Source organism: Esox lucius, chromosome 6 (assembly GCF_011004845.1).
Source record: "Esox lucius isolate fEsoLuc1 chromosome 6, fEsoLuc1.pri, whole genome shotgun sequence".
NCBI classification, from domain to species: Eukaryota; Metazoa; Chordata; class Actinopteri; order Esociformes; family Esocidae; genus Esox; species Esox lucius.
In genome coordinates, this window is record NC_047574.1 from 25,935,727 (window position 1) to 26,209,498 (window position 273,772).

At 42.6% G+C, this 273,772-nt stretch overlaps 9 protein-coding genes and 1 long non-coding RNA gene across 19 annotated transcripts in view; 6 read left to right on the forward strand and 4 right to left on the reverse strand.

Annotated features, from left to right (window-relative positions):
- The window catches only part of LOC109615859, a 2,733-nt gene extending 1,629 nt beyond the window's left edge, over positions 1-1,104 (forward strand). The window contains exon 5 of the mRNA XM_020047218.2: positions 931-1,104. Coding sequence (XP_019902777.2) covers positions 931-962 — 32 coding nt within the window. The 3' untranslated portion in view covers positions 963-1,104. The remainder of the gene's footprint in view (positions 1-930) is intronic.
- Positions 1,105-9,809: 8,705 nt separating this feature from the next.
- psda (pleckstrin and Sec7 domain containing a) lies at positions 9,810-54,712 on the forward strand. 5 transcript variants are annotated; one of them, XM_010870213.4, is made up of 17 exons: positions 9,810-10,002; positions 19,310-22,202; positions 22,554-22,665; positions 23,706-24,258; positions 26,223-26,726; positions 33,394-33,585; positions 33,723-33,803; positions 33,908-34,020; positions 34,237-34,295; positions 34,552-34,641; positions 45,720-45,763; positions 48,549-48,727; positions 49,128-49,198; positions 49,290-49,447; positions 49,962-50,106; positions 50,767-50,910; positions 52,417-54,712. In XM_010870213.4, the coding sequence occupies exons 2-17, from the start codon at positions 19,500-19,502 to the stop codon at positions 52,687-52,689; spliced, it is 5,421 nt and encodes a 1,806-aa protein (XP_010868515.2). In that variant the 5' UTR covers positions 9,810-10,002; positions 19,310-19,499; the 3' UTR covers positions 52,690-54,712. The 5 variants fall into 5 exon arrangements, with proteins under 5 accessions (XP_010868515.2, XP_010868514.2, XP_010868517.2 ...); XM_010870212.4 differs by lacking the exon at positions 9,810-10,002 and adding an exon at positions 12,809-13,030; XM_010870215.4 differs by lacking the exon at positions 9,810-10,002 and adding an exon at positions 12,809-13,030 and having other exon boundaries at positions 26,274-26,726.
- Positions 54,713-54,774: 62 nt separating this feature from the next.
- On the reverse strand, positions 54,775-89,491 carry LOC105010701 (nuclear factor of kappa light polypeptide gene enhancer in B-cells 2 (p49/p100)). The gene is made up of 32 exons (XM_034292839.1): positions 89,408-89,491; positions 86,526-87,834; positions 86,248-86,355; positions 84,776-84,970; positions 84,279-84,425; positions 81,955-82,161; positions 80,314-80,551; positions 79,793-79,908; positions 69,272-69,446; positions 67,506-67,529; positions 64,022-64,064; positions 63,828-63,900; positions 62,536-62,576; positions 61,877-61,975; positions 61,483-61,637; positions 61,125-61,237; positions 60,808-60,966; positions 60,561-60,665; positions 59,979-60,064; positions 59,652-59,790; positions 59,394-59,525; positions 59,064-59,267; positions 58,811-58,952; positions 58,572-58,686; positions 58,088-58,295; positions 57,763-57,932; positions 57,402-57,504; positions 56,580-56,788; positions 56,371-56,452; positions 56,119-56,282; positions 55,619-55,730; positions 54,775-55,446 (listed from the first exon to the last, which is right to left on the reverse strand). The coding sequence occupies exons 2-32, from the start codon at positions 87,739-87,741 to the stop codon at positions 55,373-55,375; spliced, it is 5,154 nt and encodes a 1,717-aa protein (XP_034148730.1). The 5' UTR covers positions 87,742-87,834; positions 89,408-89,491; the 3' UTR covers positions 54,775-55,372.
- On the forward strand, positions 89,278-113,717 carry glud1a (glutamate dehydrogenase 1a). The gene is made up of 13 exons (XM_010870225.2): positions 89,278-89,827; positions 95,118-95,198; positions 95,281-95,336; positions 97,244-97,307; positions 98,281-98,375; positions 99,795-99,974; positions 101,491-101,628; positions 102,506-102,643; positions 103,990-104,070; positions 105,906-106,029; positions 107,011-107,102; positions 108,788-108,850; positions 113,210-113,717. Exons 1-13 carry the CDS (start codon positions 89,428-89,430, stop codon positions 113,327-113,329), a joined length of 1,632 nt encoding a protein of 543 aa, XP_010868527.1. The 5' UTR covers positions 89,278-89,427; the 3' UTR covers positions 113,330-113,717.
- Positions 113,718-122,056: 8,339 nt separating this feature from the next.
- On the forward strand, positions 122,057-167,631 carry LOC109615866. The gene is made up of 3 exons (XR_002196866.2): positions 122,057-122,133; positions 125,151-125,242; positions 167,311-167,631. It is a non-coding gene; the product is annotated as an uncharacterized LOC109615866 (long non-coding RNA).
- Positions 144,697-159,637, reverse strand: sncga (synuclein, gamma a). Of its 2 annotated transcripts, XM_010870229.5 has the most exons (6): positions 159,331-159,637; positions 152,249-152,290; positions 152,024-152,151; positions 150,693-150,737; positions 148,463-148,501; positions 144,697-146,101 (listed from the first exon to the last, which is right to left on the reverse strand). In XM_010870229.5, exons 1-5 carry the CDS (start codon positions 159,449-159,451, stop codon positions 148,463-148,465), a joined length of 375 nt encoding a protein of 124 aa, XP_010868531.1. In that variant the 5' UTR covers positions 159,452-159,637; the 3' UTR covers positions 144,697-146,101. The 2 variants fall into 2 exon arrangements, with proteins under 2 accessions (XP_010868531.1, XP_010868532.1); XM_010870230.5 differs by lacking the exon at positions 150,693-150,737 and having other exon boundaries at positions 159,331-159,635.
- A 1,675-nt stretch (positions 167,632-169,306) lies between the features above and the next one.
- On the forward strand, positions 169,307-196,918 carry mmrn2a (multimerin 2a). The gene is made up of 9 exons (XM_010870231.5): positions 169,307-169,473; positions 169,610-170,773; positions 185,747-185,869; positions 186,075-186,181; positions 186,680-186,763; positions 187,504-187,746; positions 190,835-191,229; positions 193,137-194,598; positions 194,975-196,918. The coding sequence occupies exons 2-9, from the start codon at positions 170,328-170,330 to the stop codon at positions 195,400-195,402; spliced, it is 3,288 nt and encodes a 1,095-aa protein (XP_010868533.2). The 5' UTR covers positions 169,307-169,473; positions 169,610-170,327; the 3' UTR covers positions 195,403-196,918.
- A 34-nt stretch (positions 196,919-196,952) lies between these two features.
- bmpr1aa (bone morphogenetic protein receptor, type IAa) lies at positions 196,953-215,410 on the reverse strand. 4 transcript variants are annotated; one of them, XM_034292753.1, is made up of 11 exons: positions 215,179-215,410; positions 206,123-206,279; positions 205,937-206,039; positions 204,096-204,195; positions 203,886-203,982; positions 203,540-203,678; positions 202,508-202,700; positions 201,897-202,194; positions 201,588-201,763; positions 199,798-199,928; positions 196,953-198,654 (listed from the first exon to the last, which is right to left on the reverse strand). In XM_034292753.1, exons 1-11 carry the CDS (start codon positions 215,252-215,254, stop codon positions 198,529-198,531), a joined length of 1,596 nt encoding a protein of 531 aa, XP_034148644.1. In that variant the 5' UTR covers positions 215,255-215,410; the 3' UTR covers positions 196,953-198,528. The 4 variants fall into 4 exon arrangements, with proteins under 4 accessions (XP_034148644.1, XP_034148643.1, XP_019902855.1 ...); XM_034292752.1 differs by having other exon boundaries at positions 206,123-206,282; XM_020047296.3 differs by lacking the exon at positions 215,179-215,410 and adding an exon at positions 207,074-207,095 and having other exon boundaries at positions 206,123-206,282.
- A 12,836-nt stretch (positions 215,411-228,246) lies between these two features.
- On the forward strand, positions 228,247-231,609 carry LOC117594597 (extensin-like). Its single transcript, XM_034292840.1, has 2 exons — positions 228,247-228,315; positions 230,731-231,609. The coding sequence occupies exons 1-2, from the start codon at positions 228,247-228,249 to the stop codon at positions 231,607-231,609; spliced, it is 948 nt and encodes a 315-aa protein (XP_034148731.1).
- A 21,274-nt stretch (positions 231,610-252,883) lies between these two features.
- Positions 252,884-267,658, reverse strand: LOC105010708 (LIM domain-binding protein 3). 2 transcript variants are annotated; one of them, XM_010870241.5, is made up of 9 exons: positions 261,699-267,658; positions 260,724-260,858; positions 256,750-256,809; positions 255,693-256,024; positions 255,238-255,610; positions 254,957-255,137; positions 254,717-254,837; positions 254,365-254,480; positions 252,884-254,240 (listed from the first exon to the last, which is right to left on the reverse strand). In XM_010870241.5, exons 1-9 carry the CDS (start codon positions 261,845-261,847, stop codon positions 254,151-254,153), a joined length of 1,557 nt encoding a protein of 518 aa, XP_010868543.2. In that variant the 5' UTR covers positions 261,848-267,658; the 3' UTR covers positions 252,884-254,150. The 2 variants fall into 2 exon arrangements, with proteins under 2 accessions (XP_010868543.2, XP_019903048.2); XM_020047489.2 differs by lacking the exons at positions 260,724-260,858; positions 261,699-267,658 and adding an exon at positions 259,141-259,366.
- Positions 267,659-273,772: the final 6,114 nt, after the last annotated feature.

Here is a 273,772-nt window from a genome sequence, read left to right on the forward strand (position 1 = left end):
TAGGGTTATTACTCAACAGAAATGTTGCAACACATATTTGCCTTAAAACTTAACTTTCAACTCAACAGAGTAAGCTACATTACATAAGGTATGGTGTGTAACAGTTATATAGTTATAATAGTTTTTAGGGCAGACATAAGTGTATGAAATCACTTCTGAAGATTTTCACACAAAGCAAATGTTGGTATAATTGCCGTCATCTAACTTCATACAGTATATTTTTTGTACTACGTGCTTTTAACGACAGCGATTCCAGCAGCCCAGACGCAAGAAATCAACTTTTAGGGTTACTCACTCAATAAACAGGAGAGCCTCGTGTGGGCGTTGACTAGTTAGGTGAAGTCAGGACTCATTTCTGTTGAAGCAGTGTGCGGTTCTGTTGAAGCAGTGTGCGGTACTGCTGCAAGATGTTCATCAGGCAGGCTGCATCTGCGCTTGGACTTGTTGAATTGTAGCATCGGGTGACAGTTTTTGTATTTCCCTGCATGCTTACTCTGGAAGTGCCTCTGCAAATTGTATTCTTTAAAAATTGTGACGTTAGCTTATATTAAGCAAGGTGTTTTACCTGCGACATCTGCAAATAAATATTTTCCAGTCAATAGTTTTTTAAATACACTGCTTTCGTTATCAACTTTTCTTAGGCTAATTTCCAGAGATCGCTAGCCATCCATTGCGTATAGTACGTACAAATAATAACTTCCGCGCGTGGATTGTGGTGCTGGTCCCTAGGTATCATAGCAACGCAAATACCTTGTTTTAACTTGAAGGTATTTTAAACGGACAGTATGATACTGCTGTACCCGGGGGCCTTATCTTGCCCAGATGTGGCTTTGATTATTTTTGGGAAATATTGTCCTATTAGCCTGGATTAATTTTCATGCATGTTAATGTGAAGTGATACAAAAATATTTTGTGTGTATTTTCTTCCAGAGTCTCCGCTAACTGTGGTTTGCTACAACTGAGGGCTATGTCTGAAAACCATGTGACATTTAATGTAAGCCACAGAAATCATCATGTTGAGACCTCCACCTTTGATGATTGCCACTACTTATCTCGTCACTTTGCCCCATAATGGTTTGAGTAATAAATATGTATTGCATTCAATATGTACTGTATGTGTGTGAAACATTGTTTTCATGTGAAACCAATGGCAAAGCAGTCATTGACAAAGGCAGTGCAAGTTGTAAAAGAAAAACATTTAAAACACTGGCCAGGCCTTAATATCCTAATAAAAGGTATTCTGCAAACAACAGAAGACAACTGTGTTGAACAGTAATTAATATCAAGTCACTAGAGATCAAATGGTTTGAAGGAAGTGATGGTGTAAGCTTATTTAACATGGAGTGACTCACTGTGTTGGGGTTTGTCTGGAATTGTTTCAATGTCTTAGTGACTGGAATTTGGCCATGAGTTTTGTGAACTGCTAACCAGTTTCAGGTTATCTTGAGTTTTCAACCCTCTAGATGGACCAGTGAGAAGATGACATACTTCAAAACAGAATGTAAATATGTGCTTCAGGCGGCCCAGGCTTTCTTTAGTGTTCGAAGAATTTAAAAGCTTGCTGTCTGTTTTCAGTGACTGATGATTGTGTTCAGCCCTTAACTATAATGTGAGTGGGCTTTCAATGTCTTTTAGTCACAAGAATGTCTCCATAACTTTATTGAACTTATAACCAGGTTCATAAAGGAGCTGTGAAAAAAACATTTATGACAGAGGGTGCAGGATTTAATAATTTACGTAATTCAACTCTAAACAACATGGTCAGACAATAAATGTTGAATTGAATAACAAGTAGTTCTTTAAATGTATTACCTATTTACAACCCTGTTTCCAAGAATGTTGGAAAGAATGCAATGATGTGCAAATCGTTTATCCCTATATTTAATTGAAGATAGTACAAAGAGAATATATAAATTGTTGAAACTGAGAAATGTTATTGTTTTTGGAAAAATACTTGCCCATTTTGAATTTCAAAAAAGTTGTGGCAGGGGCACGTTTACCACTGTGTTGTATCACCTCTTCTTTTAACAGTAGTCTGTAAGCGTTTGGTAACTGAGGAGACCTTATATATACAGTCTATGGAGGAGACCAATTGCTGTAGTTTTGAAAGTGAAATGTATTCCCATTCTGGCTTGATGTAGGATTTTACCTGCTTAACAGTTCTGTGTCTCCTTTGTTGTCCATTGTATGTTTCATTTCATAATGTGACAAATGTTTTCAATGAGTGACAGGTCTGGATTGCAGGCAGGCCAGTTAAGCAACTGGACTCTTTTACTAAGCGTCAGGTTCTGTTCTGTTTGGTTTAGCTTTTTAAACGTAGCCTGTTATGTTTGGGTTTTGTCTTTTGTTCTTATACGTAGCTTCCTTTTGTATTATTGTTTACACCTGTGTCTTGTTTGCCCCCTCAATGTGTCCCTATTAAAGTTCCTCCTGTCCCAGTGTTTCTTGTTGTTCATTGTGTGTTTCATGCTGACGGCTGTCTTTAGTTAGTCTGTTCAGTAAACTACGTTTTTTGTAGCGATGGGCAAGAAGACGCTTTCCAAAACACCGAGACAATCGAAACGTGTCCAGGCTTTAAGAAACGCTCGAAACACTTAACTGATAGTGACATCTGCCGGCGAGATACAAAAATCAGATGTTCAGTGTTCATAGAGAAGTATTTTCCCATAGTGCCAGAAGAACAGTTTGGAGCGTGTGCTACTTGAAAAGTGAAAACAGAATGTACGCTTTCTTCTTGCCTTTACAGCTTGCTTTTCATTTTCCTCCATCATACTGTTTTAGATGATAAAGGCGTGTGTGTGAGAAGGGTTTCATTCCAATTCCTTTTGCAGTAAATGAGACATCTTTTTTTAATAACAATAAATATTGTTTAAAAAAAAACTGAAGACAATCGGGATCTGAATCAGGCTAATTTCAAAAAGTCACACAACTAACTCACAATCTCTCATTCCTCTCACACATTTTTCTCTTGCAACAAATTGACACAATTAACACAAAGTTTGTTGGTAGGCCCAGAGGCGTTGCTAGAATCACAATACATTCCGGGCTCAGCACCCCCCCACTCCCCGCCCGGACAGAAAGTACAGTGTTCTGAATGTACATGCTATAAGAACATTTCGAAGCGCATGCTAGCGGCCAATACGCAAACACTATCATAATATGCGATCTGAATTATAGATGAATAGATCAGGGGCTTCTTATTAAAAAAAAATTGGTCTATTTGAAATCCGGTATTGATAAAAGACCCGCGGCTATAGCCCCGGACGCCCAGGCCTAACGACGCCGCTGGGGAAAATTGCCATCTCAATTTTCAAAGCCTGGGGCAGTCAGGTCTCGGACACTCAATCAACACTGGTGGTTTCGTTCAATATCACATGAGAGGGTTTCGACACCTGCCTAGATGACCAGAACATGTTTCGGACCGTCGTTCCGTTTCGGGAAAAGCTCAGAACAGTATCACGTGTGCACAGCAGCCCATTACCACTCCAGAGATACAGTGAGTGTCGAAAAAACTGGAACAGCCCATCACTACTTTTTAACATTATTATTATTTTTATTTTTTTACAATGCATCCATTATAATGATTTGGTCAGTCAGAGCCATAAGTCAGAGCCATAAGATGCTATAAATGAAATGAATAATTTAAAGACAATAAATAGTCAAGTTTCAATAGGGAGAACACAAACCGTGATTTAACTTGTGTAGTTACATAGCAACGTCTATAAGACTACCCACTTGACCACTGCTGAATTTCACTCATGGCTGTAGTAGCCTACTGAAATGTGTAATAAGGTGTTCAGTAAAGGCTGTGATGCGTAGCCTACTAAAATAGTTACTGCCATAGACAACAGAACATTTCTATGGTTACTACCGACTACGCAAACACCCAACAAAGGGACGCCACTCATTCAAATTAGCATTTAAACATTGTAAACATGGTCCTGTTTGATCAATTACATTTTTTTCAGAAGAACATTTCTTGGCTTGTCCACTTCAGGTTGGTGGAGAGTGCCTGCCTCAAGTGGAGGAGTTTAAGTATCTAGGGGTCTTGTTCACGAGTGAGGGAAGGATGGAACGGGAGATTGACAGACGGATCGGTGCAGCTTCTGCAGTAATGCAGTCGATGTATCGGTCTGTCGTGGTGAAGAAAGAGCTGAGCCGCAAGGCGAAGCTCTCGATTTACCAGTCAATCTACGTTCCTACTCTCACCTATGGTCATGAGCTTTGGGTCATGACCGAAAGGACAAGATCCCGGATACAGGCGGCCGAAATGAGCTTTCTCCGCAGGGTGGCCGGGCGATCCCTTAGAGATAGGGTGAGAAGCTCGGTCACCCGGGAGGAGCTCAGAGTAGAGCCGCTGCTCCTCCACATCGAGAGGGGTCAGCTGAGGTGGCTTGGGCATCTTTTTCGGATGCCTCCGGAACGCCTTCCTGGGAAGGTGTTCCGGTCCCGTCCCACCGGGAGGAGACCCCGGGGAAGACCTAGGACACGCTGGAGGGACTATGTCTCCCGGCTGGCCTGAGAACGCCTCGGTGTCCCCCCGGAAGAGCTAGAGGAAGTGTCTGGGGAGAGGGAAGTCTGGGCATCCCTGCTTAGACTGCTGCCCCCGCGACCCGGCCCCGGATAAGCGGAAGAAGATGGATGGATGGAACATTTCTTGGAAAGGGTTTATCTGACCAGCCTCAAGTTGTTGTCTAAGAGAAAGAAAATGTGTCCTTAGTACTGACCTTACAATGATGGAAGTGAGAATTGTTGCCATCTTCTGGAGAAAAAATAAGTGTTTTTCTGCCAATGCACAATCATGTCAAAAAAGTAAGTACACCCCTAACAAAGTGGTCTTTTGTTTTTACATATTTGGACACATGGATATCTAAGCTAAAATCTAACCAATTAAAGGTCGATAAAGGTAACCAAATTCAACAAATGACAATTAAGCTAGTAAACCCCTAGCCAAGTCCAGATCTCAATCCTATCAAAATGCTGTACAAGTGGGCCGTGTATGTAAGAAAGCCCTCAAACATAACATAATTGTAGCAAAATGCTGTGCAAGTGGGCCGTGTATGTAAGAAAGCCCTCAAACATAACACAATTGTAGCAATACTTATCAATACTTATCAATACTTTTCAATTACTCAGGTTGGAATTTAGGTCAAATATCCACATGTCCAAGTATGTAAAGAAAACAACTTTCCAGGGGTGTACTTATCTATTTGACTGTATCTGACTATTTCATTGACAATCCTTTTGTAAAAACAGTGATGAGATGCAAAGTTATTGTTCAGTTATTGGATACAGAATAAAAAATATGAGAGAGATAAAAAATGGTTCACATTTACAGACTCAATAGGCTCCCCCGTGTGTGATTTCTGAGCAACAAGCTCCTTGCTTGTTTTTATTTGACCAAATAAGTCAATTGAGAACCAATTGAGAACCAATTAAATGATGACCTAGCCAGAGGCATGAAGATAGCAAAACAACACTCAGTTAGGCATACATAAAATCAAAACACTATGAATAGGGGAGTAGGAAAAACATGAACAATTTACATTATATGAAATGATTCGTATATGCAGATGCACGGATAAGGCTCTTAGTATGTGCAGTAATCAGATAACAGTTCAGACAATTTGTTTTTGACAGAGTGATAACAGTGTCAAGTTTTAGAGAGATCTGTGGATCATTCCGGTCACTTTGTGTGCTTAATGGTCTTGTGTTCTGGGTAACAGCCTCTGTGTGATGTTGATTCCCACCTCATACATCTTAACTCTTCAGATCAGGCGTGTGGGTGGTCTCTTCAAGGACGCTTGTCATGATGGTTTCCCTCTCTAATGTTCTAACCGGTAGGTTACCAAAAACTATTCAATAGTCCTCGAAGAAATGAAATGACAGAAAGAAAAGAAGAGGATTGGGACTGGGCATTTTTTTTACAAGGCATGTATTTGATGGGTTATCGTGGCCTTCTACCTTTGTGTAGTACATTTTGTGATGCACTGTTGTTAAATGCAGATGATCTCAGAGAAATGACAAGTCTGAAGTGATGAACATGTGACACAGAAACATTAAAGGATTCCTCGTAAAGGGAGGTCATTTCCACCTAGCCACCGCAACCCGATTCTACCTGACAGGAGGCCCTAAATTGAAGAGGAACGCATTGTCATATTGGTTTTGAACAAATCAGACGGAAATGGTTAAGGGATTCTTACATTAGACTTGGCTTTGCAATGTCTAGATAGCTGTAAACCCAAACCAGTTACTCACCAAACCACAGCTGTTAATATTATTATGGGATTATTACAAGCGGATGACTCATCCATAGAGATAAAAAAGGAGGACGTGTCTATTTGTCACCTTTATTATGGTATCAGTGAGCACATGGTCTTACCTACGAAGTTCAGGTCTGATGTGATAAAGTTGTCGTGTTGATTAGATTTGACACCGGCGTTAGACACATGTCTACAGTTTGTGTTGAAACGTGGGTGATATCTACCCTTCACTCATACCCTCAAGCTAAATCAATGACTGCAGGACCCACACTTATGATGGCAATAAAACTGCATCAGCTTTTGATCGGGATTCCCCCAAGAGAAAGCGGTAAGGCCTTAGAGTATAAAAACTATACAAATGTTTACACGACAGTCCTACTGCATCAGTGTTGGAATGTAATGTTTTGAATATTTGATCGGGTGATTCAATGTTTAATTGTCTAACTGGCATATCATTAGGGGTCCAAGCAGCGAAGCTGCACAAATCCAATTGTAATTGTCAGTTTTATTATTATTATTATTCTCTTTCTTCCGCCGTTTTTGCAAGTTTACCAACTTCTACTGGCTAACTTTTTTTAAAACTTGGCACATCTATAGAGGGCTCTGCCAAAATAAAAAAAAATATGTTGGTGTCCATAGGTCAATGCCTCTAGTGCCACCATTGGGTCAAAGTCGCGATGTTCAAACGCCTATAACTCAGGCTGTGATTGGCCTAGAGACAAGAACACAGTGTCATATAAAGCATGATCACATGCTGAATAACCTTCCTAGAGGCCGTTTTAATTTGCGTCTAATTAGATTTTCCGCCATTTTGGATTTTGTGAAAAAACTCAAAACATTTTCGCAGTTTGCAAATTTTGGCCAATCTTCCCAAAACTTGGCAGAGACGATCTACAGGCAAAGCGTAACAAAAGATACTTGATGGATTTTTTATTAGCAAAATCATTTGCCTGTTGCAGCCAATCAGAAATGGCAGCAAAGTCGCCTATCAGCAAGTGAGTGAGTTTCACAGCAACTGTTTGTCACCAAACTTGGTATCCTTGGTCGGAATGAGGTGCCATGGAGGTCCGTGTACGTCACCTGCCAAACCTTTCCTGTGTCCGAGAATTTCACAGGAAGTGAGGGCGTTTCTCAGCAACCGTTTGTACGATTGTCGCCAAACTTGGTGTCTGTGGTCGGAAACAAGATGCGAAAGAGGCGCTGAATGGCCATGTGGGGCCGTTTCAGAAAATCTGTTTAAACGCTCATTACCGCCTAACATAAAATTGAATTGCTGGGCCTACTCTTGGGCTTGCGTGGCCAATTGCTGCTTGCAGCTATATTGCTTGCAGATCACTTCACAAAACATGAAAAACAAAGGTATGCAAACACACTGCAAGTCTTAGGCACTTAGTGCCCATATATAGCACCCGCTGCGTTATTTACATCAGCGACATCCCTGCCTGAGCTTTGAGGATGTATGCATATACCTTGTGGAGAACTGCGGTCAAACTAGCCATATAAAAAAAATAATGCGCGGCTATACCATTATGTAGGTTGGAGCGCTCTGAAAGCAGTTTGAGTCACCTAGACATATGTGTGTCTTGCTCAATTGATTGAATATTTAGTATTTCGAGATACATTAATGCATTAAACATTTCTGGATTTCTGAAAGATGCGATGCAATAAGAAAATGTTTCAGTGTATATAGATAAGACCCAGACATCTTTTGAGAATAAATATTTATGTCCTCTATCCTCAAATAATGCAAAGAAAACAAATTCATATTCATTTTTCAACAACAAAATACTAATGTTTTAACTTACGAAGTGTTCAGAAATCTATATTTGGTGGAATAACCCTGATTTTTAATCACAGCTTTCATGCTTCTTGGCATGCTCTCCACCAGTCTACTACATTACTGTTGGGTGACTTTATGCACCTCCTGGGACAAAAATCCAAGTAGCCTGGCTTTGTTTGATGACTTGTGACCATCCATCTTCCTTTTGATGAAATTCTAGAGATTTTCAATGGGGTTCAGGTCTGGAGATTGGGCTGGCCATGACAGGGTCTTGATCTGGTGGTTCTCCATCCACACCTTGATTGTCAGAGTTGGGGAACATTGTCAGTTCAAAAGGATGTAGGTGTTCTTCCGGGATAACCTTGTACTTGGCCGGATTCATGCGTCCTTCATAAAGACAAATCTGCCTGATTCCAGCCTTGCTGAAGCATCCCCAGATCATCATGATGCTCCACCAAATTTCACAGTGGGTGTGAGACACTGTGGCTTGTAGGCCTCTCCAGGTCTCGTCTAACCATTAGATGACCAGATATTGGGAAAAGCTGAAAATTTGACTCGTCAGAGAAGATGACCTTACTCCAATCCTTATGGTCTTTTGCAAACTTCAGCCTGGCTCTTCTTTGCTTCTCATTGATTAAAGGGCTTTTTCCTAGCTTTGCATGATTTTAGCCCTGCCCCTAGGAGCCTGTTTCGAATCGTCCTCGCCGTGCACTTCACCCCAGCTGCTGTTTGCCATTCTTCTTGTAGGTCACTTGATGTCATCCTACGGTTGTTGAGTGACATTTGAATGAGTTGACAGTCATCTCTGTCAGTGGACAGACGTTTTCCCCCTCTGCCAGTCTGTAGCTTTGTTGTTTTCAATGTCTGTTGCTTGACCTTGTTCTTATGAACCGCCGTCTTTGAAATTTTCAGGATAGAAGCGACCTGATGCTCACTGTATCCCTCTGCCAGTAAAGCCAGAATTGAACCCTTCTTTTCCTCACTCAAAGCTTTTCTTTTCAACTCTTTTGTCATGCTGAATAGTTATTTTTTTATTCAAATTACCTTTGAGGTACTACATGCACTGTTTTTGCCATCCAGCTGGTCCTATTGCAAGAGGATAGTGATGACCATAGCAGTGGTTTTTATACTTTTCCTTGTTAAATTAGATTTGGTTCAGGTAATCACCTAATCAGTACCTCATTAAGTAAAACGAAGTGTGCCTGTGTTGGAATTTAACAGAGACTGGAATAGAATGGCTGCCATACATGTAGAGATGCTGATTTAAGAAAAATTAGGAGTGTTCTTTTATTTCCAGAGCTGTATGTGGTTAGCGCATCCAATGGAACAGCAATTATCTGGCATTTTGAAGTATAACCAGAGAAAGTTGTGGAGTTGTTGGTGGAGGGCAATGGCCAGGACGTCACATAACAACTCTCTATTTGAGATATAAAAAGACACCTGTTTAAATAAAATAAAAAAATAGACTCCTGTTTGGCATGTCCAATCTGGAACTAACTTCACTGCAGCTTTAAACTGCGAAATACATACAGACCTAGTATGCATTATTATTATTTTTTAAGATGCTAATATAGCTAAGCCCTGGGTGAAATTGATCCGTCTGTTTGTCCATTCTGGTTAAATAGTTTGTGTAAACTGTACTTCAAGAAGGCGTATAACAGCACGTAGGCTTCTCAGGGAGAAGAGCTCTGAGCATGCTCGCTTTAGAAGAAAAGTGCGCGTGTGTGCTGCACGCGTGTGGAAGTCGCTCTTCGACCGGAGCGGAGGGGAGCAGGGGAGCTGTCCGTTTCAGAACCTAATAGCTATGAATGTAAAGCTCTTTTCTAACAAGGATATTATTCTACGTCAAAATACCCAATGCGGAAATGGGATAAGCCGCAATGTAAACACGGTTAGTCGGCGGCTATCGAGATTCTGCTGCATCTAATAGTATGATTAGCATTTAATGTAATGGCAGGGGTAAGTGACTATATCTTTCTTCATTTACCGTGACAAGCTGGTCGTGTGGCATGTTGTAGACTAGAAATGGTACACCTTCATTAATGAATGAAAAGATCACTCCAGCTGTAGTACACTGCTTTCTGTTTGGCTTCAACACAAGACCTATAATTTCCGTCTGCGCATTTTGCTTTAGTTCACCCAATAATACCACTTTCAGTTCTGTCGCAGAGCGGAGTGACCATAGTGTTTGGAACGTATTTTATTTTCCAAAGCTCATATAAACTGCAGTTATATTTCCTATATTCCCGTGGCAGACATCTTTAAGTTTTCTGGATTCAAAACTTATAGGTCTCATTTGTTTCTCAAGACACACAGCCATTAAGCCCTTCTTTCAGGTTCTACTCTTTTTGGGTCAGTTTTGGGTCTCTCTCGTATACACGCATTAACGCATGCTGACGTCTATCACAATCGCATACACCTCATCAGATCGAGCCTAGTTCTGCTCTGTCTGACGTTCTCCAGTTAGTTCACCTCCTTCCTCCACACCTCCTTCCATCCAACACCAGTGTGTGGCCATAATGAATTATCCAGATTCTGCTGGCAAAAACACATACAGGAGCCCATGACAATCTTAATGCTATTTTAGTCCTTACAGCTCCATGACCTGTAGGTTTCCTTGCTAGTCCTTGATTAAAGTGGGTCTTGTATGAACCACATTCCTACTGAAATTAAAAAATATATTTATTCTGAAAATGTCAGTGGTAATTTATTCTAAATAAGCCACCTCTTAGAAATGTCCTTTCGATCTGTCACTCCACTGCAGCCTGGCTTGGGACTGCATCTCCTTGTAGTATAGATTTCTGCGCCATTCTCCAGCCCAGATTGATTTGACTGTGTAAGGCACTTGGTTAAGCATACAAGCCATCGATCTGTCTGCTAGTGCATAAAGTGGGATGTCAGGGCAATAAAACATTCTGATGCCCCCAACTGAAGACAGTGTGGGTGGCATTTCCAATACAAAATGACTCATGAGTTCTAGTAGTTCAGTACCATGTCACATGAAAGCAGCTGAACATTTAGCACATACAAAAATATGGGGAAAATTTGGTCTTGTTTTCACAGGTGGTGGTCTGCATTCTTCTACCTTTGTGTACCTATTCAGGAGACATCATAATCAATACATCTCATATCCATTGTTGTAATGCATTTCTATCATTCTGTTACTGTCATTCTGTTACCAGGTGTTGGTGTTCTTCACTTACTATAGTTCAATTCTTAAAATAATGTTGAGACCCCATTATTGAGACCCCATTATTCCTGCATACACCTTAGTATCTGGATTCAAGGGCCCCGCAATGGCACAGCAGTAAAGACACTATCACAGAGTTAGCTGTGTCATTGTGAGACCAGGGTTTGAATCCTTATTGTGGATTGGCCCATGGGTCCCACGGAGGGTGGTGCAGTTTACTAGCACCATCCGGGTATTTGGAGGTTAATAGTCAAATATGTTTGCCTTGGCTCATTTTGCTCTAGCAACTCCTTCTGGCGGCTTGGGCACTTGTGAGCACAGTCAAGCTAGAAGACAAAAGCCTTTCTTGGCTGAGAAAATAGTGTGATCAGAACCAGAATGGCACCATTGGAAGTGGCGACAATGTAGCAGGGCTTTAATTAAGAATTGGATATAATGAAAATGGGGAGAGAAACATTTGGAATTCTTTCATATTTCTGGGGAAATTTGTTAGCATAAAGAATGCCACTCTTTTTCAACTAAATGTGTTTTAATGAAATTGTGAAAAAAATATTAACAGACAGCACTATCTTTCAGAATCTGAACTGTGATGCTGAGGCTTTAAACTCTCCCTAGATTAAACCACAGCTCACAGCAGAGCATGTGAATGTAATTCAGTATATGTGCTGGTTAATAAATAATTTGAAGTTGGTTGTTAAATTCTTTACATTAAAACTATATTTTCTGTGGTTGGGTCAGAATATTAAAATATAGCTAGGATATAGGATCGGTCTAATGACATGAAACTGAAATTGTCTCAGCTCTACATAGACTTGATTATTGTATAGAACTCTGACATGCTTTTTGGTTCAGAGAAAACTGTTCTGCATTAACTTAAATAAAGCCACAGCACAATGCACAGCTTAACCAAATATGACATCTCTGAAGCTCACCATTTGTAAAGCTTATTTTTATGAGTGGAGTTTTTTTGGATTTTGCATTTTTAGGATAAACTCTCTGTCTGGAAAGACAAATCTAGGAGAGTGAATGCAGACAAACAAATAGAGTGGGTTGATAGCGAGTCAACTGACGCAGCATCATTGGGGGCCATTCCTTAAGCTGTCACTTTCATGTGACAATGAGAAAATAACTTCCCTGCTCTGTTTTTTAACTGTCATCAAATTTCAGTTCACCAGTCCAAATCATCCCAGGGAGGTACCGAACGATCCTCAGCCAGCCACGGCGTGGATAACAAGAGAGAGTGTCTGTCTAGGTGTGAAAGTGTGAAGTTGATGCATTGGATTGGTTTGCCTTTGTTTTTCCCCCAGAGGATTACAACTGTTACCCCACCATGACATAAATTAGCAGCCTGTCGTTATCCTCTGATTGCAAAGGGGTTGCTGGTGACCTCTGACCTTGGAACCACCCCAGTAACTAGCTATAAGCTGCATGGTCCTCCACCATCTGTTAGTGCTCAACAGACTACCTTTCACCAGCCAGTAAGACGGCTCTGGATCGAGGGATCTTATTGGCTTGAGCACTTCCAGACGGAGGGACAAGGCACAGTGAAAGGCTGGAGGTGTAAGGCAGCGTTCTATTGGACTGGAGGGGGAGGTGGAGGAAGGGAAGAGAACCTGCTTAGTAGTGTGAGAGGCGTAAATCCAGTTTGGATGAGCTGGCAGAGAGGACAGACCACTGTAAGTCTAGAGGTGGTGAAGAGGAGAAACAGAGGAGAAAGACAGGGAGGAGGAAGGAGGATGGCAGCGTCGGACAGGCTATGGCCGAGGCTGTTGGTTCTGTGAGGGGGGCCACTCCGAGGTAAGGCAGAATGCGGTCACAGAGAGACCTGGTTGAAAAGTGCTGGTGGCTTTAGGTTGATCAGATATGGAGGAATGAAGGTTGGGTGGGTGGGGGAATCCTATTAGTCAGAGTACAAAGCCTTAACTGCCCTGCTAATAAGGGTGTGTAATATAGGAGAGAGCAAAGGGGTTGTTGGGGGGCACAGGCTTTTCCTCAAGTTATTATCATGAGGTTGTTTATTATTCCATGTGCCTTTATATCCACTTTGGCATGTAGCAATATAGCGCTAGCATTATGTTAATGTGAATGTTTATTGGTTTGCTGGTTTTGGAAATAATTTGAGATGTCAGCTGTTTTAGTAACTGACTGCAATTATTGATGCGTTTTTAAGGTGTACCATTATTTTTGAGGGCAAGCTTTATTTATCTCTCTAAATCCATATTTCTGGTAACTTGGGAAGATTTATACATGTGATGATTGATATGACATTTCAATATTTTCATACATTGTTTCATTATATAATTTTCTGGATGGAATAATGCTCGTAAATCTATTCTGTTCATATTACCCAAATAATAAACCCTTCATACAGTGTACTAGAGTTGCTTTTCCTTCGTTGTTCACTCTTAACCATCGCCAGACGACTTTGTATTGAAATACTGAAGCACATGGCTAGTCTCGAGTAGGGAGTTAACCTTGTTGTGTAATTCAATAAAGAAATAACTCCTGTATAGACTATTTATCTTGACATGCATTAGGACAACAAAACGTCTTGGCTACCCATAAATCATTTAGATTAATCTCTGGAACGTTACCAAGGGGTTCTGTTACACAAATAGGTGTCCTTTTCACTTTGTTGTGGGTTACCTTGGCATTCACAGATAGTGTTTAATCGCATCTTGTCCTGTGACTCGACTCTTCATCCCCTCTTCATGCGTTCCGTCTGCAAAACATTATTGACCTTGACTGACTAATGTGTCAAGACGCTTGAGATGACCTACTCTATGAGTTGAGGTCTTTAACAGCAACATCATTTGGAGGTACTTAACAGTAACACTGCACAAGGAGTCTCAGGAACATCAGTAGCACTACAGATGAGTATAAATGGTGTTTGAGATTTGAATATGATTAGCAAGAGAGTCACGAAGCTTCAATCAATTCCAAAGTTTTGCAATTACTGAGGTCAAGCATTTATCAAAGACACCTCCGATCACCTCTGTCCAGCCAACACACTGTCATCCATGCTGGATCAAACAATGATCGGTTCATATATAAAGTTAGTCTGGACACACTTTTCTATGTGCTGTAGTTATTATTGCTTAAAGCTTTGCATGTCTAACAGGAAAGGCAGGTATATAATTTACCGAGGGATATTGTGAATGGAGACACTGTGTGAACATTGCTATGGCAGGTTTGATTGAATTCCAACCTGTGTTCATTGACAATTTGATATTGGAACAATGAAACTGTAATATCATATAGATTTACAGATTTGTCTTGGTAGTGAAGTGTTCCTATTCTGACAAATTTGGAGGGTGGCAAAACTGCCCTTTAAAGGTCTTTACTTGATTGTCAAATTCACCTAAGAGATCTTATCATGGGACATCTGTTCCCAAGTATTCACAGAAATAAATAAGAGACATTATGTGATTTTTTGTCAAAATAATGAAGGTATTACAGTTCATAAGTTTGCATACCCTGGCAGAAATTGTGAAATTATGGCATTGATTTTGAAAATATGACTGATCATAGCCCTGATCAAAAGTTTACATACCCTTGAATGTTTGGCCTTGTTACAGACACACACAGGTGAAAAAGGCAATTAAAGGTGAATTTCCCACACCTGTGGCTTTTAAAAAATGCAATGAGTGTCTGTGTATAAATAGTCAATGAGTTTGTTAGCTCTCATGTGGATGCACTGAGCAGGCTAGATACTGAGCCATGGGGAGCAGAAAAGAACTGTCAAAAGACCTGCGTAACAAGTTAATGGAACTTTATAAAATGGAAAAGGATATAAAAAGATATCCAAAGCCTTGCAAATGCCGGTCAGTACTGTTCAATCACTTACTAAGAAGTGGAAAATTCAGGGATCTCTTGATACCATGTCAAGGTCAGGTAGACCGAGAAAGATTTCAGCCAAAACTGCCAGAAGAATTGTTCGGGATACAAAGAAAAACCCACAGGTAACCTCAGGAGAAATACAGGCTGCTCTGTAAAAATACGGTGTGGTTGTTTCATGGGGCAAAATACAACGATACCTGAACAAAAATGAACTGAATGGTCGAGTTGCCAGAAAGAAGCCTTTACTGCGCCAGTGCCACAATAAAGCCTGGTTACAATAAGCCCAACAACACCTTGACACACATCACAGCTTCTGGCACACTGTAATTTGGAGTGATGAGACTAAAATAGAGCTTTATGGTCACAACCATATGCGCTATGTTTGGAGAGGGGTCAACAAGGCCTATAGTTAACAGAATACCATCCCCACTGTGAAGCATGGTGGTGGCTCACTGATGTTTTGGGGGGGTGTGAGCTCTAAATGCATGAAAATTGTTGGCAATATGAATGCAGCATGTTATCAGAAAATACTGGCAGACAATTTGCATTCTTCTGCACGAAAGCTGCGCATGGGACACTCTTGGAATTTCCAGCACGACAATTACCCTAAGCACAAAGGCCAAAGACTTTGAATGACTTGGAGGCATTCTGCCAATACGATCGGGCAGCTATTCCACCTGCAAGAATTCAGGGCCTCATAAACTATTATAAAACACTGCATGCTGTCATTGATGCTAAAGAGGGCAATACGCAGTATTAAGAACTAAATGTATGCACTTTTGAACAGAGTTCAACAGTTCATTTTTTTCTTTGTTGCCATTGTGCCATTCTGTTATGACCTACAGTTGAATGTGACGTGTTTTGCCTGCTCACTCATGTTTTCTTTACAAATTATACATATATTACCAATTCTGCAAACTTTCGAGGACAATTGTACATGATTGCTCTTTATAAATTATACTCAACAATTATTATGATTACTATAAGTTCCGGAACCTCTGATCATCTGCAAAAATCGGCCCACGGGGAAAATGAAGTTGCCTTTCACATTTCAAGACAATCTGTATGTGTATTCTTACCCGTCTCCAGATTCAGTGGGGTCTCCTGCAGTTTTTCTGAGATGTTCTTTATGTTTTTTATGTTCTATATGTTTGCATTTCCTAAAGCATAAAAAATGCATTACATGGAATTATGAATACATCCACTACATTGCCTGTGTTCATGTTTGATAATCTACTCAGTTTTAGTAAAGAATGTGGGGATTTCTGATCTAAATCCTCCTGATTCCATTATGCAAATTATCACCAGATTTCACCCCATGCAGGTGGACTTTTTTCGTCTGAGTGTGTGTCAGTGTTCTACTCCTTCTGTATGCGTTACTGTTTGCTGGGATCCTAACTTTTCATTGTCTCCAGGGTAAAAGAGCAGAGTTGTCTGTGTTGAATTACTAAACAAGATGCAGTCCCTTCTCTCCACAAAGGCTGTTGAACTCTATGGGCCAAGGTAGACTAGCTGATGGATCCCCTCTTTCCTCCTTCCCTTCCTCCCTCCTCTGCATGGAGATGGGTGTCTGCAGCTGAGGTGCTGCTGTGGCTTGGATGTGTGAGACAGACTGCCCTCTACCATTTCTGGCACTGACCCAGGAGTGTCATGAGACAACACAGCTTTTTCCCTAGGATCTCAGATGTTTATCACCCCGTGTCCAGTGTCTCCTTCTCTGTGTCTCTCCAGTTCCTTGTATCTCTATTTCCCTGTCACTTTCTCTCTCTGTGTTTGTGTTTTAGGGTTTGAAACAATTTGGTTCATTGGTTTATTGAGGCAGCATGGAGAAGTATGAAGTTCTGAAATCAGATACAATAATTACTGGTGTCTCTGACTGTCTCTACATGTGTTTTTTCAGGACCACACTGTCAAAAAGTTGTCCATTGCTAGCTAATATTAGAGCACTCACAATAGTAGGAGCTTTCTTTCTGCTCCTGATTTGTAGGGCAATGACTAATGACTGTCCAGCCATGGCTAACATTCAGACATGGTAGATAAACAAACCGAACAAGCTCCTCTAAATGTGGGCACGTGACCTCTGATACAGTGAAAGACATTGTTATAGCAACTATTGAATATATAGATTTAAGGATGTGCTCAGGCTGATGTTATATTATACTTGCTATTATACACTGAGGTCATGAGGTGTGTGAAAACTTGACAGACACTACAGATTGTATTGATAATGAAAAACATGGATTGTGGAATGTTTTGGCTTGCAACAGTAAAAGGCTCTCAGAAGTCATCATACCGGAGCAAAACAAGGAAGGCAACACCAGCACTAGGGTTGCACGATATTGGAAATAACTGACATTGCACTCATCTGGTGTAAATATATTGTTTTTCTGCGATATATATTGCGATATGAAAAAATACAGTATGTCTTCAGAAAGAGCTTTGGCTATCAACCTGACCGTATGTATCCTTCATTCTTCCCCTGCCCCATCCTCCACAATTAAAATGTATGAAACTCATGAACATTTTTATATTTCAGAACAGGTTGCTAGGTAATAATATGTAACAGTAATGGTATAGCAATAGCAACAGTAGTAAAATAGAATGCGCAGTAGGGCATAACTTACCAACTGCAAGATGCAGTCTATGGCTAAAGCACTGCAATCTGGTCCACTTGGTTCTTGGCATTGTCCGTTACACAGGCTAGACGACTCTCATCTAGTCCCCAATCAGCTAAAGCTTCTCTCATCCCTGTTGCGATGTTCTCACTTGTATGATCCTCTGGGAAAATGCAGTTTGCAAACAGCAAATGTTCAGGTGGAAGTCCTCATTAATAAAGTGTACGGTCAGATATATGTAGGGCTCCGTTGTCCGGCTGGACCACAAGTCCGTTGTTGCTGTATAATATTCCACTTGTGACAGCTCTCTTTCAACTTTTCAACTAGACTTGCATTTCTAGTACAGCTCTGGGATAGCAACTTGAGAAATGATCGAACAAATGATTGAACAAATTGGTGGTGTTGTGGCAACAATTTGTAGGCACTCTGACAAAGTATCTGTTTTTGGTCAACATCATCCCGTCTGTAGCCAAAATATTTATATGTAATTGACTATGCATTTCTTTTTGCATCCAAATTCTAAATTTCGGTCTTTTTTGCCTGTTCCTCGCTCATCATTTCGTCACGTGCAAGCAGAGCCTGTCAACTAAGTGCAGCAACGAACCATGTTTAAAATAATAATAAACTGTGTATCCAATAACCTATAAATCAGAGTGAATTACCTAGTTTTCCCATTTGAAAAGGTTAAGGTAAACAGACTGATATCTGTTTACCTTAACTAAATCGCACGTTCTGCGATGTGACAATTGTGGATGTGTACATCGCAATGTCGATGCTGAAACGATATATCATGCAGCCCTAAACAGAAAAATACAAAAAACGGCGAACACAGGGCAGGATCACCTAGGGAACCATCATGTCATGTGAGCAGCCAAGTCCTGAGATTACAAGTGGATGCATTGATTTGACACAAGGAAATTGGTAAACATGAGCAGCTCCAAATTCCTATGGTTTTCCAAGTGTAACCCAATTTATGTTTAGGTGTACCCAGATACATTTTTTGTTGCTGCTGTCTCTTGTTCTGGTCCATTCTGAACATTCAGTTCCAGGATCCCTCACCTGTGAAATTAGCTTTGATTAGAACAGCTACTGTTTGCTGTGTAGCAATCATAAGGCGAGTCTATCATAGATATAGCTTGTACTGTATTACAACCCACTGTTTACTGCAGTCACTTGTGATACTATGTAATTATGTCTGTTGGCTGGTATTTCTAGGTTTAAAATTATAGATGCATACATTCACAACCCTGAACCTCATCTAAAATGACTCACCCAAAATAAAGCTGATATTGAAATCTGTGCCACCTACAGTCACCCACCAGGGGGGCAGGAGAAAGCACCTAAATTGTGTTGTCATGGCTAGCATGTCATTGGCAGGTAGATAATGGCATGACAACATCTCCTCATGCAGACAGAAGTGGATCAGAAGGCTTTGTTTAGCATAATTCACATTTGCCTCCTCCACAACACAAAGTAAATAATTTTTTTTTTTTAATGATGAATCATTAATACTGAAACAGTCCATTATAATATACATTATAATATCCTTCTGTGTCAGTTTGTTTTATCTCTTTTGAATAACAGTTTTATTATGTACATTTCTCTTTTTTCATGTTGATAGATTTAAAAGAAGATGACCAGAGCAGTATGGCAAAGAGTCCTGCAAACATCCTTACTTACTGACCCTCATAAAATGGACCCATGTTTTCTCACTTTGATTTCGAAAGGAGGTTGAAGATAAGAGCGGTAGTCCCACCAAAGAAAAAAGCTACAAGAACCAGACCTAGGCTTGTGCTGAACCCATTGGGACCATGTCTCAGTCAGGTAAGATCCTGCACCTGTATGTGGAGGTGAGGTCTGTCCCAGAGGAGGAGGGGAAGGGCCAGGAAGGCTGTGTGGAGGCCATGCACCCACTTGTACTCCAAGAGCCTGACATCTTGCCTCAGTCTCTGCACACCTCCAACCACTCCACCACTTCCACCTGTACCTGCACTTCCACACCCAGCCCAGCCTCCATGTCCCCAAGGTTGCGGCATCAAGGTGGGGTTCACAGTCCCAGCCTCACCCCCTCAAAATCCCCCTCCAGACATTCTGTCAGTTTCCAACTAGACCTGCCAGACCACTCAGGACCACTCACTCTTCACAGGCAGAGTCTGCCTTATGACAGGAGTGGTGAGCTGCTCTCCACTCTCCAGCCATCAACCAACGGGCCACAGCATGGCACTCTGGTGCGTGGCCACTCATCAGACATTGAGCATTGCCACATGAAGGTACCCCAATCCCCTGCTTCCTCTGGGAGGACAACGAGCTCTTCCACTCCAACCAGTGGGTGCAGGTCCTGCGATGGCTCTGGTGTGGGGGATGAGGGCAAGTGTTCTGTGGTCAGTTTTAGGTACATTGAGAAAGCCAGCATTAGGTCTGTGGAAAGCCCTCTACGCCAAAGTATAGCTGAGAAACCCAGTAGAGGCATGGAGGAGAGTAATCTGCCTCCCCACCACAGGAAGAGACTCAGTGACCCTTTGTGGTCGGACAGTTGGCAGCCCTCAGATAGCTCCAGCTCCAGCTCCAAACAGTCCTGTCCCACCTCAGGCAGGTCTCCCAGAGGCTCCCCCTGTCTCCGCAAAGCCACTCTGGACACTGTAGCCAGAGAGGCCACCTACAGAGCCTTGGAGGAATTTGGCTCTCCGGAACTGAGGCACCGACTAGCAGACTACAGCCCAGACAAGAGCCCGAGCCTGCCCCGTGTCTACCAGCAGCAGTCCCGCTGCAAGTCCTGGGGTGGGTCACCAGTCCTGCCTCGGGGAGCCAAAACACTGCCAGTCAATGCACACCTCATCAACTCAGACAGGAACCATGGTTTGAATGGCTTGCCCAGAAGCCCAGCTTCTGACCACCTCGCTGTTCAAGCCAGGCAGTCCTACTACAACTACACCACGTCCACATCCAGTGTTCGCCAGCACCATGGTGTCCAGAATCACAGGTCAAGGCTGGCAGACGAGAACCCCAGGTTGTCCACTAAGTTTGAGGATGAGAGCCTCAGGTTGTCCACCAAGTTTGAGGACGAGAGCCCCAGGTTGTCCACCAAGTTTGAGAACAAGAGCCCCAGGTTGTCCCCCAAGTTTGAGGACGAGAGCCCCAGGTTGTCGACCAAGTTTGCAGACGAGAGCCCCAGGTTGTCCGCAAAATTTGAGGACGAGAGCCCCAGGTTGTCCGCCAAGTTTGAGGACAAGAGCCCCAGCTTGTCCACCAAGTTTGGAGATGAGAGCCCCAGGTTGTCCACCAAGTTTGCGGATGAGAGCCCCAGGTTGTCTTTGAAGTTTGCGGACGAGAGCCCCCAGTTGTCTTCCAAATTCCGCCGGCCTTTACCTGCAGGGAGGCCAACTGCGATCCAGCATGAAATACCAGCAAGCATGATGAATAGCTTCTCGGTTTCTTGCAACCAGAGGACTAGCGGCCACACCAGCACCCACACTTCTTGCGATAGCCTGCCCGTTAGCCCCTGCTTATCCAACAAGTTCAATTCTGACCAGTCAGGTCAGTCAAATGGCAACTGGCTGGTTGATGGAAGGAACAAGACTAGTGGCAGGACAAGTATCTCCCCTGCCACCAGCCCAGACATTGCCCATAATCTGGCGGACAAAGCTACCAAGCTGTCCACCATCTTCGTAGATAGGAGGACACCCTCTCCTACCCTATCGCAGGTTGACGCAGCCAGATCAGACAGCCCCTGTCATGGTTACTTCTCCAGGGAGTCCCAACCCTTTGCCAGTCTGCAGGGCCAAGGTTTTCCAGCGCAGCCCCACCCCGCGGCTAACACCCACACACAACCCCAAGAACAAAGGTGGACACCTAAAGATGGATCCCACTCGAGAGAGTCCAGACCAGGCCATGGCCTGGGAATGTCCTCCCCTGCTATTACAGCTATGGTACACCAAGTGGTTGCATTCCACAGTCCTATTTTAGACCCTCAGATGCAGGGAGCCGAGCTACTGAAGGACAGCCCTATCCTGCACCGGCACCAGCCTCCACAGTACAAGGGAGACCGTGGGTCCCCCGGCCTGTGTAGGAGACCGTATGACACCCACTTTGAAAGAGTAGGCCAGAGAGACAGCCCACAGTGCAACAGGCGATTATTGTTAGGCCTTGACATGGAGCCAACAGAGAGCTGGACCTCCAGAATGCAACAGTGGAGGGAGAATGGGTCTGCCAAAAACAGGGAGGAGTCTGACAGTGAGGCTCTAACTGCTGATGGGGACGGAGAGAGTGTGATGACCAAGGAGCAGCTTCAGAGTAGGGATGGAGCTGGACATGGAGATAGACATGGGGTAAACAGGGAGCCAAGAGGGGAGAACCAGGACCATTGCGGGACGCTGGGGTCTTCTCAAAGCTCCAGTGGAGTGACAGGTAGCCTGGGGGAGATCTGTCAGCCAGCGAGGGACTGTCTCTCTCCTGAGACATCCAGCCAGTCCAGCCAGAAGAGCAATGACACTGGAGACACTGCTTCTGGGATGCAGGTGCATTTGTGTTTGTTCATGTTTTACTATGCCGGTGGGGACTGAAAATGTAGAAAAACAAGGACAGTTTTATTTTGTGAGGACATTTCGTTGGTCCCCATGTGAGACAAAGTGTAATTTCTGGTGCATGTCAGGGCTATGGTTTTCATCATTTATTAATCGGGGACTGATTCAGAACTAGGACACCAGATGAGTGCAGTTAACTAGCTAGCCCAAAACTCTGAAATGTTTTGGCCCTTCCGAAACAGAGTTGAAAAAGCCTGGTGTATTCATTAGGTTAACTTGTTTATAATTGTACGAGACACCTTATTTATCAAATACATGTCACTCTCACTGTCTGTCACCTTGTAGTTGGACAGTGGTTCCTTAGTGCTTGGCCCGTCCTTGCACTCACAGAAGATTGCCCGTGCTAAATGGGAGTTCCTGTTTGGACAGCCTACAGAAGACAGCCATGATTCTAAAGGTGCGTGGTCCAGTTGAGAGAGTTCTAAGCATTGCTTTCTTCCTCTAGTTCAGACATCTTCGTTCAGCCGACTCTTCTCATAAACAAGCTGCTGGCTACACAATACTCCCGTAATCCAATTAGCTCTGACTAGCTTTGGCTTTAAAGCTATCATGGCTGTGCATCAGTCTTTTTTACCCTTCCACTGACTCTGTTCTTTCTCTTGATACACAAACACTTTCTTTGTTTGCCTGAAAGGTTTCTAAACTTTATTGATAGTCTGAGATAACTGACTCTAGACAACACGTGATTGTTTAATGTTTTGTATTGGTATAATTTAAAGATTGAATGTCAGATATCAGATAATATGATCATATGTGTTTATAATTGTTTATAGTTTATACAATGTTCTGGATCTGTTCTCTGCATTTCTCTCACTCGTTCTATTAATTGTTATCAGGTCTTTGCCTTTTTATCAACCGTAGTATTACATATGGATTTGATAGTATTGACACCATTAACGTCCCATTTTGGTATGAGATTATAAAGTTCAGGTTATGTGTAATCGCACAGTACAACTTACATAGTGGAATTTGTTAAAACGCTATAATAACCGATTCTATAACAATCACTATGTAGTTACAAAGTCATATCACTAATACTAATATTTGTTTGTTAGTATATAGAGCTTACATATGTTAAATATTTTAACATGTGCCAACGTGACAGCAACCATACACTTTAACCACAATTTGTAATGGCCCTAAAATGGTTAACATCATCTTAATTTAGCATAAGTAATAACAGAAACATAGCAAGAACAGAGCATGTAATACATTTAAATGGTTTACAACAGGAAAGTGCTACTAAAACATTACAAGTTCTTACTGTTGCCAGTCCTCTCAATACACTGAACCCTCATAATGGATTACAATCTATACATTTTCTACAGGACTTCAGAACAGGACGTCATGGGTTTCAGAATAGTTCATTTGAGTAGATAAAACATATATTTTGTTAATCAATGTTCATACTCACTTAAATTGTCTCTTAAATCCCAGAATCTTCTTCAGCCCCCCCTAGTGGCACAACTAGTGGGTCAACCCCCCTGCCCTCCTCCCTGCCCCTGCAGCTAACCGCCAGTCACCGGAGGGGGAGGGACAATGAGGAGAGTCAGAGTCTGTCCTATCATGACGTCCAGCAGGTGGAGGTGGAGCTAGTGACCCCGGCCCCAGTCGAAGCCGTTGGCTTCTCGCCCAAGACGGGCATTATCCGTAGAACCATCAAGTACTCCGAGACGGACTTAGATGCCGTGCCGCTGAAATGCTACCGAGAAACAGACCTGGACGAGGTGATGTCGGCTGAGGGTCGTACAAATAGGGAAAGCGAGCAAGACGAGGCGGAGGTGGACTCAGCCTTTGGTAGTAACCGCAGTGTCCTGGGCATCTCTGGTTCAAGCGCCGGTACTGTAGTCTGCACCGATGGAGAAGAGGAGGAGCTGGAGGAGGAGGAGGAGGAGGTGGTGAGCTGGGCCAGTGTGAGGATGCAAGGGGATAAGAAGAGGCAGCATGCCACTCAGGAAGACAGTCAAGTTTACAGCACGCTACTGAAAGGGTGAGACAGTCACCGCACTTCAAACACACCGTCATTTGTAACTGAAAGCACACACACACACACACGGCCATTATCAAGAGAGACATGTTTAGCACATAAAGCGGCAAGGACCGTTGCTGACATGCATACTCGCTAGAAGATTTTATTGATTCCATGTCAGGCATTTTCAAATGCAACACCTACTTATTATTGAGGTCAATTTGAAACATTTAACATAGCACAATACAGACCAACAACAGGTAAGTACAATGCCAAGACAGAACTACTACATATTTTGCACCTTATTGCATTTTAATTGTGTACATACACTGAACAAAATTATAAACACAACACTTTTGTTTTTGCCCCCATTTATCATGAGCTGAACTCAAAGATCTAAGACTTTCTCTATGTACACAAAAGGCCTATTTCTCTCAAATATTGTTCGCATATCTGTCTAAATCTGTGTTAGTGAGCACTTCTCCTTTGCCGAGATAATCCATCCACCTCACAGGTGTGGCATATCAAGATGCTGATTATACAGCATGATTATTGCACAGGTGTGCCTTAGGCTGGCCACAATAAAAGGCCACTCTAAAATGTATAGTCCCATCACACAGCACAATGCCACAGATGTCCCAAGTTTTGAGGGAGTTTCCAATTGGGAAGCTGACTTCAGAATGGTCCACCAGAGCTGTTGCCCGTGAATTGAATGTTAATTTCTCTACCATAAGCCGTCTCCAAAGGCGTTTCAGAGAATTTGGCAGTACATCCAACCGGCCTCACAACCACCAACCACGTGTAACCACGCCAGCCCAGGACCTCCAAATCCAGCATCTTCACCTCCAGGATCATGTGAGACCAGCCACCCAGACAGCTGCTGCAAAAATCGGTTTGCATAACCAAAGGATTTCTGCACAAACTGTCAGAAACGTCTCAGGGAAGCTCATCTGCATGCTCGTTGTCCTCATCGGGGTCTCGACCTGACTGCAGTTCGTCGTCGTAACCGACATGAGTGGGCAAATGCTCACATTCGATGGCGTCTGGCACTTTGGAGAGGTGTTCTCTTCACGGATGAATCCCGGTTTTCACTGTACAGGCCAGATGGCAGACAGCGTGTATGGCGTTGTGTGGGTGAGCGGTTTGCTGATGTCAACGTTGTGGATCGAGTGGCCCATGGTGGCGGTAGGGTTATGGTATGGGCAGGCGTGTGTTATGGACTACAAACACAGATGCATTTTATTGATGGCATTTTGAATGCACAGAGATACCGTGACGAGATCCTAGGCCCATTGTTGTGCCATTCATGCACGACCATCACCTCATGTTGCAGCCTCATGTTGCAGCATGATAATGCATGGTACCATGTTGCAAAGATCTGTACACAATTCCTGGCAGTTAAAAACATCCCAGTTCTTGCATGGCCAGCATACTCACCTGACATGTCACCCATTGAGCCTGTTTGGGATGCTCTGGATCGACGTATATGACAGTGTGTTCCAGGTCCTGCCAATATACTGCACTTTCGCACAGCCATTGAAGAAGAGTGGACCAACATTCCACAGGCCACAACAATAACCTGATCAACTCTATGCAAAGGAGATGTGTTGCACTGCGTGAGGCAAATGGTGGTCCCACCAGATACTGACTGGTTTTCGGACCCCCCCAGACCTCCCCAATACAGTGACACTGCACATTTTAGAGTGGCCTTTTATTGTGGCCAGCCTAAGGCTCACCTATGCAATAATCATGCTGTCTAATCAGCATCTTGATATGCCACACCTGTGAGGTGGATGGATTATATCGGCAAGTGCTCACTAACACAGATTTAGACAGATTTGTGAACAATATTTGAGTGAAATAGGCCTTTTGTGTACATAGAGAAAGTCTTAGATCTTTGAGTTCAGCTCATGATAAATGGGGGCAAAAACGTTTGGGTTGCAATTATAATTTTGTTCAGTGTATCTGTTTTACTTGTATACCAGAGATTTTCAGGGCGTATCTCCTGTTAAGGACATGGTTTCTTCCTGCAATAGTCCCCTGGACCACATATCTGATGCCCAGTCAGCTCTCAAGTCGCCCATCTCATTGAACAGCCCTCGCAGGACCTCTGCAGATGGCCTGGACTCGTTCAGCCGCCACTTTGAGAGTATTGTGGAGTCTCACCGGGCCAAGGGCACCTCCTACAGCAGCCTGGACAGTGTTGACCTCTTGACCTCTAGCAGCCCACCCATCTTCACCTTTGACCTGCCCACTCTCACCCCTGAGATCCAGAGCCAGATCTGTGAGAGTGCGCGTAACATAATCGAACTGAGTTTTGCCCCCTTGACCAATCCAGATCCCCCTAGCATATCTGAGCCCAACCCCCCTAACAACCCCCTGGCCCCGACAAGGCAGGCACTCGGAAGCACCCCTGAGGAGAAATCTACCCCAGGACAGTTGGAGATTGACCACCTGCGAATGAAGTCTAACTTAGACATGCCTCTCAGGTGAGTTTGTTGTCTTTGTAGGTATAAGTAGTTCAGCTATCAATAGTAGTGATGGTATAAGTAGAAGTGGTGATACTATTAGTAGTGGTGGTATTAGTAGTGGTGGTGATACTACCAGTTGTGGGGATACTGTAAGTAGTGGAGATACTAGTAGTAGTGGAGATACTAGTAGAAGTGGTGATACTAGTAGTTGTGGTGATACTAGTAGTAGTGGTGGTATAAGAGTTAGTGGTGATATTAGTAGTAGTGGAAGAACATTGATCTCTGTCTACAGTATGTGTTTTTCCATATTGCTTAGTGGTTGTTCTAATGTGTCTTGGGAGCCTTTCATATCAGGAATGAGGTCTTAATAATTTTTGTCTTAAACCTTTAAATAATTATAGCTGCATTTGTAGTATACAAACCAAAACTGCTGTGTTTATTACAACTGAATTTAGAGGCAACCAGAGTCTATTGAACGATTCTAGTGTGAACAGAATTCTTTTTTTTCTTTTTTACAATTAGTAATCCACAAATGTAATAATTGTATTCATAAATTGAACTTGCATTTAATGTTTTGAAAATATGTTCAGTTCATACAATTAATGTATCCAGTTTGTGGATTACAAATTCAAAATTAAAGAATGTTTGTCTCTAAAATCACTCCATAATATGCTACACATATACCCCTGTTTCTTTGATCCAAGCAGTATTGTGTTCAAGACCTTCATTTACATTTTCCTCAATATAAAATGTATAAAGACTTTCAAAAGTAACAGATACCAATGTTATGAGATATACATGATGAATTTTAGGCGGCTATTTTATAAATGTGTCATCAAAGGAGTGTGTATTTAGCCTTGCAAAGTAGTTCAATCCAGTGGGTGTAAAGTTTTCAGTGTTTGTTTCTAGTCCAGAATCAGTATAAAATGTAACTACCAAAACAGCAACAAGCTGTTTAGCTTTATAGGATTTTATACACTGTGTACCATGGGTATGATTTCACATAACTTTTCACTGCTCTGATTGCGTTGTTAACTTCCTGGGCCTTGTGGTTTTACCACTGATGATCATCAACCGTTTGACCAGACCAAAGGAATTAATTAATAATCTCTATGCTAAACTATGCCTTGGGAAATCAACCGCACAGATTAAGTTGTACCACTAGATGACACCGGAGAGCCACAGTTTCTGAATGTTTACCCAGAAGTTAATACAATACTGTATAACATGGTAGGGTTAAGTGAGTATGTTGTAGTTGATGTCTTCTTGCTGGGAACATCAGTGAAACTTTTGGTTGGATGTGTTTGAAGTTACCTTGGAAATCAGTGAGTAAGCATGTCCATGACCTGTGTTTGGTTTATCGTCATGAGTTTCACTAAAGACGTTGCTACAGTGCAGTAGTCGTATTATGGCACCTCTGACAGCTTATGAAGCACCTTTGAGCCAGTCTCTTCATAGGTAGTCATTTAACGGCTGATCCCTCATGAAGACTTGAAGCCATTTCCTTAACCCATTGAAAGCCCTTAACGACAATGTCCATGCTCAAGCACATTTCCTCCAAGTGGTGCGCTCTAGCCAAATCTATGGCCAGCCCCTCTGCAGTGCCACCTGGCTTCTTGGTTGCCCCGCCTTTTCCAGTCAGGCAGGCAATCAGATCTTGGTAACCTTGGTAACCGCAGCTTAACTTCCTGGGCCTTGCGATTTCAGGGTTTAAAATAGAAAAAGTTTAAAAGAGCCAGTTGAGCGTGAGGTCGACCACTGTTTCGTATTATTAAGGCGCAGTATCAACATTATCAACGGAGGCGTGGCCATGCTTTTCATGTCAAACCATATACTTCCATGATTCCGAAAGTATTTTGATGGAACGACAAAAGGGCAGTTTGATCATAGCCAGTGTTTATTGAAGGATCGGTTTAGTGCTAACAGTGGACTTTGAAAAAGTTGAGATCAAATGCTTTCGATCCACGAGACAAGAGACCCATTGTCCTTGTTGGTCTAAGAGTCTAGAGGGAGTCTTACTGGCTAGACTTTTTAGGTTTCGTGCCAGAAGCCATGTCAACAGTAACTTCAAAATATGAATGAGTAAAACCATAAGAATGCTTCCCCTTTCACAGATATAAATATGTTTATTTTTAAAGGAGTTTGATCCGTTATAGAGAGTCTGTATGATGTAATTGCGATAGGCTACTACGCTTATCTTCCATTTCTGTTTGTTTGGCTTTACTGAAACATTATCTGTTCTGGGATTGTTGCTTTAAATCTCATGTGTGTTTTCTGAGAAACCAAAAGTAGTACAAACATAGAAAGAGAAGAATCAATGGGAGAGAGGGAAGGTGAGGGGAGACAAAGAGAGGAAGAGAGGGGGGGATTGCAGCAATGGAGGGAGGAAATGCATACCGTCTCCGGCAGCGGAAAATAGCCCAGCTGATGAGCGATCCTCAGAGAGAGGCAGACAGACATAGACATACAGGGATATAAAAGGAGACACGCAGTGAGAGAATGGAAGACTGAGGCTGACCAAGTGTAACTTTTGAGTTCACCTAATATCCTGCCAAGTTATTACCACATACTGATTCCACAGGCTTGGATAATGTTTGTAACAACAACTACAGGGAGCCTGAAAACCGAGCAAGTGAGAGAATGTGGGGGTGAGAGAGACTCGAATAGAGAGGGTTGAAGAGAGAGTGTCAGTCAGGACAGGGGAGGACAGTAACAGGAACGGCGGAAGATTAGAGCACTCAAGAAGGCAGAGAGATTCCAGACCAGAGGAGTGGAAATGGAAGATAGCGTGTTGTGAAATGAACCATAGGGATCTGCTAGTCTGACCGCAGTGTGGGACGTGTATCCGGGCAGTGGTCTGAGGATCGATGCCGTCGGCAGGACAGACTGTCGACTATCGGGGCTACTTCTCCACAGAGTGCTGTGGTTGGGCGTGAAAGTGGCGGGGCTCAGGGGACAGCATGGCACGTTATTTGCTCTGCTGGGGGGGCGGTGCTTTGGAAGACAGGTACCTGTATGCCCCCTATCCAGCCATCTACCGGTGAGTTCCCGCTGTAGCCTAGCTGCTTCCATCTTTTGTCCTGCTTTCTGTCCGTCTGTCAGATGGGTGTGGACCCAGACAGCATAATGGACTCAGACGTTTTCAAATGTTGACGTTTTCGTTTTCAAATGTTGTGAATGTTCCGATGTTACGCAGATTTAAGTCTGAGGTGATTTCCTATTTGGACAGTTTAAAGTGGTGTGTAGCAAGAGACAGTGCTGTAAAGGAAATTGATTTCCAGGTTGAAATGGTAAAAATATGTTTCCTGGGAAACAACTTACCACCTCGTGGTGCTATTAATAGAGTGTGATAAATACCTGTTTGCTCTAGTCTACTACGACAGAGGCTTACGTAGAGTTTTATCAGATCAGCCAGCACGCTCACGCTTGGAGGCGGAACTTATTTATTTACTAATAATAACTTACAACCTGAGCACTAGTACGTTGCATTCTTCAAGGGCCATGGTTTGGTCTTCGTTCAGTCATTTGCTAACTTGCAGTTTCCTGACCCAAGACAGGTCTGACAGGACTGAATCAGTCACCTAGGCCTAGATTCATCATCTGTGTTTAATGTTACATTAAATTGTTTACTAGGGTGTATAGTTTGGGTTTATTTCGAAATGCCTTAAGTGAAATCCCTTGGTGTAAATCATCTGGTTTTCAAGGGCATTCGGTCTCTGAACCGGCTGTACATCCAGGACACGTCATCAATGGCCAAAGGAGTTAACATCACTAAAGTGACAGGAACTGGTTTAAAAGCTCTAATATCTTTCCTAACAGTGAAATCTATTTGACAAATCATCTAACTTTTGGAAAAACAGATCTCAGTGTCTGTTGGGGTAAAATGGGTATGCACTTGAGACACAGATGAACAGTATTTTTCCAAGGATCTTTCTTTTTGCAGCTGTAGTACAGTGGAGTGAATACACAGTGCTACGTGTCATCTTTAGTGACTGTGGAATGTGATGCCCTGAGAAAAAGGTCAAGCAAACAAAGGAAGAAATATCGGTTTTCACTCTTCCGCCTGGAAGCTATACAGGGAACCAACACAGTCATTTTGCGTCTCTGTTTGATAGACTTTCAAGAGCTTCAGTCAACTATCAACGACAACAGAGAAATATGAGGCTCATTGTTCAAGCTTAATTTGTCTTCTGATTGAAGCTTTGTGCCCATCATTTAGAGAGTGTTCTCAGCAGTTACTGTTTATAGGTCTGTCAGAGCTCCTGCCAACATAACAAATTCAAGCTGGACCACTTTGTCAGCGTCTGTGTTGACTGTTCCCACGATGCAGCACCACCAGTTTATGAAATGGCTGTATTGTGGACATGAAATGTCGGCTAAACATAGAACCAATTTATTGAAATTTCCAAATAAGGTGATCAACTTTACAATGGACTGTAAAAATAAGGACAACTTGGCATCACTTTAAAGGATCAAGGCTGTGGCCTGGTTTCTTTTTGCTGAGCTCCACCTCCCCATGGTGGCTGTTGAATGAATCCTCCTCCAGCCACTCCTGCTTGCATCGCTTTAAAGATCACTGTCTCCCTGGCCACACATGGCAAAATAAGCTGGCTATTCTTTCTCTTTGCCTTTCCTCTGGAGGAGCGGATCATAAACCCTTTGTTTTAAGAATAAACAAACTCAGCCCCCTCCTACTTACCTCCCCACCCGCCTCCTTCGTGGTGGACCATCCGGTCAGAGGGGTTGACTCAAAAGACCGGTGGAACATACCAAACACAACCAGAAGAAGGGGTGTTCTGTATCCCGGGATCGCTCGCTACCTCTGCTGTGGAAGTTCGAAAGGAGTCATGTGTTTGAAGAAGACATCTCTTTTCTGAAAGCAAGGTGGACCACTAATCAAAGGGACCATGCTGTTAATTTGGTAGGCCGTTGTTTTAATGTGTTTCCTTGGGGATTCACTCCACTGTAAATACATGGCCATGTCTGCTATGAATAGATGGATGTGGTTGTGGGAAGAAATCGCAGATTATTCTGCTGAGGCATCTTTAATTAAAGAATTTTCTGGCTATCGTGGGTGTAGTTTGTAGAGGCAAATGGAAATGTTTAAACTTCAAAACAAATCTCTTTTATATAGTTTTTTTGAAAAACTTGAAATGTACCCATCCATTACATTGCAAAACCTATTATCCACAAGGAAAGAGCTTATTAGTTAAGCACTGCGCATGAACTTAATTCCTGAAGTTCTCCTGGACCTTTACATTTCAGAAATGCAATAGATATTTGTAAACAAGGAACCAGGCAAGGCTAGTTCAGCCAGCCTGCCATTAGAAGGGATGATTGTTGTTGCCAAAGCTGGATTCGATCTGTGGTTTACTATGTGACTGTCTTTAACCACTACACTATTTAAATAGTGGGTGTGGGTGCACGTGATACATGTGTAGAGATGTGGTGTCTGTTTACTTGCATTGTCATGCCAGTTAGTTGAAACTCCATGGTTCCCTACATTAGTTAACATCCAAACCAACAACAGGTATAACAGAATCGCTACACTACATTCAACACGTTAATTTGTTTGGTCTGTATCGGGGATCGAACCCCGGTCACCAACCTGACAGTCTGTGTCTCTAAATGCTACACTATGTTGTGGATGGCTAGCTAATAGCTACAGTATACAGTACCTATAATGAAAACAATGACTTGAATCACTCCATGGCTGGTTTGTTACTTTAAAAAACAAATAGACATTTGAATAGCAAACCACTTCACAATTTGAACTGCGCCATGTCAATCGAAAACAAAAGCAATATGTTTGTCGCTGGTGCAGCTCGTGCATCGCAGTATACTGCAAAGTTCTAGTCTATCTTCAACAAATCCTAATAGCCAATTTGCTGACACGGTCGGGCAGACGATAAAAGATGATAAAACTGGCTTATGTGTCCTTAAGCAAGACATTCCACCGTAATTTCTACACAGGCACAGGAAAGTGGTGGCACTGGCCATGTCATCACTCTCTGAGGGAGGATTTGGGTTGTACAAAACAGATTACTGCTTCAGCTCATCAGCCATCCACTTGCTCTAGCTGGTGCTCAAAACCCTGGTGTTGTTTGATCCTGCTCAGAAATAGAGTTAGTCCTACGTGGGGTGGGATGTATGGATCCTAAATAGACATGTTGTTACTCAGCTGCTATGTATAAGAACTAAACAAAATCACATTCAGCTGTGTGTTACGAGTTTAGTCAATGCTGAGCAGTTGAGCAAATCTACGGTTATTTCCCCTTGGAGACGATGGCTGCAATACAAAGTCAGTTTCTGTGTACTCCATGTTCAAATCAAATCAATGTAAGTTGAAAGACTTTTATAATACAGCCACACTACAGGAGCCGCGGTTCTGTAAAAACTAGCTATACCCTACCATGTATGAAAGACTGTGCCCCTTCCTATGGCAGGAACCTTTGCACCAGCTATTGTTACGATATCAACGTGGCACTTATCAGTGCCAAGTATCTGATTTACTGTCCAAGAGAGTTTGGCACTGACGGGTAAATAATAATCATAATACTAGTAAAGCATTTGGTGAAATGTCATCTGAACTGAAGACAGAACTAAAGCTCTCTAATGTAACGGTGGTACCAAGGTACCTGGGTAACCGCCTCATGTGAGTCATCTGTCCTCTGTTGTCTGGCAGGGAGAAACCAGGCCACCGACCTCCAGACCCGTTTTCTCAGCAGGACGTGGGCGAACGGTTGGCCCTGAGCAGCACCGAGGCTCTGGCCAACGGCAACAAGGCCGACCTACAGGCCGCCAAACGCCTTGCCAAACGCCTCTTCAACTTGGACGGCTTCAGGAAGTCTGACGTGGCCAGGCACCTCAGCAAGAAGTGAGTTTACTGGAGCTCTACGCGTGGCTGTTGTAGAGCTGAACCATTGTTGTCATTGGGGTTTTGCGTAACACATTAGATGTATGGGGTGTGTGAGCAAATACTGAAAACGTGTCTGTGTGTTGTCTTTGTTGCAGTAATGAGTTCAGTCGGATGGTGGCAGAGGAATATCTCAGTTTCTTCAACTTCTCAGGCCTTACGATTGACCAGGCTCTACGGTGAGACCTCGGACTGGAGGTCAGGGTCGGTCTGACCACCACATAGACCTAATCAAGTTATTCAGTGAAGGATGGATACTCAATGTTGTCTTGACTATCCGCAGAGCCTTTCTGAGGGAGTTTGCCCTCATGGGAGAGACACAGGAGAGAGAACGAGTACTGGCCCACTTCTCTAGGAGATATCTCAGATGCAACCCCAACGCAATACCTTCTGAAGGTACTGCAAGATGGGGTGAACAGTATGTGTGCAGTTGTGTGTATGTGTGTGTGTGTGTGTGTATGTATTTCAGCACACATTTGGTCAGGTGGTTACAGTTTAAGCCTGACATTCAGCATTACCGATATGTGCCACTGTGGGGCACTCTCCCTCTGTTTCTCTCTCACTTTTTCTCTGTCTCTCTTTTTTTCTGTTTCTTTCTCCCTCTCTCTCCAGACAGCGTCCACACTCTGACCTGTGCCCTCATGCTGCTCAACACTGACCTGCATGGCCATGTGAGTATCTGGGCGAAAGCTAGGGAACTGTGGAGGAATGTATGGAATGTGGGGAACAAGCTGAAGGTTTTCTTGGTCAAAGTAACACATGAATTCGGAAAATTAAGACCATTGGGCTGAGCAGGAACAATTATGGCCTCTGGTTTGAGCTTCAAGCAATGTAAAAAATAGCTTGTAACATTTCAACAGCCAGCGAGTTTCATCAGGAGGTCCTTAAAGGGACAGCATGACTGAAGGCACCTCTTTCTTCCCTCAGAATATCGGCAAGAAAATGTCCGTCTCGCAGTTCATCAGCAACCTGGAAGGGCTAAACGATGGAAAGGATTTTCCAAAAGAACTGCTCAAGGTTTGTTGAATCAGCTGAAATAGTCTGTAGAAATATTTATTGACGTGTTAAATCATTTCAAACACACACAATCACATACATACACTCAGTGGTCCCCTCGATTTAGCCATAGGAACTCGATTTGACCACATGATATCTGGATTTCCATATTTTGGTTCCAATCTGTGAGGAGTAAAAACATAAGTTTCCAGAATGATTGTTGGTTGAGTAACTGACACCACTGACTGGCACCACTGACTGGCAAACTCAGATTATACAGAGAGTGGCATTTCCTTAAGGGTGTCAAAGAAACAGAACCTTTCTCGCACTCAGACAGAAGTTGCCTTTTACAAGCCTAATCTATTATAGGTTTTCCAACCCTCTCATCTGACTTCAGGAGATGTTTTACATTTTGGTTTACACCCTTAACTGGTACACCTGAATCATTTAGTCAACTGATAATCAGACCTTTCAGTAACTAAATCATGTGCCAGTTTAGGGTTAAAGCAAAAATGGGAATGTTTGTGGGGGCCTGAGGAGAGGTTGGGTAAACCCTGATCTAGGAGGGTGTTTCCCCAAATCCAGTCCTCTAGTACCTCCAACAGCACACTTTTCTGTTGTGGCTCCAGACAAACTCCTCTGATTCCCCTCATTAAGGGCATGATGATTGTTGACAAGTGGAATCAGGTGTGTTCGAGGTACAGTATTTGATCTACAACCAAATATGTGTACTTTTTGGGGCATGGTGTTTTCCTGTTTTGTTGGAAAAGGAGCCCTGTCTCTGTGCGATTTGTTGACCACATCTGAGCTGTGGTATTAGCAGAACCATATTGTGTAGATCAAAGAGTCCGAGAGGGAAACTGCATGTTCTACCTCCCACTCTCCCTCCTCTTGGCCTTCTACTTTCTCTCCCGCCCTCTCACTCTCAGCCTCGCTCCTCTAAACAGCATTACCTCCTACTCCCTTGTTTTGCACACTCTTTTGTATAATTTCACCCCATGGCAGAACATTTTCCATCTGCCTGCTTTTCTTCTGCTTTTCATTTGTCCTCCATTTCATTTACTGTGTTACTCCCCCCGTAAAATATTTCCAGGTCTCTCGGTCTGTGCTACGTGAACTCACCTCTGTTCCAGCTACTCCTGTGGCAGCTCAGCCCAGCTGCCCGCAGCCCACAGAGATGGCTAAGATGTGTTCCTCCTGTTAACTATTCATATCAGATGGCTCTGTGAGATAGGATAGAACCACCGTTCCTTTGTCACTTCCACGTCACTGTCTCGCTCGTCGTCTCTTCATCCGTCAATGATTTCTCATCATCCGTCACTATTTCTATTGGGGGATGAACGAGCCAATCGAAAGCAGGGAATGATTAAGTAGCCATGTTGGAATGAGAGCCAGACTGGAAATGTTGCCAAGACATTGGGGTTAACACTACTACGTTAACAGTAATGGGATCTTTAGTGACCACAGAGAGTCGGGAGACCCATTTAATGTCCCCTTTCAAATGACAAAACAGTACGCAGGGCATTGACCCCTTCATTGCTCTTGGGTTTTGGTATTTGACAGGGGGGGGTTTCCCCTATTGACCCTGTAATACTTCTCCCATTCGCCCCCTGAATGGGACCGACTCAGCTTAGCTTCAAATGAAAGCTATCAGAATGCAGGGCACTAATTGGATGTGATTGTGGCCGTCGTTTGGTAATTAAAGCGTCAGTTAGAGAGATTGTCCAAGTCAGCAGGGGTGTGTCTTCGTCTTAGTGCAGAGAAGAGGTCGCTACACCACAGTAGGTAGTGATGAAGGGCTCCTGCGGTGCAGTTAACGGGAATTTGGCTGTCACACGTCAACCTCGGCTGAGTGTTTTGTCACAGTGTTATCATACAGGCGTTACAAATCCCTCTCTGTCTCCCTTCTCTTGCTTCGACCTGCCGTTCTCTCTTTTCCTCCCTCCATAATCTTCTCCATATTTTTTGGTGCGTAGAGTTTGAGTTGTACGCTGATGTGTCTCCTGGGTGGAGCTTATGCAGGATATGCTAATGCAGACAGTATGGTGCACAATCTCCCGCATTTCTCTTCGGGAATCAAGGGCGTAGCACTCCGTTGCCTCGCCACATATCTATACAATCCATTACGGTGCATGTCCACTGTTCCCCGCTTCCTCAGGCGGATACAATTCATTTTCTAAGAACAGCGGCAAGGCATCGTTGACGGTTGCGCAAAGCATCTCGGAAAGGCAGCTCGGCCATTTGAGCTGTTCCGGCACATCAAGAAGTTGGGCCAAGGTCAATATTATGCAAATGAATCTGGCTAACGGGAGGCATTTATCCAAAGGAGCTAGAGTCGTTCATAAACAAGACAGGGTCTTCCTTGTAGGTCTATCTTTATACTGCAACCGTACATGTGAAATATTTTTGCTCCATGTGAAAAGTTCTGCTACCAACTGGAGGAAAAGCAAATTATAGAGGGGGACAAGCACAATAATGCTTGGAGGATGGTGGCAGAGATTGGTGTTTAAATTTTCTTCATCCATCTTTTTAAAAAGGACCGCAAAAGCAGGTTTGTTTAATTCTGTTCAAGTTATTTTAATCATACGGAAACCATCTACACAAATTCCTGTGATTGGTCAGTCCCCAGCGATAGGCGCGGGTGATTTGCATGAAGTTGGAAAACTTTTTCTTCGCCTCTCACGGATCCCACGCATCGCCCCACAAGCCACTCGCTCGCCACGCTTCCCTTCATTGAAATGAATTGAGCCATCGCTAATAGTGTGAATGTACCTTTACGGTGCATTCACACTATTCGTTAAATTTCACAGAACCAACGCTAGCATCGCCCAGAGTACTTTGCCTGTAGCATACTTGTGGGTGTGTCTTTGGGCGAACTAGCGTCATAACAGCAGGTAAGCTGTGTACTAAGGTTTGAGAATAGCACATTTGTAAGAAGGAACGTCAAATTACAATGGTTAAAATTGGAAAATAAACATATTTTAATACATTTTTACATTGTATATATCTCTACTCAATTCATATGCCTCATTGATGTAATTCTTACAACCTGCAACGCCTAGCTAGCAAACCAGCCAAAATGGGCAAAATAAAAACACGTTATAATGAGCACTCTGCTAGCAGACAACGTAATTCTGTGGTGCTGCCATGTAAAACCAAGCGTGCCGCACAAGCCCTGAAAAGTGAAGCCAAAACGTCTCGATCGCCCCCTGGTGAGTGGTCCCAGAATAGGTCATAAACCCCGCCCTCCCCATGTTATTCAATGGGACACGAGACCAACTAAACAATTAAATTACCCTTCAAATATCTTTTTTCCGAAGCTGGTTTCTGTCATTTACTGTAGTTTGTATCACGCTAATGTAAATTCAAGAGTTTGTTTTTAAAATAAGTTGGTTTTTAGTTAGTTATTTAATGCTCTAAAAACGGTGGTGTGACGTTGTGATTCACAGCTGTGATTGACAGCTATCTGACCCGAGGAGCCACTGAAGCGCCATCAGGCTTTTTTCGCGATCTTCGGAGGACTGAGGAGATTGGAGCTTTACATTTAATCTCTAAATTTCTATAATTGATATAATTTCACATGGACATAATGGGTTGTTCTGCAGTACATTGTGCTAACCGATCTGGCATTTCCAATCGATCTTTGAATTTTTTTCGGTAAGTTACATTTATAAGCTATTTAATTAGTAAATAAATGTAATGGGCTAGCTAACGTTAGCTAAAAGACAACAAGCCTCGTTAACAGCCATGTTAATAGCTAGCAGGTGATTGTTAGCTAGAAGTTACCAATTATTTTTGTATTAGGCCTATTCTAAATTGAGGTTAAACATGATGTAAGTTAGGCTATAACATATCGTCTAGGTTTAACAAGCAAAGGTTGTACTGTATTTGGACTTGCAATTGATTACGGTATGCGCATTCTGCGAGGGAGAGTGAGGGCGGGGCACAGGGGTGGGCTGTTGATTTCGCGGCTTTACGGCTTTACTTCCTGCTCGCTACTGCGCATAACTACTGCGCAGAACTGGTCCCAAGATCGCTATCTGCGCAGACGCAAGTCCAAGATGTCAGCGCCGTATCGGGACACTGGCGGCTTCAGTTTTCACCAATGGAAAAGAGCGAAAGGGCGTCGTCCATTTTTTTTTACAGTCTATGTGTAAAACATACAACTCAATGCTGAATAAACACAGCACATTTAACAACACAGAGCTAACTTATTTCACATGTGCCATTGCAGTACAAGGATGGACCAACAAGGAAGACTGTCTCTTGTTTATGAACGACTCTACTTCCATTGGATAAACGCCTAGCGTTAGCCGGATTCATTTGCATAATATTGACCATGGCTCCAGAACAGCTCAAACGGCCGCGCTACCTTTCCGAGATGCTTTGGGCAACCGTCAACAACGCCTTATCGCGATTAATAGAAAATGAATTGTAGCCGCCTGGGGCAGCAGGTGCGCCGGACCAGTGGACGGTGGCGGTTTACAGTTGTGCAAAGCATCTTGGGAAGGCAGCGTGGCCGTTTGAGCTGTCTATAAGCAACCATCTGCCGCAAGGCGGTACGTTTGCAGGCAAATTCACACCGGAAAAGTGGATGTTCACCATTAGCCCCCCCCCACCCCCCGGGACAGAAAGTACAGGGTTTCAATGCACATACGAGTGGGCTACATGTCTACATTGTCATAATGCGCAATGATTTAACATGATTCATTTGCATAATATTGACTGTGGCCCAACTCCTTCATGTGCTTCATGCGCTGCCTTCCCGAGATGCTTTGCGCCACTGTCAACAACACCTTGACGCTATTCATAGAAAATGCATTGTATTCGTGCGAGGCAGCGGGCGTGGGGACGTGCACCGCCAGGCAGTGGACGTGGGGACGTGCACCGCCAGGCAGTGGACGTGCACCGCCAGGCTTCAGGCAATCGAGGCATCACCCTGTTCAGCAACTCTCAGAGGTGACGTCGACACAGAGCGCTTTGACATGACTATGTGTCCAGGCTCATTGATCTCACTCTGTTAATGGGTGAATCCGTGTCATCTAAAAATAGGCAACGTCCCGACTCAGTACGGAGAAACTGACCTGGAATATCCGCTTTAATGTGATACATTTATTGGATTGAACAGGAGAAATTGGCCGGGACTATGTGCAAGGTCAGTCCCGCAAAAAATCTGCCTCCTAAATTAAATGGACTCACAAAGATTGTTAAAGATTGGATGGGTACAAGTGATATGGGAATTGCTCCACCTTAGCCTCCAGGTATCCAATCCTATCTGATCCTCTAAGATCTACAAAAGTGAATTAGTTGGGGGTCAATCTGGGGCAGAGCAAAAGAACAAACAAGAAGTGAAGTCCTGTCTATATGACATTGTGTTTTAGCCTCTGTCCTCCTCTGATAAGACAGCTGCTCCCTTTCATTTGAGCTTGATGGAAGAGCACTTCAGTGTGCACGTCACCCTCTACCATCCCACTGGACCAGACAGGCTGTGAAAGATTCGCTTTCTGACAGGCTGCTTCCCCTGGCACACACACTGTCTCTCCGTGCGGTGTGTGTTTAGATGGTGGAACTGCTGTTCCTCTCCTCCCGGTGAACAGGTGAAAGCCAGGTGACCGTTTAGGGAGCGGATGCCGAAAGGAGGTCAGGTTTGAGTAAAGCTCCAGAACTCAGGGAAGGACTCATTTTACAAGGCATCTGGGATCCAGAGCCAGAGAAGGAGAGGGAGAGAGAGAGAGGGAGTGGGGGGGAGGCATTTGATGAATGATTATGATTATCTGTTAAGGTTACCAGATTATTTTGGTTCTTAGTCAAACTAAACTTACTAAACTTCTGTTGATTATGAGAATGTGGTTTGGCCTTCCATTCTGTACTGTAAACACACCACATTAGAATGTATATGGTTAGGTTGCAGTTTTGTTCTCAGTGGTACAAAAAGATCAAAATACATATATTGTACCTTCAGAGGTTAATTAACTATGGTATAATTGTACATTTTTATTAAAAAAATTATAAAAATTTTAAATATAAATGTACAATCACGACACACTTATACAGTCATCAGCAGGCATATTTTCAAGCATACTTAATCGTAGGTTGATTTTAATTTGAATGGTTTGTTTCAATTATGTGTTTTTGCATGCACATTTTTTGATTGATTAGCCTTATGCAATGCAGATAAATCATTTATTTTTTTCTTCTAAATTAATCAAATCTGTTGGTAGTTGGATTCATTGGACTTGTTACTGAGATGTGTTTTGCCCATTTCAGTGGTCATTTCAAACTAAAGTTTATTTACAGTTTCTAACTCAAAAATAAAAGATAAAAACAAAATGTTTCTATGTGTTCTTGTCTAATTCTGTGATTATGCCTATACAAATGCACACAGGGTAGGTCTTGTACTGCTAAGAATTGGAATCCATTTTCAGCTCTGGGAACAAGCCTACATAACAACATACACTCACCTAAAGGATTATTAGGAACACCTGTTCAATTTCTCATTAATGCAATTATCTAATCAACCAATCACATGGCAGTTGCTTCAATGCATTTAGGGGTGTGGTCCTGGTCAAGACAATCTCCTGAACTCCTAACTGAATGTCAGAATGGGAAAGAAAGGTGATTTAAGCAATTTTGAGCGTGGCATGATTGTTGGTGCCAGACGGGCCGGTCTAAGTATTTCACAATCTGTTCAGTTACTGGGATTTTCACGCACAACCATTTCTAGGGTTTACAAAGAATGGTGTGAAAAGGGAAAACATCCAGTGTGCGGCAGTCCTGTGGGCGAAAATGCCTTGTTGATGCTAGAGGTCAGAGGAGAATGGGCCGACTGATTCAAGCTGATAGAAGAGCAACTTTGACTGATATAACCACTTGTTACAACCGAGGTATGCAGCAAAGCATTTGTGAAGCCACAACACGCACAACCTTGAGGCGGATGGGCTACAACAGCAGAAGACCCCACCGGGTACCACTCATCTCCACTACAAATAGAAAAAAAAGAGGCTACAATTTGCACAAGCTCACCAAAATTGGACAGTTGAAGACTGGAAGAATGTTGCCTGGTCTGATGAGTCTGGATTTCTGTTGAGACATTCAGATGGTAGAGTCAGAATTTGGCGTAAACAGAATGAAAACATGGATCCATCATGCCTTGTTAACACTGTACAGGCTGGTGGTGGTGGTGTAATGGTGTGGGGGATGTTTTCTTGACACACTTTAGGCCGCTTAGTGCCAATTGGGCATCGTTTAAATGCCACGGCCTACCTGAGCATTGTTTCTGACCATGTCCATCCCTTTCTGACCACCATGTACCCATCCTCTGATGGCTACTTCCAGCAGGATAATGCACCATGTCACAAAGCTCGAATCATTTCAAATTGGTTTCTTGAACATGACAATGAGTTCACTGTACTGAAATGGCCCCACAATCACCAGATCTCAACCCAATAGAGCATCTTTGGAATGTGGTGGAACGGGAGCTTCGTGCCCTGGATGTGCATCCCACAAATCTCCATCAACTGCAAGATGCTATCCTATCAATATGGGCCAACATTTCTAAAGAATGCTTTCAGCACCTTGTTGAATCAATGCCACGTAGAATGAAGGCAGTTCTGAAGGCGAAAGGGGGTCAAACACAGTATTAGTATGGTGTTCCTAATAATCCTTTAGGTAAGTGTTTAACCAGTTATAAAAACTTAAAATGTGTGCTATTATCTTGGAAATCTTAAAAGTTATTTATTTATACTGCTAATTAGCCTATCCGGCTTGTTAGCCTAGAAAAACACCCCACAGAAACCACAGAATACAAATAAAACAGCAGACCATTGCCATCAGGAACATTAGAAAGAGATTTACTGCATGGACTCATCCAACGTTTAAAAACTTGAGCTGAATAAGCTATCAGAGTCAGGGAGAGATATACAGGGGAGTGGGCTAGCCTCAATCAATTTCCACAAGTTCACAATGTTGTTGTGTTAAAGGAAAACATGACAAAAAACACAGAGGAAGTACGTCATTTTTGCCTCATCCCAAAATTCAGAAAAGTTCATGGAAGTGGGGAAGGCACTTTAGGTTAGGGGATAAGATGAAAGAATTATCTGGGATGAGGTAGGGTGGAAGAGTTCTTTAACAGTCCAGCCTTGAGCGTAGCCTACTACAAAAGCTCTGTCACCTGGGGTGTAATAAATTATTTTTAAAGAAACCAATATAAATTTGGTGGGTTAGCCTGTTGGAGCTGCATGCCCTTTGGGGACATTTGCTACTTATTGCCTTTCCCTGAGAGTCCAGTAAGTACTGTTGCCGTCAGGAAATCTATCTAAGCTAGCTGGTCCAAAGTAACTAAATTCCAATGATATTGTAGACAAGGCCTAAGTAGATATATTATAATTATTCAGGGGTGGCAAAAACAACTAGACAGGGTGAACACAGTTTAATAGATAATGGCTGGTGGCTAATATTTTTTGGCTCAATTGGCTAACATTAGCCGGCTGCAGCCAGTGTTGCTCTGTTTAGTGGGTCCTGTTCATGATGTTGACAATAGTGCAAAGATATATGAAAACCCAATTTTTCCAAAACCTAAAACATTACTTTTTGGGGAACTTGATTGTGCAAAGTTAGTACGTCTTTGACCACACTACTTTGATACTTTAGTCAGCAAATACAAACTACCTTAGTGAGCTACCTACCTTAAAGTGCACACTCCTAATGAAGGGTACAAATGACAACTTTACAGTGTACTACTACAAGGATTTGTTCCCCTTTAAGAACTAATCTAAAACTTTAATTTTGTGAGTGCACACGAGAATTATTTTTAGCCATTACCAGATTGAGTGAGGTTCAGCGGGGGATTATTTTCCTGAGTGACCTGGAAATGTTAGATATCAATCAGTTGTGTAAGACCCTTTGGATCTATTCGTTTAGTAGTGTTATAGTTTCTATGTAATGATTTACATTATGTTCTATACATTCCTCATACCTTTTATTCCCGCCCCCCTTTTTTGTAAATTACATCTCACCCACAAAATAGTAGCAGTATTTGTAAGGCCTTCTCAAACTGTTTTTAAAGGTACGACTGTGTCACACTGGTATCTATACAGAGTGACTTTCTATTAAGTCAAATGGAAATGGAGAGTGGAAAGATCTGCATTTTCTAAAAACATTGATATGGAAGCAAATGATTGACAATTCAAGGAGGGAGGGATCTGAACAGAAACATGGACCAGGATTTGCTGCTCAGCCAGAGAGAAATGCGCATTGAGAGAGAGAGAGAGAGAGAGAGGGGGAGAGAGAGAGAGAAGAAAGGATAGAGGGAGGGAGGGAGAAAACATACGGATGGAGAAAGGGAGCTCTCAGTCCTCTTTTGAAACTGCGATTCTATCCATTTTATTTCTCATCTGACGCACACAGGAAAGTCACAGTATGATAACTAGGGAAGATTAAAGGAATGTGAAGCGCAGAAGCTGTTTGCTCTCATATAGAGGAAGGAACATTTGAGATTGACACATATGGAGGCGAAATAAGTAAACGGTGCATGTGTGAAAACCATGTAGGTTCAAAGACAAACGCGTGAAGAGAAGCAGATCCTGATACGGGGATTACAAAGAGAGCGAAAGGAAGGGGCCGAGAACACTTGTTCAGTCCGTCATCATCGCACCACCAACCTGTCATTAAGAAAAGAGCAACAGGATGGTCTGAATCTCCACCTGCCTCTCCGTCGCATCTGGAATCTGCTGCCTTGGACACATCTGTATTGGCAAGCCTTGGATATTTGCTGTTAGATCCTGTTGGACGTGACGTAGCATCTGTTTCAGGGTTCTCTTTGACAGCTTGACTGCCTGTGTGTGGGTGGAAGTCTCTTCCTCCGTTGCCTTTCACTGTGCTGCTGTGAATTTTGTTGTCGGGAGTGTGTGTGTGTGAGCTGTGATTTATGTGTGCAGCGTCAGTCCCTCATTCACTGCTCCCATTGTCTCCTTCTGTTATGATATTTTTGGTCATCCTTCAGCCCCAAATAATCGGCTGTTGATGATCTCAGAGAGAGAGTGTGTGTGTGTGTGTGTGTGTAAAATAAGAGTGCAGGTGTTTCATCTGTGTCTTGAGCAGCACTAGTGTTACAGTGGACTGGGAATCTGTATATGCTTCAGCTCTGGCATAGTGTTTTGGCAGTTGGCTGAGATCGTTCCGGAACGACTCGCAACTTCATAGACCCGAAGTGGAATGGTGCTAAAGAATTGACTGTTGCACACCACTGTTTCTCTGTACATACATAATGAATGCCTATGGATCCATTATGCAGGAACCGGATTCCTCCTGGAGGGCTGGAGGCCAATGCTAAACTCGTCACTGGTTCCCTTAAAAACCTAGTGAACTGACTGAGCGTCTTTCTGCATGTCTGGCTAAAAAGTGACAACTCAATTAAGGGCAATTTCTCTCTCTTATCTGTACCTTTAACTGAATTTTCGTATTACGCTTGAAGGAGGCGGTATACAGAATCTGTGAGGCTCTGAGCAAAGAAAAACAGGGATGATCTGGCTTTATCCCACCCTGCACAATCTCTAACCCGTTGGCCTGTGCTCTGATTGCTACGCCACAATGATTGGTGTCAACAGCATCCACTCAGACGGGAGGAATCGCTCCCGCTCTCTCTGCTCGGTACGTGTGAGGCGGGACTTCAGGGTAATGGACCCCTTCCGCTACCCTCGCGCCCCCCGCTCTCGCTCCCTCAAACCCCTGTCGTTCCCTGACCTCCTGGGTAGGTCCCAGGACGGACAGAACCACCCGCAGGCCCGCAAAAAGAAGGCCCAGCTTGGAAAATGCAGGGTAAAGTCTATTGTTGGATTGGTTGCAATGTGGCATTATGATCAATATGACACGGCGCGATCAAGAAATCTATTCATTGACTGTTGTTTGACATGACACACAAACACCGGAAGGGTCAAAGGACACGTTCATTACACATGAATTCAAGCACGCACGCACACACACACACACGCACACGCACGCACACGCGCACATGCACACGCGCACACGCACACACACACACACACACACACAACCACGTTCATATATGTGACATCTGTTTTTTTTCTTGTCCTTCTCACTAGGCCTTGTACAACTCCATCAGAAACGAGAAACTCCAGTGGACCATGTAAGTGTATTCAGCATACGAATGATGTTTATGTTCCCATGAAAGGACGGCCATATGTCTGGGTTCATTGAGTGAGCGTGCCTTATCACACCACAACTGGGTCCTTACAGTAATTCAGTGCATTTTACATGCTGTCAGAAAGAGCACATGTCCCAACATGTTTTCTCATCTCTAGAGGATAAATGAAACAAATTGCTATAGAACTGTTAAGTGCCAACTAAAGTAGCATGGCTGATCTGCTCAGTTTTGCACAAAACACAGCAAAAACGACCCAAAAATTTGAACAGACTTTTAGTCTGTGATTTAAATATTTGATTTTTAATGTCTAATTTGAAAGAAATAATGAAAATGAATACTTTCACCATATTAAAACGAGATCACTTCAAAGAACAGCGTTGATGGAGGCGGTAAAGCAAGACATTATTCGTATCCAAAAATCGGATTTGTTGAAATGTGGTCTGAGTTGAAGCGAAATTCATTTAACCAAGCAGACTTTTAAAATTCCATTGGTTGGCTCTACGTAAAATGTTGCTAATAAAAATGGCGCTCATTTTGTGCAACAACTCAAATTGTGTTAGATATATTTTCTTTTACGGTTACAAAATGGGTTTGATGAAAGACGCTCTCGCCGGATGAGATGTTTGTTATTGGAATTAGCCTTTTGATCGGTGTAAAGCAAATTCCCACTACGGAATCAACTACTGACTGTGCCCCTATAGCATTTGCCAGACTGTTCGTGTGCCAGGGGTAGCTATTCTGGACCTAGAATTTGTGATGCCCTGAGCCCCTAATTTAAGACATAAGCTCTCCAGACTTTGTTGCCATGGATACAGTTCCCTCCTTGCCTCTCTCTGTAATTACAGGTCGACGTCACACTCCGAATCTGAAGTGCACGCAAACACACACACACACAAACAGACAGACAGACACACACACGCACATTGGGAGGTTCAGTCAGCCTATGAAGAAGTGCAAGGGGAGGATGCAGTATGTTCTCTCATCTCTTTTCACCCTTCATGGCTGCTTTCATCTTTCCCTGTCCCAACATTCCAACCCTCACCATGTGCCTCCTCTCTCTCCTCTTCTGTCCCCTCTCCTCTGTCCTCCTCTCTCTTGTCTCTCCTTATCTGTGCCCTCTTCCCTGTTCTTCTTTCTTCTCTCTTTGTCTGTCTGTATATTCCTTTTCCCTCTAGTTTGATTTCTCCCCCCACCTGATTCTTTCTCTGTGACTCCCCTCCCCACCACTTGCTCTTGCGCATTCAGGGAGGTCAGCAGTTACTTAGCAACAGCTTTAGTGTACAGTATGTGCCGATGTTTTGGTTTTCCTCTGTTCAGAATTTGAACAATGGTTAGGATGTAGCTACAAGATCCAGCAGGTGCAATGGTGTTCAGAATGTGCATATGCTATTAGCTTAAACACAAGGCTAATGCCCATGGTGGCCCTGTAGCTTAAGCTAAACCAAATTCACAGGATTCTGTGCCACTCAATGCAGTAACCGCATGTATAATTGTATCATACCGAAATGTGTATTGTAATATTGCTGTGATGTGAATATACATTTGTTCAATGTTAAATTTAAATTCAATTCAGATTGATAGGTATTCAGTCCGAAATCATTATAAGGAGACTTTGACTTGATTTTTTTAATGACGTCTGTGATTGGAGTTTAGGCTTAACACAAGTGTTATGTGGCCTGGTTTTGGGAGGGATGGTCAGCGGGGTGGTAAGAGGCTCTTCATGTTGAGACAGACCCCAGGCCTCCTGAGAGTGTTGTCAGCTGTCTCCTGATGAAGGATCTGTGTGCCTGCGTGTATGTTCTTTTGTTTTGTGTCCACACGTACGTGTGTATGTGACAGGGCGGTTAGACCCGTTTAATGCCACGCCACTCCGCCCCTGACTAACAACAATTTAAAGCTTGTCCCTTAATGAATGTGTACAGCGCCAGCTGACAGGCTTCACTGGTATATTTATCTGCTTTCAGTCGATGTGTTCAGGGGGTGGGAGACACCATCCAACCCAAATGTCAGTACAGTAAGATGCTCTCTCACATAATGGAACAGTACGATCTCTCAGTTCACAGAAAAAAGGCATCAAAAATCACCACGGTCAGTCAGAGAGGATCTGTTATCTAACAGTGAGTCACTTGCCACTCATACTGATCCAGATCGTTCTTCCTACAGTTTTTAATGGGATAAATTCATTTTAGGTATTTGAATGATCAGTGACAGTTTTTAATGGAATACATTCATTTTAGGTATTTGAATGATCAGTGACTGGACCCAATTTTATTTGGTGTGTGTTGGTGCAGAGTTCTGCAAGCATTCTGTTTAGACCCAGTTCAGATCCAGCATTCCTGTACTGAAAGCAGAATGAACAATATTCATAGCTTGGAGGTAGGAGGCTCATAATATCTAAATCCATTATCAAATGCATTCAGGCTGCCACTCTTCTGAGAGCCTCTGGAGTTCTGTCCCTGGCTGTTCTTGTGAACATTTCTCAGTGATTGACCAGCAAGCTGCTCTGCTGGGACATCAAGGGATGTGGCTTCTCACTGTGGGTGAAAGACAGCCAGTGACCGTGAATACCTTGGAGAGGCCTTGACGTGAGTGGTAGCCTGGGTGCATTCGATAATGGCTTAAGATATTACCGGTCTCTTACCTTCAAGCTACGACGACTGCTCCTTCTTCATCTCGTACAGGGATACCAGATCTGAACCGGGGCAGATGAGCAGGTGTTGTTGACAAAGATGAATTCATTTCTTGTTTTTTTTATTCTCTCCTGCAGCGATGAGGAGGAGTTACGCAAGTCCTTCTCCGAGTTGGCCGATTTGCGGACTGACTCGGCCTCCCACACAATGAAGCGGATCGGCAGTGGTCTGGGCGTGGCTCAGAACTCGGATGCCCTGATCTATAAGAATGGCTTTCTCGTGCGGAAGGTCCACGCGGACTCTGATGGCAAAAAAAGTGGGTTTCCTCGATCCTCATCTGTCAACCTGTTATATTCATAGAGAAAGGTAGAGGACTCCAGTAGCGATTCACAATGAATTATGTAGTCAACTGGGTGGGACTTGCAACTTCGTTCGCTGATCCTTTCTGATTACCTGGTGAGAGTCAATTTCAACTAGGTAATCTGGAGGTATAAGCCAATTTGTTAATCTCGTGGAGAAAATACACTTCTTCAAAAGAAACATTGCCTCAATGGCAATGCCTGTGCGCTCATAGAGGTATAGTGGGAAATATGTAGGAGGGCGAATTCTGTTCTCTGTGGCTGCGTTTGATGAATCACCATGTTCAAATAAACATCCCATCTGAGAGCAGCAGGTAGTTAGTGCATATTTAACTTGTTTCTATTCCTGGTTTTCAGCTCCTCGGGGGAAAAGAGGCTGGAAGACTTTTTACGTCATGCTAAAGGGACTGGTCCTCTACCTGCAGAAGGTACGCCAAACCACACCCCTCCCACCACCCGCATTTCCCACTCTCCGATTGGACGTGTGCGATAGCGTTCTGCTCTCTGACTGGTCCGTAGGGAGAGTACCGTCCGGATAAGCAGCTGTCTGAAGAGGATCTAAAAAACGCTGTGTCCATCCATCACTCTCTGGCCATGAAGGCAACAGACTACAGCAAGAGGCCCAATGTTTTTTACCTGCGCACCGCAGACTGGAGAGTGTTCCTCTTCCAAGCACCGTGAGTCTCGCTGTCCTCCTTCAATACTCCTCCACCTTCACCCACTCGATTTCTATCTCTGCCCGGTGCACATTTTTTTGTGATTTCCCACTGTTTAGAATGTAGTTATCTGACCTAGTTTGTATTGGTTTGTATTTGCCTCAGTACATGACTGTCTCTGCCTTCTACAAATTTGTGCTGTACTGCCTGTCCCATAAACACACTAGTTATTGAGTGCTGAGTGGGAACTGCTCTTGTCTTAGAGCTCCAGGCTCTGATACAGATTGATGATCATGATGCGTGTTGGTCCCAGGAGGACAGCGTCGTCTGGGATGTCCTAGATACACACTTTCTTTTAGGGTCGGGATCAATTTCAATTTAGAAGTGAATAAAAAAACGTAGAACTGAGGATAAGTGTCACTCTTCCTCCTTTGATGACCTGCTGTTCCCTGTGTTCTGTAACTGTGTTCTGTGACGTCTAGTTCTGGCAGTCAGCAGCCACAGCTTGACCACTGATTTTAACTCTCTGTCTCAGTAATGCAGAGCAGATGCAGTCGTGGATCACCCGGATCAACACAGTGTCGGCCATGTTCTCAGCGCCTCCTTTCCCCGCTGCCATCGGCTCTCAGAAGAAATTCAGCCGCCCTCTGCTTCCAGGCTCCAGCACCAAGCTGTCTCAGGTACACAGATCCCTCTACCCTGACCCCCTCCCCTCTCTCAGCCCTCTCTCTTCCCGCTCTCACCCTCCCATATCTCTCCTTTCTCTCCCTCCCTTCTTTCTTTCTCTCATCCCTCTCTTTCTCCCTCTGCTCTCGCTCCTCTATTTCCCTTTCCCTCCCTTCTTTCTCTCATCCCTCTCTTTCTCCCTCTGCTCTCTTTCTATTTCTCTTTCTACAACCCCTCTCTCCCATCTATTTCCCTCGCCCTCCCCTCTTTCTCTCTCCTTCCCCTCTCTTCACTCTCTCTCATCCCTCTGTTTCTCCCCTCTTTCTCTCAACCTTCCCTCCCTCCCATCCTTCCTCATCTATCTTTTTCTCCCTCCCCTCTCACCCCTCTCTCATCCCTCTCTTTCTCTTTCTCCCTCCCCTCTTTCTCTCATCCCTCTCCAACCCCTCCCCTCTATTTGTCTCCCTCCCTCCCTCCCTCCCTCCCTCCCAGTATTGCTACCCAGTATCTAAGATCAACCCCAGAAACGTGTCAATGAGGCAGATCTTTAAAGACACAGTCCTCCATTCATCTCAGCAGTACAGAGTACAATTTCTCAAATCCACATTGAGCAGAATTAGGCAGAATGTGTTATCGCTACATTAACGGTTCTCGTTTGCCTTGGACTCTGACAGGAGGAGCAGGTGAAATCCCATGAGACACGCTTCCGTACCATCTCCTCTGAGCTGAACGAGCTCAATGCTGTAATTCCAGACAAAAAGGCCAAAGTTCGGGACCTAGAAGAGCACAAGCAACGGGAGGAGTACCTGGAGTTTGAGGTGAGAGGTTGTCATTGTTTGACTGGACAGTGTTGTTTTGTAATTTTTTTTTTACATATTTGTACATATGGATATTTGAGCTAAATTCCAACCACGTTCATTGATAAAGGTATTCCAATTTCACAAATCACACAAAATTATTTCACTTTAATAATTTGTGCAAGGAAAAGAAACAAAATATGTATAATTAGTACACCCCTTACTTTGCCATCACATAAAAAAGCTAAAATTAGAATCAGGTGCACCAAAACAGGTGCAAATCAGTTTCAAAGTGTATGAGTCAACTGTCAAAAAGACACTGCAGAAAGTTTCCCTGCATGGGAGGTCAGGAAGGAAGAAGCTATTGCTCTCAAAACCTAAAATCAAGACTTGACTGGTTTGCCAGAAAACACCTGGCAAAAACAGACAAAAACCACAATGACAGATGCCATGTTTTTCGAAAAGTATGTTCTGTCCATCCGAACATGGGTCTTGCAACATGACAATGATCGATCCAAAACACTCAAGCTAAGCTACAACAGAATGGCTCAGATGGAAGAAATGGAGGCTTAGGGAATGGCTGAATCAAAGCCCAGATCTTAATCCTGTCAAAATGCTGTGGGGAACATGAAAGAAAGTCCTCAAACATGACAATGTTTAAACTACTTTAAAGAAGAGTCAGCAAGATTTCTTAATAGTTGAAATAAGAGACCGATAGATAGTCTCTAATGTATACCAAAACTAATGGTTAAAGTACATTTCAGCCAAAGGGGGTAACATCAGCTTCTGAGGCTAGGAATATACTTCTGTACTTTTCCACTCTATGAAAATACACTTCAGTGGATTTTTGATGAATAGGTGATTGTAAAGTAAAATCTTTGTTTCATTAGTAAAAAATTAGGTCACCTTTATCTGTCACCTGTTAAAATCCACATGTCCAAATATGTAAAAACAAAATGGTAATATGTAAAAAATCCAGGGGATGTACTTACTTTTTCATATGAATGTAGTTGCTAGTCACAGCTGAATAACCAGATTTGTGTCAGTTTGGCAGGGTTAAGTTGGATATTCAGAATGTTTATGGCTGCCAAATTGGCCACCAAATGTTCCACCACAGATCAATTCCAGGCTGGACAAATTAGAAGAGTATAGTATGCCAGAATTCAGGATAGATTACCAGTGTTTACACAGGAACCCCATTTTATGTAGATTGGTTACACTTTATTTTGAGAGTCCCAAATTCCATTTCTAGATGTTTTATAGATTGTTTGTGGAACATTTCTTGATAGTAGTGTTATTTGTTAACAAGCATCTTCTTTCTAGGGTCAGGTTTAGACAAAGGTTTAGGGTTACTAGATAGTAAAAAAGTGTTACCTATATTTAGTTTTCCACATTTTGACCAACTACATCAGTTCTTTGTACACATCTTTTTGACCAGTCAGCTGATCTCACTGGTTAAAACACTGGTGCTACAGTAGCTTTTCAGAATTCTTAATCCTCACATGGAGGGTTCTCTCTCTCGTCCAGAAAACCCGCTACGGGACGTATGCCATGCTGTTAAGGGCTAAGATCCGTAGTGGGGAAGAGGACCTGTCCCTGTTCGAGTCACGCCTCTTTGACGACAGCGGTCTGCAGAGGGCCCACTCCAGCCCCACCCTGCGGGAGGAGAACAGCAGCAGCAGCCAGGCCAGCTGCGCCAAAGAGGGACCCAGCAGCAGCCAGGCCAGCACCAGGGGCAGCAGTAAGGCCAAGCGCTCCGAGCCCCAGAGACACAGCTACAGGCAGGCTGTGAAACAGTGAGAGGGACCCTGGAGGATGTCAAGGTGGACGGGGCGGTTTAAACGACTGGACTCATTTATCCGTGTCAGCGGATACAGAGGGACAACTGGTTTGTCTGGTCTCCGTGACGGGGAAGTTTGACAGGGTGGGGAGGACGAGTGGGATAGACATGTTGCATGCTTCTATACAGAGGAACCCGAGGTTCTGGATGTTCCAGTGCAAATTATACAGGACAGTAGAGACACATTGTCCTGTTACAATACCGCTATACAAATGATATACTCCTGTGTGTGCGTACATCACAGGATATAGGCACTTCTCTTTCATTTCAACATGCTTTGGACCAAATTTAGTTGAGAGCCAAGACAGACATCTGAATATTACATAATTTTACATAGAATTATTAGCAAATAGATGAGTTTTGTTGAAATGTGTAGGTTTTCAACCAACCCCCCTTATAGCACAGATCACATCCCCGTGTGTACAGTGAGTAGTGGCGCCAACCACCCAGAACAGACAAACAGAGCTGCATCAGCTCATCAGACGGTTCCCATGGAGACTATACGGAACACGTGCACATGTGAGGACAGCGAAGAACCACTGCGCCGTGACCTCAACCTACTCACAATGCATTTGGAGGAAACTGGAGGGATGCCGAATTCTTTACCAGAGAGGATTAATTAGAAACAACACAGCAGGTTATTGGACAGACTTTATGATGCTGCATGCACATAATTTGGGTTTCATAGTCTGTTATCATTTGTTATTCTAAGGACTTTTATTGTGACAAACTGCACCGGCCCAGGGCCTTTTTGAGTTACTGTGAAGCTCTGCTGAATGTCATTATTTCAAGGGCCCTTTTACACAGATCTCCTATGACACCGCTGCTAATCTTTGAGCGATTTGTCCTACTAGTGGGTGGTTGAAGTAGATTGATCACAATAGCTGGCTATCTAGCCACTTAATGAGCTTTGACGAGTAAAAGGATTGCTTGCCTATCAGGAGATCGAAGACAAACGTCAAGAACGTTTATGAGAAGACAATCTTTTCATTCTCGTGTCATTTTATTTGCATTGCTGAAACATAAATAAAGCTTAGTGTACAGCACATCTCAGCTACATGGCAAAGGAAAGTTTTTATAGGAACTAATCCGATCCCTGACAACAAATTAATTCAAACGTTGGTTGAATGTTGATTTAAATTCATTATCATGAATTGTACTGAGGAAAGAAAATAAAGGAGGCAATGCCAGTGCCTACCACACACAGATAAATGTCTAAAATCATGTAACATGTATATTTTAAAATAGAATGTCATGGCGCAGCATAGCCATTTTCTACTCAGGCTGGCAGTGTTGTCTGTAAACCTGTGCAGTAATGCCATAGAATGGTCACCAGGGGGTGCTGTTACAATAGGAAACTATAGCCTCAGGAGGTGAAAGTGACTTGACTGTAAGATGCACTAGTTTTCTTGGTGATGTCACAGACCTAGAGAGAAGGCTCACTGCTTTCGGTAAATGTGACCGAGGTGACATAAAAGGTGTTGTGCGAAAGGCTGTGTTCATACCCAGTTGGTCTATGTAAGTCTGTGGGGACCATGCCTGGGCGAGGCATGATATGTGCAGTCATGCAGAATTCCCCAGTCTATTGGGTGTGTCTCCTTCCCACTGTGTAAATATGAGGCGGTATGGGGAGAGACCATAGGCAGTAGACCTAAGGCTAGAATATATTCAAGACACTTTTGTGTAGGGCTTCTAATGTGATAGAACACAGGTTATAACTTAACACCCTTCTGCACTTTTGGAAATGATGACCTAGTGTTGGGAAGTGAAACATCTATTTATTTTTTTGCTTATTGGTTAACTTGGTCTTGTCAAGTATTTGTCATTGTCAAAACATGTATTCTGCTCTTTCTGTACAGGTTTTTACTGGACTCAATCATTCCCCATAGAACCACAGCATCTGATTGCTAAGTCATGTAATGTATTATTTTCCTTGATTAGGTGTCAATAACACATTAAAGTTTTGCTCCCAGTCAAATATACTAAGTGGTTTGTATCTTTTGGATGCATAGAAGAGAAAAATAAATACATTTTGAAAAGATCTCTGTAGCAGGAGAAATTCATTTATTTCAATAACATACAGTTAAAATAAAACTATTACACAGCAAATACACTTAAACTGTCCCCATCCGCAATATGGCTTTACAATATATTTTGATAAATGAAAAAACAATTTAATACACAGTATTAGTAAAATATTGTCAGCCAATAAATATGCGTGATAAACAGATTGATAATTGCATTGATCTACTGGAGGTTGCACATTATTTGTAGTTTGTGGAAGGTGCAAATAAAGAAGCCATGGTTTTTCTGTCACTTTCACTGTGAGAGATAACGGACGAGGATAGAAGGCCACTTTGAAAGTTCAAGACATATTGAGATGATGTTTCCGTCAACTCTCCGAGTAAAACTAACTGGCTGCATGAGAAAATGAACATCTGTCTGGACGTACGGCAGAGCTTGATCCACTTGAAATTGTCAGCTAGTCAAGGTTGAATAATGAAGCCAAATGAATTCTGTACTCATTGTAAAGAACTGGTCTGATGTCAGATTCTGGCGTTCAGTCAGTGTGCTGAATGGAGTTGGGATGATGAAATGTGGGATTGAAGTCTCCCTCGTGCCGATTCATACCCTTCCTGGCAGTCACGGATTGGCCAGGGGCGGCTCCTCCAACCCCTCTATTGGCTGACTCCCGAAACCGCTGTCTACGGTCTGATCTGATTGGCAGAGTGGGTAGATTGACTTACTTTGTATTTCATAGCAGGCACGAACAAAGACAAGCGAGTTTTGGATCAATTCTGCTGTTTTTTTGTGTCCGGGGAAAGGATCATCAGCCATGTGACCTCAGCAGCGAATGACAGAAAGGTGAGAGAGAATGTGTGGTGGTACCTGTGCTCTGTTTGTCCTCTCTCCGCTCCGCCTGTCTCAGAAGTCTCACCCCGTCGGTCAGACCCAGCGACTGCAGAGCCTCCACCAGTCCTTCCACGGGACCTCCACCCAACTACAAACAAAGACAGAACGTCAACACACACTCGGACGCTGTCAGTTGTACACTCTACAAGCAGGGCAGTGATGTGTCTTATGTCGCTACATACTACTACCACTCCACTTCAGCGCCTGTATGTTCTGATCTCATCTCACCCCCCCACCCCCACCCCCACCCCTCCCGTTCAAGGGCACAGGGTCAAACTATAGCTCAGCGCCTGTGGACGGACAGCATGTTGCCAGTTAAGGGCCTTTTTCAAGGGCCCTACTGAATGGAAATGCCATCGATTCCGGCCCTTTTTGTTCCCGTTATTGCCTGACCGAGGAATCATCCTGGGCTGTCTACAAGTTTGCATGTGTACGTGAACAGATGCACATCGCGCACACACACACACACAACTCACCTGGTAATTCTCCAGCAGCTTGTGACAGGGTGAGGGACTCTCCTGGTACAGATGGGCCAACGACAGCATGTTGAGCCTCTCGGCCAGCTGTCTCCAGGGCACGTGACTCAGACGGAGTACCTCGCACAACTTGCTGAGTGTCTCGGCGGTCATCTGCTCGCCCTCTGCTGAGGAGAGCGGGAGCACTGGTTGAGCGACCGGATCTACCGCCGCCGATTTCATGTCAAATTAGTCACGTGACGGTTGCCTTACCTTCCGTCCTGCTCGGTTTGGGCTTTTTACTTGGCTGCTGGCTGGGCTTGGGACTCTGTCTGGAATCTAAAAGGTTTCTCACCTGTTGCGGGGAAGGGGGGGCAGAGCGCTATGTAAGTTCTATGCCAACAATCTCAGAGCAGCCTCCATCCACACCTCAGAAATGTTTGCTGAATTCATGTCGAGTCGATGAGATTTATCCATCATACCTTTTGACATTTAGCCAGGTCAAAGGGCGTGTGGCCGGTTGCCGGTCTCTTACGAGGGTTGACTGGCGCCCTCTCTGCTGCTGACGTGTTTGGTGGCTCATTGATTTCCAGCCCTTTGAACTGTCTTATTGGCTCCTCCTCTTGCTCCTCATCCGACGAAGAGGAGCTGAAGAACAGCGGCTCATCGTTCTCAACATTCTTATCGGCTCCTGAGGAAAGAGGGATAGGATTCATTGATATTCATTAAGCAGACACTTTTCCAAAGTGAAGGGTACATGGTGATGCTCTACTAACAAAACGTGTACACTTGAAACCTGCCAACCCCTAACAGGCTGTAACAAAACATGTATTTGACGTGTGTGGAGGGTGATGAGGTTTCCCCTTTGTGCCACAACCAAACATTAAAACAACCCAAACTCGTATTTCAGTCAGACATTCTAACCACTCTTTTTTGACACATGAGAATATCTGAATCATGATGTGGTACTGGTCATGTTGAACTCTTCCCTAATCACCTCACACTGTCAGTCAAGACAAACGACCACACTCATATTGTCAACAAATCATTTTGGGGGGGGGGGTTGAACTTGAGGACTTTTAATAATCTGCTAACTATCCTTGAAGAGCTGAACATTAAGTAAAATGGAAGTATTAGACTAAAAAATATAGTTTTTTAAACATTCTCAGTAGTTGCTCAACATTTTGTTTCACATTCCCAGAGATGGGAGGTCACACGGGGGGCAGTTTTGCAAATATCACCCGCTTAGAAATGTTGTCCCACTGGTTAGTAGGGTGGTTAGTATGCATCTGACGTTATCTCACCTGCAGCAATGAGCATAGAGCAGAGAGGAGGGGAGCCTTGACTGGCTGCCAGGTGCAGAGGAGTGTTCCCTCCAAATGTAACCATGTTTACATCTGCTTTCAGCTGGAGGACAGGAGACAAGACAACCCAGATCAGATCACATACACAGACCCAAAAATGTATAACAGTTTATAACAGCTTGTGTGTGTATGCCAGGGTTGTCTATGAAATTCTATATAAATGATTGTAAAGGCTCTCATCTTTCATTTCTTTTTAAGAAACTTAAAGCTAAAAGTAATTTTTATTGAAAGTTGAAATAGTTTTCGGATTCGGAATTCATTTCAAATGAAGCCCAGAACTGGCGTGTGTCAAGACCAGTACCTCTGTGATGAGAGTGCAGGCCACTTTAAAGAGGTTCTCCTTAACGGCCAGGTGGAGGGCAGAGCATCCGCTCTTCTGCTCAGGGGCGTTGATCTTAGCCCCGCCCTCCACCAGCAAACGCAGACAACGCTCGCCTCCTTTACGGACAGCCAGGTGGAGAGGATAGAGACCTGAGAGGAAATGGCCACCATTAGGATTGCTACTACAGTTAAGCACACTGACTCTTAGGCCTACACTAAATCCTTTATATTCAGGTCATTCAAATGAGTCGTCCTTTTCATACTCATGAAATTAACTGTTTATTCCTTTATACGTCTCAATTTACCGTGGTAGTCTGCCGTGTTGACCAGGTGGGAGTAGCGTTCTCCCAGGTGTCCCAGTAGGACCCGGAGTGTGGTGTCATCCCCAGTCAGCGCCGCCAGGTGCAAGGCGGTCCGGCCGTCCTGGTCCAGCAGGGTGGGATCTGCTCCGGCCCTCAGGAGAACATCCACCACCTTAACCTGACCGGTGATCACCGCCAGATGGAGTGGACTCTTCAGAGAGAAAGATGGAGAACAACCTGTTGTGAATAGAACTTCAACACAGAGCAACTATTGGTTCAGTCTAATAAACAGCCACTAGCATTTTTGCCTAGCTCTTTTTCCTAGCTTTCTAGCAAATATAGGACATCTGCACCAAAACAGATGTTTGTTTTCAGTAAAAGAAACAAGCCTGCCAACGCTTCACAGACGTTAAGCAAATTTCTTGCAGTCCATTTCCTAAATTCTGGTTCTCTGGTCCAGCCCAGCTGCAAATGGTAGTCTCAGTACCTGGCTGAGGTGGTTGAGCTGATTAAGGACTCTGTCCTGGCGCATGTTTTGGAGTGTATGAACCAGCTGCTGAATCACAGCTGACTGCTGATGAATGATGGCCAGGTGCAAAGGCCTGTGGGGAGACCGGAAATGTGAGCACAGTGACCGCTGTGCGCCGTGTTTCGATAGCGGAACAACACAATCCAGTTGAAGCCTTCAGAACAAAGAGGTCCTGAGACGGCAGTTGTTGAACTCACGTGTCCCCGTTGTCATCCTGGACCCCGCATAGGTGTCTCTGCATTGCCAGAAGGACCCGGACATCCCCAGTGGTGCAGTACTGTAGGAGGGCCCCAGCTGTCTGTCTGCTCAGCCGAGTGGCCCTGCTCTGGAGAGTGGCAGCTGGGAACAACCAGAGGCTTATTAGCATGACGCAACTCTTCCGACCATGTCCCCTCCGACCAGCTCCATCTAGTTCCCCACCCCCCCAACCACTGCTTAAAGGTAGGTTACCCATGTGGAGGAGGTGCTGCTGTAGCGGCAAAGCCATTGGTCTCGGCATCTGTCCTGGCGTTTGTACGACCGGCGCTCCTGCTTCCTGGGTGCCCTCGGCCGTCGCAGGGGTGCCCGACATCTGGGCCACACCTCCTCCGAAACCGGAGAACCCGCTTCCCATCCACCCCCCCGACCCATTCATCTGCTGGTTGAACTGGAATCCTGTGGATGGGAGAGATGAGACACAGGAGTGACGTCAGTCGACGCGAGGAGTCACAGAGGAGGTTGTGATATGAGAAAGTGCTGATCGGAAAAGACAGTTCGAAGTGGATTCTTTAGGTTCCTTACCTCCTCCTCCCCCTCCACCTGATCCGAATCCTCCGCTGCCCCTCCCTGGGCCTCCAGCTCCTCCCAAAGGCCCTCTCCATTGGTCATTATAGGGCAGGGGCTTCTGTTTCTTTCGCTGCACCTCCTCTTTATCTGATGGAGACAAACAGAGGATAGATGTAGAAAGAGAGAGAGGGAGACAGAGAACAATAAAAAAGGGCTTCATGCGATTCAGCGTGACCTCTGGTCCTGTGTAACCCCGAGCAGTGGGTTACTCACCCTGAACTTGAGGAACGTAAGTGAATTGCTTGGGGTCGCTGCAGTCTCCCCCTTTCTTCCTTTTCAGCTGGAGGAAGACCGTGACCGGGCGCTCGATCTCGGTGCTGTGGTAGGGCGGAGTCTTAAAGACGATGGCGTACTGTGCAGGGACGAGCCGAAACAGTGACACAAAGGGGCATGGGTAAGATACTGCAGGGTGGGGACTTCACCTGCTGCTAAATGATATGCTCAATATCTACGAAACGACAAATATATGACTTTCACCAATTACTCACGCAAAATCCCCTGTCCATGACACACACACACACCTCTGAGTAAAGACTGTACCTGCTTGTGGACATCGGTCGGAGAAAAGTCCCCATAAGCCTCCCAGCTTCCATCGTCCTCCTCATAAAAGCGGATCTCAATATCATCTGGGAAACAGTAAAAAACCTGATCAAACTGAGTAAACTCTTTCAGGAAAATGATGTAGAACCAGTAAGGGATAAACTGTCCCTTTCACTATATCCGTACACAAAAAATGTTACTCCACATTGAAATCGGACCGTTGTCTGGTGCAATATTCATATTGCAAGACCAATGCGATATTTTGAAACATCTCAACCACATGTAATGTCTGCTGCTGTACTTTTACTTCTCTTGCTGCTGCTTCCCGCACACAGCACATCCTACCATTTGTCACTTACAGTAAGTAGCACTGTCCTTCCTCCATGGTGTTAGGTTCACTATAAGTTGGCCGATTATTTCAAATAAAAACAACGTTGCTTATCACTTTGCCTTTTCAATAAGTCACTTCATTTCTACAGCTCAGCAAAGTGTTTAGATCCACAGCGTGTCGCAAAAGGAAATACAACTCTTTCCTAGAATAATTGAGATTGTTTGAACAAATCTTATGGCCCTTGCCCTCACCTTTCTGTACTTTGTCACAGAGCAGGAAGATCTCATCTCCTCCCAGCACAGACCCACAGGTCTTATCCATACGGGAGATCTTCAGGTTGGAGGCATTGGGTGATTCTGGGTGGAAACACGTGTTTAATACTTATAACAGACATAGTCAACACATGTACGCTTTTAGCGCTAATGCACCAGATTGATCAAATCAAGGTTTCGATGACCAGGGTTAAAGAACAACTAAGTAAAGGGAGTTTCTACTCACTGCTGTCATAGATTGGGTTGGAGACCACCGGCTTCAGGGCCCTAGAGAACCCTCCGTTACTGTCCTGGAGGTAGGCTGTAAACTTTAACCTCACTATGTTCAGGTCCATAACCTTGCCAAGCTCTTTAGCTTCTCTCACTATGGCTTGTTCCTCTGCATCTGAAAGAAATAGACAGAGAGGTCGTTTGTTGCAGTTTTAATTTTTCTATGGACCAACTTGACTTGCACTAGACAGCATATATCTCAAGTGCAGATTGGGCTGTCAGAGGGGAGATTTCCCAGTTAAAGAGGAGTTAAGCTGAACTTCAGGCATGTACCGGTGAAATGGTAGTGTGTCCCTCTCTGCCTCTTCTTCTCGTCTCTCAGTCTCTTGGTCAACACCTCCACCACCCCCCTCTTGGTGACATGAAGGATACCCAGGTTGCTGAACCTTCAGAGAACAGAGGAATAGAAACAGAAGTTAGACCGATGTTGACATTGTAGTCACGCTGCCCCTATTGTGCGCGTAGCACAAGTTTTAAGCATGGTGGCAAAAACCAGAAGCATCCTGATTTCCGAAACGCCTGCTACGTGACGCTCCACTCACACACTGTATCAATTTCAAGGGCTAGGCTCACAGCTTGTTGACGCACAGTCACGTGGCAATATAACAGGTAACACCTGATCAGTACTCACTGTGCTGTAAGGTCATTCGGGCCAATGTCAACACTGCACATCCCGCTCTCGGCGCAGCACTGCCTCCCCACCAGACTGTGAGCATGGACCTGAGGCGGGTCGGAGTGGGTCACCAGCTGCACCTCTACCCTGGCAATCCCCACGTAGTTAGATACCTGGACATAAACAGGGAGGAGTCAGACCGCGAATGGCTACGGTTGGTTTAGGACGCGGTGAATGAGTACAACTTCACGGCAACGTTCACAACTGTCTGCAGTGTCAACACAAACTCTGGAAAGCTTTAGGCTGCATCTCGACTCCATTAAACTAAGACGCGTGAATAAAAAGCAGGCAGACACAGGGATAAAATAATAACCAGTATTCAACAGATCAGATCAGTAGTGCTGTAGCTCACTTTGACAGTTGGATAGGTCCTCCGGTTCCTCTCACTGGAGGCCCCTGGGAGCCCACCATGGGATGGACCCTCACACTCATAGCGGAATCTGAATCCTCTCTGCAGACAAAGGTGAAGAAGGAAGTCCAGGGAGAATCCCCTAACATCAATGCCAGCACTTACGGTAAAAGACAGTCACTTCCTAAATCCTGGACTTTCCAGCCCACAGTAATATTGTAACGCCATAAAGCGAACACAGGAGCAATGGATGGGTCTGGCAAGAGCATTTCTATGGCCACGTTCCATACCAAACAGAACAGAAATGCAAACACAACACAAAAGATCCCAAACATAAAAAGCTTTTTGTAAGTAATGTGAAATCCATAGATTAGGGCTCAACTATTTCATTTCAGTTGACTGATTTCCTTATTGCATGTTGCGCTAATCTATATTTTTTTCAGAATAGTTCAAATGGAATCTTCTTTTGTGACTTACTAAGTAAGTTTGATCTAAAAAACTTTGATCTAGAAAGTAGTTTGGTGAGAATCAACTGATTATGTAAATGTCATAGTTTCACAATGAAAAGAGGGAAGAACTTTAGTCTTTTGCAATTATTTTAACTGAATAAGTACAACGAGATATTACACTATCTGACAGTTTAAGACAAACTTAAAAATCACCTGTTTGGGCTCCTCAATTATCTGAATGTAGGGTCCATGAGCTGTGGTAAAGAAACACAAGTTCGATGTGAGAGGCCACAAATACAAAAATCCACCAATTCAAACAATTAGCAGAAAAATAAGAGTATCATGATTATGTATAACGACAAGTGAGAAGGTTATAGAGCCAAATTATACCCCCCCCACCTAAAATTCTAAAAATTAAAGAAGCGATTACCTAGCTAGTGCTAATGGTGAGAGGTTAGCATAGCCATTACCGGGCCAAGCAATAAAACTTAGTTTTAGTTAGAAACAGTTTGAGATGTGTGGTCCAATGCACATCTCGCCAAGCCGTTCTGCTTCTTGTTGGCTAACATACACCCAGGCATACATCTACCCCAAGCCAAGATTTGTGACCCGACCTACCATAAGGAGATACTAGCGCACATCAGGGGAACCCTACATGACAACTACCCTGTGAGACAGTGATTTACAGAAATCTTACTCAAACTTGGGTCCATGGTCCACACTGGTTCATGTCATTTCAAGAAAAAGTCCCACTGATCGCATAGGCTTTTCATTCATAGAACCGGAGACACGCAAATAATATCTATGCCACTGCTATTTGGCAATTTGAGTTTGACTCCATCTTTCAAACAGTTTCACCTATTAACTATTATTGTACGACTTTTTGTTAAAAGGTAGGACTCTCTGGAACATGTATTTGTCTTTTGTTTCCTTCTATAATGCACACAATCTGTGTTATATACTTCAAAAGAGACTGTGGCAATTGAGAATTCAACACATTAAATGGACCGTGTAATCACCATCTTCAAAACAATTCAATTTGTTAGGGTAATAGAAATTATAATAATAAAAATGCAATGGTCAATATTAATTGTAAGCGGTCATGTAAGCGGCGCCCAGAGGAAAAAGACATGCTTTGCCGGTCCTTGGCAGAATATGTTTGAGAAAGTATGGGGCACACAAAGTTCTTTTCAAGACAGGTTGATATGTTTGATGTCAACCTGTATGGAAACAAATCCCAAACTTTAACTACTTCTAAACAACATTGAGTTGATTTATCTTAAGGTTTATAGACTTTTTCGAACACAAATCAAATAACAAAAATGTATTCAAAATAAAGAAAAGAAAAAGTACAATTGTTGTTGTTTGACCAGGTTCACTTCATCTGTAATTAGGTCTGGAAAATGTAGACCTGATCATGTTTTAGGTCAGATTTCTGTAAAAATATGGTATTCACAAACACAAACGCCACTGTATTGCCACGTGTAAATAAGGTCTAACCCTACCTGTTTCTGGGATGTAGGGCTCGACCTTGACATCCACGGTGGGGATGTACTCATATGATAGATTCATCATCAGCTGGGGAGATGACATTTTAAAGATGAACCTCTATGTCAAACCCTTCATTTAATAACTTTTGTGAAAATGTGAATCTAGTAATGGACACACAAATAAATCAAGCAAAAAGACAGCAACTTACCTCATTTTCGATCATTTTCATGCTGTACTGATTTTCATCCATTCTGAAAACACAAAGGTAAAATATAAATGACCAAATGTCTCATCCAGTGTCTCACATCCTAAGTATGAGAGACTTTACTGTAGAGACGTTTACATAAACAGGAAGCTTTAATATTACTCAGTATGAACTCACTTTGTCTTACTGTTCCCTCCCTTTCTTTATGCAATGACTCAAAACCAACATTTCAAGAGCAAGAAATACAAGTTGTCACAACAAAGAAAATTGTAGATAAACGTTTAATCCCATACACTGGACTGAAACATGACAGTTTCACTTTTCACACTGAGGGAACAAGGAAGGCAGTTACGTTCTTTCTATAATTTTTTTTCTTTCTTTCTTTCTTTCTTTCTTTCTCTCCTCCCTCTTTACTCATGCATGTCACTTCCAGGAAGTGGGTCAGGGAAAAAATTTTGAGGAAAGCCCCCAGAATACCAGCTCAGCACTGCCTCTACTGTGAGACTGACAAAGTACACCTCATGACGTGCTCTCGCCTTAATCATTAATATTATCTGACTTGCAAGAACAGTAAAACCTTTAGGTCATTATGCAGAAACTTTTATCCAGAACGACTTACAGTAGTGAGTGTATAAATGTTTCTTGTTGTTATACTGGCTCCCAGTGGAGATCGAACTAGAAACCTTGGCATTGCAAGCGCCATGCTACATCAACCGAGCTACCAGGGAATAATCGTAAATGTTCATGGAGATCAGGTTTTTGGAAATTCCAATTGAACTGGGTACTAGAGAATCAGGCTACTTGGAAAAATATCCTGACTTGTAAATCGATGGTAATCCTCATAGTGAAAGTTCAATAGCCAAAAACAGTCAATCTATTCTGAATAACAGGGAAAATCCCTGCCAAAACAGGGTGGCCCCTTATTCTTCAATGATATATTAAGCATATCCTTTACCCTTAAAATCCAAACTAACTTCTTGTAAAACTGCCTCCTTCGTTTTGTATGAAAACCAGGGTGTCTTCTACTCTGACTTAGGTGGGGTTCGCCCAGGTTTTTTTATGTATAGGACTAGCAGGAGGTTTTGCATTGTCGCATGCAAACTGTCACGTCTCTGATAAATTGACAGGATGTCTGATGTGATATTGGTAATCAAAAATGAAGAACTAAGATCTTTTTAACCATCCATTTAGATTAGATTCCAAGTGACATAAGAGAATTGTCTATATACATCTGTGTACAAACCAGAACAGGTAACTGTTTATTGATGCCGCCAACAATACTACCCCAGCAGCACAACCACGACATCTGAGACAGACTTGATCTAGCACTGTGAACACTGCGTATTAACACATCTGCTAGAGCTGGGCAGAAAGTACCTGAAGAATGTGTCATCGTCTGAAACACAGGAAACTTTTATTTAGATTTTCATTAGCCAGCTCTGCAAATGTGTCAAATGACATTGGTTCCTCAATAAAATATGTAGTTCCACAGAAAAACAATTGTAACTGTTTGCATACGCACATCGCAAAAAGGTATACATCCTTAAGTGTGCACCAATTCCACCACTGCTCTCATTAAAACCAGTATTTACTGCCACGCACGGGCCGCCTGATCCCATTAAAGTACAGTATACTGAGAGATATACAGTATCTCACAAGTGAGTACACCCCTCACATGTTGGTAAATATTTTATTATATCTTCTCATGTGACAACACTGAAGAAATGATCGTCTTGGAGGTGTGTTTGGGGTCGTTATCATGTTGGAAAACTGCCATTTGGCCCAGTCTCCGGAGGGAGGGGATCATGCTCTGCTTCAGTATATCACAATACGTTGGCACTCATGGCTCCTTCAAATCAACTGTAGCTCCCCTGTGCCGGCAGCACTCATGCAGCCCCAGACCATGACACTCCCACCACCATGCTTGACTGTAGGCAAGACACACTTGTCTTTGTACTCCTCACCTGGTTGCTACCACACACGCTTGACACCATCTGAACCAAATACGTTTATCTTGGTCTCATCAGACCACAGGACATGGTTCCAGTAATCCTTGTCCTTAGTTTGCAAACTGTTTGCGGGGTTTCTTGTGCATCATCTTCAGAAGAGGCTTTCTACTGGGACCACAGCCATGCAGACCAATTTGATGCAGTGTGCAGTGTATGGTCTGAGCACTGACAGGCTGACCCCCCCCCCACCCCTTCAACCTCTGCAGCAATGCTGGCAGCACTCATACGTCTATTTCCCAAAGACAACCTCTGGATATGACGCTGAGCATGTGCACTCAACTTCTTTGGCCGAACATGGTGAGGCCTGTTCTGAGTGGAACCTGGCCACCGTATGGTCTTGGCCACCATGCTGCAGCTCAGTTTCGGGGTTCTTCTTATAACCTTTTTATGTAGAACTCAGAGAGTTCTTTGCCATGAGGTGCCATGTTGAACTTCTAGTGACCAGTATGAGGGAGTGTGTGAGCGATGACACCAAATTTAACACACCTGCTCCCCATTCACACCTGAGACCTTGTAACACTAACAAGTCACATGACACCGGGGAGGGAAAATGGCTAATTGGGCCCAATTTGGACATTTTCACTTATATTTCCAGCGGTTTAGACATTAATGGCTGTGTGTTGAGTAATTTTGAGGAGACAGCAAATTTACACTGTTATACAAGCTGTACACACTACTTTACATTGTAGCAAAGTGTCATTTCTTCAGTGTTGTCACATGAAAAGATATAATCAAATATTTGCACAAATGTGAGGGTTATACTCACTTTGTGAGATACTGTACATTACATTCATTACTGTAATTAATGTAATGTAAAACGGAAGTAAACACCATGCCAAATTTCCTGGATAAATTGCCTTGCATAAGCATCAGATGAAATCCCGCTATGTTCTAATCTCTTCTAAACTCTGCCCAGATTCTGCTTTTGGGTCTGCTCTGCCTGAGCTATCATGTCAGCTAGAGAACAACAAAACATCTTAAGTCAGAAAAGTGCGTGACCTGCATTTACACCAAAACATGAACACTCATGAGGTATGTTTTAAGTCCATTCCTTACAACACACTTCACTGTCTGCAAACTCGCCTCCACCTACAGACATTGCAGTCATTTGGCAATTAGCAGGTCTTTGACCATGTAAATGATGAAAAATGAATTAATATACTAACTGACGTTTTAAAATACATTGTGATATTTATCCATTTGCAAGCATATCAGCAAACCTTCACCTGCTGTTTTTCAATGGGAGAGTGTCAATTAGCCAATAACCAAATTCCATATTTTATATTCACCCCTGGCAAAATAAGTGTAATTTCAAGAAGGTAATGCTGGATAAAAACGTTTTTCCATGAGGATAAAACTCTAGATACTTCTGGCCCTGACCCATTGTTCAGTCCACAATAAATGTACAGGACAATCAACTGTCCCGTCAAGCTGTGTACACAACTAACTGACAAGTTCAACGCCTAAACAGTACATACCTCACTGCTCCAGACATGATGATGCTGTTAATATTTCATAGATGATGTATCACGGTCACTGTTAGCTCCCTACCTTAAAAGAAAGTTACGATTAGTCGACTGGGTATTTCCTATGGGTATAACAACATAATTCCACCGCCCGTGTATCCATCCTCCACAAGTGTCTTCCAAATAGTACAGCAGTCTAACACGGGAATTTCCAGGCTCTGGTTGCTGAGAAGCGGCCAAATCACCTACCCACTATCCCTTTAAACAATTCTGAACTAATTAGAATGCATAGCAGACTATCAATGAAAATTGTCAGTACCTAGCATAATGAAAGAGCTTTATGAAATTGAAACAAAACACTATTCACCAACTTCCTTACCGTACAACTCTTCTGAAGCCCTCTGAAATCCAACGGCCTCTACGTAGAGAACCAGCCAGCACTGCTGCTTCAGTCGATCAAACCGATCGTGAAATGTCAGGGCGTTTGCGCACAGAATACAAAGCACTGTGCAGTGTTCACTATCGGCTCAAATCCTGGATTTGTTCCATGTGTTTCACCATCGATTTCAACTGATTTCTAACAATGTACTAAATCTGTTATGAACGGCTGATAGCCTAGAGTGACTATCAAGTCAACTGGAAAGCCCCTCAGTGCTGGGGGAATTCCGCACACATGAGTAAAACTTGAGCTACCGATTGGTTGTGGGAATTGTCCTGACAATAAATTCCCCGCCCTAATTTGCAAGTGTGGCAAATAATCAATAGTTTTTCGATAAACGAATAAAACTAATAAGTAAAAAACGTATTTATTTTACATGGAAAAATATATTCTCACCAATTCATACAACACAAACAAATGCACATAGTAAAATAGTACCTACATGGAAGAATTTTCTTAAATTATTGCTTATTTCGTTTTAGGTGAATAGAAGAAAACAAGTTTGCTCACTGGACTCCTGAATTGCTGAACCAATTACATTTTTGTGAACTTATATTTAGCTTTTAATTTAGAAAAGAAGAATACAAACCTCCACACACAGATACCCTACAACTAGTATTTGGTTGTACAGCCTTTGGCCAAGGTGACTGCAAACAGACACTTGTAGTCACCCATGAGCTTGCTCCACATTTTACAGGCAATGTGGCCAACTTCTAACAGCCAAATGCTAAAATTATTTTTGAGTTATGCACTCCAGAAAGAGCTGTTTTTCTTTAGCTCTCATCAAGTTATGGACGTGATTCAGATTGATACTCTTTGCTAGACACAGAACGATCTAGCATCTCTTAACCAGGTGCTTGTTGATTTGTTTGGGGTTCTTGCTAAAAGCCACACATCCTATAATGACGACTCAGTTTTAAGACACTGGACTCTGAGACTCAGTTTAACACATGATAATGTGCCTCAGGCAAACCCACAACATTAAAAACTCTCCTGCATCTTTGTATATAGCTATGGTGTTCTTTCCATTGAATCCTACGCTTTGGTGTGAGTAAACTAAGTGCTGATCTTTATTGCCATAGAGCTCAAATTGTTTTATTAGTTCCCAGAACTTTCCTCGAGAATGTAGACTTGTTTAAAGTGAGTTTTGAGAAGTGAAAGCAAGCTTTGGGAAAGGTTTTCTATGTTTACCATATCCAGATGAAGTGTTCAAAGAAAACAATACCATACCAAAAATCATTTATGGGGAGGTTTGATAACACTGTCAGGATACTTTGTTGCCTATTTGCATAGAAATATATGTATAGTCCTACATCCGACACTGTTAATTCAAGTGAGAGATGATTTGGAGTCATGTAAATCCATTAGCAGGAAGTCCTGGGCAGTGGGGACACTGTTCTCATCACACACGAAGTGGCTGCGGACTGTCAGGAGGAAGGTGCGCCTGGGAACAGACAGTAAGGAGTGGATTCTGTCAGCCACTACTTGGACAAACCTGACATCTGATCCTGGGGCTGTGGAAGAGATCAAACACTGTGTGAGTGTGGAGACATACTATACTTAAAGTAAAATTGTCCAAAAACTCTAAATCCATATAACGTACAATACCTCTGGAAGGTGCTCAGACCCCTAACCATTCAACATATTTTTTTGTTATAGATTGAATTTGTAGTTTTTTGGCATCAATCTACAGACAATACCCCACAAGCAAAAACAGAAAACATTTTCAAAAAAAATGTGCAATAATTTTTTATAGATTCTTTACTTGAGTACTTTGTAGAAGTGCTTTTGGTAGCTATCACAGCTTTTCTTCTTAAGTATGCCTCCATCATCTTTAAACATTTGGATTTGGGCAGTTTCTCACATTCTTCCTTGCACATCCTCACAAGCTCGGTCAGAATGGATGGGGAGCTGTGATGTTCTATTGGGTTCAAGTCCAGACCATGGTCAGACCCGGTATTCCACCTCTCTGTATTTTGCTCCCATTCTACCAGTCCCTGCTGTTGAGAATCATCCCCATGCTTCACAAACCTTTTAACCCGGGTACTTAGTTTGACTGGACTGCCAGCTCTAGGAAGAGTCTTGGAGGTTTCACACTGGTGGAGTCCACTGTGCCCCTGGAACTGCTCCCCAGATCTATGACTGATCTATTGCACCTTGTGGTGAACCCTTTATATTTGCTCTTGTGAAGTCTTCTCTTTATGGTAGACTTGGAAAATGATATGCCTACTTCCTGGATAGTGTTCTTCACTTGGCTGTTGTGCATTATTTTCTCAGAATGTACCAAATGAATTCTTTGCAGCCTAAGGATGGCCTAGTCATAGCAACAGATTCCAAATGAGAATGGCATACATGGAATCAACTCCCGACCTTTTATCTGCTTAATTAATAAAGAAATAATGAAGGAATTGCCCACACCCGTCCATGAAACAGCTTTTGAGTCAGTCGTCCAATTAGGTATAGTCCCTTGAAAAAGAGGGGTCTACATATAATTCCTAAACCCTTCCTCCAGTTTGGATGTGAATACCCTCAAATTAATGCTGAGAGACTGCGCTTTAAGTCCATATGCATTATTTAATATATTTTGGTAAACAGACAAAATAACAATCAGTATCCAATGATTTCCAAACCTAACTGTAATTCTCAGAGGCCTAAGGAGAGTTCCATGGACATGCACTGTGAAGTGTAGGACCTTATAGACCGGTGTGCATTTCTAAATCATGTTCAATCAATTGAATTAGCCACTCCAATCAATTTGTAGAGACATGAAGGATGATCAAAGGACACAGGATGCCTCTAACCTCAATTTGGGAGTGTCATGGCAATACATGACTTTTTTTCAATAAATGTGCACAAATTTCAAACAGTTCTTTTGCTTTGTAATTAAGGGGTATTGTGTATAGATTGATACCAAAGAAAGACACAAATCTATTATAAATTAAGTCCATAAAACAACATGGAGAAAGTGATGAGGTCTTAACATTTTCCAAAAGTAATACCCTCTGAAATTATTAGAAAAGCTAATCATTTGTTATTTTGGCTCTATACGCTATTGATCAATGGTTTGAAAATCAAACAATTAGAGTAAAAGTATTGATTCTCAGAGTTTATTTTAGGGTTTCACAATTAAAAAATGAAAATTTTTATAACCTTATTTCAGGTCACCAAATGTTTTGTGACAGATTAATATGTCCAAATTAAACATGCTAAATTCTGTTTAGTATTTGGGTCACATTTTATTAGGTTGTATTAGCTGCTTCAAGTCTGCGAACCATTGATACCACCAGGTGGTGGGTATCTTCCCTTGTGGTGCTCTGCCAGGCCTGCATAGCAACCTCTTTTTAGGTCATTTTGCCCCAAGTTGACTAAAAAATATATTAATTTGGATTTACAGTTGTGCTCAATAGTTTGCATACCCTATGAGAATTGGTAATAAATGTACCATTTGTAAAGAAAACATGAGTGAGCAGGCAAACACGTCTTTTATTTATTATGGGGTTCACATTCAACTGTAGGTCATAACGGAACGGCACAATCATACAAGAAAACATAAAAGAAGTCTGCATACCCTTAGTTCTTAATACTGTGTATTACCCCCTTTAGCATCAATGACAGGGTGCAGTCTTTTGTAGTAGTTGTCTATAAGGCCCCGAATTCTTGCAGGTGGTATAGCTGCCCAGTCGTCTTGGCAAAATGCCTCCATGTCATGCAAAGTCTTTGGTCATCTTGAATGAACCGCACGTTTGAGATCTTCCCAGAGTGGCTCAATGATATTACGGCCAGGAGACTGTGATGGCCACTCCAGAACCTTCACCTTTTTCTGCTGTAACCACTAGAGGGTCAACTTGGCCTAAAGCTTAGGGTCATTGTCGTGCTGGAAAGTACAAGAGCTTGCCATACATTTTCACAAGATTGCCGTGCCTTTAGAGCTCAAAGACCCCCGAAACATCAGGCCTTGTTGACCCCTCTCCAAACATAGCACTTACGGTTGTGACCATAAAGCTCTATTTTAGTCTCATCACTCCAAATAACAGTGTGCCAGATGATGTGATGTGTGTCAAGGTGTTGTCGGGCATAACCAGTCACCTGTAACCAGGCTTTATTGTGTCACTGGTGCAGTAAAGGCTTCTTTCTGGCAACTCGACCATTTAGTTTTTGTTCAAGTATCGTCGTATTGTGCTCCTTGAAACAACCACACCGTCTTTTTCCAGAGCATTCGCCTGAGGTTACCTGTGGGTTTTTCTTTGTATCCCGAACATTTTTCTGGCAGTTTTGGCTGAAATCTTTCTCACTGTACCGGACCTTGGCTTGGTATCAAGAGATCCCTGAAGTTTCCACTTCCTAATAAGTGATTGAACAGTACTGACTGGCATTTACAAGGCTTTGGATATCTTTATCTTTTTTTCCATCTTTATAAAGTTCCATTACCTTGTTACTAGGGGTGTAACGATCCATCTACTACATCGATGTATCAATATATATTCCTATGATCCAACTACATCGATCTGTGCTCAGCAAGTTGGCATTCCGGACGATATATATCGATCTAACATCGTTTTAAAATGTAATCAATCGATTGTATCGATACTATGAAATAACCCATTGGATTTAAGCACGTCAGACTTTATAGGAATGTTTTTTCTTAGCACTTTTAATGATAAAGGCGATAAACGTTACTCGATTCAGTCTACCTATCCGTGACGTCATCGCCCCGGGCCAGCAGCAGCGCAAAGACAACAAAACATAGCATGGCAGATGGCAGAGGAGAAGCCGACGAGCGAGAAATTATCAAGCCACCATTGCGGTCCAGTGTGTGGAAAGTGTTGGTTGCACTTCATTTTTGATATTAATACTGTATTTGTATTATTTCTATGTTGAAAAACAACAGCAAAAGTAGCAGGTAAACCTACTGTTAATTCAACCTGAAGAAATGTTGGTTGCACTTTATTTTTGATATTAGTACTGTATTTGTATTATTTCTATGTTGAAAAACAACAGCAAAAGTAGCAGGTAAACCTACTGTTAATTCAACCTGAAGAGATGCTGGTTGCGCTTTATTTTTGATATGAATATAGTAGTATTTCTATGTTGAAAAACAACAGCAAAAGTAGCAGGTAAACCTACTGTTAATTCAACCTGAAGAGATGTTGGTTGCACTTTATTTTTGATAGTAATATAGTAGTATTTTTATGTTGAAAAACAAAAGCACAAGTAGCAGGTAAACCTACTGTTGAAATGTTGGTTGCACTTACTGTACTTTTATTGAAAATGTATTGAATATTGAAAATGAGAGCAGTACATTTTAATTTCCTGTTAATTCAACCTAAAGTGTTGGTTGCACTTTATTCAAATAAAATGTGAATGCATTTGCCATTAATTGTTGTTTACTTGTTTGTTTATATCCCTAATTAATTGATACCTGATTCCCTTACAAAAATAACAGGAATCTAGGAAACTTCACCTGCACTGTCCAGTATCCAGGTATTTTATTTCAGTCAAACGGGTTGAATTTTTGGCTGAAAAGATACTGAATCGATTTCAAGTCACTGAATCGTTTCGGATCGTATCGTTCTAAATTAACCATTATCGGCCTTGAATCGTATCGACAACCACGAATCGTGATACGAATCGAATCGTGGTTAAAATTAATCGTTACACCCCTACTTGTCACACAGGTCTTTTGACAGTGCTTTTTTGCTCCCCATGGCTCAGTATCTAGCCTGCTCAGTGCATCCACGTGACAGCTAACAATCTCATTGACTATTTACACAGACATTTTTGCAATTTAAAAATCCACAGGCGTCACCTCGCTGGCGGGGAAGGAGCCTGAGATCGTGCGAGAGATTGAGAGGTTCCGACTAGAGGTAGTCGGGATCACCTCTACGCACAGCTTGGGCTCTGGAACCACACTCCTTGAGAGAGGATGGACTCTTCACCACCCTGGAGTTGCCCATGGTGAGAGGCGGCGGGCTGGTGTGGGTTTCCTTATAGCTCCCCAGCTCTGCCGCCATGTGTTGGAGTTTACCCCGGTGGACGAGAGGCTCGTTTCCCTGCGCCTACGGGTTGGGGATAGGTCTCTCACTGTTGTTTGTGCCTACGGGCCGAACGGCAGTGCAAAGTACCCAACCTTCTTGGAGTCTCAGGGAGGGGTGCTGGAAAGTGCTCCGACTAGGGACTCTATCGTTCTACTGGGGGACTTCAACGCCCAAGTGGGCAATGACAGTGACACCTGGAGGGGCGTGATTGGGAGGAACGGCCCCCCTGATCTGAACCTGAGCGGTGATCAGTTATTGGACTTCTGTGCTAGTCACAGTTTGTCCATAACGAACACCATGTTCAAGCATAAGGGTGTCCATCAGTGCACGTGGCACCAGGACATCCTAGGCCGCAGGTCGATGATCGACTGTGTTGTCGTTTCATCTACCCTGCGGCCGTATGTCTTGGACACTCGGGTGAAGAGAGGGGCGGAGCTGTCAACTGATCACCACCTGGTGGTGAGTAGGATCCGATGGCGGGGGAGGAAGCTGGACAGACTCGGCAGACCCAAGCGTACTGTAAGGGTCTGCTGGGAACGTCTGGCCGAGTCTCCTGTCAGAGAGATCTTTAACTCCCACCTCCGGCAGAGCTTCGACTGGATCCCGAGGGAGGCTGGAGATATTGAGTCCGAGTGGACCATGTTCTCCACCGCCATTGTCGAAGCGGCCGCTCTGAGCTGTGGCCATAAGGTCTCCGGTGCCTGTCGAGGCGGCAATCTCCGAACCCGGTGGTGGACACCGGAAGTAAGGGATGCTGTCAAGCTGAAGAAGGAGTCCTATCAGGCCTGGTTGGCTTGTGGGACTCCTGAAGCAGCTGACGGGTACCAGCAGGCCAAGCGGACTGCAGCCCGGGTGGTTGTGCAGGCAAAAACTCAGGCCTGGGAGGAGTTCGGTGAGGCCATGGAGAAGGACGATCGGCTGGCCTCGAAGAGATTCTGGCAAACCATCCGGCGCCTCAGGAGAGGGAAACAGTGCCCTACCAACGCTGTTTACAGTAGAGGTGGGCAGCTGTTGACCTCAACTGGGGATGTCGTCGGGCGGTGGAAGGAGTACTTCGAGGATCTCCTCAATCCCGCCGTCACGTCTTCCATTGAGGAAGCAGAGGATGAGGGCTCAGAGGTGGACTCGTCCATCACCCGGGCTGAAGTCACAGAGGTAGTCAAGAAACTCCTCGGTGACAAGGCACCGGGGGTGGATGAGATCCGCCCTGAGTACCTCAAGTCTCTGGATGTTGTGGGGCTGTCTTGGTTGACACGGCTGTGCAACATCGTGTGGCGGTCGGGGACAGTGCCTCTGGGATGGCAGACCGGGGTGCCTCTTTTTAAGAACTATAGGAGGATCACACTTCTCAGCCTCCCCGGGAAAGTCTATGCCAGGGTTCTGGAGAGGAGAATACGGCCGATAGTAGAACCTCGGATTCAGGAGGAACAGTGTGGTTTTCGTCCGGGCCGTGGAACACTGGAGCAGCTCTATACCCTCTACGGGGTGCTGGAGGGTTCATGGGAGTTTGCCCAACCAATCCACATGTGTTTTGTGGATTTGGAGAAGGCATTCGATGGTGTCCCTCGCAGCATCCTGTGGAGAGTGCTTCGGGAATAAGGGGTCCTGGGTCCTTTGCTAAAGGCTGTCAGGTCCCTGTACGACCGAAGCAGGAGCTTGGTCCGCATTGCCAGCAGTAAGTCAGACTTGTTCCCAGTGCATGTTGGACTCCGGCAGGGCTGCCCTTTGTCGCCGGTTCTGTTCATAGTTTTTATGGACAGAATTTCTAGGCGCAGCCAGGGGCCGGAGGGTGTCAGATTTGAGGACCACACGATTTCGTCTCTGCTCTTTGCGGATGATGTTGTCGTGTTGGCCCCTTCAAACCAGGACCTTCAGCATGCACTGGGACGGTTTGCAGCCGAGTGTGAAGCGGTGGGGATGAAAATCAGTACCTCCAAATCCGAGGCCATGGTCCTCAGACGGAAAAGTGTGGCTTGTCCACTTCAGGTTGGTGGAGAGTGCCTGCCTCAAGTGGAGGAGTTTAAGTATCTAGGGGTCTTGTTCACGAGTGAGGGAAGGATGGAACGGGAGATTGACAGACGGATCAGTGCAGCTTCTGCAGTAATGCAGTCGATGTATCGGTCTGTCGTGGTGAAGAAAGAGCTGAGCCGCAAGGCGAAGCTCTCGATTTACCAGTCAATCTATGTTCCTACTCTCACCTATGGTCATGAGCTTTGGGTCATGACCGAAAGGACAAGATCCCGGATACAGGCGGCCGAAATGAGCTTTCTCCGCAGGGTGGCCGGGCGATCCCTTAGAGATAGTGTGAGAAGCTCTGTCACCCGGGAGGAGCTCAGAGTAGAGCCGCTGCTCCTCCACATCGAGAGGGGTCAGCTGAGGTGGCTTGGGCATCTTTTTCGGATGCCTCCGGAACGCCTTCCTGGGAAGGTGTTCCGGTCCCGTCCCACCGGGAGGAGACCCCGGGGAAGACCTAGGACACGCTGGAGGGACTATGTCTCCCGGCTGGCCTGGGAACGCCTCGGTGTCCCCCCGGAAGAGCTAGAGGAAGTGTCTGGGGAGAGGGAAGTCTGGGCATCCCTGCTTAGACTGCTGCCCCCGCGACCCGGCCCCGGATAAGCGGAAGAAGATGGTATGGTATGGTATGTTACAGGGTTTTCAAAAACTAATTATATTCTACCTAGTGCCCTATGACAGATGTTTAATATTAATTTTGATAAAACTGTCATTAAACAAGTACAGTACAATTAAATGCAAATTATATATTAAACAAATTATATGGGTGTGGTTAATATTCAGGTTTGTATACACACAAAGCTATAATTTGTGATCAACGACCTGCTTTATTGCAAAAACTCTCAGCAGACTCAAGGCAGTTGACATTGAAATCTGTGTATACAAAGTATTGTGTCGCTGTGGTTCTTATCACATTGTTGGCTCAACCAGGAAGTCTAGACTAGAATCATTACAAGCTTGAAGGAACACTTTATATTGCCTTCCAACTCGATTTGGCTCACAAGTGAACAATCCGCCACAAGAAATGGCTACAGTGTGATGAGACAAGCCAACCGTATTTAATTACTAAACCCCCCAAACCTGAACAGTGCTGGGCAGTTGCATCACTCTTCATGGGTCCCCTGGGCCAATCCACAAGCAGGATTAAAAGCCTGGTCTCGCAGTGACACAGCTAACTGCTAAGAAGTGACAGAATCTATACTTTAACCCCATTATTTTTTTAAATTTTGTTGTATACCAAACTATAGAAGTATGAAGCCAAAACAACAAAAAAATGCTTCACTGTCCCAATAATTACAGAGTACACTGTATATTTAAGCACTAGTGCACAAGGAGATGTGGTATATGGCTAAAATAGAACAGCTAAGAGCTGTTCTTATGCACAATGCAACAGTCCCAGGAGACAGAACTTAGCCGTGGTACATTGGTAATAAACCACTAACCCCAGAGATCCCTTATTGCTATTTTTAAACCAGTTAGCAACAGAATCAGGTGCTGTGATGCCAAATCCAGGGTGGGTACACACACACACACACACACGCACACGCACACGCACACGCACACGCACACGCACACGCACGCGCACGCGCACGCGCGCGCGCTTTTCACCGGTCAGAATTTAGATTTTAAACCCCTCAGTTCATAAATACAGGTCCGGAAAAAATTAAGAGACCACTGCACCTTTTTCTTTCCTTTCCAAAAAAGTTGAAAAGGAAAGTTTTGAGTGAGGAACAGAAGCATTACATTTGCAGTGGTCTCTTAATTTTAACCCTTCGGTGCAGTGGTCTCTTCGCTGTTTCTGGAGCTGTGTACGTACACGCACAGACACACAGACAATGTTGTGGAAATTCTTGAACTGATGTATTCTTGGTCCTATGCATGTATGAATGAGTTACTAGTTAAAGTACTGAGTACCCATGTTTAGGTGGGTAGAGGAGCGTGAAAGAGGGGTTCTGGTATTTGTCCTAGGGGAGCATCCTTGACCGGCACCAGTAGATTATAGGTTTAATCGTAAAGCTGCCTATAATGTTGTTTGTCCAGATGCTGTGAGTCTTCTCCTACAGTTGAAAAGGTTACCCATGTGGGGGAGGATAGCTTGCCCCTTTAGGTAAACACAACAGTAAACATTATGGCAGGACGGATAAGGTTGAGGGACAGCCCGCCCTTTGGGTAAAGCCTTTGTGACACAAGACAGATGGGCAACAACTTACCACACCCCTTTTCACTGTAATAAATACGGATTGTGCATGTATGGAGTCAGAGACTCCTTGGACGATTATGTTGGTAAGTGTTTGACGCGTCTCTCTTATTTGCAAATGATTAATAAAACTGTTAATTGTGCCCAGAGAATTTCGTCTCTGTACTTCCTTATTTAAGGGTGTCGATCGATGGAATTACCATCACAACAACCACTCATGTCATTATCCAGCATTTGTGTATACACTCACCTATAGGATTATTAGGAACACCATACTAATACTGTGTTTGACCCCCTTTCGCCTTCAGAACTGCCTTAAATCTACGTGGCATTGATTCAACAAGGTGCTGAAAGCTCTCTTTAGAAATGTTGGCCCATATTGATAGGATAGAATCTTGCAGTTGATGGAAGCTCCCGTTCCACCACATCCCAAAGATGCTCTATTGGGTTGAGATCTGGTGACTGTGGGGGCCATTCCAGTACAGTGAACTCATTGTCATGTTCAAGAAACCAATTTGAAATGATTCGAGCTTTGTGACATGGTGCATTATCCTGCTGGAAGTAGCCATCAGAGGATGGGTACATGGTGGTCAGAAAGGGATGGACATGGTCAGAAACAATGCTCAGGTAGGCTTTGGCATTTAAACGATGCCCAATTGGCACTAAGGGGCCTAAAGTGTGCCAAGAAAAAGGCATGATGGATCCATGTTCTCATTCTGTCTACACCAAATTCTGACTCTACCATCTGAATGTCTCAACAGAAATCCAGACTCATCAGACCAGGCAACATTCTTCCAGTCTTCAACTGTCCAATTTTGGTGAGCTCGTGCAAATTGTATCCTCTTTTTCCTATTTGTAGTGGAGATGAGTGGTACCCGGTGGGGTCTTCTGCTGTTGTAGCCCATCCGCCCCAAGGTTGTGCATGTTGTGGCTTCACAAATGCTTTGCTGCATACCTCAAGTGGATTTATTTCAGTCAAAGTTGCTCTTCTATCAGCTTGAATCAGTCGGCCCATTCTCCTCTGACCTCTAGCATCAACAAGGCATTTTCGCCCACAGGACCGCTGCATACTGAATGTTTTTTCCTTTTCACACCATTCTTTGTAAACCCTAGAAATGGTTGTACGTGAAAATCCCAGTAACTGAGCAGATTGTGAAATACTCAGACCGGCCCGTCTGGCACCAACAACCATGCCACGCTCAAAATTGCTTAAATCACCTTTCTTTCCCATTCTGACATTCAGTTAGGAGTTCAGGAGATTGTCTTGACCAGGACCACACCCCTAAATGCATTGAAGCAACTGCCATGTGATTGGCTGATTAGATAATTGCATTAATGAGAAATTGAACAGGTGTTCCTAATAATCCTTTAGGATTAGTGTATATATTAGTGTATATAGTAGCAGTATGTAAACTTTGCGTATCTACAGTATGTTTGTGTATTCTCTCTAAATTGTGTCTGTCACTAGCTGCACTATTACACAAAATTCAGACTGTGTACATGTCAGTTAGTGAACATACGCTCCTCTGATATATGACTGCAGGAATGTGGGAAGACAGAAAGGACAGGGAAGACAAAGGGAGAAAGACAGATGAAGGGACACTCATCAACTTACCCACAGTCTTGCCCAGTTTGTCAGGAGGAGTATTCAGGAGGATCTTTTGCAACAGGACAGGTGGCACATGGACACATACCTGGCTCTCCCCATCCTTTACCGTCAGCAGAACTGGCCTGAGGTGAATAGAGGAAGTCAGTTAACGGACTCCCAGTCTTGTAGCAGTGTCACACACGTTTGGGATCAGACCTTGAAAAGGAATCAGATTACAAACTGCAAACCCAAGCCACTCTGCTGCTGATGTTTTACTGCAGATTTCACTTCCAAATGGCCACTTCACCACACGCAATGGCCTGTTTGCAATTGACACAATCCCCTCTGTTGAAATTTGAGCTACACTGGCTGCTTGAGTCAGCGACTGGTTAATTCTCTCAATTTGATACATTTATTTGATAAGCCTGAGAAGTGAACACGTTCACCAAGGTAATGGAAGTCAGTGAGTGAAGTATTATTGAGGACTCTCTGTATACACGCTATGTAATCCAATGTTGCTATGAGAGGCCCAGTGTTGTGGGACTGACCGGTAATAGCGTCTTACTCCTGTATGGGGCAGGCAAGGGTAACAGGGACAGTAGATCCCATTGTCATCAGTGTCCAGCTCGGCAGCACAGCGGCCGCAACCCGTGAACGTGATATCACCAGACACAGTGTCGAGGATCCTTTCCAACGAAGTGTCGTTGTCGATCTGCTGCAGTGTATTCTGGGACCGGCTTCCTTGGAACTGGAAAGCTGTGATGTGAACTCTCAGTTCCACATCGCCTTAGAAGAGAACAAGTCACCAGTGTAGGAGGTTAACATCTTCAATGTAGTTTGTGAGACAAGCCATTGTTTTCACTGGCTGTGCTACTTTTAAATACAGAAATGCATTTACAAACCTGGAAGACAAGACCCAGGTTTGTAAATGCATATTTAACCCATATTTAACGATAAGACTTACATCCACATAAAATGGATTTTTTTTGCCACTGATTAACACAACAACAAAAAAAGCCTGAAAAATCTGCAAATTATTGGTTCTAAATTATTAAGAAATATGAAACAGGAAAAGAATTGATAGTATAAGTCTTCACCCCCTTTGCTTCGACAAACCTGAATGAACTGTGGTGCAACCATCTGTCTTTAGAAGTCACATAATACATTGAATTGAGTACCTGTGTGCAATTACGATAAATACACCAGTCTCTGGGAGGTCCCAAAGTTGGTTAGTTGAACTGTTAACAGATAGATATTACATAATAAAAATGAAACAACATTCAAATCAAATCTGGAACAAGGTTCTTCAAAAAACACCAAACAGGGGTAGGATGTTAGAAAATTTCCAAGGTGTTGAATATCCCCCAGAGCACATTATAGTCCATTATTAAGACAGAGAGAGAATATGGCACAGCAGTGTTCTGTGTGGAAGAGGAAGTCCTCAAATGAGTATCCAGTTAAGGAAATCACTATTCAGGAAAGCCACCAAGAGGAGATACAAATCTTCCACAGCTAAGCTGGAAGACACTGTGCATACTGCAACAATAGGCCAAAAGATTCACAAAAAAAAGTCTTCATGGGAGAGTTGTCAATTTTAGAGACTGAAGCCAAGTGAAAGAAGATTCTACAGTCTGATGAGACCAAAAAAATAGCTTTTTGTCCTAAATGTTAAGCACTATGTTGGGCACAAGCCAAAAAATCTCACATCATCCTGAGAACACCATCCCTACTGTGAAGCATGGTCATGGCAGCATCATGCTATGGGGATGCCTCTTAGCATGAGGTACTGGGAGACTGATTAGCAAAGTCTGGACCTCAATCCAATTGAGAATACATGGAAAGGGTTGAAAACCGCTGTTCCCTAAAGATCCCCGTCCAACTTAATGGAGGTTGATAAATTTTACAAATAGGAATGGGCAAGAATGGCTTTGTCCAGATGTGCAAAGCTGGCAGAGACCAAACTCATAGCCGTACTCGCTGCAAGAGGTGACTCTACCAAACATTTACTTAAGAACAATTTGCAGGTTTTATATTTCTCTTTGCCTTTTTGCACTTTTGTGTTATTCTGTTGCAAAGAGTCTTCATTCAATCCATTTTAGTGTCACATTGTAACAGTACTTTGTGGAAAAGTCCAAGGCAGGTGAATACTTTTGAGAGGCACTATATTGGGAAAACTTTCTGCAGCTTACCAGTATACTTCTGGGACAAGAGAGTATGCAGGTCTATCTCCAGACTGTTGCTGGTATGTTTGGCTTGACCCAGCTTGTAGAACTCCAGTGCACGCATATCATCAGGAAATATGGGCTCACAGGAACCCCAGGGCGTTGAGTGCAGCTCCAGGAGGCCTGACATCATATTCTCCCTCACCAGGAGAACCCGGAACTCCCACACTGCATCTGCACAAGGTGGGAGTTGGCAGCTTGGCACACAGCTCACTCACACCCCATAATCTAACAAGCTAGTAAACAGTTGGATTCAAGGGCTCTCAACTCGGAGCCTAGGGAACCGGAGTACTGCTGGCTTGTTTTCTACCTGGTAGTTAATTGCATTCACCTAAAAAATTTGTGTGGTTTAGCGGTTTCTCCATAGCCCCCCCCCCCCACCACCACCCCTGGTTGCACTACTCCCTTTGTACTACTCTGACACAGCCTTGCAAAGTCTGATAATGGAAGTTTTCAGTTGTTACAGGTACGTGTCTACCTTGGGAACCTTCCTGCTGCTATCCCTGCATTTCAATTGCTCATGCACCTTGCACATTCAATTTGCCTTCATTGCATATTTAGAATTGCCATCGTACTTGCAGACTTTCAGCGTTAATTCAAAGGGATGAACAAAAATATCATTTGAAACATTCAGGAATTGCAACCATTTTCATACACAGTCCCCTTATTTCAGGGGCTCAAATGTAATTGGACACATTAACACAATCGTAAATACAATTTTCATTCTTAATACTTTGTCAAGAATCCTTTGCAGGCAATGAATCCTTGAAGTCTGGAACACATTTACATCACCAAACGCTGGGTTTCTTCCTTTGTGATTCTTTTCTGCAGCGGTCTTCAGTTGTTATTTGTTTGTGGATCTTTCTGGCGTAGGTTTTGTCTTCAGCAGGTGAAATGCATACTCAAACGGTTTGAGATCAGGTGATTGACTCTGCTATTTCAAAATATTCCACTTTTTTGCCTTAAATAACTCCTGGGTTGCTTTCACAGTATGTTTTGCCTTCTCCATACTTTTTCCCTTTCCATCATTCTGGTACAAGTTGATTGTAGTTTCATCTGTCCAAAGAATGCTGTTCCTGATCTGGGCTGTTTTTTTTTATGTTCTTTGGCAAAGTCCAATCTGGCCTTTCTATTCTTGAGGCTTATGAATGGTTTGCACCTTGTGGTGAACCCTCTGTATTTGCTCTCATGAAGTCTTCTCTTTATGGTAGACTTGGATAATGATATGCCTCCTGGAGTGTGTTCTTCACTTGGCTGGATGTTGTGAAGGGATTTTTCTTTACCATGGAAAGGATCCTATGATCATCCACCACTGTTGTCTTCCATGGACATCCAGGCCTTTTTGTGTTGCAGAGTTCATCAGTGTGTTCATTTTGTTTCAGAATGTATTGATTTGGCCCCTCCTAATGTTCCTGCTATCTATCTGATGGATTTTTTTATTTGTTTTGCTGCCTAAAGATGGCCTGTTTCACTTGCATTGAGAGCTCCTTTGACTGCATGTTGTGGGTTCACAGCAACAGCTTCCAAATGCGAATGTCAGACCTAGAATCAACTCCAGACCTTTTACCTGCTTAACTGATGAATAAATAATGAAGGAATAGGCCACACCTGTCCATGAAACAGCTTTTGAGTCAACTGTCCAATAACTTTTGGTTCCTTGAAAAAGAGCTGTAATTCCTAAACCCTTCCTCCAATTTGGATGTCATTACCCTCAAAGGAAAGCTATATTCATTATTTAACTGTAGCTTGAATATATTTTGGTAAACAGCCAAAATAACAAAACTTGTGTCAGTGTCCAATTATTTCTTGACCTAAATGTACATGTCTATCTTGGGCACCTAATTTCTGCCATCCCTGCATCCAGGTTGCACATGCTACCTTCAGTTTGCCTTGACTGCACATTTAGAATGCCATTCAGAATTGCCATTTGTACACGCACAACTATTTATCCCACTTATAACATACACTGCTCCTCCATTTGCCTTAATTGCACATTTAGTAGTGCCATTTGTACTGCATTTGCCTATAATGCACATTTATACATTCCACTTGTAATATACATAATACTTGTACATTTCTGCCTTCTTCTATTTGCACTTCTGGTTAAATGCTAACTGCATTTTGTTGTACTGTACTTGTTCAATGACAAAGTTAACTCTAATCTAATCAGTCCCTGTTTAGTGAGCTGTAATTAAAACCAGCAATACTTCGGGTCCCAAGAAGTAGAGGGATTGATAACACTCGAAAATGCGGAAGCCACAACAACTTGTTCTTTCTTGTTCAGACTTTACCTCTGTTCCTGTTGATCCGTTGCAGCCAGGTCAACGCAGCTCCCCAGAGCACCACTGCCCCCTGCTGTCCATCCCCCTGTTCTGCAGTCAGCACAGCCTTCAGCACTCCTCCTGTCCTGGACATGCCCTCTGCCTCAGCACGCCACGCTGGGGGACACTCAGAATCAATGCACGCAGGCTGCTGCTGTCTGAGAACTCATATGAAAATGGCTTTGTAGGCTCAATCAACCACTTTCCATGTCAAAGACAATAATAGTTGTGAACTAACGTTTGTCATTTTGGAGGTTTTTCTCCTCCTTCTAACACTGACTTCACACACTGCTTCTTCTTCAAGCAGGGTGTAATTACTACTATTGGTTCGTTTTAGATGTATGCACTAACTGGAAGTCACTCTGGATATGACTAAGACGGAAATGGAAAAACTGTGTAACAAACGAAAGGAATGCAATCCGACGTGTGTGTGTGTTTACGTGACCTTCCAGACGGAGGCTCATTACCTGAGAACATCTCGGTGTGTGAGACTCGAAGCAGCGCGTGCACTAGCATGTTGGGTTTCATGGTCCCAAGACGGGCGTGCGGGATGGAGTTGGGATTCTGAGGGTTGCGAGGGGGGAGCGACACCAGCAGGGAATGCTTCTCACGCAAGTAACCACACAGCGACCTCAGAGTCCGCCCACTCACATTCTGAGGTGCTGCAGAACACAGGCGCATTAATCAGCCGGCTCTTGTGGGATTTTCCTGACTTGTCGTTTGGAGATTAGTGATCAGTGAACACTATCAGAAATGTATTTAAATTATTACACTATACCAAAAGCACAGATAAATAGTGTGTTCATCTACAACAGCAGGAGAACAGTAAGAGAAATATAAAGGGGAGATAATACACCCAATGCCACATACAGTACATTTGGAAAGTATTCACACCCCTTCACTTTCCCACATTTAAAGCCTCATTCTAAAATGGATTAAATAAAAAAAGATGATTATCAATCTACACACAATACCCCATCACGACAAAGCAAAAGTGTTTTTCGATTTCATTAGCAAATAAAAAAAAAAGATTAAAAAGAAATAAAATGAAATGTACATACCTATTCAGCCCCATTGCTATGACACTAAAAATGTACCTCAGGTGTATCTTGCATTAATTTATCACCTTTGAGTTGTTTCTACAACTTGGAGTCCACCTGTGGTAAATGATATTGGTTGGACATGATTTGGAAAGCTATACGCCGGTCTATAAGGTCCCACAGATGACAGTGCATGTCAGAGCAATAACCAAGCCATCAGGTCGAAGGAATTGTCCATAGAGCTCCGACATAGAATTGTGTCGAGGCACAGATCTGCGGAAGGTTACCAAAACATTCCTGCGGCATTGAAAATCCAAGAACAAAATGGCCTCCATCATTCTTAAATAGAATGTTTGGAACCACCAACAATTCCTAGAGTTGGCTGCCCAGAGCAATCCAGGGAGAAGGGCCTAGGCTGGGGAGGTGGTCACCCTGACAGAGCTCCACAGTTCCTGTGTAGAGATGGGAGAACTTTCCAGAAGGACAACTCTCTCTGCAGCACTTCACCCATCAGGCTGAATTTGCTAAACTTTATGGCAGCCTGTTGTTGCTTGGTGGTTATGGGTATTGTGTTTAGATTGATGAGGACAAAAATCTATGTAATCCATTTTAGAGTAAGGCTGTAATGTAAGAAAATGTAGAAAAAGGGAAGGGGTCGGAATACTCAAATTTTCCGCAATTCACACTTAAGTGTGCTGCAATTTCCCATCTAGTCACCAGGTGGCGTTAAGGCCTAAAGGTCCAGATTGGATTCTAAAAAGCTGTTGGACTCTACTCGTCTTCTTCCACTTGAGATCTTTGGTCCACATGGGACTTCATTTAGAAACATGTGACCATGGTAAGACCTAGTGGTTTACTAATGTCTTGCGGATGATGTTTCCTGCGTAACACATCCCCACCTGGTGGGGAGCGGCTGCCAGTGACCTGGCCCAGATTGAGAAGCCTGCTGCTGTAGGACGACTGCAGCATCGTCTCGCCTCTCCACTTGTCCTTGCTCACCGTCAACCCTATAATGACACACAACGAGCTGTATTATACAAACACAATCCGCTGGTTGCAAGGTCAAAAATCTGAAAGAAATGCAAAAAAAAAATAGAGCAACAGTTGGAACGTGTGCGACTGCGACATCGACAAGTCTTCATAACAAATAATGCCGAACGGAGGAGTGGACGCGTACCAGTGATAAGCAGCACATCTCCAGAGGACACCGTCAACGCCCAGAACGCTGCCCTCCTCCACAGGACCACCTTCATCTCCACTCCGGACTGGTCGGTGGCCACCACCGAGGCCAGGGGGATGCAGGTCCCGGCGGACGGGCCTGACCGCACCCTGATCTCCTTCAGGTGACACGGATGCACCACGGCCACTAAGACGGAGAAACGCCGTCCCAGAGTGACACATTCAGCCAGGAGGCTGGTGGGGCCTTGGGGAGAGACAGGAGCCCTGTCCACGGGCTGATCCGCTGGCCTTGCGCTCCCGGCTGCAGAGGGTGAGGCCCGGCTCCGTTTAGGCGCCGGCGGTGAAGGCGACACCCCCGACGGGGATTGAGGTGAGGGGAGGAGGTTTTTGGAGACGTCACTCTGAGAGCATAGTACCCCTTCAGCAGTGGCCTCTAGTATCACACCTCCTTCCTCCTGCTTCTTGCTCAGCAGGGGCTCGTAGAACAGTTCCATGGATCCCTGCTGGGTCGCTCCTTGGCCCCTGTGTACCGGCGACGGAGTTGGGGTTGCTGGACTGTACAGCTCCAGGGAGCATATGGAGGCGGAAGTGGACGGTTTGGGCGGGCTTGGTGGAGACCTGGCTTTTGAAGGGCTGGTGTCTCTTTGCGTGCCCAGCCTTCCTCTCAGCAGCAGGGCTTGGCTGACCGTCCACGCGCTGAGGTACTCAGTCTCCACAGACAGGGCTGGATGCGACTGGACGTCCACTCTCTCAGGGGCGTACAGCGTCCCTGCGCCAGGCTGCCCGGCTGGGAAGCAGCTGTCCAGATACTCCCTTACCGACTCAGAACACACATCCTCATCAATAGTAACAGCGGGCTCATTCTGGGCGGGAGACCTATCCAAAGGGGCCAGGCCAGCCTGGGTTGTCTCTTCGGACCCCGGTTCTTTCTCTGAGGGAGAGCCAATTTGTTTCTTAGGACCGTGATGCAGTTTAGGATGGTATTTGCGTGTTCTGGCTTCCTCGCTGTGCTCTGGCGAGGAATTAACCCAACCTTGACTGTGGACCCGACCCTCATCATCCTCCCTTAGCCTCAGGATGCCCCCCTGCCTGTAGAGCTCCACGGTCCTCCACGGACTGGATGGTGCAGGCTCTACTTCGGTAAGATCAGGCACAGGTGTCAGGGGCGGGGCTGGGGCTCCCATGAACACGTAAATCTTCGGCTTTTCATTCATTCTGCTGTTTTCCCTTAACGCCACAAATCAGAATCTCTTGGATTCCATAGACATTGGGATGTAATCCCACACCCTCTGAACAAGAGAATTATCCTGCAGGAAAAAAAAAAACTCTCTAAAATCACACAAAGTGAGTACATGTTGATAAAAATTACTTAATTCCTTCCAGAGATTTCTAATGTTGACATGCTCAGGAATAATGTTTTGCTTGCTACGAAGACCATGATACTTGTTTCTTATCTAGCTTAGTTGAACGCACTGCCAGTTTGTCACTGCATACAAGTGTCTGCTAAATGATGACAGAAAAGCATATCACTTTTTTATTGACCTCGTTTTTCTGTCAGAACTTGTTAAAACAATGCATATAGTACACGTTAGTCATTTAATTGATGCGTTTTTCACACCATTGTGTCATCAGATTTCTGATAGTAATGCAGACTAGAAATTGTGAAATGCTGGACCTAGAAGGAATTCATTGAATTGGAGCACCTAGGTCATAGAAAAATGTACATTTTCTAAGTGTGGAGGCTAGAGGTCTGGCATATTGATATCATCCCACAACTGAGACATTCCTACAGAAGTGTGAAAAGACAGCCACCTCTTCTGGCAAAAAAATAATTACACTGACTGGTACCAGGTCTGAAAACGAATAACCTCAGAGGTTTGGCTGGGTGTCACCTAAACTTCTGAAAGGTGGTGGACACCTTTCAGAAAAGCCTGTTGGAGAGTGGGGATTGATTGTTCCAATATCTCTCATTTAAGCAAGCATGGACTGGACTGTGTGTGTATACGTGTCCAATACTGAGGATGGTCATAATGTTTACTCAGGGTAGAGTCCACAGTGGGTTCGTTGCTCCCTTTCAAACTAACACCACTTCAGCTGTGGTTTAGAGTTACTAAGGTGAAACAGCCTCACAGATAAAGGACCCAACATACTGTAACATTAAGCCATTGATTCGATGAAGCTCAGGTTTGGACACGCCATCCCAATCTATTGGTGATAGATCCACCTACAGCATCACAGGTACTGATGGGACCAAACAATTTGTTCCTGCCATTCTAAGACTTCAGGAGGACACATTCTTACATCAAGAATCCCTGTTATGTCTGGGTGTGTTCATTCTTGAAAGTCTGGCTGTAGTTGGGAATAACGACATTTACAAGGGTTACTTCAGCCAGCCTACCTCTGTGAAGCAAAATAAATGAAGTTACACAGACAAAAACAGATGCTTTAGCCTGAATCCATGCAAGGGGACATGTTTTTGAGGAAAACATTGTAGGGTCTCAACTTTAAAATGTTTTATTGTCTCTGCTCCGTTTCAAAATGTGTAGAGTTGCAGCAAATCAGAGATATCCCTGGATATTGAGCAAATGGAAAATATAATCTTCAGTGCTCTCTGTACACAATTATTTAAAAATGTTTTATGTCAAAATAACTGGCAGTGTAACCATTTGTTGCGGATGCGAGCATTACCTTGCATGCGCATTCAAACGAAACACTCCCCAGAGGTAGGAATTCACACAAACAAGCCTGCCCTAAAACAAGAAACGGCCGGCATGACTGCTGACATTTCAATGCGGAACGGGGCAGGACAGGGAGGAGCCTTTTTTACATTATAACTTTTTGTTTTCACATCACGTTTTTTAGGTTTCATTCGATACTTACATCTCAAATTCATTAGGAAAATGTATAGGTATTTCGGAGAATTACTTAGTCGTGGAGCAAGCAATGCCTTGGCCTCGGGATGCGTGGAGACGGTTCTTCCAGTTTCTGCGTCGCTGATGCGGGTCCGCTCCTACAGCCAGATCGGAGAGAAAGATGCAGATGACCCCAACTTCTTTACAATGGTGGAGGGATTCTTTGACCGCGGTGCAAATATCGTTGAGGATAAACTGGTGGAGGACCTCAGAAACAAGGAGACCCCAGAGCAGAAGAGACACAGAGTACGCGGAATTCTCAAGATTATCAAGCCCTGCAACCACGTACTGAGTGTGTCGTTCCCCATAAAACGAGACAACGGCGAATGGGAGGTGATTGAGGGATACAGAGCACAGCACAGCCAACACAGGACTCCGTGTAAAGGAGGTGAGCAAGTCGGAAAGTAAATGTCCGTGTCACAGGACCTGGCCTGGGCCATTCAGTGCTGGAACTGAATCCCTGTAGCCAGCACGCTACATTAGCTGGTTATCTACCTAGCCTACCAATTCCCGTTCGGGTGGTGCATAGTTGGCTCCAACTTTCATTGGCTGTGTTTTGATTCTGCCAATTATTATTAACGCCACGGACGTAGTTGGTTTGCGTGAATGCCCACTGAGGCCATTCAAATCGAGATATAACGAACTATTGCAAACAATCATATAGGGTGATTATCGAGTTCGCCGGAAATGCAGGGAGAACCAAGCTACGAAGCACTGGCGCTTGATCGTGACGTTAAAGAACACTAATTTGGCACAACTGTTTTTTCAGGAGAAAAAAAGAATAAAACAATGAGTGACTTAAATATTTCCCAGAAGAAAAACTAAATTATTCGTTTACTTTCAAAGCTGTTAAGTTCTGTTATGCCCTTAAACAGAGGTTTTCATTCTCGTGTTTCTCTTAAAGAATACAAAAACAAAGGAAGGAACTTTTCTGACTTGGCAAAAAACATATTTGAAAATAAAATGTAACAACATCTGTTTAGGGAACTGGATGGAAATAAACAGTTTTTTTATCTGCTGCAAAAGAGTATTTAGACCATATTCAATTACAAGACGAGGATGGCTTGCTACTATGTTCGACTCTCCTGGATCTCTGGGTATGTGTGATGAGATGGGGCGTAGATATAATTGGATATGATGGCAATATGTGACACGTTTTTTCGAAAACATTACATATAACTGCAAAACTGTACGTGTTTATTTAATGTTTCATTGTTTATTATTTACTAATTAGAATAGGAACAATCAAAGCAAACAGGAGAAGTGGCAATCATGAATAAAGAAGATATATTAGATTCAACTTCATTTTCATTGAACAGTACAGTACAGTAAAACAAAATGCAGTTGGCATCTAACCTATTCTATCTAAGTGCAAAGAGAGGAGTTCAGAACAATATACAAGTATTAAGTATATGTATGTACAAGTGGAATTTATAGGTAAATCCTAAATAATTATGGCAATTCTAAATGTGCAGTGGAAAAATCACAAATGTACAGAAAATCTACAGGTATTGAAAATGCAAGTACAGTGGCAGTTCTGAATGTGCAATGAGGGCGGGGTTAAGGTGCAAGTTTAAGGTGCAAGTCGGCATGTGCAAATGAAATACAGGAATAGCAGCAATGACACGTACAGTGAAAAGTCTTATCAGACTTGTCCAGTCATACAAAGGGTGGGCATAGTGATGGGAAGTCAGAGTTCAGCAGGGTTACAGCAGATGGAAAGAAACTTCCCGAGCCTGCTGGTGCGAGAACGTAGAGACCTGTACCGCCTGCCTGATGGGAGGAAGGCAAACGGTTTGTGGCATGGATGTGAAAGGTTCCTGTTTTATGGATGTGTAAGGTTCCTGTTTTATGGATGTGAAAGGTTCCTGTTTTATGGATGTGAAAGTTTCTGCGCCTTTTTGACCAGGGCTGAGGTGTTGAGGGACCAGGAGAGGTCCTCGGGGAGGTCCTCATAGATGTGGACACCCAGGAATTTGAAGCTGGACACACACCACCTCAGTCCCATCAATGAGAACTGGGGCGTGACTGCAGCCTTTAGATTTCCTGTTAACCACAATGAGCTCCTTGGTTTTCTTTGTATTGAGGGCCAGGTTGTTATCAGCACACCATGCTACCAGGCACTTGACATCCAATACGGTGTGCTCAGAGCACGTGCTAGGGAGCTGGCCAAGGTCTTCACTGATATTTTCAACCTGTCACTAGTCCAGGCGGTGGTCCCCATGAGCTTCAAGACCACATCCATTGTGCCAATGCTGAAGCAGTCGTCTGCATCTTGCCTGAATGACATTTGACCTGTCACCCCCACGATAATGAAGTGCTTCAAAAGACTAGTTCTGGCCCACCTCAAGTCCTGCCTCCCCCCAACACTGGACCCCTACCAGTTTGCCTACCGGTTGAGCAGGTCTACAGAGGACGCCATCTCCACAGCTTTACACTCTGTCCTGACCCCCCTGGACAAAACCAACACCTATGTGAGAATGCTTTACATAGACTTTAGCTCAGCATTCAACACGGTCATCCCCGCTAGGCTGATCAACCAACTCCATGACCTAGGGATCATCCCTTCTCTCTGTAACTGGACTTTGGACTTCTTAAACAACTGACCCCAGTCTGTCAGGTTAGACAACTTCACCTCCTCCATCCTGATACTGAACACTGGTGTTCCACAAGGCTGCGTGTTGAGCAGCCTTAGGGGACGTAAGTCAACATTTCATGGTCACAGGTTGATCTTGATATTTTGAATGATGTATGTCAAAATGTAGGATTTTGTTTCCATATAATTCCAAGGGATGAAAAAACAGATTCTGTTAGCATTTCAAAATGGCAAATCAGGACAGCTAGCTCCGCTATCAGAGTTTTTGACTTGTACCAATGACAGTGGCCTTCTTCCATCCCCAGAGGTATGTGCTCCATTGACCTGTTTATTGCATCCACACAATTTTGAGAGGAACTCTTTCCATGTTCACTTTCTACTCAGGACTGGAATGCTGACAAACCAGTTGAGGGTTTGTTTAATTAACTGGGCAGGATCTTGTGTGATGGCCTTCCATTCCAGTGCTTTAGGATTTATGCTCTATTGATCAGTAATTTTTCAGCTTTACCCAAGGATGTCGTGTACACGACATCCTGCCTCATGTTTTGTGAGGGCAAACGCGTCTTATTCCCATTTTGTCTTCAGGTTGATTTGTATAACTTGGTGGTTCTTTGTATAACAATAACTCTGCTGTGCTCAGTGGTCAACGCTGTCTGATTCTCTTAAGTGAGTTTGTTTAAAGGAACCATCATGTGATTGTTCCAGTTTTATAGTTATTGACCTCGTCCAAATCTGATCAACTAGAGCTAAAGAAAAACCTCTGGGCCGTATAATTGTACCTGAAACACCTCCAGTCAGTCTTAATTATCTAGGGAGACTAAAAATCCATCTCAAATAGTGTCTAGTTGTGGATATTCCCTTTATAAGAAACAGACGGAGTACGAAATGTTGACACTGTTGGTGACAGCAGATAATGTTTTTTTCAAGGAAAACTGTCTAGCATTTCCTGTCTTGGCATTGAGCCTTGGATTTGATGGCTGCATTGCAATGTCTCTGTCTGATTGGCTCCCTGTCACAAGTTGTCCCACGCTTGGCACACGTCATGACATTGCTTTGTCAGTGCTGGAGGGGTAAGTGTTGTTTCTATTCTGAAACTAATTTCTGTAATGCTAGAGTTTTCTCTCAGCTGTCATATACTCTAGTAGCCCATGACTATGGTAAATGGTTTTAATCAGACCTGTAAGAAAGTGGTACTGGTAAAATAATATTTTGAATAGAACATCTCCAGAACCTGTTCACTGCATCAAGTTTGAAATACCAGCCTTCTGTTGCACCAATGAAAAATGTGTTACGTTAAGCAGCTGGGCTATTCAATGATTCCATGCCATGAAACACGGAAAGGGGTTGTCGATGTTGTGTGTATACAGTAGTGCTAGACGAAGTAGCATTGATGATCATATTCTGGAACTGTGCTCCAAAATACTTGTCAGATTGAAAGAAGATAGCTTTGGATATAATCATACCTACTCAATCAACTCTAGACAGTGCACTTGTACAGTACTCAAATGCTAGGCTCTATATTGTATTCCTTGACACCATTCTCTTGTGCGTGATACTTAGGTACTTGTTGTACCTAGCCGTTACATTTGTAATTGTATATTCGTTTAGGTGCTTCTTGTAACTTTACTTGCCCTCTGCTGTTTGCTTCCTTTGCACATTTAGAATTGCAATACGTAATGCATTTGCATTAATTGCACATCTATACATTCCACTTGTAGATACATATACTTAATACTTTCCTGCCTTTTTATATTTGCACTTTGGCGCAAACTGCATTTCATTGTACTGTAATTGTACTTGTTCAATGACAGTAAAGTTGGATCTAATCTAACCATAACATATTTGAGAAAACTGTTGAATCTGAATAAATACTTTATGTAAAAAGTATGTTCTAGGCCTGTGTTCTCGAACAGTGCTGCCTTATGAACAACATGTCAGGGATGCGCAGATTAGGCCAACTGTAATTTGAGCAGGGTGTGCCTCTCTGACTGGTCATGTGATCAGCATAGCCCGGTTCAATCCGTGCCACTCATTGAACAAAACTGCCAGGACCACACAGTTTATGTCTCAATGTGTTTTTTGTCTTTGTAGATAGAGTTGAGTGGGGAAGAGGTGGGTTAATCTGCAGTCTGAGGAATAAGGGGATTCGATTAAGTCCTGAGGGAGTGGAGTTTGAACTGGGTGAAAATAAATCTAATTTGTTTTCAACTTGGCCTGCAGGCAAAGCATGAAATGTAGCACAATTAGTTTAGAACATAGGGACCTAAGTCGAATATATGCCATTATAATTTAAGATGCTAGAAACATTTTCACATACAAAGGTTGTCTACTGTTGATAAAACCAAATCTACTTCATCTGCCTTCAAAAGGAAACTTACTTGTGAATTTCAAGCATACACTGTATGCACCAAACTGGCTTGTTGACAGTACAGCTGGCCAGCGCAGGTGACGGTTTTGTTCAGAACGCACGCTACGCCCAATGCTACCTTTAGCCCGGGGCCACCCGGTTGAGCCTAATCAAACTCCCTAAGTGAGTCATAATACTAGGTGGGGGTGGGGTTTCTATCACCCTCACATGCAAGCCTCTCCTCCACCAGGCTCTACAGTAACTCTCCGACATAGAGCAGCTGCAACCATTTTGTGGCTTTTCAAATAAACAAAAAGACTCCTTGTAAGAACTAGGAGTTTAAGAATTTTACAGCAAAATATAGGATCCTTCCAAAGCTGACTTGGACTAGACTGCACCGCCAAATTGTGTGGTGACTTTGGGTATTCCCCTCGTTCCCCCTCATAGTCCTCTAACAAATTGACTTTAATGATGAGAAAACCCCTTGTTTGGGAGAATGGCAATATGTAATGGAGGAGATGGAGCTTTATTTTTTACCGTGCCGCAATGTTTTGGACAGTGTTTTAATTTAGCTTATAGGAAAAGGTAAAATATTTGCGTATGACATTTTCTAATATTAACATTGTGCATAACCACTCTAAGAATAAACAAAAAATTGCTAAAATCTTTTTTTTTTTGCCAAGTTTTATCTCATAGGTTTCACAAAACAAACCCTTGTCATGTTGCATGTTTCAGGTATTCGTTACAGCACGGAGGTGTCTGTCGACGAGGTCAAAGCCCTGGCATCCCTGATGACATACAAATGTGCTGTTGTAGGTGAGTCCTCCAGAAAAGTCTTTATATCGCTGTTCTGTTTTCTTTTCATTCTACTGTAACTGTTCATTTAAATTTCATACAGATGTGCCTTTTGGAGGAGCGAAAGCTGGAGTGAAGATTAATGTGAAGAATTATACCGTAGGTATTAGTTTGTTTTGGGAAAAAGCTTCTTATGAAATATTCAGTGATGTCCTTTCTTCTTATTCACCCAGTCACATGGTACTTTTCAGTCAGCTTCAGGGCATGTTCCCTTGTGATATACAGATAATATTTTTCTCATTTGATAACACGGACAGTTTCACCTTTAATTGTATTTTTTTTAGTTGGTTAATAAAGTGGCTCTTTAATGTATTCACCCCCTTGGACTTTCCACTTTTTGTGTTACATCAAATCAAAATGGATTCAGTTTGATCAAGACAAAAGACAAATGTGTCCATATTGTGTCCATATTTTCAGAGTGAAAAATAAAATCAGCAGCATTTTCTAAATTAATTACAAATGCAAAACAGAAAATAATTGATTGTATAAGTATTCAGCCCCTTTGCAATGACACCTGAATGAGCTGTAGTGCAACCGAGTTTTATTAGAAGTCATGTAATTGTGCTGAATGGAGTCCAAGGTGACTCACATGATTTAATGTTAAATATACCTATACCTGTATCTCTCAGAGGTCCCACAGTTGGTTAGAACAATTCCTAACAAAAACTACATGAAGAAGGAACATTCAAAGTAAATCTGGATTAAGGTTTGTTAAAAACACCAATCAGTGGTCGGATATAAGACCATTTCCGAGGCATTATCCCACTGAACTCATTATTAAGGAATGGAAAGTATATGTCACAACTGTGAATCTGTCTAGCACAGGCCATCCTCAAAATTTTTATCCAGACTAGATGGCAGGGTTAGTCAGGGAGGCCACCAAGAGGCCAAATGAGTGCATACTATACATACTGCAACAATTGCAAGATGCTTCACAAAGGTGTTATTTATGGGAAAGACAGCAAAAAGAAAAAAAATGTCATTATATTTCAACTAGAGTTTACCAGAAGTTATATAGGAGACTCTGAGACCAAGTGTAAGATGATTTTATGTGCTGAAGAATTGAGCTTTTTGATTAAATGTGAATCCTACCGTGAAGCACAGTGGTGGCCGCATCATGCTATGGGGATGCATCTCTGCTTAAAAAGCTTGTGAAGATTGAGGGAAAATGGATGCAACAGAGTACAGAGAAATGGGCAGAAGATGTTGCAGACAGGACAATGACCCCAAAAATACTGCCAAAGGCATATTTGGAGTGTTTAATAACAAAAAGGTCAATGTCCTGGCTTAAAATCAAAAAGGTCAATACATGGAAAGAGTTGAAAATTACTGTTCATCAAAGATCCTCATCCAACTTTGTTTTGGCACTGATAAAAACAAGGATGAGGAAATGTCCACCTTTAACTTTGATCCCAGAAAAGCTAAAACAGGAAATAATAAACCCTAGAAAATTACCTATCAGATATATTTCTCATGAATGCAAAAAATAAGTGTAACATCTGCCTAATGATTTAACTGTGATTATAGATTATAGCAGCAGTTAATATTTTGAATTCAGTGCAAATGATTCGCACCGCTCCTGAGAGTTTCACAGGCCTCTGTACAGGAAGCTGTTAGTCTGTAGGCTGTCAGTTTCCTGCTGCTAGCCTAGCCTTGTCCATCCTGTCTGTTGTTGCCAGTGGCCCTAGGGCTACATTAAGCATTGACAGCTCAGTTCTGCGGGAAGAACTGCTGAGCCATCAGCTGGCGGCCCTGACTGGACGAATCCATCCATCTGCCGTGGTACTGGTTCTGACAGAGCAGTGTCTTTTTAGCACAGTGAGCTCAGTGGTATAACCATAACATAGTAATACCCAGACTGAAACACATTTTGATCCTAAAATATAATCACAAAGGAGGTTGATTTTGTTCTTGGAAGAGACTTCGGTCTGACTTTATTGGCAGAGACATATGCAATCCCATTTACCGACGGTGTCAACTATCGTACCTTTATGCTCTGCCTGCAGGACAATGAACTGGAGAAAATCACCAGAAGGTTTACTATTGAACTGGCCAAGAAGGGCTTCATTGGTGAGTAGTGCTTTTGTCAGAGGGAACATTGAAGGTGGCCAGACACGGCCTGTAGTGTCTGACTGCCTTCTCCCTGCCTATTACTGCCGCAGGCTTGTTTCATGAGCCTGAAGCACATGCATTAGTCACCCCCATGAGAGAACAATAGGCTTCACAAAGGATGAAGGCTGCTTGGCCTTATATGATTTGCAACTGGGAAACGTTATGGCAGGAAAGAAAGCCTAGATACATTAATGACATGAACAGAGTTAGCCAAAGTGACAAGCTTTGTGACCTCTGATGGCCACTAGATGCCGGCAGCTACATTTCACGTTGGAGTGAAAGCTGCCGTTCACATTGACTTCAAGTTCTTTGTAATGATGCACTATGCAGGTTTTTTAGAGTATGTTTTATGTTTGGCGAGATGTACCAGTATGTTGGGTTAATAGAGATTCACCAGTCAGTATAATAGTGTTTCTAGTTAAGTCTTTGAAAAGGACAGAATTACTCTCTAGATGTATTTCTATAGTTTGTAAATGTTGTTCGTCAGTATATCAGCATGGTGTGAGACCAGAGAAGGGCATTCCTTCACGGCTGTCTTTCTCCATGGGGGAAGGACGGGCTGTTTGTATAGCTACAAGTCCTGCTTTCACCTCACGTGATTGGACTATCTGAGTGGTGGAGTTCCAAGAATTAGAATCTCTGTGTTTAAGGGGTGTTTAAGTATTTAACTCTGCATATCACTTGTGTCCTCTAGCTCTGTATCTACAGGACAAAAACTCCTTCAAAGAGGTCAATGAGAGCCTCTTCCTAAAATGTAGTACTGCTGTCTCACACCAAACACATGTATATTAACCTATGTACTTATAAGATTGGTATGTGTCTCATATGACTTTGTTGTTGGTGTTAGCTGGTTGATTCTTTGCATGTGTCTCTGTTTGAGTCACATATTCTACATCTACATCCCTTCAATTATTAAATTTTTTCCTGTCAGGACCTGGAATTGATGTCCCTGCCCCTGACATGAGCACTGGGGAGAGGGAGATGTCCTGGATTGCTGACACCTATGCCAACACCATGGGCCACCACGTATGTATTCTCTGTATGAACTCTGTCCTCAGTAGACCGTGCTCAAGAGAATCAAAACGACTATAGGTAACTGGCGATCTCCTCTACAGATCGCATCATAAAGGACATTGTTATTTCATCATTGTTGTTTTTTAATCCTTTCAAACGGCCATTGACTTTTAACCCATTAATTCCTTTCAGCTATGCTATACAGTTTTTTTTAAAGATTTTTTTGGGGCATTTGTATGCTTCACAGGATTAGGAATGTTTTTTTTGCTGAAAGAGTTGGATAAACCCATCCTGCAATGGTGAGTATTTTATTGCCATACATGTATTCGTATTTTATCACCCTGATTACCAAGCGATCAAGTAGCATAACCACAGACCACAAAGCAGAACTTATCTGTGTATGCAGTATAACTACAGGCTACAGGTGGGGTAAATGATTTATTATTATTCTGTTCACTAACTATTGCAAATGTCTTTTCTGACTGACTCGTTCCAGTATGTGGCCGTTATATTTGACTGGTAATGGGTTATCCCAAGACATTGTTGTGAGATCTTTTTCCATGGCAACAGAGGAAGTGCTATAATAGTTTCTTAAGAGCGGATGCTGCCTCCCTCATTTCCTGTGTAAGGCTACACTTCTAATTCTACTATCAGAGTTTAGAAAGACAAAACTCAACCAAAGTCTCTTTCAATGTGAGCACATCTCTTTTGTCAATTTCCAGGTGGTGGGCCTGGAATACCTCAAATCTATGCAAAAGTCTTTTTAGCATTTTATCCAAGTCATAGTTGATGCATTGCATACATTTTTAGACATTGATTCTTGGAAAATAAGACAAAATGCCCCATGAGATCAACCATGCTACATAGAGAAACCCTAAGCTCCTGCGTTGTGAATAATAATTGCTTCAAAACGTTAAATGTATATTTTATAACATGGCAGGTTAGTCCTTTTCATTTATAACAGTGTCTATACATGTAATAGTGTTTACTTTTCTTTCTTCAACTTCCCTCAGGTTTCCACCACTACTTTGGAGGGGTGTCCGCTTTGTTATTGTTTGAACTACGAATTGCCTCTTTCAAGCGACGCTATAAAGAGATATGCTGTCTAGAATTAAGCTATCACAGATTGAGGACAATGCTGTGCTGTGTCTATGCTGGTCTTATGGTATACCTCCTGTTTTCCAACAGCAGTTATCGATGACCTTATCAAGATGTTGAGTCTAATTCATCTTCCTCTCTATATCAGGCTGAACATGTCATTGTGCCTGAAGTGCATTGTTTGGTTTTAGCATGCCTTATCTTTTCTGTGTTCATGTTTTTCTGGTATCATCCAGTGTACAAAGCCTAGAAGTCTTTGCCGCACTTTATTTGTTTAGGGGAAGTTGATAATTGCAGCAGTAACCAACCGGCTGTTTTTTTTACTCTGTCCAGGACATCAACGCCCATGCCTGTGTGACCGGGAAGCCCATCAGCCAGGGGGGCATCCACGGCAGGATCTCGGCCACCGGGCGCGGTGTGTTCCACGGCATCGAGAACTTCATCAACGAGGCAGCCTACATGAGCCAGCTGGGCCTGAGCCCCGGCTTCACCGACAAGACCTTTGTCATCCAGGTACACCCGCACGGCAAACCTTGATTAGGGAAGGCATTTAATTCAGCCCCTCTCATCAGGTCTCAAAGCCCTTTACAGTCTATTGAGGGGCATTTTTGTAAGAGGCATAACTGTATTTTCAGATATTACAGCATTTTCTGATAGGGAAGCCTTGCTCAAAGCATCTAGTACAGCATCTCTTATGTCTTCAGAAATGTGTAACTATTTGTCTCTGATTTCAAGCAGTAGGCATATTTGATTTGATCGGCATATAGATTAACTCCCCATGTCGACCAGATATCAGTTGTCAAAGTGCAAGGTTGGCCACAAAATTATTTCCTCTAACCAGCATGTTATAATTGAAAATGCCATTAGTAAAACAACGAAAGAGTAAATATTTTAGTCAGTCCGCGTGCAGTCTTTAAATGAGTCTAATCCATAGCTAATAAGCAGGCTTCTCCATGTCTGGAAAGACTGCGAGGGTGGGAGTGATGCTGCCAATTTATCTACTCCGCTGACTGTTATCATTGTCTTGGCAGGTGTAGTAGTTGAGTTTCTTTCGTTGGTACACTTTATAAGTAATTAATACCTGATTTATGAATATGTTCCAGTGGTTAAAAGCCATTGAAATATATATCTCTCAATCTTATTAAATATAATTATATAAAGTATTATCATAACTATTATGCCCAGTGGTAGATTAATAGCCTTATATGATCTATCCAGCATTAAGCAGCTGTAAGGTGTATACTGTTTTACCTGTCTTATCGCAACTTCCACATTCAGTCATTCACAAAATACACTGTTGTTCCTGCCTGTTTTTTCTTTGTTTGGGCTCCTTTAGGCCTTGTTCTCTATAAGATTTTGGGCGGACAGACATTCCAGGGAAGATTCATTGTTGTGCCAAACTCTACTTGGGTAGTATGACTCATGACTGTGGTTGGAGAAACAGGGCTTGTCAAATGTATTTCCACAGCCTTTTTCAGAAGGTCTTAGGGAATTGTTTTCGATAATGGTATGATTTGTGTGACTCTGATTGTAAGTATTACACAGATAACTAAGTTTAGACAGATAAATATTGGGCAAGATTGGTCCAAATCAGGCCTGGTAGAGAACAGTACTAGAAGCCTAGTCTTTTGTAAAATGTATTGGTTGTATTAAGGCACATGGCCAAAAAATGTCACTATGACTCATAGCCCGTGTCTGGGTGCTGCTGAGCCCTGCTTGGTTCGGGCTGAAAACTCTTAACTGTCCACCTTCCTGCAGTAGAAAAAAGGTGTTAGAGCTAATTACACGTCGTGCCATTCAGAAGTCACACCATATGTTCCCATTAGAATTGCTGAACCATAATCCCATTGGACCAGAAACACTAAACATGACATGTTAATGTGCCAACTGAGACTGTGTTTCTCATTTAACAAGAACATATGTGTAGCTTTGGCGTGAATAGGATGAATAGGCCTCACAGTATGTGTCTTTTCTACTGCAGGTTGCCCAGGTTGGAACCTAAAGCAGGTCATTCTTCCTTTTCTCCCAGGGTTTCGGTAACGTCGGGATGCACTCCATGCGTTACCTGCACCGTTTCGGGGCCAAGTGCGTTGGCGTCGGAGAGATGGACGGAAACATCTGGAATCCCAATGGCATCGACCCAAAGGAGCTGGAGAATTACAAACTGGTGAGCACACAGCCAACAGCCAGTCACTCACCTCGCCACACACACTGACTGTGACCTGTCCTCAGGGGGAACACTTTAGAATAGATTTCAAAGTGGTGCTTCTGGTTTATACATCTCTGAATGGTTTAGGACCCGAATACATTTCTGATATGTTTGCAGAATATAAACCGAGCAGGGCTCTTAGATCCATGAACACAGGTCAGCTAGTAGAGCCCAGAGTCCAAACTAAACATGGAGAAGCTGCGTTTAGCACTTATGCTGTACAAAACTGGAGTGAACTACCAGAAGATCTTAGACGTGCCCAAAACGTATCCATTTTTAAATCCGGGTTAAAAACACTTCTGTTCTCACGTGCCTATGACTGAGCACTTAAACTTAACCACACTGTTTAGCCTTATAGCTTCCTATGTTTTTATCCCATTTTTAATCTTTATATGTTTTCTTATTGTATTTTTTCTTATTATAATGTATTCATTTGCTTTGATGTTTTCTGTTGAGTATTTGTTTTTATGTTATTGTACTTTCATATATTTTTCTTTGTGAAGCACATTGAATTGCTACAATGTATGAACTGTGCTATATAAATAAACTTGCTTGCTTGCTTTAAAGCGCAGCCTAAGGACTGTCCAAACCTGTTCCAGGGATTCCATCGTTCTGCCGGTTTTCTCTCCACCCTCAGTTGTCATTCTTAGACAATTCTTAAGAATCAGGTGTAGTGAATTATGGGTGGAGACAGGACAGTAGATCTCAGTATTCAGCAGCCTTGGTCTAAGGTTACCACCTAGTGGATATGCAGTGTCACTGCACCCTAGTCAACTCCAGATGCAGTAAAAAGCATAAATATTGATCCAGCAACTGTACCCCCTTGTCTTTTCAGCAACATGGCACCATTGTGGGCTTCCCCGACTCCACGCCCTACACCGGCAGCATCCTGGAAGCTGACTGCGACATCTTGATCCCCGCCGCCAGCGAGAAGCAGCTGACCAGGAATAACGCTCACAAAATCAAGGCCAAGGTCAGAGTTCAACGATAAAGTCAAAGCTAGCACGCATTCCGATTGCACGCTTGGATGGGGTACACACACTGGGAGATATCCTATGGCTAAACAGATACGATGGTGTATGCCTACATGAAACGCAGACTTTATTTGTGTATCTAAAAATCTCCTATGGAAGAAATGAATGGTGTAATGACACAAAGAGAAGCTTTTCGTAAACCTCGTATTTAGAATGTCTTTTTCAGGGGCAGCTGGGTGATTCTCACAACATTACATTTTTAAGAGAATGTCTCCCAACGCACATTTAACTTTGGGATTAACACTGGGCTGTGTTTATTTTAGTTTTTTTTTACCTGAAATGCAAATATTGCTTTTCTTGTACTTGATCTTTGGAGAATGACATTTCTATGTATAAAAGGTGACCACAAAAACATGACCAAATTATTTTGAGAAAGAACTGTGACAATCACACGGTTCCCATCTGAAAGGGATATTATGTTGTTAATACTACTATTTACCATGGAGTTGTTGATTACTGTTTTCTGATTGGCTTGAAAGTTTTCAAAGTGTGGCGGTAGGTTTTTAAGTGTTGTTGAAATGAACAATGAATATGTATATTATCATTACGGCAAGCAGAGGTTCTCATTTCCGATATGGGTGTCAGAGTAATGAGAATCTGTACTGCGGAAATGAAAAGATCTCATGTGAAAATGCAAACTATAGTGGAAAGTTATTATGACTCACTAAGAATTTTCCCATGGTTATGTGGGGCAATTCATACCTCGTTATTGATTACATTTAGTTTCATTATCATAATTTAATAAAATCTTATGAATAATCCCATTAATGAGAATCAATAGTGTCTGGAACATGGGGTATAGAAATACTGTTTTTTAGAGAAAAAAAGAGAGCAGATCATCTCGTAGCCATCTTTAAACTTCTCTTTATATTGAAGCACCATGGGAAAATACAACTTATAACCTATTCAAAAAACATTGTTTGGTTTTTAATAAGAATAAAAATAGATTTGTGGAGATGAGAAATTTGTGAACAGACATTATCTTTTTTATATTTTATTACTCCAATTTCCAGTGTTTTTCGATTAACTATTGGACATTACAAACACACAGTAATTAAGAATGCATAATATTTTAATGTTGATTTAATTTTAAATAAAACTGATGACCAGAATTTTGAATCAGGACACAGTGTGGTAATGAGAATTTTGTTGAAAACCCATCAAAACAAATTTGTAAAACATTATGTGCAGGAAAGAACACAAATTTGTATTTGAAATAATGGTTATACCATTGTTATTACAACATTTTTGTTAACTCATCACTGTCATGGTTTGATTTTTCCAGATAGTTGCTGAGGGAGCTAATGGCCCCACCACCCCTGGTGCAGATAAGATCTTCCTGGAGAGGAATATCATGGTCATTCCGGTGAGACACTGCATTATTTTATATATTCAAGTACATTTTTATATTTAAAAAATTGTTTATCCCATTTGTCTCATGTCCCAATTCCATGATATCCAATTCACGCTTTTTGCTTTGTCTTGTCACAATAACTCAAAAGCAGGTGCATGCAGGACAGTTGGGAAACCTGTTTTCCGAAATGTATATCACTAAAAAGATGAGAGAGGCCTGTAATCATCATAGGTACACTTCAACTATGAGAGACAAAATGAGTGTGAAAAAGTCCAGAAAATCACATTGTAGGATTTTTTTATGAATTTATTGGTAAATTATGGTGGAAAATAAGTATTTGGTCAATAACAAAAGTTCATCTCAATACTTTGTTATATACCCTTTGTTGGCAATGACAGAGGTCAAACGTTTTCTGTAAGTCTTCACAAGGTTTTCACACACTGTTGCTGGTATTTTGGCCCATTCCTCCATGCAGATCTCCTCTAGAGCAGTGATGTTTTGGGGCTGTCGCTGGGCAACACAGACTTTCAGCTCCCTCCAAAGATTTTCTATGGGGTTGAGATCTGGTGACAGGCCAGGCCACTCCAGGACCTTGAAATGCTTCTTACGAAGCCACTCCTTCGTTGCCCGGGCGGTGTGTTTGGGATCATTGTCATGCTGAAAGACCCAGCCACATTTCATCTTCAATGCCCTTGCTGATGGAAGGAGGTTTTCACTCAAAAATCTCACGATACATGGCCCCATTCATTCTTCCAGTCGTCCTGGTCCCTTTGCAGAAAAACAGCCCCAAAGCATGATGTTTCCACCCGCATGCTTTCCTTTGCACAGATCTGTCGTCCTGGTCCCTCATGCTTCACAGTAGGTATGGTGTTCTTTGGATGCAACTCATCATTCTTTCTCCTCCAAACACAACGAGTTGAGTTTCTACCAAAAAGTTATATTTTGGTTTCATCTGACCATATGACATTCTCCCAATCCTCTTCTGGACCATCCAAATGCTCTCTAGCAAACTTCAGACGGGCCTGGACATGTACCAGCTTAAGCAGGTGGACACGTCTGGCACTGCAGGATTTGAGTCCCTGGTGGCGTAGTGTGTTACTGATGGTAGCTTTTGTTACTTTGGTCCCAGCTCTCTGCAGGTCATTCACTAGGTTCCCCCGTGTGGTTCTGGGATTTTTGCTCACCGTTCTTGTTATCATTTTGACCCCACGGGTGAGATCTTGCGTGGAGCCCCGGATCGAGGGAGATTATCAGTGGTCTTGTATGTCTTCCATTTTCTTATAATTGCTCCCACAGTTGATTTCTTCACACCAAGCTGCTTACCTATTGCAGATTCAGTCTTCCCAGCCTGGGGCAGGTCTACAATTTTGTTTCTGGTGTCCTTTGACAGCTCTTTGGTCTTGGCCATAGTGGAGTTTGGAGTGTGACTGTTTGAGGTTGTGGACAGGTGTCTTTTATACTGATAACAAGTTCAAAAAGGTGCCATTAATACAGGTAACAAGTGGAGGACAGAGGAGCCTCTTAAAGAAGAAGTTACAGGTCTGTGAGAGCCAGAAATCCTGCTTGTTTGTAGGTGACCAAATACTTATTTTACCGAGGAATTTACCAATAAATTCATAAAAAATCCTACAATGTGATTTTCTGGAATTATCTTCCTCATTTTGTCTCTCATAGTTGAAGTATACCTATGATGAAAATTACAGGCCTCTCTCATCTTTTTAAGTGAAAGAACTTGCACAATTGGTGGCTGACTAAATACTTTTTTGCCCCACTGTACTTATTGTCTCTATGTCACTTTTCTGATTTTCGAGTTCTTGAAACTAGTTCAGCATGTCTTGTTTATGTAGGACATGTACCTGAACGCTGGTGGAGTGACTGTCTCCTACTTTGAGTGGCTGAAGAACCTGAACCATGTCAGCTACGGCAGACTGACCTTCAAGTACGAGAGGGACTCCAACTACCACCTGCTCAGTAAGTCTGACACTTCACAACCTGTACAAATGTTTCATTACATTTATTCTTACAAGGTGGGGAGGGATTTATGTTGCTGTTTTACAGCTGGGAGTCTTGTTACACATTTAAGAATTTTAGGCATACCGCATGTACACACACACACACACACAGTAAAATATTGTTCACAGCCACCCTCTGTGTCTGGGAGACGAACCATTTTTTGTAGTTATATTGAAGTTTGGAGACTAGCTGGCTGCATGGCTTTATGTGTCCGCAGGTCATATCAGCAACTCCACTCTCTTTCCCTCCTTTTCATGTCAATCCATGTCAGTGAGGCGGTCTGACGTTGTGCACGTGCATTTCACATAAAAGCCACTCACAAAATTGCACGTCGCTCATGAGCGGGTTTGCATATTAGGTCTTTTGTCTGGCTGGTCTTTTGCAACCATTTATGTAATCTTAGGTAGATGGGTGTGTTTCAATACATTACTGGAAGGTATTGTGCTTGAGTTATGCTTGTGGTTGCGTGGGTTGCTTACTGAATATTTCAGGAGGTGATCCCATTTCCCTGTCCCACAAAAGTGGCAATAATGTTGGAGGTATGTGAGAGAGCTCCAAATGCATCCAGCTGGGAATTAAAATAACTTTAAAGTACCTCAAACAGATTGGGGCGCTCAGTAGTAACTTTCTAGATGATTTGAACATGTGTGAAAAATTATAATTTTTTACTTTGACTGAGTTTTGTGCAATAAATGTTAAAACAATATAATTTGGCAACCATGGCAAGAAAATTCAACCAAAGCATGGATAGACTGCTGGGTATAGATATAAATGTCATTTTGTAATTTGAATGAACTCTCTCTTTTGAGTTAACCTAAAAGATCATTTCTGACTAGTCATTCTCCACATTTCCGGAGGATTCATATCCATAAACTGCTACAATGCTAATACATAATATTATCATGTATTCATATAGTATTTACTGTGTGTTTCCTTCAGTGTCCGTCCAGGAAAGTCTGGAGAGAAAGTTTGGGAAGCACGGAGGAGCCATCCCTGTAGTCCCTACATCAGAGTTCCAGGCCAGGATCGCTGTGAGTTCAACCCCCATCCCTTGTCCTTTCAATGGCCTTGGTTTACTCTGCAAACCCTACTCATACTATTTTATATAGATATTATACACATTAACAGGGATTGTTTTTGGTTTCCTTGTCTCAGTAATTCCAAACACAAAATTGTGCTATGTTCAAGGGAAAATGTGTACCTTATACAAAAATAAAGCTTGTATTTCCCTTAGTGTAGATCATTACACTTGTTCACTCCTGAGACCTCAATCAAACAAAAGCCTCCGCTAGTTGTGTAGTAAGCTTGAATGGGACTAAACAAGTCAATAGGGTTCTGATGACATTTTCCTCAGAAGAAAACATAAGGTTCAGCCTTCCATAAATATTGGACACTTGGTCTGGTTTGGTCTTTACCATACAGGTGTCTGGTAACACATCATGCCAAGATTAAGATATCTATCTGATGCTCCTAGAAGAAATATTACTGATGCTGATATATCTGAGCGGAGTTACAATGCCATTTCCAAGCAATTCAAAGCACATCTGTCCACTGCCTGACGGATCATCTACAAAGATCAGATCACTGACAATCTACAAGTGGTCCACCAAATACAGTCCAAGAGCTGACTGAAAGATGCAAATAGAATTTTCTAAGAACACCAGGGTAACATCAAGGGATCTACAGGCCTCTAGACACAATCAGTATTAAAGTGTATGAGTCAAATGTCAGAAAGAGAGAGCACAAGCATGGCCTGCATCAGAGGTCAGGAAGGGAGAAGACTTTTCTCAAAACATATAATCGAGACTCGAATAAGGTTTGGCAGACAAAACCTGGGAAAAATTAAAACTACTGGAACAATGTGCTCTGGAGTCCAAGGTGGAGTTATTTGGCTGTAATGCCAGATGCCACGTTTAAGGAAAACAAAACACTGCCTTTGAACAAAATAACCTCATACCAGCTATAAAGCATGGAGGTGGTGGCATTATGATTATGGGCTGGTTTGCTCCTTAGGACCTAGCTAACTTGCCATCGAGTCAACCTGGTATTCCTTTTTAGTGCCAGAGAATTATTGAGGAAAATGTGAGGCCATCCGTCAAAAAGCAGAAGCTGAACCGAACTTGGATCTGGCAACAGGATGATCGAAAAACACACAAGCAAAGCTACAAAAGCATGGTTCAAAAATACATTGAGGATTATGGCCAAGTAAAAGCCCAGATCTTAATCCTATAAAAATGCTGTGGGGGACAAGAAAACCCTTGATAATGACACAGTCAAAGCAGTATTGTAGAAAAGAGTCAGCAAATATTCCTCCCACTTGATGTAAGAGATTGATAGTTACCAAAAATGGCGACATTTCAGCCGAAGGGGGAAACACCAGCTATTGCAGAGGTGTACTTCGAAAATGTATTTCTGTTGATATTTTTATTATGAATCAATGATCGCATTGCATTATCTTTTAGTGTCATTTCTTAAATTAGGTTACCTTTATATGTCAGTAGTGTTGAAATTAAGATTATGCATCTGTATGTCCAAATATGGAAAAACAGGCAACTTTGTCAATGACAAATGCTTTGGGCCTACAATTTCATTCTATCCAAGTGTAAGCTTCATCATACTCATGGTGCATTTCTTGTGCGAGCAGGAACAATTTAGTTTAGTTAGGGAAATATGAAGTTGAATCCCTATTTTCACTCTTTCCACACTGTGGTTCTAGGGTGCTTCAGAGAAGGACATTGTCCACTCAGGATTGGCCTACACCATGGAGAGGTCTGCCAGGGTAAGTCTGGTTTCATAAGCATGATTATCTTTGTTCCCTACAGGTCCTGAGATCCATTGAAAGGAAATACTGTGTTCAGCCAACACAATGTATTGAGGCATCATATTAACTGCTAGGGGAAATTACATCTAGAAAGTTGATTGAGTGCTTCAATGGCCCGGCGACAGGTTCAATTTCTGTTGGACACATCTAATAACCTCAAGCATTAAAGCTCTGTTGCCTTTTCACTGATGTCTTTCAACTATTCACCATTTCAGCTCTTGGAATTGCATTTACAGTACGTGTGCTTATGCCCGCACAGATGTACACACACATACACAAACTCCCTTCATCTCTTACAAGTTTGCTCTGAGCCCATGCAAGCACACTACAGTGAAGTAGAGGTCTTCACAGGTCCAAAAAGTTGGATCCATTCCGAAATTAACCAATGTCTTTCCCACCGACCTGATTTGCATAAATTAAAATGAAATTTGGACCCTAAAAAAAACGGATCCGTTCCGTAAAGGACCGTAGAATAAAGTGAAAATCAGACCCATGCCCGTCCGGATCTGAAAGATCCGTTCAGTAGCGACCGCAGAAATAGAAAGAAGCCTGGTGCAGCAGCAGCCAGAAGACCCCATCAATAGCACTCGTATTATTGGCAAAATTAGCTCATGTTAAATGTCCTACAACAAATTACATAACCTACAAGTACAAAATGTTTTATTTATTTATATTTATTCAATTGCCTAAAGCAATGTGTCCAACTCTACTCAGTTGTGTATATTTAGCATTAAACGCTTTGCGGTCTTGACTGAATTAATTGCGTTACATAGACTAGGTTCTAAACATTCATTCACTGGATGCAAGTCCATAAATATATTTTTGAAATAATTTTAAATGACAAAAAGAAGCGTGCGCCTATAGAGACAGATATACTGCCGGCATTATCCTATATCTGACATTAATTCCGATATTCTTGTCAGTGTATTCCTACATATTGGCCATGTCCTTAAGAAAGAGAAGAATTCGTTCAAAAGTAGGCCTATAATATAAAAAAAATATTATCTGCTTAACTTTGGGGTGCTGACTGCAGAACTATATCTTAATAGCGATCTGAGTTTGGTTCCCCAAAAGGCACCGATTTTGGCAGCGTGACTCCCAAAGGAACGAAAGCAGTGGAGAATAGCCTACAATACCCAAACACACAACACTTTCCGTGGCTACACACCTGCTGGACCCACACCACACTGATGGTTCAGGTGGAGATTTGGGGGCTAAATGCATTCAATGCATGCATGTATGCCTAGAGCATAGGTATTTTTACAAATAGATATAAAGTACTCTGCAAGCTTGCTGATATGCCGGTGCAGTGTTTCCAGTCTATAACCACATTTCTTATTTAGCCTATCCTTGTCGGCTACAGGGGCAACAGACTACATAATCCTACAGGCCTGTAGTAAGAGACCATCATTTGTTCATTTATAATTTCAATATTTTAATAAAGAAACATTATATTGTTAGATTACAGGTCAAACTCTAGGCCATTCTTCTTCATTTCAAATGAATCAAGCTAAGTCTGAGAGGAGGCAGTGCCCACCACCACAGTGGATTAATAGGAATATAGCCAGACTTTTTCAGACATTTGTAAACTTTATTAATGATAAATAATAAGGAATCAAATTTACTTTTACAGTAATTAATAACTATAAAATTAAAGGAAAATTAAATCAGTTCAAAAATACGAACTTCACATTATACAAGAACCTAACAGTTGACCTGGCTTAAATAGCTCTGTCCAACTAGGGGGAGAATATGTAATAATATAATGAAACAAAACAGTGTACTCTTCCTCTTCTAGCTTTCTTTTTACATCAGTGCTTTTTCACAGATTGCCCTCCATATTCCATCAATCAAGAATAGATTATACAAATGTATTGCCTCCTCCTTTTTCTCACTCTGGCAGCAGCCAGTAGCAGGTGAACATGTGCATACGATTTTTGTTTAAATTGACAGAAAAATTTAAGATATACTTATTATATAATATAGAATTAGCTGATGTGTTGGAAGCAGGAAAAATGGGCAAGCCTAAGGAACTGAGCGACATTGACAAGGGCCAAATTGTGATGGCTAGATGACTGGGTCAGAGCATCTCCATAACTGCAGCCCTTGTGGGGTGTTCCCAGTCTGCAGTGGTCAGTACCTATCAAAAGTGGTCCAAGGAAGGAAAATGGTTGACCCGGCGACAGGGTCATGGGCGGCCAAGGCTCATTGATGCCCGTGTGGAGTGAAGGCTGACCAATGTGGTCCGATCCAACAGACGAGCTACTGTAGCTCATATTGCTGAAAATGTTAATGCTGGTACTGATAGAAAGGTGTCAGAATACACAGTGCATCACAGTTTGTTGTGTATGGGGCTGCGGAGCGGCAGACCAGTCAGGGTGCCCATGCTGGCCCCTGTCCACTGCTGTGGGATGTGCTGGACAAACAGGTCCAATCCATGGAGGCCCCACCAGATACCACAGCACACCTTCAGAGGTCTAGTGGAGTCCATGCCTCGATGGGTCAGGGCTGTTTTGGTGGCAAAAGGGGGACCTACACAATATTAGGCAGGTGGTCATAATAACCCATAGTTTTTTATTTAATAAACATGCATTTTGTTTTAATGGCATCGATGAGTAGTTGAAAATCAAAAAAGACATGCTGAAGCTATTTTGAATGGTGGTCAGCATTGAGTTATGCATAGGGCTGTATGTATACAAGGTAGTGTTATCTGCGTAAAGGTGGATTACCAGGGCTTTGGTAGTCTCATGTTAAGCTCCAGCTCTGATGGCTGAGAGAGCAGAGATGCACCTGAAGATGTTGGTGAGAGTTTTTGTCGACATGCCAAATGTCTTGAGTCTCCTCAGGAATTATAGTCGTTTTTGGTCAGTTTTCACTACAGAGGTCACTTGTCTGGGCCAAATGAGGTCATCCTTGATGAACACACCAAGATACTTGAATTCGGAGACTCTCTACTTCAGCTCCATCGATGTGTATGGGGGCATGACCCCCCTCTGCCGCTTCCTGAAGCCCATGATAATTTCTTTAGTCTTACAGATGTTGAGAGAGAGGTTGTCCTGGCACCATGTAGCCAGGTTCCTTACCTCCTCTCTGTAAGCAGTCTTATCATTGTTGGAGATGAGACCGAGGATGGTTGCATTGTCTGTGAATTTAAGGATGGTGTTGGAGCTGTGTGTGGCCGCACAGTCATGTGTGTACAGGGAGTACAGGAGGGGACTGAGTACGCAGTGCTGGGGGGCCCCAGTGCTCAGGGGCAGTACAGGAAGTACAGGATCCAATTGCAGAGGGAGGTGTTATGTCACATCTAACTGGGGATAGCCTATGTTTAATGGCATCCACTGCATCATATGTGGCTGCAAGTATCACCTCCCAGAAAATACAATTTGCAGACATCCTGTAAGAACAACTCTTGGTTTTTGCTGGACTGCGTAAGCGGAGCCGGCCTAGAAGAGTGAATGAGTGAGTGAGGGACTGACTGACTACTCCTGAATAAATATTAGTGGTTAGAGACGCGGACTATGGAAGAACAGGTCCCCTCACAGTCAAAACAAATGATGCATTAGGATTTGTTCAGCACAGACAAAAACGTAGCTGGCTACAACCTTCAGTAGCTACATTATAGGAAGCCTAAAATAAGTGTTTACTGTTACATTGCGACTATTTCTGGTGGATTTCCGAATTATGCATTAGGATTTGTTCAGAATAGACAAAAACTTTGCTGGCTACATGATTCTCTCATCTTTTTACTTGACGAAAAAGTTATGTATCGTCACCTATATTGATAGTTATTGTATCAATGTCATTCACAAATAGCTAATAAGCTGTTAAAACACCCAGTGGCAAAAGCCATACATTTCATAGATGCTTTTTGTGGTGGAGATAAACTTAATAAGAAACGTTAGTCAGTTTAACACCATGCTTAATGGTGTCTAGCGAAATATTCAAACTTTGCGTGATGTTAATGCGTGGCAAAATGATCTAATGTCGAGACGCTACACCGACACTTGGTAAGCGTGCAGTTCCGTGGTGTAGTGGCTGAAGACATAGCCTCTCATGTGGGCGACTCCAGTGTGGGCAACAACATTCATCACATTCAATTGCTGGCCCGCTGAACTAGGCTTGCCTGGTTCGTTTTCTGGTTTTTGTTTGTTGGTCGATGGAGCTTCTTTACAGGTAGACTTGGAGATGCTTCATCATGAGGTGAAAATGGATCAGTGGTTCTCTGAATAATGAATTGACACTGTGAACACTTGAAAGGACAGGGAGATGTGATATCTTTGTGGACCTTATACCGTGTCCTTTTCTTTCTGCCTTTAGCAAATCATGCGCACAGCTAACAAGTACAACCTGGGCCTTGACCTGCGGACGGCAGCCTACGTCAATGCCATCGAGAAGGTCTTCAAGGTGTACCACGACGCCGGACTTACATTCGTATAAGCTGCTTCTCACCAACTGTCTGTTGGTCCTTCTGAGCAGACCCTGCCCGCACCCAGGCCTTCATAAAACCATTATACAATGTCCCAAGGTTTACGTTTTACCCATGACCGCTGGCATATCTTTTTGCATATGCATTATCAGCAAGGCAATGCGCTCATTCTTTAGCATTCTTAAATCAAGAGACTATGTTTGAGCTTGCCTGTTCTGTTAAGTTACTGTATCTTAATGGTTATGTTACCCTGTATTCAATTCCAACTCATTTATTGCTGTTACTGTATTATTATGCCAGTAAACACCAAAGATTACCATCTAGTTATTTTCTGTTGTAGACCAACTGTTACTTCACAGAAAGATTATAAGAAGTTAGTCAATATAAAAGAATGTAGAGCACACACAGACACTAAAAGCCTTAATTGCACATATTTCCAGGGTTGAAATAGACATAATCTTTTTTTACCTGCTCCAGAATGTTCTACTTCTATTTGAGGCCACCCAGTAAATGTTCAGTGCACTTATGAATCAGTACACATTGTGTTCACTATTCAGGGTGACATAAAAGATTGTTACAAAGCAGACTTAGTATTTGTTACTATTTTGATTTGATATTTTGAAGATTGCTCTTTGTTGGGTGTTTTCTGGTTACGTGCATGGGCAGTAGTGGTTGTCTGCCTTTCTGTCAGTATATTTTGCCTTTGTGTTGAATGCTTTGTCTCGTCTCAGAATGTAATGTCAGAGGGACTTTCTATAGCATTTTTGTTGACATCAAATAAACTGACAAAATGCATGTGTGTATTTATTTTTGCCACTTTCTTACAATTGATAGGAACTAGAAAAACGTTAGGTTACACTGCTTGGATATCGAAGTAATATACAGACTCCATTCCAATTATGTTTCCAAAACACAATTAACTTTTTGGTATAATTTTCTATTAGCACTGTCCCAGAGATTATCTTCATGATAGTACACTGATCAAACCTGCAACCACACCTAAGGTTATGTGGAAAAAGTTCACCCAGCCCTTGGAATGTTGTCTGTTTTGTTACATATTTGGACACATGGATATTTGAGCTAAATTCCAACCACTTCATTAATAAAGGTAACAGAATTTAACAAATTCCATATTTAATTTTAAAACCATGTACGAAATTAATAGGAATGCAGTTTCCTTATGTGGAAAAAGTTAGTACACCCCTAAATTTACCATCACTTGTGTAGGTCAAGTAATTAGGCTGCAATTACAGATCCCATTTTTGACAAAAACGAAACACCTCCTTTGAACAGAAGAACTTCATACCAATCGTAACACTTGGAGACGGAGCCCCATGGTTTGGGGCTGCTCGGGATCTGGCTAACTTTCCATCTTTGAGTCAACCAGGGAATTCTTGAGGGGAATGTGAGTCCATCAGTCAAAAAGCTGAAGCTAAACCAAACATGGATCATGCAACACAATGATGATCCAAAACACAATAAGCTACAAAAGAATTGCTTAAAACAAAGAAAAGGGAGGAGTATGAAATGACAGTCAAAGCCCAGATCTCAATCCTATCAAAAAGCACTCTGGGGACTTGAAGTGGGCCGTACATGACAGCTGAAGCAGTACTGTAAAGAAGAGTGGCCAAGTTTTTCCCCTAGTTTGTGTGAAGTTATTTTAGCCAAAGTGGGTAACACCAGCTATTGAAGATAAGGGTATTTGAATATGATCGCAATAATTATCTTTATTCAAAGCAGAAATGTACCCCATACTTTGATGCCATTCGGCTCTAAGGCTTCCACTGGTCTTGGTACCCTTGTTAAGGGTCAATTGTCTTTACCCAGTGCCAGGATATTTTAGCTGAAAACCCTGTTTGCCCTACACGTGAACGATGGCAAGTAGTCGCGACTAAAAAGAAAAACACCAACCACGCATCAAAATCTATATCGTATTGGCCACAAAATCTTAATTTTGGTTGTGAAACATGTTTTTTGGGTGTTTATATTTTCTAAATTTAGAGAAAAATATATATTACCTTGTTAAACTAAATCTCAGTCTGGTTATTTTATTAGTATTAGAAATTGTACACATTATAGCTCAATATGTGAAAATTTTATTTCATACAGTGTATTCCAATAAATATCATCAGTGGGATACAATCTTTCTCCTCCTACTGTTTAATTCAAGTCTGAGACATGCATAGCATTGGCGATTTGTATACGAGTGAAATTCCAATGTGGTGATTGCTGTTGCATACATTCTCATTGAGACTACATTGTTAATGAGATAATCCACACAAACAAATTACTCTGCCGGTGAGAGGGCTGGGACGTGGTTGAGGATCCGTTGCCCTTGGATCTGTCATCATGCTTCACGAGACTATTTAATGACTACTTTTGTAGCATCTCTGAGTGTCTGTCAGTTTTAAGAAATAGGACTTACAGTTAATTATAATTGTAAAAGTAATAGTTCAAAAGATTATACAGATGAAACTTAACATAATGTTGTTTCTAAACAAGGGATGGTATGGTGCTATACCATCCCTTATTCTCCTCTGTTACACTGTGCCACTGAGAGGACAGCAACATATACAGTACTTGGCCAGCCAAGTGCATTTTTGGTAAACACTGTAAGTTTATGTAAATGTATCTCTGCAGTGAAAAGATGAATCACATGGATTCCTGTGTTCAAATGTCTTTGTGGGTTCCCTCTCTTTATTGCAGCAATACATTTGAGTTTTGAGCTTCCTTCTGAGCAGACCCAAACACTAACACAATAAAATAAAGCATGAACTTGCTTCTAAATAAATGCCCCAAAAAATGTTTCATAACCAGTATATAAAAATAATAGTATTTTAGGAATGGTCTTTAGAAGATATATCTGCTTTGACATCAGGTCTGACCCGTCAGTGCATCTCACGAATGGGTATCTCAACTAACTTGTCTGACCAGTCCCTACAAACATTTTTTTTTAAATGTAAAATGTTTTATGCTGATGCGTTAAGGGCTTACATTTTCAAGCTGAAGGTCAACTTTTGACTTAAACTTGACAGTATCCAGAAATTTTTTCCACACGTTTTTTTAATGAGAAAGTTAGAAGGAGAGTTGCAAAAATGTGCCCGACTAACAGGCACACAAAAACAATCAACAACCGTGTGAAGAACGGCATCTTATAACGCACAATTTGTCTTTGTCACGCATGGGCTACCGCGGCAGAAAACCACTTCGAAGAACTAAAAAGCAGCTCCAGTGGGATCACTTTCACCAACGATGGAAAATTGAGGAAAAACATGGCCTGAGCCAACAAACTCAAATTCGTTTTACGTAAATGGTGTGTTTCTTTGGGATGAAATTAGATACTATTGGAATAAATGGCTGTTCGCAGCATGAATACATTTGAATTGAAACAGAAATATACATGATGTTCTACTCAGGCTTCAGATGATTTAAAGTATTGAAACCCTAAAAAGTAATTCCCACTACGCACACGCGCTCCGAAGGCACGCTCCCAACAACAGATTTTGCGGCAATCATTACCTCTCCACCATTAAACTAGAACTAAGTCTAAAAGTAAACTGAATGGGGTTAAGCTCTCTGGTGGCGCGGGGCCTTGCAAGTTCGTTAGTGCTGAGAAAATGCACTGCATACGAACGGTTTTGAAGCTACAACAGCGACATAAGCGACGAGTAATTCCATTACACATTTTTTAACGGTGGTGAACGTTGTAGACGGTCTTGAAAAGTCCCAGCAAAAAACGCACATGTTCAAAGTTTCCGAACATTTCACTCTAAAAAGTTAAGATAGTCTGGTGGTTGTATGTCGCTAATCGCTATACTACAGGACCGAACTTGCGTTTCCACGCTGCAACATTCGATGTGGAAGCAATGAAGCATTGATGAAATAATTGCGGAAGTTATGCTTCTGTTTAGCTACGTTAGTGATGTGTGTTAGGTATTCTCCCGCGAGGGAGAGTTGGTAGTCCGAATGACTATACACACGTTAGCTGTGGGTAATTGCAAAACTACTAGACGTTTTAGTTTGACATTAATATCAACCTTAGTGTAAATGTTTTAATTGGGAAGCGATGGTCGCATCAGTTGGAGGAGGAAGTTTTACAAAGTGGTTTTTATTGCACTAGAAATAGAAAGGAAAAAACAGAATACATGAGAGTAACGAATGCAGATGCTTCCAAACAAGTGTACTGCATTATACAATTATGCAATGAACACCCTGTGGCGTGGTAAAAAAATGCTTAACAAGCCCATTTGACCACGATTTTTGGATCAAAATGTCAAGAGGAAGGATCTCCTTAGGGATGACAATACTAACATCCAGGGACGTCTTTAAATTAGGGGCCCCACCACCAGATGGCGCTAGGGAGTGCATGATCACTAACTCAATAAAAGTTTTATATGTGTATATTTTTTGTAACAAAAATTGTTGCGTGCCTTATTATATTTAACAAAGGGCTGTCCGATACATTCCAAAGTAATTTCTATAGGTGACCATCCACCTAAGGTCAGTAGCAGTGCTACTTCTAGCAATATTCGTTTGATGAGTATGGGGCCGGCCCCTCAATGTTCATTTAATCTAGTGAGCAGATGAAAACACTGTGTGCATGTTCAACGCACTTTTAATAATAAGCTGTGGGGCAGGAACATGATGGCCCCATAGCCAATAAAACATAATAGAATGACCTACGTCAAGATGTTAAGGAAATGTCATGTATGTGGCGTTGGCACTGCTACCCAGCTAGCTAGCACATTTACCATGGTTTGTTAGCCACTACTTAGAAGCGAGGATGGAAAATGGATTAATAATCACTAACAATAACACAAATAAGACATTTAGAAAACAATAAAGGATGAGAGACAGTAGAGGAACTGTCTCTGAAACTGTATCAGTTGCTTATGTGTAATAAAAAAAAATTGCATTAAAAATGTTAAAAGATTCTAAATTCACAAATAGCCAAACTAAAGGATGTTGATTGTAGAGCAGGTCTCCCTGAAGCTATATCAGTTGATTATTTCCACATTAGTTTTATTGGGGCCGAGCTATTGAATAGAATTCATGAAAAATAGTTTTATAAACTAGTCAAAATGTCCAAAATGGAAAAATAGCCAAACTAAAGGATGTTGATGGTAGAGCAGGTCTCCCTGAAGCTATATCAGTTGATTATTTCCACATTTGTTTTATTGGGTCCGAGCTATTGAATATAAATCATTATAAATTGCTTTATAAACAAGTAATAATGTCCAAAATGGAAAAATAGACAATCTTAAGGATGTTAATGGTAGAGCAGGTCCCCCTTAAAGTATATCAGTTGGTTATTTCAGCAGACGCTTTATTGGGTCAGAGTTATTGAGATTTCTCCGAATTAAAATGTTTTAATTAATATTAATAATTTCTATAATTGTAAGACTGAATGATATTCATGGTTGGGCAGTTGTCCCTGACGGTCTATTACAAAAGTTACCTTGGGTCTCAAGTACTGACCTTATTTTAATAACAGGCAATCAACGTTTTTTTACTTTTACTTTTTTTATAATGCAAAACAACAACCATGTAAATGTTAGGTCACCGAATTCGGAGCTCTTTATAGTTGTTTTGATTGGTTTATGTTTTTTGGTTGCAATGCAATTAGCGTTTGTCAGTAAAAACTACATTCAAAATATTCACGCAACAAAGAAAACAGGGAGTGTTGCTTGTTCGCTATCGCCAGCAGATTCCGAATATGTAATTTCTGTCTTTCTGGTAGGTTTCGTTGATGAGGTATTGACGATCACAGTCCGAATCTTGAATATAAAGCTAACTTCACCGCAGTCTTTTAGAGTGCATGTTCAGTGTATACCAGGAGGTTGCCACACAGGTGTTAGAGGCTCCTTTCGTTGCTATTGAAGCGGACGAGACAACAGACGTGTCCTGCAAATCGTAGATGGTAATTGTGCTACGCTACATGACTGGAACAACAGTGAAAGATAGGTTTAAGAGATTCGGTAATGTATGGGACAAAACAGCTTATGGTCTTGTTATGCTATAAAAGCCCTCGAGAAATTAAGGCTTACTGATAAATTATTTGCGCAAACATACGATGGTGCGGCGGTGAGGGGCCGCATATGGGGTTCAGACACTAATGAAACAGTCTTATCCAAATGCGCAATTTGTGCATTGTTACGCACACCAGCTAAACCTCACACTGCAGCAATTGTGCTCAGCAAGAATATCTGCTTTGAAAGTGTTCTTTGCAGATGTATCTTCTTTCGTCACTTTCTTTTCCAATTCACCCAAAAGAACAGCCGCACTAGCAGAGACTTCAGAACAGCCCATTCCAAGGCCTCCCGCCACTCGATTGAATTTTAAAATCAGAAAAGTGAATGCTGTTTGGGAGAACCGTGTGGATATCAAATACTGTTTAGATAAGATACGAACAGAACCCGGATAGGATATGTTACCATATGTGAAGCCTACGGCCTCTCCAAGCGTCTGGAGGATGATACATTTCTACAGTTCTTGCTGCTTTTCTACGAGATGATACCAGATGTCGACATTTTGTATAACGTACTGCAAAAACGAGATATAGACGCAGCCACAATCTACCGTGCAATGGAAAGCTCTGAAAATATAGTGGGTCAACTGCGAGAGAGAGCGGTTGTATTATCACAGGAGAGAGAAAACACTGGGACCAAACGGAGAAAAATAAACACCACTGCTGTTATGAAGGAGGCTTGTGACACTGTGAAAGATCAGGTAGATGACAGATTTTGCCAAAGTTATCACCTTATCGCAGCACAACTTATCGACTGTACACTTCAGCAAGTTTTCCCACTGCCGATCCTGATGTGCAATCAAAATGTGGCCAATAGCGAATAAAATTAAGCTAGAAACTGAGCTGAAGTCGCTGTACAATCACTTTGTGGCACGCAGGAAATGCTTCAGTTAATTTGATGAAAACAACCTTCAGGGTGGCTTATTTGAAACCGTGTCACTGCTAAAAATCATATCACTACGCCAATGAGAACTGCTGAGTCAGAGAGATGATTTCATTTATGAGTTGCGTCCTTTTGTGTTTGGATTGAGCAAGTAGGTTTGTGTGTAGTTTCATTGATGGGTCGGATGCTGCCCATACAGTTTATTGTGCCCCACCAGGCGTTCCTTGACGCCACTGCTCCCATCCACAGGGTACGAGTGGTCACTTTTCGGTATGAAAAAGTATGAAAATGATGTGACTCATATGGACTTGACAGTCACCAGATCTCAATCGAGTGGAAAACCCGTGGGTTATTTTGGACTGGGTGTTAGGCAGCGCTCTCCACCACCATCATCAAAACACCAAATTAGTCTAATATCTCTCCAGAAGAGTTTCAGGGACTGGCAGAATCTATACCCAGGTGCATTGAAGCTGTTCTGGTGACTCGTGGTGGTCCAACACTACCTTCTTTTCTTTCATTTGTTACCTGTCTCTAGGTGCTTGTTCACTCATTTCCTATTACCCTTCCATTTGGTGCAATGTTGTTAGCTAAGTATGGGTTGTTTTATGAAAATTAACCAACATTGCAATTTCTGTGAATGGCACAGTTGTAAAGGGGACTCTGCCTGTGTTCTCTGTATAAATAAAGGTAAAATTGTTGGATATCTCTTTGCGCAGGTATATGTGCTCAGAAGTACAGTAGGGTGTTAATGTTTAATTAATGGTAAGTTTACCAATTTAAAAGCATTTTAAGTACTACATGTGTTCATGCTTTGAATGGTGAGTGTGTGGTTGCTTATATTCTAATCTCCTAGGAACTAGTCTACGTGAAAGCAGAAGCAGTGCTTGTGGCTTAAATAAGTAATAGTTCTATGGCTGTTTTTAACCAGAGCCAAGTTCACTACTGTAATTTCACCACTCAACACTAGGTGGCAAAGAGGAGACAGTGTGACATTTCCTATATCCACCACCACCTCGCTGTCCATCCCTACAGATCCATACAGTACGGTAGGCAGAAAGGCAGTAGAGGAACCTGTTTCAAAATGGCAGTATTAACATACAGTTGAAAACACACTTCTTTCTAGAGGCAGTAATTAGTCTTCACATAAATTTGTACACCAGTATGCACTCCTTGTTAGCGAGGTACCCTGGGAATGAGGTCAGGCTCCACTGTAAATATAGTCTGATGAGTATGGAGATAGAAAGGGAAAAAATGGAGAGAGCTACATACTAAGATGGCTGGGAATAATGAAGTAGCAAAGAATATCCTACATGAGAGAAAGTGTAAAATATTTAGCTGTGATACATTGTTATTGTGCATTATATTATCCTGTAATGAGAATTATAAGAGAGAAATTAACGAATTTTTTGTTTAGGGAAAATTAACTTGTGCGTATGTTGTCTCAACAGGCTTGGGTGAGTCACTCAAGACTACTCCTTATCTCCCAAACCCAACCCTTATCCTGCCCCAAACTGTAAAACGAACCCCTAATGTCTAAACCTAAAACAAACCACAATTCTAACACTAACTCAGTTGTATGTTTTCCATGTGGAGACTAGCTAAAAAAAACGATTTGGGACCAAGTTATCAGGTTTTACTATCTTTGTGTAATAAAACCAGAATAACACAAACACAAATCTTGGGCAATGCCCTCCCATTCTGTCCCTGTGGACAACATTATTGGAAGCCAAACAGGATGTCCAGGAAGAGGTGGAGGCTGGATGCCTGGCCTTCCGTCTCTGTGTGCAGGCCATGTCTGAAACTACCTCTCTCTTTCACATGTATCTGCAACAATGAGGTAGTCTGACATGGTGCACATAGATTTTGCACAAAAACACTGAACATTGAGACTTGTTAATGAGCAGGTTAGTGTTTGATCTTTTATCTGGCTGTTCTTGCATTCATTTATGTAACTTCATGTACTGTAGATGTTTTTTCCCGTAAATTGCAGGAAAAGATTGATCTTGGGTTATGCTTGTGGTTGAGTAGGATGACTACTGAATATTTCAGGAGCTGATTCCATTTCCATGTCCCTTGTGAGTGGCAAAAATGTTTGAGGTATATGAGAGCTCCAAATGCATCCAGCTCTGATTAAAAATAATCCTAGTGTAACTCTAATATATTATAGGCCTTTTCACACTGCATTGTTCTAAGCCCTAGGCTATCTTAGCCCCAGGCTAAGACTGGCCCCGGGCTAGCTTAGCCTGTGTTCACACGAGTTTGTTAACCCTGGGCTAAGGTTTAACCCTAGGCTAAGGATTCACAATTCTATTGCTAAGCCCTGGGCTAACTGACAAATACGACAAAATAAAAAATTAAATTCTATGATAAGCTACAAATGTTACTGTAGCCTACATCACTGACAAATGATCAATGTTATGCTACCGCGATTTAATTAATGACTTGAAATTCGTTGATCAAGATGCCCTGTTGGTATTTGCTTGGATAACTTTGTTAAAACTACGCAAAGAAAGAGAGTCAACCTTCATTCTTTCGACTTATTTTGCTAGATTTACGTCCACAGCAAGCTGCAATAATAATTTCGCTAAGATTTGGCAGGTATAATAAAACGAACAAAACAGACACAGCTGTTCGTAACGGCGTGTGTCATGACGTATGTACAGTCATGGCCAAAAGTGTTGGCACCCCTGAAATTATAAACAAGTATTTCTCACAGAAAAGTATTGCATTAACACGTTTTGCTATACACATGTTTATTCCCTTTGTGTGTATTGGAACAAAACAAAAAAAAGAAGGAAAAAAATCAAATTGGACATAATTGCACACAAACCCCCCAAAATGGGCTGGACAAAATTATTGTCACCCTGTCAAAATTGTGGATAAATAAGATTGTTTCAAGCATGTGATGCTCCTTTAAACTCACCTGGGGCAAGTAACAGGTGTGGGCAATATGAAAATCACACCTGAAAGCAGATAAAAAGGAGAGAAGTTGACTTAGTCTGTGCATTGTGTGTTTGTGTGTACCACACTAAGCATGGACAACAGAAAGAGGAGAAGAGAACTGTCTGAGGACTTGAGAACCAAAATGGGGGAAAAACATCAACAATCTCAAGGTTACAAGTCCATCTCCTGAGATCTAGATGTTCCTTTGTCCACAGTGCGCAGCATTATCAAGAAGTTTGCAACCCATGGCACTGTAGCTAATCTCCCTGGATGTGGACGGAAAGGTTGCAATGCAGGATAGTCCGGATGGTGGATAAGCAGCCCCAAACAAGTTCCAAAGAAATTCAAGCTGTCCTGCAGGCTCAGGGTGCTTCAGTGTCAGCACGAACTATCTGTCGACATTTGAATGAAATGAAACGGTATGGCAGGAGACCCAGGAGGACAACACTGCTGACACAGAGACATAAAGAAGCAAGACTACAGTTTGCCAAAATGCTCTTGAGTAAGCCAAAATCCTTCTGGGAAAAAGTCTTGTGGACAGATGAGACCAAGATAGAGCTTTTTGGTAAAGCACATCATTCTACTGTTTACCGAAAATGGAATGAGGCCTACAAAGAAAGGAACACTAACTACGGTCAAATATGGTGGAGGTTCAAATATGTTTTGGGGTTATTTTGCTGCCTCTGGCACTGGGTGCCTTGACTGTGTGCAAGGCATCATGAAATCTGAGGATTACCAAAGGATTTTGGGTCGCAATGTAGGGCCCAGTGTCAAATACCTGGGTTTGCGTCCAAGATCGTGGGTCATCCAGCAGGACAATGACCCCAAATATACTTCAAAAAGCACACAGAAATGGACGGCAACAAAACGCTGGAGAGTTCTGAAGTGGCCAGCAATGAGTCCAGATCTAAATCCCATTGAACACCTGTGGAGAGATCTTAAAATTGCTGTTGGGAAAAGGCGCTCTTCCAATAGGAGAGACCTGGAGCAGTTTGCAAAGGAAGAGTGGTCTAAAAGTCCGGGTGAGAGGTGTAAGAATCTTATTGATGGTTATAGGAAGAGATTGATTTCAGTTATTTTTTCCAAAGGTTGTACAACCAAATATTAAGTTAATGGTGCCAAGAATTTCGTCCAGCCCATTTATGGAGTTTTTAGTGCAATTATGTCCAATTAGCTTTTTTTCCTTCTTTTTTTTGTTTTGTTCCAATACACACAAGGGGAATAAACATGTGTATAGCAAAATACACATTTTATTAAATAAAGCAAAATGTTTATTTCTCACAGCAATAATTTTCTGTGAGAAATACTTGATTTTCTGGAATAATTTCAGGGGTGCCAACACTTTTGGCCATGACTGTAAATTAAGTGAAAGGGCAGGTTTTGTGATTGGACAATAAAAGTCCTATGGTTTTTATCATGACCCTGTTTCACACTGTTTATTATGGCACCGTGTTTTTGGGGCTAGCCCCGAAAAGTCAGTGCTAACCTTGCTCCGGAGCAGGGCCAGCTAGCCCCAGGCTAAGGGTGGTGCTAGCCCACTTCAAAATATGTGAACACTTGCTTAGCCCTGGACTTAGGAAGCTCTTAGCCCTAGGCTAAGGTGCAGTGTGAACATGCCTTATGGTATTCAATAATGATTTTTTGATTTGAACAAATTATAACATTGAGCCCAGCTTGAGTTTTGTGCATTAAATGGCAACAGAAGCAAGAAAAAGCAAAAGCAAAAGCATGGAAAGACTGCTGGTTGTAGCTGGATAGAAAGGTCATTTAAAAATATATATATTTGAATGAACTATCCCTTTAATGCAGGTAACCAACTTCAAAATAACCTAAAAGATAAAGATTCTTGTAATTATTTTTTTTCTTCTGGTAATTCTACATTGTGAATTGACTGTTCCAGAACATGAATATCACTTAACACTGCTAATACATAATATTATAATGTATTCATATAGTATTTACTGTGTGTTTCCTTCAGTGTCCGTCCGGGAGAGTCTGGAGAGAAAGTTTGGGAAGCACGGAGGAGCCATCCCTGTAGTCCCTACATCAGAGATCCAGGCCAGGATCGCTGTGAGTTCAACCCCCTTCCCTTGTCCTTTCAGTGGCCCCGGTTTGCTCTGCAATCCATACTACACATTAACAGGGATTGTTTTCTTGTCTCAGTAATCCCGAACACAGAATCAGACTCCTGCAATATTTCTGGGAAAATAAATGTGCCTTACAGAACAATTGTGCTTGTCTATGTTAGTATCATTATATCTGTTCCCTCCGCAGACCCCATTCACACTCTAGCATCAACTCATTTGAAATCTGTATTAACCTCAATACAAATGGCAACCAAATTCCAATGACATTATTGTAAGGTGGTTATACTAATTCAGGATAAGACACTGGTGAGACTTGCTCCCTGCTACTGTACTCCATGGTCATAAAGCTTAGGAATTCTTCAATCTATTTGTTCGTAAGGATGAAGACCACAACATTATAGTAAAATCTCATTGAAAAATTTGAGGACTACACACTGAAGAAAAACACGACTTATGCATGTTTGTTTGGAACAGTTTTACACTATCTGTCTAATAACTGAGTATGAACATTTGTAAGATGGCATCATAATAGACTGTATTATTGAAAGCATAAAAGACAATGACAATCCTTTCAGCTGAATGCATACAACAGATGCAAAGTTTTACCATGAGTAAAGGAAGAACAGCTTAAAGAAAATCCCAGTAACTCAAATATCCAACACAATGCCAATTCCTACATAGCTGGACACATAGAACAATGTTATGGCAGCAGGTAGTTTAACAGACTAGGAATACTTGTTCGTATCATGGCTGTGGTCAAATACCCACCTAGCCTAAGGGAGAACATGCAGCAACAGCAAGATCAGTATACTAACGTATGCAGGAGCAAACCTTAAAGGAAATACCGGTATATAAATCAATACTCACCGGATTCAGGACTTTAAACAGTGTGCCTGTTGGGGATGTGACACCAGCCTAGGAGACCTTGTAAATGTCTGAGACAAAGTGCCACTTGCTGATGAGCAGGCTTTGTTTTACATGTTGTAGCTGGGTGTAGAACGGTGTCACAACGCAGCGCTGCAGGGTTGCCCATGGGGGCCCAGTGGTTAGACTTAATGGAATGGGGGGGCAGACCCTGACATCTATCTTCCAGCAGGCTGGCTGCTTAGGCTGACTTTCCTCTCCTCTCTGGGTGTCCCATTTATGTTTGCCCTGGCCTGCTTTATGCATCACAAATCTTCTCCAGTGCACCTTGCAGGTACAGTGGCATGGCCCATCCGCACCACATTATGGCCTTAATCAAAGCCCAGGAGGTGGCCATTCCTTTAGTGGAATTAGCCTGTAGACCAGCAGGAGGTAGGAGACCCTTACTATCCAGTGAGAAATGTGCTTTGGTATTTGCAAGAAACAATGTCCAAATCTATCCATGTAAATGTGAAAAGCTAGCACAGCTGGAGAATAAGAAGTGGGGGCTAAAATGGCAGGAACAGGATGACCCCAAGCCATGGAGCCCTCTATGCTGCTCTGCATATTTAACAATACTATGCTATTTCTTTTGTTTTTTTTACAAGATTAACATTTTGAGAGAGTCTGTAAATGTCCTCTTGCCGCCCAGCCAAAGCCCAGACTTGAACCCCATTGAACAGCTGCAGAGATACAGAGCCTACGTGGTTCTATAGGAATGGGAGAAACTGCCCAAATCCAGGTGTGCAAAGCTTGTATATGCATACCGAAGAAGACTCAAACCTGTGATCACTGCCAAAAGATTAAAGGTTCTGAATACTTGTGTAGATGAGAGATTCAATTTATTGTGCCCAATTAATTGGGACAAATGTCTAAAAGCACGTTTTTAAAGAACACTCAGGCTGAAAAAAAAAAGAAAAAAGTTAACTTAACTGGCTATACTTTTCTGTATCTTGCAGGGGATTAAACTATAAGAATGCAAACAAATGCTTTTTGTATATGGGTCCTACGCTAGTGGTGCCATACTGATAGAATAGATGAGTTGGTTTAGCATGACAGCTAGCTGGCTTGGCAGTCTCTCTAATATTGTGTGGTTCACTTCCCATTTGTATAGGCTATTGAGGAATCAGTATAAATTAAAAAAAAGTCATCGCTACAATATTGTTCTCCGTTTAATTTGATGGAGCTTCAGAGAAGGACATTGTTCACTCAGGATTGGCCTACACCATGGAGAGGTCTGCCAGGGTAAGGTTTCATAAATGTGATTATCTTTGTTCCCTACAGGTCCTGAGACAGGGATTCCATTGAAAGGAAATTCTTTGTTGAGCCAACTCAGTCCTATGGCACCATAATTCACTTACATGAAATTTAGTCTGGAAAGTTGTGACAAGTTACATTTCTGTTTTACTCTGTTTTACAACAGAAATAGAAATGCAGTGTGCAACAATTAATTTGTTTCTATTGAGCTGCAGTTCAACAGAATAAGTCAATTAAATAAAGATATTAGGCTTTATCTACTGATTTCACAACACTGGGATTACATATATGCCTCTGTTTGTCTCAGGTATCTTAAACAAGGTAGACACGTGCCTCAGAAACTCAGTTCGTGACTGGTGTGACCACCATTTGACAGTTTGTGCAGAAATCTTTCCGTTGTGCAAAACCAGTTTCATCTGCTGTCTGGGTGGCTTTTCAGACTTTACCGCAGTTGATTAAGACGAAATTGGAGATCCTGTGCTGATGTTGTTACAAGTGGTCTGCGGTTGTGAGACTGATCGTACGTAATGAAGAATTCTAGTACGATGTAAACACATTTCTGCCCAACATTTGAGAGAAATATAGTATGTATAGAAGATGTCAGGGATCTATTATTTCAGCTCATCAAATACGGGACAAACACTTTATATACTGATTTTATATTTTGCTTCATTGTAATTAGTCTTTTCAGTGCTACCTGCTACAACCTTCCTTGCACAGACACACAGAAGCTCAAGAATGTTTGTATGGACCCAAATTGTGTAAACCTAAAAACGATTTTTTCTAAAATCTGGAATTAACCCATATCATAACATTAATTATAGCCTAACCATAAAACCCTACATTTACCCTAAATCTAAACCTAACCCTATCTCTTAATGCCTAACCTTAACCCCTAGGATAATAAAACAAATGTGCTATTGAGGACTGACCAAACAGACCTTATTTCCCCAAAAAGGTCCTCATCTAAAAGGTTAAACTCAATCTGGACCTCACTTTGTGTGTTAAAAGGAATTTAACACACGCAGACAGACAGACAGACAGACAGACAGACAGACACACACACACACACACACACAAACTCCCTCCCTCTCGCTCTAGTTTGCTGTGGGTGTATGCGAGCAGAGCCCATTGGTAACCCGAGATGCCAAGGCTTTCTTCATTTCCTTATTTATTGTTAAGCTCCAGCTCTGATGCTCTAATGGCTGAGAGAGCAAAGATGACCTGAGCATTCATGACATTGCCTGTTTCTAATGACACGGCCCAATCTGTACTATTAGCACTCTCCATATACCCCACAAACACTGATGACTTTGTCACATCTGACTGGGGACGGCCTATATGTAATGGCATCCACTGAATCATACGTGGTTGCAAGCACCACCTCAGAGGAAATACTGTGCAGACATCCTGTAAGAACAACTCTTGGTTTCTGACCTGGTTGTCGGTCCCCGGGGCGTCTTTACAGGTCGACATAGAGATGCTTCATGAAATTGGATCACTGCGTTGACCATGGAACACTGGTTCTCTGGAGAATAAATTGACACTGTGACCTGATAATGAACACTTGAAAGGACAGGGAGATATCTTGTGATATCTTTGTGAGGTTTATACTGTGTCCTTTGTTTTTCTTAATGCCTTTAGCAGATCATGTGCACAGTTAACTAGTACAACCTAGGCTTTGATCTGAGGGCGGCACCCTAAGTCAGTGTCATGGAGAAGAGCTTTAAGGGACACAATAGGGCTTGTCGTTGTATAAGCTGCTCCTCGCCAACTGTCTGTCTTTCTGCCTGTCTGTCTTTCCAAGCCCCCCCCCCAGGACAACTCTTACATCCTGCCTTCATAAAACGTTACACAACTTTGACACGACATTACATTTTTACATTTAAAACATGAGCATTAGCTTAACTTTATTCTTCAGCATTAGCTGAATTTGTATTCTTTTTTCATTCCATCTTGTGACTCCATGTTAAAGCTCGCCATGTGGGGAATAGGGTCTATGGTTAGTGTCTGGTTATTTATCCATGTACTCAGTTCAAACTAATTTCTTTTAATATGTTGTTTCTGTATTTTATAAGTTCCCACAGTGAAAGTTCAGTGCACCTACTGTATAATAACAATGTTTCTCTTAGGATAAAATAATTTCCCCCTTTTTTTGCATGTGGTATAGCTCAGTATTAGAAATATGTTATACAGTATTTTCCGATTATCATTAACAATGTGTACAATCTTTATCACCCTACTGTATAATTGAGATCTAAGACATGAATAGCATAGGGGAGATTTGTATATCAGTGAAATTCCCCAGTGGGGATTGCTGTTGCGTCCATCCTCATAGAGACGTCATTGTTAGTGAGGAAATCCATGCAGATGTATTGGCCAGCAGGTGACAGGGTTACAATAAACATGAGGTTTTGAGGAAGAGAAACTGCTGTGTGTTGGAGTCTTAGTTTGTTGAAGAGACTTTTCCTCGACAGCACTTGGTCTCCATCGTCCTTAGATTTGTCATCACTTTTCGCCAGCCATCTCTTTTGCAATGTCTCCCAGTGTGTCTGTCAGGTCTGAGGGATAGGCGGAGATAAATGGTATTATAGAAGTAATAGTTAAAAAATATATACACGCTCCTCAAAATTCATGTCTCTAAACCGCAGCATAGAAAACCTGTCACAATGGTTCGACTAGTGTTGAATATAAGGTGTACAACCCACCAAGACACGGGTCTTGTAATTCATGATACTGTTATTTGGACTTCACTGTACTAATTACGTACAGGATTTATTTCATTCCATTAACCTTACCAAAGTCGCCTCCTCCAGTACTTGACTCTTTCTGATTCATGGCGACATTTATTGATCCTCCGCCACCTCCAATGTCAACGCTGGTGCCCCCGCTTGACGGCTTCTTCGACTCATCCCCCCCAGCAGAGGGTTTCACCTCTGTGGCCCCACTGGACGGCTTCTTTGAATCATCCCCCCCAGCAGCGGGTTTCACCTCTGTGGCCCCACTGGACGGCTTCTTTGAATCATCCCCTGCAAGCATGGTCTTCACCTTCTGTTTGGCAACTTTAGCTGCAAAACATCATTCACTGTTTAGGAATCTTCCATAACTAATATGAATATGTTAATATTAGATATTATTGTGGCCTTTTCCCTTGATGTCCCTCTATTGTTTTTTATAACGTTCCGTGTATGGATGTGATATCTTTTTCCAAGATATTTTGGGAGAGTAATATTCTATGTTGTTAACGGCAACATATGTGCTTTTTCTTTGGTTCCATATTCCTTACTACCTTTTATGGCTGTAGTTATGCACCATGAAATGACGACACCAACATTGTAACCAAGCAACATTGCAAGTCGACATTCTTATTCCTACATTTTGTAAATACCTAGATAATTACATGTTGTGAATACCTAGATCATTTAACTGTAATGTAGCTGCAGTTCCAAGCGCCGAGAAGGTCAACACAGGATATATCCCCAGTCAACATAATAACTTAGCTGACTCACAATAGGTTTCTAAAAGAAAAGTGCTATATCCCTGTACTGCATTTATCTTCTCATCAATATGTGTTGAGGTACTTGTCTATTCTAAAAGGATTTCTATCATTTTCTTATTATTTTTCTAACCTTAAATACAAAACTGAGAAGCTACTGTAGGCTCATATCAGTCATTTACAAAAACATGTTTATAAAGATGCTTGAGGAGTGATGGTTTAAAGATAGCAGGCCAGATAATTATTTACTGACACTGAAAGAGTAAGGCCACTGAGCTGCTTCAAAGAGTTACTGTTTTTTAATATGCAGATCTGAGCACACAGGCAGTAGAAAAACAACCCAGTTCGGACCAAGCCAAATCTCTTTCCCAGACCCTTCCACTCAATAGCCTGGGGACGCTAGTCCAACCCAGATCTATCCAAATCTGGCAAATGCCCAAGCTTAGCCTTCAAATGCCCATGTTTAGTATGACAGAGGCCTGACTTTTTCCAAAGGTTTCGGGGTTTTATAAGTTCTGAAATTTTTTGTTTTATGCTGTGTATAAAACATTCTATAATGTGAAATAAATCTGCATTTAATCCATCCCAGCTGTCACCAGCCTAACTCTAGCTGTTCATCTCCCCTTTCTTCCCCTGTTCAATCGACCGCACCCCCTAATCACCATCGGACTCACCTGCCGTATCCACTGCCTGGTCCACATATTTGTCTGCTGCGTTGCCCTTGCCCAAAATGCTTGAGAAGAAAGACATGTCTAGGACTGTCCGTAGTATGTCTGAGAGAATATAGGAGTTAGTGAGTCAGTGTGGAGTAGGGCACAGTGTCTTATAGAGGTTGGCACTTTCTGTTCCTGAGCATACGCCTCTCAGGGCTCTGCCGATTGGCCACAAAGTTGAGGGTGTGGTGAGAGTGTCAGAGCTGTTGAAAGGGGGGGGGGGTACTGGGTAGACCGGTCACTCTAGTTTTAGGAGAGTATGTAAATAGATAGACTTACATTACTTGTTCTACTTTTCCATTTTGTTTTACTGAATACTTTTATCTAGTGCGCCAGAGGGCTTTTAACTTGTCCTTCCTGAATAAATTTATCTTTGTGGTTTAACATCACAGTAAGTGCTGAGAGTGCCGGTCAGTGTGTTTGTTGACGAGGTTAGGAGTATGGGTTGGTCTCCACCCTAAGAATGAATGTTTGAAATGTCAGATGATTCACCATACTCTCACACACGAGACAGTGTGTCCTGGATCCAAACGCTGGAATGTTTTGAGTCTGTCTTTTAAGAGCTAAAATAGTTGTGGGAAGCTGTCCATCTGCTATCAATTGTCATTGACTCGACTATCCACTGCTTAAAGAAACATTTAAGAAATGATTGGATCTAGTTCCCCTATACACTTCTGGTCTGATTTTCTCAAGAATAGAGAAAACTGTTGGGGAGATTCTAGCCTGCCATGCACAACCAATCCAATAATTGTAGAGGAACGGTTGAGTTGGAGAGTTGCCTTGTTGTGTGCCAGGCTCTCTGCCTTTACACATGAAACCTAGGCTAGGTTTAGTCACAGCTAACTAAAGTCAATGGGGATGTGTGAGTATAATTTTTTTTGTTTTTGTGGGCAAATCACCTTCATCATCAAACCAAATATGGAGGAGATTTAAGGTGATTTGGTGATTACGTTTTAAACATGGTCACATTACTTGCCATTACCATTTACTGTTAAACAGCAGTGGCTATATTCCGCGTTAAGTCTTTAATTGGGATGATTCCGACCAATATTCCTTTTTGGTTCGACTGAGATTTGACTCATTGACTCTCTGACTCATTGACTCCGTAAGCCTGTGAGCCGTCTGTGGCAGACAAGTTAGAAGTTCTACTTTAAAACCCGTGACTGACATTTATCACCTACAGTGTATATGGTATATACAACAATTGATTAGGGTTCCCCAATTTTGTATTTTCTTTATGAAGGCACATTTGTTTTTTCACACAGACCAACGTTACTTCACAACATTTTATCAAATTGTGTTAGTGGGGTGACAGCAACAAGGGATATGTTTAATGTTAGGCCTAACAGAGTACCAATTGGGAAAACCTGTTTGTTAGAAAATCAAGTTATTTTTGATTAGTGCTGCACCATTTTTCTTACATAATATAACCATAGCACAGTCATTCTGAGTGAGGGGTTACACCATGCCCTCAGCAATGGCCGGGTATAGGTGTGAATCAGATGGGTGACACATGGCCAGGTGTTGACCAATCGCTTACCAACCTAACAATCGACTTGTCCACTGAATGGGGTCAGCCCAGTCTTTAATCTCTGCAAATCTACCATGGATTTCAGTTTCTGTTGCTCTTACAGAAACCATCTAATATCAATTGCGGGGGGGGGGGGGGGGGGTCTTTATTGATCAACATCATGATACCAATTATATAGAAGCTGGTTATAAACTATGCCACGAAGAAAGAGATCAGCCGGCCATTAACAACTCCATACCCTTTATTAATATTTAATTTGCATGGTTTGTTTTGCCATATGACAACTTACAATGCACCTATTATGGGTTTGCATAGAATCAAAGATGGATCATTCCCATTTTCCTTATTTTGTATACACTTCACAGATAGTTGGAAGATACTGTCAGCTTATTCAGTACACCTACATATAATAACGCATCAAGCCTACAGTGTTGTTGATGTAGGATGACTGTTTGGCCCTTATGAATATTTGATAGTAGAAAGCATGTGCCCCGGGCATCATGAATAAGACAGTGTAACCTGTTGTCTATTACGATCTGGGTTTGTCACCTCACTTGCTTCTGTCACCTCACCATGCCTCAGAATCATATTGGCAGTGTGGTTTTTGACGGTAATTACTTGCTGGATGCTTAGCACCAAGTGACCTGATTGGGAAACTACAGACCGCACAAACAAAAACCAGGTGACAAGAACACAGCAGTAGACACATGGCCAGCCAGTACCACTGGTATATAGTGTGTTTGTGTGTGTGGCAGTGTGACAGACAGACTCCCAACCCCAAAAACATTATTTTCACAGTTTCCTGTGTTTGTTTGTGTGTGAGTGTGTGTGTGTTCTCTTTGAGCTCAATGCTAAGCCAACCCAAACACTAAAACATTCAGATACACTAGCAGTCCAAAGTTTTAGAAATCCATATTTTATGTAAATTCTTACAGTTTAATGTCTTAATGGTCTTAATGAATGTCTTAATTAACAAATTAACAATTGGAGAAAATGTATCATGTTGTTTAACAAAATGTTATCAAAATGTATTACTGTTGTCCTGTGAGCTGCCTGTTACACAAGCTGTTGACTTTCTCAAACTTATTTGTCTTATTCTGTTGTGGCTTTGGGTCTGCCAGACCTCTTCCTGTCAGTTTCTTCCAGCTTCCATGATGATGTAGGAAACTGTAGTGACTGACAACTTGGCTCTCTTTGAAATGTATCTGTTTAGGTAACCAAAAACAGATTTTTTCTTACCTCTGCCAGTTTACCATTGGTACTTTTGTATCCGTTTCAGGTTATTCTTGAACTGCTTAAATTTCACAAAAAAATTTAAAAATGGGGTGTTCTAAAACTTTTGACCGTTAGTATATATACATTAAATACATTTATATACACCTAAATTAATGTTTTTCATTAGCAGAGTGAAGAGTGGGATAAAAGCAATCATATCAGTAATATGATTGCTGGCACAGCCAGAAGAGGACTGGTCACCCCTCTCAGCCTGGGTCCTCTCTAGGTTTCTTCCTAAAATTCGACCTTCTTAGGGAGTTTTTCCTAGCCACTGAAATTCAACACTACTGTTGTTTGCTCCTTGGGGTTTAAGGCCGGGTGTCTCTGTAAAGCACTTTGTGACAACTGCTGTTGTAAAAAGGGCTTTATAAATACATTTGAGTGATTGATTGATTGATAATGGTTTCCATGGTAACAGTATGTTTGCTTTGACTAGAATGATCCGTGACCTCATGTCCATGAATACTCATACCTACTAATGTTTCTGGAACAAATGATGATCCACCCAAGCCAATTAAATGTCCAACCCTTCTCCAGGTCTTGCGGAAGGTGAATGACACTAACAGTAAACCATCCTGCCAGACCAGTCCCTACTCAAGGTGAAATGCTGATCTGGTAAATCAGTGTGTTCCCTTTTGATGATGAAGGTCAACTGCTGACTCCATCTTCATTGTGAAAAATGAGAACCCTTTTCCTCCCTACATTTACAGTTTCCAAAAAAGTTAAAACTAGCTGTTGGTCTGGTAACAAAGGAGAAACTAAAAGTTTATTGGTCAAATTAAGCGGGTGTTTAAGATGGCATAGGTAGCCTGGTTAACTTTTTGTGATAATTACTTTTACTTTACTTGCTTTCATTTTTTATTACCACTTTTAGACAATCACACTAGCCATGTTCCCTCAAATTGGGTTACTGGGCAGATTTCTCACCTCCTGAGAAGACGACATATCCGTTGGGGCCTTCTATGGCTTCAGGGAAGACCTAACGATTGATAAATATCTCAATGTTTTATATACTGTTGTGGGGTGGAGAACAACAAGGCCTGATGTAGAGATGCTGGGAACCCCTTGGCCATTTATTATAAAATCCAAACAAACTAGAAAAAGGGAAAACAAAAACCAAAAAAGACCAAGGCGTCTATGAGGGTAGCTGGAGCACAGGTCTCGGAGAGAGCACCCGTATTCTGGGCAGTCGGCTCAGTCCGCTTCACCTTCAATCTCTGGCCCATGGAGAACAAAAACCACAGTCATTTCCAGAATCTCAACATACCTGTCTGAGAGTCCCTTTTATCCTTGCCCTGATGAGCCCTGATGGACTCCAGGTGTGGCTTGTCAGAGCTCTTTGTTTGGGCTGCGTTCAGGATCTCCACTGTTCTCCTCTGAGGTGCCCTAAGGGCACAACGCTGAAGCTCCACTACCACTCCTCCCACGCCAGAATACGTATATTAATTCCTATTGATTTAATCTGTTTTGTCATCAGATGAATGTTCTTCCTATTCACTTTCTTCAGTTGTGTTCATACCAAAGAGAAAAGTATATCCGATCAGGATTTAATTTTGGGGTGTCTGGGTTTTCTAAATCTGTCTAGGTCTTCAGGTTTTGGACAGTAGACACCTCCCAACGTCAGAGCAGCATTTTGGAATGACAGTAGAATCAACTAATTACAATTTGATTTACAATGTGTGGGACTGTTTTGGAGGAGGCAGATGACCCATTCTGCCTTCTACAAGGCCCAGAAACATCAGCAACTGAGTGTGTATAGTTTATTTCGAAGAAGCCCCTATAGGTGTTTTCAACAATAATTATGGCTAATATCCTAAAATCTGCCATATAGAAGATACATTTTGAACCAGAGTTTATTTTTAAAATCATCATAATCTGGTAAGTGTCATAGTAAATTCTTTGCAGCTTGCTTGCTGTCACCTGTAACTTTAATAGTATGTAACCATGCAAGACTGATAGTTTTAGATTTCAACTTGTGTTGACCTTGATTATTTATGTTTGCAAGGGGAAGTAATAGTTATAAGTCGTGAGTCTACACAGGCTGGCATTTCTTATGCTCTGCTGTCCTGCTGGAGCACATAGAGGGAACATTGCTCACTAGCTCTTCCTTCGATTGGCATGTTAGATGGGGTTAGGTAGCAACAGCCAATCTAGAAAGGGCCTGAAACAGTGTGCTTCGATTGGTTGTTCTGATTTTGGGTCTTTCTATAAATAAACATGGCTAATGTGTCGGGGTAGATTAGATGGTGAGCGAACCCCCAGTTCAATATGTTGGATGCAAGAGAAATGGGCAGGAATAAAGACCTGAGCGACTTTGACAAGGGCCAATTTGTTATGGCTGGACGACTGGGTCAGAGCATCTCTGAAACGGCAAGGTTGTGGGGTGCTCCTGGTCAGCAGTGGTGATTACCTACCGACAGTGATCCGAGGAGGGAGAAACCTCAGGATGTTGGGCACCGAAGGCTCATCGATGCATGAGGGCATTAAAGGCAATTCCACCCGGTCCAAACAGACAGAAGGTCTACTGTGTCACCAAATACTTCAATGATGGTTATGGGAGGAATACGCTGCGTATGGGGTTGTGTAGCTGCAGACCGTTCAGTGCCCATGATGACCCCTGTCCACCGCCTACAATGGGCAAGCGAGTGTCGGAACTGGACCTTGGAGTAATGGAAGAAGTTTACCCGGTCCGATGCATCCCGTTATCTTTCGCATCACATCGATGGCCATGTACGTGTGCGCCGTTTACCTGGGGAAGTGATGGCACCAGGATGCAGTGTGGGGAGACGACAAGCTGGTGGAGGCAGTGTGATGCTCTGGTCAATGTTTGCTGGGAAACCCTGGGACAGGGCATTCATGTGGATGTCAATTTGATATGCGCCATCTACCTAAACATTGTTGCAGACCAGGTACATCCCTTGTTTGAAACATGCATCTATACACAGTAACTTTACCAAATTTCTAGTTCCCGAGGTACCAAACTCTTACCTTACAAGGTCTGAGCTTTCTGTTGCCCAGAGCTGCTAAGCCGTCACCTAGTGTCACTAGGCTGACTCAGTGTTATGTATACAGCATAGTGTTTGTTTTTTTATTTTAAATTTCTTTGGGATCCTATAATAATATAAATTATGTATGCTGTTTGTGCTTTAGTCAAGTTCTGTACAGTGTATATATTACTCCTATCAAAATGGAAATATGAGAGTAGTGATATAATCACAATTTCAAATGTATCAATGAACAAACTAACATTCACATAAAATCTTAGTCCTGCATGTCAAGTGCCACTATTTTATGATGACCACACTGGCATTTGTTCAAAAAGTTACTAGATCTGACAACATGATACTATAATAGCAGTTCCCTATAACTTTGAGATTACATCCCATTTGTAAAATGACACTCTCCAGTCAATTAAATGATATATAGCATAGTTAGCTTACTAAGGAATATACTAAACTAGCTTTTTAAGATTAGCACAAACTGCTTACATGTACAATCATGCTCTGCTGACCTGCGGATCCTTGTTGCTGAGGTAGTTAGATGCAGAGTTACAGCTCAGAAGTCTCAACTCCCAATCCCTTGTTCAACTCCATAGAGTGCCCCCTTGTGTCCTGACTTGTAAAGACTAATGGTGTGTATGAATGTTTAGTCTCAGTCACAAACTAAGAGGTTTTTAGGTTGACTCTAGCCTTCAGTGTGCTTTATAGATCCATAATGATAAACCTTTCTGTAGAATGAAAGATGAACAGCATTTTTATATACAATGCCCCTTCACAATTATTGGAGCCAGAAAGGCTATCAAATAATTACATTGGTTAGTAGCTTGATCAATTTTATGGCTCTTTGTCTTTTTGCATAGCTGACTAAATAATTAAATGCTATGTTCGCTAGTACATCTCTGGTCTGGGGAAATGACTACTTAATGTTGTGCCTCTTTTTGTACTGCACGTGGATTCACTAGTTTCCATATGCTTTTGTTTGTGTGACATCAAAGTGTAATTCATGAGGGTCAAGGGCGTGCCCGTAGCACCAGCTGAAATGTCCGGAGGCAGAACATACTGTTAGATTTGGTCAAGTTTACAGGCTCTATATGGCATATCATGATATCCCAATGGTGACCAACATTTTCAAGTTATATATTGCCCATCATTATAATCATAACTTTCTTTGAAATGCTTTTAAACTAGTTACCTGCTGGTGTTGTCAGACAGCATTACTTGTTTGCTAGCTTAGCAGTCAGGTAGAAAGTCTCAGTCAAGAGTGAGAGTATGACTGGTTGTATTTCTTCTAGCCATGACTGTGCCACAGAAACCTGCCTGTCTTTGTACTTGAAATATAAAGATTGTTTCGTTTTACTTTGAGGTGAACAGCGTATTGGTTCCTGATTGGATTACCCAGATAGCTATCCTGCAATCACAATAATTATGCAAATATTGTGTTGCTGTAATTTCTCTCCACAGAACCACACCTTACATACCTTGTAGTGCACTGAACAGGTGTTAGTTTACGAAGCCGTTGTTAAATATGTTTCAGGTGAAACCAGTCTTTCAGGAGACTGCTAGCTCATTTTTTATTTTCCAAAATAGATAGATAAATGACATTGCTTCGTACCTACGAACACAGCACAGCTGTGATTAAGTGGTTTAATGCACCTTCTCATCTAAAATTGCTTTAATACAATGTGAGCAAAACCATGGAAATGCACTGTGTAACAGGGAGAGACACAGAACAGACACCAGACAATTGTTTAGGGCGTTTTATTAAAAGAAATAGAAGGGTGTTGGGGGAAGATGAGGAAGGTGAGGAAAAGATTATCAACAATAAAAAAACTGCTATGACTGGGTCTGACCTCCCAGTGGTGGTTTGGATGGTATGAGCTCAGGTGGGCAGCAAGGCTTGCCCCTGCCCTCCTTCTGCCTTCTTTTTCCTTTCCAACTCGTTGAACTTCTCCCACTATATTTCCTTCTGTCACGTCCTTGCTATGCCCCTAGCCATCTCTGCGCTGAGCTCGGGGCATGGCCAGGACAGGACAGGAGGTGGCACATCTAGCCACCTCCAATCCTTTTGGTCTCCCCAATTGGAGGCAGGTGTTGGTCGTTGCCTCCAATTGGGGACCCTATTTAAGTCCTTTGATTTTGCCATGCTGGGGTAGTTCATTCTGTCATGGTTGTGGTAGGAGTAGGACACGGGCGCAAAGTCGAGGGAAAGGGTATAATCCATGATTTAATGAAACAAAAGACTCAAACAAAACAAACAGCGGCAGCAACCAATGACATGGGGTATTCCATACAAAGGAGAAACAAAAATGAACAACACCAACATGGCAAAATCAAAGGACTTATATAGGGTTCCCAATTGGAGGCAACGACCGACACCTGCCTCCAATTGGGAAAATCAAAAGGATTGGAGGTGGCTAGATGTGCCACCTCCTGTCCTGACAATGCCCCGAGCCCAGCGCAGAGATGGCTAGGGGCATAGCCAGGACGTGACACCTTCAGTCTTCTCTTCCAGCTCTCCCCCATCTGCCCTCCAGGAGTGTTTGCACCACAGGGGTTAAAATATCTCATATTCTTCCTACCCAGCAAAATTAGCCAACATTTATTTTCATTTTTTGTATGTGTATTTCACACTATGTTGATGTATAAATTGGAGAATTATCCTGGTAAGTCAACCACAATATGTTAATCTCACCAATCATAGCTATAAACAACTTTCAAAACTACCACCATTTCTATATGCTATTTATGCTACCTATTAACATGAATGCAAGTTACTGTTGCATTTAACAGTTCTAATCGTGAAAAGGACTACTTCTAAATGTTTTGTGGGACCAAAAACGAATATCTAGACTACTTTTAACATTTTTGGGGTGACTTAGAAATGTCCTTGTTTTCAAATGAAAAGCTGATTTAAAAGAAAATTATAATAATATTGTAAATAAAAATAATACCACATTGGTCAGAAATGCAGTGTAGACATTGCTAATGTTGTAGATTTTCTATTGTAGCTGGATTTCTAATGGAATATCTATATAGGCGTACAGAGGCCTATTATCAGCAACCGTAACTCCTGTGATCCAATGGAACATTGTGATTACTAATCCAAGTTTATCAATTTAAAAGGGTAATTGAAACTCTTTTGCAATTATGTTAGCACTACTGAACATTTTTGTGCTGATTAAAGAAGCAAGAAAACTGGCCTTTAGACTAATTGAGTATCTGGAGATTCAACTTTGTGGATTTGATTACAGGCTTAAAATGGCCAGAAACAAAGAGCTTGCTTTTGAACCTTGTCAGTCTATTCTTGTTCTGAGAAATGAAGGCTATTCCATGCGAGAAATTGCCAAGGAACTGAAGATCCCGTACAACCCTGGGTACAACTCCCTTCACAGAACAGTGCAAACTAGCTCTAATCAGAATAGAAAGAGGAGTGGGAGGCCCCGATGCACAACTGAGCAAGAGGACAAATGTGTTAGTGTCTAATTTGAGAAACGGACGCCTCACAGATTCTCAAGGGCCCATTAAGCCAGTCCAACTCGTTGGTGGTGCTTCAGGAAGCATTGGGTGAATTCTCTTCAGATTTCCTCAACAAACTGACCACTAGAATGCCAGAGGTCTGCAAGGCTGTAATTGTTGCAAATGGAGGATTCTTTGACAAAAGAAAAGTTTGAAGGACAGTTATTATTTCAGTTTCTTAATAACTATATCTCCAATTCATTTTGCTATATTTTATATTCAAATTAATTTAATGTATGTTGTCATGGAAATCTATGACATTTCTAAGTGACGCCAAACTTGTGAATAGTAGTGTATATCTATATATACAGTACCAGTCAAAAGTTTGGACAAACCCATTCACTTGAAGGGCTACCATAGATCTCCTTCTAAAAGACATTCCCTCATTTGATGTTTTGATGATGGTGGTGGAGAGCGCTGTCTAACATGTCAGTCCATACTGTAATCTCCGACAGGTGTTCAATTAGGTTGAGATCTAGTGACTGTGTGGGCCATAGCATATCATTCACATCATTTTCATACTCATGAAAACATTCAGTGACCCCTTTTCCCCTGTGGATGGGGGCATTGTCACCCAAGAAGAGATCCATTAACCCTCTTTCAAATTTGTTTTGTTCCTGCACTCATTTTTTCCACATTGTAGAATAATAGTGACTAATAATAAGACTATTATTAAAAATAAAACTATTAAATTACACATATGGAACCATGTAGGAACCAATAAATTGTTGTACAAATCAAAATACATTGATTCTTCAAACTAGCCACCCTTTGCTTTGATGGCAGCTTTGCAAACTCTTGGCATTCTCTCAACAAGCTTCATGAGGTAGTCACCTGGAATGCATTCCCAACAGTCTTGAAGGAGTTCCCACAAATTCTGAGCACTTATTGGCTGCTCTTCCTTCACTCTGCGGTCCAACTTAACTGAGTTAAGGTCGGATGATTGTGGTGGCCAGATAATCTGATGCCGCACTTTATCACTCTCCTTCATGGTCAAATAACCCTTACACAGTCTGGAGGTGTGTTCTGGGTCATTGTCTTTTTGAAAAACAAATGATAGCCCAACTAAGCACAAACCAGATGGGATGGTGTAACGCTGCAGAATGCTGTGGTATTCATGCTTGTTGGCTGTGCCTTGAATTCTAAATATTCACTAACAGTGTCACCAGCAAAGCACAACCACACCATCACACCTCCTCTTCCATGCTTCAAGGTGGGAACCACACATGCTGAGGTCATCCGTTTACCCACTCTGCGTCTTACAAAGACACTTCGGTTGGAACCAAAAATCTAAAATTTGTTCTTATCAGACCAAAGGACAGATTTCCACCCATTTAATGTCAATTTTTTGTTTCTTGGCCCAAGCAAGTCTTATAAGTGTCCTTCAGTAGTGGTTTCTTGGCAGCAATTAGACAATGATCTTGAGATTTGTGTGTTACATTGGTCAGAAATGCAGTGTAGACATTGCTAATGTTGTAGATTTTCTATTGTAGCTGGATTTCTAATGGAATATCTATATAGGCGTACAGAGGCCTATTATCAGCAACCGTAACTCCTGTGATCCAATGGAACATTGTGATTACTAATCCAAGTTTATCAATTTAAAAGGCTAATTGAAACTCTTTTGCAATTATGTTAGCACTACACCATTCAAAGTACCAAGCTACTTTAAAAACACGCTGTTTTAAAATGATCTCACCACGTGTAAAAGTGACGTCCTTGTCTTAGACTAATCACCACCAATCACAATTCCAATAAATTAGATCAAAATGAGGTTCAGGTATGTTACATGTTGTTTACTACAAGTAGTTTTTGTTGACATAGGGCATGTATGGGCACATAACGTAGCATACAATTGCCAGGGACAGTTTGGGCTCATCAGCGGCACTTTCTCATCCACTGACCAAAGAAATTCTCATTGATAGAAATACACCGATCAGCCATAACATTATGACCACTGACAGGTGAAGTGAATAACACTGATACACCGATCAGCCATAACATTATGACCACTGACAGGTGAAGTGAATAACACTGATACACTGATCAGCCATAACATTATGACCACTGACAGGTGAAGTGAATAACACTGATACACCGATCAGCCATAACATTATGACCACTGACAGGTGAAGTGAATAACACTGATACACCGATCAGCCATAACATTATGACCACTGACAGGTGAAGTGAATAACACTGATAATCTCGTTATCATGTCACCTGTCAGTGGGTGGGATATATTAGGCAGCAAGTGAACATTCTGTCCTCATAGTTGATTTGTTTGAAGCAGGAAATAGGCAAGCGTAAGGATCTGAATGACTTTGACAAGGGCCAAATTGTGATGTCTAAACTACTGGGTCAGAGCATCTCCAAAACTGCAGCCCTTCTGGGGTGTTCCCAGTCTGCAGTGGTCAGTACCTATCAAAAGTGGTCCAAGGAAGGAAAAGTGGTGACCCGTCGACCGAGTTATGGTCGGCCAAGGCTCATTGATGCATATGGGGAGCGAAGGCTGGCCTGTGTGGTCCGATCCAACAGACGAGCTACTGTAGCTCAAATTGCTGGTAAAATTCATGCTGGTACTGATAGAAAGGTGTCTGAACACACAGTGCATCGCAGTTTGTTGCATATGGGGCTGCGTAGCGGCAGGCCAGTCAGGGTGCCCATGCTGACCCCTGTCCACTGCCGAAAGTGCCTACAATGGGCATGTGAACATCAGAACTGGACCACGGAGCAATGGAAGAAGGTGGCCTGGTCTGATGAATCACGTTTTCTTTTACATCACGTGGATGGCCGTGTGCTTCGCTTACCTGGAAAACACATGCATGGCACCAGGATGCTGCTAACGTCTTAGTGCCAGATACCACAGCACACCTTCAGAGGTCTAGTGGAGTTTTTGGTGGCAAAAGGGGGAGCTACACAATATTAGACATGTGGTCATAATGTTATGGCTGGTGGGTGTATGATGCCAGTGTTGGAATGTCACAATGTAAACGATTGGACAGTGAGATCTTCATTTTAGCCTGTTTGCCAATTTAGAATTAATGGAAATGTAAAAACTTTTGAAGCCTTTTAAAACGGCAATCCACAACACGTTTGTAAGAAATTTCAGATCCAAAATTGTAGGTGTGTTCTTTGAATATCTGCCTATTTTCTAATCTCCAGGAAACTACTCTTAGATACAAACAGAAGTGCAGTGCTTGTGGTTTAAATAGGTTAAAGTTCTGCAACTGTTTTTAACCATAGCCAAGTTCAATAATGTGATTTTACCACTCAACACCAGGTGGCAGTGAAGAGACAGTGTGACAATGTTCTTCCTATTGCTGTCACCACTCCTTTGCTATCTTTCTCTTTGCAGATAAGGTCAGGTATCAGCATAAAGTCAGTAGAGGAACCTGTTTCAATAAAATAGCTGTATTACCATACATTTAATAATATCTCTTTCTAGAGGCATTAATTAGGCTCCACATATCTTTTTACTCCAGTCGGCTCTGGTAGCAACAAAGCCTGGGAATGAGGTCAGGCTCCACTGTACAGATAGTCTGGTGAGTGTGAGATAGAAGGAAGATAAAGGTGTGAGATGGGGAGAGAGAAAGATGGCTGGGAATTATAAAGGAGTAGCCAAGAATATCCTGCATGAGAGGAAGTGTAAATAATTCAGAAGTGTATTGGTGTTTGCCCCAGTTTTAAATTGTCTCAGGCTTGAAATTACTATTACATAGTGAACATGAATAGAACAAGACATCATTTTGGATTTAAACAAAAATGTATTTATTTCAGTTCAGTTGTACTGTTTATAAAAGAAGCAGTCTGCTTTGATGCCAACATATATTTGTGTTTCAGTGTTAATGAATGTTAGTGTGTAGCTTCTAATTCTTCGATAAATGTGTATGATACTAGAATTTTTACTTGTGTGAGGTTTTATTTTTCCCCAAGGAATGTCAGATTATGTGTCTGGATGTTAGTAAGGCAACATGCAGTTTTATATCAGATGGCTTCAAAGGACAAACACTGTGGTGGTTTAAAAGACCTGTTATAGTCAGACATTATACGGGGCGAGAGCTTGTATGAAGGAACAGAGTGAAAGCATGGGGGGCAAGTTTTATTAAACCTGGATAAACAAAAGTACTGGAAGTCAAGGTGTTTCAACTGTCTATATGCATCCACTTCTGAGGTAGGCGTACAGATTACACCTGGAAGTGGGGCCATTCATCTTTGACATGAACCTGAAGCAGATAAAAACATCTCTGCAGATCCTATTTATTGCCTTTCATTATATCCAGTCAAACACAAAGACAAAAGCCATTGCAAACTTGTGTTCTAAACTCTTCTATAGCTCTTGTTTCCTTCTGTTTTCAGCAGTGCCAGTATGGGTGGATTGACAGAGTATACTGTGTCAGTTGACAAGGTTCCTGGTTCCCATGGCACCCTGTCAGTACTGCAGACCCACATCAGGCGTGAGCCACGGTTATGTGATGGTTTATGTGATTATGGAGAGTAAACAAACAATATGAAGGACACTATGGAGCAGTGATGTTAACCCATACTTCCACCTTCATCCTGACTCTGAACCCTGATCTGGCATAATAAAGGGAAGGGGACGTCAGGCATTAACACACAAGGGGTCAACTACATACAGACTTGAAACATTCATTAATTAACATGACCAAAGCATACACTGATACATCTACACTATAAGGTGTTACATCAGCTGACAGTGTGTTGCACTATCAGTAAGTCTCACATTGCCAAAACCTCCAGGTGAGGAAGCAAATTATTGTTCTGTAAGTACTCCTCAATGATGGGGTGTGTGTGTGTGTGTGTTTGTACTGTATGTTTTATTTAGGGTGTGGTGAGCACAGAGAATGGGGTAGAGACGGGGACAGTGGTGAGTTGGGTAACGTTAGGGATGAGGTATGTGGACTGTAAAGTAATGAGGACAGAAATATGTACTATACAGGAAGGGTGTTTTGGTTAGATTTTATAGAGTCACACAAAGAAACCATTAGAGGGAGACGGGGGGGGGGGGGGCAGTAGTGTTTCCCACGATCCAGAGTTGGTGATGGGAGATGCAGGACAAGCAGCAGCTAACACAGGGTTTCTTCCAAAAAGAGGACGAGGGAGGCCACTGCTATCTCTGAGCTCAGGACTCCTGACGTAGGGAGGAACAAAGGAAGGGGAAAAATGGAAAAAGAAAAATAGATAAAGACATATTAGTATATAGTCACAGAGGTCTAGTGCAAATGGCATTCACCTAAACACTTCATGTTCCAATGCCCAAATCATCAGGCTCAGGGTCATTTTCATACAGTCCACTTCAATTTCAGACTAGTAGAATTTGCTTCACATTTGAGGAAGAGAATCATCTTTTGAGACCCACATGAATTTGACAATACCTAGATAGAATATCAAGGTAACGGTTTGAGCCTAGTATTTTGGTTTCTACATTTAATAACCATATGTTCAAAAATGCATGTTAGTTTAGATAGGAGTGGGCAGGATTTGTGGGCTGTCATTTAAAACTACTTTTTAGTGAGTGTTTGCACATTGTGTGGCACACAAAGCTTCCATACAATCTAATGCACTGCTACTCAAAATGTAGAATTTGAATTTCAGAGGCTATGTACGGTCTGTTTTGCTTCTACATTAAGTAATTGACCAGTGAAAATCAAAGTTTTATGCCCACATAACACCAATATAGAAAAGCAGTTTTTAACATAACTATGGAAATTATTATGCAAACTTAAGTCTATCTAGCATTTTATTCTCCCCCTCATCATGTAAACAAGCCCTTAGCCTTTTCCTTTGCTTATGAATAATTTATTGAGGAAAATGTTCTTGATATTATTGTGATCATTTGTTTCATCTAGCTTGGTTAAATCTCTCTGCATATACGTTTCTGTTAAATGATTACAATGTAAAATGTAAAACTAAACAATAACCATCCCCTAGCTCACATTTAACTGCATTTATGGTAATTAGGATTGTGCGGTCTGTGAGCTATGGCTTTTTGCCATGGCCCTTGAAATAGTCTTCACCTTGATATATTAATAGATCGTCTGCTGTTATTAACAGCATTTTTAGGACCTTGAGCACATTAAAGCAGCATGCTCACAGAGATGGTTCTTGTAACAACTTGCTTCCTGACTACACATACTGTACAGTCAGAGTTGGGGAGTAACGGATTTAATTTTTATTATCCGTTACGTTATCAATTAAAATATTGTAATCGGATTACAGATACCTTTGAAGAAAGATATGATTACTTTCGGATTACTTGATTTAAAAAATAATTGTTGCATAAAATTATTATTACACGTTGATACACGTTGATACACATGATTTTTTTATGTTTTATAAACATTGTTATTTCAAGTTGAAGTTTTTGGGTGTGATCATCATGCGCAAAGGTGGGCGCGCATAACTGAATGAGATGCACTGTTTTTACTGAATGAGTAAAAACAGTGCATCTACAAGCTTACCTATATGAAATGCGATTTAATTATCCACTCGATGTATCTTTCTCAGAACAATGATAGGCCCACCTGGTGTTATATATTTTTCAAGTTTCAAGATCTATTTGTTAAACACACCGAACAACACAGTCAGGAAGAGTTTTGAAGATTAGGCAACTATTTATTTGATAGCTGTAACATTGGCTGCTGAGAGCATAGAATTTTAGCTAATAGTGCAGGTGTATAATCACAGTCGCTGGTGGCCCTAATAATCACAGGTTCAAGTGGGTAAAATGTATTTGTGTGCGGGTGTTCAAGATTGCAAACGTGCATTCACGTGCCTTGGGTTTTTACAAAGTTTTGACACCTCTTGGTTGTGGAGCAAAACATCAGACCACTGCAGATTTAGTGTGTGGCAAGTGCTTACATGAGCTATGTAAACTCTAACATTGATCCCGCAAAATGTGTACAGTTGGTTAAAGGCTCTTCCTATTTATTTTCTAATGCCTCTTAATATTAAAGTAATCTAAAAGTTATTCAAAGTAATGGGATCACGTTACTGAGTTTGAGTAATCAAAAAGTTACGTTACTGATTACAAATGTGGACAGATAACTTGTAATTGTAACGGATTACATTTAAAAATGTACCTACCCAATCCTGTGTAGACAGTGACAAATTAAAGGAGAACCCAGCATAAAGTGCCTGTTAACTGGGTTGAGATCTTGTGACTGTGAAGGTTGTTTTAAATCCCTTTCATACTCATCAAACCATTCAGTGTCCCCTCGTGCCCTGTGGTTGGGGGCATTGTCATCCTGGAAGTGCTCAAATAACCCCTCTTTCAAAGTAACTTAATAAATTTCCTCTTGCCATCTTGATCCAAAATCGTGGTCAACCTGGCTGAATCAACATTTTGATTCATGCCACATAGCATGATAGGATGTGAATTGCTTAATTGTATCATTACACCTCCATGGAAGCATCAGGCTTTTCCTTAAATGTAGCACTCAACTGTAAATATACTTCAACATACATGCAAGCCCCATACAAACACACTCACCTACTGTCCGGCCTGCTCAGCTCCCTGAGAGAAGTCACCCTGTGTGGTATGAACAAAGATTATTAGCAAGAGAATGAATAGATTACTTTCTCTGATGGAATATCCAGGTGAGCATGTGAGGAATGGATCTGGAGGAAGGTTAGATGGAGGAAATTGAGATGTTAGTGTATTCAAACCACATCTCAAGTTAATCGACATGCAGAGGCATCTACAGTTCCTTCGGAAAGTATTCAAATCCTTTCACTTTTTCCACACTTTCTTGTTATAGACTTAATTTATAATTTATTAAATATATATTTTTACATTCATATACACACATTACCCCATAATGACAAGGCAAAAACAGAAACAATACATTTGTTAACCCAAACTCTCTCTAGAGCTAGGGAACTAACCAAACAAAGCTACTTGAAGGACTCAAAGCAAGAGGAAATATATTGACTGATAAATCCAAAACGAAAATAATAGGCCTGATTGCCATGCACTACGGCTAGCAAAAACAAGGTACCGCTCATTACCTGGCTAATACCATCCCTATGGTGAAGCATGGTGGTGGGAAGATTATGCTATTGGGATGCTTCTCAGTGGGACTGAGAGACTGGGCAGGATTGAGGGAAGGATGAACGGAGCAAAACACAATGAGGTCCGTGAAGAAAACCTGATCCAGAGAGCACAGGACCAAAGACAAAATTCATCTTTCAGCACAACTACGACCTCAAGCACACAGCCAACACAACATTGCAGTGGCTTCGCGACAAGTCTTTGAATGTCCTTGAGTAGCTCAGCCAAATCCTGGACTTCAACCCTACGGAGTTGGATTTTATTGAATTGGCACACATTTTTTTAAACTTGTTTTTGTTTCGTCAGTATGGGGTATTGTGTGTAGATTGATGATAAAAAAACTATATTTAAGTCTATAACACACCAAAGAAAATTGGGGTCCAAATACTTTCTGAACTACATTTAGTATGGTAGTTATAGCTTCAATGGCAGTCTGTGCATATTAACATATCCTGGGCTCAGGCACTCAAGAAAAGATACATCCTTAACAGTTTCTTAAAATATTGATTCATGCCTGAAAATGACCATAGCAATCACTTTATTTTGGGGGGTATTTTATAATTCTTTATTGGCAAGACTGCAGGGTGGAGAGGCATTGAAGACAGGGCGGAAGGCTACAGACAGTCTGAGTTCAGACTGCTACACCAGACTCAAAGACTATAAATAATAAACATGACTCCCTGCATGAAATAATTGTTTTGGGCATGGTATGACATTTGACGGTCAAGTTTGATTATGATAAAAAAATGACAGTAGCAATATTTCCTGATTTGATTATAAAAAGGTTAATATGATGAAACAAATTGACTTGGGAATAATTATGGCTTCAATCATTTTTGTTATGATTATAATTGTGGTTAATGCTAGCAAGATTTATTACCTACCTACAAGAATTACATTGCTACAATCGAATTCATACCGTACAATATAACGGGGCTGGGTAATGATGATAATTTTGGCAAATCATGACATGGTTACAGACAGATGTTCTTTTTAACCATGCCGTTACGGAACTTTTTTGCTAACAAAAGACTTTATAGTGCCTTTCTAAATGAATAGATAAAAGCAGAGAGATGGAGAGGTTTCTGAAAACGGAAGGTTATTGATTGCCTGCTGTGGTGTAGAGCGACAGAGAGATTGTTAGAGCTGTGGCTTTAATTAGATACTGTATGTCTTCTTACTTTAAATTACAAAGCACCTGAGAAAAGAAATTTCACATTCACACACAAAACATGCACACAATACCGGAGGGCGGCTTTTAATCCTTATCATTCATCTATTTAATCTGTTGAAGGTACAGTTTACATATGTTCCTTAACATTTTTAGCATTATTGCATTTCTATGCATTCATACATTTTCAATAGTAGGCTCTTGCTTTGAGTTCAGAGCATTATTTTTGATTGGTATCTTGTGTTCTAGCGAAGGTTTCCTCATTGTGAACATACAATCACAGCGCAAAGAAATATTTGCTCAATTGGAGCTGATCAGAAACACACCCATCCCTTGAAACAGCTACCACCAAGTATTAAGGCCTATCAGCCGGCGCCCCAGTGAACTGCCTTTTAGTGTAACGTTACGGTGCTTCAGTCAGAAGGCAATGATGGCAGCAAGCATCATGCCGTGCATTCATTCACTGTACTAAACTCTCCAACACCCAAGTCAATCCACCTCAGGCTCCGCCTCCAGAGCTGCTGCTTCTTCCTGCCCCTTTTCCTGTCAGACAGCACCATCATGAGTGGAAAGAGGAGGAACAACACAAGTTACCAACAACGCACACATAGACATACTGACGTGCAGACAAATACTGTACAATAGACATATACAGAGACACATGCACAGATATTTACCATGGACATACACTGACATGGACATGCATAAACATAAACAAAGAAATAGACGCGTAAAGAAATAGACATACCGCAGACCAGAGTTATTCAAATCTGACCCTCTAAGCCAGTTCCACTCAGTTTCTTCACTGCAACCCCCTACACAGGGACTTATTTAGAACAGGGACACCAGGTGGGTGTAATAATGATGAGGTAGGACACAAGGCTAAGTCCCTGGTTAGGGTTTGCAGTGGAAAATGGACAATCTGGCTTTGAGGGCCAGATATAAATACCACTGCCATAGACTTACACAGACATATACCACAGAGATGTACACAGACATATACCACAGATATGTACACAGACATATACCACAGATATGTACACAGACACATACCACAGATATGTACATAGACATATACGACAGATATGTACATAGACATATACCACAGAGATGTACACAGACATATACTACAGATATGTACACAGACATATACCACAGATATGTACATAGACATATACCACAGATATGTACATAGACATATACCACAGATATGTACATAGACATATACCACAGATATGTACACAGACATATACCACAGATATGTACATAGACAGATACCACAGATATGTACATAGACATATACCACAGAGATGTACATAGACATATACCACAGAGATGTACATAGACATATACCACATATATGTACATAGACATATACCACAGAGATTTACATAGACATATACCACAGAGATTTACATAGACATATACCACAGAGATGTACATAGACATATACCACAGAGATGTACATAGACATATACCACAGAGATGTACATAGACATATACCACACAGATGTACATAGACATATACCGCACAGATGTACATAGACATATACAGACATATACAAACAGTAAGTGTTGCTCCTTTTGCTTAGCATCCCTTATTACAGAGAAACGAAAAGCAGAAATATGCTAATATGTTAATAATACAAACACATGAAAATAATCTGTGTTAGTTACCAGGACTAGATGGTTACGGGAAAGACATTTTGAGTCCCATTTTGAATCCCAAATCTCTTCTAAAAACTGTAAACAATCTCCAACCCCATAGTTTTCTGTTGAGAGGACCGTGTCAGCGTCTTCACAATCTGGAAAGACATGAAGTCACCTACCTGATTCACCAATCCGGTGCTCACCGCCACATTCTCCATTCCTTCTACTGTTTGCTGAGACAGCTCGTTGGCCCCTGTGACTGTGGCCTCGCTGACAATATTGGCCTGTTCAGTCGTTCTCTGGGCCACTGGGAAAAGAGGACAGCGTAGTGGTTTATGAAAAGGGTCTGATACCGGTCATGAAACGTATGGCAGTGGGTTCAGTGTTGTTAGCGTAGCACGTACCCGTGTTCACACCGGCTACCATCCCATCTTTTGTCTTGGTGCCTGTGAGAGAAAGACCCTGTTTAAAAGATGCGCCAAAAAGCTAGATGATTTTGGTTTTATTAGAGTTTCTCAAACTTAAAGAACATTTCATTGATTACTGGCGACTAGGAACACTGGTTCAATATGTTAAGGCTACATAGAAAAATTCTACAAGGAAACCAGTTTTTGGACAATGTACAGAATAACCCACAACAGTCTCCAGGCTTCCCTAATACTTCAATACCCATCTCCCATGTTCATTTAAAGTGCCAGATGCTTGGTGTCTTTTCTAATGGGTGGGATTTTGCTTAGTTGGTCCAATACTCGGTTCTCTTCCAGCCTCTGCTACAGTGGACTGCTCTGTCTCTCTGCCTGAAAAAGACTTTACGGAGAGAACAGGTCAGTCATTCCTACAGCCACAGAGTTGTACGGGTCCTATCTGCTGGCGGGCCATGCCCATTCAACTTTCCCCAAACAACTGACTGTAAGCAAATGGAGAAGATCTCTCTCTCTCTTCCCTTCTTTCTCAAGGCTATGCTTTCTGTTGCTATTCATCTCGCTCTTATCTTTCCCTGCCTCTCTCTTTCACTTGAAAATCAACACCAAAACAATCCATTTCTGACACCGGGAGATGTTTGAAAGCCCCTCCTCAGTCCTCCCACACAAACACATTTCACAAGTCAAGCATGCCATTGTCATAATTACTGTCTTCTCAACAATGGGCTTATTTAGTACTGAGGACATGTAAATTGCCATGCGCTAAACTCCTACTGACCTACAGTGGGGAGAACAAGTATTTGATACACTGCCGATTATGCAGGTTTTCCCACTTACAAAGCATGTAGAAGTCTGTTATCACATTGTATGATTTTTAAATAATTAATTTTCATTTTATTGCATGACATGCATTTGATCTGTCTCCATTCAGTTTTCCTTTTTCGCACTGTATTTCTCACGCTCTCTCCATTTTCCCCATTTGATTAATCTACAGTCTCTTATTCTAGAGTTTCCTTACATCCTTCTACGATAAGACAGTGCGCTTATGTAACCATAAAAAGAGAGACAGAGAACTGAACTCCCTGTTCCTACAGTCAAGAGCTGGGATGTGACATCACACAGACGAGTGTACAACTCCATCTGTAGTTTCCAACTCGACACTGTCACACAGCTGATAACTGCTGTTCCTCTGACATGTCTGTACGTCAGTATTTTTAACATTTTACCATGACTTTACCAGTAAAGGATCCTAAGAACACATTCTTATTGATGCGTCAATTACCTGGGAGGCATTAAGGTAAAGTGATCTGTACAGGGACATATTGACAGGGTTTATCACCTTGTTTCCTCAGTGTTCAGAACCAGCGTTCGGTTGTTTAATGGCCATGTGCTCTTGACCGCTCGGCTACAGCCATGCATCAGTGTGCTTGGACAAGTCATGAAAATATCAGGGGAAGATCATCAAGTAATATTTCACTGTAGAAAAGGAGACATGCACTGCTTTGAAACACAACACATCCGTGTTCCTGAGAGTCACACCTATAATTTAAGGGGTCATAATAGCTGTTAGTGTTCAGCAGTTAGAGTGAAGTTAGTAAGTGTTACATGGAAAGCAGTCTTTATGTGCCTGCGCTGTGGGGGTTATTTGCATAACTCCGGCTGTAGGAGGCATTCATGAAATCTGTAGGACTTTTTCAGCAGGGATATGCCACGATTTCAGCAGGGCCTCCAGCATGGACTGGGGCATGGTAACAGACCTGGGTTTGAGAAACTCTTGGTGCTGGCGAGGAGCCAGTCAGGTGAGTATTGTGAAAATGGGACACTTTCAGTACACATGCAGAAAGATTTCCATCACAAAGTATAAATGACCCATTTTGCTACAAAGTGCATTTTCACAATACTGACCCCGATGTGTGTAATGGGAGCGAAACCATTAAAAATATAATGTAGGAGTTTAGAAACAGCAGGAAAGCAGTTCAACTGTAGAGAACAGTGTCATTTTGAACGTGACATACTGAAGCTTCAATGCACTTTGAAAGATGCATTTTGTGATATTGGGCCACTGGTTGTAAAAGTGTCATGGTCGTGTGAAAACCAGGTCCAGATTATGTTCTCTGTCATGTATGTGTCGATATGTGCCCATGTCATTAAACCACAGGCTTTCAAATTTGGAATTTCATGGCTGACTGAGATGGTTAACACTGTCCTGATGACAAGCCAACTCCATAACAGCCAAGTAACATCCACAGAATTAATTACCTCAGCGTTGTAGCCCAGGGAAGCAAGCAAACCATCTGATTGGCCGAAACACTCTCTACGCATGAGGGCACCAGTGTTTTTATGGGGCGTAACATTGTCTCTCTTGAGATACCATCATTAAATATGTAGGTACGTTTCAGTAAAGCCTTGGCTTGGTGCCTTTTTCTGACAGACAATAGGCAGTAGTTTCATTCTCCTGTCGCATAATATACAAGCGCCCTATAGTGGGAGCGATAAGTACAATAGACCAGAGAGGATGGCGAATAGTAAATAAGACATTGTATGTTATGTTCTCTCCTCTCTGTCTCTCTCTTCATCCTCCTCTCAGTTCAGTACACTCCCTCTCCTGTTGCACTCAGCCTTGTTACTAGCCAACCCCGCCCCCCCCCCCCCCCCCCCCCCCGGCACATACACACACAAACGAACACACCGACACACTTACACTCCTGCACCATTGAACACATCATCCAGAACAATGCCTCTCCACACAACCTGGTGTCAACACGTGAACACACATACAAAATGCATCTGCCTAAATCCTAGGGCGTCGCACTCCGACCCCCATATTGGCCAATTCACATGAGACCACCTCAGACGACAGAACATGGCATACATCTGCCTCAGCCAACCACAACACGCTCAGCATAGAGGAGTGAGCACACTCAAACAGATGCACTCACGTAGGAACACATACATGTGTGCAGGCTCAGACGTTCACACACACACACACACACACACACATTAGGGATTAGTGAGGCTGTGTAGATAAACGGGGAGATGGGGGATTTGAGAAGATTCATCTTTTTTTTAAAGGGTAATCCATTCTCTCTCATACTATAGATAATGTCTCATACTCAGTAATGTGCTTGATGGATGCCTGGTGGGGCTTTACTGTTTGGAAGAGAACTCAGCACGCTCAACTGCTCTGACAGTGCTGTCTCAGGGTGCTCTCTGCTTTCTTAACCCCCAGCATGTTCCCCTGGTGGGGCCGCAGGCTTTGTGTGTCTGTTTCCAGGGCGACTGTTTTTTGAAAGTGTTGATTTTTCTAATTTGGAGAAATCATTGTGAGTGTATTTCAGTCAGTGCTGCGTGTGGTAATACCATAGTTGTGTCGAATATATATATTTTTTGCATTCTTCTGTAAATCCCTTATGTCCTTATTTCTATATATAAAATAAAAGCTTGTTTATTTTATGTGAAGTTACTAGATTCGGGCCTATTTCATTTATTTCTATAGATTGATTTCCTTACATGAACTGTAGCTTAGTAATATCTTTGACATTTTTGCATATTGCATTTCTATTTTTGTTCACTGAAGTTTTAATTTAAATGGTTTAGGTTTAATTTCTAAACCTTCCATATCTTTGCATTAATTTTGTATCCTGGTTGTTAGTGATAAGATACAGTTGATGGCATTTGAGAAATATGCAAATAAAGCCACACCCTAAAGCACAGGTGTCAAACCGGTTCCACAAAGGGCCGAGTGTCTGCAGGTTTTTGGTTTTTCCTATAAATTGGTTCCTAGTTCATACCTACACAACCAGGTGAGGGTAGAAACTAACCAATCAGTGACCTAATTAACCAATCAAGTACAAGGAGAGAGCAAAAACCTGCAGACACTCGGCCCTCCGTGGAACCGGTTTGACACCTCTGCCCTAAAGTGTTAAAACAACTCTTTAAACTGAGTGTTAATATAACTCTGAGGTATGTGGACCATCTGGAAGTGTTTAAAATGTGACCCTTAAGGGTCTATCAGATTGTAACAGATCAATGCTGATGCAACTGCATTAGAAGGGTAAAATCAACCATCTTGGACAATACTGTCGAATGCAAAAAAAACACTGACTTTATAATCCTGCAAATCCCATGCAGCAGTGTTACTCAAATACTTGGTGTTGTACAATCTATACCTCTTAAAATGATAGGCATTAAATCCCCCTGTGTAGTAAGGAGAATAAAAAGAGAGGTTTAAGGCATAAACCAGCTTCTACTCATGTCAGCTCAAAGTACTCAACAGCTAGAGGTTCTTTTTAAAGAACATTTCAGAGTAACATAACATTAGTTGGGTGAGGCAATTTCTGATGTAGATGTTCCTCAAATTGAAATGAAAACAGTTTGGGCCTTTAATTTTCTAAGTGTGATCAGGAAGATAGATTTTTGCTGCAGAGTCCATGAGACAGGATGTCTGCCTGTGACTGTGGAGAGAAAATCACTGGCCTGAGGTTCAGAGAAACCTCTCCAACGCTGTAGCAACAAGCTATATATTTAAAAGTTTAGAATATTGCCACCCAATAAAACGCACATTTTGTACCTCCGTAAATGTAATAGAAATGCCCTGTGTGTGACTTGGTGTGATGCACCTGTCAATTGACAGATTACTTGAAGCAGCCAAAAATGGTTTTAAAGAATAAAATGTAGATCATGTAGTGATTTAGATTAACAAACCGTGTGCTGTCCCTCCCTTGGGGCGGTCGTGTGCTACTCCTTTAACCCCCACTTAACTCCCTGCCCTCTCACCCCCCCCTTCATCCGCCAGATCACACCATGTCTGTCAGGATCACTGACTGTGAAGAGATACAGACAACGAGGGACAGCCATTGTCTCCAGACTGACAGTTGTTTGATCATAGACAGGCAGATCTGACAGTCAAAGCACTGTATATAGGGATGTCTGTGGCTAGGCATACGCTCGGAGAGGGATTGGGGCAAGCCAGGACGCTGCGCCCATCACTGATGGAAGATGACGTAAGAATGACGACGATTTCAGGAAAAGAACACCAAAAAATGCTGGGTCATGGTAATGCTACATGACCATGCAGTAGAGGTTAAAGGATCTCTTTACAGTGCTAAGATCCATAGATCAATAAGACTGTGAAAAGGCTCTGGGTCCTTGAGCAGAGATGTCTGCCCGCTACCATGTGGGGTGGGGATGATTTACGATGCACGGATATTGATACGGCCTCCTCCACCGTCGACATGTTCACCGCCACTGACTGATAATCTCACTAACTGTAATTAGTGCATTCCCAGAATGCACCGCCCATTCATTCATTGTCTCGTTAACTCATTGTCTAGTTCTCCTTTTCATTCTCTTTGTACTTTTCTCTAACTTCCCTTATTCTTCTCATCTCGTCCTCCCTCACCGGGAATGAAATCCAGGAACCAGATGACACAAATCTTTCATGTATTCATTAATTCTTACACACACTCCCGTTCCCGACCTTAGTCTCTCTACCACCAGCCTCTTTCATCTCCAGGATGTCGGGGCTGACTGGCCACCGAACACATTTGTAATTTGTCACAATATACCTCATAAATAACTGTCTGTTTAGTCAATGAACATAATCTCAGCCTATATTGTAAATCATTTATTTTCCTAAGCCCGGTTTAGTAATTTAAATGTTCAGTCTGATTGTGTGGGTGTTGAGGAACCTCTTTGAAGTTATTTATGGACACAGCCCCGATTTGCATATTAGGATGGTCTATAGCTCACCTTTACAACAGTCAATGGGTCTATTACAATATTATCAGATTGTGATGTCATGATCTGGGACAAAAAATACCCATACAAATAGGTTGTTAGTATAAAACACTGAATATATTTATATAAGGCTGTACTGAGCTGGTGTGCGCTAAGTTGTGTTGGGTTGAGCTGGGCAGGATATGCTGGGTAAGACTGTGCTGGGATGTGTTGGGTTGGGCTAGGCTTGGCATTGCGGGACTGGCGGTTTTGACCATGAGGCTAGCTGCGTTAGTAGCTCTGAGACGCCCAGGATGAATCTCTCTGCAGCAGTGGCCGGACCAGTAGGCACATTCAGTCATAGGCCCCTCCCACTCCCCCTTGCACGGCCGTGTTGCACTCTCACAAACACTCACGTACACAGACGTACATATTTGAAGACATTTATGTAGAATTCTAAATGTGTGCTCGCTCTTACAGACATGTAGAAATAAATAATGTATACGTATATATTTCACTACATATGGTACCACTCAAAAGATTGGACACACTTACCTAATTGAACTGGTGAGTGTGTCCAAACTTTTGACTGGTAATGTATGTATGCATGTATGTTTGTACACACACACACACACACACACACACACACACCTTTATTATCAGTGACAATGTACATATTATTGGTAAATGTAATTCATTTGATAATTCCTTACCTCTACTAAACTTTTTCTTCTTTGAGATAGAACATATCATGCCTGGGGCATGTGCACTAAAAAGACATTGCTATTTTTCTCTCCCTTTCTGCCACTTTTGTTCACTATTCTCTTGCCCCTCCGCTTTGCTCATTCTTTCTCCTTTTCATCAAGCGTCACTCCCCTTTTTACAATCTCTGTTCCTACCACCAGTAATATTACACTGACATACTGACCGGTGTTCCGTCACATTTGATTCAAACCTCGCAGGCAGACTAGGGCACCACTCCCCCATCAAAAAACAAGCACACCAGGCTGGGATCAAAGGATCAAAATGTAAGCCAGATTATCTCACAGGAAAAAGGCTGCTGTACTATTATCAATGAAACCTGCGCGATTGACATCCACGGTCCCGCACCTTTTCATCACCAGCGTCACTCCCGTACTCACCCACATACATCACCAGCGTCACTCCCGTACTCACCCACATACATCACCAGCGTCACTCCCGTACTCACCCACATACATCACCAGCGTCACTCCCGTACTCACCCACATACATCACCAGCGTCACTCCCGTACTCACCCACATACATCACCAGCGTCACTCCCGTACTCACCCACATACATCACCAGCGTCACTCCCGTACTCACCCACATACATGACCCCCTCCTTGGTTTTGGCTGCTGCCTCCTCTACCCCGGCCTTGGTCTTCTCCGCTGCCGCCACAACGCCCTCCTTGGCCATGGAGAATCCCTTCTTTAGTGCATCCATGCTGGTCTGCTTCTTCCAGGGGCTGTGTCTTCTAGCTGGCTCTGGCTGTGTTTCTGGAACTGGCAGGGGCGGCTGCTCTGTGCGTCTGTCTGTCCTGTCTGAGTGTGCGTCTCCGTGAGCGCGTGGTTGGCGGGTGTGTGCGCGAGCGTTTGTACATGTGCTGCTCTTATGAGAGAGAGAGAGAGAGAGAGAGAGGGGGGGGGGGGGGGGGCTGGACTGATCTGAGCTGCTGAGGCTGACTGGGACACCTTTAACAAGGAAAGCAGTAGAGCGAATGAAACAGAGAGGGGTGGGAGGGGGGTGAAAAGAGAGGTGGAGAGGGAGGGAGAGGAGAAAGAGAGAGGAGAAGTGGGTGAGGAGCAGAAATGCAGAGATGGATTCCACAAGATGTTGCATTAGTCATGCTGCCCCATTTATTCAGCCATCGTGCTGAGAGAGACAAACACACTCACCGGCTTAGTGGATTATTCAAGCCAGGAGTTGTGTGCCCATCAACCTCCAAATTACACCTTTTAAATGCTATTCAACATCAAAACTGCTTTATTTGCTACAAAATTGCCTTAGGAAAGAATACCTTTTTTAATATATGATATACTGCTATTGATCACAATGCAATATATGATAATTAGGTAAAAAAAAAAAAACGTTCACCTTATATGAGATTATATTTAAATAGAATTGGTGAATTTACATCCAGAACATACAACATACGGTAAACAGTGTACATGGCAGTATATTTAAAGCATAGCCTGGCACACAACTCTTACTCGTTTCTCAAATAGAAATTGAGATGCCACTGCTATCTCTCAAAATAAGAATTAAGAAAACCACAGAGGCACTAATGAGATTTGCGAGGCAGCTCTAATACAGCTGGCCATATTTCATGTGATTGGCAGAAGCAGGACTGGGAGGAGGAACAGATCCTGAAGCCCACAGCTATAATTAGGTAGCACATGTGAAGTTAGTTACATAGAACTGCTAGAACACATCCATTCAATCCACTCAGAGGAGCATCCTCCCCTTCTACATCAAAGTGAATGGCGACCAGAACACTGACCTGTAACAGCTATCCATCATGATTGATACTAAGAAGTGGTGCAGATACATGATCAACACCTTTGCATATGTAGATTAGTATTACGTTTTTATGCATATTAGTATATGTCACCTCCCCCTTTCAAATTGTTCACAATTTTTGCCCTACAGTCTGAAATGAAAACACATTAAATCATTCCTTTTCCAGCATTATTTACACCCAGTATCCCACAACATCCAAGCAATAAAATGCTAAAAAGAAACTCTGAAAATGTATTATAATTAAAACAGTAAAATGTCATATTTGTAAGTGAATACCCCCATAGAACTGCAATCGCAAACTTGCAAAGATATAACCAACCAACTTCCAGATCACAAATCAAGCTAATTGGCTTCCGTCTGTGATCAACTGTAGAGATTTTGATTAGTTAAGAATAAAAGCTGGGTCATAGAGCACATAGAGCAGTGGGTCATAGAGCACATAGAGCAGTGGGTCATAGAGCACATAGAGCAGTGGGTCATAGAGCACATAGAGCAGTGGGTCATAGAGCACATAGAGCAGTGGGTCATAGAGCACATAGAGCAGTGGGTCATAGAGCACATAGAGCAGTGGGTCATAGAGCTTAGTAGTCAAAGCAAAGCATCCACCTTGGGCGGAAAAGTACTTTGGAAATAACAATGAGATAAAGTTGTGGAACGGTCAGGGGGTGGATATAAAAACATTGCAAAGATTTCGTCCATCCCTTGGAACACAGTTAAGACCATTACTAGAAAGTGGAAGGTGTATGACCCCACCCAGACCTTGCATTGATCAGGCCGTCCCTTCAAACTAGATGACCGGAGAAGGACTGATCAGAGAGGCTACCAAGAAGCCAACTGGTCAATGTGTACATGTTATCACAGTATCACAAACGTTCCAAAAATCGGGCCTCTATAGCAGGAAAAAAACACTCCCCAAAAAGGCAACATCAAGTGTCTTTTGAGCTTTGCCAAAAAGCACATTGTAGATTCCAATGCCAAGTGGTAAAAGGTGCTGTGGTCAGTTTAAACCAAAATTGAACTTTTTGGCCTGAACACAAAACAATGTCTGTCAAAAACCCAATACATCTTTCCATTCAAAGAACACAATGTCTACAGTAAAGCATCGGAGTGGCAGCATCATATCATGGGGGAGTTTCTCTTCAGCAGAGACTGGAGCCCTTGTCAGGATAGAAGAAAAAATGGACAATGCAAAATACCAACAGAATCTTGAGGAGAACCTGCAGCCCTATGCCAGAAAGTGGAAAATGGGAAGATGGTCCATGTTTCAATATGACATTTAACTGTAGCACACAACAAAGCATTCATACAGTGGCTGAAGCAAGAAGGTGAATGAGTGGCCTTGTCAAAGCCTCGACCTAAATCCCATCGAGAATCTGTGGAATGACTTGAAAAGCGCAATACATAAGCAGTCACCATGCTGTTTGACTGAGCGTGAACCATTTTGCCATGCCATTGATATGATATAACATCACTTTCTACTGATCTAACTTCATTTGTAACTGGTTTACTCCGCAATGCATCATGTCTAAGAACAACTCATATCTTTTCTGGCCAAGGTATTTTTTAAATTTGTATTATTATTATTATTTTAATTTGATTAAAATAAACATTTGTGGGTGTTCTCACTCTCTCGACCATTGACCATAACTCACCTATGATGAGTTATACCACATTAGTTTTTTTAGTTGTTTATTTAGCAATGATTCAAAACACTGAGGCTACATAACCTTCTTAATTGCTGTTACTGAAATATTTTACTTGTTTTGGCTGTAGTATTTGGTTATGTACTGTAGTGAATGCAATTGCCCAGGATAACAGTGTCTGCCAATTAAACAGTTTTATAAATGGACACTTAAGCATTCAGGATATTATTAAAATGGAACGATAAACATTTCTCAGTCCAAAATGGACCAAATCTTAGGCATACTGTTTCTCACAAAAGTGAGTACACCACTCACATTTTTGTAAATAATTGAGTATATCTTTTCATGTGAGAATACTGAAGAAATTACACTTTGCTACAATCTAAAGTAGTGAGTGTACAGCTTGTATAACAGTGTACATTTGTTGTCCCCTCAAAATAAGTCAAAACACAGCCATTAACGTCTAAACCGCTGGCAACAAAAGTGAGTACACCCCTAAGTGAAAATGTCCAAATTGGGCCCAATTAGCCATTTTCCCTCCCTGGTGTCATGTGACTCATTAGTGTTACAAGGTCTCAGGTGTGAATGGGGAGCAGGTGTGTTAAATTTGGTGTCATCGCTCTCACACTCCCTTATACTGGTCACTGGAAGTTCAACATGGCTCCGCATGGCAAAGAACTCAAAGAGGATCTGAAAAAAAGAATTGTTGCTCTACATAAAGATGGCCTAAGCTATAAGAAGAGTGCCAAGACCCTTAAACTGAGCTGCAGCACGGTGGCCAAGACCATACGGCGGTTTAACAGGACAGGTTCCACTCAGAACAGGCCTCCCCATGGTCGACCAAAGAAGTTGAGTGCATGTGCTCAGCATCATATCCAGAGGTGGTCTTTGGGAAATAGACGTATGAGTGCTGCCAGCATTGCTGCAGAGGTTGAAGGGGTGGGGGGTCAGCCTGTCAGTGCTCAGACCATACGCCGCACATTGCATCAAATTGTATGCATGGCTGTCGTCCCAGTAGGAAGCCTCTTCTGAAGATGATGCACAAGAAAGCCCGCAAACAGTTTGCTGAACACAAGCAGACAAAGGACATGGATTACTGGAACCATGTCCTGTGGTTTTATGAGACCAAGATAAACTTATTTGGTTCAGATGTTTTCAAGCATGTGTGGCGGCAACCAGATGAGGAGTGTCTTGCCTACATTCAAGCATCGTGGTGGGAGTGTCATGGTCTGGGGCTGCATGAGTGCTACCGGCACTGGGGAGCTACAGATCATTGAGGGAACCATGAGCACCAACATGTACTGTGACATGCTGAAGCAGAGCATGATCCCCTCCCTTCAGAGACTGGGCCGCAGGGCAGTATTCCAGCATGATAACGAACCCAAACACACATCCAAGACGACCACTCCTAAGGGTAAAGGTGATGGACTGGCCAAGCATGTTTCTAGACCTAAACCCTATTGAGCATTTGTGGGGCATCCTCAAACGCAAGGTCTCTAACATCCACCAGCTCCGTGATGCCGTCATGGAGGAGGGGAAGAGGACTCCAGTGGCAACCTGTGAAGCTCTGGTGAACTCCATGCCCAAGAGGGTTAAGGCATTGCTGGAAAATGATGGTGGACACACAAAATATTGACACTTTGGGCCCAATTTGGACATTTTCACTTAGGGGTGTACTCACTTTTGTTGCCAGCGGTTTACACGTTAATGGCTGTGTTTTCAGTTATTTTTATTATCAAATTTACACTGTTATACAAGCTGTACACTCACTACTTTACATTGTAGCAAAGTGTCATTTCTTCAGTGTTATCACATGAAAATATATACTCAAATATTTACAAAAATGTGAGTGGTGTACTCACTTTTGTGAGATACTGTATTTGTTGCACAAGTTTTTGCCAGTTGTAGAAAAGCTGAGTGTAGTGAGTGCTGTACATTCCTGGGCAGCTTGGTTCAGTTGGGTAAAGTACAGTTGGGTACAGTATTACACAGAATGGTATTGTTTGCTGTACTGTTCTTAATTGTGCTGCACTCTGCTTTTGGGAACTATACTGTTCTGTGCTCTACTGAGCAGCCCAAACGTGTAAAGATACTGGACCAATATAGACATCAATGTCTGGGTCATTACAAGGACAAACTGGATCTGACTAAATATACATTAAACATAGACAATGTTTGGGCCGAATCAAGACTGGTCTGGATCAGAAAATTGCATCTGTGGGCAGTGAATCAAGGTCAGGACAGATTAAATGTCAACATCTTTTTCCGGACATCATAATTTGCATGTGTTCACTCTCAGGGAATAGGAGATCCAGGGTTGTGGTCATAGTGATTATTTATATTTTTTATTTTTCAAAACATCGAAAAAGACTTGAGACTCTGTAGATTCATTTGCTGTGTCAACTGGCAAATATTGATGGCTCAAGAAGACAAACGTGAAGACAATAGTGTCAGAACTGTAACAGGTTTCAATGCAGTGCGCACACAGATCATTAGATTTTCCCATGATTGACGCCTACAAATATGTAAATAAGCCTGTAGTGGTGTAGATGTCTATTTGAGTGTAAAAAATTACCATCCTCAGGAATAATAACTTATTCAGACAATCAGTGACCTTATTTATATGAGAACCGAATGATTACCTCCACTACCCCTACAGTTATGCTATAGAATGAATGGAGGACATTATGCCCTAGCCTTATTAATACAAAATCCTTTATAGTTATATGTAAAAGAAACAATACAATCAAAAATAAACATCCCCTGAGAATGTAAAGCATTTCAAATTTGAGAATAGAACTGTAGCCTACGTATGATCTCTGGATCTTTGTATTCAGGGGAAGTGACAAATTGGAAAATGAATGAAGAGCTGCAAATGTAGAGCTTAGCAAAGCACAAGCAGGTGATAATTGGATCATTTTGCACCGTTATCTGTGCTGTTATAAATCACTGTCATCCCTTTGGCTCAACTGAACTTATCCATTTAACCCCCCCCAAAGGCTGAAAAAAGCTGACGTTTCACCCTTTGACCAAGTTTGTTGGCCAGATGCACAGGCCCAGATTTGCAGCTTTCTCCCTCCCCTCATGTCCTGACTCCTGGGCAAATCAAAACAGGGTGACTCAGCAAATAACCTCTAGCAGTCCTCCAGCAGCTTCAATACCCACAACCCTCCTCCAGCGGCAGCTGCCCCGCCCTCCTCCCTGCCGCCTCCATCTATCCTCTGATTGGCGGAGAGCCATCATGTGGCTATTTTTAGAGAGGCTCTGTTTCTCATGTAACAATTGGAGAATTTACCGTACAGTGACCCGGGCTTGCATGGATCACCACGGGGCTCCGCTCCTCCACTACACGGAAGGAGGTGAAGGGAAAGGGAGGCGCCGCGGTTAATCCACATCATGAGACTTGATGTGGCGTACTGCTGCGAAATAACTCCCACTTTACCCCCCTCATCATGCGCCAAGGCACGTCAACACCTGGGAGTGGCAGTGACAGACCAAAACTATTGACCGGGACAGCAGACAGGGAGTGTTGGCTATCCACAACCTCCTCATCGGTCAGACCATTGTCACATGGTCTTCCTTTTCATGACACAGGTCCGCTGAATCTCAAACGCTCCCATTCTCCGCACCTTGTGGTCAGTCTGGTTTCATACTCAGTAGAGCGTTTCTGATACAGTAGAGCAACCCCTGGATTGTTCCCAATCCAGTTGAAACAGGTCATGTGACAGGAGTCACATGTGCTTCCCTTTGATCTGGTAGTTCGTGTTTTGCCTTCTCCCTTCACCACATTCTGTTTGGAAAACAAAAATGTTCCCAGAATATAAGTCACATAACACTTGAACTCAGTACAATATACTTCTTTAACTATTACACGCATGCAGACTAAAAGGATTTCTTTGAAAAGTAATGCCAAACAGAGCCAGAGGACTGTCTGAAGTAGTTTGAGTGCGCCGGATTGAGGAGAATGTCACATTTCAGACTAATGCAATTAACCTCAATTATCCCTTAATCTCCAATTATTATCTTCCAGATGCCTGCAAAATGTTAACCATCTGATAACACCAGTGAAATGCCCTTTAGAAAGGAGTGAGAGGATAGAGCGTTGATACAGTAGATGCTGACGACCTAAAGGTGAAGCTCAGCCTGAAATCCTGTTGTTTACTCCCAAGATACACAGCAAAACATTTGTTGCTAAGACATTCTGCTGTGTTAAAGTGTTCACTCTGTGACAGTTTGTGTTGTCCGTCTTTTGGGTCGGGCTGGGTTGATTTCATTTTGGGCCACGATTGTTATTGAAAACCCAAAATAACAACTGCCGCATATATCAATATAGGACAGCCGCACCTGACCTCTGCCTTGTTAAAAAAGAGAGGCCATTACCGGGAGGGTGCTAAATGACTCACAGAGGTGGTTGGCAGCATTCCCCTGTCTGTTCACAGAGGGCGAGCAACAAGGCAACTGTTACGGCCCAAGTGCACGGCACTGGGAGAAGGCTCCATCCATGTAACAGGGGTACTGTATCCCTCCCCTAGGTTCAACAAAACAGGCCCTCTCGCCATACCCCCATATTATGTCAACTATGGTTCCTTATGGTTCCCGACGTCCAGTGCTAAAATACCCGGAGGAACATTAGTGTGGTGGTAATAGACTAACCACTTCATAGCCATCACTAAGGTCTCTTAATGTGCATTTTGGGACTAACTGATTTCAGAGGTATCCTACTGCCCGTTAGTGTGTGCTGGTGTTATGTGGTACATTTAGGTGTGTCTACCTCTCTGTGTCTCTCTGTTTCCATCTCAACGTACCTCCACAATCCTGGCGCTGACTAATGTCTGGCTTTGTGAGACGAGCAACCCTTGTGCTCCAAGTGTCATATGATCGAATGATCAGAAATATGGTTCTTATGTACAACACAGTGTGGAGTGCCTGGACACAGACATTAGCAATGGCACACAAACTCGAGATGTGCCATTTGCTTTTATAAACTGGCTACTGATACAAATGTAAAATTTAAGGATTTGTCATAGCTTTGGTGTAAAATATCAAAATGTATCAACTAATCTTGACCCAAAGCCCATTGGGGGTTTCAAGAGAAGAACCCTCCATTTGTTCTCAGTTTTATTAAATGCCTCCATTCAGAGAAGGGAAGAACAAAAGGTCCAAAACAGTGGGCCTCCTGCCAGCAAGTTCCGGACCGACCCGCCATGCAGCCACCACACCCTGCAGACCTGCACATCACTGCAGTGCCTCCCATCGTGCGTCTATGTTACGTCTTCCGGCAGTGACGCGGCTCAGTGGGGCTCGAGACCGTAAAGAAGATCTATGAGGTGAGATGTAATAGAGCCGGTATTACCTCAGAGCAGCCAACCATGACACTAGGACCGGCTGCTAGCAGTGTCCCTACGCAGCGTGCCGCAGCGACAACAGGGTCATGTCTTCTCTTTACATTGATCTTCACATGGCTAGTGGCCAAATGGCTTTTAGTTAGCCCTCCTTGCGAACCAGAAATCTAATATTGAGTTGTTCTAGTTCTCACAAATTTCTGTCAGGACAGGGTCATTTTCTGTCACATTCAATTAATTGATTCTCCTTACATTACTGAACTAACACTACAGTTGTAATTGAAAACTGCTCAAGTGCATTATCTGACTTCTGTTTCTAACTTTTTCCAATCTATCAGAGTGCCTTCATGTATTCCAACATTAAAGGATCAGTACCACGCATGAACATCCGAAGAGTGAAGGAGCCAAAAGTACTTTTGTCTAATTAATGTGGGTCTCAGAGCCCTCAGGATCTGTATGGGTAGGGATATGTTTGGAACAAAAGGAAGCTTGTTACAAAAAATCTTGGAAACTAGACATGGGCCCATGACATTCAGCTTGTGGCCAACTTGGTTAGGAGTCTCGATAAGGGTCCCGTAGACATGGTGTAGAATATGGAAAGACAAAGATTGGTGACTGCCTGCTCTGCATTTTTTTCCTGTGCCCATTTGTTTGTTTGTTTGTTTGTTTGTATGTGTTTACTGTGCTAGATTTTTTGATAGTTTTTTTTAATACAAAATGTATTAACAGACTTATGGAAGGTGACAACAGAAACCTCTGAATGAATGGGAGTGTGTTAATTTACTCTTGAATCCAGAAAGAAATAGAAGACCCTGTTTTATAAGAAATCGTTTTTGAGGTGTTTATGGATTTGGGTTGAGTAGACACATTTAAGCAGGGACAAACGATTGATTTTCCACCGTGTGACAGAAACTTGCATTTCACTGCAGTACTAAACTGGCAGGCTAGCATCAGACTTGGCCAACTTTAATGGTGAGCTTGGTAACCCCACCCTTTGACCCTTCACATATGACCCTGTGCTCTCCTTGACCCATCAAACTTGGATATTTATCATTAGGCAGGAAAGGCTTAATTTCCCTGTTAATTTTAAACTTCAGTCACACAGTTTTATAGTCAATTTTTTAAGCACAATTTCTGTGATTCAAGTGCAAACTCATACTCTCTATTATGGTGGTTGGGTACTTTGTTTATAAAGCCTTCCCTGTCTACAAATACATAATTTTCACAGTAAAGGGACCTTTGTTACTGTATAATGCGTTCCACTAACAGTGGAGTACCACAGTGTGCATTCATGTATTCCCAAAGCAGTTATTCCTGTTTGATGAGGTAGTCAACACATCAAGGCTGCTCTAATTGGGCCAATGTATAGGGAATTATATCCATTATTACTCATTCCAGTGCCTCAGCAAGTTTGTCGTAGGAAACACCTGTAGTGCACTTCAAACACCACCATTAAGCAGGACATTTATGAACTTCAGTACTGCATATATGTAGTTCCAATAACATACCACAGAGACCAGTGTACTTCCTCCCAGTGTGGGCGAGGCCACCTCTGCTAGTGGGCTGTTGCTACGCAGCCCCAGCTACCCATAACAGCTGATGTCACCTCTTGTCTCAGGAGGCCCATCAGCTCCCTGGGTGGAAAACCAGCCCCACCTGCTGGTGAAACCTGGGAATAAATAAAACAAACGATTATGTATTCAAGGCACTGTTACGAAAGATTAATGTGTTCTCCATTTTCTTTTTCTGATTGAATGAAGGTAAATAAATGAACAACCTTATTGTCTTCATTTCTCTCTCTCCAAGCTCATGGTTTACCCTCTCGGCTTCCGCCAAGAACCAAATCAGGTCTGCGTTCACAAGGACCCCCAGCAAGGAGGGACCCCCACTGCCAGAGCTACATCTGAAGAGCTGACAAGAACAGCCAAGTCAGAGGATTAACTTGTTATGGAGAAAAAAGGTTTTTCTCACACCGACCAGAATCTAAGGCAGCAGACCTCAAAATGTCATAGCCACTAAACAAAACACTGACTCATCCGTAAGATAAACAGTGATGTGTTGTCATAACGTAATTCATCTCTCCATTTCTCACACAGCTTCCTGCGACTACATGAACTCCAGTTAATAGTTCTCAACTCTTCATTTGGGTCTGTGTGGGAGTCGGTGTGTGATCATGGTGCATATGGACTCAGACAACACCAAGGAGATGAGTCCTGAGTTCCTCTTCTGGAAATACATCGGACATCATCCTTTTGGCAACAATCCTACGCTTCTTTAAAATGTGTTGGGTCCTTCTCTCTCTCTTTCTCCCCTCACATCCCTTTCCTGCAATCTGCCAGTTGGAGGAAGAGAGACAGAAGTGCACTGATAAGAACAGAAGAATTTCAGTGACCTGCCAAGAGAAATGGGCTGCTTCCTCACCATCCCGGCTTGGGTGTGTGTATCTGGTGGGGGGTCCTGACAGCACCTCCAGCCTGCGGGCCTGAGAGATGCGAGGGAGGCACAGCCACAGACTCATTGTTCCAGGCCTTGCAACCTTTCCATAGGGAACCGGCTGGGGGTGTGGGGAGACTCATTTCCGAGGATTGTTGGAGGGCTTTGAAAACGACAGGAGGAGGGGAGCCGGTGTGTGTGTGTGTGTGTGAGGGGAACAAGGGGAGGGCACTCGGAGTACGGGGAGGAGAAATGAGGTTGATTTTTGGATTTTTTTATTTTTTTACGGTGGGGGCGGGGTATTTCCAAAATGCAACTCTTTAAAAACAAATAGCAGACCCAGAGAGGCCTCAGATACTGCTGGCAGCCAAAGGAGGAGACATGACAGCCGTTGGAGAACTGATGCTGCTGGTGGTGGGCCTGCTGGTGACAGCTCACTGCGAGGTGAGGGCCAGGGACCCAGAAGTGGAGGACGAGGAGCCCGGCCTGCCGGTCGAGAAGGGGGGATGGAATACCCAGGGGATGGGGGTTGGTGTCCATCCGGTGCCTCTGGAATTCAACATCCCTCACCTGAGGGCTGGACCGCATGGCCACAGAACTGACGTGACTGTCCACCAAGCCGATGGCCACAGACCTGACGTGAATGACCATCATGCCGATGGCCACAGACCTGACGTGACTGTCCACCAAGCCGATGGCCACAGACCTGACGTGAATGACCATCATGCCGATGGCCACAGAGCACAAGGACAAGCGTCCCTCGGTCTACTGCCTGAGCAGACAGCGCCCCCACCAGGAGATGGAGGGAGCAACCCTGCCCGCACCGGGTGAGTGTTCGTTTTTTCTCACAGTAGCTCGACACCTTACGGAGCACAGGTCTTACGGAGAAGGAATACACTGGAGCAACCACCTGTGGATCTAAAAAAATGGAGGCAGGCAGGCGCAGTGTGCTTTCACAGCATGAACATCATACAGGACATTACATGTTTGGTCTACCAGCATGTGTGCAACAGCAGCTACCACTCAGGTCGTGAATACAAAGCAGCTGACATGTAGTAGACCAGAAATACAGCATTTATGATTGTTCAAGATGGGGGTCTTTTCCTGCTGGCTTTTCCCCTCAGATCACATTAAACCCTTTTTGAAACCCCTCCTTGAAGTACATTTTGGATCTTTTCAATCTTACTGAAACTTAATGATGGGGGAAACTAAACAAAGGCAAAATGTTTTGGCAAACATTTACATGTGCCTCTTAAACAAAAAAAGAATTCCACACAATTGCCAGGGTCTTACTGCTTGGGATTGGCTGGGGTTTTTGGCATGGTTCTCTCTTCAGTTCCAACTCCCCAGAGTGTCATAAGTAGTCATGTGATTCTGATCAATAGCAATTTTATGTGATTGCTGGGAAATCCACAAAGAACTATAGGTTTCCTGTACTTAGTGCTCAAAGCCTGAGCTGCTGGCAGAGCTGGATCTCCACTCCAGAGCTGGGTTACCGAACACAACGTTATTTTAACTTGGATACATACACTACGCCTCAAATTGCACCGCAGTTAGCCTGAGCCCTTGATAATGTGCCCTCTGAGTAGCTGTCCCGAACAGCCTGCGATTAGCCTTGTAAGAGCAACCGTTTAAACGTCTATCGTTCGAAGAGGACCGTTATTTCCTTGCGTGTCACCGCCATTATTGTAATGGGTAACAGGTTTGAGGGCAGGGGGGCGCGCGGGTATGGCCTGCAGTATCTTTGATGCAAAGGTTTGATTGGAGGCTCTTGTGGGGGAGGAGACTTGGGTTTAGCGAGAGGCTCGACTTCTGAGGGGAGGTACATGGGCGGTGACCCGTACTCTGCCACAGAATCTTTTTTAATTTGCGAAATCTAAAATCAGCGGAAGAGCATGGTTACAACGGATATGGGAGAGGCATTCAGGCGAGTCCTTCCTCTTCATTGTTAACAAATCCATTTGCTTCGGCGTTGGGGTCTGTGAAGGGAAAACACACAGGCTGTTTGCAATGAAATAAAACACTGGCTAAACTTTGATCTGTCAGAGTGATTGATTACTGAAATGGTTCTCCACAGTGAGCGGGCACCTGCTGTTTTGGTGTGTTTCCTGAGTTAGTGTCCAGGGACGAGGAGGTGTGTGTGTGTGTATGGTGTCTTTATTTTACTTTTCTGATGGGGACCAATAGTGTTTGGGTTATTGATTTAGGTTAGGTAAAATACGATTTAGAATAGGAATAACGTTTTCGGGGTCCCCACAAGAATAGTGTAATGTGATGTTTGTGTGTGCTAGGGTAACTGTCCTGTGGTGTAGACACTACGCTTCACTGCCGAGTCTGAGGACGTTCCATTCTACACACGCCGCTGGGCTCTGGTGTGGAACAATGCACGTGTTAGAACCCAGGTGGCGGGCGAGGAATGTGGGTACGAGGGCCATTGGGATGGACAGCTCACGGCTGACGTGACAGCTTTGGGCCTTAGGTACGCATGGGGAGTTCTGAAAGGCCACGCACAGGGAGGGTTAGAACTATAGACCTGTGGACTATTACAATTTAGCTGGCAAATTGAACGGAAGCACTCACAGGGGCTCAGAGCCCAATTCAGTAGGAGAACCCACTAACATGGGAACTACTAGGTGGTTAAACTGTTTTAGTTTAGATACCTCAGACACACAGTGCTCCAGTGTGGAGGGATGGCTGTAACATTCATCACTAATGCTTCGTAGAGACCCGTTGATTCACCACATTAACATCGTCACGGTCTTTCATTAGGTGCCCTCATTAAAATCTACGTTAGGGAGTGCTATGAGAATACATTCAAGACATGACTTGTGTACATCTAAAGTTTGACACTCCTAGTTGATTCCGTAGAAGCACTCTGAGGCTGTACCTGATCCTGTCACGGGCAACTCTGCCATGGGCTTCGCTGATTACATCTCCCAGCTCTGGCTCCCAGAGCGGAAACTTCCATCCGCTTGGTTCCCATCTCTCATTGACCCCTCCTGAAAAACATTCGGAAAAAGGCCATTCTGACCCACCTCTACTGCAGCTGGAATGGCTGTGTGGAAAAAAGGAACAGTGTTTGTTACTGCTCTGCTCTCACTTTATCTTTACAGCATGATTTGAATTTAAAAGACAGTGTTACTGTGTTGGCAGATTTTGCGTTCACAATGAACACTGCTAATGTCGTCCAGATCAGAAATTACCTTTTCATTTTGACTGAGCAAGAGACAAAGATCTAATCCAGACTCTTTTCTTTCTGACTCACTGTCATGAAATATGGCCTCAGGGAATCAGCTTTGATTCTCAGGGTTGTTGGCCTCACAGCTCTGCCACTGGCATTGGCACAAAGGCCTTTTGTGTACAGTCGATGATCAGAGTCCATGTTGACACCACGGCCAACAGGACCCCAATGTCCATCTGGTTCTTTTCTTATTTGTTTCTGAATCAACATCATCAGCATCAGTCAGGTCCTCTTCCAAACTGAAACACCTTAAACGCTCTCAGACACACTTTTCTTTCAATGCTAAAACAAAAAGGAAACAAACAGAGCAGGATACAGAGGACAGCATTATCAAGGCCAGCTGTAGTGTATAAGCAGCCAGCAGAAAGAAGTCTGGGCTTTGATACCTAACCAAAACAACCATGGGACTGTTCTTTTAGTTCTTTATCTTGCTAGATGAGTATCTGACCCCAGTGTTGTCAGTACAGTAAAAGATCTATGATTTAGATGACACGACTTCAACCATGATGAAGACTACAGTGTCTTAGCATACTTTTTCCTTTTTAGTCAGTTCCCCTGACAATAGGAGACCTAATGAACCAACTTGACCTCCATGAATAGACGGCGGGAACAGGCAGCGTTGCTGTGTGAACAACTCTAGTATCACAACGTCAAACTAACAGCCGAAGCACCACGTCCAGTGGATCTGCAGCGGAAAGGGACCGGGGATATAGAGCGGAGTCTTAAATCTTGTCGGTCGGACGTCCGTCTGGATCTGTTTGTCTCTATTCGGTCTGCGTGTAAAGATACCCGTGGGTATGTTGTGTGTTTTAGCATCCCAGGATGCAGTAGCACTATGTGAGAGCGTCAGACGCTTCCTTCCTGATAGGAGCCGGTGGGGCTGATGGACTGGGAGTAGTATAGGAGGTAATAACAGACTATTGTGCTCTCTCAGGGATGGCCCTCCAGGATGTCACAACGGACCAAGAGGAGGTGACATGGAGTTGAAATGCCAAGCTAATAGCAAGGTTGAGCTTAGAAAGACAATATTGGAGTGCTTAAAAATATGTTACAAGCTAATTCTTAGCATTCCAGATTCACAGTGCTTGGGGTTGATATTAATTCAGTATTTGCATCCTTCTCTGTTAGACATTCACTTCACATTTTAGGGCAGTAAGCAACGGCCACCAGACCCAATGTCTCCATTTGTAAAGGTTGCATAATATTGTTCTATTGGGAAACATCTCAGTATTGTACATACTAGGGGCCAAAATAAACTACTTTGAGGTAAACAGTTCAAGTATCACTGACCGTCTAGTCATTATCACCTAAAATTATTTTTGTCCAGTCTGGTGGAAGGAGGATATTGCTACATATTTCCTACGTTTTTGTATAAGAAAGGATACATTCTCTCCTTGTATTTGCTTTCTTATTTATCTTATTATGTTTGACCAGAAAACACTAAAAACCTGTTGGACTCACTTGTTTTTGTGTGACACTCTTTAGTCTGTGAAGGGGTGAAGGCTGTGTTAAAGACTGTTGGAGGTCAAGAGACATGTTCTCTCAGTTTTTGAAAAATGAGCTTAGTGCTGGGATGTGACAACCATCCTCCCCCTTACTTTGTAACCAGCAAGAGTTTGCCTCCTGCAGAGCCCATGTCTTTGGGTTACAGTTATCTGGGCCAAGAGAAAGACAGTCTTGGATCGTAGTGAAGAAAAAGGTTAAACATTTTGCTCTCCTCATCAGTACCTCAAATGTCTCCTTTCTACACCATCTCAATCTCTGTAGTGTAGAGTAAATCCTAAGCACTATATGTAATCAGTAATGTGGGGTATATGGCCAATATATCACAGTTAAGAGCTGTTCTTAGGCACAATGCATCAAAGAGAGCCTGAACACAGCTTACCTGTGGTATATTGGCCATATATTTAAAACCCCCAAGATGCTTTATTGCACTTAGAAACCAGTAACCCATGCAATTAGAACAGTAAAAGGTGATAGCTGTGGTATACGGTCTGAAAAACCACAGCTATGATCTAACCAGGATTCAGGATTCAAACCATCTGGTATGTAAGTGTCTGTAAAAAACGTAGTGCTCTTTATTGTTACTTGCACCATATAAGTTGAGACAAAAACAGAGCTTCTTGGCCACAAACACCAGGGGCCTCATGTATCAATCGTGCGTAGGCACAAATATGTGCGTAAACCATGCGTACGTCAGTTTTGACGCAAAAATTGACATTTATCAATGTTGAACTTGACTGGAAAGTGTGCGTATCTCTAGGGAAATTTCCACCCAAATACCAAGCTATATTGGAAAAGCTGGTAGAGGAATGTCAACTGAACCACATGGGAAAAATATTATCAGTAGAAATATGAATATCCTACAGGAATGCACCAACTGTTTTCTGCAACATCATAGGCTACGGTTGTAGCAAGCGTCAAAACCCAACAGCCTGTAGCTGATCCAAAAACTATTAGAACTAATAGGTTGTAAAATGTAGCCCTTTCATTGGGCATATCAATCCAGTTTGAAAACAAGACGAACAATAGCCCCATGTGCATATGCGTAAAGCAACACATTCAACATTGCATATTTTGCCATAGGCTACACTACAATATGCAGATTTATTTAAAAATGCAGTTTTATGATCTATAGGTTGTTCGTGTTTTTGAATGTTGGCTTACAATTTGTAATTTGACAAAATTGACAATACATTTCACTGAATTAAAATGGAAAGAACACAAAGTAGGTAAATCGAATAAAACAGCCAATTGTCGTACTTAAAAATGTTATAGGCTTTTGCTATGCAGCACTAAACGAAAAATGCTTTTCACAAAAATGTAACAATCATTTTAACACAATGACTTTCCAAGAGTCATTGATCTTCTATAAAACTTCTGAAATGATACACACACTGAACAAAATTATAAACGCAACACTTTAGTTTTTTCCCCCATTTATCATAAGCTGAACTCAAAGATCTAAGACTCTCTATGTACACAAAAGGCCTATTTCTCTCAAATATTGTTCACAAATCTGTTTAAATCTGTGTTAATGAGCACTTCTCCTTTGCCGAAATAATCCATCCACCTGACAGGTGTGGCATATCAAGACGCGTGGCTCCACAAAACACGTTTAACGACAGAGCGGCTTGCTTCTACCAGGTGTTGTAGTACACATATTGCTCTCCTTCTGTCTCACACACATGTAAAATTACCACTGTCACATTTAGAAACCTAAATTAGGAATGCAGAACCAATGTGCCTACAGGGCCATATGTGAACAGCAATGAGCTCAACACCACTGAAGGCCACAACGAAGCGCAAAGACAACTTTTTAGGGATACAGATCCATTCTATGACAGCAACCTTAATAGATAAGCATTGACACACTGACACTCGTCACCATCTATATGAATCGATCCATAACAAAAATATGATCAATGCACGGACCAGCACTACAAAAGCAGGATGATAAAATACGCTTTCACTCACCAAGGCTGAGGGCTCACTTGAAGAGAAAGGTGGTACGGCGGTTCTTCCTCTGGGCAAACTTTACTATGACTTTGGGAATGAAGTCATGTAGCTGCTGAATCAGCTGGCTTTCGATGGACAACATGGCCAATGCGTTGAGTCGCGGCTGTCCCATGGTATTGCAAGTGGAGGTTTTTCCCTCTTCAAGATGGAAAAGTTCCACTCTGACTCAGATGTCGTCAACCCGTCATCGACCAAGTACTATCTCCACCAAATAGCAGACATGGAAAACGGAAGTGCCTTCCTTTCTTTTTTTTGCTAACCGTTTTGTCTTCAAAAACCACTTTTTCTTCAAAAACCACTCCACGTTAAACCCGCAATATCTTTTACCAGCAGTTTGAGTGATGATATCCTGTGGCTGATGGGCACCAAGTCACTTTACTTCAAGTTTCTCCTCCAAATTAAGGGTTTGAACCGGTGCTCGAGTAGGAAATCCACTTGATTTGTAAGTAACAATAAGTTATCTGGCGTTTGTGAAGCTAACAAGCTAGCTAAGACAATTTACCCCCCTCACTCTTCTTGGCGCCAGACAGCCAATCTGGTCTGAAATACGAAATGACGCAGTAGTGGGGCTACCGGCTGTCAGCCCCACTTGGCATCAAATTTGTGTGATCTACATTGATCAAACTAACATTCTGAGCATGTGTATTAATATTTTCACATGTTCAATGTACATTGCATTGTGAGAGAGGGGCTAGCCCCACATTCAAGCTTAGCCTATGGCCTACTACTGCGAAACAGTCAGAGGTTACGAAGCAGAACATAGCTAGAAAGATGTGTCGGCATCGAGTAATTGTCTCTGGCCCCCTCCCAGCTAGGGGTGGTGACAAGCTCTACAGCAGATTTGCGCAATTCAATCGCTGGCTGAAAACGGAGTTCTGCCCGTCGCAGGAGGTAGGGTTTGTAGATAACTGGCTTTCTTTTTGGGACTCTCCCAGAAATAGGGCCAGGCCTGATCTGCTGAGGAGCGACGGACTCCATCCTAGCTGGAGTGGTGCTCTTCTTTTATCTAGGAACATTGACAGGAGTCTCACTCCTATAGCCTTAACATGAGATTGGGTGCAGGTCAGGCCGCAGGCTGTTAGCCAGCCTGTTAGCATAGTGGAGTCTGTCAATAGCATAGCCAGAGTAGTTAGTAAAGCTTTACCTATTGCCACTGTGACTCGTTCCAGGCTGAGAAAAGTTAAACAAGGTAGTGCTAACAAAAACAACCTTATTAAGATAAAGCCTTCCTCCACCTTGGTCACAAATAAAAATTACTATCACCTCGCATCTCAAAATGGGACTCCTAAATGTTAGATCCCTTGCTCCAAAGGCAGTTGCCATAAATGAATTAATCTCTGATCATAAACTAGATGTTATTGGTTTATGTGAAACGTGGCTAAAGCCTAATGAATTCATTGCCTTAAATGAGGCATCTCCTCTTGGTTATACTAGTGATCATATCCCTCGTGCACCCCGAAAAGGAGGGGGTGTTGCTAATATTTATGACAGTAAATATAAATTTACTCACATATCACTGAGTTTTATTCTTTTGAAGTTTTACTCATGAAAGTTAACCAGGCCGATAAATCGTTTTGCATAGCTACTATTTATAGGCCCCCTGGGCCATACACAATGTTCTTCAATGAGTTTTCAGAATTCTTGTCTAACCTTGTAGTCATGGCAGATAGTATTCAACTTTTTGGCGATTTCAATATTCATATGGAAAAGTCCAATGATCCTCTTTAAAAAGCCTTTGAAGCCATAATAGATTGAATGGGTTTTATCCAACATGTCTCAGGTCCAACACATTGCCACAATCACAACTTAGATGTAGTCCTGTCACGAGAAATAGATAATGTAGATCTAATAATTTCACCCCAAAATCCTGGATTATCGGATCATTGTCTTATTACATTTAATGTTAAAACAAGAAATCCACTTGCTCCGCAAACAATGAGTTTCAAAAGCCGTACTATAAATTCTCGGACTACAAATAAATTCCTTGATATTATTACAAGTTTGCTCATTAACGACAGAGTAAATAAATCTGTAAACGATAAAATCCAGGATCTAAACTCAACACTGCGAAATACATTAGACACAGTTGCACCACTAAAAACTAAAGAAATACGCAACAAGAAACTTTCTCCCTGGTACACAGACAATATTAGAGCACTTAAGCAAGCCTCCAGAAAATTTGAGCAAAAGTGGCGCTCCACCAAGTTGGAATTATTTAGACTAGCCTGGATAGACAGTACACTACAATACCGAAAATCACTCACGTCTGCTCGATCAGCTTATTTCTCCAACCTGATTGAGGTGAATAAAAACAATCCAAAATTTCTCTTTGAAGAAAAGTTAACAAAAAAAGCAAAGCTTAGCAAGTGAAGTGGGTCTTCACTTTAGTTGTAATGAATACATGAACTACTTTGATGAAAAGATTGTCACCATTAGAAAACAAATAACTGACTCCTCATTAAATAGTTATGGTTCTCAAAATTTCAGTTGTCCTAAAAATGTCCTGAACCTCCCTGACCACGTGTCAATGGGGACACTTAAATCTTTTGATACCGTATCGCTCGACACATTTACTAAATTTGTAATGAGTTCTAAACCCACAAACTCTCAGCTAGACCCAATTCCAACAAAATTACTTATGGAGCTATTTCCTGTGCTAGGTCAGCCAATGCTGAACATAATAAATTGCTCCCTTTCCTCCGGATGTGTACCAAACTCACTAAAAAGTCAAAGGTATGCTTTGGTGTTCCTCAAGGCTCGGTTCTGGGCCCATTATTGTTCTCACTATATATGCTCCCTCTTTCACTGTTATGCTGATGACACACAGTTATATATTTCAATGAAGCATGGAGAAGCCCCTAAATTAGCTACTTTGGAAGCATGTGTTTCAGATATTAAGAAAGTGGATGACAGAGAATTTCTTGCTCTTAAACTCAAGGAAAACAGAAATGCTTGTTTTAGGACCCAAGAAACAAAGAGCGTTGTTAGCAGATCTCACTGTGAACCTCGACGGCTGCATGGTATATCCCAAAAAACTGTAAAAAACCTTGGCGTTACCCTTGACCCTGACCTCTCCTTTGAAGAACATATAAAATATATCTCAAGAGTTGCTTATTTTCATCTTTAAACATTGCAAAAATTAGAAACTTTCTATCAAAAAGTGATGCAGAAAAATGTATCCATGCTTTCGTTACTTCTAGACTAGATTACTGCAATGCTCTTCTCTCTGGTTATCCAGACAAATTCATAAATAAACTTCAGCTAGTGCTGCACATGGCTGCTAGAATCCGAACTAGAAAAAAAGAAATTGAACACATTACTCCTGTCCTAGCGTCCTTACACTGGCTGCCTGTTAGGGTTAGGGCTGATTTTAAGGTTTTATTCTTAACCTATAAATCAATACATGGACTTGCTCCTACTTACCTTGCTGAAATGATCCAGCCATACATACCTACACGTAACCTACGATCGTAAGATGCAGGCCTTTTAATTGTACCTAGAATTTCTAAACAAACAACTGGCGGCAGGGCCTTTTCTAATAGAGCTCCACTACTGTGGAATGATCTGCCAATTAAGGTAAGAAATGCAAACTCAGTGCATACTTTCAAGTGTCTACTAAAAACTCATCTCTACAGCATGGTTTATAATTAGGTGTAGCCTGGCCCGGGGGCGTGAAGGTGACCAGTAGGCTTGATACTGTCCACCCTTGTTGTCTTGCCAGGTGGGCTCTCGTCGCCACTGGGATGCCCTCCCACCAATGCATTTTGGGGGAAGAGTCACTGGCTTGTTGTTGACTCTCTGTTGCGCACTTGTGCAATTGGGCTGTACGCTGCTGGCAATACTCGGCCCTCATTCAGGGGGGTTGCGAGTGGTGGGTGTCCCTTTGGTTGATGCCTGGCAATGTGGGTGGATTGATTTCCTGCCTGTTGGGCCCTGTCCGGGGCCTCCCCCGGGTAGGGCCACAGGGTTGCAGGACCCCCCCGTCTCAGTTCCAAGGTGTTACGCTGCTATATTATTGTGCTGGGGGATATGAGGAATGCACTTTCTAACTTTTCTCAATCTCCTCCAGTTTAAAATTTTAGGAGGAGATGAGGTCCTGGTCCACACCTGCAGAGTACCTGGTTTGGGGGGCCCGTTGCTGTCCCTGTCCACCTGGTCATACTTTTGACCTAGTCTAAAATCAAATAGACTCTGGATTTAGAGTCTCCCGGCACAGCCAGAAGAGGACTGGTCACCCCTCTGAGCCTGGGTCCTCTCTAGGTTTCTTCCTAAATTCGGCCTTCTTAGGGAGTTTTTCCTAGCCACTGAAATTCAACACTACTGTTGTTTGCTCCTTGGGGTTTAAGGCCGGGTGTCTCTGTAAAGCACTTTGTGACAACTGCTGCTGTAATAAGGGCTTTATAAATACATTTTATTTATTGATTGAACTTGAATCAGTAGAATGAAGTCTGAAGCAGCATGGCAGGGACCAATGAACATGAAATAAAATCCAAACACAAATGATATGCACTTTAGGAAGATGCTGTATTCATAGATAATAAATTATAGGAAGTAGTCTTTGAGAAATAAAAATTATGTTGCAGTTCTTTCTGTTGACAACACGTGGGGCTGCCTCTAATGACCAGTCGCCCCTGCTTATATGGGTAATTGTAGGCATTCTTGGGGCGGAGACCGTATGCTCGTTCACGTACGCAGAAGTATAGTATGGGTCTGATTTATTAATGGAAGCATGCGTATGTGTTGCATGCGTCAGTTTGATAAATCCCAATAATCTTGTGTGCATGCAAATAGTAGGATTTCCACATACGCCCGAATTTAGTTCGAAAATGTAAGCAAGATTGATACATGTTATTTTCGCTCCAGTGTATCTCCAGTGATATACCAGAGTTGGGTTGTGGGGCTTTGCGAATTTGGCAGCGGTCCATATGGTTTTGAATGAGGATGGGTCGTGGTGGTAACACTTTAAAAGAAACAGTAACCTAGTGAATGTGATCAAGAAGGTTAATAACATTTCATGAGTGTTACAGAAAAAAGTGAGCATCTTTAAATCAATCAGCATATTGTAGCCTAGTAGTGTATGGTAAAATATGCAATGTCGAATGTGCTTCTTTACGCACATGCACATGGGGCTATTGTTCGTCTTATTTTCAAACTGTATGGATATAGCCACTGAAAGTCAGGTGAGCAGATGTCTGAAATGAAAACTGGGGACATTTCCAGTTTTGCGGTCAATATATCATTAAAGTATCTGATGTTATTATCCATGAACTAAAAAAGGGGTACAATTCCTGTTTCATGTATTTAGTCTAAGATAGACAGAGAAAACAACTATATTACAGAAACACCACAGACAAGTCTTAACTGCCAGTGATCCTGGTTGTCTGGGCAGAATAAGAGCAGGAGAGAACATTGCTTGAAAAACAGAGACAATAGATCTTTTCTTCTACTACAAACTATCTATTCTTTTGTTCACTCATCTTTCTTCTCTTTCTTCCTTTCATTCCCTTTCCACCTCATCTTCTACCCTCTCCTCGCATTACTCTTTTTAACCTTCATTTTTCCTTCTCAATCTTTAATAATAAATAGTACACTATTAGATAACATTATTTGGCTAACAGACTCCCATAGCTTGTATTTTATCTCAAAAACATTGTTTGTAATAATAAATTGTCAGGCTCTGTAATCATATATTTACCTTTCCTCCTCAAACTCCTTCAGTCTTTTTCCTATCTAGTCTTCCTCCTCTCCTTCATCTCCACTTTCTAAAAGAAAATATTATCCTAATGTTATCTATGAAGAATTCTAAATATTTTCACAATACTTGTCAAATCATTAACATTGTTATCTACGAATAAATAATTTCATAATTAATTGTGCATTCATTTAATATGTTCATATTTTCAAAATAGCCCGTCCACTGCATGTGTGACATTAGCTAGCTAACTATACATAGCTAACGTTAGCTAGAATAACCTATTTAAAACCTTATAGAGCAGATCATCTATCTGTTTAATAATAATACATTGTGACATTATAACATTAATAGCTAATATTTAAAATGATTGAAACCTTTCTCAAAAAGACGTTTGTGGTGATGTTGTGGATTCACTTGACACTTGATAAATGCTGAGGGAAACTCGGCCAGAAGCTCTCTCTAAAACTAGCAGAAGTCATTAGCAGAAGAGTGTATGAAGCTACTATAGCGAGCAGCCCCCCCTGTTGGCCAAAAACCAGGGACAGCACAATTGAGACATCAACCGATAGGCTCTGCTGCCCGGTCTTTTTTGCCGGGTAAAATGTTATTTCACTTTGCGGTCTCTTTTTAATGCAGTTAAAAACGGGGAAAACTCTGGGGACAACTCCAGCTGGGGACATGCAACCAAAAACGGGGACTGTCCCTGGAAAACGGGGATAACCTGGTCACCCAAAGTGAGGCCAACGTTTTACAACCTATTTGTCCTAACAATTTTTGGATCAGCTACAGGCTGTAGGGTTTTAACGCTTGCTACATCTGTAGCTTATAGGCCTACGATGTTGCAGGAAACATTTTGCGCATTCCTCCAGGCTATTCATATTCCTATTGCTAAGATTTTCCCCATGGGTTTCAGTTGACGTTCCTCTACCAGCTTTCCCGAAATAGCATTGTATTTCTCCAATTCAAACGCTAGGCTGTGCATGCACATGGGTTGAAATTTGCGTAGAGATACGCACACTTTCCCGTCAAGTTTAACATTGATAAATGCCAACCTTGAGTGCGTCAAAACTGGCATACTCATGGTTTATGCACATATTTGTGCGTACGCATGAATGATACGAGGTCCCTGGTCATTACATTAAGATAATGGCATCATGGACTCTGTGAAGTTTAAGGAGATTGAACTAAATTGTGTCTGCCTGTCAGGAGGGTAAAATTGGGTCATTGTTTGATCATCCAGCAGGTCAATGATCCAAAGCATTCCTTCTAATCTTCAACAAAATGCTCACTGACCACATAATCACGCTTTTGCAATGGCCTTCTCATTCCACTGACCTGAACCCTATTGAAAACATTAAAGGTAAACTAAAGAAGAGAGTCCACAAGTGAGGACCAAGGGCTCAGAATGATCTGGAGAGATCTTTATGGATGAATGATCCGAAATCTCTTAATGTGGTGTTCTCCCACCACATTAAATCCTATAGGAGACTCAGAGCTGTTATCTTAACAAAAGGAGGGTATACAAAGTACTAAATGCAGGCCTACCAAGAATCATGACAAATTGCTTTAAGGAAAAACACTTTTCTATGAAGGTTTTTCTTAACCTACCTGTTAAATATTATATTTGGATCTACAACAATTAATTATTATTATTTTTATTTTTTTTACCAAGAGGGCAAATAACTGTAAATGTTGCCCAAAGTAAAATGCCCGGGCCAGAGTGACACGTTCACTTGTTTACCACTGGTGGCCATGGTCACAGAAGTATTTGGTTTAATCCTCTCTGTATCTGTGGTCCTTGAGCTTCAAAGGTTTTCTCTGGTCTGACCTGGACCCAAAGGTTGAGGATTACAAAGCTAATAAACACACTGGTGTCGAGGATCTTCCAATAAGGGATCATGACTGATAAGGCAACGGCGAACATACATCTGTCTGATGTCAACCTTGAATGGGTCAGCCAGATCAGATGGAGGTTTTTCAGTTTGGGAAACCCTGATAGTTAAACACACACAAACTCACATACAGAGTTAATTAACCCTTGACCGATGTCCCTACGAATTCAACCTCCATACAATGCTTCAGGCCACAGTGGAGGGGAGTGGTTCAGGGAAAACATAACAGCCGCTTTGTCTTGCCTTGGCATCTACATGGTTCAGTGAGTCACAGGTTCAGGAAGGCGAGCCAGCAAAAACACCAAACACCAGATTGGATGGGCCACAACATAACAGTCACCCCCCCTCACTACATGCATCAGTTCAAGGGGCCCCCTGGCTGCCTATTCGCCAGGTGTTTATAGTCAATCCTGTCCCTCGTTGATGACCTCATATCTGATAGTGTCCTGCTGATTGTGAGGGACACGTGGGGGGGGGACCTCGGAAAGGCATGGCCACCCAGGGATTGTGAAATCCATCCTACCTCCACACCTGTCACACTTGGGTCAGGGGCCGATGGTGAGATGACGCCAGCTGTGATGCTGGATGACCCGTGGCTTTCCTTCGTCTTCTCTAACGGACTGTTTGGACAACCTGGGTCTGGAGTGTGTTAACACAGCTCGTGGCATGTATTAGGTGCAGGTTAAGGAGGGTCAGAGAGGGGAGAGATGTAGCAAATGAAGGTAATTGGGTCTGAATGGAATTGGGGCAACACGAGTCCCCAGAAATGACTTGCTGGGAAATACAAGTGGATAAGTATTCCCTAATTAGATATGTAGACAGCAATGGGAAGGTGCTGACAAGAAAGCCAAACCAAAAGTAATGTCTTGGCCCAGTTATCATGGGCTGTGTAGTGAGACCGAAGCAGGGAAGCGTTCTTTCAGTGCCACGCTTAGCAGGAACATGATAGGCAACTCACTATGAGAGGCCTGGGAACTAAAGCTGGTAAAAACAGGACATATATTTTAGTAATAGAGGTTTGGCAGAGGTCAGCAGGTGGCCTTCCCTGGGAAAGATACGACAACTTAAGGAAAAAGCAGACAGGAAGGAAAAATTTTAAAATGACCCCTATGAGAAATCCCAAACAAGGCTGGATGAATAGGCCACTGAATGGATTTTACAAGGCTTCGTTACAAAACTAAATCAAGATAAATGTACACAGTCATGTGCGATAACTGTTAGGTTATGGGAAAGTCCACTTTGTTTCTAGCCCAAATCTTTAAAAACAGGAAGGAAAAACATGGAATTGCCAACCTGTGAGACCACAGCAGTCGCTAGAGGAGAGAACCGTGAGGACGGCAGGTTCGACCTCAACCCCAGCAGCCTGATAATCTAAGCAGTCCGCCTACTTCCTGTGTTATTACACACCCAAATTGCATGGTATGAAATGAACGATGTGGCGTGTGTCTTCCAGGAACTGGTGCGCATTCGTGCACCGCCGCGTTCTCTCCATGGCGGTCGCGTGTGGGACTGAGAAGTACACCATTAAGTCCCAGAGCCCCTGTCCCAACGGCACGCCAGATTGCCAGCTGATCATGTGAGTGCATCCCTCGCCAGATTCTAACGGTGCTCGACAGCATCAGCGGCACACTGCGTTGCATTGGACTGCGCACTTGACTGACTCGTATTGCACACTGCCCAAAGCAGCGCTTCAATTTCAAATTCCTGTCAAACCGATGAAAGTCAATGTGGGCTTTGTATGCACAAGTCTGTTTTTTTTAAGTGTTTCTCCACATGTTTAGGTACAAACTCTCTACCCGCCCAGTGTACAGAGAGAAGCAGAAGATCTTAACAGCCCTGTTGTGGAGGTGCTGTCCAGGACATGGAGGAGAGAACTGTGAGGAAACAGGTACTGACAGAGCTACACCCAAAAGTTAAGAAACAGGCACTAACAGAGCTACACCCAACAGATAAGAAACAGGTACTGACATAGCTACACCCAACAGATAAGACAAACAGGTTCTTATTTAGAGCTACACACAACAGATAAGACAAACAGGTACTGACAGAGCTACACACAACAGATAAGACAAACAGGTACTGACATAGAGATAGTAGGCTCCATAAGACATCAGAATGTCAACCAGGAATTAGTAATAGCACATTGGCCTGAGGAGGAGCACTGAGTTGCAATATGGCTCCAACAGCCTACTAAAGAGCTTTGAGGTTGCTCTGCATTAGCTGCTTCCTTCTACTAATATCTAGTATGTTTACGTTTTTTTTCTTTAAGGGTTAGGGTTGCAAGCAGTGTGCGAAATGGCTCTTGACTCTGCAAGAGGCACTGACTGGGAAAGTCCTGTGTTTACAAAAGCTGATGGTAACATCCTGTTTTCCTCTCTCTCACCAGTGGCTGGAGGCCAGGTATCGGACCCTGCAGACCCCACAATAGCTGGACAACCTCACCCAGGAGACACTGAGCCTCACCACACAGGTAGTTTGGCTCATCTGACTGGTCCGTTTACCTGGTGGGGGCAGGGTGATTGGACGAGCTGGCTTTCAATCAAACCCCCTGTCCGACCCTTTCTGGCTCAAGCAGGCTGAGGAAACGTGTACGGTCCAGAGTGTTTTCAGTAAATGCCATAGCAGGCAATGGGAAATTAGTCACCTCCCATGGGAGGTAGGAAAGGGTGTGTGGAAAGTTCTCAAGAAAGGCCTTACAGGGGGTGTGACCACAAGCCACCCACGGGCCTTGTGTAGCTAGGAGGCCATATACACAGAGTCCTAAAAACATACACTCGCACAAATACACGCAGGCATGCAGAAATAGGAGTGAAAATTGCCAGGAGACGAGGAGTTGAGGCCCTAAAAATAACGCAACGCCCTTTTGAGCCAGTTCTAGGTCAAAAACAAAGAGGCCAAAACAAAGGCCTGAAAAGTCCCCCGTTATCAGCCACTCGCAGTTCCTACACGCCCCTTATTGAGAAGGCTTCCTAAACCGCAAAGGGCTCTCGTAATTAATTATTCAACACCACTAGAGTCGAATAGCCATCGCACAAACACTTGCATGGCTGGGCTGAAATGGGGTCAGGAGCGGGGGGGAGACAACAAACTCAAGGTTCTCAGGGTCAGAGGAGTCTGCCCGCAAGACCACGTGACACAGCTACTAGTCCAGCTTCTGTGGGGTTTAAAGGACTCCTCTCCGAACACTCCAACCATCTGTTGTCTTTCTAGGTGCTCAGTCCAGGCAAACCCACCACCCGGAGTGGGTGCAGAATGACTTCCAGGCATCTGAGAAACCTCAGGACGAGGTGTACAACTCAGAGACTGACAGCAACCAAACACACGTGGGGTACGCAGAGTCTCCGGTATTCCCTCGACAGGCCCTGGAGCACATCCCTCAGCGAGGCTACAGCCACCCCGATCAACCGCATCGCCCTGAACCCAACCAACGCCAAGACTACTTCAGCCACGCAGGTAAACCGGGAGTGTAGAATCATCATGTTGATCACTCTGGGCAAAAGGTGTGGGTAAAGTTAGGAAGCCTGGTTAAAAAGTGTCCTTCGTTTTAGCCCAAAATAGTATTTTCCCTAATAAACCTGACTTGGTCCAGATTGAATGCTAGTCCTGGGGAGCTTGGTTGATTTGGCACGGTGCTTGTAATATGGCTTCAAACAGTATGAAAATGTATGCACTAATGTAAATCGCTCTGGAAAAGAGGGTCAGCTAAATGACAAATGTTTGCTTACTGAGTTTGCCTACAAGACCAGGGATTGGGACTAGTGTAGGAAGAAGAATGTTTTCACCTCTGCAGTGTTAGGTGTGTAAAGAAGCAAGGTCAACCTGAACACCATCCAGGCCTGGCTGCATGGTAAAGTGACTGAGGGGGCAGGTGACATCAGCAAGGGGGGTAATTTATCTTTCGCTACTATCATCTTCTCTACATTAAACCTAAACTGAGGGGGCTAAGCCCCCTTTGGCCCCCCCCCCCCTTGGCGCTGGGTCTATTTACCTCTTTGAGACACGCATGCTCACTCTCCATCTTTGAGTCAACAACAAACCTGAGGAATGAACATTTCAATGCATTTCAAAACTACTCTTTGCACAGAATTGAAAGGGAACAAATCAACAGGGCTTTTAGTCATTAGCTAATTCCTGTCCTAAAGCCCCCATCCGGCATGTTTACACTCTGTTATTTATGCACTAGTCTGGTGAACTGCCGGTCTCCTTCACATCCTGAGAGAATCGACAGGTTTTAGACTACTGCAGTAAATAATGAGCAGATGTACGGGGGAGGGCACTCCAGTCCACTGTAGTGACACCTTGAGATTAGTGGGAGTTTGTGTGTGTGCCCTTTCTTTCCTTCTCAGGAAATCCTCCCTTTCTTCTGGGGAAAAAAAAAAATCTTCCCATACGTTGTATGTTTGGTTGGGTGGGTTGGTGACATAGATGTTCTAATATATTGTATGGTCTCATAACCAAACACAATGAGTGTCGCATTGTCGTTTTTGCTGCTGTAGTACATTCTATTCCTATGACATATTCTCTTTGTTTGGAAATGAGTCTCAACGGGCAAAAGCCATGAGCCCAGAGGAACTAATGTGGCTTCTATCAAGTCAAAATAAAGCAATACTGTAAAGGCTTGGAGGAACTAATGTGGCTTCTATCAAGTCAGAAAAAAGCCATGACATGAAGCCCCCGAGGAAGAGATTACTGACATGGCTTATATCAAGTCAGACTAAATTCAATGTATTAAAGTTTCTTTTCAGCATAGGATCACTGGGGGGCTAGCTAGTTTGACAACCAGCAAATGTATATGAACACCATCTAGCTACAGCACAGTTACCAAGTCATTCTAATTATAGGATGTTTTTGAGCACACAGTCAGCCCTTGCAAGTGAGTGAAACTCATGGCAGGGGGTTACCGGAAATATCATATCACAGTATGACCACACTATCTGACCTCTGACCTCTTAGGTCACACAGCATGTCAGAGGTTTGTTTTCCGCCTGATTGGAGGGTTTTTCCAGTGTTGCTAGAAAATCAACCCTGAATTATGAAAGGTCCTCCGATCACATAGATCACACCAGAGAAACAGCTTAAACGGGGTCTGGACTCTGTCCAGATAGTAGGGTGACAGAACAGGGGCTTGTCCCCAGGGGATGCATGTGGAAATTCAGTGTCAGACTCACATACACACTCAAACAGGCAAGTATGCATGCGAAATCCCTGGGAGGCTTTATTTTAAGTGTTGGCTGTCTCTGGGGTGCGCAGACACTGCCATGAAACAGATCCGTCCAAGATCACAACAAAATCAGTTAGAAAGACCTAGGGGAAACGAAATGTCCAAAACACTGCTGTTTTCTCAACATTGAAAATAGTGTTTCAATGTTGTTATTACTATTTTTGAGACATTGCCATTTTACTTTGAAACAATTTTGTTTATGTCACCAAACATGGTTTCAATTTCTAGTCAGACAAAAGGCTCTCATTACCATCTCTGAGAACAGATGGCAGCCTAACAAGAATCAGAATCTCCTTTATTTGCCAAGTACATTAACACCCTGAATTATACTTGGTGTAAAGACGCTGCCAATTGTAGCCAACATAAAGGGACAGAACACAGAATATCCACCTCATTTATCTATAATACATTCAGAGATAAGCACACCAGAGGATGGGATCTAAGTGGTAAGAGTATATCCTATTCATTCATTTACAGTAGATGTACAGCTTTACAGTTCCATCTAGATAGAATATGCATATATCTTTGTTTCCAGCTGCCATAAGTTCGACATCCACTGGTGTGGCTTCTTGATGATTGCTGTGACGTAGTCCTCCCACCTGAGGTTGTGGGAGATGGACTCTAGGAGTTTGAAGGGTTTAAACCTCAATCTCAAGGCTTGTAGTGTGAGCATCAACCACCATCTCCGCCGTTTGGTCTGGGTTAAGTACCAGGTCATTTTGACCAGACTGACAATCTGTTAACCACCCCACCATGAACGGACTTCCGACCGACGATGAGACCTACCAGAGCGAAGTCATCTGCAAATGAGTAGCTTGACAGATGCGTTGTTGACGGTACAGCCATCTGTGTAGAGTCGAGGACAGAGTGGGCATCCTTGCCATGTTCCAATGCTGAGAGAAAGAGAGTCTGATTTTCAGGGAGTCAGTGTCCGTGGGACGGACAGCTCAACATGTTTATTTGGGAGAGTTGTGGTACTTCTAGGAGGAGTGTTGAACACAGCTAACGTCTTAACTGTATCCTTGCATAGGGGTCTTTGGGTTGTCGAGGTGTTGGAGAACGTAGTGTAGGCCCGTTTTAATAGCATCCACAGGACTGTTGGCTCTGTAGACAAATTACAGTGGGACATGGTAGGCATCAGGGGTCGTTTTGATACAGGACTCTTTTAGTAACTGAAACAATGGAGAGAATTCAGTGGAGCGTAAAAACGTGCTATTTAGGAGTTTGAATCTACACACCACACATTAACAATACTTCAAACAATGACAATATACGAGGGAACATTGTGCATTGACATGCTGATTTCTATCTACGATCCAGCCACGCAGCAAGAACCCCCATCTCCCCTCCCTGTACCCCACATGGCCTTGATGTCCCAGCTCCAGCCTGTGTTGGATGGCTTCAATCGCACCTTGGAGCGCCTGACCATGGAGGTGAGGAATCTTTCCCAGGACGTGGCCCAGCTCCGGAGCGCTCAGTGGGAGGCAGAGGAGGAGGCCCTGCGGGGGGCAGGGGCTGGAGAGGGTCCTGAGGCCTGGGAGTCTAAGCTAGAAAGGAGTTTCCAGGACATCAAGGAGGTGAGAAGAGAACTGGAGAGACAGAGAACTGAGGTGGTGGACAGGGGACATTCCCAGCATGCCACGCTGCACTTTAACATCACCAACTTCAAGAGAGACATCGACATGAGGATCAAACGCAACCACAATATGTTACAGGTCGGTGAATCCCTCATTAGTCTCTCGTTGCCTTAACTGTGCAGTCGAGGCCAAACGTTTTGAGAATGACACAAATACACATTTTCACAAAGTCTGCTGTTTTTATGATGGCAATTCTCCACATACTCCAGAATGTTATGAAGAGTGATCAGACGCATTGCAAAGTCCCTCTTTGCCATGAAAATGTACTTAATCCCAAGGCTTCAGGATGCCCAAGAAAGTCCAGCAAGCACCAGGACCGTCTCCTAAAGTTCATTCAGCTGCAGGATCGGGGCACCACCAGAGCAGAGCTTAGGAATGGCAGCATGCAGATGTGAGTTCATCTGCATGCACAGTGAGGTGAAGACTTTTGGAGGATGGACTGGTGTCAAGAGGGGCAGCAAAGAAGCCACTTCTCTCCAGGAAAAACATCAGGGACAGACTGATATTCTGTGAAACGTACAGGGATTGGACTGCTGAGGACTGGTGTAAAGTCATTTTTTCTGATGAACCCCCTTTCTAATTGTTTGGGGCATCCAGAAATAAGCTTGTCCAGAGAAGACAAGGGGAGCGTTACCATCAGTCCTGTGTCATGCCAACAGTAAAGCATCCTGAAACCATTCATGTGTGGGGTTGCTTTTCAGCCAAGGGAGTGGGCTCACTCACAATTCCCCTAAGAACACAGCTATGAATAAAGAATGGTATCAAAATATCCTCAGAGAGCAACTTCTCCCAACCATTCAACAGTTTGGTGATGAACAAAGCCTTTTCCAGCATGTTGGAGCACCTTGCCATTAGGCAAAAGTGATAAGTGGCTCAGGGAACAAAACGTCAACATTTTGGCTCCATGGCCAGGAAACTCCCCAGACCTTAATCCCATTGAGAACTTGTGGTCAATCCTCAAGAGGTGGGTGGACAAACAAAACCCACAAATTCTGCCAACTCCAAGCTTTTATTATGCAAGAATGAGCTGCCATCAGTCAGGATGTGGCCCAGAAGATAATTGACAGCATGCCAGGGTGGATTGTAGGGGTCTTGAAAAAGAAGTGTAACACTGCAAATATTGACTCTTTGTATAAACTTAATGTCATTGTCAATAAAAGCATTTGACACTTATGAAATGCTTGTAATTATACTTCTTAGTCTGTTTTTATATCTAAAAACAGACTAAGCAGCAGACTTAGTGAAAACTGTCTCAAAACTTTTGGCCATGACTGTAGACTATTACCATGGTTACTGCATGATAATCAGTCTGAATAATGTTTCCTCTGGAAAGATATCAGTGTTTCTACAAACCAAAATGTTAACCTGCTGTGTGAGATGAGGCAATGCATTAATCACAAATTGGACATCACAAAACTGGTAATTGAGGGGGAAAAAGGGATTATAATTTATGTCACATTTGTCCTTTAGGTAGTAGGAAGTGGAGATTAAATCTTCACAGCAAAGTTATTACACACTCAGTACACTTCCCATTTCTGATATTTTCAAAATAAGCTCAACCAACAAAAGTTACTAGTCAGAGAAATATCGTAGATTTGTGTCGCTTGGCAAATTTCTTTGAAGTACAAAACAAACATACAAACAGTTGCACCACATCCAGACCTTAATACTTTAAACTTGGGTTAATAGCTAAAACTCACCCTGTGGATAGGTAGTCTCAGGTTACCTCTAATATGACAAAACCAGTGTATAATTGGTAAAGTATGTTTAAAAGTTTGACATTCTTACATGAGACATAGAAAGTTCATGTTAGAGGAAAATATTAAGTTGTAAACTTTCAGATTGTGAAAGGGTATGTTGTATGGTGACTGTTTTAGTATAAACCCTTTTAAATGCAGTTCCTCACTTCTGTGTTAGTAACAAAAACATCTGGACAAATGGTGTGCATTTAATGATAATGTTAATGTTTTTTGTCTTCTGGGCAGCTTAATATCCAGTCCATGAATGCCACCCTGTCAGACATGAAGTTGGAGCAAGAGCGTCTGAGTGAAGCACTCCAGAGGGACCTGACCAGCCACGGGGACAGGAGGGAACCCAGCCAGGTTCTGCAGCCTCCAGACAACTCTGCCGTGTGGGAAGCCATCACCCATCTGGACAACAAGGTGGTCAATAACACTGTGATAGTGAATTCCCTGGTTGAAGACCTGGAGATGACCAATAACCATGTCATGGACCTAAAGAGGGGCTTCAGAGGCCTCGAAGAGAACATCGCCCAGACCGGGAGAAACAGCCAGATCCTGTTCATGGAGACAGGCCTGGAAGTGGAGGCAGCTAAAGTAGCCGTGCTAAACCGCGTCAACGAGCTGGCCAGCAACCTGACAATGCACTCGGCCCAGCTGCAGGAGACGGAGAGCGATGTGGACTACCTGTACGCAGCGTTCTATAAGAATGTTAGCGCAGCAGGAGATTGTGACTGCAAGGCATTCGCCCACACCATCTCCCGTCTGGAGCAGGACCTGAAGAATGTCACAGAGATGGCCAAAGACAACCGGCTAGCCCTGGATGGGGGTTATAGTGTCGAGTCGGAGCGCTGGGGTACCTCTGTGGAGGAGAACTACCAAGGACTGGATCACGTCATGGCTTCCCTGGCCTTGGAGCAGGAGGCAAGCAGGATGCTACAACAAAACATCACCCAGCTTACGGCCTCTCTTCATGACAGCCAGAGGGATGTGCTAAACCTTAAGAAGAGTGACGAGCTGTTGTTAAACAAGATGCACCATCTCTCAAGCTCCTTCCAGTCTCTGCTGAAGGACGCCATCCGGCACACCGACGTGCTCGAGACCCTCCTGGGGGAGGAAGTGATGGAGTTCATGGACTGGCCTTTCCTCGACCAGGAAGCCCATTCCATCCCAGCGCTGAAAGAGAGGCTCCTTAACATCGAGGAGCAGATCCGGGGTCAGAACCTCAGCCTCAACACATTGCAGCAGGCCACCCGGGCAGAGGAAACAGCCTCAGACGAGCCCTCCATCCTGGTAGGCCGGGCCTCCCGCGGCCTGAAGAGGAGTGGAGACCAGAGGAGCGCCCAGCTCATGGATTCAGCAGGCTCTGAGAACTACTCAGACCTGTGGAGCCTTGAGAAAGCTGTGGAAGAGCTGGGGGAGAAAGTCAGCCGGCTGGAGGACAGGCCTTGTCCTGCCAGCTGCAACAGCGCCTCTGATGGAGCGGAGGCCAAACTACAGGCAGAGGTGGCCCAGTTGAGCCAGAGTCTGGAGGATCACCTGCAACTCTTTAGGAACGTCTTCAGCAACCTAGAGGGGCTGGCAGGCTCACCTAGCACCTTGGATCTGGACCAGCTGTGGGCTATGATGAAGAAGGAGAGCAAGAGACTGAAGAGAACCAAGGACAAGACAGAGAGAGCTATCCCTCGCAGCAGGAGAGAAACTTCAGGTAAGCGTCAACCTTGCAAGAACATTGGAGAACTATACAGTACAATGTCCAAGTAAGTGTTGGTAATGGGTTACAATAAGAGTTGCTAGGGAGGACCAAGCGACTCTAGTCACTTTGAAATGCGGCTGCATAGGTCCATATCTTGCTCAAAATGCATCCAAATGCAGATATTTTTTTAATGGAGATTTGCATGACTGAGGGAATTAGCATTCCCAGCAACCCAAATAGACAATGTAAAGACTGCCCCCTGGTGAACAAAAATATTATAGTTCAGTCTTCCCCTGCATCGGTATATTGAATGTCTATGACAAGGGTCCATACTGCCCACAAACAGACTCAAAATAACATCTGATCTCTTCTGTGTCTTTTCTGCCAGTGCTCTCCCAGCTGGGGGACAGTCCCCTGGTGTTTCTGGTTAACAGGCTACAGCGCAGCAGGCCAAACGACAACAGACCAAGTGACAGTAGACCGCTACTGTTTGAGAAAGCATCTGTAAACTGGGGCCATGCGTACTCAACAGGCACCGGGACATTTCGAGCACCTTTGGGAGGAGTCTACCTCTTTGTGCTGACGCTGAACTTTGAACCCGGCCCCTCGCTGTCCAGGCTGAGGAGAGAGAGCGGAGAGCCGGTCGCCACTCTGCATCAGGCCAAGGCGTCGTTGTCCGGCGCGGTCACACGCACGTGTCTCCTGCAGATGCGGCAAGGAGAGGAGCTCTATCTTGAACTGTTCGAGGGGACACTGGCGACCGGTGACCGGGAAAACAACATCTTCGCCGGGCTACTTCTGTATCACGCCACCTGAGGATGCTTGGGCCGCTCCGCGGAGCCAGAGGACAGACTGTTGGACTGATCAACCACTAGAAAGCTGCTACGCCACCCGTGTTTTCAACCCTATTCATTGATTTTGGGAGAGGCGTGTATATAAGAGGATCAGGGAGTATAAATGTTCCCTTTTTCATTCAGTATACCACTTCAGGAGTTGCAGTACAACTTGCCTGAAGTTAGTGTAGGTTGTTAAGAGATTGCTGAAATGCTCCAAAGTATAAAAAAAGACATCTAGAAAGAAACTGACTTAAAAAATATAAGGTAGCCTCTTCAAGACATCACCTGCAAATACATTATTTTTTGATGACCGCAACAGTGCTAAAAGAGAACCAGACAAACAAAACATTCCTACAAAACACAGGCTCCTTATTGACAACAATGAACATCAATCAAGTGAAGTTACATCGAGATGTATTTTGTAACTCTTTGGGAGTACATTAACATGTAATACCTTTCTTGACCAGCAGATGGAAGTGCTAGACACCTTACTACCTACTGGATTTTGCAATATCCTCCAGTCACCAGTAATTAGAATTAAAAAAAGAACCCAAGACCAGAACAACAAATTTGTGTACTAAAATAAGATTATTTACTTAAAAATTGATACATTGAACAGGCTGTATACAGAATAATTTTCTTTCCTTGGTAAACTCATAAGGCATCTTTTAACCAGATGCTGTACAAAACACATTAAAGATTTACATATTAGAGATTATTCTATATGGGTTTTCTTGCATATTACAAAGAGGAAAACACTAGTTACTGGATTAAGTATTTTTCTTAAATATCTACCATGTACTGTTAGCTTAATTCACAGAGAAACTCTTGACTCACATCCGCACACACCAGGAGCCATTTCAGTGGACATGCACGCTTAACCAACATGTGGACCTAATGCATGCTTACCCACAGGCACTGCTCTGCTAAAGCTATGCAAGATAGGTTGTTTTATGCATTTGTATGGACACAAGGAAAGCAAAAGCAAACACTGATGGAGGAGGCAGAGAATAGGTGCAAGAAACTGAAAGTGAATACACAGGCCAAGACTTAGATCCTGTGCAAGATGCTCAACCATAGATGTTTTGAGCGTCCCCAGATATTTCTTATTATGAACTTTGTTACGGCATTGCCATTGAAGGCATCCGCCATCTTAAAGTAGTTGGTGTGATTTCTGATAGGATCCTTCCTAGTTAGCAGTTTGATATGACCCCAGCTGGATCATCAGGAAGGATCAGCCAATTAAGTCCCACCCAGTTGACTACATTGAAATGGTGAATGCCTAAAATGACGATGTTCATGCATAAAACTCTCTCTAGAGGCCTCTACCTTTCTCTGTGGTTTTAACAACAGTTGACAAAATAATTTAAGAACGACAATCTACAACAAGGCTCCCTACATTTCTGTACACTATGGGTCAGCGGAGGACATTAAGTTGCAATTTCATACTTTTTCTATTTTGTACTGTTAAATAAATCAGCAGTGGAAATTGTCAATTCCTTTTGTGTTAAATAGTAATAGACGAGGAAACCCACCCATTTGTATATATATCTTTGTGTCCCTAATAACAATATGAAGAAAACGTTTCACATCTTGTCTCAACTGTTCAATCTGTATTTGGCAGTGTCACCTACACCTGAGGAAGCGTGATGGATCAACACAGTCTTCATTGGCAATACAGGCCTTAATGTCGTTTTACAATTTTTACCACATGTAATTATGTATTTCACTGTAGAATAGAGCAAGATATATCATTGAACTTTAACTTAATAAAATATCAAATGTTCTGACCTAAATGGGACTTCTTGCGAGCATTACTACAAACCACTCACGTTTTTTTGGGGATTACCCTGGAAGACAAATTATCACTAACCAACTGCTCAGAGCATTAGCAATGAACAAGCTTTAATTACTGCTCAGTACATTTGGCAATATGAAAGTAGGCCACATTTATACTATAAATCAATAAATCAACATGGAATTAGAAGCAATAGCAGAATAAAAGAGCAGGAGGGAAAGACTTAGTAAAGAGCAGGAACAGGTGAACGGTCAGATAAGTCGTTTTTTTGTCCAATTCATGTGAACGCTACATGGCCCTGAAGCTTCATGGCTGTAGAACAGAAGGGCAGAAGCAGAATGCCAGTCTAATGTTTTTAACTTTCCTCCCACAAGACCTAGCTACGGTATATAGACGATAGAACAAAATGTGAAGAGAGGCATAAGTGTAGAGATAGGACGGAAGACAGACTGACTTCCTAATCACACATTTCATTCAGAATATGACTCAGTTCAATATTTCTCACTCAGAAGTCTTTTGTTACAAATGAGACAGAAGCGGGATTTTTCAAGGTCATTGAGATGTGGTTTGTTGTAGGAAGCACAGTAAGTCGTTGATTTAAGGCAAGTCATGTTTCCCTCTAACAATGTCATTGGTTGCCTGAATTGCTCGTAGCTCTTGAAGCAGGTAGCGTTTGAAGCACACTGGACGTGAATACCATTGCAGCATATTGTTTTTCGTTTTGTAGGCACTGCATCCATCGATACAATTCATTTTCATATTAAATTCACATAATTATAGTACCTTATTTCGTAATTACTCTATTTAGAGTTGAAAGATATAATTCAATATGGCAGGAGAAGACTGTCCTAAAGAGAGAAAAAAAACTTTGCATAAAACACCGTTAAAAAGGAACAATAATTAGCAGGATGGTGGTGCTTGCAAGGGCAGTGTCTTGGTGTGAAGTGTCTTTAGTGTCCCTCCATCACTGTCCATCAACACTGTAGCAGGAGCGTCCTCCCCCTCCTCACACAGTCATTTTTTGGCTTTCACAGAAAGCATCAATCTTTGCTACCTACGACCAACAACGCCTCTTGCCGGGGAGATTGGGGGAGAGGGAACCTAAACTGCCAAAACACCCCTCTGGCAGGAGTGTCAGTCCATCGTGGCGACACAGATTCAAGGATATTGAGGCTTATGGCCCTGTGACAGGGTCCTTTTTCTCCCTCCCCCTGTCTTCTGAGGTGACATTCAGCATCATGACATTAGGATTCGCTGGAGCTGTGGCTCTCGGTCAGGGTGTGTTGAGTATGGGGGGGGCGGGTGGTGTCAAATTTTGATGTCCTGTGATTCCACCATTTTAGCCAAGGTCTTCTTGACACGTAAGATGGTTAGGCGTGAGGCGGGGTTATGGGCCCAGCACTCAGACATCAGCTTGAGCATAGCCCTCAGGCACTAAGGAAAAAAACAGTTTCAGGAGTTGAGCATAATTAAAATCTTCACTATGTAAACAGAATTACATCTGCAGGTTTTAGGTCTACTGAATTCAAATGCTTTCCTATGAGGTCCAATTGCTGGAACTAAATAGGACAACCTTTGCACTTTTCTTAAAAAAACAAAAACACATGGAATTTATATTAAACAAATTAAAAACAATGACATTCACAAAAATATAGACGACCGAGAGCTAGAACTAGGTTCCACAGCCTTTGGTGAAAATAAAAGCTACACTAACTGCTCCAATACCTCAGATGTTTGAAGGGAGCCCTATACCTGCTGTTTCCAGATCATGCATTAGGTTGAGGAAGTGATTAACATCTGGAGTCTTAACCATTCCTTGGTGCTTTTATATGCTTTCCTGGATGACAACCTTCAATGCAAACCCACCATTTGGACACTGTTGAACACTTGAGACTCTAAAACAGTGATGTAATGATGCCTCCACACATTTAAGACCCACAGTACCACAACCTGCCAATTTAAATGCAGGGCCATTTAAATGTGTCCACATAACATTTATCTTTTTCAAGTTCAATAAGACTTTATGTCTCATTAAGCAGTAGAGTCCTCCTAGGTTCTCAGACAGATTTATAGTTCAGACGGCCTACCTTCAGTCAAATATGGCTGACACACAGTAACACTGTGTGGACTCTTTGCTCCCTCAGACACTAAGAGCCTTGAATGTGTTCAAGAGATCATGAAATCAGCAGATGATCAACGTGTTTTGGTGAGTCATGTTAAACCATGCCAAACCACTCTCTGTTCAAACTCAAACTCTCCAACCCATAAACTACACAAAACACACATGGAACTGTTTCAAGAGAAAGGAATGTCCAGATTTCAATGGCAAATAAAACATATTTAGAGCTGATAATCTCACTTGGGGGGGGGGTTGTGAAAACAAAGAATAACTCCCAGTTGTCAATAATTTCGCCCATGTCATTTTTTAACAAAAATTTAACTTTCTGCAACATCGAAAAATCCAGGATTTATTCAGAAGTTGGAGACCACATTTCTTATAGATACATTAATTCCAACATATTGTTTTGGATATCCAAGACAAAGTGAAGGTCTCGTTCAGTCAAAGCCCCCACTCACCTCATCACTGTTCCATCTGTTGGACACGGTGGGCCGCAGCCCTTTGACACACACCGCCTCCAGCATGTCTTCAAAGGACGGGTCTGAGGGCACCATCTCATAGTAGGGCAGCTGGTAGTCCTCCACTATGCCTGACACACAGATGGTTGTATAAACAGGGGCAGAGGAAAGCAGTGGTTCAACATTACTGCATGTGTTGTAGGGCTGCACAATATATCGTTTCAGCATCGACATTGCAATGTACGCATCCGCAATAGTCACATCATAGAACGTGCGATTTAGTAAGGGGAACGTATATCAATATTTATTTATTTTTTTCAAATGGAAAACTAGCATTATATCGGTCTGATATAACGTAATTTACTCTGATTTATGGGCTATTGGATACAGAGTTAATTATAATTATTATTTTTTTTATACACTGCGTTCGTTGCTGCACGTGGTTGATGGGCAAAAAAGGCTGAAATAGAGAATTTGGTTGCAAAAAGAAATGCATTGTCAATTATATGGACACATTTCGGCTACAGACAGGAAGATGTTGACAGAATCACAGATCCAAAAATATTTCACGTCGCTAAAGACATGGTATCAATTAACATGGTTACCAAAGTGGGTTTTAAAAACATAATTCGTTTCCTTGAAAATGCCATCACACAACTATTTTTCTCAAGTTGCCATCCCAGAGCTTTAAGAGAAATGCTAGACACAAGTTGAAACCGAGCTGTCACAAGTGGAATATGAAACAGCAACAACAGATTGTGGTTCAGCCGGACAACGGAGCCCTACATAAGTCTGACCGTACACTTCATTTATGAGGACATCCACCTGAAAAGTTGCTGTTGGGAAACTGCATTTTCCCAGAGGTTCATACAAGTGAGAACATCGCAACAGGGATGGGAGAAGCTTTAGCTGATTGGGGACTAGATGAGAGTCGTCTAGTCTGTATTATAACAGACAATGCCACGAACATGGTGAAGGCTGCTGCCCTGAGCAAGTGGACCAGATTGCAGTGCTTTGGCCACAGACAGCATCTTGTAGTTGTTAAGTTATGGCCAGTTGCGCATTCTATTTTACTACTGTTGTTATTGCTATACTATTCCATATTATTACCTAGCAACCTGTTCTGAAATATTAAAATGTTCATAAGTTTCATAAATTGGGGCTGGGGAAGAATTAAGGATACATACTGTCAGGTTGATAGCCAAAGCTCTTTAAGACATCCTCTGTTTTTTCATATCGCATTATATATTGCAGAAAAACAAAATATCGCAATGTCAGTTATTTCCAATATCACGCAACCCTAATGTATAGTTCTCTTTACGACCAGTCAAATGTTAACAATATTACTGGTTTCCATAGTGACTGGTCTGGAAAATGTACACAATTACTGCGTGTGGATTAATGACTACACTATGCCCGTACGCATGTGTAGTACCAGTGAAAGGTTTGGAGGCACTTCCACAAGGGTATTTATTTTTAAAGTGAGTAATAATAGTGAAAACTATAAAATAACAAATATGGAATCATGTTGCAACCCAAAAAATGCGTTAAACATATGAAAATACATTCCACATTGTAGCCCCTTCAAATTATTCACCATTCACCCAGCTCTGCATGAAGTCGTCATGAAGTAGTGGTTACTCTGAATCATCTTTTTTTTTGTTACATGATCGAATGAGTGTTATTTCATAGTGTTGTTGTCTTCAATATTGTTCTACAATGCGGATAATAAAGAAGCCCATGAAAGAGGATGTATGTCCAGACTGGAGTGGCACAGCAGGCGTACGTACCTCCTGTCACGCAGCGACGGGCCATCTCCCAGATGACGAGGCCGTAGCTGTATATGTCAGCCATGATGTAGGCCTGGAAGTGGTTCTTGTTCAGGCTCTCGTCCAGCACCTCAGGGGCCATGTACCTCCGGGTTCCCACCCGCGTACTTATGGGAACGTCCACCTCGTTGGTGTCACTACGGACGACAACAGAAATTCACAATCACGGTGGAAACAGACTAAGCTCCTCCCGAGACAACCGTTCAGAAGAACGTCAGTCATTGAAAACGCTGGTCGTGTTGGGGACTGCAGAACTCGGCACGGTCTCACCTGTTGAACTTGACGGCCAGGCCTAGGTCGGCGATGCAGCAGGTTCCGTTCTTCTTCATCAGGATGTTCTTGCTCTTCAGGTCTCGGTGGGCGATGGCAGGCTTGCCCTGGGTGCCGTAGATCTCCGTGTGGAGGTGGCAGAGGCCACAGGCGGCAGAGTAGGCCAGCCGCAACAGGCCCTGAGTGTCAAGCGTGGTGAACTTCAGGTAATCGTACAGGGAGCCGTTCTCGTGGTAGTCGGTGATGAGGAAGAGCTGGGTGAAGGCCCCAGTACCTTTGATGTCTGCTGCAATGAAACCTGCAGATGAAAGGGAGAAGGGTGTTTGGTGTTATGATGAGTGGTAGCAAGACTATAGAGTTATTTTTTAGATCAACTGAAAGCATGACTGCGGTGTTGCAGAAGGACCCAGTTCTTCTACAGTACATTTTTACATTGTGATTTCACAGACATTCCTATCCAGTGTGACTTACCAGAGCAATTCCGGCTAAGCGCCTGGCTCAAGGGCACATCAACACCATGTCGGCTATGGATTTTGGGTTCTTTCTCACAGTTTAACCACAGGGCTATCTGTCACCCAGTGCAGGTCAGCGATGAAAGTAACAAAGCTTACCAAGGATGTTCTCGTGTCTCATGAGGACGGTCTGGTAGATCTCAGTCTCTCTGAACCAGCTGGCCTCCTCTCGGGTGAAGAACACTTTAACGGCCACCTTCTCTCCCCTCCAGCGACCCAGCCACACCTCACCATAGCGGCCCTTGCCGATCTGACGAACCATCTGGATCTGCTTGGCGATGGTACGCTGCACCTAAAATACACACCGGTAAATGCATAGAACATCATATAACATGGCAGGTCAAACCGAGCCTCACGCAGGTCAAACCGAGCCTCACGCAGGTCAAACCGAGCCTCACGCAGGTCAAACCGAGCCTCACGCAGGTCAAACCGAGCCTCACGCAGGTCAAACCGAGCCTCACGCAGGTCAAACCGAGCCTCACGCAGGTCAAACCGAGCCTCACGCAGGTCAAACCGAGCCTCACGCAGGTCAAACCGAGCCTCACGCAGGTCAAACCGAGCCTCACGCAGGTCAAACCGAGCCTCACGCAGGTCAAGATGAGCCCATTACACCTGGCAAATTCTTAGTGAGACCAATGGTGTTATTTAAAATGTCACCACCTACCATACACTAGCAGGGACCAAATAGACACAAACACAGCTGTTTATGGGACATTCGGGGCCAATGTGCATTTTTTTTAAATGTAGTTCTCAGACCTGGCAGGAGCTAGAGTGATGAAACAGTGCACACCAGTTTAGGTTCTCTCCCAGCTCAGAAGGTTCACACAAAATTACTTTGCATTGGTAAAAGCATGAATGATCTAGAATCTAAACTAGCACGACTTTTGTAACTCTAATACGTTTGCCTAAAATTTAAATCGGCTTGTGTACATATGGATGTCCCTGGTTTGTATTTGGCTTACATAAAAACATGACTGGCCTAGGTCAAACAGCTACAACTGCCCCCTAGTCTCCCAGTCCCTTTCCATGAAGGCACAAGCCACATTCTAAGAATACTGTTTTACAGCCAAACCACAATCCACCCAGGTCACATGCTTCAAAGCCCCTCCCTGTGTAGTGAGGTGTCCGTACCAGCAGGGGGAGCCCAGAACCACTGCCAGAGGACTGGGACTGGTTGATGAGGTCTTTGAGGGACTCTCCCACGGGGATGAAGGCCTCATCCTGCTCCAGGTCCCGGTGGTACCGCTGCCTCTCGGTCTGCCACTTGTACCTGATAGGGAAACAGATGCGTCAGGTCACACATGCTGCAGCTTGAGTAGACCACAGTAAGAGCCCAGTGATGGGGCAACACTCTGACTCACAAACCCACAGGAGTAATTACAGAAATGCTGACTAACTTAAGGCTCAATAACTTATTAGTCACGAGGAAGCTGTAGCTCACACTAAATACCTCGGTCAGAGTAAGTGCTATTCCTACCTGTAGTAGCAGACCACTGTGATGCAGATGAGAGTACAGCAGCACACAGTCATGGATATGAGGAACGCCAGCCAGTGGGCACTGTCAAAGTAGGAACCTGGAAAGAAAACAAATGCCCTAAATGAAAGAAAATCTTTGAACCAGATGACATTAAAAGACCCCACTTGAGCCATCTTCAGGAGCAGAGTGGCGGTCGGCCGGGAGCCTCACCAGGGTCGATCGGGGGAGGTAACGTGGGCTGCAGATCCTGATTACAGAAGTCTGTCTGGCAGCACTCGATGGTTCGCCTCGGCTGAGCCCGGGGAGAATCCTGAAACAATTCAATTACATGACTTACGTCTGCTGTGGCACCGAATTTACAAGCTGTTGAATAACAAGGAATCTGACGTCAATAACAAAGAATATTCAACAGGTGTTAAGTAGAATGGTTCATGACATTGAACACAGAAACGCAAACTGAGCAAACTGTTGAGGGCCGAAAGGGGTGCCACTTCACTGCACACACAGCGGAAGGAGCCCGGAAACATGATTATTTTCAGGGTAGTATTGTCACAATGCCAACATTTTACAAACAATATGACACCACACCAGTGTTGTGATAACCCGCCCAGTGTTATTTGAGGGTCACGGTTTGGTACAGTTTCGGTTCAGCGTCAAATATTTTAGTCAACAGTTACTGAATCAGTTCTTAGTTTCAAAATAAATAATGCCTGACAAGAGTACAATCTAAAATGAAATCTAATATGTAAACATGGTACAAATATTGTTTTACCATCATATAGTGTGGGTACAACTTGTTTGCTGAAATAAGTAGGAGGAACATTCATAATGCGGCACAAGCACCTTAGAAGATTTTGAAACCCTCTATTCACAACCAAAGAGTACGGGCGGCTGTCTGTGGCTATACACAAACACCCACTGCTCTTGTCATTTCTTTAGCCCAATTAGACAGATGTTAAAGGCTGCTTGAATTCATCGGGTAGACAGAGTTGTTTCTTTGTGTTACGGTGTTGTTGCACTGGGGCTACTGACACAAGCATAATGTTAGATGTGCCAACATATGAGTTGTTAGCAGCTGCATAGGATACTTTAGTCAAGCAACGATGACATGCAGTAAACGTTTTATCAACACTTCTGCTGGAAAATCTAAATGCTGTCAATGGAGATTTAAAAGAAGCGGGACAATTCTGCAATGTTGGTTTATCAATACAAACACCTGCCATTGTTAGAACTAGCTCCTCATGAAATTCACCTCATTAAACAATAAAAGCATAAAAAAATTACTATAACTGATGAAAACGTGTAAAGGCTCTCGTTTAAACACAAAATCCTCATATATATGCATTTTCAGCTTAATGACTTGATTCTTATTTTATTCTAGAGGCATTACCAGCTATTTATTTTTGAAAATATATTAAAATGTATTCGAGTCCCTGCGCCTATCTTAAAGGCATCACCGTTACAGCCCTCCCTGATACTCCTCCACTCATTGCAACACAATGAATGTAACATGACACTATTTGCGGTGTAACTGAACAGGCTTCTACAAACAAATTCAGATTTCCTAACATTCCAAAGGCCTGTCTGGTTTGTCAGGAGTAAAATCAAACTGATATTCATGGTATTGTTGCAGTAATTGGAAAACACTTAAACACTGAATTTAAAAAATAAAAAAAAGGATTGTTAGCTAGCTAGCTAAGTAGCATGACCATGTCATTTGCGATCCCAAAAAATAACTTTCATTAGTAAATTCAACCTACAGGAAACCTCTGGAGACAGTTATGAAATGACCCTGAACCAGCCATCTGTTGGTAAAAAAAAATATGTAAAAAAATATTGTCCTGCCATGTTTTAAATGAGCGTGAATCCAAAGAAAGTAGTGTACTAAAACCAGTGAAGTGGGTGGTTTTTGGCTGAAGACAAGTGCTCTTAAAGTGGAGCAGTGCTGTTGGGCCTACACCATGGCCAGTTCTGGGACGAACACAGCAAATATCTCAGAGAAGTGACCAGTTTACAGGCCGCTAAATGTGAATCATTAAATAAACACTTACCTTGCATTGAAAACGTGAGCCTTCATACTTCATGCAACCCGAAGTCAGAATAGCCTCACCATTCTCATCCTCCTCTATAATGGCAAAACACTGACCATTTGTCCTGCAACACACACACACACACACACGTCAGTTAACTTTGGGAATATACAGCGTTGATCACAGGGTGCCTTGTTAGTCACTCACTTGCAGGTGTTGTTTTCATGGTCTTCTGGACAATGGCCAGAGCAATAGCAGCTCAGGAAGCGGGCGGCGTCCTCCGGTGCCAACGTAGCGTCGTCCCCAGGCTTCCTGGACTCGTGCTTGTGCCCGGTGCCATGGAGCATGTGGTCTGGGTTTTGACCTGCTGGGTGGACAGAAACCGGCACGGTGAGGGTTGCATTATAATGAAAGGTAAAACGTCACAATCCATCTCATCATCCCCATCCGTCTGGGGAACCCCGCCTCCCCTTGGGAAAACACTTCAGCCATTACCACTCACCTCGCTGTTGTTGGTAAACACACTGGGCAATGTCATTTCCATTCCAACAACAAAACTGGGTCAAACAATTACAGCCCTAAAATACTAGATTGTCATTGTAATCACAGCAGCCTTAGAGGTTGCTTTCATAAGTCTTCCATTAGCTTCCCTCAGAGCGGTCTGTTCGGGGCCGTGACTCTGTGTTCATGTGATGAAGCTGATCCATATATGGCCACAGGCTATTTATACTCAGTCAACGCGTGAGGGTGAGCACAGCAGACTGCTGTAGGAGGGCCAAGCCAAACTCTGTCCTTCACTCAGCACCTCATTAACACGCTTGTCCAATGTGACGCTGAATCCAAAATGTCAAACTCTAATAGAAAAAGACAAATGTAATATACACGATGGCTATTAAGTGGTGCGGTTCATAATAAAGGCAGGGGTTGGTACGCGACCAACTTTCACTACCAATAGGAGATCACAGTGGTTATAGTAGCAGAGAGGGCAGCCTGTTCTGTATCAAAGGCGTCTGGAAAAGGGCATCTGCAACAAAAATCTGCAGACACGTTAAAGGAGCCGGTCATTAAGGTTAGACACATTGCACAATGGACACAAGGTCAGAGAGAGGATATCTGACGGAGAAGCACACTAATATTAGGTTAAGTCTCCTGTCCTACTTTAAATGTTACGTCTGATGTCTGTGAGAATCCTATCCCCGCATTGACGTCTGCGCCTCCCTCCAACTCTTCTCATGCCCTTTCTCCTGATCTCCTTTCCTCTCCCTCCCTTTCCCCATCACTCCACCTCTTGCCCTTCTCTTCTTTCCACAGCCTGTTGGCCTTCTGTCTGTTGTTCTCTTTCACGTATCCCTAGCCTTATATTTTTTTTCCCCGGGACTTCTACCTCCTCCGGGGCGTCTCCTTTCTCCCCCCTCCCGACAGCTCTCTCTGCCCCCTACTTATTTTCCTATCCCCCTCCAAACATGCCTTATCCGCTCAGTTAGCTCAAGTCCCCCCCCCCGCCCCAGAAGTGAACCTGGGCTGTGGGGCTCCGGTGAGTCTGAGCGCGGAGCACAAAGTGAGGTCTGTGCGCAGCGCGCGGCCCGGCTGCGGGCACTTCCTCCAGAGCGTGACGTGACTCGAGCCTGCTCTAGTTCAGACATGTCTACAGAGGGCTAATCACCGGCAAGCCTACACTCTGAAACGTCTAGGCAGCAGTGCAGCGACACGGCAGGCTAACCCCCCCCCCCCCCCACCCCCCCACCACCCCGTCTCAGTCTCTGCATTCCTTTCTTAGACCCCATAACTCTCTACTGGGTTGTAGCGCTTGTCTTTCTCAGGTTTTTTTCCCTCCCTCCCCCACTTTACAACAAATGGCCCTGGTGATTCTTAATTCAGCCTGCGTTCTCCAAGTAATCCTATTGGTAAATCACCATTAAAAGGAGTACAGAGAGATAAGAGCTTCTGTTGGGCTTCAGTTGCTTTTAACAGTGAATTTGTACACCGACAGTGTACGGAAGAGAGTCAGCGGCCTGCTGACGTCACCTAGCCTGTTTTTCTGCACATACTACTACTTCGATGAATACTTCAGTTTAAGTACTGCCACAGAATTTCCTCGGAAATGTCACTGAACCCCAGAGGGCAGCAGTCCAAAAAATCTGCCACTCACAACTTGGTTTTGGGTTCTGTTAGCTTCAAATGAACACCAAAATGATTTTAAATCCTTTTTATTAATTTTTTTTAATTTTTTTATAAAACCAACCACAACATTCTATAATTTTAACAAAAAAAACAGACCAGAACATTTCACTAAGATGTAACAGTTAAAGTACAGACAACCAGGCCAGTGAGTCACTACAGTCATCATTAATGTGTCAACACTAAAAGCACGTTTCACGAAAGCAGATTTATGAACCCGACCAGAGCAGGAGAGAAATCACTGTGGCAGGGGGTTTGTGAGTTCACAGCCGTATCACCAAAGCTATGGTCCTCGGGGCACAGAACAAACACTAATTTGTTGTACAAACAAGGATAGCAGGGGCTATCGGTAGCATAACCAACGGCAACACCCTGAAAAAATAAAGCTAATGGAAGGCTGAGCTGTGCTGCGGTGAGATAGCCGGGCCAGCCCCAGAAGCTGTGAACCAGGGCCTTTGAAGCTTGCCTTCTATCAGTGGAAGGGGGGGGGGCAGATTACAGGACTCCAGAGTCCCAGCCAAGCACTTGGACCAACACTCTCTGGGGGGTGGGAACAGACTCAGATTTCGGTGTTCTGAATCCATCAAACACAGGCACACACGCGTCAAGAAGGCTACACACGTATGAGCCAAAGAAGCAAAGTTCTGAAAAGGGGGGCGGAGCGTCTGGACCTCTTGCCATTGATAATACACACTGGAGGTTCAATCAAAAGAATATATGAAATGGTTCCAGTAATAAACAACCCTTAAGTGGTGGCATGGCTTAGGGCCCAGTTTGAACTGGGCTGTCCCTTGGCGATGTCAGATTGGCACGGAGCGGTGTTGGGAGGCAGTGTGGAAACTTAGAACACACAGCAGACTGGAACTGGATCAAACGGGCCCGGCCCCAAATAGAAACCAGAAATCCAGGGTAGATGTCTCTCCCTCTTCTTCCTCCCACACACTCTCCTACTCCCTCTCGCACTGTGTTCTTTCACTGTGGGTCTGGGAGCATTGCTGGGTCTCCACTGGCTTGAGTCATGTCTGAGTGATGGTGGAGAGGGAATCAGGAGGTCCCTGGATGCTTTGATGAGGTGATGAAAGCCTCTTTGATAGCCCTGAGTAAGCACATAAAACTCTGGAGAGAAAAAAATGACAGCAGTCACTGTGGGCTCTGAGGCCTCTCTCGTTGCAGTCCACGGAGAAAGCAGAGTTGACAAAACAAGATTTAAAAGTTCACCAGCGGACCCCCAAAAGTGCTTTGAGGCCCTTTAGTTATTTATTTGACCAGGCAAAGCTGGTGAAGACGCAAAGTACCTTGCTCCCCCCACCCCCAACTGGTAGACCTGTGATTGGCCAGGGTCCATGATGGACGAAGACCAGCGGCTTGTCAGAGGGGCGGGAAATGGCGGCTGCTGCTCTCCCTGCCTCCACATGTGTGCTTAATTCTGCCGCCAGTCACGGCGGAGTCTGAGGTCTGGCAGAGCACCCCCAGTAATGAGCCTTTCCAACCCCGGCCAGCCACATGCTGCAGTCTTAAAGGGCCAGCACACTGCAGAGCTAACGAGCAACATCATCTACAGGCAATGGAATGCAGGGCTCTAGAAGGGCCTGCAGATCCAGCTACAGCGGTGCAGCACCAGGACCTAAATGGTGTTCCAGACTGGTTGTTCTAGCATTTGTTCACAGCAACAAACCCCAGAGACTATCAAATGTCATGTTTCTCAACAACCTTGGAGATCGACCTAGACGGTAAGGGAAACTGCTTGAAATTACAGTACAGCTCGAGGTGGACGAAACTGAAAGAAACTGACACGTATGGGGATATTGCCTACATTTTTGTGTGGTGTGAACATTCCAGAAAAAATCCATCCCCCCAAAAAAGAGCCCCCAAAGTGACCCAAGACCATTTTCAAAACTTGTTCTGAGCTTTAGTTTGAATTAGAGTTCATCCACAAGCAAGCAAACCTTGTTTTCCAAACACATGTGCCTTTTAAAGAGGCCTACAAACAAGTGACTTATCTACTTCGGTGGCTCAATCTTCAGCTCCATCATCACTTCCACAACGGCAATGGGCTAGAAAGATGATATTAACACATATCACATTGCTCCTCCGGTTTGTGCTGATGATAATAGAAGTGAGAGCAGCTGTTACCAAATCAGCTCTTGGCATGTACAGTGTTGCTGTAACCTCCACTTCCAAAGCACCTTTCAACACCACAAATTCAATCCAATCTGCTCACATTCCTCACTACAAGGCTAAGACACTGGAGAATCTGTTCAAATATATTTTTTTTTAGTGTTATTGGAAAACTTCCCAAGGAGTTTAATAAATAAACCTTGTTCCTTGGCAACAGTTGAGTACCTTGAAAAGGTATTTCACTAGTTGCTACAGTCTCATGCTTATTAAAAACTCCTCACACATGGAAAACAACAGCAAATAAAAACACTAGACCTATAAAACACATGGACCTATAAAACAAGCGCCTTTTCCCCCAGGTGAGACAAATGTGGAATTCTAATTAGGTTGTTGATACCTTTGGAGCAAAAAGTGAATCTGAAAAAGAGCGTTTATGAACCGGCACAGGTGGCTCCTAACACAGCTACCTGGCAGTCTCCAGCCTGACAGGCACCATTATCCAGTTTCTACACCCAGCTTGGCACATGCCGGGACATACACTGCCTCCCTTCGCTAGTGTGGCAAACAAAAACAAAACAGAAAAACCGAAGAGGAAAAACCTCCCTTGTGGGATTGAATTATTTCCGGAGAACAATGAATGTTTGGAGTGCCTTTTTCCCCTGTAACGACTGACAGCGATATAAAGGAAGCGGTTAATGTGCAAAAAGGAGCCCAGAGCGCCAACAATCAGTTCAACAGCTTCCTGTAGTTGGGGGGGTGGTGGGGGCACAGGGAGTTCTCTGGCGGGTCACGGCCGACCATGACTGAGTGGCTCTGGGGGAGAGGAAGGAGAGGCAAACCTAGCCCTGACTGGTACAGAGGAGGTGCTGTTGGACTGAATAGAATATGCTGAGGACAAGGTAAGCAACAGAGACAAATCAACAGAATAGCGTGGGCTTATGACCTGGTTTTGATAACAAAACCAGGTCATAACTTCAACACTTGTCTCACACAGCGTAGCTCAAAATCAATCATCCTCCCCAACTTTTGGACCAGCCTCGCCTTCCTCTTATCAGCCTGTGTGTGTTTGACAAAATGCTCAGCATTCAGTGTAATCAGCTCTGAATATTTGCCTTCAAATTTCATTGGATGGTTAAAGGTGACCTTTTACAATCCTGAGAGCTGTGTCTTTATGGCGCTGGGTGTCTTTATGGCCACTGGGTGAGGACACTGTCTGTGAAGGACAGGGTGAACAGGCATGATCAGAAGGCCAGTAGGAGCAACGAGGGGGGCAAACGAAGGCCCTTTTACGAGAGCCCAGAACCAAAAGATAACTATCATCCCAACCTCAAACATAACCATGTAAAACCAATGTGATAGTTGAGGCCTGTGTGCGCAAATTGAATTTGCGTGCGCAGCATCATCATCATTATCATCATTGCCCAAAGCACCACACAGCCTCCACTAGCTTACCTGGAGAACACATGGCACCAGGATGCACTATGGGAAAGAAGGCAAGCGACACACGCACCCGGCCATCCACATCATGTTAAAGAAAACGTGATTCATTAAACGAGGCCACCTTCTTCCACCGCTTCGTGGTCCAGTTCTGATGCTCACGTGCCCATTTTAGGCGCTTTGGGCAGTGGACAGTGGTCAGCATGGGCACCCTGACTGGTCTGTGGCTACGCAGCCCCACACGCAACATACTGCGATGCACTGTGTTCTTATACCTTTCTATCAGTACCAGTGTTAACTTTTTCAAAAGATTTTCAGCAATTTCAGGTACAGTAGCTCGTCTGTTGGATCAGAACACATGGGACAGCCCTCGCTCCCCACATGCAACAATGAGCCTTGGCCACCCATGATCCAAGCGCTGGTTCACGGCTTTTCCTTGTCCTTGGACCACTTTTGATTGGTACTGACCACTGCAGACCGGGAGTTTTGGAGTACTGACCACAAGGGCGGCAGTTTTGGAGACACTTTGACCCAGTCATCTAGCCATCACAAATTGGCCATTGTCAAAGTCCCTCAGATCCTTACATTTTTCCTGCTTCTAACACATCAACTTTAAGGACAGAATGTTCACTTACTGCCTAATATATCTAATATCTAATATGCCTATCCCACCCACTGACAAAACTTGACCTGTCAGTGGTGACATTATGGCCGATCAATGTATATACAGCTCCGGAAAAGAAATTAAGAGACCATCTTTTTCTTTCTTTTCCAAAAAAGTTGAAAAGGAAAGTTTGAGTGAGAAACAGAAGTGTTCAATTTGCAGTAGTCTCCTAATATTAACCCTTCTGTTCCTCACTCAAAACCTTCCTTTTTGACTTTTTTGTAAAGGAAAGAAATCAGTGCAGTGGTCTCTACATTTCAACCAAATTTTTAATGGTGTCTAGCTAAATATTTAAACTTGGCACATGTATACACTCACTGTGTGTCTGTGTGTGTGTGTGTGTGTGTGTGTGTGTGTCATTAGCACGTAGCTAGAGATGAGGACAACAAACTGCCAATTCCTCCCTGGTCTTCTACAGCATACACTAAGAAAACTGCAAAGACACAAAAGACTTAAACAAGCTCTGTATAGCAAGCAACCAGGAACATTAAGCTAAAATTAGCAAGCCTAAGAATAACATTGAACTCTGAGTTAGCAATGTTTTTGGGAACAGGTAATTATATTATTATTCAGAACTCGTCTATCGGGCGTTGGTGAAGAACCGCTTTCTGACCAGTGAATAATTGCAAAATGCTGTAATTGGTTTTTTTTCTGAAAGAAATCCTAACTAGTGCAGCTTTAATAAGGTAGTATTCTCTCATAGAAATGACTATTACCATCAAAATCCCACATTATCATTATGGCTGGTCATCAAGTGCAATGAACTCAGCAAGAGAAAAAATTTTCTGCCTGGAAGGTGTCTCTGGAGAGTAATACATCGAGTTACACTTAATGTTTCCATAACGTGGTATTGGCGCATGGTATTGGGTGCAGTGGTCTCTTCATTTTTTCCAGAGCTGTATATACACGAGACATCTGAGATTATTATTTTTTTTTATAAAATTGGCCCATATTTCTGTGCCCAAATTGCTTTATTCAATCAATTATAAATTACGTCCAAAGAAAATTTGGAAAAAGAGATCAGAAAACTTTCCAAATGCACTGTATCTGGAGGTGTGAATTCAATCACATAGCATGATCTTATAAAATGAGGCTGAATTTAGCAACACAGCATCATGCTGAGCCATCCAATGTTGGGGCATTCAACAGCTACTCAACAGTCTGATCTAGGGGGAAAAATGAAGGGAAATTAAGCACTTCTGGGACGCAGTTGTATAACATAGGGGGAAAGTGTTCTTTAGTAACCAAACAGTAATGTTCATCATTTAAAAAAATATAGAAATCAGGGTTTTTCAAGTGGCAGGGATCATGGTAATTGGGAGAAAGGACTGTGAGCTGCGCCTAAGGGGTTTGGTCCCCCCCTCCGATTAGCATACAGAACAATGCTATTGCATTATCACTCAGTTAGGACCTTGTGGAGGTTCTGTTAATGTTATTTACCTAGGTAGTTTTAATCCTGGACGATCAGCTAATTCACTGTAATCACCGATAGTTTATGATAGTGATCTCTCCATGTTGGGGCCAGGGACCGAGGGTGGGAGCTTAAACAAAGGCAGTTATCTAACTCGTTACGCTAATTCTGTTGGGGAGCGTTTACTATACCCCTCCTCCATGTGTTACCAATAGACAAGCTTTTCAACAGTATTCACTTTACAGTTAAGTCTTATATCTGTCCCTTCTGTAATGGACGCCAAATTCAAAATGGGCAGATGGACTGGATTGAAGACTTGTTGGCGTTTCACTTGCAATCACACAAAGAACAATTAGTAAATTGGAATCCAGCATATGAAAATATAAAATCAACGCTATTTTATAAACTGAAAATGTGCCCTAGAGCTCTAGAAAAACTACCACCGATGCAAACGCACTGTTGCAGATAGGGTTGGAATCTGTCCCACTGCTCTTTCAGCAAAAACTCTATCGTTCCACACTTCTCAAAGCATACAAATTCGACCTAAAATTCTAAGCAATAGGAAAACGGGCAAACCTTGTACAGCCGGCCCGCAATACAAAATAAACGCCATCCTTGAACTATATAAGGCGATACAGTTAACAATCCAGTCTGTTAATCTAGTCTGTCATTTTATGTTTAATGTCCATTCCAATATTGTTCTTGTCTGTTGTTTTTTTATATACTAGATTGTTAACTATATGGCCTTAGACATTTCAATTATGGCTTTTACTGTGATAATGAAAATCTGAGTGCTGCCAGCATAATATCCTGCTGCTAAAATAATGCTAATGAAGCCTCATTAGGCCATCACTACACTAAACAGTTTCATTTTAGGCTTCCCGTAGCTACAGAAGGTTGTAGAAAGCGAAGTTTGTCTATTCTGAACAAATCCTCTTTTACCACTGGCCGTTTTAACAGCTAATTAGCCATTCGTGAATGCCATTGAGTATCTATCAATATAGGTGATGATAACTGACTTTTGTCAAGTGAAAAGACGAGAGAATCGTGTAGGTAGCGAAGTGTTCATCCTGAACAAATCCTAATATCCACCAGAACTGTTTTATTTTAGGCTTCCTATTACGTAGCTACATATGGTTACAGCCTATTGTCTATTCTGAACCTCAGGCATAATGTTTAGACTGTTACGGGAGTCGACCACAGGACCTGTTGTTCCGTAGCCCGCGTCCCTAACCACTACGCTATTTAACAAGAGGTAGTCAGTCAGGGACGGACTCACACAGTCAGTCAGTAAGAGACATACGCTCTTCTAGGCCGGCTACGCTTACCCGGTCCGGCAAAAAACAAGATGGTTATTAAGTTCAAGACGACTGCCTTGCAGAGAAACAAATGATCTTTCCATAAAATGCAGCATGTTCGAAAGGTTAGCAACATTAATTGAGGAGCCAGTCTTACCTTGAATGCCTTCAGCCCTCATCACCAGTAGTATGCAGACTCCCACGCCAGCCATGTAAAAGGGAAGCCCCATCATCCTGGCAAAGTAACTTGTGGACACTAGGCTGGGAGTGCTCAGCAGGGGACACCTAGTGTTGTCTCTTCCTGGTACAGCACATGCGGAAGAGGTGCAGAGTAGTCCTGCCCCAGTGATGGGTGAGTGTGGGGTTACAGGGACCGGGGGGGGGGGGAGGGGGGGGTTGAAAAGGATGAAGGAGGATGCCTTGACGATTTTCTTTTTTTAATGAAGTATTTCAAATCTTTCTTCTCACTGACTCTCTCTGTCCGAAACCCTGGGGGGGGGAATCAGAGAAAAAACAAAGATATTGTTAGAGAGGTATTCTTCTATAATCAAATATTACAACAATTAAACACCATGCCATATACAATTAAGGTCAGCAGGGAACAGAGCGTTGATAAAATAAATGTTTTTCTGATGTATAAAACAACAGTTAATATTTTTCTAAAAAGTGCATTTTAATTAAAGCTATTTCTATAGAATAGTAGTTAATTTGTGGCATATGAACATTTAGGACTGTGCAGACTATGCCATGAGGCAAAAAGCCATTGGATAATCTCTTCTTCCGGTACTGTCCATCAGTGGACAGACTCCAGCAATGGGTGTCAAGTCATAATATCAGGGTACGAATGGGCAAGCAAGACAGTCCTGTTGAGGAAGCATGGTCAGTCAATAGGATACATTGTTTTGCTCTCCGCTAATATTTTCCTTTTTGGAGCGCTATCAGCAGATCTAATATAGATTAGTAGGTTCAAGATCCTAGTAAAACACCACCGCTAGGAGAGAAAAAAAGAAAGAAAGAAGAGCCTAGTTCAGCCGGACTGCAATAGAAAGTATTGCCCTCTTGAGCTTATTAGCTTATTACAGCTTATTAGCCAGTAATAGGCTTTACCAGCATCTACTAACTTACTGGAATCGTCATACTCGGCCAAAGCTATTTCATTTCATGAAATTGAAAATTTAAATATTTATTTTTTCATGGCAAAACAATGTACCCCTTTCTTTCATTTGTGAATGACATTTACACAATAACTATCAATAAAGACGACGATAACTAACCTTTTCATCAAGTGAAAATGGAATCTACCAGAAATAATTAATAAACGTTGATGCTCTCCATAGATTCGAGCTTAGGTCTTCCACATGAGAGGCACTGTCTTTAACCACTACCCCACGGCATTACATGTTTCAGCAGTCACTCCATTGAGGATTGTGTTAAACTGACTAACATTTCTTATTAAGTTTACTTCTACCATAAATTGTTTCTATGAACTGTACTGCTTTTGCCACTGGCCGTTTTAACAGCTTGTTAGCCAGTAATTGGCTTAATAGTATCTACTAACTTCCTTGGAACAATCATAAGAATTGAGCAATTGCTAGCGAGACTGAAGATGACATTTTCCATGCCAGAAACAGTCTCAATATAACCGTATACAGTTTTAGTTAAGGCTCACTGTAACGCAACAACTGTAGCCTATGATGTAGCCATCAAATGTGTTTCTCTATCCTGACCCAAAACGCATGCAGGAATGCGTACTTTGAAAATCCATCAGAAACTGACGCACTCTAACTGTCAACTGTTTTATTTCAGGCTTACTATAATGTAGTCACTGGAGGTTTTAGCCAGCAAAGTTCTCATCTATACAGAATAATTCATAATGCGTACATCGCATCGCCTGTGAGGAGATAGGAACACAGGACCTATAGTTTGCAGGTCTGCTTCTCTAACCACTATGCTATTTAACAAGGGGGTCAATCAGTCAGGCATGGGGGGTCAGTCAGTCAATCAGTCAGTCAGTAAGAGACATTCGCTCTTCTTAGCCGGCTCCACATTGCAAAAATGCAATGTTAGAAAAACTATGAATCAGTATTATATGATCATTTCTATTTCGAAAGTTGAGCAGATCAACCTCCTTCATACATGAACACCTGCTTTTCATATGCTCCTGTCAGGGCCGATGGCCTGAGTTTGGAGTGTGCTGCGGGTCAAAACTCACAGCCACACCCCATGGTCTTTGAGAGGCTTCGGCTGCATCTTATCAGAATGGCAGAGCAATTCAGCACATCTTTGGGGGGAAACACATCGAACTGTGGCGGGTAAAGGGAACAATGGTGTTGGTGGGGGCATCGTGGCTCTAGCCGCACAGGGAAAAAGCTATGATAGGGGAACACCACATAACAAATGACTTTTTACCAGAGGGGTTTATGTCCTCAATCCTGCTAGTCATATAAAAGCCCAGTTGAAAATGATAAAATGGCAGACAAATCAAATAAAGGACAGACAGAGCAAAATGTATTCAATCCAAAGACAGGTTAGCCTACTGTGCCAGAACGAAATGTTGCCGCAGTGGCTCTCCAACCGATTATATCAGCTCCTCTGGCCAGACACACGGCAGTCAGAAAAGCCACGTATCTGATAGCAAATACAAGTAATAGAAAGGTGCCCTGCTGTCCTGTCTTTTAACTAAGCAGAATATCAAATTTGTGATACCGTTGTGGCTATTTTGGAGCGCTGGGGGCTTCTAGCGACAAGGACCCAAGGTTAATGTGTGACAAGCCTGACTTCTAACCTTAAACTTTGGTGATGGGAGGACGACAATAACAATGCAGACCAGGGCATTCACTGTCACTCTGACACTTAATGGACATGTCGGGTGACAACCTGCTTCAGACGAGAACCCGCGAGAAGCCGAAACCGTGCTCTTTCACCCGTTCTACCCTTTTTATTCTACCCATTCTCATTCTAATATTTTGGGTACGCTGTCCATCTTTGCCCTCTTGTTCTTTTGCGGGCTTGACCCCTCGACCCGCTCAGGCCGACGCTACTCTAGAACGGCTAAACACGGCCAAATTATTTGTCGAAGGATGTTCCGCAATTACCAGGGTTGGCCTCGTCCAGCGTTAATAACGAGATGTGTCTGTTCCCTTGTAGGCCTGTGCGTCTCACTGCAATTAGTGGTCCTGAGATGGGCCCGTTCTGAGGGGGAGGGGGGGCAAATTAGTGGCTGAGCGGGCCGGTGTCTGTCACTTTTGATTTGCCCGAGGGGGACAAAGAGCCCCGACCTGTGCCCCACTTTTCACACATCCCTGACTGGGTAATGAGGGAACAAAGGAGGCTTCCTCAAGGCTGGGGGACAAGACAGCCAAACAGGCACCTTTAAAGAGGGAGAGCAGCAGGGCACACTGCGCGTGTGTGTGTGCGCACACACGTGTTGAATAGGGTGGAGAGAATGAAGAGGGAGAGAGGAAGGTAGAGGGAACAAGTGTAATCAAGAGAACGGTAGCAAGCATTTTGCATCTCTTCCAATGACTAATTATTGTACACGTCTTCCGTGCATGGACGTGCAGACCGATAACGAGACAAACCAAGGGGAAAAACCTTAGTCTACACCTAACCACATCGCGATGCAGAAATACTATGGAACAGTCCCGGGAGCGCGTTGCTACTACTATCAAGTGGAGGCATGAAGAGGCATGCAGAGGAAAAGCCTGACCTGAGCCCCCAAGCCAGGAAGTGTTTGCAGTCACCCCTGACATGCATATCCTTTCCCCAAAGAAGAAGAGAACCAGGCAAAGACACCAACAATTGCTTGGTCGGCTGATTGACACGGAGACACACTATATCAGTTATACCCCAAAAGAACAGCTAGCAGTCGGCTTCCCTCCAAGATAACCGAAGCCAACAAAAGGAGAACTGACTAGTTAAGTAACCGGCCGGGCCACAGCCAAACAGTTATGATGGGCACTTGCAGTTATAAAAAGAACCATCAAAGGGTACTAACATTGAGCAGTAGGGTTTGGTTAAAAGAGAAGGGTTTGGTTTGAGAGGCTGAAGAGTTTGTTGCCCTCTCCTGTCTCAGTGAAGGTGTCAAGGCTTTTCACTGCAGAGTACAGACTTCCTAGCAGAAGCTCTGCTAATGTACACTGCGCAGCGAGGAGTTGTTGTGACTTGTCCGAGACAGAGGCAGCAGACTAGCAGTAAAAAACAATTCCCTACTTGTCTGGGAGCACTTGAGTCTGCACTGGGTGGATGGTGCGTGAGCACAACGAACAACCTACATTTGTACCTGTTATTAGTCCTTACTGGACACAAGCCACTACTGGGGGTTGCTGTGTAGGTTATCATATAACTATGTACAGACCGCTGTCGACGAAGATCGTTTACATTAATGTTTTCAATGAAACAAATAACAGAATAGGGGTTAGCCCCCATTTGTACGGTTGAGTTTGTTTCTGCTGCATCTTAGACAAATACATAATAATTACGGTAACATTGTTGCTCCTTTCAGAAAACATACTAATAGGAATGTGTCTCTATTTCGGAAACAAATAAGATAAGGAGATCTAATCACTAGCTTGTGCAATAAAGCCGGCATGTGCACAATAGCTAGAGTGAACACACTCGCTAGCTAGCTAACATGCCAGCTACTACATTACAATTCCCACAGTCATTGTTCGGGGCAATAATCATAAAAAAAGCAAAAACAATAAACACCAAGGTAGCCTAATTCAAGGAAAGCGTCTCGGAGCTTTTAAGGGAGGGCAGCTCGTTGTTCACTCTTCAAATCAGGAGGACAGACATAAAAAGGTGCATTGTCAAGCGAAACATCGGTCCCACCACTATAAAACAGCCACCCTTATAACGAACCACTGATGCATGGTCATGCCCATGGGGAAGGAATTCTGGGTCGCACCACTTAATGGATGCTGAGAAATTCAATGGGCTGGAAATCCAAGGAGTAGCAACAGGCAGAACGACACTGAGAAAACGCTACTAACAAAGGTATTTAAATTCTGTCCTGAGAAGAGGTGAACCGATAAGAGTAAAATCACTCCATTTGGTCAGAGACAGAGACAACAATGATGGAAATAATAAAGAAACTGGGATGGTTTCAGAACACTGGATGGTGCGTTGTCAGGAAAGACCTAGTCCCTCCACCAGTGGTCTAACCAAATATGAGTTTAGAGTAAAAGCTCACTAAGGTATGAAGACAACGATTGGGAAATAACAGCTTTGAATGCTTTCAAATAAACAAATGTAATCATTATTTATGATTACTTCCTACTTCCATATTTTCATACTTGCCTCCAGGGGAATCAAATCCTCAGTTATTTCAGATTGTCCCTCTGCATCAGTCTGGATTATTTTGTGGTACTTGGCAGCAGGCATTTCTTTGGTCGGAGTGTGCATTATGGTTACCTCCTCAATTTAGTGGCCTTACCCATTTTTCACACTGTTTGCCAAACCAGGAAGTAAGCTAAATCATCAAGTGTGAGGTCCCCTGACTAACAAAATCCGTTAGCAATGGTCCTGCTTAGGGAAGTCAATAACATCCAATGAGTCAAGCAAAACCTACTGACAAAGATTGGCCACACTAAATGCAATGCTAGCCAGTATTTATCACCTCATGGGACTCTCAGCCAAACATTGGCAAGTGGCACAATCCTTAAGGCTTGAACCTAGACTGTGATGGGTGACTTAGCGCTGTGATGCAGTGCCTTGGAGAGCTGCGCCACCCAAGAGCCCACCCACCTGCATTTCAACATAATTTTAAGAAACCTACCAGACCAGAGAAAAACAAAGTGCTGGTTGATGCCAGCCCAGACATCGTTAGTAAGGCCTAGTCATGTGCACTTTACACTGACTAAAGAGTCCTGATTCATTTTTAGTGACTGTTTTGCAATCATTTGACCCCTTTGCAGCAATTAATTCTACAGCAGGAATAAAACACTTCTTCAGACCTTCAGATTTACTCCGACCACCAACAGTGTGCGCACAGTATTTAATTATATATGTACAGCTTTGCTTAAACTAAACATAGGCTACACTGGGGCTTGCGGCAGTTAGCATGTGCATTTGGTCATGCCAACATTCTTCTCATGTGTCCACTAAAATATGACAACATATATGGATAACATTCCTCTTAAAAGCTATTATCTAACGGCATATAATTTTTCTATTAGCTGTATGACTACTTGCAGGATTTTGTCATTCATCTTCCCAAATCAACAGGGCCTCACTCCCTGGTTTCTCCAATGCAGCCATATATTGCCAAGACATCTCGGAGGGAGAGAATCGCAAAATCAGGGTGTATGACAGGCAGTGAACAGACATTTTTCCGGAGTACACTTTTATTAATTATTCTTACCCCAAGCTGAACAGAAACCCTGGTATAGGATAAACATTTTGAATAGACAAGTAACTTAACCATGAAAACTAGACACACATTTAGCCTCCATCATTGCAAAAGTGATAAAGCTAACATTTTAAAAACTAGGTTTCTTTCCTTTCAATTTAGCTTATCAATGCTCCTACCACCTCCCACTCTGTAAAATGAACCTGCCTCCTCTGCGCTGGTGTGGGGGAAGGAGGGGGCAGACATCAATAATCCACATCTAATGCCTCTGTGCTTCCTCCTCTGGAAGACTGCAGAGAAGAACAGACATCAATAACCAGGCGTAATGCATCTGCACTTCCCGCTCTGGACGGCAGCAGTCTAAATAAAAACAAAGCTGTCTGATTGACTTCAAATAGCTTTCTTTCCCGTCTCCTGAGCTCTAAAAAAATAAATCTACTAATATTGGGCTTTTTCCGATTTAGTGTAGAGTAGTGTAGCATTAAGGGTCGGTTTCACATATACAGATTAATCCCAGTCCGGGACCAAGCTCACTAGAGATCCTCCCACTAATATTTTTAATCCAGGACTAAGCCTAACCGGTGTCCAGGAAGTGGCCCTAAGGGGTGTAAATGAAGAAACCATAGACGACCTCCCAACATCTCTCACAGAGACTTGTACAGACCTCTTCCCTGTTGCCTCTGAAGGGAACAGAGTGGTGTGGTATGTCATCTGTCTCCTCTCTCCCGCTCCCCCCCTCCCGCACTCCCACTCTCTCCCTGCCTTGGCCCGGATCCCTGGCCCCTCCTGGGGCCCCTCCTTGCAGGCAGCCCTCTCCGTGCAGCAGGCAGCCTTCTCTCACTGTCGGCGCCCTGCCCGACATGCCTTTCAAGGCCTGCTAGACTGCAGGGCAGACTTTCTGGCTCCACTGCCATTGTTTGCTTGGCTGCTTTGCGCCTCATCCCGGGAGTGGATTAGCATAAGAATACCCATCCACAGTGAGCCGCAGCTTTCAAACCAATCTTTCCCCTTCCTCATCCTTGACTCTTTACTTCATCGTCCTCTTCCTCATCTACCCCTGTTGTCCTTCCACTGCCCTGAGTCACATTCTCCAACATCCATCCTGGCCTCTCCTCCCAGATTGTAGTAGACGGTAAGTTCTTTACTTGTGGGCAAGCAGGGGAGGAGGGATGAGTAACAAGTCAATTTGCAGGGTAATATAACATATGGAGCTGGTCATAAACACCTCAACCTACAGGGCGAGCATGTGATGAATCTCTGCCAACCACTTGGAACAAGCTTTACAGTATAAAACTGATCCGGCTTACGTTATCACACTGTTTTGGGTGACATGTTTTAACTAAAGGTTAGTGTGTTTGTGTGTGTGTGTGTGTGTGTGTGTGTGTGTTTGTTTTTGTGACTTGTCAGGACATTTTGTCCCCATAACTATACTAAAACCTGAACAAGGTGACTTGTGGGGACATTTTTCATGTCCCCACATTTCAAAAGTCATTTTCTGGCTCAGGGTTAAGTTTTAGGGTCAAACTTACAATTAACTTTAGACTTAGAATTGGGGTTTCTTTAAGGTCCAGGTGTTGTTGGTTAAGTTTAGGGTTAAGGTTAGGCATTATATCTAGGTAAAGTTTAGCCATAAATGTTACTTTGAGGTTAAGGTTAGGGTTAGGTAAGGTTAGGGTTAAGGTTAGGGTTAAGGTTAGGGTTAAGGGAGCATGGAATTTTGTTTTTCTGGTCCCCACATTTCACAAAAACAAGTGTGTGTGTGTGTGTGTGTGTGTGTGTGTGTGTGTGTGTGTGTGTGGAAGGGTTATTGCCTTAAGGTGTTTCATAATCATCATCGATTAACCTCACCAAAGTAACCCTTTGCCTAATGAACCGTAAAGGATATATTGCAACAACAAACAGGACACCGCAATATTGATTAAATTAGGGTGGAGCACTATACAAACTGAGGAAAGTCACAAAAGTTCATAAATATCAGCTGTGCCAACTGTAATTTTTAAAAATCAATTTCACCCCTACAGCTAGAGATAGTGAAGAATGCGGGATATATGAAGAGGATAAGATAGACTAGGGTTTGTTGCAACAAAAACATTACATTAAAAACAGTGGCGTTCAGGGCCTACAACTTTACATCAGCCAGTGAGACAGATACATTAACAACCAACCAGCCACTCAGATTTTTAACCAACCATTACTTGCTATTACTACACATGATTTAAATAATACCTCAAACAAAACAACATGAGAAAACTTTGAAAATGTGTTTTTTCCTCATATACATTTACTGCCGAGCATTTTCATGTACCAAAAAAGCGACTAAAACACTTGTGCCGTTTAGAGCCCAGTGTGACCACCCGGCACCCGGCACCCACCCGGCAGCATGCCTGGTTACATAAACATTCTACCCACTAATGCCCAAACCTACCTGAGTTACCTCAGGCCCTGGGGATGTTCCCACTGTAGCCTGCAGGCACGGCGTCCCGTGTGGATCAGTTGGTAGACGACGGCCCACGCAACACCAGGGATGGGGTTCAATTCACACGGGACTGACTGATGTAAATCTACAACTCACTGTAGACCAAACTCCAAGAACAGTTTGCTCTTTTACTTGCAACTGTATTTTGACATGAGCTTAGTGCAGAAACGTAGGCTGAGCTCCAAGGACACACTGAATGTATGGTGTTGAATCAAGCCCACTCCCTCCCGAGAGGAAGGGGTGAGAAGGGAGCCATTGTTCCGCAGTGAGCAGGCCTCCCAGGATCTGAGGTTATCCCACAGACGGTCAATTACTGGAACCATTGCTAATGCAGTCTCTAATACGCCATGCTTACTCACACAGAGACTCACGCACGCATCTGACACCTAAGGACATGTTGCTAGCTACCGTCTGATCAAACCACACTGCCGGGCAGTTAACGTTTCACCGTTTAGTTTGGAGTGACATCAGGGTTTTCGGTGATCTTCAGTATAGGCAGCCTTGTGGAAATAAAAAAGGTCCTTTTCAACAAGGCGGGGGGGGGGGGGGGGGGGGGGGGGGGCTGAGCAAAAACTGGAGCAGGCCAATACGAAAACACTCTGTTCTTTAAATATTGTTTTTCCCTTTACTCTGGCTCAGCTCCGGCAAGGTGCCCACTATCACTCACTATTTCCAGGAGCGCTCCAAGGAGCAGGCTGTTTATTTTCCATTACCTGCTTACACATTCCACTGGCAGGACAGCGGAAGGGGGAGCTAGGTAGAGGGGGAGGCAGGCTGCTGATAAGAGTTGAGGCTGGGCACTTGACAAAAGCAAACCTCCTGAGAAAAACCATCATATCATGGGCTAAAATCACTCTTAACCCAATGGATCTGTCTGTCTGAGGGTGGATAACATGTATAGAAGAAAAAAAGGAATTATATCGTAAAAACGGGGGAAAACTAAATTTATTTTACGTCACCTTCCGAGGTAAGGTGGGACATATTGACAGACAACAATTTGAACAAATAATATTGTCTCACACCTGCACCTCAACTATTTGACCATCACCAGCACTTGTTTGACAGATGGGGTCATCCCAAAACAATGCCAATGTCTGTCATGTCCCTGCTACTACCGTAGGGCAGGCAGGAGGTGGTGCATTTGATTAGAACAACGTTTTGACCGACGACATTTCACCATACTGGAATATAATGGGGATTAGGCCAAGCTGCTCAGTGGTTTGATGTGACCACAACACGTAAACAAATCCTAAATATTGACAGACTCTGGTTTGGCATTTAAAAGACTGCGCTCATCCATCAACAAGACCCTGGAATGACCCCTGCTCTGCGACTGTAGCAGCCAACTTTTAAACGTGCCGTGTGTTATCCTAACCGTACATATGGCCCCCCCCCCTAACTGGATCTAGGACTTGGCTGTGTTGAAAACCTGACAGAAACCAGAACAATGGCGTGAAGCCAAAGCACCAAAAACCCAGCAACCAGACAGTAGAATACCTCCTGACTAAAAGCACACTGGAGGTGAAGGACTAAAAACAGCGCAGAACGAAGGTAGGCAAATCTGTCAGTAAAATTGTTTGCTTCTTCAGTCACAGAGCCAGGAGTCACGCTTCTGGAATTTACGGTCTAGCGTCGAGTACAACCTTCCCTCACAAAACAAGCCTCCCTGTCAACAGGACCCCTCTCCCTCCACCAGGAGATCAGCCCTGTGTTGCCCTCAACTTTAACCAAGCAGATCTTCGCAGCTTTCTTCAAATGACCCCTGCGCTTTAGAAAGTTCTTCCACTATGACAGAGCAGATGAAAGAAAATCAGCCAGTCACCTAATCATTCACATACCATTTTGTTTGACATTGGCATGTACCAACAGACCCGGCGAGTGTGTTGTGGGCTTCAAACGTGGGATGTAAACGCACAGCAACTCAAGCAGCCCCTTATATGTATTAAAAGATGTCAAATTATTTAAAGGTAGCCCATGTAAAATATATAAAGCTTCATAAATGTGGCAATTACCCCCATTTTGTTGCCCTTCCTTCACCGTCACATGTAGATGTATGCAGGTGTCATGCGTCTGGTAGAATGAACAGGTTTTTAACTGCCAGTTCCACTCAATCCAATCTTTTCATGGGTCCGGTGATAAGCATAGTTCATAGCTCCCTTCATCATTTTATGGACCAACCACAGGAATTATGGACTTGATCTCGGTTATTTGTTTAAGGTGACGAGACATCTCTGGTTTCCAGAAACTTTGTCATAAGTTGATAATTAAGCAGGAAGGCATAATACGGTGTGGTATATGGTCAATTTACCATGTCAAAAATGTGGCATGCCGCTTGGAAATCAGCACTCCGTTGTGGTATACTGGCAATATATCACAAACCCCCAAGATGCCTTTTTTCTATTATAAAACAGGTTACCAGTGCAATTAGAACAGTAGAGAATTATTATCTACCTACAGTGACATCTTCCTCTGCTTTCAGCCAATCAACATCAAAGATATGAACCTGACCATTTATAGTACAAAATAATTTATCGCTCTAATATTCTTCCATACATTGTGGGAACCATTTAAAGTCATTTAAAAACACTCACCACTTTTCAAACAACATAATGGTAAACAAGAAACTAAATACACAGAACAATTCTGTTTACATGTGCCGATGAGCAACAAGACGTTTGAGGGCTTAAAAATACGCACATGCAGCAATTTGACTAGCCCCTTGTCCTGGAAGGTGAAACTTCCAACAGGGCTCTCAATGAAACAAGGTCTAGCAAAGCAGACAGAGATTAGATGTTTGGTTCTCGGCACGAGTCACCATAACAACACATTGCTATGCAGAGGGCTGACGTGACGCTATTCTGACTGGCAGTTTTGACTACGCAAGAAACTGGAGCTTTCATTCGTTTGGAGTGTAGGACTGTTCACATAACATATAAATCAGCAAGCAATCGGTATTGGTCAATTAAGACCAAAAGGAATTTTTTATATTTGACATTGGCCGATTGCTTAGAAAGAGACAATTATTTCAGACCAACAGTCTTTTCGTCCATTTTTTCTGTACCATTGATAATGTCCAATACCTTATTTATTAAAATGTATATCCAGACACTGCATAATATTCAATTACAGAAAGAGTATTTTATCATAATTAAAAACATTGTGTTTATTTTTGTTATTATAATGTATAAAAATAGAACTTGTGCTTTAATTGGCATTGTACAAAATAGAAGTAGTATCATTAGCGGATACATTTATTTCATGCACAGGGCACAGGTACGAACGTGGCAAAAACTTGGCATCACCATCAGCCAATTGTTTTATTATTATAAAGACCCAAACATTTGTGCATCCCTACACTGTCAAATACATTGCCCTTCAAACCAAAATATTCTAATAGTAGCATGCGTACACTGGGAAGGAATCAGTTCACGAGTGAGATTTTCAACAGTTTATAGAAACACTATCTATCTAACCTAAGTTCTTTGATACATTTCGGGAAGTCTTTTGTGTAAAAACCCTGTCCTAGTCTGTGTGATGATTCAGGAGCAAACGTTGGACAAAAGTAGAAGCCCTGAATGGGACAGTCATCAACTTGCCTTGTGATGTGAAATACATTGGGTTCAACGTCTTATGGAACATATGGAAGCAATTTGCTAGAGCAGACTCACTGACTGGGTTTGAAGGCCTGTCGGCCGAGTGCGTAAGCTCAGCACCCCCCCTCCCTTAAACAAAAACAAAAGGCTGAACTTGTATGCAACCAATCACTTGATTGTCCACTTTTGCATATTTTCATAGTGTGAACTAAGGTTTAATGCAACCCAGATATGTCTTTAAGGTAAACAGCCAGTAAGAGAAAGAACCCTTAAAATATATTGTTGTAGATTTTTCCTCACGTAGGGCATCACTCTACCAATGGTGTCCTCACAGATGTGTAAACCTCCAGGAGCATGTGCAATCAGGTCCTTTCCTGCTCCTATTTCTCTAGTCATTAATCACATCAACAGACAGCTCCAATGACCCAATAAGCACCTGCAATTAAGAGCCAGGAAACCACCTGATTGGCCAGCTCTGTCTGCAGGGACAGGTCAGGGGTTAATCTCCTCGGATGGGGGAGGGTTTCCAATCAGGTTTGGTGGGGGTGGGTGGGTTGATCACTGATATGCTCCGCAGAGAACCAACCCTTTATTTGTTAGGTTGGCGAAAGACTCAGGCATTGAATCCAAACAGAGATACGTTCACCTACTGGCGCGTGACCACAACGCATCTGGCCCGGATGACATACAGGATGGGGCTTAACATGCATCATCACAAGTATAATCCAGAGCAGGAGTCATTTCTATGATTCACCGGCTAGGGAGGGCAGCCTTACCTCACTGGGGGACCCATGGTGCAGGGACATGAAGAGGAAGCACGTAGTGACCAGTGCTGGTGCCGGAGGTCATACAGATCCATGGGGAATAGAGAACGTATAGATGCTGGACTATCAACTCTAGCATGGCACCGTGGAGACCTGAACTGGGGAGAGACAGAAGTTAGTCACAGTCAAGCAAAATGGGACTTCCTCCACGGCTGACTTTGCAATGACCCAAAGTGTTTGTCCGCAGCAGACGGGGAGCTCGCAGCTTGGCATGTTTAGCGACTTGAGACGGCTGTGTGAAAATAAAACCTGAGATTTGGCCAAACAAAGTTTCCTTTATTTTACTGAGGCCCTGAGCGCAAAAGAAAAACCCTACGGGCCAATAAAGCAGGGTTAAGGAGGCTGAGGGGGTTGCTGGGCAACCTGAGCAGTGCGGAGGTATCAGATGACTGGGCAAGAGCCGCGGAGCAGCGCTGCAGACAGACTGTCACCGGGGCCAGGAGCCCAGGGACCCGTGCGCACTAAACCACGACCTCCACTGAGGGAAAGGCATTACACATCACTAAAGCCCACAACCAAGTTCTAACAACTTTGAGTCATTAACATAAGCCGGATCGCCGGGGGTGGAATTACCACCACCTCAGCATCTCCGTCGCCAGAAGGACACCACGTCAGAGGAAACTTCCAAAGTACAACTTCCAAATGGCTTATCGTGTGACTTTTATGGGGCAAATTCATAATGGCGTCTCATATATTTTAGTTATTTAGCTGATGCTTTTGCAGTAACTGAACATACATACTAATCCTCCAAAAAATAGGATTTAAATTCAATGTTTTTTTGTTCACACGCAGGGTTTGAAGTGACCTATGAGTCTTGGGGGGGGGGGGGGGGGGGGGGTTTGAACAATAACTTAAGATGGCCTACCGGATATTCAATCCTGAAAATTATATCACGCTTTACAGTTGTGTTACATATAAAAAAAGCCGTTTTTTTGTGTTGCTATCAAGCAGCTGAAAACAACTAACTTTATTTGTCCAGTAAACCTGAATCCTACAACATATGACAAAGAATTCAAGCCATTAAAGTTCACTTAATGTTAACACGATATTGGAAGTAGTCACTTTGTTCACGATAATGAAATCTAGGAAAGATTTATCAACTCTTATACTGTGTCGTTTATTATGAAGGAAATAAGAAATAAGAACGCCCTAAGACATTTTAACATAACTAAAGACAGTTCAACTGACATAACCTACTAATAACCCAATATTTCACATTCATCCTGCTAGTTGGTCAGGCAAATCATTTTTGTATGTTTGGCTGAGCAACTTCTCAGAAAGACTGTTATATTGTTATATTAGCCTGTACTTGGCTTGACTAAGCTCGGATGAGCTGGCCTTTTTGACTGTACTCTATTATGCAAAATATTGTTTCAATAACTAATGAATTAATTGCTATGTTAAAACATTCAGCTATATTACATTAATACAATTTTATTAATCAAATATGAGAATAATCAGTGTTGTCTACAATTCCCTCATTAGCCATGTCGTCATGTCCATAATGCACAATTCTAGGTTCAGAAACATTATTTTAGCTACAGAAGCTACCAAGCTCTCAGTCTCATGCACACACACGAAACCGGTTCAAAGTCTAGCCTGACGTTAAGAATGTTGGGGTCCACCTGTGACCATAATTGAAAATAATTTACCCATTGCTGTGAATACATTACTCAAGTTGGCTATTGAATGTAATAGCCTGATATGTACATAAACAGATTTTGAAAGCTTGAAAGAGTTGTCTGCATGGCCTCACCTATATTTGAAATGGGCTACACTCCGTTTTAACATGATTTTTTGTTAAAGACCTGCACGTTATTCTAACAAATGTTACATTTTATATCCATTAGTTTGGTAAAGCAATAGAAATACAACAAGCTGTAAAGCTATATCATATTTAATTAAACAAGGTTTCAATAATAAAAAACACATTTGTTTGTTTATATTTCATGATATTGTGAACCATTCAAAGCAGACCTTATCAAATCAGTAGCTAAGCATATTGTCCCACCCAAGTAAACATTTCAGCGGGTTCAAAAGCAGTATGCAAGCTAGTCACCACAAGGCCCCAGACTGCACACCTAAAAGTGCCACACCAAAAACCATTAATGTCACACCACATGACATGACTACCATTTAGGAAATCGCTAATGTGTTATTTTTGTAAGCAATTCTTTTCAGAATCTTGTAATTTATTCATTTTAAAGAACATCCTAAACTGAAAACGCCTGCACTACCACTACATGCAAAAGGATGACTTTTAAGAACCTAATGTGGTTCAATTATAATTTTTTTGAAAGTGTTCAATACATCTAAAGAATTGTTATTTAGCGCCCCCAGTCAAAACCCCCGGGCCTGGACCTATCCCCACCTTAGCTCCCCCAGTCAAAACCCCGGGCCTGGACCTATCCCCACCTTAGCTCCCCCAGTCAAAACCCCGGGCCTGGACCTATCCCCACCTTAGCTCCCCCAGTCAAAACCCCGGGCCTGGACCTATCCCCACCTTAGCTCCCCCAGTCAAAACCCCCGGGCCTGGACCTATCCCCACCTTAGCTCCCCCAGTCAAAACCCCCGGGCCTGGACCTATCCCCACCTTAGCTCCCCCAGTCAAAACCCCCGGGCCTGGACCTATCCCCACCTTAGCTCCCCCAGTCAAAACCCCCGGGCCTGGACCTATCCCCACCTTAGCTCCCCCAGTCAAAACCCCGGGCCTGGACCTATCCCCACCTTAGCTCCCCCAGTCAAAACCCCCGGGCCTGGACCTATCCCCACCTTAGCTCCCCCAGTCAAAACCCCCGGGCCTGGACCTATCCCCACCTTAGCTCCCCCAGTCAAAACCCCCGGGCCTGGACCTATCCCCACCTTAGCTCCCCCAGTCAAAACCCCCGGGCCTGGACCTATCCCCACCTTAGCTCCCCCAGTCAAAACCCCCGGGCCTGGACCTATCCCCACCTTAGCTCCCCCAGTCAAAACCCCCGGGCCTGGACCTATCCCCACCTTAGCTCCCCCAGTCAAAACCCCCGGGCCTGGACCTATCCCCACCTTAGCTCCCCCAGTCAAAACCCCCGGGCCTGGACCTATCCCCACCTTAGCTCCCCCAGTCAAAACCCCCGGGCCTGGACCTATCCCCACCTTAGCTCCCCCAGTCAAAACCCCCGGGCCTGGACCTATCCCCACCTTAGCTCCCCCAGTCAAAACCCCCGGGCCTGGACCTATCCCCACCTTAGCTCCCCCAGTCAAAACCCCCGGGCCTGGACCTATCCCCACCTTAGCTCCCCCAGTCAAAACTTCCTGTTGCCACCAGCGCGTCATCCCCCTCCAAGTCAATGTTTTTTCTAGGTGAAAACAAAAAAACGTAATGAACATGCAGCAAATGGTCTCAGTGTAGGCCTACATTCAGTCTGGACAGTCTGGAGACTCCAGCTTGCAGGAATTGAGATCTTTTCTATGTAGGTCAAAGTTAAGGAATGTATTTTCCCTGCAAGAAACTCTGTTGGCATAAAGGCATTTGAAGGACCCCGGAGCCAACTCAAAAACAACCTTGTGAAAGAACACAAACACTAGGCATTCCCATGCACTAACTTTTTTTTAGGCCCAATGACATAAAAACTACCACCTGAAAAGCAAAATAGGTTATTAAGTACGAGCAAATACAAAAAAGCTGTCACAAATGAGTAGAAACAAAGGGAGCACATTACTGGAGAGCGAAAGGCAGCACAGGGAGATCAGCTGTGCTCATCAGTTTACAATACCGCCTCTGGACTCTAAGAGCCTCCACACCAGGGCAAGGTCACTCGAGGGTGCAGCCGATAATTGGCAACCAACAGTGCCGGCTATTTTTAAAGTCCTGAGAGCATGCAGGAATATATTCTGAGGTTGGGAGCTCTGTCACAGCGTAAGAGGCATGGCTCTAGGGAGAGTTATTTTGAGTAAAAGCAACAACACAGAGAGAAACACAGGAAGCATTAAAAGAGACAGGACAAGTACTAAATGTTTTGTAGCACTGCTTTTTAGTTTGAATGCTAATATGGACTCATGGTAAGGTGGACATTGCCAATCACATTTTAGTGGTGAAGTGTACAACGGACAATGTACTGGGTCAAAAATAGACTGGGCTAAATATACTGTATATCTGTTGCAAAGTGTGGAAAGTTTCTTGTCATGTTATGCAAATTCCTTTAAGAGCTACGTGTCAGTGGTATTGAATTTTACTGTCTGACTGGATTGTTGTGGAATCTGTCATATGTCCATACCAACATCAGGGAAAACAACTGCCATACACTGGAGAGAAAACAGCAGGCCTGAAGAACCATGCAAACACTGAATTAACTGAAGTAAACAAACCAACGTAAACAGTACTCAGCAGATATAATGAATTCAAAAAGTATTAATCCCACTTGGACTTATGGATGTAAATGAATTTGTGATCAAAATACATTGATCTAAATTAATTTATTTTTACAAAACATGGATAACTAAAATACGGTTCTTGCATAAGTACTTCAGCAAGGCTAAATTGGTTTGGCATGAAAGTCATAAGTTACATTGACAGTGTGTCAAATAATATGGATTTACTATACTTCCCATTTAACTCCATCCATATAACATTTACAGTCCCACAGTCATCTACGGATTTTGAAGCAAAGAATCAATAACAAACACCAGCAAGCTTTGTTGAAAGCCTCAAAGAAGGGCACTGATTGGTAGATGGGAAACAACAACAAATCAGACACTCTTTAAGCATGGTCATAATTATGTGGTGGATGATGTATTAAACCACCCAGACACATCTAAGATAGTCATCCTTCTGAACGGAGCTAAAGGACAGGAAGAAAACTGCTCAAGGATATCATCATGAAGCTTATGTTGGCCACAAGCCACGAACTGAGATGTTCTAGTGTCAACACTTCCACGTACTGTACCTAGAGTTTTTTTCCAGTGAATTATTGGAATTTCATGTGTTGTGGGAATTTAATGAAAAGCATTTTCCATCACATGTACTTTGGTCACAAATGTGATGAGCACACGGTATATATAGTGCCCTCCATAAGTGTTGGAACAGGAAAGTCAAAATTGCTATATCTGCATAAGCAATTCAAATAGGGCTGCACAATTAGGATAAATATATTAAATTGCGACAAATTTTGCAATTACTGTTATGATTTGCAAACATGGTCATAAACAGTGTAGATAATTTCACTTAAAAATCGAGGTCAAAGCCTACATAACATAAAAGGTTTAATAATCATGCTGTTGTGTAGGCTATGTGGGACAATACCTTGACTCCACTCGCTAGCTTGAAGCAGCCCACTTAGCCAGCAGTTGCAGTGTTAACTCAAACTAACATTGAAAAAGCATCAAGACTTTTTACCAAAATAGTCCAGGTATTTATGTAGACAAAAATACCTACAGCAGCCGCAAGAAAAACTATTATGGACGTACGATGTGTGCCTATTGCCTCGCATGAAGCCCATCTCAGTCACCAATATTTTGGACCTGAAAATCACATACATTGGCGATTTGGATATTGCACATGTCAATATCGCAATTTCGATTATAATTTGATAGAGCTGGCAGCCCGAGTATGAAGTAAAGAATGTCACCTATCACTTCTGGCTGTTCCAACACATTTTACCAAGAACTGCTATTCTTACTAGGGTTGCACGATATTGGAAATAACTGACACTGCGATATTTTGTTTGTCTGCAATATATATTGCGATACGAAAAAACACAGGATGTCTTCAAAAAGAGCTTTGGCTATCAACCTGAAAGTCGGTATGCTTCATTCTTCCCCAGCCCCATCCTCTACAATAAAAAATTATGAAACTTGTGTTTCAGAACAGGTTGCTAGGTAATAATATGGAATAGTATAGCAATAACAACTGTAGTAAAATAGAATGTGCAACTGGCCATAACTTACCAACTACAAGATGCTGTCTGTGGCCAAAGCACTGCAATCTGGTCCACTTGCTCAGGGCAGCAGCCTTCACCATGTTCGTGGCATTGTCTGTTATAATACAGACTAGACGACTCTCATTTAGGCCCCAATCAGCTAAAGCTTCTCTCATCCCTGTTGCAATGTTCTCACTTGTATGAACCTCTGAGAAAAATAGTTTGCAAATAGGGACTTTTCAGGTGGATGTCCTCATTAATAAAATGTAAGGTCAGACTTATGTAGGGCTCCGTTGTCTGGCTGGACCACAAGTCTGTTGTTGCTGTTTAATATTCCACTTGTGACAGCTCGGTTTCAACTTTTGTTTTGCATTTCTCTTACAGCTCTGGGATGGCAACTTGAGAAAAATCGTTGCGTGATGGCATTGTCAAGGAAACAAATTAAGGTTTTAAAACCCACTTTGGTAACCATGTTAATTGATACCCTGTCTTGAGCGATGTGAAATGCTTTTGAATCTGTGATTCTGTTCTGCCGTTCGGAACCTCTTATATGGTGTTTTTGTCTTGGATGGCATTGAGATGCTTTGCATTAATCATACGAAGATTTGTGGCGCCTCCTAAAATTATCAAACAGACTGGTCGTGTTGCCGTGTTTTTGGTCAACATCATCCTGTCTGTAGCCAAAATATTTCAGTATAATTAATGATGCATTTGTTTTTGCAACCAAATTCTCAATTTGAGGCTTTTTTGCCTGTTCCTCGCTCATCATTTCGTCACGCGCAAGCAGAGCCTATGTTGCTGCATGTCAACCACATGCAGCAACAAACTCTGTGTTTAAAATAATAATTAACTGTGTATCCAATAACCCATAAACCGGAATGTAAATTACGTTATATCGGACAGATATAATGCTAGTTTTCCATTTGAAAAAATATATAGATTGTAGACTGATATGTTTACCTTACTAAATCGCACGTTAGGTGTTGTGACTATTGCGGATGAGTACATCACAATGTAGACGCTGAAACAATATATTGTGAAACCCTAAATTTCTTACCTTGCAATTCTTACGATGTAAGAAGTATAACAGCTAGCATTTAGTGACAAATCACTTGCATGCAATAACAGCAGTGGGTCTGTGACCCATTGACATCACCAAACTCTTGGTATCAGCCTTTGAGATGCTTTGCCAAGTCTTTACTGCAGCCATTTTGAGCGGTTTATTTTGGGGAGTTTCTGACTTCTGTCTCCTCCTTAGCATATGAAATGCACTTCAATTGGATTCCAAATCAGGAGATAGAAATGCCTAGTCTAAAACGTCCCAATTTTCTCCCCTGATGAACTCCTTGGTATTGTTGACAGTGTGTTTGGCTCATTGTCCTGTTGTATTGAAGTGACACCCATTCAGTCTGGTGGCATTTTCTTGTAAATTGGTAGCAAAGATACATTTGCACACTTCTGACTTCATTCTGCTGCAACAATCATTAATTACATCATAAATAACGATGAGTGAGCCTGTTCCAGAGGCAGCCATGCATGCCTATACCATGACACTACCTCCACTATGCTTCACAGACAAGTTGGTATCCCTTTTTTTGGATAATTTGCAGTTCCATTTTCTCCACACTTTTGCCTTCACATTACTTTGAGCAATGTTCACCTTTGTTTCATCTGTCCAAAATTGCACAGGCGGTTATCTGTATCTTATAAGAAATGTAATCCGGCCTCTTTGATTATGGTGCTGATCATAGATTTAGATCTAGCAGTGAAGCCTTTGTAATTCTGTTGCTGTAGATTGTGACACTCACCCCAGCATTCTAGAGGTTGTAGGTGATTTCACTAACACTCATCTTAGGGTTGTTTGTCAAAGCTCTGGTAATTTTTCTGTCATCTGCTGTTGTTCTTTCCTTGGTCAACATGGTCATTGACAATTACTGAAGACACCAGTGCTTTCTTTTTCAGGACAAATATACACATTTACAGCTCTTATGTGGAAACGATCACTGCAACAGGAAAAGGCCTGATCACTTAGAAACACCTGTGACCCAAATGCCCCAATTATTAGACTCACAAAAGGGTGGATCAAATGATAGAAATATTGTGCAAAATCCAAATCACCAGCTTCTATGATATTGGTCCATTCAATGTCTGTTAATACACAAAGGAGGCTCTCATACACATGACGACTTAATCACAAACATGCATGTGGTGCCGAAGAACTCTGCTTATGTGGTATGGAAGAGAGGACAGAATTCCACAGTGGCATTGGCAATCAATGCCCGTATGTTTTTCCTTAATGCCTCACTAAAACATCTTCAGCCAAATTGTGCCTCTCCCGGAGTGACAGGTGGTCACACTGACAGAGGATTCTAGAAGAAATGTGGCTGTTTACACTGACAGCACAATTCTTATTTCTGTACATAGTGTTTTAAAAAGCAGTAAAAAAATATCCAATGTGACAAAAATATGAATTGGGCTGCCTGTGTAAACACAGCCAACAACAACTAGCCTAGTTGCAATGTGAAATGTCAGATAAAGCTGACAATGTGGCCAATACTGAATTAAAAATAATATTTATGATTTACTCAATTCTTTCAAGAGAGTAGTGTTATGCTTGATGGTTTTTCAATGTTAGATTAACATTTAAACTGCAGCTGTCTTTTTCAACCTAACTAGCACCACAGATAATGTCCCACATACACAAGTACATGGTTATTTTTAGTTTCTACCTCATGATGTGCCTGCATTATATTTGATAAGGGAGAAAATACTTTTTTAGGGTAGAGAAATTTGGCTTATCCACTGGCAGCAGCACAAACATCATTGCATCGAATTAGTAGATATGACTATGGTTTTAGAAAAAGGCTTAACCTAAGTCAGCATTAAAGCGTTACATGTTTTGAACACACTAAAGTTCAACAAATTTGTTTTTTATCCAGTTAACACATTATGGAGGCTATTATTTCTATGACCTAATTTTAGAAGTGAGGTTTTTCTGCAGTTAGGCATTTGGATATTAATAATCACAATTGCAATATTTGGCCCCCCAAATAATTGTGCCGCCCTATAGGCAAGTCTTCCACTTCCAGGGAACACTGGACACATCGTGCACCAGAAACATCTAGTCAAACTATTGAGTTGCTTTAAAACACACAACTGTTGCTGATCCACTTTGTTATTTGGGGTGTTTGGGAGTTGACAATGTCTCAACCCAATACTTCACCCATAGATATTTATGTCAAATACCAACATTGTTCAACACTTAATACATTTTACATGTTGGGTAGCACAGGATAGCACAGCAAAGTAATAAACACTAAAGAAATGTAGAACATAGGACAGTAGAATACAATAGAGTTTAATACAGAATAAGACCTAATACAGAATAGAAAAAAATTCTAAATCCATGCTCACAAAATCCTAATAATTTTTACATGTTAAACCTTTTGTCCAATCTTTACCTAAAAAGATAGTGTTCTGAATGTACAAGCTGGAGAAGTAATCTCTAACAGAAAATAGAAAAAGTAATTCTTGATGGTGTACAAAGTGACATTATGTTGACAATATCACTGTTTGATAGGATCCAGTTACAAACACAGCAAAGTGTACTCAACCAACAACAAGTCAGTTCTCACTGTATCTATAGCATCAACTAACTCTGAATTTTGGTTCGTATATGCTAACCATGGTGTACCTTTGCCCAGAGGATCGAAAAAGGAAGTGGAAGTAAAGCATTGGGAGATTCCATCACTGAAGTTAATTCCATCAGCTTTAGCAAAACCCACAGAGTGGCACGAGAGCACAGGGAAATGTGTAAAGGCTCGGAGGAGCGACTAATGCCATCAAAGTGAACGATCAGCCATAGCTAATTGAAATTAAAGACCATAGAGGGGGAGGGAGAGGGGATACGGTCTGTTCACAGGGTGCGCTCTGTGTGGGAATGTGTACAGGCCTTGTGTCGATCCTAACATATTGCCCACCCAAACTTTGCCCAACCTCTCCCAGGAAATCCCACCGTGGCCAAGCCTGAAAGCCTCCTTAACATAAAAACACTATTTTTCACTCATATTTAACCTATATCTATCCACATTTCTTTTGTGCATTCTTAAGCATTGTAACACTTTTCAACTAGCCAACACACCCATATGACTGGCATGTCTGTTTTTATGCATACCAGTGTCTTAACATTCTGGTTGTAGTGACTGGTCCTTGTGCGTTGATTGTTTCCCCATCAAAAGAAAGAAAAATGCATTGACGCAAAAATAATACGCTACCACTGTATCCATTTCATTTATCGTCTCAATCATTTTATTTATCCGCTTGTCACAGCTAACGTCCAGTGAACTTAGACTAAACAGACCTTGATGAACAGCATGCCATGGTCTTGGACATTACACGGTTAGTGGCAATATTTGGGAACTCCCTTGTATTCCCAAAACTGCTGGTTGCAGATTCCCAGAATCAGGAGGGAATAACCAGGAAATCTAAAAACCTGTAATCAGGATATCTAGTAAATACAGATGTGTTTTTCTCCCTTTCAAGACAACTTCTACAAATTTTGATGAATAGTCTCCAAAACGATCCCAAAACTATACATTTTAGATTCATCATGATTCAGTCCAATTACATCCATGTGATTGGGTTTACTCATAAAACATTTAATTTTCCACACTAAGTTAATACGTGTTGTTCTGTGTGTGTGTGTGTGTGTGTGTGTAAGTTATGTATGACCATGGTGCATGTAGGTAACTGAGCTGAACCATTTAAGGGAGTTTGAGCATCTACCACAAAATAGGATGCTAATCCTGACATGTTTGACTTGTTAACTTGTGGTTTATACAAAGTACATGTATAACTACTAGACATTGAAAAATCCAGTCTAGTTGCAGTTTCAAAACAATTACATTGTAAAGTGTTTAGCCTGACAGCTGCAAGGGTGATAAGCACACATTGTTCACCAATTAACATCACTAACAAGGCCATTGACAGTTTTCCCCTACCTTATGACCCATGCAGCTAACATCTGTTCAGGGATTGACGTAGGTTAGAATGTAGGGGGACAGGGCAACTTGATCTGCAGTAAACATTTCTTACTGCCCACTACAATGCCAATAAACTGAGTATATTTTGTATCTTTAACATATGTTGAATTGAGAGGGAGGCGGATATAAACTTTGTGGAGAAATGGAATCGGGCCTATAATCTCACCAAACACCAGAAATGGCCTCTGGTCTTTGGTGACATTATAGTCCTTGTTCAACCTCAGCTTCCTTGCTCACTCGGCTTGTCCCATATGTGCTTCTTTGGCCACTTCATTTTGGAAATTGCGCAGAGCATTAGTTGTCTACCTAGAACCCGTTTCAACTGAAAACAGGATTTTGTTGTCACACTCCCAGAAGAAGGAGTAAGTGAGAGGGTAAGAGTTGCTCACACACACATGCAACATGCGAAACAGACCCATGTAGAGAACACAAATCTGATCTGAAGAACTTATCTGAGACTACAGTTAGTTGTATTGGAAATGAAACTAGAGGAAAGTGACATCACAGCCTTTCTGATAGCACTTGAAAAATTCTGGCCCAAAGTTTACACTCACCTACCCAAAGTCATTAGAGTTGTTTGTCGGAAGAGAATACTCTCTAAACAAGCCTTTTCAAAAGCGTAACAAAGGCTAACACTGTTGAGTTGTTACCCAAGGTCTGGCTACGCAAGACTGGATGTGTATTGGTGAATCAATGCACTGTACTGCAAAGTCCTACAGTTAAAATTGTGGAAATGTGGCTGTTTACACATACAGCACAATTCTTATTTATGTTGGAAAAAGCAGTAAAAAAAAATATCCAATGTGACAAAAATATGAATTGGACACAGCCAACAACTAGATTAGCTGCAACGTGAAATGTCAGTTAAAGCTGAAAATGTGGCCAATACTGAATTTCCTCAGCAATGTTTTCAACAAGTGTGTCCCTGCTGGGGTTACTATAAAAATATTATTCATGATTTATAACTCAATTCTTTCAAGAGCAATGAATATTAATGGTGAAATTATAAGTTATTTTACAAATGAGAGATATGGGACATTCTTCCTTCTACACCAGAAGCCATCAAATGTCTTTCAATTTACAATAACAGATTGCCTTTCCTTTAATAATAGAATGGGTCATGGTAAGGCCTGACATCGGTGGCTCTGTAGCAATGCGGTAAGGGTATATCCTATGCGCCACAGATTGTGGGAACCCATCTGAATAAAAACTAAGTTAAATATATAATGTAGCCTATAAACCCAATTACAGCTGGAGCAGGCAAACCTGCTTACTGTTGTTTAGACTAAAATGTCTAACCTTTTACATAAGTGTGTGAATGCAGTCCAGAGAATTGACAATTCTCATCAAGGTCTAATCTAGATGGGAAATGGACAGCTATTTAGTTGACGGAGAAGGAAAGGGGTCAAGAGGTCAGAGCCTCTTCTTGAATACAAAAGGGTAATAGCACATCTCAGACAGAAGGATTACCCAAAAAGGAAATGCAAATCCTCCAAGAGAAAGAATGACGAACACTAAGCTTGATCCCCTCTTTATTTACAGGGTAATCCTGTATTTAGAATCATGGCACCATTTGAAAAAGAAAGCTTAACATCAGAAAAAATGCATCATATTAAAGGCATTTGGCCTAGGTTATTCCTTGAGGTAGCCAAGGCCTGGTGTGTATTAACTCTTCATTACAAAGACAAATTAAGTTGCAACTTTTCCTTTTTTCTGGGTGCTCCAGCATTTAAATGCTGCAAGAATGATATCCTTCAGCTGCATTCCACATTCAGCAAAAAAAGCCTTATCATTTCCCATTGAAGCTGATAAGACACACAATGTTTTGTTTATATAAATTGTACTGCCCCAAATAATACAATTTTCTAGGTAACCAATAGTACGCTAATCAATTTGCGTAAATAACATGACTTCTCCCACTAAGATACAAATATCTGAACTCCCATCAACACAACCTCTGTCCCTCCCTCAGTTTGTATTAGTGCGAGTTCTTCTAAATTATTCACTCAGATGGCACAATGTATTTAAAGAAAGATCAATACCAGTAAAGCATAACTGCAGCAGCATGGCAAACATCATCAAGGCCAGTCAGCCTTAAAGCAACCGTGTAAAACAAACCCTTAAATGAAACTCCATTAGAATTGAACTGGATGGAACACAAATGTTTGCACAGCTGAAGACATCAAATTCACGTCATGTATGAATGTTGTAAACATTTGAAAACCATAAAATTACCTCCTGCACATTGTTATTGAAATTCAAATATGACAGACCTATCAATTACATGAAAAATAATCATTATTTATATTGCAGGAAAGGGCGCACAATGTAAATGGACTAAATGTCCAGACAAGCGTATGAAATGTCTTGCATTATAGGTAGTATTTCCAAAAGCCAGCGGGACCTGGTGTAGGTTTACAGCTTGTTGGGGAGGACAACACTACTAAATGTGACAGTTTTCAGACTGAAACGGAGTACATTTTAATGGTGAAAGGTTAGATTTACAGTCTTTATTTATCTGCTCCTCTTACGGTCCAGAGGAGCTGTTGGGAGACTGAGGTGGATGGGGAAGGACAGAGAGAGCGTATAGGATGGCATGTGCTCCCTTCCCTGCTCAGCCACTCTGTCTCCAGGCTGACGAGGTAGTAAAGGCTGAGCGTGGAGGCACAGCAGACAGTGGAACAGGCTGCTGCAATGTGAAACTTGATCTGTGCTCTCCCCCCGCACTCCCTCCCTCCATCTTCACCACCTTCCCACTGCCACCTCGCCAGAGAGCCTCCAAGACTTCCAGAGCAATCTGATCCCTCACTGCCTTTGAGATGGGAAACGCTCTCAGAAGGGAGGGAGGGAGAGGGCTGTAGGACAACATAAGCAGGGCAGGGGAAAAGACGCTCTTAAAAGGTCTGAAAAAACAAGCATTGTAGATTTAAAGAGCTTGAGAAAATATATGAGAAGGAGACTGTTTTGCTTTTCTCTTTCCACACACTCTGTTCTGGTTGACGTTACTGACTTCAGCGCTGAAACGGCTTTGGGAGGAAATTAAGTATCACTTCTACCCACACACCACCTACAAAACACTAAGCGTGGACAGGGCGTGACATTAACTTTTTTAGCCACTTGTTTTTTTTGGACAAGTTGGATGGATTTAAAGCTCAAGTCACTTGTGTGCGTATCCCAGACACTGTGCATAGAACTGTGATATGGACAAAAGTGAGTGAAAGACTTTACTCCCAGTGCCAAATCATACACACCGGTAAGCCATGACATTCAGGATTAGGAAATGCATGCTGGGTATTTTGCTGCACAGCATCTAAAAATAGGATTTATTTGCCTGGACAATATAGGATTTTTTGGGCAACATTTGCCTCCATTTTCTTGTGTGCATGTTGGTTATAATTCATCATCCATAGATATTGTTGCTAAATGGAAGGCCAACATACTAGGTGAGTGTCTGTGTTCACAACAAACAGCATGCTGCAGATATTGATAGAACAGTGCCAAACACATTGCATCCGGAAGACAATTCAGCCAAGGCTAATCAAATTCTGATCCGAGGAATGGCTCAACACTTATTTTCCATTCGGACAAGCATAGTCTATATTCTCCTTTTCTGACGATCTCTTCTCCAGACAAGTGTTACTGTCAAGCCCTGATTGAGTTCATATACAATGTTGGTTGTTTTATTAAAATCTTCCCACATGTAAGCTATGCATAAAACAAAGTTCAACGGCAGTGGCAGCTGTCGAGCAGGACGCACGAAAGACAAAAACAAACTGCCCATGATATTACGAGTTCTAATTATTCAAAGAAAATAAAGCGAGTATACTTCCAGCTAGTAATGACCTCCAGACAAAGACCAGACCTCTGATCTGTAAGGCTACGTCGTGTGCATAGAAATAATTTCGGAATTATGCGCCATTTACCCCAACCCAGTTCTGTCTAACCACCATAATGTTATTTTCAGACAAAGGGCAGTTATAGAGCACCAGCTAACGAATGTCCCTCAGCTCTAGAGCAGGGTTGGGGTTAATCACCGTTCACCCACTGATCAACAGTGTGTAATGTACATCACTGCTAGAGATACCAGGATTGGGTCTATATTAATAACGATTGTGGCGGTTCCATATCTTTCTTCCCCTCAGAAAGGCTATATTAGTGACCATCATTGTAGACAAATAGCTAAATAGTGGTGGAAACCTGCAGTAAACATGGTGGCGCCATTGTAACCTCTGAAGAACTATGGGACGTGTTACTGTTTAATTACCTGGAGAAAGTATGAGTTGGTCTGCCATTATACAACCTTTACCTCTCCAAATCTCACTCCGGCAATATTGGCCAGTGTTATTGCAACAATGGAGAGCGCTGGGTAAGCCATGGAATGTACAGCTGTCTTGCATATGTATAACGTTAAGACATTAGATTTCATTTATTTTCCCTCCCCCTTTATAAATCCACTTCTCCCCCACGTCTCTCTCCTCCGGGCCCTTTAAAGTAGACAGTTTCACAGTCAGAGCATGCATCTGGTTTTTGACCTCCCTATGTTCTGGACCCCTTTCACTCCAGAGTTGCCTTCAGCATGGGAAGGTGGGGAACACGAGGCAGAGGCCCACACTACAGTGCCAAATTAAAAGCAGCTTTTAATTTCGCACAGACAAGAAAAGCATGGCCAGAAAAGTCCCATTCAGATCCAGCTAACACCCCTTGAGAATTGAGACCCTGCGTATTTGTTAAAAACAGACTTCTTGCTACTGAGGTAGTGTGTTTGAGTGTTTTTGTTTACAGTGTGTGTATAATATATGTTTGCAGCCACACAATCTTACTTTCACACAATCACTAAACTTGGTCCAAGTTTGAATTTGGTATATATCCAGTCAAGGCATTCAACATTTTGGCTGTATTCACTAGAACCAAAGACAACCAATTGGAACTAAAGGTGAGGGGGGGGGCACATTTTTACATGCTTGAACATTGTGCAAGACGTTTTTTAAAGAAATAAGGGACTGGCTATGAAATCTTCATTAAATCTGGTCCCGTGAAAGTGGTATTCGGTCCCTAGTCTTATTTTCCCAGTCATTTAAGAAATAAAAAGATCATCCAAAACATAGCCTACGAGCAAATATGCAGGAAATTTCTTCCCTGAAAATTTGTCAATAACAGAATTGTTTCCCAGGTTTATTTTCCAATGGAAGTTGTCAAGTTATTTGTTAGGAACATATGATATGAAAAAAAGTTATTAATGTTCACATTGTATGTTAATTAAGTATCATGTTTATCACCCTGCAATGTATTATCCCTATTAGCTTGCCCTAGAGGAAAATACTGTTGTCCTCAGTGCCCCTTCAGACTGTTCAGCTGATGCTACGAATTTGCACTTTATTCTCACTAACATGCATAAAACCTGTGAACAACAACTGTGTGGCATCTTCCGAAGTCAATGGCCAGGGCACTACATTAACGATGGCCCGATGGCACAGGGGCAGTGAAAAGTCAAGTCGGGACTAATCCAACTACAAGTAACTGTCCCGATCGGGGACAAAAAAAGAGATTGAAAAAGCATGACATTATAAACATGACATCCTCCAATTGTTTCATAATCTGACAAACGAACAAAACAACTTTGCAGTTCCTTTCGTGCGTAGTTGACCAGTAATGTGATGCGTGGCTGCCTGGTATTGTTTTTCAATAAAACATTTAAAAACTCACACAAGTCACTCAATTGAAGAAGGCAGCAAAGGATAACTATGAAAATGTTTCCTCAGTGCAAGAAATAATGTACTTTCTTCAACGTCAATGGACCTCAGATGCACTGTCAACTGTCATAAGTTCCCGGCTAAAGTGGACAGATGCGGGTCATTTTACAAAGGTACTGACAACCTTCGCAAACAATCCCTGACCAGGCATGCTAATAGCAAACAGCACCTGGTCAGCATGACAGCCAAGCGGGTGGCTGACAATCTGTCTTCAGGGCCTTGGTTGTATAAGGAAGTTATGTTGTAACAATGACAAATTACAACTTTTGGACGGAGGGACAGTAAAAAAAAAAACATTTGGTCCAGTAAGTTTAATAAGAAAATAATTATGAGCCCTTTAATGGCCCATAGACATTACCAAACACAATGAATGCATACACAGTGTAAAACACGGCAAAAATATTTAATGCATGAGGGCTGTACCATCAAACATATTCATTCAGCCACTGTAGTAGGTGATTGTAGATGTAGCTCCATTCATTGCTAATGCAAGCTAATGGTGCCTGCTTATATAGCTGGTAGCAGTACTAACGATAACTTGTCACTTAGAAACTACAAAGCACATTACTAGTCAGACAGCAATCCAAGGAGAAATATACTGAACTAGCCTTGAGATAAGCACTAACTACTTAAATGTACAATCAGGCTCTACTGACCATTGGTACTGCTGCAGAATTATTTAGAAAGAGAGCACTGCAGGTCAGATGACTAAAGCTAATTTGCCTAATTCCATGGCTACCTGGTGGAAATATATAAGACTGTCTGGACATAAATGTCTGCTGCACACTAAGTGAAGTTTGTTTTTTGCATGCTTACCATGGCTTTCTACATAAGGAAACCATTTGTGCCTTACTCCTGGGTTTTTGGGGAACCTGAAGACAGTACACTGCAACAAGCTCTACGCCAAACGTGCTTTGGGAGAAGAGTTCAATGAGCAAAACATTTTCATTGGTGAGCAAAATTTAACAATCTGCGTAGATAGGTGCATGTTTGGATCACGTCTAGAGAATCACAGACATGTAAAAGAGGGAAAATGCTTGGAGCAACAATTTCAAAACAGCAATGCATGTTTATGATAACACTGGCGATTATTGTCCCAATCAAAGTACAGGAATAACAGATTAAGAGGATTGCAAAATTAGGCTTACCAACCCCGTAATGCCCAAATGTTTTTTTCTTTCAAACATGTTTTGGATTCCTGAGCGTTCAAAGAGCAAGTTACAAGCAATGAAACCAGAGGTGTGTTCAGAGAGCAGTCTGTGGCCGACATGGCAACATTAGTTGTCACACTAACAACAGGTGTGGTTGCAGTGTAGGCTGATTGGTAGAACCTGTGCTTCCTTTCAGGAGTTATGTATTAAGCTACGGCAGTGACAACAACAATATTTTCCATGTGGTTATGGATTTCCCACCAACTGAGCTTCAAATATATGGCATTTGCCCAGTTTGACACTTTGAAAGTATACTATGACTTTTGACTATTCAATGCAATATAGAAACTATCATGGCTGACATTGCTGTTGTCAGCGTAGCTTAAAACAGAACTGCTCAGTGAGTGGAAGCACAACTACCACCATCGATCAGACTACCCTCACTGCCCCCCCCCCCCCCCCCCCATTATTAGCATGACAATATCATTGTCAGGGGGGAAAGTGGATAAAGGAATTACAAGGACTTAAGTTACTTACTGCCAGTGCAGACTTAAAAGGGATTTTGGATGTTTTTGAATATATTAATTGAATCAGTGGTACGTTTCCTGTAGCAAAAACTGGGTCCTGTATATGAATCCCTTTTCAAATATCCCCTTAACTTCTTATTTGCAGGTACATTGCCCTTCTATAGATAACAGAGGGCAAATAGCAAATTACGTGTGTGTTGGGGGGGGGTTGGCTGTTTGCAATTCAAATTAGGGAGATGGTAATACATGTGTCAATGTATCTGCAAAACAACAGAATCATTCACAAACATCATACATTGTTTACCTTGCCTGGGAAAATACAAGACTCATATCTAGCTGTTAAGGAGTCTTTTTTCCTGGTCCCCTTACTCATATCATTAAAGGAGTATTGGTCTATGCTTATAGGCACCAAATGGATTCGACATCAGTCATACAAAAAAAAAACACACAGCTCTGGTCAACTCTAAACACTCACGTTCAGAACCAGACTCTACTCACAAAGACAAAAAACGATCCAGTAGTAAAGAATACCTACATCGACCCTTTTGAAAGTGTTATATCCACCAGCAACTATCAATGTAACTTAATAATACTTTTGGGAAGTAGCTAGCTTATAATTGCAACTAACAGATAACATATAGTCTACTTAGATAACTTTGTCAATTACATAGTTAATCTCAACCAATAAACTTAATCGGGAATGAAAAACGTTTCTATTATTTTATGTCTTATGTGACTGTAAACAAATACATATAATAAAGACTCCTGGAAACAATGACCAAGTGTGACATTGTTGCAATGTCTCCGGAAGCGCTAACTACAATGATTACTAGTATTGGCTAGCAAGTACTAACATTAGTGCGCGACTCCTATTGTATAGCAAGCGAATTAACATTTTTTTTAAACAACCTTTTTACAATAATACATTTTCTGGCCAACTACACAGTTCCGTAAAATGTTCTTGTTTAAAAATCTAGTTAACTAGCTAGCAAAATTTTTTAGATAGCTGTTAGCTAGCTTACATAGCTAGCCACTGTAGTTGATATATGGCTAAGCTAACGTTTGCTAGTTACCTAGCTAGCAGAAACAATCTAGTTTTCGCAACAAGCTCACTCGCAAACAAGTGTCCGCATTTAAACTACCGCCAAAATATTACACTAATAAGTATAAACTACAACAATATGCACAGGTAGCGCTACAAAAAAATAACCTTCCATTACGTTACTGTTTTTTCAAACGCAAAAACAAACTTTTTCATCCACGACAACAGCACAAAGTCAGGGAAGATTACGCAGGTTTATGATAGATTTCATTACTGTATAACTTACCTTGTCTGGGGCAGATTTTGGAATCCTTACGATCACTCCCTTAGGTCTCTATATTACAAACTGAATGCAAAAACGTGGTGTATATTTCCCCCCCCAAAAAAACAGTTTTACGCCCTGTTCTCCTCGCTGTTTTAGGTTCTGCCTATATGTCATTTGATGAAGCACACATACCAGTCCTGCGCGAGACGAGATAATTCCAGACCAAAACCTTCCAATCACTGCAGCGAGTACGCAACCATTTGAGGGGGAGAAAGCCGCGGTGGGAGTATTTCTATGGGGCATTCAAGTATGTCCCAATAACCTCAGTTACGCCCTCTGGCGTATATGTATATCACTGTTCCATTAATCAACTATATTGTATTCGTTTGACACTTTACACTACATAAAAGACAAAAACGTAACAAAATAGTTAGGCCTGGTCTATTTGAAAATATAGATGAGTGTGGAGTGTTGCCTAAGAAACAGAAATCAAAGCAAATTGAATAGCTGCCTGAGGAGAAAAAAAAAAGTAGAAGTGATAGTAAAACTGAAAAGGACGGAGTGAGGAAACGTCAAGAAAGGACTTTTGGAAACAGTGGAAAGGTGAATGACGGAGATGAGGATGGACTAACTTGTATCCCTATGCAGACAATTCTGTGATTTATTGTTTGGCACCCTCTCAAACTCAAGTCGTTTCTCTGTTGCAACTGGCTGTCAATATTGTTCAACAAAAATGTAATCAGCTGAAACCAGTAATAAATACAGATTAAACAAAATACATGTTGTTTTCAAATTAAAAGAAAAAATCAATAGATGTTCTATTACTTACCTCTCTGTATGGTAAAATAATTGATACTGTGTCTGTATACAAATCATTTGGGATTTTAATTGATGACACTCCTTTAAGAGACATATTTTACAATTGGTAAAAAACGGATATTAAAGTTAGATTGTTATTTTTGAAGTCTTGTTTTTCTTTTGAAGCTAGAAAGAAACTTGCTAATTTATGCCTGTGTTAGATTACAGGGATGTCATCTACATGCATGCTTCTTGTCAGTCTTTACATGCCCTGGACCGTTTACCATGGTGCTTTACTAATTTTAGAGCCCTCACTCATCACTGTGTTCTGTACAAAAGAGTTGTCTGGCCCTCATTGTTGATACATTGTCGAGGCTCTCTCATTGGTACTTTTTAATGTATAAAGCAATTCTGGATTTGACACCATCCTACCTTTGCAAACTTATCAGCAAAAAAGTTTTAAGATCACAGGATCTCTATCCAATGTCACTTCCCACTGTCCGAACAGAGATGGGCAGAAAAGCTTTTAGGGTTGCTGCTTCTACAGCCTGGAATAGTCTTCAATCTGACCTGAAAACACAGGACCTTGTTGCACTCGGTGTTTTTAAAGGCAAATTGAGAAAAATGGAAGAGGACTTATCTACTTTTCAGTGCTTTTAAAATTTTGCATATTTTTATACTGTTGCTGAATTCATTTTTTTATTGCCACTGGATGGCATGGTTGGTGTATTTCTATTTTCCTATGTTTATGTTGTGTGTTTTAAATTCGTTTTTGTTTGTGATGCCTGTCTTGGCCAGGACACTCCTGAAAAAGAGATTCATAATCTCAGTGGGTCCTTCCTGGATAAATAAAGGTTAAATAAAAAATGCAAATAAATAAACAGGACTTGAATAGCTGCTAATAAAGAGAAGGTAATTCAAGTTGTGAAATAAAATGTTTATTGACAAGTTTCAAAGATTCAAACCATCCTTGAGATCTAGAGATACCAGCAGTCTCAACTTTAATTCTGGTATAGGCATAAATGTGGTTGTAAAACATTGTGATTCGTAGTCTTTCCTGAACAACATACATTAAGGTCATGATATTTAATACAAAGCATGCTTAAATTAAATTAAGGCCATCTCTCTAGCACAGTCCATTCAGTAACAGAGAGGAAATCAAACCCATTTCCTTCCCATGATAAATGCACACAGATTCATCTCATACAACTAGGCCTTTTCTATCTATTCTAGTTTCTATCTGGCAGTAAACCACTGTTACATCTTCAAGGTGTTACACTCTACATGTAATTCTGTTCTAATAGCATTCTGAGACACAGTTCATGAAAAGAAATGCATACCATTTATTATTAGTAAAATGCATAGATTTGTGGTACGGCTGGCCAGACGAGGTAAAATATTTGATTTCTTTTTTTACTCCGAATATATGAACGTTCCACATAAGAGAAAAGGGTTCAAAGTTAAAATTCAGAAAGAACAAAACAAAGTAATGTGTTACTGATAATATACAATTGAAAAATGACAATCCTTTCCTCATCACAGTCCATGCCAAAGAAAAAACATTAAAGGCATTAAACTACGGAAAAGTTCAAGGCTATATTTCAGTTACTGCTCCAAAAACACACAATGTTTAAATAAGTCAATAAATTACCAGATTTAAGAGAGTTATTGTTATCTCATGCCAAGTGTTTGCCTTATCTAAGAAAAATACTACTCTAGAAAAATACTCGCCCATCAAAACACAGAAGCAATCCCTTTTAAAAGTTTAATATAAAACCTTGCAGCCTCAGAAGTGTTTAATATACAGCAGTGCAAAAATAAATGTGTGAATCAACATCTGAAAGACCCCTCTGCAAACCATAACCTGAAAAGATGAAGGATTATCTTGTTACGGTGAAGAAATTTAACCAGTATGTCATTAAGACAGTTTAGGGAGAACTAACCAAGAGGGAAGAAATATTTGAGAGTGATGAGAATGATGATGCTACTTGTATCTCTCTAAACAGAGGACAGATTGGCACCAGAGAGACCTCTTACCTAAATGGAATGAATGCCTGACAAGAGAGAACTTATGGTCACTTGGGAATGGACTAAAATTGTATATGGCACAATTGTAATTGTTTTTCTTCATTGTAGTTTTGTAGTATTTCAGCCATTGCTGACAGATAAACCATGTGTGTGCATTGGAACTAGAGATATGGACAGTTTGAGCTTCTGACAAGGTCCTTCAGACACCAGTTAAAACAAAACACGCCATGGGGTTGCCTGAAAAAAAGCCTTAAAGGGATGCACAGCATTTTATCATCACATAAAAAATAAAAAAATTAAATGGCACAGCTGACACTTGGTCTGTAAAAAATGATAAATTCACACTGAGCCATTGGATACGATACGTTTACAGTGGTTTAGGAGAAGTCCACAAAAACTGTGTCATGTTTGCTTTGTTGGAGCCGAAGGAACCAGTCAGTGAGTGTATTGTTTTTAAATGCTGATTAGTGAGGCATGACAAGCAGCCAGCTTGGTTTCCCTCTGGTGACATCTGGTGGTTGGAAACTATACAACTAGTTTCAGTGTGCTGAAATTAAATTACAAATTGAGTTGCCAAATTAACTACTGTTTAGCAACAATTCAAGTCTGCCTTAATGTCCCTCTAATAGTACCATGTAAGGTATATTCTACTAGCACCCACTGCTTTTCTTTCCAGTTGATCTACACACATATACATATCAAAATTACAGTTCTCAGTATTGTGTTCTCAGAGTTAGGTCAAATCAATATAATTTGCTACTCTAGTGTCACATTTACAGAACTAATACTGATATTGCATCATTAAACATGCACATACAATCATGTACAAACTCATGCATGCACACATCCAAACACAGAAAGCAGTGTATAAAAATCAAATTAAATGTACACTGTCTCAAGTGACTTTTAAAGTGTTTGTGTGTATGTCTCTCTATGTGTGCATGTACAGTATCTCACAAGTGAGTACACCCCTCACATTTTTGCAAATATTTGATTATATGTTTTCATGTGACAACACTGAAGAAATGACACTTTGCTACAATGTAAAGTAGTGAGTGTACAGGTTGTATGACAGTGTACATTTGCTGTCCCCTCAAAATAACTCAACACACAGCCATTAATGTCTTAACCTCTGGCAACAAAAGTGAGTAAGTGAAAATGTCCAAATTGGCCTCAATTAGCCATTTTCCCTCCCTGGTGTCATGTGACTCATTAGTGTTTCAAGTTCCCAGGTGTGAATGGGGAGCAGGTGTGTTAAATAAGGTGTTATCGCTAGGACACTCCCTCATACTGGTCACTGGAAGTTCAACATGGCACTTCATGGCAAAGAACTCTCTGAGGATCTGAAAAAATGAATTGTTGCTCTACATAAAGAGGCTATAAGAAGATTGCCAAGACCCTGAAACTGAGCTGCAGCACGGTGGCCAAGACCATAAAAAGACAGGTTCCACTCAGAACAAGCCTCGCCATGGTCGACCAAAGAAGTTGAGTGCCCGTGCTCAGTGTCATATCCAGAGGTTGTCTTCGGGAAATAGATGTATGAGTGCTGCCAGCATTGCTGCAGAGCTTGAAGGGGTGGGGGGTCAGCCTGTCAGTGCTCAGACCATACGCCGCACACTGCATGGCTGTCGTCCCAGTAGAAAGCCTCTTCTGAAGATGATGCACAAGAAAGCCCGCAAACAGTTTGCTGAAGACAAGCAGACTAAGGACATGGATTATTGGAAACATGTCCTGTGGTCTGATGAGACCAAGATAAACTTATTTGGTTCAGATGGTGTCAAGCGTGTGTGGTGGCAACCAGGTGAGGAGTACAAAAACAAGTTTGTCTTGAGTGCTAGGTCTCTAATATCCACCAGCTCTGTGATGTCGTCATTCTAGTGACAACCTGTGAATCTCTGGTGAACTCCATGCCCAAGATGGTTAAGGCAGTGCTGGAAAATAATGGTGGCCGCACAAAATATTGACACTTTGGGCCAAATCTGGTCATTTTCACTTAGGGATGTACTCACTTTTGTTGCCAACGATTTAGACATTAATGGCTGTGTGTTGAGTTATTTTAAGAGGACAGCAAATGTTATACAAGCTGTACACTCACTACTCACTACTACTAGTATCATTTCTTCAGTGTTGTCACATGAAAAGATATAATCAAATATTAGCAAAAATGTGAGGGGTGAAACTGTATATGTATATGTTGGTTGTAGAGAAATTGTGTTTGGCTGTGTATTGCATTGACAGATATTTCCTATAAATTATTGTTCAAACTTAGTGCTTCATACGGTTGTAAGGCACATCACCATGCATAGACATTTGCAGTGTAAAATTAATACTATCTATCTGTTAGACCCGGGCAAGAGCCAGCATGCGGTAAAAGAACCAGGGAGGTTCCTTGATTTCAAGTCAGGAGCCAATTCCATAAAGCCTAGCTTTTCTACCTCATCAACGTACCCATATGGCTTTTGTCTCATCTATATCCCAAACGCTTCTATAGTATTACTAAATCATAGAAGGATTTCACACATTTTACTGGGATTCAAATGAAACCAGGATGGAACGCTTTAGGTGAAGGCCTTCATATAAATCCTGTATGATGCAGCTGCATTCATAGAAAAAACGTAAATAATTTAACAAAATAATTATCTAACATTTTTGTGGATGTTAAACTTACATTTTATCCTTTGTCTATATATTGCATTTCAATTTATTTGACATAAATAAATAACACTGTAAAAGTTGCAATAAATACTCATTAGTGTTATCAAACATTATTACATTTTTCATGGTACACTGCATCAGTTTGCATGCTGTGCTTGTTTGACCAGCATGAGACCTCGTGTTAAATGCAATATTTATAATGGTACGTTTTTCTAACATTCACTGCAAGCTATTAGTGTTTCGCTATTTGGGCGTTTACATTCAAAACAGAGCACATAGTGATTCTGTGAATTAAGGCATGTCATTTACTGAAAAACCCTGGCCAATCCACTCAATCTACCAGTGTCTGTAGGTTAGTTAGGCTTTAGCTTCAGCCTTACCACACTGAGGCCCTACAGCACCTGAGCGGAGCAGCAAAGCACAGTATTTACATCAACATTAGATTATATAAAAATATGAATTATAAATCATTGGTGAGTGAGGTTAATAAATACAGACCTAACTAACATTTTAGGCAGTTATGTCTTGAGTCTCAGAACCAATAAAATTACTCAAAATATATTTTGTCATGGCTAAGTAAACAGTCTATCTTCTCCCTATCTTCTTCAGCTTGTGTTTCTCTATCTTTCTTTTTATTAGCATCAATGCCCCCTCTTGAGGGCTTGCTGCCAAGGCTTGGGCATAGCTATGTCAGCGACTGCCCGTCGCCCAACAAGGCTGCAGATGGATAATCTACACATTGATGGCGTGAGCATGCTTTTTGCACAGGGGTTTGTCCTTCTTGGAGTAAAAGGGTTGGCCCTCCAAGTTCACATTGCACACCTGGGGGAAACAGACATACCTGTGAGTCTTACAAACCAGTCATCTACATTCCCAAATATCTGGGCAATAACTGTTTCATACATCAGGAACATAGGACGCCGTCCGACTTTGTGGCAATTCTTACCGCACAGACGAAGCAGGTGTCGTGCCAGGTATGACCGAGTGCCTCGATGAACTTGTCTCCAGCTTCTACTGGGAAGTCACAGCCATGACATTTGGTGCTGAAGAGTGAGATGTAATCTGGAAGAAAGAAGGTAGGCAGAAATCATTAGCAGATCGCAAACGGTAGCAATGTGAAATACATCAAAAGTAGCCTTCATGCATATATTTCGGCTGTGGTCGTGTACATTTTGTAATCTGTCGACACATCGTACATTATGTAAAAAAAAAAACAGGAATAGTTGGTTTGAGTTCTAAAGAAAACATCAAACACTTTGGGCAATTGGTAACAAGACATTTCCTCGATGCGAAAGTACCTTTCTCGCAGTAGGGTTCCCCGTCCTCCATGTGGAACAGGCTGTTTCCAAAGGCCTTGCCACAGGCAGCGCACACAAAGCACGTGGTGTGCCATGTCTGACGCAAAGCATGCATCACCTCCTGCTCACCAAAACAAAACCGGAAAAGGTTACCGTGTGAGTGTGGATATATCCTATTTAGGCTAAATAAAAGCCCTTAAGCGTGTGTATCGCGGTAAGTGCCGGCACGTGTCATCTCACCCCCATGATCTTGGTGTTGCAGCGGGCACAGGTTGGGGCAAAGAACTCCCCGTAGCAGTTCTCACAGTACACTGCGTTTTGCTCCTCCACAAAGCTGCAGTCCGCCAGCGACGTGTGGCAGTAGTGACAGTTGAACTCCTCTGGGTGCCAGGAACGACCCAACGCCACCAGGAAGGGTCCCCTGTAAAGATAGAAGAGGGGGTGATGGCGGGGACAATTACAATTTCAGAGAGCCAAACTCTGGCTGGAGTGGGCAGGTTTCCATCGGGCGGTGCTGTTACCTGATCAGGCTGTTGCAGGCTCCACATAATGGTGCTCTGTTAACGTTGGCAGCGAAGCGCTCCGCCCTTTGGGCCACACCCCGGGCGACCGGAGAGAAGGGGGCAGGGGCGGGGTTGTAGGGTGCGGGGCTCGGGTTATATGCAGGGCTTTGGGCAGGGGCGTGGGTGGAGCCGGGGTTTGGGATGTAGGCCGGTGCAGGCGGGGCACCCTGAGGTAGAGCAGGCACTTTAATGGTGGTGGTGGTGGTCTTTTTGGGGTCAAACTTGTTGGCGAAAGAGTCGTCTGTGACCCAGGGGGGCCTGCTGGAGGCGGGTTCAGAGGTGGCCTGGGATGTGGCAGGGGGTGGCCCAGGGACTGGTGCAGGGGCTGGAGCTACGATCCAAAGAGACATTTGGATGAGTTACATAAATGACGCATAAACAAATGATCACACGGCGCCATCTGCTGTAACTACCTGGCACAATGCAGGCGGTACTGACCACCTTTGGTGGCGGAGGTCCAACAGGGATGTGGATTGAGCTTTGCTGCATGGGAGGTCCCTGGTGCATTGGAGGTCCTTGGTGCATTGGAGGTCCCTGGTGCATTGGAGGTCCCTGGTGCATTGGAGGTCCCTGGTGCATTGGAGGTCCCTGGTGCATGGGAGGTCCCTGGTACATGGGAGGTCCTTGTTGCATGGGATGCCCCTGGTACATAGACTGCCCCTGGTACATAGGGGGCCCCTGCTGCATGGGAGGCCCCTGGTACATGGGTGGGGCTTGTTGTATGTGGGGAGCCTGGCTACTTTGGCTGCAGAATGATAAAAGAAGAAGCTGAGTAACATTACCACCTAGATGCAGATTTTCCTCCACTAGTCTTATCATGTGTTCAGCAGCTTACTGAATGGTCATAGTTTATACAATATAAAAATCTTAACTAGGAAAAATTACAACAAGTATGAGTTACTCATGAGGAGACTTGACCTCACAATCCAACTTATTTTGTAGAACGCTGGACAGCCACCAGTGACCATCCTGATTTCTGAATGTCCATATACTGCATATCTGAATCTTACCTAAATGTTCTCCATATCACCAGACTCGATTAACACAAAAGTTAGTGGGAGTTTTTTTTTTTATAGCAGAGACCCGCAGAGAGATTAAAAATGAAAGAAAGCCTGGTATCAAAGAGACAGTGTTAGAACAGAGAGCCTCGGTTATGGCAGTGAGAAAGATTCAAAGAGTCACCAACAGATTTCATTTATGGAGAGAGAAGATGTTTTTGAAATATAGTATCAGTCAAAAGTTTGGACGCACTTACCCATGAATGGGTAAGTGTGTCCAAACTGTATTAAAGAAAGGGGAAGGTTAAAATGCAGGTTAAAGAAAAACTATCAAAGCACAATTATCTTCTTTAGAGCTAAAAATTAGGGAAATTATTCCAGATGTGAAGTAATGTTGACAGTGAGGAAAGAAAGCACACTATCCTATGGACAGTTCTATGTTCCATCTGAATCAGTTTCCCCACAAAAGTACCTGGAGACTGAGGATTTGAATTGGGTGCTGTAACCAGAGGAAGACTGCTGCAGGCTGTAACTATAACGCAACAGAAACAAAGTGTCAGGGGTTAAAACCAGCTCTTTTGAATGAGGGCCATGTACACCTATACCTTTAAGATGCTGCGCTGCCCAAGGAGTTGGTCTTTAGATATAGCCTTTACATTTTTTCTTATATCAAACACTTCTTCACCATTAGAAACTGTTAACAATCAGGTCTAGAGCAAGAGTGATCACAATTTATTTTCTTCAGGTATTTGTTTAATAGCTAATTTTTCTTTGCTTACAATTTTCCCGAAGCCCAATTCTCAGCCTTATTGTAATTATGCTCCTGGAAGGTTGGGAGTCAATGATGGAGACGTGTCCTCAGCTACGAGCTATTCTCACACGTCTCGTCAAGCTGTTTGGCTTTTTATCACTTTGCTCCTTCAACCAGGAATTACTCGCCTGCACAGAGCTCGTCTGCCGGCTAACAACCACGATTGAGCTTTCAGATGTCCAGCCTACCACTGGAGTCAATAGTGTGCAATGAAACAAGGTAAACCAACCCACCAACCCTGGATGGCATTAAGCCAATTTGCACCACTATATTAGACCTCCTTGCTGGTGAAAACCAACATGTGTGGGGAAAAAAGATCAGAACCGGACTGTCAGTCAACCTAGTTTGACTGCATAATCAGCGTTGTAGCTTTTAAAGTGAAGACTCCCAGTCAGCAGTCCCTTTTAGGTATAGGTGAACATAGCAATAACTTAATGAGAGCACACATTTACACAGAGGGGAAACATTCATCATAGAGAGACCAAGATTGTAAATCAAATTGACAAACAGCTATGCTTCTATAACATATTTGTATGGATCATCAATCAATCAACATACTGCATACACACGCACAGTTTTACAAAACCACTAATGCCAGATGAACAGGTGTTGATACCAGATTTGCATTGGAAATAAAATAAAATAAAGTGTAAATGTGTCAAAATGTCAATTGTCGCAAGTCATCTTCCACAGTAACACGGGAGACTTTCCCAATAGACACTCTATAGAGGTTAGTGAGGTCAAAAGGCAATGTGTATTGGAATGCAACGAGCGGGGATGTAGGACGTTTCTCATCGCTAGTGTGAATATAGTGTTATTGACATTTTATGCAAATGTTATTTAAATTCAATTGTTTTTACAACATTTCATATTGTCCGAAGATGCTCCTAGTGATTGGGAGGCCTAAGGCCGATTCCAACGCCCCCGATAATGTGAGGCTTCAGGCAGCTGCTTCATCTGCCTTATGGTAAGTCCACCCTTGCCAGTAGCCAGTAGTTAGCCACTCAATTGTGGTCTAGAACAGTGTATCAAAGCAATAGAAAATGAATTCCCTAACTGATTAACTGTTTGTAAATTATTGTGGATGACATGATTTGTTACACACTTCTGTTCTATGACAAATTAACCCCCCCCCCCGGATTGGGATTTGGGAATTTGTCAAGGCATTGGGATTTCATGCAGTTGAGCAGTGATGTGCAGAGTGGGCGTGGTAGAATGTGGGATAGAGGACCCACCATCAGTACTGTGTGGTACACTCGCTAACTATGTGGCCTCCAAACAGTGCACTTTAACGCCAGCTTTGAGAGTACGCTGTGGCTATACGGCGTGGAAGCCAAGGTACAGGCTTGAACGAGCCCATATGGATTTTAGGCATTTCTAATGGAATAAATGTAAAAAATGCTTTAAAAAGTGTTATGTTAGCTACATTCTAGCCCTGCGGACTTGCCTGACCAGCCATGTAGAGATTAAAGTGTAAGCTTACAGGGTCAGGTGGCTTTGTGAGGCAAGCTACATTCAGCATTAAAATTAGATTTTTACGTTGGGGTTAAATATAAACCGCTAACACTGTAAAGGGAACAGAGACATTGTGAAGAAAGAGGTGCAAATAGTCCAGCCGCAAAAACACAAGTCAGCAGTTGCATTGCTGCCAAACCCCGCATAAGCTGACATACTGTACATTCCTCGGTCCCTTTGGACACACTGCAGAGTAGAGTCTGCACATCAAGCCTCATTAACTTTTTTCCACTTCCAATTCAGCTGTAATGGAGAGAGCTAATGGAAAAGGCTTTGGAGAGAAGTGGGCCCTGTGCAGTCCCATTGAATGGCATCCATCCAATTTATATTTCTATAACACTGTTCGTGCTGTGACAGATAGGCGATTTACGTATGATACGCGGCCAACGCCAGTGAGGTAATACAGCATTTGTGGCCTTGTTACTTTGATCTGGCTAGTGTCCCGCTCCCCAGTGAAAGGGTTTTGGATCTTCCTGTCCCCTATCCCACGTGCTTAACCAACTCTGCACACCACTGTCTGTGCTGGTGTTTGTGTACCTCAGGTGCTTGGGTTTCCCCGAGGGCAAGGCGCGATTTCGTTTGGGCAAAATGCTGGTTCGGAACACTGGGGTGATTGACAGAGCTTCCAGCGCGGAGGTGGGTGCTGGCGCTTGTTTATAAACCTTGTTTCTTAACGAGAGTCAACAAGAACGTTATCCGCTGATGTAATCCCCCAACCGACACCAAAGACACAAACTGGAGATGAGGACTGATTAGGCGACAGCTGTACCTAAACTGAGTTGTTAGAGCAGATGATATTTGGGAGGCTGCGTGCGGCAGGGGGCGGGGTCCCCCAAAGGGAACTGCCAGGGCCTGGGGGGCCACTAGCTGTGCCTGGGTGACTGGGGGTGGCTGCACGCTGCAGAGGACAGAGTAGAGTTAACACAGCTGGAAAGACAGCAGCAGATTTGCGGAACCAATAAAAAGGGGTAACTAGTCTAAGATAATATTGGTGTATTTTTTTGCGTATCGTATTGTCCTCGTTCTAGTTGTGAATTCTCTTTAGATTTGACGGAACAGTTCGCTTTCTGTGTGGGGGTGTGCATGGCAGCGTTGACAAACCAAAAACGACACAGGCTCAGGTAATCTCTGTTGTGTTAAGGCTGGTCAAATACAAAACAAGATTAAGATGGGTGGTTAGGATGATAGCTGGATGGTTAGGATGACAGATGGATGTTTAGGATGATAGATGGATGGTTAGGATGATAGATGGATGGTTAGGATGATAGATGGATGGTTAGGATGATAGATGGATGGTTAGGATGACAGATGGATGGTTAGGATGATAGATGGATTTTTAGGATGATAGATGGCCGATTAGGATGATGGGTCGTTAGGATGATAGATGGGCGGTTAGGATGATAGATGGGCGATTAGGATGATAGATGGGCGATTAGGATGATAGATGGGCGATTAGGATGATAGATGGGTGGTTAGGATGATAGATGGATGGTAAGGATGATAGATGGGCGATTAAGATGATGGGTCATAAGGATGACAGATGGGTGGTTAGGATGATGGGAGGTTAGGATGATGGGTCGTTAGGATGATAGATGGGTGGTTAGTATGATTCTAGTCCTCCACTGCTTTGAGGCTCTTTGTTCTCACACCACTCAAAAGATATGAAAGGCAATATATCCCAGGGTGTCGCTTCTCCCAGATTTTCCATTAAGTATAGAAATCAGACTGTTTAACTTACCTTAGACAGTCCTTGGGAATTTACTAAACCCCTGCACTGTACTAAAACCTTAGACACTTTCAATGCTCTCTCCTCAGAAAACCTTCTACACATGATCATATTACTAGCAAGAATTTACAAGTTTAATTGAAAAAACAAACAGAAAATTCTAACCAGCTTTTAACATTGAAATGAACAGTTGGAAAATGTGAAAGATGAAACAGAAATATTCCTGTCAAGGTGCACAACAGGTGCACTACACACAAAGACAACACAGACAGAAAGACAGACAGACAGACACACACACACACACACACACACGAGATACCAAAGGAAATGCAATCAATAGGAGGATGTCAACAAAACCACAGCAGGCAAAATGTCTCATCCCACACAGCAGTACCTCTTGGGGGCTGGTTCGGGTGCTATGAGGACAGGCTGGGAAGCAGCAGGCGAAGCCACCTGATTGGGCGAAGAAGTGCAAGCAGGCAGAGCGAAAGATGCAGGGCTGATGGAGACCGGAACATGCTCAACAGAACTACCACATAAGAGTTGGGGTTGCATAGAGAGGGAAACGTCAGCAGTCTAAGGCTCACAGTCATATGTTCAGACTGTCCACATAGGGCTGTGTGTGCATGTGGATTAGGGTTAATGGCAGCACAAACAGACCGGGCAGGTTCTCACTTGAAAAACCCTTAATCCTTAATATCACTCAGCCCAATGCAAGGATGTCCATCAAGGAACACATTGACAAGAAGATATCTAAATGACAATTATTCAAGGGTCTTATCTTTCAAAATCAGGATTTAGAGCTTGAGGTTAGAGAAACCACTATGAAGAAACAAAAAAAGCAATCTGCTCATTATAACATAAAATCTGACAGTCAAACTATTGGTTTTGGAAGAATCACTGGAGAATTTATAGAGATGGCAACGGGGAATCATTGGGGTAATATTTGGCCGTATTTCACTCTTAATGGGACCGGGAAGCTACCTAATTGCTACAGCAGGAATCGATTAAGCATAATGTGGGATGATTAAATAACTTTGTCAAGATGAGACAGCTTCATCACTCACGTCCACAGCCAGAAGATCAAGCAGACGATGTGCTTGATTTACAATGTCTTTACTTAATTGATTTTAAGTATATCATACTAATCTAATCAGAGGCTGATCTAAGATGTGAGCGCTTCAGACAAAAACCCTGCTGGGGAAAGAAATTAATACAATATGACATAGCAAAAAAGAAATTAACATGGCATAATCAGAGGGCACGCTACCGACATCAGATTAATTAAAAGTGAACACAAAACAGTGCAATCTTCTCAACTGTTGATATTGAAAACACAGATGACTTGGACATTAGGCCAAACCATTACGTGAATGACTGAGGGAGAAGGTGGGGTTGAGGTGGCTCCTTCCCGACTGGGGAGAACGGAATGAATGCAATGCCCAGGGGGAGGTGCCCGGGCTGGGAGACAGACAGAGGGTGGCAGGCATCTAGCAGCAGCAGGCCTAGCGGTGACATATTGGCTGACCCCTATCCTAATTCTAGCCCACTGACCTCCTCTCCTGGACATCTCTCTGACCAGACACACACGATTTATCACTTCTGTTTGTAATGGGATTTGGGAAGGTGGTTCATCCCACCTTCTGAACATTGCTTAATTCCTCAATTACTTAAAGCTGCATTTTCATTATAGGAGATCCTTCAGATTGATGTTGCTGATCCGTTCTCTACTTTACACAGGCAGTCAGGGATAAAGGGGACACTTGGAATGTCAAGTGTCAGGGTGGTGGTTTGGCACAGAGAGGAGTCAGGAGACGAGTCTGAGGCAGTCATTTAACCCTTCATCACTTTCTGTGGTGAACTTTCTTTTTAGGTTAGCATGTGCTCCCAGGTCGTGGTGCCAGTGGGCCTGTCTGTGGTGTGTCTCAAGGCTAGATGTCTGGAGTGGAGTGGTGTGTTTGTGTGTCGGCAGGGGAGGCGGGAGGGTCAGCCCAGAAAGACAGGTAATAGGTGCTCTCAGTTTGAGTGACAGTTAACAGGGTGCCTTTGACGGTGGGTGAAAAGAAGGGGGACAGCCACAGAGATTCTAATGCCACTATTTTCAATTCCTTCTGAATACAATCAATGAAAACTATTTCTAGGATTAAGTATTTTCAAACAAGGTTTTCTAGGGCAAACAGCTTTTAGACTAGTGACACACCAACAAATGTTTCAGCTGAAGGGAAAGTAGGAAATGGTTCTCAGTTGGCCTTGTATATCTCAACTCCCAAGATGCCTCACTACCAACACAATTAGAGTAGTAAAAACAATGTGATATCACTCCTGTTTTATATGGTCTCTTATGAACTGGGTGATATGAATCTCGAAAGCTGATTGGCTGATACCTGTTGTATATGAGACCATATACCCAGGGTATGACACTCCAAGGTAGGTTGTGCCTAACAGCTCTTACTTGTGGTATATTGTCCATATGCCACACCCCCTTGTGGCTTGTTGCTTACATACACCACGGGTTTCAGCCAATCAGCATTCTGGAGTTAAAACATCTGGTTTATATCACAGGTATGACACCACCTCACTTTCTACTGCTCTAATAGCGTTGCTAACCAGTGTCAGATGAGCACATTTAATCAATAGGACAAGATGTGTGTGGTGTATAGCCAATATACCATGGCTAAGTGCAGTATCCAGGCAATCTGCAGTGTTGTGCCTAAGAATAGCTCTTAGCTGTGGGATATTGGCCATATACAACTCACTCACTAATTGAACATGGACAGCCATGTAGACAGACACACACATAAACATAAACTTGTCTCACAAAAAGGAGATTACATAAACTGACATCTTGTCTAGCTTTCAAATAGGACTGGCCTTCATAGGTACAACAACTATCTCCATGCACGATCAAAAGACTGCTTCGACAAAACTGTGTTGTAGTATTGTTTAAATTTAGGTGCATATTAAGGATATTGCGTTTTGAAGGCTGAAATCAAATTCTGGTAGCTTTTAAGATTAACAACATAAGAGGAATGAAAAGAATAAGAAGCAACACCTGACAGAGATATCAAATGTAGAGGATTGTCAACATCCACCTTTCTTTCACCTACCATTTACAAACGGTCCGGAATTTGAAATATATATTCTGTAATCTAAATTAGGCCTTTTAATTTCTCACCTCTGCTTACCAATGGACATACAGCTCCCCCCACTAGAACTATAGCTCCACCTGCTGGAACTATAGCTCCACCTGCTGGAACTATAGCTCCCCCTGAGGTAAAGTCTGCAAGGCAGACTGTCAACAGAGAGATTTGGATCTTTCACACTAAACCAACTGGGTTAGTAAGGCAGCTCTTTGCAGGCAGGAAACCTGATACCTCAGCTACCATGTCAGTCTGTTCCTCATTCCCTGGAACAGAAAAAACACTGCTGGCATGGGTGTGCATACTACAGGCAAGGTGGGCAGAGTTAGTGTTTAGCATAGGGGATGGGGAGCGGCAGTGCACGCTCTTACCGGTAATTCAGAGGATAAAAATTAAGATGACAGATTTTCAAGGCAGGGGCAATGGGTCTCGGTATTGAATGTACAGTTAACTCTTAGTATTTGGACAGTAACACATTTTGTTTTTGGATCTGTTTTGTATCACTTTGGATTTGAAATAATGACTATTTATTTAGTGCAGATAGTCAGTTTTAATTTTCATGATATCAAAAGTATTTGAAAAGATTAACAGTATGTTAACTAAAGTTGTTGTTTAGTACTTGGTCATAATAACTGATTAGTTGATTAGAATGCACTTAATTACTAAGCTGTGTTTTTGTTTCATCTAACTATTTTAAAATGTATGCACTTTAAAAGAAGTCACTCTTCTATATTACCGAAATAGAAAAAATTATCCCATTCCCTTTTTGCATGCAATGATTCCCTGAAATCTGCGACCCACAGACATCACCAGAAACTGTGTACCTTTGCTTATGCTATGCCAGGCCTGAATTACAGCTACTTTCAGTTACTGCTTGTTTCGGCTGCCTTTTTGCCTTGTCTTTAGCCCGTCAAAGGCATGCTCAATTTGATTTAAATTGAGTGACTTACTTGGCCATTCAATACATTTTGTTGACTGAAAAACTCCTTGGTGACCATTTCAGTGTTTGAAATCCTAGTCAAGCTGCACAAAGACAAATGAGCCAGTTCTAGTTGCGCCCATACTTTCCTAAGCCATTACACTACCTTCACAATCTTTCACAAATGAAGAGGTTTATTGGCAGTCCCTTTTATTCTCCACACAACTGTATTTCACTGGCACAGATTAATCCTTGGTTCAAACTACTTCTGTTCTGATCTGGCCCCAATAGTTACTGTCCAAATACTTTGAATTCACTGTATAATACTATGTTCAGCTACTATAAAAAGGTGTAGGAAGAATGGAGGTTGGGATTTGTGAATGGTGCTTGAGATTAAGGGAAGAGGGTGGAGGGCTGTACTGGATGAGGCAGAGACTGACTAACCTGATCCAATCTAAGACAAGGGAACATATTAATGCAGACACATGAAACATGAAAACAGACAAACACACAGCTGTCCATAAATACCCCACACCATTGGTTCCCTTCATCTGATTCTCAAAGGGGACATTATTAAAATACTTTTATGATGGTCAAAACTGTGATTAGTCCCATCGATTAAAGCTAATAAATAACTATATTGCCTACTGTCACAAGCTCTTCAGTAATATTAACACAACCATTATAGTTCTAGGATGTCACATGAGCCTTTTGTCCCTGTAAGTCACATACTGCTAAATCACGAATCCTGCTGACCACATGAGAACTGAGCACACACCAAATTACCATCCACTAATTTGGTGGTGAGGGTGGGAGGAGAGTAGGATATCTAGTGAAGAAACAATGGCTATCCTGAAACGTTTAGTGCATTTCTTTAAAAATCTATAATAAAAAAGGAGGGAGTAGGAGTTAAATACTCAGTTGGACAAAAGTGGAGAATGAGATCTGGTTTGTGGGGTGGAGACTGAAGCCTAAGAATGATGGAGGAGAAGCGATGAAGGAGGAGCGGGGGTCAGCCACCTAGAGGCACAGGTGCTCCAGTGCAAACACTGTCTACCCAGCATGCATTGCATGCAGGTGGAAATCTCTTTCAGGGGAAGTTGATGCCAAGGAGCATGTCCAGGCAGGGAAGAAGCTGTTAGCAGTTTTCCAACGGATACAAAGGGGCAATAATAGTTCACGCATCACAGCAGTGCTAAGTAACACCAGTTTCATAAACTGCCTTTGGAAATTATTCAGACCCCTTCACTTTCTTCACATTTTGTTGTGTTATAGACCTAATTTAGAATGTATTATATAAACATTTTCACATTCATCTACACACAATATCTATGGGAAAACACATATATAAAAGTTTGCCAATTTATTGAATATAAAATGTACATCTGATGCACATAAGTATTCAGATACCCTTTACAGTACTTTATGGAAAAGCCTTTGGCAGCAATTATAGCTTCAAGTGTTACAGGGGTAGCCTCAATCAACATTTCACACTTGGACTTGGTTTCTTCAATCCATTCAAATCCTCTCAAGCTTTGTCAGAGTGGTTGGAGAACTGTGAACTGCTGATCTTCAGGTTTCCCCACAGACGTTCAATCGAGAATAAGTCTAGGCTTTGGCTGGTCCACTCAAGTACATTCATAGACTTGTCCCAAAGCCATTCTGTGTTGTCTTGTCTATGTGTTCTGTGTCGTTGTTGTACTGAAAGACTAATCTTCACTATTGCCTGAGGTCCTGTGCTCTCTGGACTATGTTTAAGAACCTTTCAGTGTTTTTTTGCCATCCCTCCCTCAATCCTGACCAGTCTTTCAGTCCCTGCTGCTGAGAAGCATTCCCATAGCCTGAGGCTCCCACCACCATGCTCTATGGTGGGTGGTATTATCCAGGCGATGAAATGTACTTTGTATTTGCTAGATGTAGTGCTTGCTATTCAGGCCTAATAGTTTGATTTCTCACCAGTCCAAATAATATTTTCCCCCATACTCTAAAATTCTTTCAGGTAGCAGGGCATATGCCTTTATATGCCAGCAACTCTGCCATAAAGTCCTGATTGATGGAGAAGGGTTGTCCTTCTGGCCAGTTGAGCAAAAAAGCTCTGCAGCTGTTAGAGGACATTGGGTTCTTGGTCACCTCCATGATCAAGGTCCTTCTTGCTTGGTTAATTTGTTTGGCCAGACGACCAGTTCTAAGAACTCTTGGTGGTTCCAAATGTCTTCCATTTCACAATAATGGAGCCCACTGTGCTGCTTTCAATGCTTTAGCCATTTTTTTTATAAGCTTCCTCAGGTTCTCTCTCTTTCTTGACAATTTGATCTCAGAGATCTATGGAGAGTTCCTTGGACATCATAGCCTTTTTTTGCTGTGACAAGCACTGTGAATAATGGGACCTTACATAGACAGGTGTGTGTTGTAAATCATGTCCAATCAATTGAATAAAAAAACGTATATGTAGAATGATACCAAATAGAAATAAATGTAATCAATTATAAATAAAGTCCATAACACAACAAAATGTGGAGAAAGTGAAGGGGTCTAAATACTTTCTGAAGGCATTTTGTGACAAGCAGAGTTACCTTTCAAAGAGCTTTCAGTGCCTTTATACTGGGCCTCACAGACTCTCACTACTCACATATTTGACTTCTGTTCTCCTCTCTTATGCGGGAGGACGGGACGATGCCCAACAGGGTGTTGTCTGACGGCTGTTTCCCTCCTGATAGTCCTTTTAGCCACATCACTTCCTAGAATTGGAGCTATAGACTCTTGTTTTGACTATAAAACTAAATGAGTTGAATTGAGTTAATAGCATGTGTGGATGAGAGAAAAACGCCCTGTTTTCTAAAGATGTACTTCACTAATGAAGAACAATTCATACCTCTGTGCGTCACGTCATTTTTAAAAGGGTAGGAATTTTTACTAACCGTAGTAACAATGTAGTTTGGTCAAAAACACTGAGGCCTAGTTGTAATCACATTCTAGTTCCTTATAGCCAAAAATGCATGACTCATACATTTCACCGGTCGCCAAAATACTGTTTTGAACTTTCCTTTTGATGACCAACTGACTCAATGGGAACTGAGAAAGATTTGGTCTAAAGCACTAAAGATTGAAAACACTTCTATAGTAGCTAGCCATGTTACATCGACAGCATACTTGAAGAGGCAATATGTAAGATTTTTAGACATCTGCAGTTAATGTTTAAAGTTAAAGTATTTGGCTGCATCCTTTGGCAAAAATAAATGTAGCTACAGTGGGGAGAACGAGTAAAGGTGCTGGTCATATAATTAAAATATCATCAAAAAGTTGATTTATTTCAGTAATTCCATTCAAAAGGTTAAACTTGCATAATGTATACATTCATTCCACACAAACTGATATATTTCGAGTGTTTATTTTAATTTTGATGATTATAACTGACAACTATCGGAAAAGGTTGGCTTGCCCACTTCAGGTTGTTGAAGAGTGCCTGCCTCAAGTGGAGGAGTTTAAGTATCTAGGGGTCTTGTTCACGAGTGAGGGAAGGATGGAACGGGAAATTGACAGATGGATCGGTGCAGCTTCTGCAGTAATGTGGTCAATTTACCGGTCAATCTACGTTCCTACTCTCACTTATGGTCATGAGCTTTGGGTCATGACCGAAAGGACAAGATCCCGGATACAGGCGGCCGAAATGAGCTTTCTCCGCAGGGTGGCTGGGCGATCCCTTAGAGATAGGGTGAGAAGCTCGGTCACCCGGGAGGAGCTCAGAGTAGAGCCGCTGCTCCTCCACATCGAGAGGGGTCAGCTGAGGTGGCTTGGGCATCTATTTCAGATGCCTCCGGAACGCCTTCCTGGGAAGGTGTTCCGGGCCTGTCCCACCGGGAGGAGACCCCGGGGAAGACCTAGGACACGCTGGAGGGACTATGTCTTCCGGCTGGCCTGGGAACGCCTCTGTGTCCCCCCGGAAGAGCTGGAGGAAGTGTCTAGGGAGAGGGAAGTCTGGGCATCCCTGCTTTGACTGCTGCCCCTGCGACCCGGCCCCGGATAAGCGGAAGATGATGATGAAGATGATTATAACTGACAACTAATGAAAACCCCAAATTCAGTATCTCAGAAAATTTGAATATTGAGAAAAGGTTCAATATTGAAGACACCTGGTGCCACACTCTAATCAGCTAATTAACTCAAAACACCTGCAAAGGCCTTTAAATGGTCTCTCAGTCTAGTTCTGTAGGCTACACAATCATGGGGAAGACTGCTGACTTGACAGCTGTCCAAAAGACGACCATTGACACCTTGCACAAGGAGGGCAAGACACAAAAGGTCATAGCTAAAGAGCCTGGCTGTTCACAGAGCTCTGTGTCCAAGCACATTAACAGGGGGGTGAAGGGAAGGAAAAGATGTGGTAGAAAAAAGTGTACAAGCAATAGGGATAACCACACCCTGGAGAGGATTGTGAAACAAAACCCATTCAAAAATGTGGGGGAGATTCACAAAGAGTGGACTGCAGCTGGAGTCAGTGCTTCAAGAACCACCATGCACAGACGTATGCAAGACATGGGTTTCAGCTGTCGCATTCCTTGTGTCAAGCCACTCTTGAACAAGACACAGCATCAGAAGCGTCTCGCCTGGGCTAAAGACAAAAAGGACTGGACTGCTGCTGAGTGGTCCAAAGTTATGTTCTCTGATGAAAGTACATTTTGCATTTCCTTTGGAAATCAAGGTCCCAGAGTCTGGAGGAAGAGAGGAGAGGCACAGAATCCACGTTGCTTGAAGTCCAGTGTAAAGTTTCCACAGTCAGTGATGGTTTGGGGTGCCATGTCATCTGCTGGTGTTGGTCCACTGTGTTTTCTGAGGTCCAAGGTCAACGCAGCCGCCTACCAGGAAGTTTTAGAGCACTTCATGTTTCCTGCTGCTGACCAACTTTATTGAGATGCAGATTTCATTATCCAACAGGACTTGGCACCTGCACACAGTGCCAAAGCTACCAGTACCTGGTTTAAGGACCATGATATCCCTGTTCTTAATTGGCCAGCAAACTCGCCTGACCTTAACCCCATAGAAAATCCATGGGGTATTGTGAAGAGGAAGATGTGATACGCCAGACCCAACAATGCAGAAGAGCTGAAAGCCAATATCAGAGCAACCTGGGCTCTCATAACACCTGAGCAGTGCCAAAGACTGATCGACTCCATGCCACGCCACATTGCTGCAGTAATTCAGGCAAAAGGAGCCTCAACTAAGTATTGAGTGCTGTACATGCTCATACTTTTCATGTTCATGCTTTTCAGTTGGCCAACATTTCTAAAAATAATTTTTTAAGCAATATTATAATTTTCGAAGATACTGAATTTGGGATTTTCATTAGTTGTCAGTTATAATCATCACAATTAAAAGAAATAAACATTTGAAATATATCAGTCTGTGTGTAATGAATGAATATAATATACAAGTTTCACTTTTTGAATGGAATTACTGACATAAATCAACTTTTTGATGATATTCTAATTATATGACCAGCACCTGTATTTTATACACTGCCGATTTTGCAGGTTTTCCTACTTACAAAGCATGTAGAGGTCTGTAATTTATATCATAGGTACACTTCAACTGTGAGAGACGGAATCTTAAACAAAAATAACATTGTATGATTTTTAAGTAATTAGTTTGCATTTTATTGCATAACATAAGTATTTTATCACCTACCAACCAGTAAGAATTCCGGCTCTCACAGACCTGTTAGTTTTTCTTTAAGAAGCCCTCATGTTCTCCACTCATTACCTGTATTAACTGCACCTGTTTGAACTCGTTACCTGTATAAAAGTCACCTGTCCACACACTCAATCAAACAGACTCCAACCTCTCCACAATGGCCAAGACCAGAGAGCTGTGTAAGGACATCAGGGATAAAATTGTAGACCTGCACTGGGATGAGCTACAGGACAATAGGAAAGCAGCTTGGTGAGAAGGCAACAACTGTTGCCGCAATTATTAGAAAATGGAAGAACTTCAAGATGACGGTCAATCTCCCTCTGTCTGGGGCTCCATGCAAGATCTCACCTCGTTGGGCATCAATGATTATGAGGAAGGTGAGGGATCAGCCCAGAACTACACGGCAGGACCTGGTCAATGAACTGAAGAGAGCTGGGACCACAGTCTCAAAGAAAACCATTAGTAACACACTACGCCGTCATGGATTAAAATCCTGCAGCACATGCAAGGTCCCCCTGCTCAAGCCAGCGCATGTCCAGGCCCGTCTGAAGTTTGCCAATGACCATCTGGATGATCCAGAGAAGGAATGGGAGAAGGTCATGTGGTCTGATGAGACAAAAATTTAGCTTTTTGGTCTAAACTCAACTTGCGGTGTTTGGAGGAAGAAGGAGGATGAGTACAACCCCAAGAACACCATCCCAGCCATGAAGCATGGAGGTGGAAACATCATTCTTTGGGGATGCTTTTCTGCAAAGGGGACAGGACGACTGCACCATATTGAGTGGAGGATGGATGGGGCCATGTATCACAAGATCTTGGCCAACAACCTCCTTCCCTCAGTAAGAGCATTGAAGATGGGTCGTTGCTGGGTCTTCCAGCATGAAAACGACACGAAAAACACAGCCAGGGCAACTAAGGAGTGGCTCCATAAGAAGCATCTCAAGGTTCTGGAGTGGCCTAGCCAGTCTCCAGACCAGAACCCAATAGAAAATCTTTGAAAGGGAGCTTAAAGTCCGTATTGCCCAGCGACAACCCTGAAACCTGAAGGATCTGGAGAAGGTCTGTATGGAGGAGTGGGCCAAAATCCCTGCTGCAGTGTGTGCAAACCTGGTCAAAAACTAGAGGAAACGTATGATCTCTGTAATTGCAGACAAAGGTTTCTGTACCAAATATTAAGTTCTGCTTTTCTGATGTATCAAATACTTATGTCATGCAATAAAATGCTAATTCATTACTTAAAAATCATACAACGTGATTTTCTGGATTTTTGTTTTAGATTCCGTCACTCAGAGTTGAAGAGTACCTATGATCAAAATTACAGACTTCTAAATGCTTTGTAAGTGGGAAAACCTGCAAAATCGGCAGTGTATCAAATACTTGTTCTCCCCACTGTACATGGTTTTGTAACCATCAGTTGACATATTACTGCAGACAGTGCTAACAGGAATTCTGAGGTCAAAGGAGATTTGTAACCTTGGAATGTCTGTGTTTAAAGATTAATTTGATTATGAAATCCTCAAAACAGTTCTTTGATCTTCACTATCTTGACAGTGGTACATCAAACAAAATGTTCTGTTTTCACTTCCTCAAAGCCTGTTAAGTTGCCATTTCAACATTGTAAGCACCTGCAACTTAACAGATGAGAGAAATAACCCACTAAACGAGGATCACCTGCCTCTAACCGAATTACTGTAGAATTCTCCAGAAGAGTGTAAATCATTTTATTCAGGCCATTCTTTAGTTTTTATAGAAATATGCAGTATTTACATTGAGTTGTCTTGGTTGGTCCATTTTATCAAATGCTTGATGAAAATCAAAGCATTTCTGAACACAACTTTGTCTTTTGAAACTTATTTTCTTTATTATGTATGATGAAATGGAGAATTATCGATCTCTAGAGCAAGAGTGTTAATAGCAGTTCTTGCTCAAGTATTGAAAACCCCTGATGTTCTCTTATATTAAGTATACTGTACTCACAAAATAATTCACCCCCTTGAACTTCTGATTTTACTGTGTTACAACATAGAATGTAAATGTATTTGTTTTTTGTCAAAGTGAAAAATAGAATCTCTGACTCATTACAAATACAAAACAGAAAATAATTGATTGCATAATTATTCACCCCCTTTAGTCAGGTGTTGGATATTGGACCCAAGTCACAGATTAATCTGTAGCAAGGTGATGTAGATATTTCTTTATTAAACAGTAGATCAGCAGTGCTAGATGGAATTGCCTACTCTCATCCCTATTGAGGAAGAGCTCCTTTACATTACTTCACAGCGGTGTCAATATCCCATTTACCAATTCTTCTTAGCAAAATTACTCATCCTCTGTCAAGTGGAATGGCGACCTTGGATGAACAGCTATTTTCCATTCTTTCCACATATTCTCAATTAGACTGAGGGCCAGGCTTTGACTGGACCACTCAAGGACATTGACATTCTTGTTTTTAAGCCAATCCAGTGTGCCTCTGGCTGTATGTTTGAAGTCATTGTCCTGCTGGAAAATGAATGTTCTCCCAAGTCCCAGTTCTCTTGCAGACTTCAACAGGTTTACTTCCAGGATTTTTCTGTGCTTTGCTGAATCTATTTCACCATTCCAGACCCCAGGGCCAGTTCTAGGCACAAGTGACATAAGCAGTCACTTAGACCCTGGACACTAGGGGGCCTCAGACAGATCGGGAGCCTCCAAATGATAGGTGAGAATTATGCCCCCAAAAGGCTAAAGCCGGCACTGCCAGGCTCTGCCGCTGAGATTCTGCCACCAAAATGCCTCACGCTAGGAATGGTGTTTTCAGGAGGATGTGAGGTGTTTGGCTTGTGCCAAACAGCACTTAGCGTTGAGGTCAAAAAGCTCTGTTTTGGTCTCATCAGACAGTAGAATCCATAGCAGCGGGAGGTAGGGACACTAAAGGTGCTGCTCCGCCCATCAAAACTTTAGCTTTATCCCTGACGAGATTCCATAATTCACCTTTGTCTGCCACCAATAAGATTTTTCTTCCAATAATGGCTTTGGTTTTAGCCACTCTTCCATAAAGGCCACTTTTTGAAAGCACTCAGGGTATTGTTGCAGTATGCACAGTGTCTCTCAGTTCAGCCCTGAAAGACCAACTCCTTTAGAGGTGCCTTCGGCCTTTTGTTGGCCTCCTGAGTAGTGCCCTCCTCATCCAGACACTCAGGTTCGTAGGACGGCCTGTTTTGGACAGACAGTTGAGACATATTCTCACCATTTAAAAAATATATATTTTACTGTGCTCCGGGGATATTCAATGTCTTGGAAATCATATCCTATCCCTGATTGGTGCTTTGAATGTTCTTTCGTCTTACTGATGCAGACTTTGTTGGGAATTGTACTAACCAACTGTGGGATCTCCCAGAGACAGGCATATTTAACCTGAAATTATGTGTAACACCTCAACTGCACTCAGGTTGACTCCACTGAACTAATTACATGACTTCGAAAGAAAAGTGGTTGCACCATAGCTCAATCAGATCTGTCATTACAAAAGCGGGAAAATGCATACGCAACCAATTATATTCTGTTTATATATTTGTAATTAATTTAGAACAATTTACAGTTTTTGTTTTTTAACTTTGACAAAAAAAACTGATTAAATCAATTTCAATATAATTTTGTAACACAAATTTGGAAAAGCCCAAGGGGTTGAACACTTGAGAGCCACTGTCTGCATTTCAA

Excerpts from the sequence above, each read along its gene's own strand:
- psda (XM_010870213.4), top strand. The coding sequence starts at position 19,500 with ATGTCTCAGTCAGGTAAGATCCTGCACCTGTATGTGGAGGTGAGGTCT. Across the intron at positions 24,259-26,222 it reads TACAGCACGCTACTGAAAGG|AGATTTTCAGGGCGTATCTC; the intron begins GTGAGACAGTCA and ends CTTGTATACCAG. Across the intron at positions 50,107-50,766 it reads CCAGCACCAAGCTGTCTCAG|GAGGAGCAGGTGAAATCCCA; the intron begins GTACACAGATCC and ends GGACTCTGACAG.
- LOC105010701 (XM_034292839.1), bottom strand. The coding sequence starts at position 87,741 with ATGAATGAAAAGCCGAAGATTTACGTGTTCATGGGAGCCCCAGCCCCG. Across the intron at positions 63,901-64,021 it reads TGAAAATGATCGAAAATGAG|CTGATGATGAATCTATCATA; the intron begins GTAAGTTGCTGT and ends TCATCTCCCCAG. Across the intron at positions 60,967-61,124 it reads GACACACTACCATTTCACCG|ATGCAGAGGAACAAGCCATA; the intron begins GTACATGCCTGA and ends TATTTCTTTCAG.
- glud1a (XM_010870225.2), top strand. The coding sequence starts at position 89,428 with ATGTATAGGTATTTCGGAGAATTACTTAGTCGTGGAGCAAGCAATGCC. Across the intron at positions 99,975-101,490 it reads ACAAGACCTTTGTCATCCAG|GGTTTCGGTAACGTCGGGAT; the intron begins GTACACCCGCAC and ends CTTTTCTCCCAG. Across the intron at positions 108,851-113,209 it reads CCATGGAGAGGTCTGCCAGG|CAAATCATGCGCACAGCTAA; the intron begins GTAAGTCTGGTT and ends TTCTGCCTTTAG.
- sncga (XM_010870229.5), bottom strand. The coding sequence starts at position 159,451 with ATGGATGCACTAAAGAAGGGATTCTCCATGGCCAAGGAGGGCGTTGTG. Across the intron at positions 152,152-152,248 it reads GGTAGCCGGTGTGAACACGG|TGGCCCAGAGAACGACTGAA; the intron begins GTACGTGCTACG and ends CTCTTTTCCCAG. Across the intron at positions 148,502-150,692 it reads CTCTGGAGGCGGAGCCTGAG|GGTGACTTCTCTCAGGGAGC; the intron begins GTGGATTGACTT and ends CATACCACACAG.
- mmrn2a (XM_010870231.5), top strand. The coding sequence starts at position 170,328 with ATGACAGCCGTTGGAGAACTGATGCTGCTGGTGGTGGGCCTGCTGGTG. Across the intron at positions 186,764-187,503 it reads CACTGAGCCTCACCACACAG|GTGCTCAGTCCAGGCAAACC; the intron begins GTAGTTTGGCTC and ends TTGTCTTTCTAG. Across the intron at positions 191,230-193,136 it reads GCAACCACAATATGTTACAG|CTTAATATCCAGTCCATGAA; the intron begins GTCGGTGAATCC and ends TCTTCTGGGCAG.
- bmpr1aa (XM_034292752.1), bottom strand. The coding sequence starts at position 215,254 with ATGATGGGGCTTCCCTTTTACATGGCTGGCGTGGGAGTCTGCATACTA. Across the intron at positions 206,283-215,178 it reads GAGGGCTGAAGGCATTCAAG|CAGGTCAAAACCCAGACCAC; the intron begins GTAAGACTGGCT and ends CTGTCCACCCAG. Across the intron at positions 206,040-206,122 it reads CATGAAAACAACACCTGCAA|GACAAATGGTCAGTGTTTTG; the intron begins GTGAGTGACTAA and ends TGTGTGTTGCAG.
- LOC117594597 (XM_034292840.1), top strand. The coding sequence starts at position 228,247 with ATGAAGAGGAAGCACGTAGTGACCAGTGCTGGTGCCGGAGGTCATACA. Across the intron at positions 228,316-230,730 it reads ATCCATGGGGAATAGAGAAC|CTCCCCCAGTCAAAACCCCG; the intron begins GTATAGATGCTG and ends TCCCCACCTTAG.
- LOC105010708 (XM_010870241.5), bottom strand. The coding sequence starts at position 261,847 with ATGTCACCGCTAGGCCTGCTGCTGCTAGATGCCTGCCACCCTCTGTCT. Across the intron at positions 255,611-255,692 it reads TACCGCCTGCATTGTGCCAG|CTCCAGCCCCTGCACCAGTC; the intron begins GTAGTTACAGCA and ends TTTGGATCGTAG. Across the intron at positions 254,838-254,956 it reads GCAACACCAAGATCATGGGG|GAGGTGATGCATGCTTTGCG; the intron begins GTGAGATGACAC and ends TTTGGTGAGCAG.